At 62.5% G+C, this 211,241-nt stretch overlaps 20 protein-coding genes across 25 annotated transcripts in view; 10 read left to right on the top strand and 10 right to left on the bottom strand.

Moving 5' to 3' along the window:
• Positions 1-34,629: 34,629 nt before the first annotated feature.
• On the bottom strand, positions 34,630-66,300 carry SLIT1 (slit guidance ligand 1; the record flags this gene model as incomplete). The annotated part of the gene is made up of 35 exons (XM_084290206.1): positions 66,229-66,300; positions 65,607-65,678; positions 46,120-46,191; positions 45,918-45,989; positions 45,682-45,753; positions 45,283-45,446; positions 44,814-44,961; positions 44,227-44,298; positions 44,025-44,096; positions 43,850-43,921; positions 43,584-43,727; positions 43,302-43,465; positions 43,192-43,215; positions 42,714-42,858; positions 42,513-42,587; positions 42,176-42,319; positions 41,796-41,939; positions 41,437-41,603; positions 40,735-40,867; positions 40,055-40,123; positions 39,760-39,831; positions 39,479-39,550; positions 39,297-39,368; positions 38,440-38,603; positions 38,081-38,205; positions 37,828-37,925; positions 37,152-37,291; positions 36,903-36,996; positions 36,636-36,773; positions 36,119-36,356; positions 35,915-36,045; positions 35,669-35,823; positions 35,308-35,596; positions 34,959-35,170; positions 34,630-34,877 (listed from the first exon to the last, which is right to left on the bottom strand). Exons 1-35 carry the CDS (start codon positions 66,291-66,293, stop codon positions 34,630-34,632), a joined length of 4,338 nt encoding a protein of 1,445 aa, XP_084146332.1. The 5' UTR covers positions 66,294-66,300.
• Positions 66,301-85,067: 18,767 nt separating this feature from the next.
• ARHGAP19 (Rho GTPase activating protein 19) lies at positions 85,068-104,582 on the bottom strand (the record flags this gene model as incomplete). Its single annotated transcript, XM_084290611.1, is given in 13 exon segments — positions 85,068-85,124; positions 85,261-85,329; positions 85,794-85,886; positions 86,485-86,583; positions 87,256-87,444; positions 88,163-88,228; positions 89,150-89,236; positions 89,789-90,015; positions 90,718-90,927; positions 91,265-91,345; positions 95,367-95,632; positions 104,507-104,556; positions 104,559-104,582. Coding segments are annotated over 13 exon segments (1,518 nt in total).
• Positions 104,583-107,161: 2,579 nt separating this feature from the next.
• Positions 107,162-116,776, bottom strand: RRP12 (ribosomal RNA processing 12 homolog; the record flags this gene model as incomplete). The annotated part of the gene is given in 35 exon segments (XM_084290019.1): positions 107,162-107,494; positions 107,692-107,774; positions 108,112-108,179; positions 108,437-108,515; positions 108,765-108,814; positions 109,059-109,175; positions 109,298-109,470; positions 109,647-109,808; positions 109,920-110,011; positions 110,280-110,437; positions 110,516-110,623; positions 110,763-110,868; positions 110,943-111,023; positions 111,101-111,259; positions 111,366-111,459; positions 111,623-111,690; positions 111,878-112,032; positions 112,151-112,313; positions 112,424-112,488; positions 112,610-112,731; positions 112,906-113,048; positions 113,126-113,240; positions 113,365-113,462; positions 113,609-113,720; positions 113,803-113,894; positions 113,974-114,072; positions 114,394-114,521; positions 114,826-114,964; positions 115,078-115,194; positions 115,293-115,398; positions 115,510-115,586; positions 115,746-115,829; positions 115,919-116,133; positions 116,571-116,713; positions 116,715-116,776. Coding segments are annotated over 35 exon segments (3,936 nt in total). The 3' UTR covers positions 107,162-107,391.
• Positions 116,777-117,211: 435 nt separating this feature from the next.
• PGAM1 (phosphoglycerate mutase 1) lies at positions 117,212-119,752 on the top strand. The gene is made up of 4 exons (XM_084290151.1): positions 117,212-117,409; positions 117,834-118,108; positions 118,469-118,649; positions 118,728-119,752. Exons 1-4 carry the CDS (start codon positions 117,271-117,273, stop codon positions 118,895-118,897), a joined length of 765 nt encoding a protein of 254 aa, XP_084146277.1. The 5' UTR covers positions 117,212-117,270; the 3' UTR covers positions 118,898-119,752.
• A 523-nt stretch (positions 119,753-120,275) lies between these two features.
• Positions 120,276-121,500, bottom strand: EXOSC1 (exosome component 1). The gene is made up of 6 exons (XM_084289828.1): positions 121,274-121,500; positions 121,087-121,175; positions 120,970-121,003; positions 120,800-120,850; positions 120,631-120,715; positions 120,276-120,481 (listed from the first exon to the last, which is right to left on the bottom strand). The coding sequence occupies exons 1-6, from the start codon at positions 121,493-121,495 to the stop codon at positions 120,375-120,377; spliced, it is 588 nt and encodes a 195-aa protein (XP_084145954.1). The 5' UTR covers positions 121,496-121,500; the 3' UTR covers positions 120,276-120,374.
• A 181-nt stretch (positions 121,501-121,681) lies between these two features.
• ZDHHC16 (zDHHC palmitoyltransferase 16) lies at positions 121,682-126,648 on the top strand. 2 transcript variants are annotated; one of them, XM_084290248.1, is made up of 11 exons: positions 121,682-121,732; positions 123,318-123,570; positions 123,756-123,950; positions 124,114-124,202; positions 124,392-124,420; positions 124,604-124,737; positions 124,983-125,030; positions 125,573-125,658; positions 125,908-126,031; positions 126,105-126,175; positions 126,344-126,648. In XM_084290248.1, the coding sequence occupies exons 2-11, from the start codon at positions 123,334-123,336 to the stop codon at positions 126,456-126,458; spliced, it is 1,128 nt and encodes a 375-aa protein (XP_084146374.1). In that variant the 5' UTR covers positions 121,682-121,732; positions 123,318-123,333; the 3' UTR covers positions 126,459-126,648. The 2 variants fall into 2 exon arrangements, with proteins under 2 accessions (XP_084146374.1, XP_084146375.1); XM_084290249.1 differs by lacking the exon at positions 124,983-125,030.
• A 519-nt stretch (positions 126,649-127,167) lies between these two features.
• MMS19 (MMS19 homolog, cytosolic iron-sulfur assembly component) lies at positions 127,168-139,650 on the bottom strand. 2 transcript variants are annotated; one of them, XM_084290247.1, is made up of 31 exons: positions 139,550-139,650; positions 137,188-137,236; positions 136,693-136,793; positions 135,391-135,476; positions 134,972-135,046; positions 134,357-134,426; positions 134,047-134,175; positions 133,783-133,844; positions 133,455-133,541; positions 133,082-133,156; positions 132,817-132,894; positions 132,412-132,550; positions 131,826-131,980; positions 131,654-131,732; positions 131,272-131,397; positions 130,882-130,963; positions 130,459-130,556; positions 130,008-130,148; positions 129,723-129,878; positions 129,443-129,542; positions 129,206-129,308; positions 129,033-129,107; positions 128,782-128,908; positions 128,599-128,699; positions 128,468-128,524; positions 128,201-128,387; positions 128,011-128,093; positions 127,759-127,923; positions 127,618-127,677; positions 127,422-127,522; positions 127,168-127,345 (listed from the first exon to the last, which is right to left on the bottom strand). In XM_084290247.1, the coding sequence occupies exons 1-31, from the start codon at positions 139,647-139,649 to the stop codon at positions 127,318-127,320; spliced, it is 3,075 nt and encodes a 1,024-aa protein (XP_084146373.1). In that variant the 5' UTR covers position 139,650; the 3' UTR covers positions 127,168-127,317. The 2 variants fall into 2 exon arrangements, with proteins under 2 accessions (XP_084146373.1, XP_084146372.1); XM_084290246.1 differs by having other exon boundaries at positions 131,654-131,980.
• A 269-nt stretch (positions 139,651-139,919) lies between these two features.
• UBTD1 (ubiquitin domain containing 1) lies at positions 139,920-143,350 on the top strand. The gene is made up of 3 exons (XM_084289730.1): positions 139,920-140,120; positions 142,301-142,528; positions 142,629-143,350. The coding sequence occupies exons 1-3, from the start codon at positions 140,054-140,056 to the stop codon at positions 143,012-143,014; spliced, it is 681 nt and encodes a 226-aa protein (XP_084145856.1). The 5' UTR covers positions 139,920-140,053; the 3' UTR covers positions 143,015-143,350.
• A 780-nt stretch (positions 143,351-144,130) lies between these two features.
• Positions 144,131-145,828, top strand: ANKRD2 (ankyrin repeat domain 2; the record flags this gene model as incomplete). Its single annotated transcript, XM_084290036.1, has 9 exons — positions 144,131-144,208; positions 144,319-144,432; positions 144,507-144,668; positions 144,773-144,880; positions 144,961-145,059; positions 145,152-145,250; positions 145,349-145,447; positions 145,550-145,648; positions 145,724-145,828. Exons 1-9 carry the CDS (start codon positions 144,137-144,139, stop codon positions 145,826-145,828), a joined length of 957 nt encoding a protein of 318 aa, XP_084146162.1. The 5' UTR covers positions 144,131-144,136.
• An 833-nt stretch (positions 145,829-146,661) lies between these two features.
• Positions 146,662-148,508, top strand: HOGA1 (4-hydroxy-2-oxoglutarate aldolase 1; the record flags this gene model as incomplete). The annotated part of the gene is made up of 7 exons (XM_084289886.1): positions 146,662-146,890; positions 146,982-147,110; positions 147,187-147,314; positions 147,424-147,558; positions 147,673-147,769; positions 147,861-147,994; positions 148,359-148,508. The coding sequence occupies 7 exons, from the start codon at positions 146,662-146,664 to the stop codon at positions 148,506-148,508; spliced, it is 1,002 nt and encodes a 333-aa protein (XP_084146012.1).
• A 442-nt stretch (positions 148,509-148,950) lies between these two features.
• Positions 148,951-151,241, bottom strand: MORN4 (MORN repeat containing 4). Its single transcript, XM_084290140.1, has 4 exons — positions 151,116-151,241; positions 150,272-150,386; positions 150,077-150,186; positions 148,951-149,878 (listed from the first exon to the last, which is right to left on the bottom strand). Exons 1-4 carry the CDS (start codon positions 151,180-151,182, stop codon positions 149,730-149,732), a joined length of 441 nt encoding a protein of 146 aa, XP_084146266.1. The 5' UTR covers positions 151,183-151,241; the 3' UTR covers positions 148,951-149,729.
• Positions 151,242-151,420: 179 nt separating this feature from the next.
• On the top strand, positions 151,421-157,849 carry PI4K2A (phosphatidylinositol 4-kinase type 2 alpha). The gene is made up of 9 exons (XM_084290653.1): positions 151,421-151,905; positions 153,671-153,871; positions 154,104-154,235; positions 154,320-154,473; positions 155,029-155,090; positions 155,542-155,641; positions 155,902-156,035; positions 156,326-156,385; positions 156,507-157,849. Exons 1-9 carry the CDS (start codon positions 151,489-151,491, stop codon positions 156,666-156,668), a joined length of 1,422 nt encoding a protein of 473 aa, XP_084146779.1. The 5' UTR covers positions 151,421-151,488; the 3' UTR covers positions 156,669-157,849.
• A 68-nt stretch (positions 157,850-157,917) lies between these two features.
• AVPI1 (arginine vasopressin induced 1) lies at positions 157,918-159,058 on the bottom strand. 2 transcript variants are annotated; one of them, XM_084290313.1, is made up of 3 exons: positions 159,031-159,058; positions 158,487-158,784; positions 157,918-158,410 (listed from the first exon to the last, which is right to left on the bottom strand). In XM_084290313.1, exons 2-3 carry the CDS (start codon positions 158,771-158,773, stop codon positions 158,335-158,337), a joined length of 363 nt encoding a protein of 120 aa, XP_084146439.1. In that variant the 5' UTR covers positions 158,774-158,784; positions 159,031-159,058; the 3' UTR covers positions 157,918-158,334. The 2 variants fall into 2 exon arrangements, with proteins under 2 accessions (XP_084146439.1, XP_084146440.1); XM_084290314.1 differs by lacking the exon at positions 159,031-159,058 and having other exon boundaries at positions 158,487-158,817.
• A 715-nt stretch (positions 159,059-159,773) lies between these two features.
• MARVELD1 (MARVEL domain containing 1) lies at positions 159,774-161,692 on the top strand. Its single transcript, XM_084289882.1, has one exon. The coding sequence runs from the start codon at positions 159,965-159,967 to the stop codon at positions 160,490-160,492; it is 528 nt and encodes a 175-aa protein (XP_084146008.1). The 5' UTR covers positions 159,774-159,964; the 3' UTR covers positions 160,493-161,692.
• Positions 160,625-165,977, top strand: ZFYVE27 (zinc finger FYVE-type containing 27; the record flags this gene model as incomplete). Its single annotated transcript, XM_084290205.1, has 12 exons — positions 160,625-160,877; positions 161,928-162,171; positions 162,253-162,323; positions 162,429-162,615; positions 162,738-162,833; positions 162,992-163,104; positions 163,387-163,517; positions 163,800-163,871; positions 164,229-164,373; positions 164,605-164,651; positions 165,317-165,398; positions 165,539-165,977. The coding sequence occupies 12 exons, from the start codon at positions 160,625-160,627 to the stop codon at positions 165,601-165,603; spliced, it is 1,506 nt and encodes a 501-aa protein (XP_084146331.1). The 3' UTR covers positions 165,604-165,977.
• Positions 165,978-168,000: 2,023 nt separating this feature from the next.
• SFRP5 (secreted frizzled related protein 5) lies at positions 168,001-169,858 on the bottom strand (the record flags this gene model as incomplete). Its single annotated transcript, XM_084289950.1, has 3 exons — positions 168,001-168,341; positions 168,704-168,781; positions 169,324-169,858. 3 exons carry the CDS (start codon positions 169,856-169,858, stop codon positions 168,001-168,003), a joined length of 954 nt encoding a protein of 317 aa, XP_084146076.1.
• A 2,735-nt stretch (positions 169,859-172,593) lies between these two features.
• Positions 172,594-178,356, top strand: GOLGA7B (golgin A7 family member B). Its single transcript, XM_084289869.1, has 5 exons — positions 172,594-172,710; positions 176,324-176,449; positions 176,834-176,986; positions 177,116-177,217; positions 177,354-178,356. Exons 1-5 carry the CDS (start codon positions 172,654-172,656, stop codon positions 177,456-177,458), a joined length of 543 nt encoding a protein of 180 aa, XP_084145995.1. The 5' UTR covers positions 172,594-172,653; the 3' UTR covers positions 177,459-178,356.
• Positions 178,357-179,386: 1,030 nt separating this feature from the next.
• Positions 179,387-189,497, bottom strand: CRTAC1 (cartilage acidic protein 1; the record flags this gene model as incomplete). Of its 2 annotated transcripts, none has more annotated exons than XM_084289867.1 (15): positions 179,387-179,517; positions 179,738-179,881; positions 180,037-180,079; positions 180,186-180,331; positions 180,495-180,663; positions 180,747-180,847; positions 180,939-181,021; positions 181,583-181,719; positions 181,853-181,998; positions 182,179-182,313; positions 182,775-182,931; positions 183,555-183,685; positions 184,547-184,743; positions 186,077-186,298; positions 189,412-189,497. In XM_084289867.1, the coding sequence occupies 15 exons, from the start codon at positions 189,495-189,497 to the stop codon at positions 179,405-179,407; spliced, it is 2,010 nt and encodes a 669-aa protein (XP_084145993.1). In that variant the 3' UTR covers positions 179,387-179,404. The 2 variants fall into 2 exon arrangements, with proteins under 2 accessions (XP_084145993.1, XP_084145994.1); XM_084289868.1 differs by having other exon boundaries at positions 186,077-186,273; positions 189,447-189,497.
• Positions 189,498-198,031: 8,534 nt separating this feature from the next.
• Positions 198,032-208,569, top strand: R3HCC1L (R3H domain and coiled-coil containing 1 like). 2 transcript variants are annotated; one of them, XM_084290373.1, is made up of 9 exons: positions 198,037-198,082; positions 198,665-198,695; positions 198,789-198,855; positions 202,659-204,058; positions 207,227-207,402; positions 207,494-207,564; positions 207,705-207,800; positions 207,928-208,068; positions 208,190-208,569. In XM_084290373.1, exons 4-9 carry the CDS (start codon positions 202,673-202,675, stop codon positions 208,243-208,245), a joined length of 1,926 nt encoding a protein of 641 aa, XP_084146499.1. In that variant the 5' UTR covers positions 198,037-198,082; positions 198,665-198,695; positions 198,789-198,855; positions 202,659-202,672; the 3' UTR covers positions 208,246-208,569. The 2 variants fall into 2 exon arrangements, with proteins under 2 accessions (XP_084146500.1, XP_084146499.1); XM_084290374.1 differs by lacking the exons at positions 198,665-198,695; positions 198,789-198,855 and having other exon boundaries at positions 198,032-198,082.
• A 1,972-nt stretch (positions 208,570-210,541) lies between these two features.
• The window catches only part of LOXL4 (lysyl oxidase like 4), a gene marked incomplete at both ends in the record, with an annotated part of 4,666 nt that continues 3,966 nt past the window's right edge, over positions 210,542-211,241 (bottom strand). The window contains 4 exons of the mRNA XM_084290370.1: positions 210,542-210,612; positions 210,710-210,821; positions 211,024-211,160; positions 211,238-211,241. The exon at positions 211,238-211,241 is cut by the window's right edge and continues 112 nt beyond it. Coding sequence (XP_084146496.1) covers positions 210,542-210,612; positions 210,710-210,821; positions 211,024-211,160; positions 211,238-211,241 — 324 coding nt within the window. The remainder of the gene's footprint in view (positions 210,613-210,709; positions 210,822-211,023; positions 211,161-211,237) is intronic.

Raw genomic sequence — 211,241 nt, 5'->3', positions numbered from 1 at the left:
CTCCAAACCAGGCTTTTTTGACTGAGAAAATCAGACTGTCGTTCTACAAAAGGTTTCAGTAATCTTTTTTTTTCCCCCCTCCTTTTCTTTGATCCAGTTGATGGAAAGATTTAAGCTAAATCAAGCTACTTAGGAATGGTACCTCTCTCGAACTCGGAGATTTGTTTATTTGGTGGATAATCAATTGGGTCTAATTAGGCTCTCCGCTATTTTATTTCTAAATTAAACATACCATTCGCTGTCTGCTTAGTGCTCACCCGGAGGGGAGGGGAGGGAAAACTTACATACACTACCTTCAGAATATGTCAGTTGATTATTTGTAACACTACCTTTGCTGTAATTTTGTTTGATATTTTTGAAGGGTGATATTTGACTCACCTGCTTGAGGATGTAGCCTTATCTCACGGAAGACAAGCTTCTCATGGCCAGGAGCAGTCAGGGTACACTAAATGATGTATTAGGGTATGCCTCATTATAACAGAACTATGGTTCTTTGTGACCTTTATGCTTTTTACAGACTTGATTCTGAGTTTACTAAACTATGTGGTTCCAACAACTAGTTTAAATGACTCTAATCTGGGGACGGGGGGGGATACGTGTAACAAACTACTGTGATCTTGCGCAAAAAAAAAAAAAAAAGCCCACAAAACAGTGATCTCAAACGTTACAACCTCAGTAGTCTGCCCAAATATCCACGTTAGTGAAGGAGCTTGTTAATGTTCAGGGAAGAAGTAAAACACTGGTAGCCTGATCTAACTCAGGCTCTGCATCATATCTATCTGTAATACAGTCAGGGTCGAACACTCGATGAATGGGTGTTTCCTTTTTAAATATTACAGTTGCCAGTAGCAGGAAATAATCTAAGTCCTGCTTTTTTTTTTTTTTTGGGTGTTGTTTTTATTTAACCTATTTTGATAGTGGTTTAGCACATGCTAGAATAAGCATTTAAACACCGTAAAAGCACTCCGTAAACCACAAATATTTTTTTTTTTTCCAAATGTTAATGATACCTGTATCATTATATGGAGATCCAGGATAAGTTTTTGTACAGAACTTTTATCTTTGATACTTTCAGCGGGAGTGGTCAGTAACTAGGTGGAGCTTACTGGACTTACCACAGTACGACCAAATCGCAATTGCTGGTTCTTCAGGTAGAAACAATTTGGTCTTAATTTGTGCAAAAGGTAGCTAGAATTACCGCTTTTTTTCCCAGTTGCACAACCAAAAGAAGCATTGGAATTTTTGTGTGAGAGCATTCAGTGATGTCAGTGATTGAAAGTGGTTTCTACAAGTTCACGGGAGGATGGCCTTAGCTAGTCCTAGGGATGCTGAATGAATTCTGGAACAATTGATGCTATTAGCCTCTCCCCCTCCCCAGTAACTTCATATTTTCAAAGGTTAGGCACACCATTGCTGTCGTTTTAAATATGCACTGCTCATTCTTGAAACGGACCGGGCATTTGGCCCCAGGTATACTTTTTTGTTTGTTTACTTAATATGCTTTAGTACTCAAAATCCTGGTTCCTCGTAGCTCTCTAGTTGTCGTTGCGGCATTTGAAGCAGTTGAAGCTCAGTAGCAGTATATAAACTCTGCAATATGTTCCAGTTTAGCTGGTAATTGCAATAAAGGTGCAGTTAAATGTGTGGTTTCATCTGCTGTTGGAGGTTACGGTAGAAAGTTTGCTGCAAGTTTAACACAGGAAAAAAAAAAGAGTTAACACAGTTTTACTGTTCAGAGAGGTTTAACCTTTTGCAGTTGTCTTTATTTAAGCAACATGAGTTGAGTTTTATGAAAACTTGTCACTGTAGTGTATGTGGAGTGCTCATTTTACTAACCTAAATATTTTGTATGTGTATGTTTAAGTGGGTGACAATCGTGCAGCAGAAGAATGGTGTGCCTACCCTTTAATGCTGCAGTTTTAAAAGAGAATTTGTCTTGTCATTTCAGACTGTAGGCTAAGAATTGTAAATAGATAGTGAGAAGTTGAGTACTCTTTATTTGCTTTGGTTAGAAAGTGGATTTAAAAAAAATAACCAACAAACCAAACGCGTAACTTTCTCAGTTTAAATGTCCTGAGACCTGAAGATTGTAATACTCACGTCTGCAAAGCTTTTAAACACAACACTTGATCTGTGATAACTTATTATTCAGGTAACCTTTCTTTTTCGAGAAGCTTTTGAACAACCATATTTCCTCCAAAGGTCTCTGTTTAAAAAGAAAAAAAAAGAAAAAAGTGTAGATTATTTTTTAAGCACTAATTGCATTACGTTGGTAACTGCAATATAAAATAGCCATTATTGTTTTGTGAAGCATGGTTGAGATTAGTTAGTGGTCCCTTTGAAAAATTTCATGAGCCTCTCAAAAAAATAAAAACAAATTTAAAAAAAAAAAAGCTGCTGAATATTCAAAAGATATATATTTTACCTTATTGTAGGTTTTGTAAATTTAGTCTGTAATATTCAGGTGCACCTTTTAATGTTAACTTTTTGTTTCAAAGTCCCATCTAATGTATTTTCTCTGAGGTGATTCATCACGTAAGGCTAGTATCACTCGAAGTGCTGCAGTGATCACTAAGATTTTGTTTCAGTTCTCACTACATATTTTTTACAGGCGCTTTCAGTGTAGCTAACTAGTAGTATTTGGGATCATTTTAAATATATGATTGGAATTAATGTTTGTCCATTAGCATGCTTAATTTTCTGCTGACCAGCAGTTTGCATGGCCAAAATCCCTGGTTGACCATATTTTGGTGTGGGAAGGTGTGGTTCACTGCTGTCTTTGTGACAAAAGCCTTGTTTCTCATGTTATTTCTGGTAAGTGGATGCTTATGTTACTTGGATCACTTGGACAGGAGATAAGGTTTAAAATCTTTCTTCTGCTGCTCTTCTGAGATGGCATTAACGCGTAACGTAGACAAACCGCAACCCTGTAAAAATGGAGACGTCGATAGGAGGAGGCCTTTCGGGTATTTTTCGTCACTAGTTTGCTCTTATTCCCGAGAACGTCCATCCGATGTAGTTATTGGACTTAACAGTATTGTTGTGTACTACGTTGATGTAGCTGAAAAAGCCTGACAGCAAGAAACTGTGAATAATATTTGTGGCAGTCTCTGAAAACTAGTTTTTCAGTCCAAGTATCATGAAGGAGAATCCCTCTCCCCTACCCCCATCCTAGAAAAGTAATTTTATATTTTGTGTGTATAAAGTTTTAAGGATCAAGTTTCATATTGTACTGAAGTTTAGGTGTCGCTTGGTAAATCTTTGCTGCAGCATATAATTGAAGATGAGTAAGGCTTAGTGTGGTAGGGGTCCTGGTGTGGAGTTAATTATCGTACAGTTCTGGTGAGAAAGCCCAACATGTATGAAATGTGTCCTTTTTTTATTATTATTTGGACTTGTAAGATGTAAAAGTGCTTTTTTAGAACTCTGACCTATTACAAACTATTACCTCACTTTCAGCCAGCTGGATCCTCATTCCACAGTGTTGTAGGCATTATCGTGGCCGTAATGCTTGAGTACAGCTATCGAGTTGAACGTTTCCAGTCAGGTATTGTAGGGACATGTATCTGGACTCGCTTCGATTTCTGTCAGAAGACTTTTTTCTCAGTCATTCGCTAACCTTTCTTGAAGGCTCAAGGCAGTTCCCTTTAGGATTTCTCATTTCTTCCTGTTAAGTAGAAGTTGCTGCCCAAGCGATGCAGGTATGCCTTTTGCTTTCTACATGTTGCAGAACTCCTAATTCCATGCTCGCGTTACCAGCCCTATTGCTAGACCTGAATTTTCATTGAAATTGTAAGACAAATTCTGTTAAAAAAAAAAATGCAGGTGTAGAGATAAGATAGTGCCTCTAGTAAGGGAACACCTTCAGCTTCTGTGTTCTCTAGCAATTCCTGTGCCACCTTCCTTCTGGAGCTTTCCAGTGCTCACGGATATTCCTAAACACGAAAGGTAACTGCAGGTGTGCTTAGATCGGTTAGGAGCAGGCAAGGAACAGTCTGTGCTTTTACTAGTGGCAGGCCGACATTAGTCTAAATATTTCTTTCACAAGGACTTGAGGGTACATTGCCTTCCCCCAGAAATTTGCAGGAACTGGCAATATGATTCAGGGGCTTTAGGGTTGAGTAAGCTTTGTATAGGTTGGAACAACTTCTTAGTTCTGACTGAATTGCTTTTTATATCATCTGCAGCGATTGTTATACAGGCAAAACTGGAGTTATCGTGCTGCTTTTCAGTTTACTTTGGATCAATGCTCTTAAGATGTCCTTGAGTCTTAGGAGAAGAACACGGTGTCCAAGGAGTGAAGGGAACACTGTGCCGTTCCCTTGTTTCTCAAAAACAGTGTGGCAACATCTTGTCGTGTAAAGAGCTCTTTCTTTCAGTGAAGACGAAATTTTAACTCTTCAGTGTGAGAATGCATGCACCTATTGCAGTCCAAACGCTTATGAAGGCATATTTGTTAACCTGTACTGAAAGCTTTGTCACAATAGTTTAAATATCTCAAATTCTCTGCCAGATGTTAGAGGTAGGATTGAAGGGTTGCTTCTCCCTTTTAGGGGCATGAGAAACTTCTAGGTTTTCCCCACAAATGTTTCAAAAACTAAATGTGACTTCAGTCTAGGTCAATACTGCTTTTTTTTTGGCACCAGTAGATAATGCTGACTGATACCAGTTTTAGAAGCTATACCTAAATTGTTTTGAGACTAGTCTTGGTACTGTTGAGGTTAATACTTGATCTTGAATTATTTTTGAAAACTCAGTGATTAGAAACTTCAGAAACCTGAAAATCTGCACTGCTGGTTCTGTTAGATGTAGCAGATACAATCGCTATGGTTATGAATTTCTGATTATCCAGTGTGTCACCACTGTAAGAACTGTGGTGATTGCTAAACAGAGAGATTGTAGACTCAGAATGATCCGTAGATGCACTCCACATAGACCAGGAAAAAACTGTAAGTAGTTACAGCATTCTAGTGTCCATCTCTCTCCTGTTCTTGGTTTGACTGGGGCCAGGTCTCTATAACAGTATTACAGCAGCAGATTTGGGCTTCACGTCCTATTCAATTACGCCTATATTCAGGTATCATCACGAAAACGTTTTGTATTAGAGAGCTTTTTCTAATCCTCACAAAAATCTCTTATCACAGTTGCAAAATCAGTTTTCCTGGGCTAAGTGCTAGGAGGCTGGATTTTTTCTCAGCCTGTCCCAGGGTATTTCATTCACCTTCTTAAAAACAAACATCTCCCCCTTCCTGCCCTATGCTTGTCTCTACTTAATTGGTAAGTATAGCTTCAGAGTACTCGAGATGCTAATTCTACCTGTTGGAGCAGGGATTAGGACACAGACTTCATTCTGACTGGAGCAGGAAATGTTAATGCCAGAAAGTAATTTCTCTATTTATTACCTAATATACAGTCTTAATGTTTTTTCCTACTCAGAAGTAATGAAGACACCACTACAGCTACTAATACAGTTTATCAACTACTTGGTGCTACATTTCTCAAATATTTTTGCAGATACTATTTTTTATGCCTGCATGAAAGCATGTAAACTTTACTGTCACTATAAAAAGCACTTGTCTGACCTATTCTAAAGTACCAGAAAAGGGATAAATAACTGCAGCACTTTTTCTGTTACAACGCCAGAGTCTTAATTAAATCTGGTCTTCAGGTTATGAGGTATTTTAAACGTACAATCTAGGATCGTTAACAGCTTTTCAGGTCAGATTACAAGTTCTCTTGGGATACTAATCTGTCTTTTAAAGAGTAGTATGACAAAATATTCTGAAGTTCAGGCAGGGGATGTATACATGCCTGATATTTTTAACTGATCATTTCAGGAGGCCATTTCAGGGCTTGACATTTGGAATCTGGGATGATGGGTAGGGAAAGGGAAGTTTCCCAAACTGAAAAATCATTTTGGACCATTGTTTAATGTTCAGTTTGTAAAAATATATCACAAGAAAAATGGGTAGGGATTCTTTCTCCCTTATGCCTTCAGGGAATGAGTAGTATTTAGAATCTCTGGCTGAAATTCAAGCCTTTTTACCATGTAAATTTTTAATATAAACTCATTGACATGCTTTTTACATCTGAGGACTGAAAATGGATCTTAATGTTTAAGTTGTGGAATGGTATATTTCTTAAATGAAGGGGGAACATTAAAAAAAATAGATTAGAATACCAGCATTAGTGAGCTTAAGGGATTTTAGTATGTAATAGCAAAGTATAGCAAAGTATTTGATTAAAAAAAAATTAATCTTGAATTGCTAGTCTGTAACTAGGTGCATTCTAATTTAGCAGGTGAATATTCTTTACTTATCGATATATGATGGGCTTTTTGCAAATAGAAACCTTTATCTGAGTCCCACGTGTTGCTTGTACTGATGGGATGTATGCTTACAGCAGCTTACTGCTGCTTTAAAATGTATAAAATATGTTTTGAGTGTTTGCTCATAACTCTTTCTAACCTCCACTTGTTAAATTGTCAGACATTGGTATTTTATCAGTCCGCAATGTAAGTTTAAACTAATGTTCTTAGGAATCCAACTTGTACACACACTGTTTAAAAACCCTCAGGGACAGTTTACACACTATCCTCACTCAATTCAGGTACTTGTACTCTCTTCTTAAACCTAGCAGTGACTTGTATTTTGTTTTGCTTTTCTTTTGACGTGCTGATAGCACATCCTTGATGAATGTCAACTTAAAACTCAGTTCAGGTATCCAGGTATAACTCAGCCAAACGGATTTTAAAGCTGCATATTTACTCTCCAGCACACAGTGCCTCAGACACTTATAGTGGCATTCTGTATATTCAGTTATTACTACTGAGCAGATCGCGTGGGGGTTCCTGGTATGTATTGTAAGAAATTCCTATGTATATTATATAATATGTATTATATTATATACATATATAGTATATATGTTATCTTAAACTTATATATTTTAAAATGCCACTACTAGCCAGCGCAGCTAAAAAAGAAATACATTCCCAGCTGCTTCTGTAACCGGCAGAGGCAGCTTCTTAACGTGGCTCTTGCTTCTCTCTCACCATAACTACTTCTAACCTCAAGCACGGGTCCTTGGCTGTCTGACCTCTACACTCTAGTTATGCAATGTCCTTAGAGAATTCTGTGCACTGGCCACTGTGATGGAAACCAATGGGCCGGGAGTGCTTTGAGTTTATTAGTAATTGTTCTGCCAAAGTTGGTGTTTGTATGACAAGCGTGTAAACCTGTCAGATAATCAGCAGAGGTCCGAGTTGGTAACGGTGCACGTAATCGCTTCCACCTAATTGGTAGGACCGGGCCCTCAGCAGGTGTCTCCTCTCTGATGCTGAGCGCTAATTCCGAACGTGTTGGCACTGAACATCTGTAGTGATGGGCCTCCGTGCTGCGCTCGCAGGGAGGTGAAACTTCAAAATAAAATCTGCTGCTCTGCTCTCGCAGGAATCTGTTGGCAGTCGCAAGTCAGCAACACCTCTGCTTTATTATTTGACACTTTACATCTAAAAAGTCTTCTCTTTCTATTTATGTAACCCATAGTCTTTGAAGAGTATGGAAAATGGCATTTCTCTCTGACCTCTAGAAGTTCAAGTGTCATGGGAAAAAAACAGGAACCCCCCCCTTTACTCTTATGGACCTCATTTCAATATACTGTTTACAGTTTGACGGAATTGTATAATTTAATATTTCTCTTGTACTGTAGTTTATATTTATTTACAGATTTTTTTGTACTGTGTGATTTGAATTTTTTGTTCCTTGCTATGATCAATGTTTTATGTAGTAGAGCACTTATGATCACAAATTAAGGTTTTTGGTTTGATTGCACTACATTAATTTTTTTAATGCAGTTCTGATTTTTTGACTGGACTAAATAAGCTGTGTCTTAATGTATGTGATAAGTACTTTTAAATTTTTATTTCATGTGGTCCATTTATTTTTTTGCATTGTATGTCAAAGCGCTAATTCTCTTGTTGTGCATGTGTAAGATTTAATGGCTCCATTGTATTATTTGACCATGTCATTTTGGAAACACATTCCCAGCTGTAACGTTGTGTATGGTAGTTTTCACTGGATGCTAGACTTTTCAAAACCACTATTCTTCTAATAAATTTTGTTGTGAAAAACTTGAAGGGGTTCCCATTCTCTTGTTTCTAGCGTGCTTCCTAAACGCTTGCACTAGTAAATCGGAGGTTTTTGAAATGCAAATTACTGCAAATAAAGGACCAGGGGAGGAAGTGAAAATAGCAGGTGAAACAAATTCTGGCTGAAGGCTCAAGCTTTGGGGTCGGTGCGCTCCCTTCGTGCCTTGTCGGTGATTAGGATTGGTGAGGAAGCTGCTTGAGCAGCTGGGCAGGGAACGCGGGCGAGAGCTGAAATGTCGCCTCGCAGCAGCCTGCTCTTGTGAACTCCCCTACTCTAATTCGCTCTTCCCTACTGGCCACCTTAATTTCTCTCATGGTAAATAATTTATTTGATGAAGAATGAACAGTGTCTCGGGAGGGGAGGGGGGGGGAAAGTAGCCTTGTTCATTGAGCACTTAGTAATGAGCCAAGGTAGAAACCCTGCGAATAAAAGCCTAGCTGGGAACCCTTACCGTTGCCTTGCACGGCTCGATTTGGCTCGCTTGCCATCTCCCAAATAACCCTGTTCCCCTGGGAGCAGCGCCTTGCTTACCGGAGGAGCTTGGACCAAGCTCACGCTATCTGCCTGCTTGCACAGCAGTGCTCTGCTTGCCTGCAGCCCCAGCTCCCCCTGCACACAGGGGCACAGCCCCAGCTCCTGGTTATCGGGGAAGTCTCCAGCCCCAAAGGCTCCAGCCCCGCTGTCCTGCACGGGTCCCGGGGCAGGCTGAGCGGTGCCACCACGCTCCAGCTGCTGCCTGCTGCAGCCCCCCTTCCCTTTCTGCCCACCCCACTTGGTGTTGGGCTGAACTACTTTTAACGTCATGCATTATTGATACCTAAATGCTGAATGCTAAAAAGTAGGTTACAGGAAGCGGTGTGTAATGGAGGCCACGTGGGTTTGGGCATTTCTGCTAACCTGCGGGCTCAGTCCTGGGGTGATTTTGAGAGCAGCACGGAGGAATCTCCTGGCTTCAGGAGCATTCACGTAGTGCTGCAGCCTGTCTGCTCCAGGCTTCTCTTTTTCCTGACAAGTGTTTTCCTCAGCTTGTGCTGCTGAAATGTAGGTAGGGTTTGCATTTACTAACATCTCCAATTCCATTTTTTGGTAAAGATACCTGATTATTACACTACAGACTGACTATTGTATTCCTTGTGTACTAATCCTGGTATTAAAAAGTGAAATGCTAAGGTAGCCTCATACTGTCGCTGGCTTAGCTTTACTTGGCAAATATCATCTAAATAAAAACTTGGTATGATTAGAGGCTACATCTTACACTAGTTTGGGAATAGTAAGTCTTTGTGTAAATAACTCGAAAGCTTGGTGCTGTAAACTAGCATTTATCATATCTTTTCTGTATGTCTGAATGCATCTGTCAAATCTTTGAAAATAGCCTCTGAAAGTGATGAACCATATTCCCATCTGCCATTCTTTGGTGTGTATTACACATTGCAAGCTCTTCCCAGAACATTTTTAATCGACACTTTTAGTCCTGTGACTATCAGAAATACCAAGGTTTTTTTTTGTTGTTGTTTGCCTGGAGGACTGGCTGATGGTCTCACACTTAAGACGAAGTTGTTCAGCTTAAAGGAACGAAGCCTCAAATTAATTTTAAAGTTTTCTCTAGCACAGATATGTGTAACAACGAGAAGGCACAGGATGTTGCAGAAAGAAGCATCCATGCTGTATGCTAGAAGTAGAAAATAAGCATAATTAGCTTATTTCCCTCGGCTCGGTTTGGTTCAGGATGGGTTTTGAGCTGCTCCGTTTTGCTCTTGAAGAGGCATCCACCTCTTCCAAACCTGCCAGAGCCTTCTGAAATAACAAACTCTTCAGATTCAGGTCGCTTTCTGCCATCCAGCTATGCCAGCATATGGGAGACGAGAGGCTCTGCTGCTTTCCTCCTTGTGAAGCTGTGCTCCTGGGCTGGGAAGAGCAGAAAGCTTCAGGTCTCTACCCATGGGCACTGGGATTAACCCTAGCTGGTGAGGCCCTTCACCCTACGGACCCCAAACCCTTGCAGAACCACAGGATAGCCCGAGGTGGAAGGGACCCACAAAGCTCATCGAGTCCAGCTCTCCACTTGGGTTGTGTGAGTGAAGCTGCTTTAATGAAGGAAATTGCCGAGTATCACAACTTCACCTCCTTGGGCAAACAGAAGAGAGTCCTCAGTCTGAGCTCAGAGAGCTGCAGTGCGAGGGTTTCTTCGGTTTCTTTAGTGAGACCGATCACGCCGAGCTGTTTCATGTCCCCGAGGCATGACAAAAGTGGGCCTGGGGGGGAGGGAGGATTTAAATCCTCATTCAGCAAGACGTTTCAGCAAGTCACTGATTTCTTAATCGACCGGTTGCAAACTGCTGCACGCCCTTTGGCACGAGCCCAGGAATGGGTATTTGCTAAACTGGGACTTTTAGTGAGGGGTGAGCAGTAGTTTTGGGGACCTGCTTAGGAATGTGATTCACACATGGGAGAAGGTCACCGAAAAAACTTCTTGATGCTGTCATTGCTGGCGTAAAGGGTAAGCGAAGGGATAGCGACAGGCAAAGTAATTCCAACAGGCAGAGCTTGTAATGTTAGAGGCAAATCTGGGAATATACGGTTTGAAACAAAGATAGCAAAGGGATTAAAATAAAAGACGATCTTTTTAATATAGTTATTCTCAAGGCACCTGGAAAGATGTTAACGCTGCTGGAAGGATCTCAGATAATACCATGTGTGGGAGCGCTGCTGTTCCCCTGCTCTGCTTCCCTAGCTGCAGCCTCTGTGATTTAAGATCCAACACATCCTCAGTTGTCTAGTGGGAAACGCAGAAGAAATCTGAATGACTTCACAACCGTGAATTAATTCATAAGTTTCTTCTCACCCAACTCCCTCCCCCCCAAATAAAAAACAACAGACAAGATAACCTTTGAAAGCTGACTTCAGATATCACGAGGAGGGAGCACACAACAATTGCATCTCATCTTCACAAGTTGCTTTTGAAGCAGCAAAATTTACAGATGGCATTCAAAAACTTCTCTAAAATCTCTTGCTTCTTCACCTGCAGCTGTGCTGCAGTTCCGCAGGGGTGCTGCTGGGTGCGCGTTACAAAAAAAGGCAGATTTCTGTGCGAGATGGCTACGGCTCAAATCTCCAGGAATCGTTTAAAAGCTCGGCTAAAATTAGGAACGCTTACGGTATGTTTCAGAGTGCAGAAATATAAGTGTGGCTGCCTAAAAGTGCAAGGTTGCTTGTGCCAAGACACAGCTGCAGGTCCCACGGGACCAGCCGGAGTCCCAGGCCGTATCCTGCTGGAGCAGCACGGCGAAGGACACGGCGGAGGTGCCAGCGGCCACCTGCACGAGCCTGTTGCCAATCTGGCACCGTGCTCCCGGCTCGTGCCAGGGCTCCTGCCTTATCACCGCTGCTGCTGCTGCCTCCAGGCTGGCCAGGTCAGAGCTGGTGCTTGCATCGCTTCTCCTTGCCATGCTGCTGCCCCCAGGTGCAGGTTAGGCAGCCCCGTGCTGAAAAGAGGGGCGGTTTGCCTCTATGGGGTTATCAGCAAACTGCCTGTAAAGAGCTGCAGTGCTAAATGGGCGGTTTTGTGCAACCCGCCGCGGTTTGTTTTTTTGGCTGGCGTGCCCCCAGATCCCATCATCACGTGTCCCAAATCCCTCCTGCCCAGCGCACAAAGCGAGGGGCTCGCCCGACTTGTTTTGGAATGGCATTCTTGACTTTGAAAGGGGCTTTTGTGATTTCCTTTCTTAATACCAAACCTTTGGCTGTGCTTTTCTTGTCACTGAGCTTTAGATGAAGGCTTTGACACCGATTGTTAAAAGTTATTCTGACTGCGCGGGGGAAAAATATCGAGGCTAGGAGAAGCTGAGCAGCTTCCCCGTGATGAGTGCATGCATGGAGTGTCTTCCACGTGTGTGTGCCGGGAGCTGTGACCCAAACCTGGTGCTTGCTGGCAAATGCCATACCCGCGGGTGAGGCTGTGCTGCTGGTGGCCTCATCCCTGGCTGTGCAGTAAAGCTGGCACCGCGCGATGCTGCTCCTGCTGTTGGCAGAGGTGACCCCATGTCCATGGTGTCCCCTCACCAGGAGGTGGGACCCTCACAGAGTGTATGGTTTAATCCCTTTTTTGACTTGCTCGGCATACTGTTGAGTCTTTCTGCATTTATAAGTGTTTTTTTTTCCTCGAGTTAAACACATCTCATAGCTAACAGCATGCGGCGAGCAGGACTCAGTTTGGTGTTTCCATCACGTTCCCCTTTTAGGTGAAGGTGGTGGTGTGTTTTCTCTGGTTTTTCTGTGTTTGTTTTTTTTTTTTCTGGTGTTGTGCTGTGGTCAGGTGTGGTATTTCTGTGAGATGCCTTTCAGGACTTTAAAGCAAGTGGCCGTGTTTGAGGTGTTAGCAGTGGTTTTAAACAAATTACTTGACTTTAAAGGAGACGCTAGAAAAAGACCCTGTAGGATTCTGGTTTTTCATAAGAACCTGTCAAAACAAACGTGCTCTGTTTGTACGTCAGTGCAAGTTTTCTTTTCATTTCTCACCATCAAACATAAGCCTGAGAGCTGAAAGCTAAGCTGGCTTGCTGTGTAATGGGGGTTGTTCGCCAACAGCAAAGGTCTCGTTGGACCGTGGTGACAGCCACGTGCCCTCACTGCTAGCTAGAGCTTTAGGAGGCTGTGATTCAGTACTGACACCCAAAAAGCAGTAGATTTTTCTTCCTGTTTCAGGACCTGTGCTGGCTTCTTTCTAACTGGCACCCACAAGCGTGTAAAGTAGCTGTGCCTGCTTGGCTGCTCGTTAGTTCTAGCCTCCGTTCCTATACCCACTGAAATCCTTCTGTTGGTGCCTTTACTTGTGTTTGAGTGTAGAGTGGGTTACAAATTGCAGGAAAAAAAAAAAAAGGCAAAAATAGCACAACCCTGGATTTAAAATAAATATGCCTTGCAGCGCCTTTACTGATTTCATTCCTAAATTAGGAATAATAATTGGTGCTAAAGCTGCACGTCTCTGTAACCTAGCATGAAGCGACAAAAGAGGTGGCTCCAACTTGGTGCTGGCAAAGAGCAGATGGATGAGGTATGGGATTTGGCTCTTTTGTCCATTTTCTTATAGCTGCCTCGTGAAAAAAAAAAAAAAAATAAAAGGACATTCCCTGTGGGATTGATAGGGACAGTGAGGCCTCAGCAGGACCATCAGAGGGTCAAAACTCCCCAGGGAGTGTGAAGTTGCTGCCGGAGTGCCCAGGTCACCACGAGGAGGGTTTTGCTGCGGTGGTTTTGCCGTGTTTTCTGGTGATGGTCTCATTCTGTATTTTCCTGGTCGCTTACAGTGAAGCTGTAGTAAAAACGCCGACATCCTGTTAGCATTGTGGTCTGCACCATCATTACCGCCGTGTGGTTAAGTGCGAGTTCATTTCTCCGAGCTTTCAGGGCTCGTGTAGTGCACTTACTGTTAATACGATAAAAAAAAAACGCCTACGGTAGAAGGGATCTGCGAGTGCTTGACGGGCAGCGTGTGCTAATGGGTCAGCATCACTTCAGTTCACCGCGTGAAGGTTAGGGAATTATTGGCCTGCCGGTGGGAGCCGTGGCACCGGCGAGGCACAAAAGCCGCAGGGACACAAGTGGTGAAGGCACCTCGGGGGTTTTGGCTTTCCGCGGGTCTCACTCCGTCCTCGTGTGCGTGAGGAGTGATGAGTCACCTCGGGTTTTTCCAGAGGATCTGTTCCTTTGGAGGCATAAGTTGTTGATAGATGGATTTTTCCTTTTTAATTTATTTTATTTTCTCTTTATGGCAAACAAGCAATTTATGGTTTGCCATCCTTTGACGGAGAAACAAGCAGTACCTATCATTATGCTGCAGGGAGGAAAATTGCAGAGATAAAGTACGTTTTAAGTGCGGCATCCAATTACAAAGGGTGAACTGCCAAAATCGAGGGGGCTTTAAATATGATAAATAACCCTGAAGAAAGCTTGGTACGTTTGCAGTGATAGCCCATTGCATGCTAAACAAGGTGTGCTTCCCTGCCTCAGTTTGCCCTGGAGCTGGATAAATCTCAGCTGCACAGGGGAGAGGGGACCCTTTTGTCCAGCCACTAGCTATGGTTGGGCAAGGTTTGGATTTTAGGCTTCCTCTAGCACTGGGATGTGTGAAGAGATAAATGAAGGAGAAAAATAACCGTGAGCCAGGATACCGGATACCGAGATGAACTTTTAGGAGGCAAACAGACTCCGAAGGAGGGGAATAAGGGAGAGGAATTGCACTAGTTGGTAATAGCAAGGGTTAAAAAAAAAAGGAGATAATGTGAGGGATGTGCAGAGTTTGAAGGGAAGGCTGGAAGGCTGGAGCTGCAGGGGAAGGGGGGCACATTAGTGCAGAGGAAGCCTCTCCCCGCTGGAACGCGGCAGAGACATTTCCTGCCGCATGTTTTGGTTTCTTAATAGTTATCTGACTATAAAATTAACCTACATCGTTTAACGGGAGCTGAATGGCAGCTAAATTAACCCACTTTCAAAATAGAACTTGCCGAGCCCATCAGCTCTGCGACAGCCTCGTCCCCCGGGCGTCCCGGGGGTGAAATCCGCTTTCTGTGCCTTAACCTATTTCCCAAGCAGCGATCCAAAGTGTTGCATCAGCCCCAGAGCTGGCTGCTCGGGCCGGAGCTGGCAGATCAGAGGTATCACAGCGCTCCTTCCCCTTTTGCTAGGCATTTTTTGCGTGGCACGGTGGGCGCAGCGCCGGCACGGGGGGAGCACTGCTGTTAGGAGTCATGACACCGGTTCTGGCAACAGCGCGGCCTTGATTATCCAAGGCCCAATTAGCTGCATCTCCAGGTTATCTGAAATGGGGTCATATACCCCAACGTCTGTTAATTGCACCCAAGGCACCCTCTGCTCTCCAGATGCATCCCACCAAGCTCTGGCGGTGCTGAGCGCTTTTAGCCCCAGCGCTCTACCTAGCTGCTGCATTTGCTTTTCCACATCCACGCTGAGGGAGAAAAAGGATGTATCCTGGGTATTTGCAGCCTTAAAGACCCTCGCAGGTTTCTAGAAGCAGACAGTGGCTGTGCATAGCCGTGTGTGCCTGCTAGAGCTGGCCCTGGTGATGTCTGTGGAGGGGGCAGCAGCTGTATTTGGGGTTTCTGCTTGCTTGCTGCCACTCCACAGGTGCAGCCGAACCCCCACTACACGTGCAGAGCAGTAAGGTGAGATGGAATTTATCCCAGGGCAGCATATCCTGCTTACAAGCCTTAATTTACAGTGGGCTTGGAAGCAGGGAGGAGGCAATACACCTTCCTAATACCGGCTTCAGAGCCAGTGTGTATTCAGGAGCCATACCTGTGGTTCATTCTTCCCTGCCTTAACTGGGTGCTGCTGTCCTTAAAGCATGTGCAAAGCTGTGAAAAACCTTGTGGGAACTCTTTCTGCCCGGCACGCTTTTGTTATCTGTCTCCTGGTGCTGTCTTCTTTTGGCGTGCCTAGCTCAGGGAGGATGCTGCGAGTGCTGCCTCGGAGAGAAACACTCATGGTAATTTTTTTTTCCTTAAAGGGAAGATCCCAGATGTCCTTGGTAATTAGAAAAACGAGCAAGGACAATTCTGGAAAGTCTTTTAAAGCTAGTAGGTAGAATAATGTTTCCAACGTGATAAATTTCCCTTGGTTTTAAAGCAATAGTTGAATGGTAAGGTTTTTAATTAGTCATTAAATATTGTATTAGGAGTATCACCAGTGATGATGAACTACTGCAGAATACAGTTGGATTAGTTACTTGGGAAAGCTGGGAGTGGAGGAAGCAATGACAGGAAAATAAAATTAGACTTATTTGAGTTTGTTTTTTTTTTTTTTTAATGTAAAACGAACTTTGCTTTGTTTGATTTTTATTTGGCTGCAGGTGGGGAGAAGGTTATTTTAAATGTTGAAATGCTTTAAAAAAAAAAAAAAAAGACACTACTCTGAAGGGTTAAAAGTCTGAATCTGTAATGGAGGTCTGTTGTTTATCCAGTCAGTTGGCTTATTGTACAACCTGGATACACTGACGAATACGTGCAGCTGACAAAAACCCAACCAAACAAAACCCATCTATAACTTCTTACTTCCTGCTTTTCAGCTGAAGCGCAAGCTTTATAAATCCCCAAGCACGTCACCAAGGACAGCGTAAATTCAGGGGCCTTGAAAACTCCGCAGCGATATTTCCATAGTTATTTTGGCTGTGCTTTGCACAACTTAAGCTTTTAATTTAGAGAAGAAGAATGCTTTTCTCTTCGCTAGCTGTTGTGTGGAGCCTCGGCTCTTCCCGTGCTGCTTTTCTATTTTTTTCCAGTGCAGCAAGAATTCCTGTAGCACCCGCAGAGGTGTGAAGGGACTCATTCATCTGTGTGGGGAGTGTTAGGTGCCAGGCATATTTCTGCTGATCGAAATACCGTCATTTAAACCGGTGCATCCAGTATCAGCCTTTAACTGGGGCTTTGAAGGGCAAGCTCCAGCAAACCCTGCTGCAGCGGCGTGACGCGCTGCGCCCGGCCCCTGCGAGGGACGGCTGCATGGCAGAGCAGTGCCAGCAGAAGACAACACGTCCCCCCCTCCACCTTTCAAGGCACGATGCCTTGGTGCAGCTCAGCGTGGCGATGGTTTGAGCAAGATGCTGAGACAGAGCAGGGGAGATGCAGCATGGGTTGCCATTCACTGCCCTGCCTTGGGATGCTGATTTGGGGCAGCCTCCTGGCTCGGTGTCGCTGCTCGAGGATGCAGTGCCATCCTCAGCGCCTTTCCCTGCTGGTGCTGGTGCTCCTGCCAGCTCTGCAGGGCTCAGCACTGAGCGAGCTGCTCTCAAGGGGCTGCTCCTCCTCAGCCATCCCTCCTAACGGCCTTCCCACCACAAGGGATGGAGCTCCCACCAAGGCAGCTGAACGCACTGTCTTGGGCATGGGGTCACACCAAAGGGGCATTTTGGAGTCCAGCTGATGGTGAGCATTGCTCACAAGTTCGGCTTCCTCCGTAGTCACCCACGTTTCCCAGATCCCACATTTCCCACATTTCTCAGATCCCACATTTCCAGGCCCCCGCTGGTTTGGGGTGGTGCAAGGCTCGGCCGGCTGGCGCTGCGTCAGCTGTGTGACGGCAGGAGAGGGAGGGGAGAGGTCATCCCAGTAAAAACACTAAATTGGATTTTATAAGTTTATAGCTACGTTTTGTTTCTTTTACAGAACTATAATCCTGGTGCTTAGAGTGGTCTGAAAGGAACAGAAACACTTAGCCTTGAACTTTTGTTCTGCTGCTGCTTCTTGTGCCTCTGAGGTACAAAACATACCTGTAAACTTATAATCCATCAAACTGACGTTCAAGGGCTAAAAAAAGAAACCCAAAAAGGGCACAGGCTTCATGTTCAATAGTGAGAAACTTGGGGTGGGCAAACCAGAAGATTGCAGTTGGCAATTGACAGGTTTTCGGAGACCGGCGTTCCAGGTAGGTTGGTGTGAAACAGCTGCTTTCTTTCTCCCTCTCTTTCTCCCTCTTCCTCTCCTTCCTCCCCCCGAAAATACACTCTGGAATCACAGGCAGGGCACCCGCAGGGCTTTAAAAGGGAGAGGGGAGGAGAGGTAACCCCATGAGTGGGTCGGGAGCGCAGCAGGAGCTGGCCCCATAATGGGGGCAGACCCGTTGGGCAGTGCAGGCTGAAATCCAGATGTCTTGGTGTCCCCCCGTCCTCCAGGGCTGCAAATCCCATACCTGAGTGTGCTGCAGGTGTCACGGCAGGCAAACCCGGGGCCCCGTCACCCACAGCCTTTGTGGGGAGCCCTGGGTGCCCCCCAGCAGGGGCTGGGGGAGGGCTGGCTTGCAGCTCCGCTACACAGAGGCGGCACAATGCAAACAGACGTACTGCAGCACGCAGCTATGCAAATAGCTTCAGAGCACAGCACGTTTTCCGAGCGTTAATTGCTGCACCGCGACGGTCGCGTAGCAACAGCCCCGTGTGTCTCTGTGACAGCTCCTGCCCCTTGATTCCTCTGACACCTCCATGACAGGCAGGGAAGGAGCAGGGAGTGGGGCAGCCCTGGAAAAGCTGGGTCTGGGGGGTGGCTCGGGTGCTGGGATGCCCTTGGGACACCGAGGTGTGTCCTGCTGGTGATGGGAGACCAGGCAGCCAGGCCGAACCTGGCTGGTGTGGTGCAGCTCGAGTGGGAGCTCCCCTCACGACAGCCCAGTGTAGGCAGCGTGTGAGGCCGGTGGCTGCAAAGGGCAAGGCCTGCCACCTCGCAGGCTCTGTGGGAAAAGCTGCAGACTGGGGTGCAATTTTTCTCCCACTTTCAAAGCACATCCCCATTTCCCATCCTCTGTGTTTCCCTGTTGGTCTTCGGTTCCCTCTGTGCCTCTGTCAGCAGGACTGAGGGGCCGGTTGGGGCCTGGGGAGGCACCTCAGGGCTGTGCTTGGTTTACCTCTGATACCCCAAAAAATAAGGCACCCACATAGGGACAGGCTGAGGAGGGAGCAGATGAGCTCAGGGTGAGGGATCCTGGTCCGCATTCGGGCCCAGTGAGACAAAAACAGAAAGCCCTGCAGGTAATGAGACTGCAGACCTGGCGAACGGTGTTGCTGAGGGCGAGATGGGTCTTCTAAGGACAAAGGGCATTGAGTCTTAATGGAGGCACCTCCTTTATCAAGAAGGAAAGATGTTTATCTCTGTTTTTCAAATTTACAGCTTAACAAGCTGCGTGTATCTCACATTAACTCCTTGGAGTATGGCAGGGCAATAGGGTGGCGGTGAGAGCAAGGGGGCAATGCAGGCTGAGGCCCTGGGAGCGGGGAGCGCAGGTCCCCGCCGTGATGTGAGCGGGATGCGGGTCTCCCCCAGCCCCACACACCTTGTCGCCTTCTCTCCTGGGAGAAGGGACTCGATGTACAGACAGCAACCACTTCCCCGTCCTCCGGCATCCCTGCGAGGCGGCGGGGGGGCCGGGCAGGGCCGCACCTCGGCGGCCGCGGCTATAAATGCAGGCTGGCGGGGAAGATGGCTGCCACTCCCCGGAGCTGGGATTTGGGGCAGGTAAGGGGAAACCTGCCGCCATGCACCCGCGGGGGGAAGGAGCCGAGCGGCGACCTGCCTCCGAGCCCTTCCTCTTCGCCTTCCTGGTGGCGCGGGGAAAGTTTTATCTCCATTGTTATCCCGCGGGGCGAGGGGAGGAGCTGGGCTGTGCGGGGATCCTCTCTGGCACAACCCTTCCCATGCAGGGCTCTGGAGAGGGGCCGGGGTGTACCTGGGTGTTTTTATTTTAAATTCACCCCGGGCGTTGCGAGCTGGCAGCGCCAGGCAGGAGCAGTTGTGGCGGCTCCAGCGGGCACGCTTGCCAGCTTGCAGCAGTGAAGGGAGCTGGCTTGTTGCTGACCCAGCACCACGTTCAGGAGGTGCTGGAGCACATTCGCCAAGCAAAATTTGCTTGGCTTTTCTGGGCGGTTTGGGGAAAACCCTGCCCAAGAGGCCTGAAGGGTAAAGCTTGAATTTGGGCAGACTGGAAAGTGCAGGGCTGGCTAGCAGATGCTCGGAGCAGGTTGTTGGCAACAGCCTGGCATTTCTGGGTGAAGAGGAGGCCAAGTGGCCATGCCCAGAGCCATCCACAGAAGCCTTCTCCTGGCCTTTGCTGAGTTTGGGAGCAGCCCCCAGGTTGCTGGAGGTGCCTCCAAGGCAGCGCCAGTCCCCAGCCAGCAGCGAGCCAGCACTGAGCAAGCAGCAGGGGAAGACCTCTCAAAGGCCGGTTCCAGCACAGAGGCTGCCACCTAGCACGGCCATCCCACGTCCCTGGCCTTCTCTCATCCCTCTCTGTTGTCAGCCTCAGCCGGTCTCCAGCAGGGATGGCAGCCGACACGGCTGCCCACCTCCCGCTGGATTTTTGGCCGCCAGTGCTGGGCGAGATGTGCAGCCTGCCAGTCGTCCACAGGAGCTGCAGCACCTCGCCAAAATCCTCCTTGAAATGCCACACAGTAGCTGGCAGGGGTGATTCACCAGCAGGGGTCAATGAGCCTCGTCAGCCTCCCTTCCAGTGCGTGGGAGCCGTGAGTCATCCCGGTGAGGGGAGCAGGGGGAACTGCTTCACTCCTCGGAGGGCAGCGAGGTGCAAAGTGCAGCTGTTAATCCCAAACCGGGCTGGCAGAGGTCCCGCAGGGATGGGGAGGGAACTGCCTGTGCTGCTGCTGGGAATGGGCACGGTTTGGGGAGCAGAGCCTGGCGCTGCGCTCCTAATAAGTTTGTGCAAACACTGGGTAATTATCCCTTAACCTCTCCACCAAGAAGTCCTAATTGCCTGTGCCAAGCAGGTAAATGATAATCATCTTTTTAAAGAGGTAGCAAGAGGCAGCGATACTGTATCCAGCAGTGCTGTAGAGCTGCACTTTCTGGGTGACCACTGCAAGCTGCCAGTCAGACCCTCAGCTGCAGAGCGAGTTCATTAAATGGCAGCAAAGCAAAGGTCGGTGCAAATGGCAAGGCACTGCAGCACGGGAAGGTGCATTGCTGCATGCATGTCCTGCAGGCTGGGAACTCTCCAAATTTTGTTCTCTGATTACAGAGGAGGCTCAGGTCTGCTCAGTTTGCCACAGACTCTTCCTTCTGCTGCCTAGAAGGAAGCAGAATTTGCAGATGTAACAGCAGCTCAAGGTGTCTGGCTGCCCAGCTGGGCTGCTGCGCTGCTCCCACAGATCCTCGGTGTGCAGATGGAGCATGCAGATGCCTGCAGTTGTTCCAGTGCGTCCCAGAAGTGTTGGGCCTGTGCATGTTGCAAATCTGATCCTCACCAGGAAGTTCAGGTCTGCTCGGAGCGTGTCACATGGCGCCTACACACTAGTGCTGCCTAGGGAGCCCTCGGCAGAAGTGCAGTTATGGGTCTCGTAGCAGTGGGAGATGAATGGAAGTGCAGTTTGTGTCCGGCCAGCAGTGTGCATTCGTCTGTGTGTGTGTGCTGGGAACCAAAGGGGTAGCTGCCAACCTCCTGACAACGGGGTGCTTGATCTCACCTGGAGATCAGGCGCGTGGTACACCTGGGTGGGAGGAGAAGGCTTGCTCTGGTTTTGCAGCATAAACTTCTGTTCCTGGGGACGTGTTACTGATTGCTTCTCTCTTTGTCTCTCTAGTGAGGATGCAGCAGAGACAATAGCAATAGACTCTAACAATCAGCCGAAGTCTCCACTGGAAAAGTTTATGGTCAGACTGTGTACACACCACCAGAAGCAATTCATTCGCGTGCTAAACGACATATACACTGAAGTACAACCGGACTCTGAAGGCCAGCAGTCGTCCGAATCCGAAAGCATGGAGGCCTCCACTTGTGGCTCTGGTTGTAGCCAGCGAAGCACTGAAAATCAGGATAAGGGTGCTACTTGTACTGAATCAAGGCCCCCTTCTTCCTCAGAGCCGGGACACTCGGGGTCTGATGGCTCCCTGCATGTCGCAGGACAAGCCCCGAAGCAGCCCACAGAGCTGAAATCCACGGACAGAGCGGAGAGCCCCAGCCCTGCTTTGAGAAGAGACTTCTCTGACCCTCCTGTTGCTCGGCTTCGTTCTGCCAGCCCAAAGGACAGCTCCACCCAAGGATACCTCAGCACGTTGAACTCTTCCTCCTTGAATTTCCATCACGCTGCAAAGAGCCTGGAAGGGCAGGTTGCTGGACACGAGCAAGAAGCCGGTGTCAGAAAGTGCGAGGACAATAAAGAGCAGATGGCAGGTAAGGCCCTAGTGGAAGGCTATATCTCTGTCAAAGTGGCGAATGTGAATGGCAGCGAGGACAGCTTAGACGGCTGTCTGGGCTCCCAGAAGAGCTCCTTCAGAGCTTTGCCAGAAGAGCCCTGGGATCCCGGCTTCGCAGTGAGCCCCCCTCGCCGAGCTGACAAGGAGAACACTTTGCAGTGCAGCTCGAAAGCATCTTTGCACCAGGACCTAGACGCGAAAGAACAAGACGTGAGACCAAAGCCAGAAAACCACCTGCACGCCGTGGCCAAGGGCAAGGCAGGCTGCCACCTGCACCCGGCCGACAAGGGCCCGCTCGACAAATCCAAAGAGGGCTGGCTGCCCGCCGGCACCGCGTCAGCCGCCCACCGGGCCCCCGGCGGGCACCCCCGCGCCAAGGCGGCCTCCCTCAGGTCCTCCCGCAAGAGCAAAAAGGCCTCGGGGCTGAGGATCAACGACTACGACAACCAGTGCGACGTGGTCTACATCAGCCAGCCCATCACCGAGTGCCACTTCGAGAGCCAGCGCTCGGTGTCGTCGCGCAGGACGGCGAGGAAGAGCACGCGGGGGTATTTCTTCAACGGGGAGTGCTGCGAGCTCCCTACCGTCCGCACCCTGGTGAAAAGCTCGCGGGCGGAGGAGCGGGGCGGCAGCCCGGCACTGCGAACAGAGGCGCTCGTAAGCACGAAGCCGGCTCTGGTGCTCTCAGGGGGTGGGTCGTCGGGGACGGGACGGGACGGGGAGAAAAGGGTTTCGCTCAGGCTCCTGGCCAAAGGAGCGCCGGCCAGCAGAGAGACGAAAGCGAGAGGCGACCTGGGCTGCGTCCAGCGGGAGCCGCGGGACATGCGAGTGCTGCGCTCGCGGGAAGCTGCCGTGGCCGTGCCCTTGTTCTCCCTCTCCGCTCCTCCCAGCCCGCAGAAGGAGGACAGCGTGGCTGGCTCGCCACCCCCAGGCTCCCCCCGCAGTGAAGGGGCCGGGGACACGGCCGCCCCGGAGGCTGGCGTGGATTCCTCCGGGGACAGCGGCTCCAAAGACGGCGGTGCCGTGCAGGCTGCGAGCTTTGCTGCCCTTCCTGCTGCTGAAGCAGCCATCAGGGAGGAAGATTCCCCAAGCTCGGGCGTGCAAACTATTCCAGACCTCCCTGCCAGCCCAGAGCCGGGGTCTCCCCTGCAGCCCTCTGCTGCTCCGGATACAGCACCCCTGGCCGATGCTGGCCCGAGGGACCCTGCTGAGCTTCCAGATGCTGGCGGTGCAGAGCCCTGCGGGGTACGTCCCACAGAGCCCCCCCCGCCCTCTCCAGACCTGCAGGCTCCCGAGCAGCCCCCTGCCACCGAGGGCGGGGATTGTCCCCCAGAGCTCCCTGCCGCCTTCCAGTGCGTGGATGTGAACAAAAGTGTCGATGCTGAACCAGAAGCTGAATTGCTGGGCGTGTTGGGTGACAGCTCCCTCGAGGAAGAGGAGGCTGTGCCAGCCAGCACAGCCCTCCCTGCGGTCTCAGAAGGGGAGGCAGTGCAGAACAACAGCCCGGCGGGTGAAAAAGAGCCTGCTGAAGGGGAAATGCTGCCTGAACCCGATGGCTTGGAAACAGCAGACAAAGACTCTGTCTCTTCCAAAGACAGCCTAGACAAGAAGCGAAAGAAAGGAAGGAGAACGCTCGTGGTGTCCGACCGGCGTCTCCGAAGCCAGCAGTCCCAGTCACCTGCCGAGGGCAGCGCTGAGGACGCTGGTTCTTCCAGCTCCGTGCAGCTTCCTTGCCTTCAGATCAAACTCTCCAAGAGTCCCAGCGCCAAGCGGTTCAAGAGAGAAGTGCAGCTGGACGGGGCAGCATCCGTGCACTTCCCAAACGACTGCTTCCATACCACTCTGCTCAAAACCAGCGAGGGGCCGAGCACCGGCCAGGCTCCAGAGAGCATCACTGAGCAGCAGCCAGGTGAGGAGAACGGTGTCACTACCAGACAGACCTATAAGAGCATCTTAGCGAAAGAGACTGTGGCAGAGGGAGAAAATTCCTCTGAAGACGACCCCCCTGCTAAAGGTGGCCAGAGTCAACCAGGCGAGACGCTGGAGATGTGTGTCCAGGCTGATGCTGAGAAGACAAGCATCCTCCTCCCCGCAGAAAGCAGCGTGCCTGCAGACGATGCAGAGCAAGCAGAGGTGAAGCCAGGTGGTACCAGAGCAAAGGAGGAGGAGAGCTCTGACAGAGCCATGGACACGGGAAAGCTGGAGAGCTACGAGCCAGCGGCCAGCTCGCCTCCGTGTCCCAGCAGCAGGGCCAGTGGAAGCAAGCATCTTCCAGCGAAGGCTGCGAAGCCCAAAAAGTCAGCCCTGCAGTTTTATAACTTAAGACACACGCCCGCACCCACCGACACTGCAAAAAAGAGCACACCAGGGAAGGAGTCTATGCAAGCAATCCCCAAACCGCGGGACGAGTGCAGTTCAGGGAATGACGACTCCCTGGCGCTGGAGGACGCAGACCTGGCTGACAGCAAACCAAAGTTCATGGAGTGGTGTGCCGAAGAGGAGAACCAGGAGCTGATTGCCGAGTTCAATGCCCAGTACATGAAAGTTCAGAAGGGCTGGATTCAGCTGGAGAAGGAAGTGCAGCCAACCCCCAAGGTGAAGAACAAAGCCGACAAGCTGAAGGAGATTTGGAAAAGCAAGAAGAGGACACGGAAAAGTCGAGGGTCGCTGGAAGTTCAGAAGCTGTCTCCCGTCCAGATGCTGTTTATGAAGGCCTTCAAGCTGTCCGACATCTGCCAGTGGTTCCTGGAGACGACGGAGACCAGGTCTCTGGTGATCGTGAAGAAACTCAACACCCGTCTCCCGGGGGAGATCCCCCCCATCAAGGTCCCCATGCAGAAGTACTCCTCCTCCGGCCTCTACCCCAGCTCGCTGCAGGCCGAACGCTTGAAAAAACACCTCAAGAAATTCGCCGCCGCTACCCCGGCCCGCAACAACCTGAAGAACCAAAAGCTGTGGGCCAAAATCCGCGAGAACGCGGACAGAGCCGAGGCCGAAGAAGCCGTCGGGGCCGGCCAGCCGCCTCCCTCGGAAGCCGGCCCCGAGGAGGCGAGCCAGGACCGGAGCGTGGCGCCCACCCCCAGCCTGCCCACGCAGGCCAGCACCCGCATCCTGCGGAAATACTCCAACCTGCGGGGCAAGCTGCGGGCCCAGCACCGCGCCGCGAGGGCTGAGCGGAGGAGCGACGTCCCCGGGGAGCAGCCGGCCCTGGAGAGCAAGCCCAGCCGCAAGAGCGTGTGCATCAACCCGCTGATGTCTCCCAAGCTGGCCCTGCAGATCAAAGCTGACGCCTTCCCGGCTCGATCCCCGGCGATGGACGGAGCGGGGAAGGGGAGGAAAGGGAAGGGAAGGTGCCTGGAGGAGCCCTCGCCCCGGGCCGACCCGCAGCTCAGCAGGAAGAAGAGGACGCTGAAGGAGAGCGGGGGCACCCAGGAGCGCTCCGGCTCTGCCAGTAAGGACAAGCTGCCGGCCAAGAAGGCCGGTAAAATAAAACATTCGGAGGTCAGCGCCAAAGCCCCCGCCACCCGAAAGCAAGCCGCCGTGGAGAGGAGCAGCAAGCTTGCCAAGAAAATGTCTCTGAAAGAGAAGAGAGCCCCGAAAAGGCAGCTGGAGAAGGTGCGGCTCCCCGTGCGGAAGGGCAAGGAGAACACGAGCCGGCGGGCCGTGCTGCCCCCCGGCCACGAGGAGCTGGCCAAGTCCCCGCGGCAGAAGCCCCTCGGGGAGTCCTCGACGCGGTCACAGAAGATGGCCAACAAGAAGCCCGGCGCTGGGAAAACCCTGACGAGGTCCATGAAGAAGATGCAGGAGAGCAGCGGGGCGCAGGGCAAGAGGAAGCTGCGGGCGAAAGTTGACTGTTCGCACAGCAAGCGCTCGCGCCTGGACACGAAATAGCGAAGAACCGGTAGCCATGTACAAAACTGTTGTATAGTAGTAACCCTTTACCATGCATTAACTAAAGCTGCTTTTATAAGCTGTAGCAAGCCTTTAAAAATCCGCAGTTACAGGATAACGCCCGTGATTTTAGGCATCAGGAGATGTGTCTCGGACAGAGAAGAGGTCAGCCTGTCTGTCTCTGCTGTTCAGAAGGAAGTTTCTGCAGTTTGAACGTTCCCTGGGTTTTTGACCTCGGAACCAGGCAGTTTTAGTTAAAAGTACAGTGCCTTATTTATCACTTTAAAAATAAAAATAAGAAGCTCGTCTGTGTGATTTGGAGGCTTGCGTTTTATACTTGAGGCACAAGCACTTGTACTGTAGCAGAAAGAAAACCACCTTTGTGCACATGAAGTAGCTTTCGGCAGCCTTTCGGTGCACGCAAACATTTCCCTTTCCTTCAGCGTCCTACTTCTGTCTGTCTTCTTAGTGGCATTTCAAGCAAAACCAAAACTCATTTTCCATCAGTGAGGGAGAGAAAGGTGAACCTGTCAGCCGTCGGTTCGTTCGTGGCAGCTGCTGGTGTCCCGTCCTGGTACCTGCAGACAAGCATTACCCACTGACTCTGCTGCTGGCCCCCGGCCCTGCTCCCCCCGCACAGCCGTGGGGCAGGGAGGTCCCGGTCACAGCGCGGTGGCAGAGGTGCTGCCCGGTCCCCGGGGCACACGGGGCGTGCTGGGCTGTATCCGTCTCTGTTTCTGCTGGCTTTGGCACAGGTTGGCCCCGCAGTGCCCTGCTGCTGGGCAGAAATCCTTCCCCATCAGCACCGTGCTGTGCTCGGGTTGGTTTCGTGGTCTCTAGCAGTGTGCTCGGTGCTCAGCTGAAGGCTGGACCTTGTTGCAGACCCACATCCTTGTGGTGCTGGTGCCCTGCAGAAGGGGAGCCCTGCCCCTGGCAGCACATCCACGTGCACCGGTTGCGCAGCGCCCTCCTAAGCCGGGATTCGCAGCCTTTGGAGCGGGGCTGAGGGAAGGGGCTGGCGTGAGTGTAGTCCTTCCTGTAGTTTGCCTTTCATCCTTGTAGGAACAAGGTGTGGTCGCTTCGCCCTTGCTCGTGTCTCGGGGCTGTGCAGCGTGGAGGTGCTCAGCCCGGCTGAGCCGGTCCCTGTCCTGCACACTCCTCGCTGGGCTCCTCTGCAAACCTGTGCAGCGGGTGTAGGAGCCAGCGGGGTGTCTGGCGTGGAGGAACAGGGTCACCGGTGCCCGGCACCTCGGGGGAAAGCTGGTTCACAATGCACAGTGCTCAGCAGCTGGGGCTGCTTCAGTTTTGATGGCTTTGCCTGCACCTTGCTGCTGCTCAAGGTCTCTGCGTGAATCCCATCGTCAGCCTCCTGTGCAGAGAGCAGCAAGGCCCAAGGTGGCACCGCTGCAAGGGGCATTGCTTTTCACGTTTCACACTGCTCCCAAATCCTGTGGAAAGCAGCTAATTGTCTTCAAATCTTTCGTGGTACCCACATAGTACAGAGGACGGAGTGAGGTGTTGGAGATGCGCACGCCCTTTGCTGAGCACCCCGGGTCCCTTACAGGCGTTCCCTTCCCCCAGCGCTGGCACGCACGAGTCTGCTGCACGTTCTTCTCTTTCTATGAAATGGCTGATATAAAAAAAAAAAATCCTTTACCTTTCCTTTGAATCATGAAAGAGTGAGTTAACTCTCCGAACAGTGATGAAGTGATTAAATCTAGCCTGTCAGTCCCTGTACAGATTAATGCAAAGCTATCTATTACTTTAATTTTTACTGCATGGATTATGTATGTCAAACATTCCATCAGAAAAGGTTTAAAAGCGTTTCAGGAGAGGTGTGAGGCAGGAGGGCACTGCTGGCAGTCAGATGACTGCTCCGTACCTTTCCCACAGGTTCTCTCTCCCTCTCGCTTCTCTGCCTGCATCCGCATCTTCCTCTTCCTCCGCTGGGGCAGCTGCTGCACAGACCCGCGGCTCTGGCGTGCCTGAGCCCCCATTCTCCCTCGGAATTTCCTCCCTCGCGTGCTGGATTTAATTTCTCACTGCCTTCCACTGGCACGTGCGGGCGTCCTGCTCTCCATCGTCTGCGCTGCTGGGAGCAGGAGCCGCGCTAGGATGAGAGCTCCACGAAGCTGTCAGAGTGAGGTGGTGCTGGCCTGGCTTTGGTCACACTGGGCACCACGTAGGCATCGTGGTCGGAGCCCCAGCAGCTCGGCCCAGCTCTGGTGGCCTTGACCCAGCAGCTCTGCCCATCCCTGGGGATGTTGGAGGGCTCGGCAAGATGAGGCTTTCCCATTTGAAGGGTAACACTCCCAAAATCTGTGCGAAGATGCTACTGAGTTGTAACAGGAGCTGGGCTGTGCCTAGGAGGTGTAAATCTGATTTCTGTACCTCTTGCTGAGGAAACAGAGGTGTGTGATTTGTGTGTGCGTGCTGCACATCTTGGTTATGCTGGGGGCTGGGAGCAGCCTGGGCCATGGCGAGGTGGCAGGAGGCTGGCTCTTCCTTTTAATTTCAAAATTACGGCTTGTGACTTGAGGAAGGGGTGGGTGACGTGCAGCCATCGCCTGTGGCTGGGTTATTGCAGCCAGCACTGTGGCCATGCCCCAGCCCAGGTTGAGGTGGGCACACGGGTGCTGTATCGCAAGCTCTCTGAATTGCAGGTTGGTGCAGTCGCTTGGGTTAGCAAGCCACAGATGCTCCCCATCTCTAGAAAAGCATCTTATGGCTTCCTGCTCGGAGGAAACTCCAGCTCCGTGCCAGCCTGCCTTCCTTGCTGCCTCTGCCCTCGGGAGATGCCGTCCCCGGCCCTTCTTTGCCTCCTGTGCACGTTCTCGTGCTGACACCAGTTGTAGCTTCCAGGTCTTGCAGGCAGTGAGACTTGCTTTTTACACGCTTCACACCTGCTTCTGTGAGTGCTGTATTTTGGGGCAGGAAGGAGCGATGCTTTAATTTCCTAACAGATCAAAGGGTCTGCGTGCGAGGCGGCCACCTGGCAGGCTGGCATTGCCTGGGTAGCTCCATTCTCTTCATCAGTGCTCAGATGTGAACTGTTGCTCCTTTTCTTCCCAACAGCCTTCGTCTTGCAGCTGGTTGCCCCTGGCCGTGGCTGAGGCCGTGCACTGCTGGTTTCTCTCCGTCCCGTGGTGAGGCACGCAGTGAGCAGCGCTGCTGAGGCGTGGCCCCTGCCTTACAGCAGCGCCTTGCCAGTAAGTGCAGCTTTTACGCAACGAAATGGATGCACGGGGAGTTGCAGACGATCTTAATGAATGGAAGGAAGTGAGCAGCGTGATTTATTGCCTTATTTCACGCGGGCAGCCGCTGCGTCCTGGCTTGCTCAGGTGCAGAGCTGCCCGCGGGCACCGCCGCAGTGCCCTCCTCAGCCCCACGGCCTCACTGCGCTCCCTCTCCGTGCCACCCCGCTCGCTCCCTCATTCAGGAGGAGCCAAGTGCTGTTACCTCTGCTGCCCCTTTGGCTTCTGATCATGTTCTTGAAACTCTTTTCCATCCCAGCTCCTCAGTCTGTAAATCAGGAGCAGCATCTTTGTAGCCCTGCATCTCCACAGGCATCCTTGGTGTCCCTCTCCTGCCGGGTCCCCTCTTTCCTTTGCTCGGTCATCTTCTCCCTCACCGTGTCCTTGGCAGCTCTGGGTCTTCACGCTTCACGTGGCTGGGAGCTCTTCTCACGCGGCCTCCAGAAAGGGCTGGCCTGGCTAGGTTTGCTGTGCTGAGTCAAAATTTATTTACCAGGCATGTGTCCGTGATGCTCGAGGGCTGCATCCAGAGCAGCTCGAGCCCAGGACGGCTCCTTCCACCTGTTAGACGTCCAGCAGGGACATCCCTGCGGTCGGTTTCTCTGCTGTGGGGTGCGTGCTGTATATCCCAGATGTGCGGTGTTTGTATTCCTCACTAATGAGCTCGTTTTCACACGGGTGCAGCGTGTGGCCGTGTTGCTCTGCAAGCGCTGCCGTGCTACGTGCTCGCAGCACACGTTCTCCCAGGAGCTACCTAGCAGAAGCTGACTCTTTCAAGCAAACTCTGCTGCATCACTGGTCGTCCCCTTGGGCCAGGACAGCAAGGTGACCCCGTCCCCGTGGCGGGGAGCAGCTCAGCCTCCTGCCTGCGTGCAGCAAGCAGAGCACAGCCTGGCCCGCGTCCCAGCCGCTCGCCGGCACCTCCGCAAACCTCCGCCGGTGTTTCCAAAAGCTCTGCCAGCTCCCGGGAACCCCCCCGGGAACCGGAGAGGCAGTCTCAGAAGGACACGGATTTACTGCTGCCCTGCTCTTAAGACTTGCTAATGGACAGTTTCTCTCTCCAGCTCGTGTTCTTGCAGCCTGGCAGCTGCAGTCCCGCTTCAAGGAGACTGAAAGCCGTGTGGTGGGAGGCAGCGGGGGGGGGCTCTGCCCTTCCCATCGCCCGAGGCCACCAGCTCGGTCCCGGGGGTCCTGCAGCTCAGGTCCTGCCTTCGGAGGGTGCACGAGCGAGGCAGGGGCAGGCCGGTTTCCCCCCCAGGGAATGCCCTTGACGCTTTTCTTGTAGCTGTAGGTTTTTGAGCAAACCATGAGGGTATGGTTCCCCGGCATCGCGCGCGTCCCCCGTGTGTTGTAGCGTCCGTTCAGCCCATCCTTTAGCTCGGTGGTTGTGAAATGAATCCATCTGTTCTAAGATGTTCTCAGGAGTTCTTGTTTGTATTAAGATCACCCCTAGGCTTAGCGGAAATCACGGTCCCCGGCTCTCCTCGTCCCCTCCCTCCCCCTGGACCCCTCTCCGGTTCGAGAGCACTTCCACCCCTCCCCGGGGGCCGCGGGGGCAGCTGGCGGTTTTGATTCAGGGCACGTTGGCAGCTTCGGGGCGGCCGGAGACGTCGAGAGGCACCCGGGCGGCTTTCGCGGCGTTGGCTCGCCCGCCGGTCCCTCGGACCGCATTGCTAGCCAATGTTTTCTAAGTCTGTTTGTAAGAGTACCTAATTTTAAAATGAAATGTGAATATATATTATGTGTAGGTGCCATGTAAGATAGTGTTGTGCTAGGCGGCAGGATGCTAACCTACTTTTTAAGCTTTTGGGGCAGGAAAAAAAAAAAAAAAAAAAAAAGCGTTTTTCTCTCACTTCTCACAGATCTAATATTGTAAATAGTTGTTTTTTTATATATATTTATTTCATGGGCTTTCCACAGGTTCTTGTTCTGACTGGTGTTGGTTGGCGGGGGGGTCTCCCAGCTCGTGCCGGGGGGCGCAGCTTGCCGCGACCAGAGGGCTGGCTTATGGCGGGGGGTGGGATGGGGGGGACGGGGTTTTGGGGGGGGAGAACGGGACGGTGGCGGTGTTGGGTTGTTTTTTGTGTCGCATCAGCGTTGAAGCATTAACTCTTCATCTCAGTTTTGATGATGTCAGAGCCGGCCGGAGGCCACGGGGAGGCGGCGAGCTGCCGTGGCCGGCCGGGAGGGCCGGGGGTCCCCGGGGCGGGGGGCGCTGCAAGCAATAAGATTTGTAGTAATAATGTCTGCTTGGATGACCGGGGGGCTCGGGGGGGTTGTGGGGGTCTCTGATGTGCGAGACGGGGGTCTCGAGGAGCGAGAGGCAGCTGCCTGACCCCCGGAGTCCCCCGGACGGCCGGGGCAGAGCGGGCAGTTGCCGACAGCCGAGCCAGCTCCGTCAGGCCGTTTGCCTGCCTGCTTGCCGTTCTGCAGTTTTTATTCTCCTTCTAGGGGGGTTGAGGTCGTTTGCGTGTTCGTTTTTTTCCCCCAAGTGTGCGTGGATTTTTTTCTTGCTGTTTTCTGTGTGTGTGTGTGTTTTTTAGCCCCGTTTGTCTGGGCGTGCGCCCTGGCTGCGCCCCGGCCTGTGAGCGGGGTCAGCCCCGTGTTTGTGGTGGCAGGTCCCTAATTTCGGGGGGCAGGGTGGGCTGTGCACTGGGCTCCTGGCCCTGCAGGGCTCCCACGAACCCCAAGCATCCTTCGCCCTTGGAACAGTTATGTGGAAAAAGAAAAAAAAAAAAAAGAAAAAAAGAAAAAAAAAAGAGTAATAAAGTAAAATAAACCCCCCAACCCAGTGCGTTTTTTTCTCTTTAAGATACTCAGCGTTTAAATATTAGTTCCACCCCGATAGCAAACGTTTTTCCTTCACCTGTGTCTGCTTCCCTGGGAGAGTCTTGTCCCTCTGTTTGTCCCTGTATGAATTTTAGACACTGATCTGAAAAGTCCTCCTGTCCGGTACTGTATGTTTGAGCCTAACCAATGTGAACTTGACAGAACAGCGATGGGAGATGGCAGCTGGTGACTGCGCGGGGACCGCGTCCCCGTGCGCTGCGGGTATGGGAAGTTCTGCGTCTTGCTCGGAGAAAATGAACTGTCTGCTGTGAATTATTGGTTGGAAATGTTGAGAGGGGTTTCCATTAGATAATGTTTACATACCTCACCTGACGAACCTTTGAAAGTGTATATATAAAAAAAAAAAATAAAATAAAATTATATTAAGTTGCTTTAAATCAATATGTATAGCTATAAGAGCTGGGTCATTTGAACTTTGACTATGTATCAACTCTCTAAATGTTGACATTTTGTGAACTCTGTGCTCCTGTCTTTTATTTCAGACTAGACTATCGAGGAAGCTGTGTTCTTGTTACAGGTAAAAGGTCCCTGACTCAGATTTGAACTCCTCAAGGACTCCCACCACCTTGTTTTCTTTTATTCCTCCATTGTTGATATTCACCCTATGAGCTTTCTAAAGGTCCGTATTTTATTGCAGCTTATTAAACGTTTCTTTGATATCAAAGTCGCTTTGCTGTGATAACTGGGCGAAGGAGCGGGGCGGCGTGCTCCGGCTCGCCACGAGCAGTGCGAGCCCCTGGCGCCTGCCTGGTGGCACAGCCGTGTGCTGCGGGGCTGGGTGTTTGTACAAATAACCCCGGCTGTCCCCAGAGAAGGGGGACAGCCCCAAAACCAGGACCAGGGCTGCTCCAGGAGCTGCAGGGCCCCATTGCGCCCGTGCTGTCCCCACGCCGTGCCACCGCCTCGCGTGCCCGGCCCGTGGTGCCCCCCCGAAAGATGAGGCCGGGGCTCTGAATGAATCAATGTCATGTTCACGTGGAAGACAACATAGACAATACCGAACATCTCCTAAAAACAATACAGCCTCTGCCAGCGAAAGGATGCTCAGCGCCGCCCTCCCCAGCCTAGTACAAACCAGCGTCTTCAACAGTGACACACACAAACCCCACGGGCCAAACAAAGCCACCGTCATTTTCCTGCCCAGTAGCATCTGTAAACAAAAAGAAAACAGCATTTGTTGACCCCGAACATATAAAAATACTATAACAAAATGAAATACAAATATATATTAGAATCTGTAAGTATTCTGTATAAAGAGATACTTTAGCGGTTAGCTTACAGCAAGAACAAAAACACAACACAACCAAGCCCCGGCAGGGCCACGGGCAAAATGAGAGGCGCCCCGGCTCCGCCGTGCAGCAGAGGGGTGCTGGTGGCAGCGCTGTCCCCGCAGGGCTCGTCCTGGAGGCCAGCAGTGAGCGGGGACGGCGATGGCACCCATCGGCCGGCTGCACCCCGTGCGGATCCGAGGCCAAGGCGCTGGTGTGATGCGGTGGAGAGAATCGGGGCTGCAGCCCTGGGAGGGGTTGGTCCTCCTGGGTGACACGGTGATGTCCTGCCCTGGAGGTGTGTGGGGTCCCAGGTCGGGCTCGCATCATCCTTGGTCCCCGCGGCCGTAGAAGCAAGGCTGCTGCAGAGGTTGGGGTGTGCACGGTGCCCCTGGTGCCGTGCCAACCCAGCACGTCCTCCGGCACCACTGGCTGCTGCCGGCAGCTCCCACCTGAGTCCTGGTGGGACCTGTGCCAGCAGCTGGGGCACCTCCAGGCTTACCACGGCCTCAGGCACCTTCAGCATCCATAAGGCTCGGGCCCTGGCAATCGGCATCACAAACCTGTGTGCCAGCAGCCTCCGAAGGGACGTCCACCAAAGGTCCCCCCGGCACTAAGGGCACAGTGCTGGCCTGGCTCACAGCCTGCCCCAGCAGGTAGGGCTGGGGACGTGGGGTAGGGGCAGCACCTCCTCCCCCTACACACAGAGCAGCAGGGAGAGGGTCCCGGTGCCCTGTGCCCCCCCAGTGTGCATGGGGCAGGGTGTCACTGTGCACCAGGCACTGCACAGCGGGGCCAGGACCCCCATGGGTGTCTGCACCCTGCTGCCCGTGCCCCTGCTCAGTGCTCCAGGGTCCATCCTGCTCGTGTCCCCAGTGCTACTGAGCCACCCACCCCCAGGCACCGCAGGGTGTCTGCCTGTCCCTGGGGGCTGCTACTGTGGAGTTGGGGTCATTTGGAGCACCCTGGGCTCCAGCACCCCAGCCCTAGTGCCATGGAGGGCTGCTGGGACCCAGGGGTGCTGGCTATGATGCACGGGCCCCCTGCCAGCCCTGGCTTGCCGTGGCTCACGAGGCTCTGCAGCACCAGGTCCAGCACAAAGTGTTGGAAAGCCCCCAGCTGGACACAAGGGACTGGGCTGCTCGGGGGGACACGCAGAGGGGACACGTGCTCCTCTCTGCAGGGGAAAAGGCAGCGGCAAGGGGAGATCAGGCACAGGGGCAGAGCAGCCGGGCACAGCTCCCACTTGTGTAGCTGCAGTTCTTAAAAAATTCTCTATCTACACATTTGTTTTGTTTGTGTTTTTTTTTTTTTTTTTCTTTTTTCTTTTTTTTTCCAACCCTCTAGATGCAACACATCTACCCTCCTCCGGGCCCGCCAGGCCGGCCGGGCTCCTCCAAGAAACACAGACGGGGCTGCGGAAACGTCCTGGCCCGTGGCCGCGGGGCAAAGCAAGGTCCTGGCGCCGGGGGCTCCCCGCCGGCCCCCCCGGTGTCTGCAGCAGCCCCGGCGCTCACAGGCACTGGCTGCAGCCGCACTTGCTGGGCTTCTCCACCTCCTCCACGAAGGTCGCGCCGTTGCTGCACTCGAAGGCGTATTTTCGGCGCCGCGGCCGCAGCCCGGTGCAGCAGCCGGCACCGGCGTCACCGCCGCAGGCACCCCGGCACTGCACCCAGGCCACCGGCCGCGTGGTCTGGCAGATGGCGTAGCCCCGCTGCACCTGGTGGTAGTCCCGCACCGGCTCCCCCCGGCACTCCAGCTCTGCAGGACAGTGGGACTCAACGGGGTCTCAGGGGGTCCCCCCGGCACCCCCACCCTGGCGCCTGCTGCCCCACCACCTACCTTGGTCACACAGGGTCCCGGTGTAGCCGCTGTGGCACTCGCAGGTGGGTTGTCCCCCCGGGGCGAGGCGGCAGCGGCCGTGGCGGCAGGGCAGGAGGCGGCAGGGGTCGGGCGGCGCGGCGGGCTGGTTGCACAGGGCGCCCTGGTAGCCCTGGTGGCACTGGCAGCTGTAGGAGAGGGCGTCGAGGGGCAGGCACAGCCCGTGCACACACCTGCGGGCAACCACTGCCATCAGGTGCCTGCTGCGTGGCACCGAGACGCACGGCACGGTGGCACCGGCACGGGTATGGCACGGCACGGGTGTGACACGGCACGGCCAAAGGGCAGCCGGCAGGGTGGGGGCACTCACTTGTGCCCCTGGCAGGGGCCGCCGTGGGGCTGGTCGCAGTGGGGCCCGTCCCAGCCGGGCTCGCAGTGGCAGACGGGGCCGTGCGCGCCGGCGGGCTGGCAGATGCCGTGCAGGCAGTAGAGCTTGCGGCAGGGCTCGCAGCCCGGCACCACGCCGGGCGTCATCCGCGTCTTGGTGAAGTCCTGCAGCTCGTTGTTGATGTAGAGGTTGCGGATGCAGCCGTGGAAGCTGGTGCCGTTGAGGAGCTGCCAGAGGCGGAAGGCGGCCGAGTTGACGTCCACGGGCATCCCTGGGGAGAGCGGGGCTGTCACCGTGTGCCCGGCCACCCCCTGCCACCCGCACCGCCCCGCCGACCCCGTACCTCCCACGTAGAGCGGGGCCTCGCTGTTCAGCGTGTAGTGCTTGCCCGAGTTGTCCATGGTCATGGGGCTGCCGCCGTCGATGGAGAGGTTCACCATCTGGTCGAAGGTCACCAGCTCCACGGTGTGGAACTGCCCGTCGTTGATAGTCTCGGCGCTGGCAGGAGGGCTGTGTCACCCCTGTCCCCCCCGGTGTGGCACCGTGCCCGTGCAACGGGGTCAGGGCTGTGGGGATCAGGGGCCGGTACCTGTATATGGCCGAGCTGGGGTGGGTGCCAGGGTCGTAGCTGACCCTGACGTGGCCCTGGTACAGCTCCACGGCCATGTGGTCGCTGTCGCCGTTGTACAGCAGGATGCCGTTGCCCTCAGCCGTGGAGACCTGGGGGTGGGAGAGGTGGGACCCCGCGCCCCGGAGCTTCCCCCTGCCGCCCTGCATCACCCTGTGCCCTCACCTGCAGGGTGATGTTGGCCCGGGGCCAGTCCTGCAGGTCGGTGAACTGCAGGTACGTGTCGCGGTCCACGAAGTTGACGCTCAGCAGCTTCTCGCACTTGGGGCCGCCGAAGCCGGGCAGGCACTGGCAGAGGGCGCGGGTGCCCCGCTCCACGCAGGCGGCCCCGTTCTGGCACTCGGCTCTCTCGCAGGGGCCGGGCTGGCCGGCGGCACGGGGCGGCATCTCGCACAGCTGCCCGCTGCGGGGCCGAGGGCGCGCTGGGCACAGGGCTGGGAAGGCTCCCTCCCCGGCACACCCCACCCCACGGGGTGCTGGCACCACCTCGGGGTCCCCACCCGCCCTGCCAGCAGCACCAGGGGGACGTGAAGGTGCCAAGCCCTGCCCTGGGGTCCCTGCTGGGGACCACACCACGGGGACGGGGATGGCCTCTCCCCCTACGCTGCAGGGCTGGCTGGCTGTGGTGGCCAGGGCTGGTCCCTCCTGCGCGGTGACACCCCCGTTACCCCCCCGGCGGTACCTGTAGCCCTCGGTGCAGAGGCAGGAGTAGCCGTTCACCTCGTCCACGCAGCGGGCGTTGTTCTGGCACCGGTGGTCCTGGCAGTCGTCGAAGTCCTCGCTGCAGTTGCTCCCCACGTAGCCGGGCACACACTCGCACCTGGGGCAGGACGGGGATCACAGCAGCCCCAACCCTACTGAGACTCCCTAGCATCCCTCCCCGGTGCCCCCCACCACCCTGCAAGCTGCAGCCCCCCCAAAATAAACCCTGATGCAGGCCAGGGCTCACCTGGGCCCCTGGCTGGTGGAGATGCACGTGGAGCCGTGCTGGCAGGGGCTGAGCTCGGCCGAGCAGAAATCGGGTGGCTGCTCGCAGAAATCCCCTGTGGGGCAGAAAGGGGGTGCCGGGGGGTACCCAGACGGGTCCCCACACAGCTCCAGGCCTCGGGGGGCAGCCTCAGACCCCAGAAATACACCAGGCACGTCCCGCTGATGGGATGGCGAGGCCGTGGGGCCAGCTGGCTCCCTCACCAGTTACCTGTGTAGCGGGCAGGGCACAGGCAGGTGTAGTTGGTGGCCCCGGGCACACAGGAGCCCCCGTTCTCACAGCTGTGCTCCTTGCAGGGGTCACTGATGGCGTGGCAGCTCGGGCCCTCAAAACCCGCTGCACACAGGCACCTACAAGGCAGAAACCAGCATTTTTGGGGGTGATCCCCCCAAAACCACCAGCACATGACCTTGGCACAGAGCACACGTACGCACGGGGGCTCCGGGGAGCAGGGCCCTGCGCGCCCCTGCCCTGCAGCTGCCCAGGGAGCAGCACGGTGCAGCCCGGCCGGGTGCTCGGTGAGGATGCTGAGTTGCCAAGACAACGGGCTGAGAGAGGCCATTTAGCACGGGAGGCCGGGAGGCTGCACGGCCCTCCTCCACCTGCAGCCCAGCGGCTATTTTCGGCTGCTAATTGTGCCCCAGTTCCCAGAAAAGCCTCAAGCATTCGGGGTAGCAAGGGTTAGGCAGGGGCATGGCTGCAGGACCAGGGCCGCATCCTGCCCTGTGCCGTGGCTGCAATCAGTGCCCGGCAGAGGGACAGAGGTGCTGGGTCTCCAGGAGCGATGTCCCAGAGGAAGGAAGCACCTTGCATGTCCCTGGGCTGCTGGAGCTCCATGCTGCTGCCCCAGCACCCAAATTTTACGGTCACCCCATCCAGCACTCACCTGAACCCGGCTCCTTCCCCCTCCTGGGGCTGGCAGGTGCCGCCGTTGGCGCAGGGTTTGGAGGAGCAGCCGTCGAGAGCCACCTCGCAGTCCCTGCCCTGGGGACGGAGGGAGCGGTGGGAGCGAGGAGGGGGCCGTGGCACCGTGCCCTGTCCCCCCCCGGCTGCTGCAGGCGTGCAGAGCCCCCGTGCTGTGACCCCACACGGCGCAGGGACGTGTCCCCCCCCAGCTGGGGACCCCAGGGCCATGCTACCTTGTAGCCGGCGGGGCAGGCGCAGCGGTAGGAGCCGAGCGGGTCGTTGTGGCAGGTGCCCTGGTTCTGGCAGGGGCTGGAGAGGCAGGGGTTGCACTTGGCCTGGATGCTCAGGGCTGGGGGCCCTGCGGGGAGGGAAGCGGGGATGTGGCCGTGCTTGTCGGTCACCAGGGATTTGCCCCCAGCAAGGGGACAGAAGCAGCCCCATCGGATGAAATCCTCCACGCGCCGGTGTCTCTCGTGCCCACGGCGCATCGCTGCCGTGCACGGAGCAGGAGGCAGCCCGGCTCGCCCACGGAGGGCACGGATGGACAGACAGACAGACAGACAGACAGACAGGCAGCCCAGGCGCTGCTCACCCTGGCACTCAAACTTCTTGGCGGGGGTGGTGAGCAGCAGCTTCCCTTCCATGTCGGGGGGCCCTGCGCAGCGGGCGATGCCCGGCTCCTTGTACCCGGTCTTGACCCAGCTGGAGAGCCAGCGCAGGTTGCAGCTGCAGTACAGGGGGTTGGCCCCGATGGCTCTGCAGGGGAAGCAAGGGCAAAGCTGGGGGCCCCGAGGGCTGCGGTGCCTCCCCCCCAGCTCACGTCCCCGCTCCTGGTGCTAAAACACCCTGAGCCCCCATCCCGCTGCAGGGAAGGGCACTTTGTCTGCCACGCCTGGAAAATGCAGGGGGAAATCTCCCAGCGCTGCAGCACGGGCATGCAGTGGGGGCAGAGAAGCAGGGTGGGCTTGAGGCGGTGGGGACGGCGCACACTGTGCTCAGGAGAGGTGCCAGGCCTTGAGGAGGCAGCAGCGGCACGAGCCGGCGGCAGCGGGGCTGTGCAGGGCTGTGGCTGCCGGCGGACGGCGAGGAGGAGGGAAAGGCGGAGGGGAAGGGGTGGCGAGGGCAGGGGGTCTTCCTGAGGGCATCCCAGGCACTGAGATGCTCTCAGCACCTGCAGGAGCAGCTCGGATGCCCCAGATTGCAGGAGCAGGACCAGCTGCTGGCACAGAGAGTGGCAAACACGTTGCCATGGCACAGCAGATGTGGCACGAGCATGCCTGGACCAGGGCTCTCAGTGCGGGGAGGGCTGGCACAGCGCTGGTACGCCCTGTGAATGCTGCCCCCAGCACCAGCCCAAGGGGAAAGGGAAGCAGCATGACCCCGAGACAGCCCTTTTGCAGGTTTCCCAAGCCTGCGTTCAGCCCTCTGCCCGGAGCAGGAGACACTCACAGGTGGGACAGGGAGGTGACATCCGCGAAGATGCCCTCGGGCAGGCTGGAGATGTCGTTGCCATGCAGAGACCTGCGGAGAGCAGGGGGCCCCGTGATCCCAGCGCCTCCGGGTCCCCTGCGAGGGACAGGGGGACGTGGGGACAGTGTGGGGTGGCGAGCAGGGCTGGGGCAGGCACTTACAGCAGGCGCAGGGAGCGCAGCCCCTCGAAGGCCAGCGGCGGGATGCACTGCAGGGAGTTGTAGCTCAGGATCCTGCGCAAGGGAAGGAGGAGGCCACACAGCACGGCGGGCACCACGAGAAGCCGCTGCGAGCTGCAGGCCAGCCACCCCACATCCTGCCCCCCGGCACCCCCGGCAGCTCGGCCACCCCTTTATCCAGGTGGAGGGGGAGATCCTGGTGTCCCCCAGCACTTTTGGGGTCCCCTGGGGACATCCCCCCGCAGCGCGGGGAGCGCACTTACAGGGTGGTGAGCTGGCTCATGTTGGTGAAGGAGGAGTTGCTGAGGGAGCTGATCCTGTTGTTGCTCAGGTCGCTGCAAAACACAGAGCCCAGGGGCTGGGGCCAGCCCTGCCTCGTCCCCGCCAGCTGCCCACCCACCCGCACGGCTCCGATGTCTGTAGGGTGCTGGGGTGCCCCCAGCCAGCCGTGTCCCCATGTAGTGGGCAGAGCACAGGGTCCCCGCGCACATCCCTGCCCTCCTGGGGGTGGCACGGCACGGGGACAGCCTGCTGGGGCTCCTGCCCCTGGCTACTTACACAAGCTGCAGGTACTTGAAGGTGGAGAGCTGCCCCGGCACCTGGGTGAACTGGTTTCCATCCAGGTAGCTGTAGGGAGGAGGGAAGCACCTTGGGGTGGCCGAGGAGCACCCTCTGCCCTCCCACTTCTGCGCCGAGCCCCCCACAGGCTTTGGGCTGCAGGAGTAACCCCAGCATCACCTCCCTCCCTGCACCCACGGGGATCTCAGGACCCTCCCAGCTGCCGGGGAGCCGGGACACACACGCATTTGCACACCCACAGGCCCCACACGGGGGTCCCCGGGGGCAGCTCCCCGGCAGTGTGTGTGAGGCAGACATGTGCTGCCTTTACGCACCCGCCGCCAGCGTGGGCGGCCGCAACCACTCACAAGGCAAGTGCGAGAGAGGAGGATGTGGGGAGAGGAGGGGGGTGCGAGACGGAGCAGGGGTGTGAGGGGGTGCCATGCATATGCATGTGCACAGCCCGTGCACGGGGCAGGCTGCTGGGGACCCTGCGCTGTGACAGCAGCCCTTGCACACCAGCCCTGGGGGCTCTGAGGCTGCAGAGGGCTCAGCCCCGTGCTGGGGTAGCATTTGGCACGGTCCCCTTGCCCCCAGGCAGGACAGGGGTGCACCCCGACCCCAGAAACCCTGCAGCAGAGTGGTGGAGGATGAAGGGAGCCCCTCGATGCGGCACTCACAGCTCTGTGACGTTCTTGGGGATGCCCCTGGGCAGGGCCTTGAGGTGCTTGTTGCTGCAGCGGACCACGGTGTCGAGGCAGGTGCACTCCTGAGGGCACTGGGGCCGCGGGATGCAGCTCGTCTCCTCCTGACCTGCACAGGACACAAGGGCCACAGTGTCACCAGGGCACGGCGCGGCACCCTGCAGGCACCCCGCGAGGCTGGGCTGGGTGCCTGGCACCTGCAGCACCCGCACCCATCATCTCCCCTCGCCCCAGAGCAAGGGTGCAGCACCGGGGTGCATGCAGTCCTGCTCCTGCACCCGAACTGGGATGGGTGTGTACAGACAGCTCAAGGCTGCCCTGATTTTTGCCATTTTCAGGCAAAATTGCAGCCACAGAGACTGCAGAGAGAAGGGCAAGCAGCAGCCCCAGGACAGCCCTGTGTTATCTAACCCCTCCAGGCAAGGCGCAGGACGCAACCCTGTGGGCTGTGACGAGTTGGAGGAGGATGATTTGTTGTAAATATTCTCCAGAGGGCTGAAAAGCTGGTCTAATTTTTCTTTAAAAAGGGGCTTTTCTCTCAACACGCATGTTCCCTGCCCAGCTCTGGGGCATCGTTAGGGGAGGGCACTGAGGGGCGGGGGGCCCCCAGCTCGCCATGGGGTGCTGGTGGCTGGCACGGGAGCGGGGACGGCGCTGGGGCGGGGGGCTGTGAGTTACCTTCCTCACACCTGAAGTCGGGGAAGGCCACGTCCTGCAGCGGGATCTGCCGGAGGAAGTCGGGGTTTTGGCACCGCGGGTTCCCCGTCACGATCTTCCTCTTGCGCAGCCAGTCCCCCAGCCAGGCCAGCTGGCAGTTGCAGTTGAAGGGGTTGGCGAGCAGGTTCCTGCACATGGGACGGAGCCGGGGGGGGCACAGCCTGAGACCCGGGGCAGCCCCCCAGGTCTGCTGCACCCCCTGCGCCCCCGCTGTGACAGGGAGAGCCGAGGGGCCGGGACTCCCATCCGCCTCCACCTCCCACCAAGCGGTCTGTGAGCACCCCCGGGGAGGGGGCAGCGCCCTGGGGCCCCCGACGTACAGCGTGGAGAGGGACTGCAGCGTGTCGAAGGCGCCGGGCGCGATGGTGCTGATCTGGTTGTCGTACAGCGAGAGTAGACGCACGTTGCGCAGCCCCGTGAAGCTGTCGTTGTGGATGCAGCTGATGCGGTTGTTCCTCAGCATCCTGCGGGGGATCAGGGCACCTAATAACCGTGCCCGGGCTGTGCACACCGCAGGAAGGACCTGGGTGGCTGGAGAAGCCTTTGCCCACCCCCAAGGGCTGCAGCTGAGCCCAGCCCCAGCTCTGGATACAGCCAGGGGCTCCCGAGCTGGCCCCACAGCGATGCCGACAGCACCAGCCCGGTGGCACGGGCAAAAGGAGCTGGGACATCCCTGTCCCCGTGGTGGAGGGAGACTCACAGGGTCCTCAGCCCGTCCAGGCCCCTGAACATGCCGCTGCGCACCGACTCCAGCTGGTTGACGGTGAGGTGCAGCTCGCTGACGGACGCGGCCCCCTCGAAGGCCCCGTCCTCGATCTCCGACACCTTGTTGTTGCTGAGGTTGCTGCAGGGAGGAGCAAGCAGCAGGCTGGGACTGGGGGGCTCTGCCCTGCCACCGTGAGTCCCACTGAGCACCCCATGAGAGCAGGGGTCCCCCAGGGGGGATGTGCCCCCAATTTCGCACCCCGACATCAGGACCCCATGCGCCTTCCCACCCCCAGGTGGTCCCAGCAGGGCGGTGCCTGCCCGATCCTCACATTTTCTTCAGATGAGGGAGCTTCTTGAAGATGCCGGTGGCCTCCAGGACGGAGATTTCGTTGTTGTTCAAGCGCCTGGGGTGGGCAGCAGGGAAAAGAGCTCAGGAGGTGGCTGCGAAGAGCCTGGCACAAACCGAACCCTCAGCGACACCCGGCGCCGGTGAGGCTGCGGCCGCGGGAGGGGAGGGCAGCGGCTCTTACAGCTCGGCCGTGGACTGCGGGATGCGCTCGGGGATCTTGGTGAGCTTCAGGTTGGAGCACTCGACTACGCCGGACTCGCAGCGGCACTTCGGGGGACAGCCCACGTCGCTGTTGCACTCGCTGTTCAGCTGGTAGTCCTCCGTCCCTGCGTGAGGGCAGGGGCTCGGGGGCTGCACCCAGCCGGGTGCTGCTCCGCTCCCCCCGCACCCCAGCCAGCCCGAAATGTGCACCTACGGCCCCCTGTGTGCCCAACGGGGGGGGCACAAGGGGCATTATCCGCAGGGATATTTGTCCTGGGAGTGTGGGGTGCTGCACACGGAGCCTGTCTGCACCATTTGTGCCCACGGGGTAATGGCACGATTGAGGCTCCCAGCACCCAGTGCTTTTGGTACCGCGGCACCCAGACCCCAGCTACCAGAAAATACGGAAAAAGCAGGGCCAGGCCTCCGGCTCCTGCACCAGCACCCCTGCCTCTTACCTGGGATGAAATACTGCTCCTTGGCTGCAGAGAGAAAAAGCACATCAGCACCACCGAGTGCACGGCAGGGGGCGGGGGGCTGCGGGAGGGGGGACGAGGACGCCTCTCACCCGAGCAGCGAAACTTCTTGCTCTTGATCTGCCCGATGCGCTTGTTGGCCAGGCGCCGGGGGCTGGCGCAGCGGGCGCCGCTGGTCTCGATGGGGTTGGCGCGGAGGAAATCCGCCAGCCACTTCAGGTTGCAGTCGCAGACGAAGGGGTTCTGGGCCAGGTGCCTGCGCCGAGGGCAGCGGGTGACCGGCAGCCACCTCCTGGTGGCTCCTGCTGCCACCACAAAGGGACCCCGCCGCAGCATCCCCCGGGATGCCGCCCCGCAGCCCCGTGGGCACTCACAGGGTCTGGATGGCCCGCAGGGAGGTGAAGGTGCCCTTGGCCAGGCTCTGGATCTTGTTGTCGTAGAGCGAGAGCAGCGAGAGGTTCTGCAGGTCCTGGAAGGCGTCCGCCCGCACGCAGTTGATCTTGTTGGCGTTGAGGAGCCTGGCAAGTAAGGCAGGAGGTGAGGCTGGGGGACGTGGCAAACCCCAAAACCCCGTGCCATGCCCCAGCCGATGGCACTGACGGCCCCAGTGTCCCCGCAGAGCATCCCACCGGAGCCTTACAGCAGCTGCAGGGCAAAAAGTCCCCCGAAGACGCCCTTGGGGAGGTCCGTGATCTTGTTGCCGTACAGCACCCTGAAGAAAAGGGGGGCGTGAGGGGTCAGGTGGGGGCGGCACGGGGCAGCACCCAGGGGTGCCACCTCCACCCTGCGCCCGTGCCCCCAGTGCGGGCACTCACAGCGAGTTCAGCGAGCGCAGCCCCTGGAAGGCGTCGGGGGCGATCTCGGAGATCTGGTTGTTGCTCAGGTCTCTGAAACCCAAAGGGACAAGGTGGCCTCACCCCGTTTTTCTTTCACCCCACATCCCCGTCCTCCTTCTGGGGTCCTCCCAGCAGTGGCCTGTGGGGTTCGGGGTGCTGGGTGTTTTGGGGGCACGCTTACATCCTCCGCAGCTTCTTGTAGGGGGAGAAGGCGCCGGGGGGGATGGACTTGATGCCGTTGAGCTCCAGGCGTCTGCAATAGGAAAGAGGAGAGGTGAGGGCTGCGGGGCTGGCTGAGCCCCAGCACCCCGTGGACGGGCTGGGGGGGCTGCAAGACCCCAGGCTCACAATAAACCACCCCACCGGAGCAGCCCTGGGGACAACTTGCTGCTCGTGGGCAGGGCTTTCTCCAGCAGGGAGGGTGACGTGGGGGGGACCACAATGTGGGGGGGGCACAGAGGGCAGGGGGCAGCACGGGGGGCAGGGGCAGCACCTCCTCCCCCCAGCAGCCTGGGTCTGGGGGCGCCGGCTGCCTCGCACGCCTCGCATCCCAGCAGGGGCTTTGCACCGTAATTGGATTCCCCTAAGGAGATTATTTCTCTATTTACATGTTTAATGCAGCTAAATCCAGGGCTGAACCTGGGCAGTGTGAGAGAAGGGCAAGGCCCTCTGCCCCATAGGGGCACTCTGTCCCCGTGTCCCCCCGCCTGGAGCCACCCCGTGCTCGCAGTGACTGCAGGGTCCCCATACCCACGGCCCCACACTCACATCTCCGTCATGGTCTCGGGCAGGTTGGCGGGGATGGCCGTCAGCCCCTTGCCCCGACAGTCCACGATGCCGTTGCTGCAGGTGCACATGGCCGGGCAGGAGCCGGAGGACAAGCTGCAGAGCTGGGCACGTGCCCCCTCCGTTTGTCCTGGGGGGGGAAGCAAAGGGGATTGCAAAGGGCTGGGACAGGAGGGTGGCACCTCCCCAAGGAAGGGAGCCGGGTGGCACGGAGCTACGGGTGCACAAGGTCCCGACCCCATACAAAGGGCATGCAGCCCCGAGGGCATGGATTTACACCCCCTTGTCACAGCAACAGGGTGTGGGTGTCCTCGTGGTGTCCCCACACCAGGGATGGAGCCCGTGGCGCGCAGCTGAACAGGCTGCAGAGATGGGCTGAATCCACAGGGCAGACTTTGTGACCCCATCCGTGTCCCCGCCCCGGTGCCCGCCGCCTCCCCGGCCCCCTCACCGGAGCAGCTGAACTCATTCTTCTGGATCTCGGCCACGTTGAGGCCACGGAGCTGGGCTGGAGCCGCGCACTGGGTGAAGAGCCCGATGGTGGGGCGCTGGCGGAGCCACTGCGACAGCCAGGCCAGGTGGCAGTCGCAGAAGAGGTGGTTGGAGTGCAGGCGGCTGCGGGCGGACGGGGGGTCAGCGGCCGTGGGATGCCCCCTGCCCACCACCCCGAGCTCTGGCGGCCCCAATTTCCACGACCCAAAGGCCACAGGCACACGGAGAGGGTGCGGAGGCAGTCATGGGGAACCTGAGGGCACCTCCCCGCGTTGCCAAGGCCACCTCGCTTGGGGGATGGCAGGGGTGTCCTCTCCAACCCCTCCGTCCCCTCCTGCTCTCCCAGACCCCCACTCACAAGGTCCGCAGCTTGGGCATGTGGTTGAAGCTGGACACGGGGATGGAAGTGATGTTGTTGTTGTTCAGGGTCCTGCAGAAGGCAGAGGGGGGCAGCTCAGGGGGGGTGAGATGGTCCAGGTGGCACCAACCCCTGGGGGCAGCGGCACCCACCCACTCTCCACTTTTGGGTGGATGGATGGAGAGGAGAGGGAGGGCATGTGGGTTGGGGACTGCAGCTGCCCCCTGGCCACTTACAGGACCTCCAGGCCCCGCAGGGCACGGAAAGCACCGTCCTCGATGCAGCTGATCTGGTTCTTGTCCAGTTGCCTACGGGAGAAAGCAGCAGGAGCGTTGCTGGGACAGCGCAGGGCTGCCGGCTGGCTCCCCGTACTGCCCGCTGCCCAGCCGACCCCAAACTCCTCCGTGCCAGCCCGTGCTCAGCCCTGCTGCCACTCACAGGTTCTTGAGGTCGGTGGCCCCGCGGAAAGCTTTCCTGGGGATGGCCTGGATGAAGTTCTCGCTCAGGTCCCTGCGGGAGAAGGAAAATGAGCAGTGCCTGCACGACACGATGCTGCGTGGGATCAATGTGTCCCCAGGCAGGGTCACGGCACCAGGGATGCCCCAGGGGCTCTGCACAACCATAATTTGCCCCCCAGGGACCTGCAGCCCCACTGGCCACACCGAGGTGACCCTGGGTCCATCCAGAGGGGCTGCACGTGGCTGGGGCTCCCCGGCACTGGTGTCCCCCGGCTCCGATGAGCAGAGCAGCAGGGCACAGCTCTGGGAAAACCCTCAGCACTTAAATACCCTGTGACTGCTATAATTACAGGTCCCTGCTGATTAACCGGTAATTACACTCGGTGGCTCCAGCGGGCATTCCCATGGAGCCTGCCCCGCGCTTCAGAGGGCACCCATAATCAGGTCAGTAATTTATCACCGTCCGTGCAATCACCCGCGCTGCGCACCAGGGGGTTGGATGCCCTGCGTGCACCCAGCCTGGCTTTTAACAACTGTGATGGCCAAAACTCTCATGGCAAAGTGGGCTCGGGGGGCACCAGCTCAGCCCACCCCAACCTCAGGGTCCATGGCCACAGCGGTCAGTGGGGACCTGGCCACTGGGGAGTAGATCTGAGCCCTGTGCTGCCATTCCCTCTGCCACCCCGGGGTCCAGGAGCCCCTCTGAGCTCAGCAGACACCGGCACTGCCTGCTCCCAGCCCCACACCCCCAGAGCCCTGCTCCAGCATCCTTTAGGGCAGGAGGCTGAAACCTCGCTCGTGTTTCTCCGCTCGCAGCCCTGGTGTGCCCGGGGAGCAAATCCCGGTGCCTGCCTGCAGGCTGCTCGCTTCCAGCTCCTGAGGCACACGCGGCGAGGAGGTTGCAAAACTTACTCCGCGAGGCTTCTCCCCTTCACAGCTTTTCATGGCAGGCACCGATGAGGTGCTGCTGTTCGGGGTACCGAAGCCAAGAGGGACAGACGCTGGATGCGAGGGTTTCAGCAAGGCCCCGGTGCCGCGCGCACGCTGCCGGCACGGTTACCCAGCTGACGACAACAGGACAAACACATGCTTTGCCTGCGGGATCCTCAGTCCCCGGCGTTAGAACAAGGCCCGGCCCCTTCCCTCCTGGTGTTTCGTCGCTCCCAGCTATGTTTGCTTTACACTTTGGCGCCGAGGAAACAGCAGATGGCACGGCTTCTCCTCGCTGCGCCGCACGGCTCCCCGCACCCTCGGCGGCTGTGCCAGCGCCACCTCGCACCCCTCCAAACACCCTGGCTGTCCTTTCTGATTTCGCTTCTAGGTTTTTTCCTAAGACCTCAAGTTCAGGAGCTCCTGGTTGCTGAACCCAGAAGATGCCCAAGCAGCTGGCTCATCCACGGCTCCTCCATCCACAGGGACCACGAGGCTCCCTGCACGGTGAGGGCGCAGAGGGCTCCGATCATCCTGGGGGTGCGAAGGGGGAGGATGAGGAGGGGTGAGCAGGCTGTGGGGCTGTGCAACCTCCCTCCTGTGAGTGCCAGAGGGCAGAGCTGGATGCCTGCACTGCCCACAGCCCGGGTGAACCCTCTGGGGGGGCTGCAGCCACCCGCTCGCCCGAATTGAGAAGCTCGCACCTCCTACGCTCAGCGGGCACAGTCTGGCTCAGGCTCTCCGCAGCCCGTCTGCAAAGCAGGGCCCCCGCTTGCTCCCCAGGAACATTTCCACCCCTTCCTGGCCCGGCCCCATCGCAGACACCTTCTGTCCCCGCTCTCACCTCCTGGAAGGCTTTCTGGCCCAGCAGATGCCTGCTAATTAGCAGCCACCGTCCCCAGCCCACGGCTGCGAGATGGGGAGGGCGCATGCTTCAATTCCCCATCTCCCAGAGCCTTACGGACAGGCTCTTGAGCCATGTGCTGGCAAGACATCGGTGTTTGAGCACCTGATGCAGCAGGTCGGGGTTTTGGAGACTCACCTACTTGGATCTCATCCCCCAAAATGTGACACAGACCCCGTTGTGTGCATGGTGCTGGCTGGTGCGACACGAAGACGTGCCGCGGAGCAGGCGGTGCCCTCGCAGCAGGGCACGGTGGGGGACGAGCCGGGAGACCCGGCGCGGTGCCAGGCAGGGGGCACGGCCCCCTTGGGGCTGGCAGGGGCTCGGGAGCGGGAGCCAACCCCCGGCGTGCCGCCCTGCCCGGTGCTTAGCGGGGCGCCCGAGCAAAAAGTGTTCGACATCACTTCCCAGTGGGGAGCCCACTCAGGCAAACAAACCCCGGCAGCCTTAATCTCCGCCGCCAGAGCCCGGCGGGCGGGAGGGGGCCGCAGCGGCCAGGCGGGGAGGCCGGGGCTGTCACCACGCTCCCATTCTCCCGGCTAATCCCGACTTCACACTTTAACCTGATTGAGCCTTGTTCGGAGAGCTGGCTCCCCGTGCGCCGCGAGGGGATTAGGGCCGGGCGCAGCGGGGAGGTAATCGCTTCCTAGTGGGGCCGGCCCCGCGTCCTCCGAGCCCCCCGCTGCCTGCCAAGCGTGCTGGCAGGGCCTGGCAGCCCCCGACACGGTGCTCCCCGTGCTGCAGCTCCCTGCAGCGGGCAGCCCGGCTTGGCAGCATCCTCCAGGGTGAGTTGGGGTAAATGCCGTGGGGTGCTGTGCTGGGTGAGACCTTGTCGGAGGAATCAAGTGAGGGCCACGGCACTATTGAGCAAGGCGGTGTCCTGGTCCCCCCAGGGAGCTGCTGCTGCTGGGGGCAGATGTCCTGCAGCTGCACCAGCGTGGAGCTGGGGGACCGAGGCAGGGTTTTGCCCACCGTGCCACCCAGCCCTGGCCCCACCTCGGGTTCGTGCTCCCGCAGTGCGAGCATTACGTCAGGCTCTTCGATTTTTAATGGGATCCGCCAGCCCAGCTGCCACGCTGGCCGAGGGGGACGGGGCAGACCGCCCTCCTGCATCGTCCCTGCCTCAAAGTGCCACCCCTGAGGTCACCAGGAGCCTGTGCACCGCCTGCTGCCACCAAGCAGGGCGAGGGAGGACCGGCACAGTCCCCCAGGAATGACAGCGGAGGGACAGCAAACCCGGGGTCACCCCGATGCTGGCTCTCCCCGCCCAGCCGCAGCAGGGTCCCCGCTCCAATCTCTGCCTGTCCCTGCCCCTGCTGGGGTCCCAGGGGCTGCTCCTGCCGCGGTTCAAGGGCGAGCAGCTGCGAGGAGCATCCAGCCTGCGCGCCGCGGCACAGCCCTCCCGCGAGCCGGCCCCGCTGGCAGCCGGAGCGAGCGCTTCATCAGGCGGCCCCAGCCGCCAACAATTACGTGCTGAGTAAATCGATGGGATATAATTGGACTATTAAGATCTCATTATCCTCCTGGCTCCCGGTGCCGCAGCTCGCGGCGCGCTGGGGAGACCGTGACCTGCAGCCAGAGAGGCTGCAGCCGGAGGGGCAGCGGGGACGGGGCGCACGGTGACACTTCCATCACCTGCTCCTGTGCCGCCTCTGGGGGTGATCCCTGCACCCCAACACAGGGTCCTGCTGCCCCAGGAGCCAGGCAGATCTGGGTTAAAGGAAAGTCCTTGCAGAGGGACAAGAGGATGGCACGTGTTGGCGGCGCAGCACAGGGAAGAGCGGGTCCCGCGTGGGCTGCACATCCAGAGCCACGGGGCTCTGCTCGGTGGGGAGGGAAATTGTGGAAACAGGAGGAGCTGGCCGAGGAAAAGAGGGGAGGGTGGGCGGGAGGGGGAATAAAGCATCTGCCACCCACCCTGGAGCCACTTCAGAGAGGGAAACAAGTTAAAAGCAGCAGCTCTAATGGCAGCACAAGTGCAATAACGAGCTGCAAACCCCGCGTGCCCGTCGCCGCCCCCTCCCCACGCCGTCCCTTTGTTCCTGCAACTCGTTAGCTGCGGGAAGGGGAGCGGACGCCAGGCCCAGGCATCGCCACCCACTCCCTGGCACACCAAAACAACTCGAGGGAGTGACAGCGCCTGCCCCAGCCCCGCTGCCTGCAGAGGGACCTGCTGCATGGCCGAGACTGCCCAGGCTCCAGCAGACGGATGGATCCATCAGGGCTTTTCACCACCTGCACGTCCCTTGCACCCTGCAAGCTTGCTCTCCTCCCTCCTTCCATGCTTTTCCTTCCGTCTTGTCCTCTAGAAGCAGGAACCCCCTGCAAAAACCTCCACACAGGTGTGGTTTTTCTTCCACTTTCCCTGCAGCCTGCCCCCCCGGAGCAGCGCATTTCACGTCTGCATCGCCTGCTGCTGGGTCACACGAGGCTCTTCCATGAGTGAGGGCAGCTGCAGCATGCACAGCGTGACCCCCGTCACTGCCAGGGGGCAGAGAGGGGCGCGGGCAGCAGCTGAAGCACCCGCACAGCCCTGCAGTGGTCAGCACGGGGTCAGTCCCTCCTCACCCCATCATGACCCCGTGCACCGAGGCCAGCTGGACCTGCTGGGTGCCGGTGCCGTGCCATGCCAGGAGCAGTGCCGGGCTCCAGCGGGATGGGAAAGTTGCATCCAGCAGCTCACAGCAGCAGAAACACCCCGACTCCACGCGGCAACGCTCCTCCAAAGTGCAAATGGAAAAGCAAATAGCTCTCCTGCCCAGCCAGCCCCGGCACTGCAGGGAGCTGGCTGCACCTCTCATTAGCGGGCTTGTCCCGAGGTTTGCTGAGCTCAGAGCTAATTGACTCCCAGCCTCTGAGGGTTTTAATTGCTAATAAGTGTGAAGCCAGCCCTGCCGGCCCTCCTGGATTCCTCCCAGGTGCGAATGAGGCTGAACCAAGCTGAGATCCATGTCCTGGCTGTCCCAGCCTGGCCAGGAGAGGTGCGAGGCTGCCCAGGGGCTCGCATCCTGCAGCTCCTGGGATGGGATGGCAGCTCCAAACCCTGCTCCCAGCTCCGGCATGGGCTGAAGCAAACCCTCTGACCTGGAGGGTGCTCTGGAACCGATGTTGATCTCCACAAGATCCAGCTGGAGTTACGTGCTGAGATGCCCTGCGAGTCGGCAGTCAGGGGCTGGCTCCCCGCGGAGGAGCGCTCCGTGAAGCCCCTGGCACAGAAACACCACGAGAAAGCCTCTGCCTGCTGCAGGCAGCACAGCTGCAGCCCTCCGGCCACCAAACATTCCCACCCACGAACCTCCTCCTGCGTCCAACCCCTCCTCCTCGTTTTGGGGAAACAAACGAGGTGCCAGGAGCACGCCTGGGTGCTCGCCTCATCCCCGCACGTGGAGTGGGCACAGCAGCACCCTGCAGGGCACAGAGCCCCCTGCATGGAGCCCACGGGTGCCTGGGGGGCTCGCACAGCCCGTCAGCCTCAGAGCAATGGAGCAGCCCCTGTCCCTCCCTAAGCTGCCATGGGGTTAGTTAGCTTTGAGGCTAGCAATGCGTGGCCTGTCTCTGCTCCAAACGCATCTCATGTCAAGTCCAGGCACCCCAAGAGCCCGTGGCTGGCTGCGAGGTGGGGCACAGCCTCAGACGTGCCTGGATGGCCAGCTTCCAGGTTATCCGTGCGTCCAGTTTGCTCTGACAGCCCCCCAGGAAGCTGACAAGCGGAGGCTGTGGGTTCCCCAGGAGGTCTCTACAATTGCAGGCGCTTCACAGCGGCTGAGCAGCTCGCTGCCGTCACCTGCGCTGTGCCAGAGCACGCAGCTCACAGGGGGGCCCGGAGAAAGAAGCACGCACACTGCTACCGCTGCTCCTCCGTGCCCATCTCTGCCACGACACGCATCCCTGGCCGCATTTCAAGCAGCTCAAGCAGGGATCGCAGTGCAGGTTCCAGCTGAGAGAAGGGGAATGGGGTGCACAGGGTGGGAGCTAGCACCAGAGAGATGCGCTGGCCCGGGCTGTGCGTGCAGGTATCGCCACCAGCACCCAGCGTGGTGGCCCCGGTCTCCTCGGCACACTGGTGGCTCGCTGCCCGTGGCTCTAGGACCCAGGGAGAGGAGGCGCCAAGGCTGATTACCCCTGACAGAGGGGGCCTGGCGGGTTTATTTTTAACAGTTCTGATTGAAGCTGGTTTCCTGCTGGCATTAACACTCCCGCATCATTATCGGCTCCCCAGCTCCCAGCCGCCAGGATGAAAGCGGGGATGAAGTCCCCGAGCAGTGGGGTTCTGGCCGCGTACCCTGCAGAGGGAGGATGCCCACGCGGACACTTCTGGCAGCTGTCGAGAGAGAGATGAGGGGCATCGGTGGCAGGCTGTGGGGCTGGCACCAGGGGATGCACGCCAGGCAGTGCTCATGCACATGGGAACACTCCCTGTGCAGCCTTGGGACAGTGACACCCTCTCTGCGTGTTGCCAGCAGCCAGGTCCTGGTTCCATGCACAATCTCATTCCAGCACCCCCCAGCTCCTGGAGGGGGGCACAGGGCAGGGGTCGCAGCCCCTTTATTTTCAGGCTGGGCAATGCAATGCGGAGCGGGTACTGGGGATCCCTGGGGGGCAGAGCTGGGTGCTCAGGGCTGAAATCCTTTTTTTTTTTTCTTTTTTCCTAAGAAACAGTCAAATTCCAATGCATGCAGGCTAAAAATACACCCCAGTCTGCCAAGGGCTCTGCCCGCTCCTACATCTCTTGGATGATTCACATTTTGTCAGATTCCAAGATTAAAAATACCAGGGTTTGGAGACAAGCGCGTCTCAAGGAGGTGTCAGGGCCTGGCGGGAAGCAGCAGCAGCCCCAAGCTGCGAGGGGGCACGGCCAGATCCTGGCACGGCCTGATCCTGGCACGGCTGGATCCTGCCAAAGGGGCCGGGTGCCTACGTGGGAGCTTGCCTCCAGCTTGTACCTCGCGTAATTACGTTCCTGGGTATGAAATCACCAGTAACTAATTAGACGGACCCGTTCCCGCCTAATACGCCGAAAGCCGCCTCCTAATTAAATATTATAGGGCTTTAAAAGCATTTCTGACAACATATTAGGTATGTAAAACACTGCAAATTAGCCGGCGCTCCCACTGAAAGCCTGCCAGGGAACAATGCGTCTTGCTGGCCGGGAAGGGATCCGGGACGTGGCTCCATGTGAATCGGGAGAAGGGCCCTTTCTGCTGCCTGAGCTCTTCATTAGGGTGTGGGATTCACAGAGCACAAAGGCTGCAGCCCAGAAACCCCGGACCCCTGAGCAAAAAGCCCCCGGTATGATCACGGCAGCAGAGGCAGAGGGGATGCCAGGGAGCCCCGAGCTGGTTAGGTGAGCATCAATGCACATTGTCCACGAGCACAGAGATGAGGTCCCAGACACTGCAGCTCGGAGGGGAAGGGGTGTTTTATCCATTATCAGCTCATCCAGCACCATGGGCAGGCACGGGGAGATAGCGGGGAGCTGCTCAGATGCTCGGAGAGGCAATTTCCACCCAGCTGCAGTGCATTTGATGTTGTGTGAAGCCCATTTCACACACACTGCCTGCCTCTGCTTTGCACAGGACACGAGGATAGGGCCAGCCCCTGCACAGCCCCAGCCATACACGAGCACCCCACAGTGCCCCAGCCATCCCGCGGGGCACCCGGAGGTCCCCATTGCACCCATCGCACCCCTCTGGCCAGCAAACAGCCGGGTTTGGTCTCGTCCTCCTGAGAGCCCAGTGGGGATGGAGCTGGGGGCCGTGGAGCTGGGATGCTGAGGGGCTGCAGCATCTCCCCTCCTGCACGCAGCAGCAGCACCGTGGCTGCTCCGGGGCCGGGCCCTTCCCCTAAAAGCAGAGCAGAGAGCAGGAGGCTTGCAAGGGAGAGGGCTGGGAGCGAAGGTAGGGAAAAACACACCGGGTAATTGCCCACAGACTCGCAGGGTGTTTGAAATTCACACTTCAAAGTTGGTGTCTGAGGGGCCCGGCCTGCCTTTGCGGCACACCGGGGGCGAGTCGGGGAGCAGGAAGGGCAGTGGGGAGAGGAGACCGCTCACGCTCCCATGGCTCCGGTGCCAGCACCAGGCACGCGCTGGGCTGCGCTCACCCTCCCCTGGTGCAGCTACCAGCAGCGCCCCTGCCTGTCCCTGGCACCCTCAGCCGAGGGATGCAGACCTGAGACCCCAAACCGGGCCAGGCTGTGCATGCTAATGCTAAACAGGGCGGGATTGAGGGGCTAAGTGCATCAAAGCCAGGCTTTGGACTGGCTTAAAAAGGCACCCGGATTTTAATCTGCCCACACCAGCGACGAGGAGACCCCCCCCCAAGCCATCTGCAGCCCCCCGAGCAGCATCCCAGCACCTTGCACAAGGCAGCCAGACGCGGCAGGGCTGGCCGAGCAGCTCTCCGGGACAAATTGTCCCCTGTGCACCTCAGGGACAGCCACCCCAAGCCCCTCTGCTCAGCCCCAGAGCACAGGACCCATCCCTCCCGGGGCTGCAGCCCACACCGCTGCTTTCCAGGGGATCAGCAGCCTCATCCCCTTTATCCAGGGACAGACTGGGGACAGCGTGTGTCCGTGGCCACAGATCCAGGCACCACTCTCCCTCCTCCAGCCCCGAGACCTCCTGAGCCCCCCTGAGCCTCGCCAGCTGGAAGGCTCCCCCTGCAAAACCCCATCTGCGGGGCTGGGAGATGCCTTCTCCCGAGGCAGCAGGGGGCATGGGGAGGGTGCAGGTCACCGAGAGGGGACAGGACCCGCGCAGGGACAGGGGCTGCCATGCACAAAGGCAAGCACAGCAGCAGGGAAGGGGTCCCGCTGCCCGTTTTGCAGCAGGAGGAGGATTTGCGCCGCAAACAGCCCCTGCCCCTCATTGTTTTGTGTGACTATCTTATCCCTTATCAATAATTCACAGGTACAAACGATAACGTTAGCTGCCACAGGCTGGGAGCCACATGTCCCCGGTGAGGGGGAAGGGGCCGGGGCGGTCGCTATTGTTAATGCGTGTTGCGGGGGGGTGGAGGTGGCTTGGATAAATATTTAACAACGTGTCTCCGAGCAAATGTCCATGACCGAGGGCTGAACATGGGTTTTACACAGAGCTGCTCCTGCCCTGCAGAGGGTCATTAGCATGTTAAAAGCCGTCAGAGCAGGGTGATGGAAGCCCCTCATGGGAGGACCCCCCCCAGCACTCAGCCTCGGGGGGCTGCTGGCACACGGCAGGGCTTTCCCTGCCAAATTCCCCTCTCCCCAGCACAAAGGATGGGGCTGTGCCCTGGGTGGTGCAGGGGAGCATCCCAAAATCCCGTACCGAGGGCAGGATGCGGGTGTCTGCCCCGCCGAGGGGGCGCCTTGGGTGCCTGGGGTCTGGTGGGTGGCCGTGGCCGCGCATTGTGCAGCGGCGTGACAAAGGGCAGACAAAGAGCCACACACTGCACTGGGGCGAGCTTCGTCTGCCGGCCTTTCTTTCGCCGTGCGGAGGGTGAGCTTTCTGTGTAAATCCCCAGGGCGCGAGGGGAGAATAAGTGTCTTTGTTGGAGAGGCTGGAGGGGTGGAAAAAAAAAAAAAAAGAGAAAAGGCACAAAACCCAACCGGCAGCACAAAGATTCGCAGGGCGTGCAAAGAAATTCCGACAGGCACAGGACCAGGGCTGCACCCATGTGCTGGGAGCTTTCCCTCTGCACCCTTCCTTCTGCACACGCTGTCCCCAGAGGACCCCAGGGTGACAATAATCCAGGGGCAGGCTCCCAGCGACAGCCCCAGAGCACGCAGCCACCAAGTCACCCAGACCGTGCACCCCTGTGTCACCCAGGGCAGGGGACATCCAGCCGCTGGGACGCCCCTGCCCACGCAGCCCAGGCACAGAGCTGGCCCTGGGGACCTGCTCCAGGTCTGTCCCTTCCCGTTTTGACCACGGGGGAAAGCAGCACGCTCTCCTTTGGTGCTTCAAAGGGCATCACGTCCATCTCTCCCCCGCTGAGTCTTCAGTGGTTAACAGCGCTGAAAAAGCCAAGTTTATTTCTAGTCTGAATTTGTCTGGTTTCAGCCTCCAGCTACCGAACGATTTTATGCTTTTTCTCTTTATCTTCCGTTAAAAAAAATTAATGAGGTGTGTACGATCAGGCTTCTCCCCATGCAGGTACGCAGAGGCGGTGAGCAAATCCCCTCTCACCTCCTCTCGCACGCACTAAATAGGCCGAGCACTTCATTCTTTGCACGGGGAGGCAGGTTTTCCACACCTCCCATTGCACTGCACTTCCTCTCCGAGCACTTTCTAATTTCCCAGTCCCTGTCCCGTGGGCCCTGAGGCAGCAGCACGGTTCGGGGGAGCCCTCCCGCATGGTGACCCCCAGCCCTGCTCTGCTCATCCTCACCCCCAAAGCTGCAGCGCTGGGACCCCGTGTGGCAATGAGCGGGCTGCGAGCTGGCTGCTAAGTCCTTTTCGGTGTAACCAGGTCCCCAGACGCCGCTCGCGGTCTCGTAGCCGTGACCTACATTTTTTTCCCAGATGCGAGCCCTCGTGTGCGGCTGTTTGCCAGCGCAGGTGTTTCGGCAGAGCCGCGTGCCCCCAGCTGCTCCGCGCGCCCCGTGTCCCACCGGCAGCCCCAGCCCCGCTCCCTTCGCCCATCAGCACGCCTTCCCTTCCAAACCCAGCCGCAATATCCCACTCTGTGTCGCTGCAGGTGGCTTCTTCCCCAGCTGCATCGCTCACACAGTGCTCACCTCGTGCCCGCACACAGGCACAGTGTGAGAAACGGAGGCGAGGAGCAGCCAAAGCATTGGCAAAAATCAGTTTTACCACCCAGGAATTATGGTGGGGCAGGAGCAGAGCCCCCCAGCACACTGCCACCGCCACGATTTCCCCGTGAAGTCTGCCAGTGAATCACGTTGTCAGAGATGCTACACTGATTTTGCAGAATATTAATGTTTTCATGGCAATATCCTTCAGGCAAGAGTAAAATGACTTGCCGAAGTCTCAGTATATCATGTCAGCGCAGTCGCTACTTATCAACCCAATTTGTCAGCTCATCAAAAAAAATGATATCGGGTTTGTTTGACGAGAGCAATTTTCCGTGTGGATTGGCATTAATTATCCCTTAATTCCTCCCTGATTGCCGCCCGTGCCGGTGCTGTAGCTGGGATCGGTGTCGTGCCGGAGGCAGCTCCGTGTCGCAGGGACGCGCTGCCGCTCACCACGGCGCTGTCACCACCAGGGTGACAAAGTGCCTGACGTACAAAGCTTGGTGCCCCCGGGCACTGCTCCTGGTCAGGGTCACACCGGGTCCGGGGACCTCGTGCCACCCCAGCACAGAGCCTGGTTTGTGGATCCCAGCCAGGGCTGGGGACCTTTCCACCCCTCCAGCCCCTTTTCTCGGGCAGCGTGTGCTGGGGAGGCCCCCGGCGCAGCCAGGATTTGCTTTCTCTCCGGTCAGCCCTCGGGCTGAGGAATGCGGGGTCAGCACCCGCGGGGCTCTGCGGAGAGGCGCTTGTGTGGCTGGGACGCGGGAACGTCCCCTCGCGGCCACGCTATTTATTCTCTCAATATTTGGAGAAGGAAACGAGAGGCGGGGGACCAGGCCTGGGCCAGGATGGGGGGCAGACAGCGTGTCGGCACAAAGCACCCCGCGGGGCTCCTTCCCCTTAGCCCCGAGGGGCTCTTCTGCAGCCCGCTCCCCTAAGAAGCTCAAAGCCTGCTGTTAGCCATCCTACGGCACGGGAGGTGTCCCCAGCAGCCAGGAGATCGCGTCACTGCTCCCAGCCATAAATAAAACCCAGAAGCAGTGACCCTGCCCACGGCCCTGGGGGTCCCCATGGGTGACAGCACCCACTTAGTGCTGCCCTTTGCTGGCACACACCTCATCTCTTTCGGTCTGTGACCAACGTGCTTCCCATCCCTGCTTTGCAACTGGGGTGACTGAGCCCCAAGGTACCCCCAGAGCCCAGGCGGGGGTGCAAAAGGCTAAATATCATCGATCTTTGTGTTATAACCAAGCCTCCCCAGCACAAATTGCTGCCTCGGTGGTGCTGCCACGGTTGTATTTGCACTGCCAGCTCACCACGGAGCTGTGGCACCTCCAAAAGCTGGACCCACACGCTGTGTTTATCCCCTGCCCAGCGTGCCTGGAGCCTTGAGACCCCTAAAAGGCTCCTGGTGCATCTGCGGGCTGGCCCCGGGCACCGAGAGGCAGCCAGCAGCCCAGGGGACCCTGTCCCCACAGGCACAAGCTCAGAGCAGCCACTTGCCACAGCATCACGGCTCCCAGCCCCGGCCGCCTCGCCCCCAGCTGGGGTTGGGGTTGTGAGGCTGTTTCCCAGCCCGGGATGCCCATCTGGAAGCCATTAGGCACCTTTAATCCCCCTCATCCATTCTGGTGCTGTCTGAGCTCCCCCCCACCAACACACACAAACGCTGCCATTCAAGCAGTTAATTTAAACAAATTCTGCCCAGCCGCCACCTCGAGGAGCGATGAAAAAGCCAAACGAAGCAGCTCAAAGCCAAGGGGGGAGGAAAAAAAAAAAAAAAAAAAAAAAAAAAAACTGAAAGAAAAGAAAGAAAAGAAAGAAAACCACTCGGCACGGCGGGGCTGATACCCAGAAAGACCAGCTGCATCCTCCTGTCCCAGCCAGCCACAGTTCCTCCCCTCTCGCAGGCAATCAGATACCATGCGGGCTGTGTAATTGGATGGCGAAGGATGGAGAGAGACATCTTAAAGCTGGGCTCTAATCTCATTAACACCCGGCTGCGGGGATGCTGTGAAATCGCGGGGATGCAGGAATGAGCCGCACGCTGCTGCGCCCACGGGGAAGAGAGCGAGTGAGCCGGAGCGCCCGGAGAAGGAAAATGCCTCTGTACGCACGGTGCCCCGGTTCCGTCCCCACCACGCTGATTAGTAATTAATAGTGCTGGTGGTAATTGCGCTCTTGCTTTAATAGCCACTGCCGCAGACCGGCACGGACCCAGCAAAACGCGCGGCCGCGCGTTTTGCTGGGTCCGTGCCGGTCTGCGGCTAGTGGGGACCACGAGCCCCCTTGGCAAATCCCCCAGTAGGGTCTCGCGATGGATCCAGCCCCAAAAAATGCATCCCCAGGCCCCCGTTGCCTGGGCGACCCCGCAAGCCCGCATCGCATCATGGTGGCCCCTGGGAAAAAGCATCCCAAGCCCGGGATTTGGATGGCGGGGGGGGGAAGCGCCCACCCACCTGTGGGGCTTGGAGCAGGACAAAAGCCCCTTTGAGCGCCGTGCCGAAGCCCCCACAGGGATGGGAGGGCTCTGGGGATGTGGGGCCAGGATTTCTGGGTCCCAGATTGGTGTGGGAGGGGTCTGGGGATGGAGATTCCCCTCCCAGCTCGGAGGTGAGGGGGTATTTTGGGGCTGGAAGGAACGTTTCCTGTGCTTTCCATCAAAGTTTAATTTAATTCTCTGCTCATCCTCCATAGGATCCTGGAGCCATCATTTCCCAAGCACTCGGAGGATGGCCACGCTCGTCTCACCAGCACCTCCTGGAGCAACTCCTTTGCTCCCCGAGCAGCTCTGCCCCAAACTCCTTCTCCCACCAGAGGAAAAAGGGGGGCAAGGAACCCACTGCAACCCCCCAGCTGCGTCCTGCTGCCCCGTTTGCAGACCAGAAGACAGCGAGACGTCTTCGGTTACAAACAGCTCCCCCGGGAGCAGTAAAAATTAATCCAGCTTTTCCTGTCCTGAAGGGAAGTACAAACGGGGACCAGAGCCTCAGGGGGCAAAGGGGGGGGGTGCAAAAACCACGGAGAGGGGGGGGAGGCCATGGGGAAGACCCTGTAATCCCCAGGCTGCTGCGGGGCGGTGGGGGTCCCGACCCCAGATGTCTGTGTCTCGCTGGTTAAGTGGGGATAAGCCCGGGATGATAATTAGTTTAACACAGAGGAGGAGCTGGGAGATGAGCCCCCACCTCCCTAAACCCACAGAGAGGGGCTCCCCAACCCCGTGCCGGGACCCCCCAGCGGTGGGGGCAGCTTCCCCTCGGCAGTGCCCCCAGCCCCCTCCGTGCTGGGAAACGCCACCCGAGGGAACCACGGGTTAATTAGGCAGCTCTGCACATTGCCACGTCTGGGGGATACGTGTGCGGGGGTACCGAGCTACAATTTGCTTTAAAACCACCACCTCAGACTTCTTTCCCTCATGTCCTGGAAATCAAATTACCGGAGGATGAGTCTGCTCACGATTCTTTGAAATTACTTTGAACCTCTCTCCTAACCGAGCCGTAAAAACAGGAGGAAGGAAATGTTTTTATTCCGCCACCAAAATATACAGACAAAGGGAGCTCTTCTTCCAGTGCTTTTTTAACTCTTTCAGAGGAACAAAAGTGGTTGGGGGGCCGGATAGGGCATATTGGTGATAAACTGGGACGGAGGGGTTGGAATATGTCATTGTGCCGTGCAATTAGCACTGCTGCCCAGCATTAGGAAGATCAGCCCTTGATTTTTGGGTTGTGTTTCAATGCAGGTTGCAAATTCCCGTTTGCTGGAGCAGGGAGGTGGGCAGCGATGCTCTGCAGGGGACAGTGATACAAAGAGGGGGCAGCAGCTGGAAACAGCCCCTCGCTTTGGCCCTAAACCCTATGCCTTAATAACTTTAGGAAAGTCAAATCCAAGCCGTGCACCCAAAGCAGGGATGAGGGCGCATGGGGCAGGTGTCCCATGCAGCAGCGGCTGGAGGGGGGTCCCAGAGGCAGGCAGGAGAGGGGCGAGCGTGGCAGGGGTGGGAATCTCTGGGGAAATGCCCTGGTGCAGCCGCAGCCCCCCGGCCGCCCGCCTGGCAGCGTCTCCTGCGCGGTCACCTCCCCACCTATTAGTGGTGCATTTGTTTCCCCGCGTTTCCTTAGAGCTGTCACGAGCCACACTGACTCTTTGTTCCCGGGGGCTGCGGCGGGGCCTCTCTTCCCCCTCCCCAATCCCCCATATCCAGCTGGGGGGGGTCTCGCCTCGCACAGACCCCGCAGCCCCCCCCTCCTGATTGGTATTCGGGGGGACGCGTCCCAGCCCGGCCCCCCCAGCCCCGCGCTGCCTTGCTCCGTCCCCGACAGAAGGGTCTTTGTCGGGGAGCGCGAGGGGGTCCGGCACCCGGAGTCGCGGGGACAACAGCCGCGGGGACAACTTGGGCACGGTGACAGCGGGGACGCGGTGCCCGAGGGGAGGGGGATGCTCCCGAAAGGGGCTCCGCATCCAGGCGTTGGGGACGGAGGGGGTGACTGCTGCGGGACCCCAGAAGGGGTGCAGGGCGTCCACATCTGTGCGCAAAGCTCCATGCGCGTGGGGTGCCGACGCCAGCACCGCGCCGTGCCCGCGGGCCCCTTCCCACGCAGCGGTTCCCAGGCACACGCCGAGCTCCCGGCTGCAGAGCGAGGCGTGGAGCACAAAACCTCACCGGAGGCACCGAGCCTCAGCCAAAGCCCCAGCAGGAGCGGTGTGGGAGGACGGGGCGGGTGTCTGGCACGGGAGAGCCGGCACGCAGCCAGAGCCAGCCCACCGCCTCGGCAGGATTGCCAGCGAGCAGCAAGCACGAAGGAAACATCCCCGGGGTGCTGTGCCGGGGGAAAAGTACCCCCCGTGCACCCCAACCTGCCCGTGCACACGCTTGGCACCAGCACCAGGGCACAGGACCGCTCATCCACCCACCCAGCGATCCCCTAGCCCATGTTCCCATCCCACCCGGTGCTTCTCCATCCTGCCCGGTGCTTCTCCATCTCTCCTGCTCCCACCCGGGGCTTTCCCCGAGCAGCGCCGCGAGGAGCGGTCACTGGCACAGTCTCGCAGGCAACACCTCCCACGCGCAGCCAGCCCCATCTGAGCGGGGCCTGCTTTGTTATTCCTTCCCCCGACAGCTCCTTTTTCACTTGTCACCCTGTTTTGCTACTATGCAGCTCACAGCTTCCTCCCGCGTGCTTGTGGTCCTCTCCTTCTGAAGGATGTCATTTGCATTTTCTCGAGTTATTTAACACCACTCGATTTTTTTTTTTCTGCCTGCCTTTAGAGAGGCAATGGGGCTGCTTTTGGGCCAGATGCAGGGGTGGCAGCGAGGAACCTTGCCCCAGAGCTCGCTGTAATGCAGCCCCCCGTACCTGAGCACCCCGTGGCGGTGCTGGGGACTCAAAGCTCCCCCAAAGCTCAGAGCTTCAAACACCCCCGGTGCAGGGAGGGCTGCCTCACCCCTGCTGTCACTCCCAGCCCCCAGATGGGAGCAAAAGGACAGCATCGCTGCTTTCTGCAGGCTCCGGCCACCAGAGGAACACCTTGCTAGGAGCAGGCGCCCCCAGCTCCCACAGCATCCCTCATGTCCCCGGCTCTGCCTCGGGAAGCCACCGGTGCTGATTGAGATGTTAACGCCGCTTCCAAGGAGCCCCAGGAGGCTGGCTGCTGCCCTGACAGACGGACAGGGAGCAGGACTGCCAGCCCTTTCTTCCCCCCCGGCCTTGGCGGCGAGCACGGACGCAGCACCAGCTCCTCCACCGTTTTTGCTGGCAGGGGTCTGACGAGCCGTGGCCGGCATCCGAAATGCTCAGAGCTGCCCGTGCTGAGCGCTGCTCCTCTCCTCCCTTGTGCCAGCTCGGCTTCCCTGGGAGGAAACTCGTTATTTATAGCCGTCCTGGCTGCTGGCAGCACGTTGCCACAGCCCACGGCTTTGCCTCCCTGACGATGCACCCGCAGCGGCTCCGTTCTCACCCTGCTGCCTCGGCCACCCCGGGCTCCTCTCTCCTCATCTCCCCGCCCAGCACCCCCAAAGGGGCTTAAATAGAGATTCAAGGGAAATATTTGAAGGGAGCAGGGAGAAACCTGAGGGCTTGGCTTTTCTCAGGAGAAAAACAGCTCCCACCAGCTCGGGAGAAGGGCAGAAGTGAGCAGGGCTGAGCGGAGATGCGCACGGCCGCCGGGAGCAGCGCGATAGCAGAGGTCACCTTCGTGCCTGGCCGATTCCCCCGCTGCAAGGCGAGATGCATTTTTTATCAGCTCACCACTTCACAGGAGACGTGCCCTTCCCCAGCCCGCCGCGGGGGCAGCCGAGCCCCCCCCCCGGGCCCGCCACGCTTTGTTCTTCCGTCCGGCGCTGACAGTTTAATTAAACCCAGTTTGAGATGGGGTCGCCTGGGTCAGGCGCGCCCCGGCAAAGCCTCAGATCAGCGCCATTTCCAGCCACCGGCACTGCTTAATGAGTTACCCGCTCGTTACGGCGGGTGTCAACAAGGGAGGCCGTGCAGCCCCCCCTTGCCGTCCCGCTGTGGGTCCGGCTCAGCCCCTTCGCTGCCTCCTGCCCCCAGGCTCAGCCCCGGGGCACCCAGGGCAGGATCGAGCTCCCCAAACCAGCCCTTATGCATCCAAATGGGGATGGAGCGGCATGTCCATCCCAATGGCAAACTGGATGGCAGGAAGGGAACTCAGTGTGCACTGAAATCTCAAATTTTCAGGCAATTTCTGAGCCCACAGGCTGTGGCAGCAGCAGCCCCAGGTGCTACCCTTCCCTTGAGGAGGGGGCACCAGCTCTGGCTGCATTTACTGCAGCCGCCCCTGGCTGAGACAGGCTCTGGGCAGGCGTCAGCCCAATATGCCCAAGTAGCAAGAGAAAACATTCCTCTCCAGGCATCTCACCTCCCCCACGGCCTCATTTGAGGCTCGTTTTCCACTGGCCCTCTCCTGCCATTCCCCAGCTTATTTGTGCCCCGGCGGATCAGGTTTACCCCCAGCCCATTCCATTATCCTGATGCACAAATGCTCTTTGCAGCCTGGATCTGAGTAACTAATTGCAGCTTGCACAGGGCCAGGAGACCACAGAGCACCACTGGAGTGGATTAGGTTTTGACACTTGGACCCAGGAGGCGGAAAAGGCCTCTCTCGATCCTGACCCGAGCCAAGGTCCTCCTCTGTGTGCCTGCGAGAGATCTCTGCGAATGCAAGACCATCGCATGGCTGTCACCCACCGCACATTCAACAGATTTGCCCCAACTTCTGCTGCCACGTAACCACGGTGCTGCTGAAGATGCAGCGAGAGGAAGGCTGGAGGATGCTGCAGCACCCAGGCCAGCACCCAGGCACCCATCCGAGTAGCGCCCTCTGGGTCCCGCACCCATCTCTGTCTGCTTGAGCTGGGAGCCCCAGCAGCCCCGCAGCTGGAGATGCATGCCGGGGCTGGATGTGGTGGGCAGGGCACGGGGAAGCTGGCACGGACACCGGGTGCTGGGAATGGTCTGGGGACAGCGCCCTGTCAGAGCTCTCAATTCCTGTCCCATCCCGCACGGTGTCCCGGCCAGCCGCTGGGGCAGGAAGGGGGCACCGGCCACCCCAGATCCCTTTCAGCAGTTAAATAAGCATGAAGCCTGGTGGAGAGGCTCCGATTTCAGCTCGAGCAGAGCTGATTTCAGTTTAGCTTAAACCTGTTCCCCACTGACTCATATCCCTGTAGCCCGAGCCGGCTTTGCCGCAATTTAAGAGTGTCCTTGTGACCTCCCGCACCGCCGCACCAGCAAGGTTTCAGATCTCACCTCCTGCTAAGCCAGCGTGACGGGGCGTCTAGACAAGGTCTGCACTGGCACCTCTTTCCCTGCCATCCCCCCAAATTGTCCTGGGGAACCTCAGGAGAAGGGAGCCACGAGGAGAGTCGGAGGCAGGTCCCTGATGTCCCCAAGCACAGCAGCTGGTGCTCTCAGGGACTGGCACCACCTTTTGCTGGGGGGCTGCAGGACCCAAGCCCACTCACCCCATTTCAGATTGCAAAAAAAAAAAACAAACAAATCAAAACCCATCTACAGGTGCTGTGCAAGCAGAGATGGCCAGAAGACAACCCTAACGTGGGACAGAAGAGGTTTGACACCACCAAACCATGGGGTGGGAAGCGACAGTGGAGCAAAAGGGGGGGCCTGATGTGTGCCCACCCGCACGGAGGGGTGCGAGGGGCACGTCCCCAGCTCCATGATGAGCCACTTTTTGAAAGAGCCCAGTGCTAAAATCCAGGGAAGATGAAAAGGGAAACATGTCTGTTTGTAAAATAACTCTCTCCACTGTGTTCTTGTTGCGCAACGGGCGGCTGGAGGAGGATGGGCCTTTGCTGGCGCCACGCTACGGCACAGCTGAGCTCAACAAATGCCATTTGATAATTAATTGAACGCCTGTGCTATCAGCTGCCATTACCTAGGCCCATCGCTGGCGCCCGTCCACCATTTCACACATCCCACGCTGGCAACCCACCCGGCGCTTTAACCCTTCATTAAACACCGCGACCGACTCCTGGCACCCGCAGCACCCCCCCGGGGCAGAGCAGCTCCAGAGCCTGCCCCAGGCACTGCCGTGCCTCTCCTGGCAGCATGCTGGCCCATTCGCTTATTTTACCCCCCTCCTGCCTCAGTGGGGACCTGACGTCCTCAGTTCCCAGCTGGGAAGCGGAGATGGAGGATGCCACACGCACAGACCTCGCGTCCTGGCCCCAAATGCCCTGCTCCTGTGTGGTGCAAGCGCCCTCTCCGCGTGGTGCAGAGCACCCAGCCCGAACCACCAGCACTTACAGGACATTGTTAAACACCAACACAACCCCCCGAACCCCCCAAGGGACACCCCTGCCCCTCCAGCCCCCCAGCAGCCCCACGCACAGCCGGGCAGGGGACCCGGGAGGTACTCACAGCCGCGACAGAGCCTGGTTGTGCTGGAAGAGGAGCTCGGGCAGGGCGTGCAGCTGGTTGCGGTTCAGCCGTCTGCGGGGAAGGAGGAAAGGGTCACGGGCCGGGGAGGAGAGCTGCCAGCCCCACCCCGGGCACAGTTTTGGCTCGCTCCGGCGCGCACGCTTCCAGGTGATGGGAGCCAACTGGGCATTAATAGATTTACTCACAATATTGCAATTATATGCAGACAGGGCTCCAAGCTGTTAGCTGCTGATTGCTGCTTAACTGCGCTGTTAACCTGCTGCTCGCTCGGCTCCTAATGTTTGCTCGAGCAGCTCGGGGGTTTTAAGCTGCTGAGCTGTTTTATTGAGTACTGAACTGTAGCTCAGGGCTCCCTGGCTCACACACAGGACACAGCTGATAAGAGTGGTAGTGATTTGTGTTTAACCTGCCCCTCACCTCAAAGCATCACAAAGGGCTTTGAGATCTGTAGGAACAGCAATGGGTTTGCTTCCCAAGCCACTGTGAAGCAGCGATGCTGTTTGAAGCCACGCAGCACCGATGTGCTGTGGGTTAAGGCAGAAAGTGCCCGCGGGGAGCAGAACTGCCACCCCGTGCCACCCCCTGCGCGCCCACCACTCACAGCCGCTCCAGCTCCTTCAGGTCATCGAACGCCCCGCGCTCCACCATGCTGATCTGGTTTTCCATCAGCTGCCTGCGGAGAGGGACACAGGGAGAAGGGGTTGGCTTTTGGAGGAGTGGTCTCCAACCCAACCCAACCCAACCCAACCTGACCTGACCCAACCCAACCCAACCCAAGCTCTTTCTCCCTGCTGGAAGCCCACCATACGCTCCAGCCCAATGTGGGTGCCCACCAGCCCCACCAGCAGGTGCCCACCAAAGGGCTCAGCACCATCCTTAGCCCCCCAGAGGGGCTGCACGCTGAGCGTGCCACTTGCTGGGGACTCACAGGACACGGAGCTGCTTCAGCCCGGAGAAATCGTTCTTGTGGATGCGTGTGATGTTGTTGCCGTTGAGCTCCCTGGGGAGAGAAGAGGCAGAGGTCAGGGGGAAAGCTCTCAGGAGCCAGCGGGGCACTGTGGCCCCAGAGTCCCCAGAAAGACATAGCCAAAGGACTGCATTTCTGTGCCCTCAGTGCGCCAGCTGGCATCACTCCGGGACCACGAAGCAGCACGGGACTGCCCTGCTCCCCATCCTGCCCATCCCCACGCATCCCTGCCTGCCCAGCTGCACATCATCCTGCAGGGAAATGCAGCAAACGTCTGGCAGGCTCATCCCAAATTCACTGAGCCACTTAGAGAGGGCAGGGGCAATAAGAAAGCCGACAACTGGCCCCTGGAGAAGCAGGATGCCTCCGAGCACTCCGCTGCAGGTCACCCACATGCATGAGGACCGGTTTGGTGCTCAGCCACCTCACACCTCTACAGCACATGCCTGTAGGACGAGCACACTTCAAGGGCTTCTGTAACCCTTCTGAGAGCCAGGTCAGTCCCTATAACCCACCTCTTAGGAGAAATAAGGAAAATCCTACTCCCTCCATGGCTGCTGCCCTGTCCAGGGCCTGCTCGGCACCAGGACACGGTGCGCCCTGCCGGCCCAAAGCCCCCTGCACCCATCCCTAGCCGAAGCCTGCCTCCGTGGCCATAGCAGGGTACGGGGTCAGTGTCGGGATGGCCCCAGAGGCGTCAAGCAGTGTGTAGGGCCGCCCGGTACAGCCCGCGCAGCCGCGCACCCCGGGGTGCTGCCATTGTCCCGGTGAAGCGGCTGATAATGGCTAATGAGTTCCAGCTCGCCGTTATAGCCCCATAATTACACAGCTATTCAGCGGCTGAGATTGCCGGGCTCCTGCCATTATCCAGCCGTGTGTGTGCCTGCGTCGGGAGGGAGCTGGGGGGGCACGTTACTAGGACACAGATGAATGCAAGTGGGGAATGAATAGAGGCTCCCCAGCCCCGGCGATTAAACCGAGACCCACGCTTGGGCTCCGCAGCCCCCCCGGCTCGCCCTGCCTGCGCCGCATGGCACCGGGCTCCAGCAGGGCTGGGGATGCACATCGGGGGGCTGCCACCTCCGGGGACTGCTCTGTGCCTCTGTGTGGGTGCCCATTTCCCCATGGATCCCATCCTTGGGGCCAGCCGAGAAAAGGGAGGAACCCCTGCTTCGAGTGTGATTTTCCTCAAATGTCCAAAAGGGTCCGTGCCGAAGCAGATGGCCTCGGGGAGGTCCCCAGGGCTGCATCAGAGGCCAAGAAGAGGTGACAGCATGAGTGTGAGCTCCTGGAGAGGGCAATTTCCCAGCAGGACCTCACATCACCTTCTTTTAGATGTATGTTAAACCATAGGCTGCGGTGTGTACGTGGAATTTGGGACATCCCTGGTACCGCAGACGGAGCAGAGCAGAGCCTCGATACGAACACTGCCCAGCCTGCACAGCCCAGGGATGAGTCCCAGCACCAGCACTCCAGGGCAGGAGCAGCAGCCGGAGAGGCAGGGCACACAAAGCAGAGCACAGACAGGCAGAAACATCCAACAGCATGGACGGGCCCCTCCACGTGCCAAAACCAGCACCTGCCCTCTGCCAGGATGAAGCCTCCTGAACCCAAAGACTCCCAGCACAGGCAGGGACGCAGCATGCTGCTGCCCACCCAGCCCGCAGCATCCTCCCTGTGTGCCCCCGAGCACCCTGGGGTGCGCTGGGGGTGTGGTTGGTGGCCATCCCCAAGGCCACAGTGTCCCAGGGCCCCTGCACAGCCCCGCTCCCTCGGGGGCTCGCCCTGCGCGCTCCCTGACAACTGCTCTCGGCATCTCCCCGTGCCTTTGTTCGGGTAAATGATGGCCTCTGCAGCCGAGATGGGAACGAACAGCAGGTACAGCTTATTTGTAAGGATGCCGAGGCAACCCTGCTATTTAACTTCAGGCCATTTTTTTCCCCCTCCAAATCCCCCTCGGCTCCTCGCGGAGATAAATCACGCTCTGCTGTGCCCAGACCCCGGCTCCCTGCGGCTCAGCTGCCGCCGCCGAGCCCTTCCCAGCGAAGCAAACCCCTGCCCTGCCCCATGCAGCAGAGCCTCTGAGGGCTGGTGTGGCTGGGGACCCGCCTGGTACCGCTTCTGGGCTGTGATTTGAAAGCCCAGATGCAGGGCACGCTCATCCCCCTGCAGCGGGGGGGATGTCTGGATGCTGCAGCGGGCTTCCTTGCACCACATCCGCATAGTCTGGGCTGAAATTCGGTTCCCGTCTCTGGACGGCTCGTTCCACTCCCAGGAATGTGTCCTTTCCCTCTCCGGGGTGGGAGCTACACCAACTCTGTAACAAACTTGCCGAGTGCAAAGGCTGCGGGGTAATTTATGAACCGCAGCCGACACGAGCGGTATTTCCCTGGGCGCTGATTTATCAGGAGCAGGGGAGGGGAACGCTGTGGGGGCAGCGCAGCCCGTTTGTGCTCCGTTACAAAGCAGCAGCTTTTTGGCACGCACACGGCTCCCGCCCTTGCACTCGTCTGCTGAGCCTTGCTCCCCCACCGAGGCAGAGAAGAAAACTGTGGTGCTCCCAGGACAGCCCGAGGCATCTCCAGCATCTCACCCCTCCTGCCACGAAGACCATTGCCAAATTCTGACCCCCTCTCGCTGCAGGTGGGCCCCATCCGTGGCCACCACGCTGCTCCCATGCCCATGCAGCTCCCGTCTTCCAGCCCCAGCAACCCCCTGGCACATGCAGCCCCCATCCTCTCCATTTTTCCAGGGTAAGACCCGCTGTGTCGTGCTCCAGCCGCATCCCTGCTGCTGGCTGCTGCGTCCTTTTGGCCAGACCGCTCCTCCTGTTCCCCAAGCCCACTCTGAAACCTCAGCCCGTCCCCCAGCATGCTCGCATCTCTCCCAGCCTGGTGTCATCTGCAAATGTGGCAGGCAGCTCCCCTTCCATCACGGTCCTGCTAATGGAAACGCCGAAGAGGAGCAGACCCCGGACTGACCCCTGTGCTCGGCACTGGGGCACAGAGCAGCTGCAACCTTTCATCCTGTACTTTTACTGCATTTCTCAAGTCTCCTGCAGATTTCACTCAGCTGCTTGAATGCTGCGGAGTCCCAGAACAGGCCTGGAGCTTCACAGCCCTGGGGATTTGGTGCCTGTGGTGCACGGAGAGGAGCTCACCACATCTAGAGGCCGAGGAGCGTGTTTGGGGTAACCCCATCCCTGCAAGGTGCAGGAGGGGATCCGGGATGCTGCTGCCTCTGTTTGGGGAGAGGCGCTGGGCACCCACACCAACACAGCGGCACAAGGGGCTCAGCACCTTCTCCTCCTTTTCCTCCCCACCCTGGCCTTCAACTACCCTACAAGGAGGAGCCCACGGGGTTCACCCCCCTAAGCCCCTCAGGGGACGCAGCACACCCCAGCACAAACACCCTCCTAGGAGCCTGCAGGGCGATGTGGCCAAAAAGGGGAGCCCCAGGAGCAGCTGTGTGCTCTCTGTGCTCCTCGCAGGGTGACCGCCCCTTGCTGGAGGGGAAACCAAGCCCGAGCGCAGCGCTGGCCCCCAGAGCACGGGGCACTCTGTAAGCCTTTACGAGGTACTAAAGCAGGTTAGCATCACGATAAATTTTTAAGTGCTACAAACAGCATTGATCGTGCCAGGGGCGCTGCGGAACGGGAAGGCTTTTTCTGTTCCTCCTAAGTTCTCTCCGGGGCTTTCATGCCACAGCCATTAGCCGCCAGCAGTCAGGCAGCGCCTGCCCCTCGCACAGCACCGTGGTGTCCCCTTCGGAGGAGCCATCCTTCCCCATTCAGCAGAGCAAGGTCCAACCCAGCCCGACCCTCAGCAAAGCCTCTGCTCACCCCTCCCGGAGCAGCTCGCAGCGGGGGCACCAGGATGAGCACACCCCAACTGCTGGGTTTTGGGATGGCGACCCCAGTGCCTGCTCAGCCCAGCTCCAGGTCCCCTGGAGCACCCCATGCTGGAGCTGGGGCTTCCTCCCTCCATGAACTATCTGGGGCCCGGGGGTGCTGCCCGGTGCCCCCCCAGCTCCCCGCTCGGTGGGCTCCCCCCGCCGGGGCCGGCAGCTCGCATCTCTCCCACTCGCAGTGCCGAGGGCTGCTCCTCGGCTGCATCGCTTGAAAAATTAATCTTCCCTTTTCTCTGTTCTTCCTCCTCCTAGCAGCTTCTCTCCCCCATAGGACACTCGCCTCTGCTATTTTGAGCGGCAAGTGCATCTAAAATGCACACCAGGAAAGCAGAAATTCAGCAAAGCTTCGGAGGCTGGAGCCCTGAGACAGACCCGGAGGGCCCTGCGCCCTGCACTGACGCCACCGAGGTCACCTCACCCGTGCCGCAGACCTAATAACCACCTTGTCACCTAACCAGCTCCTGCCCACGCTGCTAATTGTGGCCTCGTGCTCTGGGCAGGAAAACCTCAGCTCCTGTCACCGCCACCTCCTGCGCAGGGCCGGTCACCAGCCGCAGGAGCTGGCACCGGGGCCAGCAGCAGAGTGGGAACGTGGGGCTGGTGTCCCATGAGACAGGGCCACTGTTAATGCACAGCTGCTTTTACAGCCCTTCAGACAACACACAGAGAAATGGTTTTCCCTTTTGGGTTCTACAGAAGGTTATTTTGGTAGCGGGGAACATAAAGGGGCTCGCAGACGCAGTGCTAAGCACCACCGGAGCGGGCAGGGAACCATGAAGGACGTGGATGTAAGACAAAGGCAGGGCTTCCTTCACCCACCTCACCTCTCCTGGAGAGCAAACCGGAGGAAGCCCCGCCACAGACAAAGCCCCTCTCAGCACGGGGTGGCAGGCTTGTCCGCCTTTCCCCCACAGGACACCCTGCCCCTGCCTGTGCCACCTCGGTGGCACCACGGATCCCCTCTGCTCCGCCGTGTCGCTGGCCGTGCTCCCCGCGGGGTCCCTCGAGCATCCTCAGCCCTTCCATTTTACACAGCGCTGGCTGCCCCACGCTGCTGCTGGCTGAGGATTCATTAAGAAAAGGAAGGGAACAATGAAGTGGGGAGCATGAAACTCGGGGCAAATGCAGGTGCCACGATGAGCCAGCTGGAGGGGGCGCGTGGTGTACACAGGGTGCTGTGCCACGGCCACCCCGCCGCGGTGTCCAGCGCACCGGGGCGCAGCCGAGGCATTTGCAAGTGCATGCCAGGGAGCGAGGCTTAGGGCCAGGAGCTGCTTCCCTGCTCGCTCCCACCCCGGCGCAGAGGAGTCGCCGGCAGCACAATGCATCGCCCCGCAGGAGCAAAGTGGCAGCGCATTGAAGGCAAAAATATCTGTTTTAAAGGATGCAATAAAACAGAGCCGTGGAAGGGTTTATAGGGAAGCAATTGCTGTGCGGGGTGAGAAGTGGTCACCAGAGGCCAATCCGACGGGCTTTATTGCCTGTTACCGGTGACTTTCCCCAACCGGGGGACAATAGATCCTGCGCTATCAGCCTCAGCCCCAGTCAATACAAACACGACATAGTTTTTTAAACTAATATTTTTCCAGCATGCAATTCCACGGAGAGCGAGAACGCAGCGTTACCATGGCGATATATAGACAGCATCTGCCTTGGACGTAGCTGAAGGGAGAAATTGGAATAGAATTGCAAATTTCCTCTGTCCGGGAAGGCTCCCAAGGAAGCCACCGCGCTGGGCTGGGCGGGCTGGGCTCCCTCCCCCGGTGAGCCCGCACCCGCCTTGTGCCATCCCGGCCATCCAGGCACGGTGAGGGCTGTGGGGTCATCCCAGCACTGCCCCGGCTGGAAATCAGTCCCACATCTTGTGCTGGGGCTCTGCAGCCTGCCCGCTCCCCCACACCTGCAGCCAGCCCCCTGTGCGCTCAGAGGAACAGCAAAACCTCAGCCGGCACCCTGGGGAAGGAGGGGTTGGCCCCCCCAAGGTGTTTCCTAAAGGAGCCTTCCCGAAGCACCCCAAGGAGACGTGGAGCGAGGGCTGGTGCCCAACACACGAGCGCTGCGGCCATGCACCAGCCCGGCTGCCGCAAGACATTTTGCTCAGGCAGCTCGGGGAGAGGCGCGTGCATGAATTAAGCGCTCTCCAAACAAGAGCTCGCTGCTGTAATTTCGGCAGCAGATGGGCACGCAGCGCACCAGCCTCGCAGCCGCAGCCACCCTGGCAGCACGCGCGCCCGTTCCCGAAGGCTGGAGCTCAGCTCCCTTTCTCTTTGCCAGCGATCTGGATGCAAAAGCCCCCAGCTGCAGCAGGGGGGTGCATTTCCTGATGGGGCCCGTTTCGGCACGGGCAGGTCCTGAGCTGGGGGAGCAATTCAGCCAGGAGCCCCACGCCAGGCTCCGAGGGGCAGCCACGGGGGCGCAGCAATGGGGCGCTGGTGCTGCCAGAGCCCCCCAGCACACAGGGAGGTGGTGGCAGGGGTGAGCGGGGCAATTCTCAGCTGTCAGCTGAAAACTTCAGGAGCCTTGCAAGTGCAAGGCAATCAGGCAGCATTCAGGCCCCATTAGCAAATAGCCGCGCTGGAAGCAGCCATTTGCCGGCGGTGAATTTGCACTGATCCTGCTGGCACGGGGAGAATTACCCAGCTCCCCGACAGGGGAGTCTGCTCCTCAGAGGCGCTTTCAAAGAAAGAAAGAAAAGCAAGCGAGCAGGCAGGGAAGGGAAGCGTGCCCTTCTCCCACGGCTCTCCCCCCGCAGCTGAGACTCGGGGGGCTGCCGGGGACAGATAGCCCCCAGGGGAGCGTGGGGGGCTGGGACCCAATCTCCGGTGCCACACGCAGCATTTCCAGGTGGGTTTCCCAGGGACAAAGTAGCCTGGAGGATTGTCACCCGTCCTGCCCACCATGCCTCCAGGAGCTGCTCTATCTATCCTGCTTGCCAGAGGCACAGGCACTGTGCCGAGCTCCCAGAGGTTTTGCTGCTTCCCCCCTTGCTGCAGCACAAACCTCTCTGCTCCGTGCCTGCTGCAGGTGCACCTCGGGGTGCGGGCACCACTTGGCTGCCCCGGTGCAGGGAAGCCTCACCTCCACCCTCTGCAGCACTGCCAGGAGGGCACGTCACCTTGGGGAGCTGTCCCACCTCCGCATCTCACTAGAAAAGACCTTTGACAGTTTCTCTCTGGTGTGTGATTCTCCCAAATTGCAGAGCTGCAAAACCTGGGAGAGCTTTGCCTGGGACAGGAGCTTACCCCTTACCCCGGGGTACGGCTACACCGGAGCCCACGGTCACCCCCCCCTAGCAGGGAGTGCTGGCATGTGCCAAGTGCTCAGTGCTTCCAGGAAACAGACAGACCAGTGACTCTGCCAGGCAAATAATCCCTGTTCTTCGAAGGAAACGGGAGTGTTTCAAAGGCTCAGACCTCATCACCGGGCTCTGCTGCCCCAGCCCATAGAGCAGTGCCTGCAGGTTGTGCACCATCCCCTCCGGGTCTCAGCCAGCTGGGGGGCACCGCAGGATGGCCGGGAGGAAGCCTGGTGCCTCCAAACACTGCGTAAGGCTGCGGCCGTGCAACAGGCAGGCAGCACGAGAGCAGAGACACCGCTGCCCCTTGCCAGGTTGGCACCGCTCCCGCCGCACATCCCAGGGCTGGGAAAGAGCCAGTCAGGGAGGGCACGGGGGAAGGCACGCTGGTTTCCCAAAGCAAGCCAGCCCTCGGGGACAGCGAGAGCCGTGCCCAGTCCGTGCCGTGGGCTCCCCTGCAGCTGCTAGCTGCCCCTGCTCTGTTAAGCAGGGAAAACTTGGAGGCAAGGTTGCAGCTTTATGGAGAACCTGAACTCGCTTACGAGCTGTTCCAGCATGAACGCGCTGCTTGGGGATGGGACGTGCTGCGCACAGACACCCTCCAGCACCTGCGAGGGCGTGCAACAAAGCTGGAAGTAGTTATCCAGCAGACAACACCCACGAGGGAGCAGCACGTCTGCCTCAGCCCCGCCGGCAGATCCTGCAGCAGCAGCTGCGTGAACGTGCAGGGAACCCGGCGTCACCCGGGGGGACGGGCACGCAGCACTGGGCAGGCGAGGCAGGGCGGTGGACAGCGACTGGGACCAGCTGCCGGAGGGCAGAGATGCCCCGTGGGGCACCAGTGAAGACCCCCCCAGGGGTCTGTCCCCTCCAGCAGCAGGATCACCGGCTCGTCTGAGCGATGCTGAGGTGGGGGCTCGCTGCCCACCTCCCCAAAACCTCCTGGAGCAGCTGCTGCGGGGCACACGGTGCTCCCCAAAGGGCAGAAAGGGCTGCTGTGCAGACCTTCCCCTAGCTCTGGGAATGCAGGGGAGGGTGCCACGGCCCTAGAGCTCGCAAACCAGCAGCCCGCAGCCGCCTGGTTGTTGTTGTGCGCAGTAATTGCTTGGAGGAGGATAATTATGGCGGGAGAAGAGAAAACTCCATGAAAGCGGTGCCCTGCAGAGCTCCCCGCGCGGCGCGCTGGGTGCAGCCCAGGCAGCTGCCACCCTGCCAGGCTGCCTGCTGTCCCTGCCTGCTGTCCCCAGCCGCAAGCAAAGGGCACGTTCACACCCCAATAACCAGGTGAGGCACGGCACTGGGGCAGGAGGAGCGCCGTGTGCCCAGGACACATCCCATGGCAGGCACAGTGCCAGCAGGCTGCAGGGCAGCCCCTGGGACCATGCACCCCCTGCCCCCGAGCAGAGGGGAGAGGCTGGGGACAGCTCTGCTGCCCTGCTGGCACCAGGGACACCTGCACACCGCGTCTGTGCCCCACGGGAGGAGAGTTCTCCCCATGGGGGTCCAGCCTAGGGACCCAGAGCCCACCCCGGAGGGGCTGATGAGCAGGGAGATGGTGGCACAGGGCTGGGGGCTGGTCTCACTGCGGGGTCCCCAGGGGAGAGCGGGGGGACAGGAGCTGATTCCTGGAACCCAAGCAGCATTTCCAGGCGGGTTTCCCAGGGACAAAGGGGTGCCCAGCACGGCTACGGGCTGGGGAGGGGAGGCACCCCCAGGCAGCCCCTCCAGCTGCGTGGGTGCCCCGTGGGGACAGCCCCACGCCTCGCGGGCTGCCCGGGGTCCCTCACACCTCCCACCCATGGCCACCAGCACAAACACCCCCTGCAGCACCCCCCCCACAGCTCTGCTCCCCCAGCTCACACACGGGGGCTCTCCCACGAGCCGGACCCCCCGCACATCCCTCCCACGGCCGGGGGGGCGGCACACACACCCCGCTCCCCACCTCGACGGGGCGCACCCCACGGCGGAGGGGACAGCAGGGGGGCACCCCACGGCGGGATGCTGCCCACGCCCCCCGGCCGGACCCCAGCAGCAGGACGCACCCCCCGACGGGCTCCCGCACCCGAGCCCCCCGGCAATTTGCACAAGCGCTGCCCTCCCCAGACGCCCCCAAACCCTCCCCAACCTCCCCGGGGCCGCTCTCCGGGCTCCCGCACCTCCATCCCCGACGTGCTCCGGGCCCCCCCCGGGTAATGCCCCCCCGGACAAAGGCTGCCGGAGCCCCCGCGGCTACTCACAGGCGCTCGGTGCCTCGGGGGATGCTTTTGGGCACGGCTCGCAGGGCCGTGCCGTGGCAATCCACCGTGGTGCCGCTGCAGGCGCAGAGCGGCGGGCAGGCGGCGGCGGGGGGGCCCCGGCAGAGCGCGGCGCAAGCCAGGAGCCAGGCGGCGACCCGCAGCCCCGCCGGGACCCCCGCCGCCCCCCCGGGGGTCGGGGCCGCCGCCATGGCAGCGGGAATAGGGGCGCTAAGCGGCGGGGCCGCTCAGCATCACCGGGGGGAGCTCGGCACGGCTGGGCACGGCTCGGCACGGCGCGGCTGCGGGGCGAGAGCCCCGTCGGCGGCACTCCTCACTGCCGCCCCATCCCGCAGCCAGGCTCAGCCTCCGTGCTGGCTCCTCCTTCCCCGCCGCCCTGCCCGCCCCGCAGCAGCCCCCGCCTCTCCTGGAGCCCCCCTCCCCGGTACCCAGCCCGGCCCCCGAGCGCGGAGCCGTCGGGGGTCTGAGCCCCGAGGGGAGGAATGGGCGCTGGGCTGGGCTGGGTGGGAGAGCACGGGGCTGGTATGGGGTGGGGGCATCCTTCTTGTGCCCCCCCCGTGAGCTCCGAGCACTGTTATCTGGCTCCTTTCCCACCCCAAGGGAGCAGCTCAGGAAATAAAGTAGCGTGAATGTGGCTGTGGCTGATCCTCCAGCATCGAAGAGGCAAAATGTACCTGTTTCGAGGCAAAACATAAGCAAACCCAAGAAATCTTGTGAGCTTGGCCCCAGGCTGCTGACATCCCAGAAATGAGAGTGTTGCATTCGCTCTGGTGCCACCCATTTTCTCCTCGGAGGTCTCCAAATGGAAAGCAGGAGTGCAACCAGGAGGGCCAGGCACCTGCTTTATTAGTGGCACCCGAAACGCTGCCATAACCCCACAACACCGAGAGCTGAGTTGTGGAGGGACACAGCAAAGCTTTCCGAGCTGCCCACAGAGACCTGGATGCTGGAGCAACCCTGCAGATTTTGTCCTTGGAGAGGAACCCATGGAAGGAAGGGATGTGGGAATGGTTGGGTTGCTCCAGCAGCAGGAGACGAGGTGTGTGAGCACGGACACCCCACCGCACACCCCTTCCCCCGGCCAGCAGGGTGTTTGCAGGGCTGGCAGCAGGTCCTGGGGCCAGGAGCAGCTCTTAAATCAGTGGGGTGCTCCACAACTCCTCACCCAGAGCCAGAGAGGTGCCTGCTGGGGGTCCCCCTGCAGCAAGGACCCCCTCGCACACACGGGGCCGGGCGCCTTGGCGCGGATCAGCAGCCCTTCCCCGTCCCAAATGCCGGCTCCCATCATCTGTCTGCATTGTCCTGACATCTCCTTCCTCTGGCCCCAGTCCCGGGAGGAAGCAGCGGCGGGGACGCATGAAAGGGGCTTGTTCCCTGTTGCTACACAGCAGCCCTGACAGCGAGGAAGATGAGCAGCTTCCCGGGGGCTGGGAGCTGACCCCGCGCTGGCACGGCTCTGGCAGGGGCTCCCATGGGGACCCTGGTGGCAATGGCACCGCAGAGCACCCACAGGGCCCTTGGTCAACCTCGGCTGAATTCCTGGGGGTGCAGGCTGTTTCCTCGCAGCTCTGTGCTCCCCAAAGCTCCCGCTCCTTCCCTCCCTAAATCCCCGTTGCCCCAGGGGCTGTGCAGCCAGGCAGAGTCCCCCCAAGGGGACATGGTGTCCCTGCAGGCGCTGTGCCGGCTCTCCCTAAGCTGCCCTTTGCCTCTAACGCTGCAGGAAGGCAGGGCAGGACGAGGGATCTTGTTTCCCATCTCTTGCAGCCCCTTGCCCGGGGCAATTCCCAGGGATTTTGCTGGGCTCGCTTACAGCAGGGTCGTGGTCCTGGCAGGGTCGTTATCCTGAGGGTACCCTGGCTCCTCTCCTCCTGCCGGAGCTTCTCGCTCCCTCCTGCCACGCAGCGAGCACCCGGCTCCACGGAGCATCCTGCTGAGCTGTGCTGACAGCCGCAGACAACCCCTCTGCAGCTGCTCTGGTTACAAAAACAATCCCCTTCCCAGGCTGCAAGCACAGCGAGGGCTGAGCAAGCCTTGAGAGGCAGGGGGTGGGCTTTGCACCGAGCCCCCCTCCAAAAACCTCAGCCTGTGGTGCTTTGGCTGCAGCCTGTGTGGCGAGGAGCAGCCCCAGCACAGGCTGAGGCTGGTGAGGAGGAGAGGGAGGCGGCACCGCTGCGAAACGGGCCCAGATGAAGATTTGGGAGGCGATGCTGCAGGCTCCCGAGCACGCTGCACGGGCTGGTGTTAGCCTCGGAGAGCAACAGCTGCCTGGGAAAGGCCCAGGGTGCCGCTGAATATGGATGAGGAGCAGGGAGAAAAATAAAAACCAAACTTTTCTTTATCAGGGGAGGCCTGGTCCTGCCGTCTGCCACCGGGATCCGGGCCAAACTGCTTGATAGAGAGAGAGACCATCTGGATCGTCTGATGGGCTCTGGGTTTGGTTAAAATGAAGCAGAAGCTTTTTTTTGCAGGAGAGGAGTTTCCATGGGAAGATCTGGGGAAGGATTCCAGGGTACGCGCCAGACCTGTCGTGCAAAGAGATGCGAAGCAGCTACAAAGCTTCAAACAAAAACTGCTGCCAGCTTTACGCCAACCCCCCCAGGGCAGCACCCGGGCACCACTTCCATCCACCCGGGATGGGCCACGGCACGCTGCTGACCCGCCTGGCCCCTCTGCGTGCTGGGCACGGACAGAGCTGCAGACAGCCAGGATCCGCCGCTCCCGGCCTTCCCAGGCACGCAGCAGCCCCCGGGCAGCTCTTCCAGCAAGCGGGATTTGCTCAGGGTAGGACCAAGCACCGGTGCATGCAAAACAGCCTCTGTGCCTGCCCAGAGCCTGCTCCCACTCCCTGCATCACCACCAGAAGGTCTGCACTGGGGCTGTGCTTTGAGCTCTTCCACCAGCCCAAATGCACCCAGTCTGGGAGCGGCTGCAGGACCCGGCTGGAGACGTGCCGGGACCCCCGGCTGCCCCACATCCCCCGGGGACCTCTCTGCCATCCGTGGCCACAGCTGTCACAGCCGGCCGGCTCGTGCTGGGAGGGCAGGCTGCCTTTGTCGCTTGGCTTCAGAGGATGAGGCATTGTTTGGAGCGGGCGGCGTGTCGGCCCCGCCACGGCACCTGTTGGGCGTGCGCAGCCGACAATGCCCTTGATGGGTCTATTATGGAGTGGGGCGGGCAGCCGGGGGCCGCTGGGATCACAGTAAATCTCGCCTGGTTAGCAGCAGCAGCAGGCAGGGCTGGGCGTGCTGAGGAGGCACTTTCTGGTGAGTCTCCAGGGATAAGACCCGGCTCCCTGGCAGACACCATCGGTGTCACCCTGCAAACGTGGCCAGCATTGTCCCCGAGACACTGCCAACACCTTCCTGCGAGCGCTGCCAGCATCACCCTGCAAACCCTGCCAGCATCTCTCCGTGAGTGTGGCCCCGCTGACTGCAGGAGGGGGCTGAGCCCCACAGCCCGGCTTCCCGAAACCACTTCTAGCCCACAAGGAAAACATTCGCACTGAACAGCCCAGACACAGCTGGAGAACGCTGTTCCCAGCGCGGCTGGACACACCAGCAGTCTGGGAGCAAGCTGGTTCGAATAAACCACAGGCGAGGAGGTGCTTGCGAGGCGCCTCGCACATGGGAGCACTATTGTTTGTGCAGCGTGGGACCGGGGGCTCGGGGTCCCCAGATGCAGGGGTTGTTCCACATCCGTGCAGCGCATGCACACGCGCTCTGCCCTGCCTGGAGCCATCCCTCAGCCCTCCTCAACGCAGATGCGTTGGAGGGATAATTTACTGCTTAATAGAGTAACTTGCTATTTGCTTTTGCCAAGCGCATCCAGCGTGTTTCTCCGCGGTGCCATAAACTGCAACGCCTCTGCCATAAAACCCTGTCTCCCTGTAGGAGCAGGTGGGCTTTCAGCTGATGACCCCGGCCACAGGGTAAGCAGAGACGCTGGGCTTTGTTTTTGGAGGAAGAAGGCTTGTTCCCACCGATCCCTTCTGCTTTGTTGCGATCCCTCTCCACACTGACACCCCTGAGCTGGGAAACCATCTAACCTGAAAATAACGAGTGTCTCAGCCTGATGGATGAGGGAGGCAGCAGCTCTGTCCTGATCTTATTAATGAAGACACTCTGGGTGCAGACGAGCTTCCCTCTGCTCCATATTTATGGCTAGCTGGCGGCTGGGCCCACGCTGGGATGCAATCAATAAGCTGCGTGCCCGCGCGGGCTCGTTGTGCTGCCGCAGTGGCAGGCAGCCTCTGCTTTGCTGATCCCAGTGTTCCTCTGCGTCCTCCCCAGCCCTTGTGGAGGCAGAAGCCGCAGCTCCCAGAGCCCTGCACACGGTCAGATCGTGCAGGACAGCGTCGCTCAAATCCGCACCCGGTGGAGGAGGCCCTTCAGGGAGCTGCTGCTGCAAAAAGGAGCTGCAGACCCAGAGGTATGAGCCCAAGGGACTGCGCGCCTGGGTCTGGCCCTGAAGGATGACAAGAGGATGCCAGGTGCCAGAAATAACTTGAAAAGCAGAAGGAAAGGGTTTAGCCTGTCTCGTGGCAGCTCTGCTCAGCTGCAGATGAGTGCAGGGCTGTCACGGGGGCTGGGGGACCCCCCTTGGGGCTACCTGCAGAGCTTTGTCCTTAGGGTGCATCCCTCCCCAGCACCCTGAGCGCTGCTCCCTCCCTTCTCCCTGCCCTCCCTGTTTTTGTTTGCCTTATTCTTAGCCCCAGCTCCCTCCCTGCTGGTCCCCCAGATGTAGGCAGGGAGGAGAGCAGGTCCCCAAGACCACAGGGCCCATGCCAGCCCCAAGGCATGCAGGGGTCTGTCCTGCTCCACATGCTGCCAGCCCCCTCTCGCTCTGCTGCAAACAGCCCTGGTGGGGCACAGCAGAGCAGGGCTGGAGGAGAAGCACCCCAGGACACCCCCACATCCCAAACGTGTGCAGGATGGGGCCCGAGAGCTGGTCCAGAGATCCCACATCTACTCGCCTACACAATTTATGAGCTCCAGCACAGAGCTCTCACAGGGGAGATGAGCAAACAGAACTAAACATGGTAATTTATTCACTCCGTGAAAAAATATTAGTTAATCCAAGCCGATGAGATTGTGAAGCCTGATAACTGGCCTGGCTGGTGCCAACATCTATCGCTAGCAGTGCTTGTGTTTTGTGTCTACATCGTTGCCCTAGGCAGTGAGATACAGCAGCAGCATGACAGCTCCCAGCCACACATGATAATTTAAGAGAAAAAAACATCTTATTCCATCTCTGAACCAGGGCAGAACAGTTTAAAAAAGAAAACCAAGACAACTTGCAAAAATTGATGTAGATAGCAGTGACAGTCTGCAGAACTTATTTGCAAGTCTGGGCAGTGCACTTGAAGATAAAAACTGTTTAATGAAAGGAAGGATGAGTGCTGCTTGTTTGCTTTGTAATGTCACTGCTGTGCAGGAGCGGTGACAGGCCAAGCCAAACACCCTGAAAGCTGAAAGATCCCCTTCCAAGGATGCACCTTCACCCAGCGTTTGGTCCCGATGACTGCAGCCAAGTGCTGGGGCTGTGGTTGCAGGGCCTGAAAACTGTTCACTTTCAGAACTGTGTAAGCAGGCTGACGCTGTCGCTTTGAATCACAGCTGCCTCGGTGCTGTCAGGGAGGCGATATTTGGATTCGCAGCTTTCAAACCAGCTCCTGTGAGTTTTTGCATCCCTTTGTTCGGCACTTTCCAAACCAGAACTGTCTCCCCAGACTCCCAGCCCCGCTTCCCAGCGCGGAGAAGTCCACCTGCTGCTGCTCCCCGCGCCGCAGGGAGATGGGACACGCCAGTCCCTCGCCACCCGAGCGCAGCCCCAGAGGAGAGCACGCTGTGCTGGAAGCTCACCCCGCAGGAAGGCAGCGCTGCTTTCAAACGGACCGCGCCGCTCGCTTCTCCTGCTTCATTTTCAATTGCATGGCGAGGATGCTAATGAGCGTCTGAGCCACGGCAGGCAAGCCCAGGGCATTTCGAATGTGGAAGAACTTCACAGAGAAATAATCTGCATAAAAATCTGAGCCACCATTATTAAGGAGGAAGCAAAAATGCAAGCAGAAACCATCCTCCCTCAGCAGCCAAGAAAGGAAGGGTTCTACAGAGAAAAATGTATTCATTTGATCCATTATTTATATAAAGTGCTCTTTGTAAACCTGATTTCCCATCACCCTGGATGACAGCAGGGGGGAAGACAGGAAAGGAAGAGGCCCAACTTTCAACCTCCAGGGGAGGACGGTCTGCCCGGGCACCCTGCATCGCGCTCACATCCCGCCTGGGGAACAAACACCAGTGCCACGGGGGCACAGAGCTGCAGGCAGGCGGCATCTCCGCACTCCAGGGACAGCAGCGAGGGGGTTTCTGAGCAGACACTGCCTGCCTTTTGAAGGCGGAGGCACCGGCAGGTCCTCACGGTCCCAGTGAAACCGCTTAAGCCACTCAACAAAACCATTAAAAATAAAAGCATTTAATATGGGGTTTTCACATGAACACACCGAAAGGCAGCAGTCTGAAAGGGAACGCACACGGCATGTATAAATAAGAAGAAAGATTACAAGTACTTTGGAAATGACAGACTCTGGGAACGGTTAGTGGCTGCTCTGGGAGGAAGCATCCTTGTGAGGCACCACGGCGCGGGGCAGACAGATGGGGCACATCCAGACACGACAAAACCCCCCTGGCTGTTGGGCAGTGCGAGCAGTGGGGCTGCTACAACCAAGGGGCCTCGAGGCCAGGGCCCTGCCAGCCACCTCTGTGCTCAGCACGGGCTAAAGGCAGGGCTCCGACCCCAGCACCTTCAGTTCTGAGCCTCCTGGGGACTGCCCATGTCTGCAGGCTGCGCCCAGCCCTTTGCAAGGGAAGGCATCCAAGGCGGGCAGAAGGCTTGGCTGATGCACCAGCGATAGTTTATCTCAGGGCTAAGCAAGTCTCAGCTGTGCCAGAAGCCAGCAGGCTCTGAGCTGGAGCTATCAGTGAGGGGTGGCACCGGAGAGGAGAGCTACTTCCCTCCCCTCTGTACAGGAGCGGTGTATTTAGCTTTAGGAGCAAGATTGCTTTGCCAAGCCAACGTCCTCAGAAACAAACACAGCCAAATGTGCCCGGGACAAGGGGGAGAGGAGGGATGGGGTGAATAAAAGCTTCACCCCACGACCGCCTTTACGGTCTCTGCTAACAGAGCTCTGCTGGGGGCTGCAGGAGCAGGGCTTTGGCTCAGCCAAACACACCGTGCCCTTCGGAGAGGAGCACAAAGACAGCCTGAGCCTCTGGAGGGAATGATTACAGACACATCCTAACAGCACGTACGGCTACCACAGCAAACAGCCTCTGCCTTTCCTGACAGCATCCTCGCCTGCCCAGTCCCTGAAGAACCAGAGCTCTTTCCTTGCTGTGACAGAGGCTCCTAACACCAGCAACTCACAATCCCACACCTACGGCCCCACTAACCCCTACGTTCTCAAGGCAGCTGCTCCACTCTGGGGTCAGGCTGGGGACAGGCACCCCAAAAACACCAGGAACATCCCTCTGGACATTGCAGCATGAGGCACGTGGCTTTGTAGCTCTTTAAAAAAAATAAAAATCCGAGTACAAACCCATGACTAACTCCAGCTAAGCTGCTCAGGGCTCCAACAGCCCCCTCTGACAGCTCTAGCCATTCAGACTGAAGTCCCTGCTCGCATCCCGATGTTCACACCTCCTGCCACCAGTTGTCTGGGAGAGCTGTCAAGGACAGAGCTCTAACTCCTGCCGGCTGCTGGTTCTTAAAGATTAGAAGACAATTATAATTGGATTCCAAAGATTATTTGCTTCACCAAGAAGGGCTGAGAAGCATTTAGACGGTTCCCTGACTGATTAAATCTGTATTTCACAGCAGTGACCCTGTGTGTCTCCTCCCAGAGAGCTTGCAGACAGGTACTTGGCAGGACTGGCTTACTGGAGCACTCCAGCTTATAACCCCACAGCTGACACCGGCCAGCTGTGGTGGGGGGGTTATCCTGGATCTAGATGGTGTCAGCTCATTTCTGCAGCTCAAGGCAAAAAGCCCAACCTGGCTCCAGCCCTTTCTCCCCACTTAATGACTAATCAGCCAGGCACCTGACCAGCCATCCAAACGTCTGAGCCAAAGCCTTTGGCACCATTTGCAGCACATCACAAACGGTTGGAGCCCTCCCACACCTCTCACACTGCTGTGCTCTGCAGACAACCACCAGGCTGCCCGCCCCAGCCACCCCAGCATCCAGAGGCTGCCCTGCCCCAACAGCTTCTGCCAGCCTCCTGTCCCCAAAAATAAGCCCTGCTCCTCTCAGCCTCCCTGGGGAACACGAAGCAGAGCCATTCCTTGCTCACCAGGCTGAGCCAGCAGCGTGGCACTGCAGAAACACAAAGGCAGTGAGCAAGGGCTGCCTCCAGCTCAATGTGAAACGGTGATGAGAAAATGAGCCCCTCCTCTTCAATCTGGCCCCTCCTGTGCTTGGTACCATTTGTGCGCTCCGGCCCTGCAGGGACAAGGCCAGAGGGACCCCGCAGGAAGCAGAGATCCCAGCAAGCACAGAGGGCACGGCTCCAGAGAGGCACGGTGAAATGTCAGGATGCGGGTAAAGGCTGGAGTCTGCCGCTCACACTGCTAACAGAGGGAGGGAAGCGAAACCAAGACAAAGCATTAAACACCCAGAGCAGAAAGAGCAAAGAACACGGTCTCACAACATTGCAGAGAAAGCTGGGAGTAAAACAGGGCCCCACAACACACAGGGCTCCCCTTGTAAGCAGCTCTTCCCAGAGCCGGTAGGTCAGACATGCTGCACAGGTTTTGGTTAGATAGTGGTTTGCCCCAGAGTAGAACAAAATACGATTTATGTACAGAACGAAACAAGTCCCTGCAGCCTCTGCCAAGGTCCGGTTTCACGGGCGCTGGAGTGTTGGTAAGGGCTGCAGGCTCCCCGCTCAGTGCAGCACAGTATTCACAGCTTGCGAGGCCGGGCACTCCCCACCCGTGCGTCGGCGCGAAGCCCTTCAGAGGGACGAGGAGTCCTTGGAAAGCAGGTGGGCTCGCATGCGCCTACAGGAGTCCTGGAGCAAAGAACGACAGCCTGAGACACAGAACGCCATGCAGGAAGAGGGGGACACGCTATTATCCCCCTCAGGCACACAGCCCAGCAGGCCAGGTTCTTCCCTCACGGGAAAAACGTGCATTTGTCTCTCTCACCTCTTTCCGGCCCTCCAAAGATTTCAGTTTTGCTTGGGACGTGTGAGCTGGAGATCCACATTTCTGTAACTGGATGAGATAGGGGAATGGCAGCAGAGAGAGGAAATGAAGCATCATCCACAGCCTTCTCTGGGAGCTACCTGTACCACCAGAGAGCAGCTGCCACCCAAATCTACTCTTGGCTTGTCTGGCCCAGGGAACAGCCCTACCCACAGGCAGCTGGCTGTGTGCAACGTGTGAGGGAGGATGTGAGGAGTAAGTGGGCACAAGGCGATGCCCCAGAGCAGCAGTGCAGATAAACCCAGAGGGACAACTCTAGAGGCGAGGCCCAGAGCTGCCACCCACGCCCTGGTGGTGCCCTCGTTAGCCCTGCACTGCTCTCCCCACAGCAGCTTCCCAAGGCCTTATCTGATCACACTGAAGAAACTTGGAAACCTTGTCTTGAACAGAGAACAGCGAGCAGCCCCCCAGATCACTCAGATGGCTGCCCGAGTTGCATCCAAACTCCCTTCCACAACTTGAGCAGTTCTTACCAGGTGGATGTTCTCTTTGCTGGCTCGTTTGGGCTCCGGGGTGGTGTCCCTGCTCTTCCTCTCCACAATAACTGGGGTTCCCAAAACCTTCCTCTGCCGTAAGAAGAGAGGGCCGTTGGCTAGGGCTTAGAGTGCAGAGAGGAAAAGAAAGGGAAGGAGCAGGATGCATTGCAGATAAGCAGCTGGATGCTGGGAAAGAAAACAGGAAGCCAGGCTGGAACAAAGACTGCAAAGCAGAACCACCTGAAACACCATGCCACCAGGCTGAGCCTGCCTGGTCCTAGAGAGCCGACAGAAGGGCTGGCCAGGAGCCCAGGTTGTCAGAAGCAGGTACATGCTGCTGCAGGGCAGCCCGCAGTGTGCTCACACCTATGCTAACAAGCTAGACTACATGACCAGCTCCCTGTCGGTCCTCATCTCATCTCAGGAAGCAACCGAGCTCTCAGAAAGATGCACAGTTCCTACAGCCAAGTGTTTCAGCAGAGCATCTCATGGATGATTACGCTTTATACTAGCAAGGCTTATTCTCACCGTGCTGCCTTTTCTCTCTTCAGTGGACCTGTGTTCTCTAGCAGCCAATACTTTGAACAGTCCCTACCTTCGAGGGCATCATTCAAGCCAGGGCAAGGCAAAAGCAGAGAGCAACATCAGAAACTCACAGCAGAAAGCAGGGCTCAGAGGCTGCCTTTACCTTAATGAGGCCGCTGAAGGAGCGCGAGCGGGTACGTCGTGGTGCCGGGGGTGTGGCCGCTTCGGAGCCAGGAGTGAGAGCTGAAGGATGCTTATTAAACTAGGAGGAAACACGAGGGCAGCATCTTAGCACGGTTACTGTCACAGCTAACCCAGCCCCTTGCTGCTGCATGCTGCCCTCTGGCTAAACCTCTGCCCGGCTTTTCCACAGCCCAAAATGGAGGAGCAGCTCGTAGGTGCTGGGAGAAGAAAAAGGAAGGTTATGCCTCCCACACAGGACTACAGGGAGCCTGGGTGCAAGGCTGCTTTATGCTCACTACCAGGTTAGCCGTTGAAGCAAAAAGGAGCTGGAGGCTAGCAGCCAGGACAGGTGCTGGCCATGTCACCCAGTCTCTGGAGCAGCAGGTTGGCTGGGAATGCTCACCTGAAACCAGTTCATCCCATTCTCTGCAGGCAAAAGAGGAAGGGACTTCTCCCTTCCCAACGCAGGAAGCTCAACAAGGCCATGATCAGGACTGGGGAGCTGCTGGCTGGCACATCCCTGGCTCAAAAAGCAGCTCACAGCACAACCTGGTGCAGCAAGCTCCACTGTCAGCCACATCCATGATAGTCTTCCTCCTCCCCTGCCTTCACAGAGGTCATACTGCCCCTTACACAGCCCAGAACCCATCTCCCCAGCCTGCCCAGGACTAGGAGCAGCTCTCAAGCAGGCCCTACACGCAGAACTGTGCTGACAGGCACACCCCAAAGAGATCTTTCCTCCCCATGCTACCTGCCGAATGAGCTTTTTCTTCTTTGCAGAGTCAGGCATATTGTGGACATGGCGAAAGAGCTCCCTCAGAGCCGCCTCCGTGCGCTGCTGGGTCTCCTCCTGATGGCAGGAGTCCAGGCGGCCTCGCTTCTGAGACTTGAGGGGCTGCAGCTCCTTGGAGCCAGGAGATGTGAGCAAATCCAGGTCATCCTGGGAAAGAGGAGACAGCAGTCGCTTGCCATGCTTTAATCCAAGTGAGCCACCCATCTGAGTCAGGCTGGGCAGAGTCTCGTGAGCTGCCTCACCCCAGTGAATGCACAGGGCTGTGCTTTCCCTACCCCTCTGCAGCAGCACTGCACCAGCAGGCCCCGTGCCAGGAAGAGGTGACAGCAATACAAAGGTGACCCCATTGCTTCTTCCCTCCCTTCCCGGATGCCAGCTGCAGGAGCCCTTCCAGGCCTGAGCAGAGTCAGTGCAGCTCCTGGCGACACCTTGTCCCTCTCCTGCAGCTATCAGGGGCAGAAGCATTTGCTGGAGAGGCGCAGCCACCCCGTGTCCCAGTGGCAGCAGGTAGCCTTTATCCCAGCCCCTCTACCGAGCAGCCTGGCCGTGGCAGCAGATGCATCTGTCTGGAACGCAGAGCCCTGTGAAGGAGCAGGTGCTGCACGTACTGGGCACAGGGAGCAGGTTTGCTGCTAAAGAGGTGCTGGTAGCGTTCCCCGTGCTTTTGATTAACAGATGCTCCAACTCTGCCCAATTTCCCTAATGCAGTTGCCTGCACTACCACACCATATGGCTCCCTCCATCCTGTTCTCTAGCAGATCCTCATGCACAACTTGGTTTGCTTTCAGTCTCTTTCACTCACAAAGACCCCTTCGTAGCACCACAGCCTTTGCCCTTTCACAGAGCGCACAACTGCTGGCCTTACCTTGGATGTGTGGGCTCTGGATCCCAGGTAGTGCAGCCTGGCACACTCCCGGATGTATGCTGGGGCCTGCAGCCATGAGCAGAGAAAATACCATATGTATGTTTAGTGTGCTGGGCTGTGGGGCAAAGGCAGCCCCACAAAGAGCTGCTCTGCAACCACACCACACATGTACACTGCTGCTTAGGGCAAACAAGACAATAGGATTTCATATCCTCAGTGGAGTCCCTGCTCACAGTTTCCCCTTGATGCATGCAGCCAACACAAGAGGAAAACAGAACAAGAGCTGGGTTCTACAGAAGCTTTGTCCAAGCAATGCCCCCAGCTCTGAGCTGGACAACGAGGTCAGAAAGGAAGCTTTCTCTGGGAAGTCTCTCTGCAGAGGGTAGATGCCTACAGTGACCAGGAAGTCAGGAAACTGTTGCAGAAACACCTCCTTGGAGGACCTACAGACAGCCCCACGGTCCTGTCCTACCACAGCATCCCACTCTGGGCTATGCTGAGATGCCCAAGACTGCAATCTGTGCCTGTAACACCAACAGGTTGACTGCCACTCGCAGAGAAGTCCACAACAAAGTGACCCGTTGTATTAGGGATGCAGCTCTAGGCAGCACGCATCCAGGACAAGCCCCTTCAGTTTCCCTTCCCTCTCAGAACTCAGAGGGAGCCTGGTCACCAACTGCCCCAAGGAGCCAGGTTTCCCAGGCGGGAAGCAGGTGCTGGGTGTCCAGCAGAGGGTGGTATTACACTGCACCGTGCTGCTGACCTGCCAAGGCACAAAGGCCACCTCCCAGCTGGCCGCCTTCTCCTGGGCTGCACACCCAGCAAAGGCTTCCTCTCACTAAAGGAACAGCTTCTTGCAGGAACCCTGCTCTCACTTCAGAAGAGAGCACCCAGAATATACCCAGACAGATCCCAGGGGGCAGGGGTAAGGGGCATTCAGTCTCACGCAGAAGGTGCACGGAGAGCAAGACCCCAAAGCACGCTTACCTTGAAGAGTTTCTGCGAGTGTTTGATCATGAAGGTCACTCCATTGTTTAGCTTCGTGATATTCTCTTGCAGGTCATTTGCTGTCACCTGGCAAGGGGACACAAAGGCACAGCTGTCAGAAGGAAAGCAGGAACTGTCTCTGCTGCTGCCCTTGTTGATTCTGGGGTACAGACACAGACAGTGTCTCAGCAGGAGGTGGGCAGGCAGGGCTCACAGCACACCAGTGAGCAGAGCTCAGAGAGCCAACACTGCTCCGAGAGGAAAGCTCACCATACACCTCAGCCACCCAGACAACTTGGGGGCCACACAGTGCACCCACACCACAAGCAACCATGCAGAGAGACATCTGCAAGGTTTGTGCAGAGCTGTTACTCGTAACAGCAGGTTTGTGCTGTGCTTTAAGTTTTACTGAAAAAAAGACAAAACAACACCTGTAAAATGAAACCTGCGGTGGGTCTGGACTGAACACGAGGACCGCGTCCTGGCAGACAGCACCACCTCACCATCCCAGCCTCCAGCCCTCACACCACTGATGGTATCAGCACAACCTGCCCGTCCTGGTTCCTCCCCTGTAGGCCTGACAAGCCTCTGCTTTCTACCTTGCAAGATCCCACCAACAGATACCGAGGTTCTGCTCACATTTCTGGGCCACAGGATGTGGGGCGCGAACATGAGGGCAAGATTGTGGGCAGACATCTTGTTCTTGTCCTGCTTCTTGGCGGTCTGGTAGAGCAAATCCAGCAGCAGTTTGAGTAGGCTGCGGTTGGGTGCAGGAAGGATCAAGAAGAGCAGCTGGAGGGCTTCAATTTGGCGCTCTTTGTCCGGAGTGCTGGTCTTATTTCCCTTCTCATCAAACAGCGTCAAGTCTGCCAAATCACAGGGCTGAACATGAAGGACATGCATTCCCCCTCCGACGGCAGGCTTGTTGCAACCAGTTACCCTTCCCTCTTCACATGCAGGTCTCCTTTGAACTCCTGCACAGCTCTTCGCCCTTTGTATCCCTCCCCAGCTCCCAAACTCCCCACCTGACATCTCAATCTCCCAAAAAAACCCACAGTTGCTAAGAATTTTGATGAGTTGAAGGCACGATGGAGGTTGTTCACATAAGGCAGAATCACAGAATACCCTGGTTTGGCAAGGACCACAAGGAACACTGAGTCCAGCTCCTGGCTCCACATAGGACCACCCAAAAATCAAGGTAGTTCAATAATGTACATGCTCAGTTATTAAGTTATATTAGCCATTAAGTAATAATGGTTTTTAAGTACTCCCTAATTCAGGAAACCCCAGGTTTTAAACAGATGGAGACCCAGGTAACCCATGCAGGCTCTGCTCTTGAAGGCATCTTATGCTGGAGAGGGAAGGCTGGGCTAGGCAGGCCTGGTCTGATTCCAGCTCCAGTCCTTCCAGCATCAGGTGGAGATGGCAGGAAGATTCCTTCTTACCCTGCACGTAGGATTTGCATTTCAGGATGTCCCACAGCCTAGCATGCAGCTCTTGATCACTACCAGTTTCCTAGCAGGCTGGCTCTATCCCCTCTGCTCATCACTCTTCTGTTGCTCACTCACCTGCAATTTTGAGGTGGGCATGGAAGTGCTTGTGTGTCAGCAGGGGCTCCGGTAATTCACCCAGGAACATCTTAAGCAGGGTGGCCACATCGTTGGAATGAAACTCGCCAGAGTCCAGGTCAATATCTGTACCGCTGTTCAGAGCATCCTTCAGCATCTGCTGCCTGATGCTGTTGCCTGGCACCCGAAACAAACCTTCTGCTCGTAGATCTGTTCAACAGAGGGGAGGAAAAAAGGCTACCAGTTATTCAGAGGCTGATTCCTATCCTCTTACTACACCAGTTCTCTTTCCAGAGCTTGACAGCAAACCTCAGTGAGCTGTATTAAGAGCCACGACTTCAAGCTGACTCCCATAAGCAAAAAGAATACGTGCAGAGGGTGAAATAAATCAGCTTATTTGCTAGGCAATTCTGGGGAACAGGCACCTAGTCCTGCCCACAGCTCCTGCTGCTGGAGAACTCGGAGCTTTCCACCCTGCCTGCACCAGAGACTTGAGGTGGGCCAGATATCCCTTGGGACAGGAAGAGAGCAAGACAGAAGCACTCACTTTTGTGCAGATACTCGATTAACTGGGAGACCTGCGCGATGCCTTCTTCCGTCAGCGGTGAGCCGAACACCACCCCTTTCTCTGCGGAACAAAAGATGAGATGTTCAAGCAGCACAGAGCACAGCAGTCACAGATTGGTCCCCACAGAACAGGATCTCAGCATGCAAAGACCACTGCCCCAAAATACTAGGGGTGAAGGTCACAAGGACCCCCCCCAGGCGTTATTTCACAAGCACTCCCAGTTAAGTCACTTTATCTCACCATGCTGTACTTACAAGAGCTTCATCATCCTGCTTCTTACCTCAGCTTAATTACAGTTTTTATCAGCTAAGGCAAACATTCTCTAGCTCCTGAAAAGAAAACAACACCAGAACAGATGCTTCAGTTTTAAAGGGCATATCATCCGCAAGCCTGGACCCTATGGAAGCAGCAGCGTGGGAAGTGTAGGTGTGACAGCCTGGGCTGCCCAGGTGCCTGACACATTGGCAAACTCCACACCTGGGAAGCAAAGCCCAGCTGAATCCTCACCGCGACTTCTCATGGAGCAGAGCAGAGAACCATGAGACTATGGGAGAGGGGAACAGGCACGAGATGGGAGAGCAGGCATGATCCAGCTGGCTCATGCTGGCCTCCTTTACAGGGATGGGCAATCCCCACAATTCCTAAATCTGGTGAATCTTTTCAATATCTGCTGCCCCAAGTGAAGTGCAAAGTATCAGTAGGGTGAGCAAGGAAGAACTAGAAAAAAGGGAGAGTAGCAAAGCAATGAGCTGGGCCCTGCTCCGTAAGGAGCACCAGCAGCTCCTCTCACTCCCCAGGATTGCTGGAGCTGGCACAGATCAACCCCACAGCTCCAGCAGGGGCAGGCTCCAGCCCCAAAGGAAGAGAACAGCAACTGAGCTGAAAGGAAGGAGACTTGCATGGGAGGAAGCACTAGATGAGAAGCACGTTTAACTGACAGGTACTTGCTGAACTAGTGCAGAAAACTGCTCTGTCCAGGGGAGGACTTCTCAGTAAGTGTTTATCAAGCAGGATATTTTTTTTCTAACAAATGGAGTCTTGCTGGTGAAAGGCTTTTTCCACCAGATGCACACAGCCAGCTCTGTCCCTCTGAAAGCTCAGCTAACTCCTACAGGCTTCACCAGGAGCAGCCACAGCCCCGTGCACCACTCCTTCCCTCCCATGCACAAAGTTTTTGGCTGCAGGCAGCCAAGGAGCTGCACAGAACACACCACACGTGCTGCCTGGCACTGAGAACTTGACCCAGGTACACAGCTGGTTTGTCCTGCCCTCACGCTTAGGCCTCAAAGAGCCTGCAGATTAAAGAAAAGAATGTTCCTCCCATCTCCACCACCAGCCTGGCAGCACTGGCCACTTCCAAGGGCTGGCTGGGTGCTTCCACCCCAGCTTTCTGTGGCTGAGAACTTTCCTGCTTGTAGTTGCAACTGACAGGCAAGCTATCCAGGCAGCGCGTTGGCTGGGCTGACAGAAGTTCTCCCCCCACCAGCTTTGCCTTGTTTTTTTTCCCCCTCATAGCACATTGGGATGTGACTTGCCTTTGGTCTGCTGTACTTCAGATCTTACTGTTCGGTGGTGTTGATGTTCACAGCATGTGGGAATGACCTGGTTAACACCGTGCGCTTCTCCAGCAGCCTTCCTGCACAACTAAATTTATTCCGCCTAAAGAATGTTCCACTTTCTTCCAGGACTTCTGAAATACCTGGTAAGTCACCAGGAACTCCAGCCTCCCGTTAAATCAAGAACTTTCTGACCTCCCTCTGATAAAGCACATGCTCCAGTCTTGCAGGAGAAAGGACAATGTGACCTCCTGATCCACACGTAGGATTTGAAAGGCTTGAGTGCAAAGGGAGAGAACAGCTGGCAAAAAGGTTCTTGTCCTTGAAGAAAACTAAACTCATTAGACATTCAACAGATAGAATCAATAGTGGCCAGGAAGAGGAGAGGAAAATACATCTTCTTGAGACAAGCCTGACAGATTCGATTTACTTTTGAAGTCAGAAGCTGATATCTGAATGAGAATTTGATTCTCAAAGAAACTTGAAAGAAACGCCTGGAGAATGGATGCTGAGTTACAAAGGCTTAGATGTTATGGCACGACTGCTTCTGAAGCTAAGCAGCAGCATGAGATTGAGTTGCCTGATGCCCAAAGAAGTCGTATTTGCAGTTTGATCAGCTCTGAGCAGTATGGTCCTTGGCCTCTGGCTTTGAAGAAATAAAACCTGTTTGTTCTAGCTGGTCTATAACACGAAGGAAAACAAATGATAGCTCAAAGATGAAACACACAGTACACGAAATTGATTTTCTCCGTAGGCACAAACTCCCTTTTTTCTCAGAGTTTGGCCAGGGAGTTCGCAGACAGAGCAGTCAATGGAGGGAGACACTGCCACTGCAGCCTGGGAGCGCAGCCAGCAGGCTTGGAAACATCTGCTAGCTGTGGCTGCAGGACACATGGCCAGGGCATGCTCTGAGTGGGGAAAGGCACAGCTCCTGGAGGGAGAGGGCGAGCAGGAGGCGTCAGGTCTGAAAAGTAGGCACCAGCAGTGCTCCAGCAGAGTACAGGTAATTAAAAAAAGCTAGAGAGGGCTCACAAACCACTGCTAGGAGGTTTTAACAAGATCAGGGAAGTTTTCTTATGCCCTAAGAAAACCATTCGGCTCAGGTACTTATTTGCTCCAAGTAATGAGTGTCTGACCATCAGGTGTCCTGCTCTCTCCTGGAACAGGGGCAGGAGCAGCACAGGTACGAGCACAGTCTAACTGCAGTCTTGGGGGCAGCGTACAGACCTGTTATTCTGGAGCAGCAAGGCAGATCGTGGCCATACTCACTAATTCTCACCTAAGTATGCTGAAGTACTTGATTTACAATGCTTGATTTTCCCCTGCAGTGCTGCCCAGCCCAGGGTGAGTGCTCCCGCTGGGTGCAGGGCAGAAGTCAGCACCAGAAAATTCGGCCTGAGCAATGGAGCTGCAGGGCTTGTCCTGATAAAACAAGATGGAAACTATACAAAGGACAAAAAAAAAAAAGACAAAAGAGGCCATACGCAGACACACTGGTACCCTTCTCAGAGATCCTCACAGTAGCAGAACTGCTCAAAGGAATTAGAAATGTCCAACCCCAGGCTGCCAGCATTTGAAGGCAGCTACCCACAGCTTCTCTGCCAGCAGCCAGCTGGTCTAGCTAGGAAACCACGGCAGACAGAAGGATGTGAGAGGTGCCCAGATGGAGGCAGTTTGTCTAGATGAGAGAGGTTTCACTGAACCTACAAGGAGAACCAGCATCCCCTCGGAGCGTGGGCGGAGGTGGGAGAAGGCACATACACACCTCGAACACCCTGTAAGATGTAACAAAACCAAGCAGGAACGCGAGCCAGTGAACGGGAGAGGATCCAAACACAACTGTGCTGCTCAAAAGCGAAGCTCAGACTTCTGACAAGGAGGCATGCCTCTCCCAAGGAAGCATTATCTCCCAAGGCTGAACCTGGGCTTGAGCAGAGCCAGGCAGCAGAGCTTTGCCACTGACAGCTGGGACTGAGATGTGGATTGGAGCTACATTTGGAGAGGCTCTTACCTGTTTTATAGATTTGAGCTGTACAGAAAAGACCTTCAAGACAGCTTTTACAGCAACTGAAGGAGACAGCAGGCACTGAGTGAAGTCAGTGGCCTGGAAAACCCGGGCATTACCGTTCTTCACAGAACCTGGTGTTCTCAACCTTTATTAATACTCATGAAGAGTTATTAATACTCACTCATGAAGAAAGCTAACGAGCTAAGGAAAACAGAGCAGGGACTGCCACAGACAAAGTCAAGCACGCTGCATGCAGAGACAAAGCCACCTTGGCATGCCATGGAAGAACCTGCAGTTTGTTCAGACACACCTCTCCAGCTCTGCGCTATGCACACCAGGAGCACGCAGGGACACAAACACATCTCTGTGGTTTGTGCTGGAATCCCCAGGGATCACCACCAGCAGTATCAGGCTCAGAAGAACGGGTCTCTGCTGGGAGTTATGTAAACTATGGGTAACAGAGGATAACTGTCAGCATCACCCTGAAGGTGGGTGCCAGATGTCACACCATGCTCACCTTTGCGTTTCAAAGACATCAAGGAACGAAAGAATCCTGAAGCTGTGCTGTTTGCCCCAGGCAGCTTTGGGTCTTCCTCTCCCATCAGCTGGGCCAGCTCTGCCCCAGGCAGGTCGATGAGCCTGGTGATGTTGCTGACAACCAGCTCTGTGAACACCTCCGGCTTCTCATGGCGCAGCTTTTCCACGAAGAAGTCAGGATTGAAGATGATGGGCTGGCTGCGGAGGGAGGAGTCATTGCAAATGACAAGGTTGCAGATGGCATCACTAGGAAACAAAAAAAGAGAAGGAGAAAAAAATAAAGCAACTCCTCACTTGTACAGCCAGCTGGTGTGCCCCAGAGGAGACATCTGCTGACACAGGAGCTACCAGTCTATACCACCAGCACTGTCTGTCTTTGGTGAGCGTTCAGCACCATGAGATTACGTTTCCCTTTGGAGCTAAAACATTTCTGGGCTGTTTGCACAACGCAGCCGTGCCTGGCACTCCACAGTGTGATGGCCAAATACAACGCCCAACCAAAGAAACTCACTGCATCCACATCCTCCTAGCTCAGGCAGCAATGACATCCAACATTTTACATCAAATTACCACTCTTGGTCATAAATAAGTTTGGTGCTGTCTCCTTTCCTCCCAGAAATTCACTCCCGGTGGCCTGAAATTCTAAATCCCAATCTAAATATGTTCCTGGCCAGCTCACACCCAGCAGTTCCCGTTGCTGTCCCAACCTCACTACCCTTCTAGCGACAAATAGGAAGTCGCCTTGCCCTGGGACTCTTTTTAGGACCATGATTTTGTCACAGCACTGGCTCACAGTACTGCTAGGGATCCAGGTGACAAGCTGCCAACATTTTTGCTGTCCACCAGCCACCGTAACTGCCCAGCTGTGCACTCCCAGCCTGGAGCAAGCGTGAACCCATCAGTGCTAGGACAAGCCACTTGAGATCAGTTCTGTAGGATCTTCTCTCTGGGAAGAGCCTGCCCCCATCCCCTTGACACCCTCCGTTCAGATACACACTGAGCAGTCCCCCTGAGCCTCCTCTTCTTTGTGCCAGCTCCCTATCCCCTTCCCCACATGGGACGCCCCCATCCCTTAGCCATTTTAGCAGCCCTTCACTGAACTCGCTCCATGTCTCTCTTGCCTTTTCTTCAGGCTGTTTTTAATCTGACCTCCCAGTTCTCTGCTGCCACCCACCTTCTCCAGCTTGACAGCTTTTCACGTGGCATGGGAAAAGGGATGCACCCGAGACGCTGCTCTGCCGAGGGTTATCTGCAACAGGTACTTAGCCCTGGCAGAGGTTAGGCAAAGCACATTGCCCATGTCTAAAAATAAAGCTATCAAAGAGATCCCGGTTTAATCAGCACTTCACCGTGCTCACGCTGAACTCAGCCCGATTTCCACCTACCTCTAGGTCTTTCATCACCACCTTCCCACCACTTTCTCAAAGGCTCGCACACTTCTGAAGCCGTGCCCAGAGGCTGGCACCTCCCTTGCCTCTCCTCTCCCTCTTTTAAGTAAAAGTGAGGATTGGTGTCACGAATCCCCAGTCACAAGCTCCTGCCACGATGCCCTGCTTAGCTGCAAAGCCTCCCTGTCCCAGGAGGCTGCCCACCGCCCGGCTCGCGCACACTGCCTGCTTTCACTCGCTGACATTTCCAGTCCCACCAGCTTTTTCCTTCGAGTTAGAAATGCACTGAAATCACGGGACACCAGGCACTCAGCAGCACTTGCGCCGTGAGAACCCCCCCAAACCCTTCTCCCCCTGCCAGCGCTCCCCGCGGATGCCTGAGGCTCCTTCGGGAGGCTGGAGGGGAGGAAGGTCTGCGAGGCAGACGGCGCGGCAGGCTGCCAGGCCAGCCAGCGTTTCGGAGAGCTCCGCAAGGTTCCCAGCTGCACCGCTCGCAGCAGCCTGGGGAGCACGCTGCCGACTCCAACTGGGGGCCACATTTTCCCCAGCACCTCCCAGCGCGTTTTTCAGCACTTTGTTCGACGCCATAAATCAGGACCGAAAACGCATCGGCTCGATCCCCGCTGCCAAAAAGCGGCCATCCATCAACCCGACCATCCCCGCGTGTCATCGCGAGGGGCTGCGACACAGCAGCAGTGCCAGCCCCCAGCCCCACCACCCCTCCTCCCGTGGCACCGCAGCCCCCGAGCGGGGTCAGTAGCGGGTGGACAGGCCCAGAGACCCCGCCAGCAGCGATCCCACTCGCTGTTTCCCCCCAGGGAGGATTTGCAAATACCCCGCAGCGGTTACATGGAGCAGCACGGACGGTCTGCGCCCCCCGGCCATCAGACAGCTCGGTTTGGAGGAAGGAAATCAAACAATGTCGTCAGCTAGAGCTGACCGGCGGGACTCCTCTGCGCAGCCGGCGTTCGGGCTGCTCAAGGTTTAGCGACGTTTACTGCGAGAAAAGAAATAGAAAAAAAGTAAATTTCTTACATGAGTGCTGAGAGCTTTTGGAGAGGCATTAGGAAGCAGAGACAGGGGAAAGAACTTGCTCCTTGTTTGCAGCAACAAAAGAAACCTGCCTGTCCCAGCACAGCCTATGCAAATCCCACGCATGCTACGAGACACAAGGGCGCATTATTGGGGCTGAAAGGCCCCCTTGGCACACACTGGGCATCAGCCTTCACGCAGAGACAAAACAGAAAAGAAAAGCTGGACAAATTGATTCATGTCTCTTGCCAAAGGCTGCGTAGCTGGAGTTTAACGGCAAATAACTCCTACATGGAAACCGGGGCTCTGAATCAGGAGCGGAGGGCATTAAGTGCTCTCCACCTGTATCTAAGAGGGGTCCACAAAGCAGCCCCAAACCTTTGGGTTTGCCATGAGGAAAGCTGTGCAAACGCATTCCCAGCAGCGGCACCAGCGGGACAATACCGACGTCCCCTACCCGCACAGCCCCGTGCCCAGGAGCCTTGCTCGAGACGCTCCCAGCCCCTGCCTCTCCCACTTTTAGGTCATTTCAAAGGTTAAACACAGCCTGCGAGCTGGGAACAGCCCCGTCCCTTGCCGCTTGCCACAATGGCTGTGCCACCATGTGCCGCTCTCCCGCTCCCGTTCCGCCCGCCGCAGCTGGGACCAGCCCCGTGCGCCCCCATTGTGGCGCTGCGAGGAGCCACTTCGTTCTGAGAGGTCACTTTATTAGCACGGAAAATTTGCCTTTGTGCCGTTATTGCTAATCAAAATGGAAATGTGGAGCACCCCCCCCGTTTCTGAAGCCCCCACCGGCCCCCCGCACAATAACCCTGCCAATCCTCGGTGCCGCGCACACCACAACCTTCGGAGAGCCGTGTGCCCCATCTGCTGCTTTCCCCTTAAAAAAGGAAGATGGATGCACTCTGCCTACACTCAGTTTATGTAACAGCAGCAAAGGGGAGACAAACAGTTATTCAGGGAGGTTTTTCGCTATTTTTTGTCCTTTAGCTCGCAAGTGGAGATGTATTTTTAGCCGCCGTGAGCTCGGATCGCTTTCCGACACGTCGAAAGGCAAAATAAAGGGCTAAATACATGTAGCTTCCTCTCTGATCCCATGAATAAAGTCAAATCCCAATGAATAATAAAACCTTGTACTAATAGGGTTGTGATTAAGACAGCAGATTAAAAAAAAATGGGCCCTACATTGTGCCGAGCTTCTTGCCATTCTCGCATCTTTCCGGAGCGAAGCCTGTGATCCCGGGCAAGCCACAAAGCAAGCTGTCTGTCACAGCCGGCCTTCTGCCTTCAGGCATGACAGCCCCATCATTTCATGGGGAGCGGATGGCGCAGGAGGTCAAAATCGTGATGGATCAATTAATCCCTAAGGTAACTAGAGCCCATCCGGGGAAATGTCTTGGAAACGAGGACAAAAATGAGGTTTTAAGTGGCAAAACCTGGTGGTTGAACCTGCGGGTAGGAGCTCTGCAAGCAGGCAAATTAGCTCGCGTGGAAGCAAGTTGCGTTCGGCTAGGTGAGACCTGCTGTTTTAGCAGCTTTTGCAGGTTTTTTTTTTTTAATTGTTCCGACTCCACGCATGTGAAGGCAGAACCAGATGCAAGCAGCATGAAATAGAGCATAAAGAGAACGTGAGCCAGGAAAGGGAAGGAAGGGGTACCTCTGGGGCAAGCATTAGCCGTGTCTGCCTAGCTGGGGAAGAGCTGCACGCTGCTGATGTGCCGAATCGGGTGGGCACAATCATCCCCAGTGCCATTTTGTGCGCCTCGCACGGTGCCGCCAAAAAGCGCACACCTCCCTCACACCACAGCACAGCCTCACCACGGAGGAGTAACGGGATTAAGGAGCTGCTGAGAATAAGGCAGATAATGGAGGAAAATCTCCCCGTATAATAACCAAACCTTTGGGCTGAGAAACAGGCAGGCTACCGCCGAGCAGCGAGCACGGCGCGATAAGCAGCCGGGGAGCGCAGGGAGCGAGAGCCTCTTCGGCTGGCTGAGCACAAAGGGAGCCGGGATGGATGCAGGCTCGTGGTTCCCCGGGGAGGGAGCAGGAGCATCGCTCCCGCGCCCTGCCGGGGTAAGGAATCAATTACTGAGGCTGGCTGAAGGCCGTGCTCCGGAGCCCGAGAGGAGCCAGCCCAGATTCCGCCACGAGATGAAAGAAGCGGAGTGGAGCTATGCGGAGTCGCTTTCAGAACAAAAGGAAGAGCAGACAAATTATTTCCTACATTAAAAAAAAATAAAAAAATAAAAATTAAAAGATCCCTAAAGGGAACAGACTGCGGGGCCATGAGAAGTGACTCCGCAGTTCGGGGTGTTTTGAGGACTGCACTTCAGGCTGACATTCTCGCAGGGCAGCCTAACAAAGATCGCATTCAGCCCTCCCATTCAGCGCGGCAACTCTTCCCGGGGTGACCGATTCTCCTCCGAGAAATGTCAAGAAAAACACGCCACGGTTTCTGCCTCGGGTTGTGCTCGTAAGGCCCGTGAGGGCAAAGAGCCCTTTGTGATGGGCGCAGAGCGCGCAGCACAGCGGGTGCCAAGCCTTGACCGCTGTTCCTAGACTTAATCCGAGCGAGCCATAATAGCAAACACCGCCTGCTTTAATTGCTGCTTTGCTTTCTTCACCCCCAAACAGCTAACACGGAGCGAATCAGCCTTTTGGCTACGGGAATCAGATAATAATATACAATTTAAACAGCAGGGAGGCGGGGAACAAAGCTGCTATTATGCGCCAGCAGCCTGTGCTGGACAACCTGCAACTAAGGCGACGCCCGGCCATCTTTCGGACATCGGGTAAATTGGCCGTCCACATCCCTGCTGCAACCCACAAATTCCAATCCTGCCTCAGCAAAGGCCTCGGCAACATCAGCTGCACATCTGTGGTGCGCAGCCGAGGCAGGCAGACCTACCTGGGGGGATAAAAGGGCTTTGGGGAGTGTGCCTTGGAAGAAGCCGGGAGCGCAACGCGGTACGAGCCAGGCTGCAGTAGCCAGACAGCTTTGTACATGGAAGCGTCGGGAAATTTACATTTCAGTGTGATTTTCTCCGAGTTTGACCTCAGTGAATTCTTTTATGGCATTTTTCAGAAGGTCCACAGGAAGATTGTGATGTGGCCGAAGCAGTACTTCAATCGGCCGCCAGCACAACATCAGAGCGCCTGGATGCCTTCTGGTCCTAAAAGGAGACAAACTGAAAGGGAAGACAAACTCAAAGGCACCCCGGAGGAGCTGCAGGCTCATCACAGCGCTCCTCACCCAGCAGGTGATCCCGCAGCGCGCCCAGGGCTCCGCAGACACACCGAAACCCTGCCAGAAACCCCACGATTTTGCATGAGGGATTTGCAAGTTGGTGCGTCTGCCCTAGCGCAGTCTAACAGCTTTAAATAAATAACAACCCTGTCCTCCTGCCTCTCGATGCGGCACCAAGTTTGTAAATGTCTTTATTTTAATGTAAGCCCCTCCAGGAAGCAGCTCGAAAGGAGCAGCCTCAGATCCAATCACGGTTTCACTGAAGCCGGCACCAAAACGGAGCCTTTTCAGGCGGCAGCTGCCTCGCCTCATTACTGCTCCTTTCACTTTTATCGCTGGGGCACCGGGAACCTCAGTCACAGCTGGGGACTCCGCTGTGCTCCGTGCTGTACAGACACAGAACAAAGGCACTACCCCGTCTTCAGAGGGCTAGAGCTGAAATGAATGCTGGAGGGACGGAAGAGAGGAGGAATCCCAAGAGGAGAGGCAGTGCTATCAGTCAGCGTGACTGATAACTCAACTCCGCCAGCTTTTCTGGAGGCACTGTTAAAAAGGAGGGCGAGGAAGGACGGGGGAAATAATCAGGTCACGCTGCAGACGTTTAGAGAAAAGCCAGCTTGTGCACGAGGGCGGCGTGGGGCTGCGCACAAAGCAGCGGGTCCGAGACACGTCGTGCAGGGTGATGGGACGTGGGCAGCGAGCCGGGGCAGCCTGAGAGCCCCCTGCAGCCCCTTCCCATCACCCAGAGGCATCCTGCCCGCCTTGGAGAAGGTCACCGGGTCCTGGGGCTGGGGGCTGTCACCAGAGGGTGAACGCCAGCCAGGTCCACCTAGCATGGTACGTACCCACACGTGCTGCAGGTGCTGCTCCTTGGAAGAGCTGACATTACCTTGATTGTTCCTTTAAAGCTTCCAGCGCTTAAATTGCACAAATTTGTTAAAAAAAAAAAAAAAAAAGGTTAAGTCCCTTTGATACACTTTAAAACACCCATGACCACTGCCAGCTCCCACCTCAGGTGGGAAGGGTTTGTGCAAGCAGAAGCTGGTGCAGCTTTCTCTGTGTAGCTATAACCGTGACACAACGCTGCATCTCTTTTGTTGTTTCCCTTTCCTGACGTGCCATTTGCTTTGGGAACACCATACCACAGACCTGAGTTTTTCAGCAGACCACTTGGCACCACAGCAGGGATCTGCCAGGGCTGCTGCCTCCCACATCCAGCGCAGGATGTCAAAGCCCTTCTCACCAGAAAGCCCCCGCAGACACCACGGAGCGGGGCAGGGGCCGCGTCCCAGGTTCCAGATGTGTAAAATCCCACAAGCTGGAGCGGCGACGAGGCTCACCTGGATACGTGCCAGCCCTCCAGTAAGCCGCTGACATCTGGCCGGGGCTACGAGGCGCACAGAGAGGCAGGAGCTGCGCCAATAAACCAACTCCCCCAGCCCAGCAGAGCAGGAGCCTGCCAGGGGGGATTTGGGGCAGGCTAGGATGTCAGAAGCTGGATGCAGCCAGCTCCTCCACAGCTCGCAGGGCTGCAGAATGCCCGTGTGGAAGCCCCAAGGAGTCATTCCAGCATCCTGTCTGAACTCCAGCTAAAACAAAACGGGAAACCAATGCTGGCTCCCCCGAGAACACGCGGCCTCTGCAAAATCAGCGCTGCCACGCTACCGCTCGAGAAGAAAGGATGTTTCTGGACGGACTCCAAATTATTAGAGGTTTACAGGCCAAAAGCAAACATATTAGAAGTTTTTGTTAGCCAGCTGGCAGGCAATTATTTAAGCAGCTTATCGCATTCCCCGCTATCTGCAGTTTCTGAACAGCAAAAAATATTGGCGAGGAAACTCTAGATAGCTTTATGTGATTACCTAGCGCAGGGGTGAGAAAGGCCAAGAGCCAGGGAGTGAGGCTGGGACCCTACAGCCGTGTTTGTACCCATGGCCTCAGCGCTGCCCAGGCTCTACACCACGTGTTCCCAAGAGGAACATGACTTTGGTGCGATCACTAAGCACGAGCCATCGCTCCCACCCTGCCGTCTCCTTCCTGTCTGCCTGTGCCTCTTGTGAAAGCCCCACACGCTGCAGCCCGCTGCCCTTTGGGACAAGGGATTCAGCTTCCAGCATCCCGGCTGCACCGAGGCACCTTTCAGCAGCGCTGGTGAAGCCCAGGGGCATTTCCATATGCATGCGAATGCGCACACAGCGCCCGGGCGATGAGTGGGCTGGCAAGGAGACCCAGACGCTGCTCTGGGAGATGTGGGCAAGCCGCTCTCCCCCTTCAGACAAACACACAATCGACTGAAGTGCAGCAGAACAAGGATCCCGTTGTCCGAGCCCATCCCAGGCCCCGGATGGGAACAGGAGGGGGTGTCACATGCAAACATACAAAAATACTGCAAGGGCAAGGCGGCCTTGTGTCGGGGTCGGGGTGCGTGGCTATGAGGGTTGGATTAAACGCAAGGCTGAGCCTCGCCAATTTTAGCAAGGGCTGCGGGGAAGGGAACGTCTGAATAAGCTGCTCCCTGCCTGTGGATGAAAGCAGCCGTGTGTTCGGGCTCGGCTTTCACAGCCAGCCCAGCCCTTCCTCCCTGACCCTCAGCAAGTCGCTTCGACTTTTTGCCATGAAGTCAGGCTTCCAGCGAACATATTCCGCTCTGCAGCAGGACACAGAGGGCAATTGTCCCCTCTCTCAGGGCCTGTTTACGACGTGAGCTGTGCTCCAGCTGCTGTGGGACGCTGCCCAGAGGCTTTTTTCCAGAACAGCCTGCATCCAGGCGGGGGGCTGGAAACCTCCCTGCTCAGCCACCCTGCCACATGGGATGGGCGACACGAGCACTGCGTTGGGCTTTAAATGTACTCCTTGAACCCTAGACGTACTCGCTGAGCCTCAGGTGTATTTCACAGGAGGGCTGATGTGGGAAGAGCCCTCTGAAGTCCTGCCCAGCAGGATCACCTACAGCACGTTGCACAGGATGGCACCCAGGCGGGTTTTGGGTATCTGCAGGGAAGAAGACCCCCAAAATCTCTCCGGCAGCCTGCCCAGCGCTCGGTAAGGCGGCGTTAGCACTGCTTGTGTGGAGCTGGAGCCTCCTGGGCTCCCGTCTGTGCCCGCCGCCTCCCATCCTGATGCTGGGCAATGCTGAGCAGAGACCGGGCGCATCCCCTGGGCGTTTTAGGCACTCATACACGCCCCTAGACGCTTATATACGTGCCCAGGCACTTATATGCGCCCGGACACCCTGTAAGCCCTCAGGACACTGACCCCGCAGCAGCCGGGGCTGCAGACGGACGGACAGACCGACAGACGGACGGACACCGCCTCCCCTCTCCCGTCCGTGCCAGCTGCCGCCCGCCCTTCCCGCAGGACGAAGCAAAACGGGGAACAAAACGTAAAAAATTTGAGGAAAAACACCCCGAAAGCAGCGGCCGCGCTGCCTCCCCCCCCCCCCGCTCCTACCTGCGGCCGCCCCGCCCGCCGGCTGCCGGCGCTCCCGCCGCCATTTCAGCTCATACCTGCCGCCCCGCCTCCCCATTGGCCCGCCGCGACACCCGCGGGCCCGCCCCCCTCCTGGCTCCCGCCTCGCCATTGGCTGCGGGCGGAGGCGCCCCACCGCCGTTGGTCGGTTCGAACGAGCACCGGGCCAACGAACGCGCGCAACGGGGCTAACGGATACCGCCCCCACGCGCGCGGGGCACGCTGGGAGTTGTAGGCGGGAGGGAGGTGGAGGGGCGAGGAGGATGAGGGCCATTTTGCCTGGGGCCGAGCATCCCCTGGGGCTGGGATGCGGGGGGAGCCCGCACGGCGCCAGGAAGCGGGCAGGAGGCTGCTCGCTGCCTGCAGGGCCGCCACCTGCCAGCCTGGGGCTGTGCGTGGAGCTGTGGCGGTAGCACTCAGTACCCGCACACCCGACAGCCCAAGTTTTAGCATTCAGTATAAAAATGTACACGGCTGCCCTCCTAAGGGAACTTTAAAACGTGGTTTATAAGCAAACTGTGCAGCAGGACCTGCCCCGGCCTGCAGAGACAACACGGTGCTGCAGAAGCACCCATAAACCCCAATGCCTACCCCCATAAACCCCAGCTCCTGTCTCTGCAGGAATGTTTTATAACCTTTGTTCGCCAGCGAGGAGAAATACAAGGACAAGAAACAACAGACAAGCACTTTTCTTCCTTTTTTTCCATTCTGCATGAAGCACCTGCCTTGCCCCTAGCCACAGTCCCCAGTCCCCTGCACACTCGGTACACACAGGTTTGCACACAGCATTCAGGTAGCTTTTGGTTAAGAAAAAAACACTTTTTAGAAACAGTAAGTGAAAGGGTAGAGCAGAACGCTGAGGGGACTGGAAATTAATCTGACAGGTTTTTTTTTAATTGACTAGATTTCAGCTGGAGTGGTCCCTTGGCATCTTAAACCTCCGCACTTAATTATCTCGCTGCCACTCATTTCGGCATAAACACCAAGTTCCTCTTATGCTACCGCCCCCAGGAGGGTTTCTCCCGTCCCTGCACCTCGGTGTGTGCCAAATCTTTGCACTGCGGAGGCCCAGGTGTGCGAGCAAGGAGCCCCAAGGGCACTGCAGTGTGCTCAGAGGTGGCGAGGGCCCAGCCCTGCAGGATGCAGTAGGGGACAGCCCACAGGGCACATTTGTCCCTCGCAGGGGGACGTGTCACCCCTTGCCCTGCCCCACAGCAGAGCTGCCCTAAGGATCCCCTGGGACGCAGCTCTGCTCCCTGCCAGGGGCAGCTGCTGCTGGGGAGGGGGCTTGAGTCAGAGCCAGCCCCCCCGGGCAGGATGACGTCTCCTCTCCCAGGGTTTCTATTGCATTACATGATTAATTAGCTGATTAACAAGATGTTGTTGTGGAAGAATCTGTTCTCTGGACACCGGCTCAGGCAACACCATCCTCTGTGCTAATGAAACTCTTCTGTTCCACGCAGGCGTGCACTAATTTAAGCAACAACATGCAAATGAAGAACAATACAGTGAGTAATCTGGAGCTTTTAAATGAATTAGCTACAGCCTTCTCCAGGCTCTGTCTCCAAGGAGAGAAGAGAGAGCAGGAAGATAGATGGCTCCGACGGGCCCAGAGCCACATGGTACAGGTGCTGGCTGGCTTGGAAGGTGACCCCCGTCTGTCCCACCATGTCCTGCCCTCAGGGGATGGAGGAGCCAGGCCTCCCCCTCAAGCTTTTAAAGGGATCATGAAACAACAAAAAGCAGAGAAGAGCCACAAAACTGGATTTGCAGCCTCCAGCAAACAGCCTGCAGTAAGAGGCTGAACAAGCACAATCCGTTTAGCTTGTTAGAGTCTGAAAAGCATTGCAATTCCAGAACATAAGCTACCACAACATGAAATGACAAAAGACTAAAGGCTTCTTAACACAGAAGAGGAAAGGGAAGCCAGATCTGTTCACAAATGCGTGTTCTTTGCGCCATGAGCCATGGGACCTGTACTCCTCCAGCCACTGTCCTCACTTCCATTCTTTTCTTCAGCATGCTTTGGCCAAACCCCATCTTTTGGGCTCAGTGCAGAAGTAACTGAGTGAAAACTGATACTTAAGCCAACCTGAGATGTCTGGGGCAGCTGAAGGTTCGGGGTTATTGGTGCTGCTTGGGTGCAGCTGGTGGGGAGGTGGTGAGAGCAGGGGAAAGGCCCACTCAGCTCTCACAGGTAAGACAAAGGGCCAGCCAGCGAGGTTAGCAGCAGCTTTTCAGCCAATTAGAAGAAAAATGCAACAAACTCTTCCTGCCTTGCACCCAGGCCTGGCTGAACTGATCAAAGCAGAGGCAGAAACCTGTGACAGCCAAAGAGCAGGCACAGTGCCTGTGGCACAGAGCCCACAGCTGAGGGATCACCCAGGAAAGTCACCCCGTGCTGAGCGAAGGGGGTTATACAAGGAAACGGGCTGCAGCAGAGGACTTTCCACCAGCTCTGGCTTCTCTTCCCAGCCAGCCCCCTCGCTGCTTTCCATGCCACAGTGCTGCTGCTGGCAGCCCCCAGCCCCACCGTGCTGGTGCCCTGTGTGGTCCCATCACCAGGACCAGCTGCACCGCAGGGGACGTGCTGAGGGCACTGTTCACAGGAAGGAGAAGATAAATCAAGGCCGGGTGTGAACAAGGGGTGTTTATCAATACAGGGAACTCATTACATTACTTGCTCTCACACACACACAGCTGCACCAGGCAACCCAGCACCTTCCTCCAGGGCAGGGCTCAGGCCATGAGTCCATAGGGTGGCTTCCCAAGGGGTCACCACTCACGAAGTCCTTGTCCCACGGCTCCTTGATGTCGCAGGGTGTTACCAGGCCTTGGCAGGTGCAGGCAGAGCCTCCAAAACCTCCTCAGGGGCGCCGGTTCTTCAGGTGGCTCTTGCGGCCGGCCTTGGCCCCGCGCTGGGCACCCTTCATCAGGCCCTTGAACTGGCCCTGCATTTTCGCCTGCTTCCTGGGGGGAGAAAGAGGACAGTGGTAGTGTTAATGTGGGCACTGGGCACAGCCCCACAAGGTTGCTCCAAGCTCTGCAAAGAATGGTACAGAGGCTGGCAGGGAGCCCTCAGACCCACAAAAAATGACAACAACGAGCAGCATCAGGCCCAGGTTTGACCCCATTCCCCACCCCGTGCCCTTCCCGGCCAGTCCCACCTTTTGTTGAGCTTAGCCCTGTTCAGGGGGATGTAGGCATAGGGGTCGAGCTGGCCCTTCTTCTTCACATCACCTTTGCCTTTCTGTAGGAGATATCGACGTGGAGGAAGATGAAGCACAAAGGGAGATGCCTACGTCCCCTTCTGGACAACCCCAGCACATGGTTACCCCAAAAACAATATTGTGTAGCCCCTGGGACTGAACTCCCACCCAGGTGATGCTGCAGCACCAGGCACCTGCCTTGAGTGCTGAGCAGGAACCGGCCACCAAGGGCCAAGATTTCTAGAGGTACCGTGTGTTGGCAGCTCCTCTTGGAGCAGAGATGCCCCCAGTGCTTCCTGCCCCCAGACCTGCAGCAATCCTGCCCCAGCAGAGCCCAAGGCTCCCCTCCCCAGGCCCTGCCACCCCTGGGGCCCTCACCTTGGCTCTGTACTCTGCACCGAAGGCTGGCTCCTTGCCCAGCTGCCGGTGGATCCCAGAGCCTCCAGCTGGAAAAGAAGGAGCGTGTGTGTTGGCAGGGTCTGCCCGGGCATGGCTCCCCCCTCCCCAGCTCCCATGCTGGGATAAACCAGGGCTGGGGGAGCTGCTGCTGACTCCTGCTCCTGGCTGCGAGGGCAGGAGAGCAGCACAGAACCGTGACAACTTCATCTGAGCAAAGATCTCCACTCCAGCTGGCTTGGAGCCGCCCAGCACAGAGGGTACATGGTTAGGGCCCCTGCAGAGCAGGGATGTGATGTGCAATTACCTCTGTACTGAGGGTAGCTCCCGGCCTCTGGTTCCTCATCGTCTGCCTCCTCTCTGAACCGACGCTTCTGGCTCTTCTTCTGCAGGAGGAGGACACGGGGTCCCTGCAGCTGCCTTGTCCTTGCAGCGCTGCCCCCCATGGACCCACGATCTCCTGCTTCCTCCCACAGGCCCTCCACAACCCCCACGCACACCCCTTGGCCCAAGCCAGCCTCCTGTCCCCTCCAAGCAGCTGGTGTGTGCCCTGTGTTCCCTCTGGCCTCTTAGGCAGTTCAGAGCTGCAGCACGGGCACCCCCCATCTCCCCAGGACCACACGCCCCACACTCACAGTGCGAAGGCCCATGTCTTGCAGCACATCTGCCACCTCCTCATCCACACCTACGGCATGAGACAAGGGGGTCAGGGCAAGGCACAGGGCAGCTCCTGCACCGTGTCAGCCTCCAGGGCAGGGAGCCCCTGCCGAACCATCACAGGTGGCCGTGTTCCTTCCAGTCACCCTCTTGATGACGGAGGATGCTTCCGCTCACATTTCCCCAAACTCCCGTGGATGCACAGACAGGATAAAAAACCACAGGGAGTGCCAGAGCAGGTCGAGCATAGTCTCTGCCAGCCCAGACGGTACCTTTAGCTCCATCATTCTCCATCTCCTCCTCCTCGTCGTGGATGATCAGACGCCCGTCCTCAGCCACCTGGAAGTCGTGCTTCACTTTTCTGGACCTCTTGGGGGCTGGCTCGGTGGCTGCACATGGAGAGATGGGTCAGGGGCTGCGGAAGGGCTCACTTCCAGAGCAGCCAGACCCCAGGGTCCCCGTGCAATGCACCACCCCCTGCCCCAGCCATCCCAAAGGCTCTGCTCCTCACCCAGCACCCGCTGGGACACATTGGGGTCCAGGAAGTTGAGGGGCTCATCCTCTTCCCCTTCCTTCAGCCACGCCTGCCCCTTCTGCCGTGCTTGCTTCTTCCGCGCCTTGCCTCGCTGCCGTTCCTCCTCTTCCTCCTCCGAGTCCTCTGAGTCTGCCAGGATCTCCTCCATGCTGGGCACACGGCAGAGAGGACGATGGAAATGGAACAAGCTGGGGGTGCAGACCCCTGCCCGCCCCACAGCACAGCAACCCTAACGCCTGAGCACCTCCAGAGGCATCGGCCGAGCAGATCCAGCAGCAGGCCCTGCATTGGGGCTGCTTCTAATTCACCCCCAGCCCGTCTTTACCTGTCTCCTCGGGGCTGGGCTGCTCCTTCCTCCTCCTCCTCCTCTGTCTCCGCAGCCGCCTGCCTCAGGGCTCGCTGCTTGCGGCTGCGGGCTTCAGCCTTGCGGATGTTGACCAGCACCTTGTGGTACTCAGCCGGCAGCAGCCCCTGCACCAGCTCGAAGCTGCGGGGAGCGCACAGAGCCCTCAGCGCCCGCGGCGCAGCACCCAGGCCTCCCGTGATGCTATCCGGGAGCCCTCCCACCGCCCCGGGAGCCGCCGTGCGCCCGACTCACCCGAACTTGCGGATGAACTTGGTGAAGAGGTTTCGCAGCTTCATGCGGAAGTGGCGCCTCATGTCATCCGAGAGGGCCCCCACGGCTTCCAGCTGCCGACAGACACCCCTGAGATCACAGCCCCCCAGCCTCACACCCTCCTCCTGCACCTCATTGCATCCCCGCGTGCCGCAGGCAGGGCTGCGGGGAGGTCTCCCTGCTTGGTTTGTGGGCAAATCCATGCCAATATTTTGGAGAGGAGCCTCCTCGCTGCCCTCTCTGCCACCAGGACCGAGGCTGTGCACCCTCGGCTCCCAGGTGGGAGCAGGGCACGGCCCCCAAGGCAGCTCTGCCCTGCCACCCCTCGCGCTGGGCTCTCACCATGGTCTGGACGTGCTTGGCCAGCAGCTTGGTGTCCACCAGCAGCAGCACGACCTTGAGGAAGCCCAGGGCAGCCTTCACCACGTCGCGCGTGCGGGAGCCCAGCAGCAGGCAGACGTTCTGCAGGAGCTGCTCCACCACGCTCAGCCCCATGTGATCTGCGACCGCAGCAGGGCTCAGCCCGTGCCCGGCCCCGCTGCGCCCCGCACCCCGTGCCCCACACGTCCCCCCCTCACCTTTAAACTCGAAGAAGAGGCGGGTGAGCGCCAGCACGGTGCAGCTGATCATGGTGACCGAGCCCGTGAGCCCCGCGTACACCAGGAGCAGGAACCGCTCCATGGCCTCTGCGAGAGAGGAGCGACTCAGGAGCTGCTCCCCTCGTGCCCCGCAGCCCTCCTGGCCCGTTTCGGCCAGGAAGGGGCCAGCATCGGGGCCAGGCACGGGTCTGACTGCCAAGATCAGAGGGCTGAGGCAGCTGCTCACCTTGGGGAGTGGGCCCGAAGCGGATGAAGGCGTTCCCCATCTCCACCAGCAGCACGAAGGCGTTCTTGCGGGCCCCCGCCGACACCTCCTTGGTGCAGAGGATGACCTGGAGGCACAGCGGGGGGTCACAGCCCCGCTCACACACACCACAGCCGCAAGCCCCCGGGGTCCCACGCTCACCTCTGGGACCAGGGCGGTGACGAAGGGCTCGTGCTCAGCCGAGAGCTGCTTCACGATGTGGAACAGGCACTTCAGCCGCGGCTGGGGAGAGAAACAGCCCGGTGCTGAGACCCAGGCAGGCAGCCCCGTCCCCCACCCGCAGCAGCTCTCGTTCTCACCCTCTTGGCCGGGGATGCCGCGCTCTTGAGCGAGTCCAGCAGCGCTGCCTGCAGCTCCTCCAGGTGCGAGCGGACGAAGGCCTGGCAGGGGGCATGGGGAGCGGCACACACCTCCTCCAGCACCCGGTACGCCTTCTTCTGCATGCTGCGCTCCTTGCTCTGCGGGGACAGCCAGCGGCACCGTCAGGGTGGCCCCTTGGCACGGCGTCACCTTGCGCCCCTGTCCTGCAGGATGGACACAAGCAGAAGGCGCCCCCCTGCTGACCTGCAGGGAAGGCTGGATGGTGCTGTACAGGGAGCCCAGGGACTGCTCGTCGGCGTAGGGAGCCATTGCCACCACCAGGTCCAGGAGGGAGAGCCTGGAGCAGAGAGGGGTGAGCAGGTAGCTGCAGGGTCCCCAGCCACGCTGGGACTCTGCTTTCGAGTCCCATTTGATGCACGGGAGCAGCAGGTCCTACACGGGACAGCTTGGGTGCCCCCAGTGCTGCAGCATCCCCTGGTAGCACCATTCCCGAGCGTTACCTGGCAAACTCTGAGCTCTCAGGGCTGGTCAGCTTCTCGCTGGCTTTCTGCAGGAACCCGCACACCATCTGCAGGGCAGGCACACGGTCAGGACTCCCCCTCCCGCTCCCCACAGGCACCGGGGCTCAGGATTGCAGCCCCCAGCCACGCTACATCAGGGCCCTGGCCCCATCCCTCCCCTGCTGCAGGCTCCCTCGCAGAGCCTCCCCGTTTCCCCATGAAACGAGGCAAACCACGAGGTGCCCCTGCCCTCACCTGCGGGTCGGTGATGGTCAGGTAGGCGCGCACGGTGTCCAGCACGGAGCGGCGCTGCGTGCTGCTGCTGCCCTCCTCCTGGGGCTGGCTGTACACGTTGAAGAGGATGGGCAGGAAGTTTTTGGCAAAGCGACCCACTTCTGCTCGCTCCGCGTCTGGGGTGAGAAAGACGGGGGGGGCGTGGATCAGCGGGGCCGTCAGCCCCCACGCCCCTGCCCTCAGCGGGTCGCTGCAGGGCACAGGACCCCCCGTTACCCCAGCAGAGCCCCCGACCTGTCTCGCAGCCCCGGTGGATGAGGGTGCGCAGGGCCTGGCACACGGTGGGGCGGAGGTCTGGGCGCTCGCTGATGGCCATGCCCAGGGTGCGCGCCAGCCCCTTGAAGGCCCCCAGCACGTCTGTGGGGTGGGTGCAGAAACCGGGCAGCAGGCTCCAGACCTGGAAGGTGCAGGAAGGAGGGGGAGGCGGGCAGCCTTCGGCCAGGACACCGCCGCCCAGCCTGGCACCGTGGATGCACCACGGCAGGGGGGGGAGGCACCTCTCGTTACCTGCCACTGCAGCGTGTCGTAGATCTTGGACTCCAGGCTCTTCCCAGCCTGGGAAAATTCCAGGGCTGTGAAAGAAGAGGGAGGGATGAGCAGAGAGGCAGAGCCTTGCACTGCCCCAAGGAACGGAGGGCCTGCAGAGCTCCCAGCACCGCACCCCTGCAGCCCCCCCACGCCGCCCCTCCTCACCTCTGCTCTTCAGGGTGGCCGCTAAAGGCAAGAAGTAGCTGGTGAAGAAGCCGAGCCGCGCACCCTGCACGTAGTCCCGCAGCACGGGCAGCAGCCAGCTGCGGGGGAAATCCAGGTTCTCCCTGGGGAGGGAGCGCACAGGTCAGGGGGAGCACGGGGTGCTGCCAGCACCAGCCCCAGAGCTTGTGCCCAGCACCGTGGGGAGGCAGCGGGGCTGGAAACCAGCAGCCGTGGTGCCCCCAATCCCTGGCTAAGGGGAAGCAGGCTTGTTTCCCACTGCTGGGGGCTGCACTCACTCCTTGCCATCGATCTGCAGGGGCACAGCTTCCAGCAGCACCTCGGGGCCCATGGCAGCCACGGCAGCCCCCACCGCCTGGTCCACTTCGGCCGTGTAGGGGAAGTGCGGGGAGAGACGCAGGTCACACAGCGACTGCAGGCACTGCGGGGACAGGGCAGGAGGTGACCGAGGGGCCGCAGAGGCTGGCTGACCCCGCACAGCCTCCCCGCCAGGCTCACCTTCCTCATGATGGGGTGGCACTGCTTCCCGCACGACTCGAAGAAGATCTCCAGCACCTGCAGCACCTCGTCCCACGCCGCGTGGAAGCGATACGTCAGCCCGTCCTCCACCGACCTGCAGGGAAGGGACAGCGATGGGGACGTGCCCAGCACTGTGCCACACGGCCTGCCAGCCCCGCTGGGGACCAGGAAGCGGCTGGAGCCCCAGGACGGCCTCTCCCAAAACCCACAGCCCCCACCTGAACATCTTGCAGAGGTAGGAGGCAGGGGCTGGGGCCGACGCGGTGACGGTGCCCAGCTCATCCATGTGGGGAGCCACGCACTCGGTCAGGAGGTTCTGCAGGAGCAAACGCGGTAAAAAACAGGTTGGTGGTGGGCTGCGATGGGCCAGCCCCGGGCAGAGACCCCAGCCTGGCCACCAGCAAGGACCAGGGCAGCTCGGCACCAGCAAAACAGGCTGGGAGAGGGGTCCCCGGTCGGTACCTCGAGGGTCTGCGCCGCAGCTGACACCACCTGCGAGTGCGGGGACAGGAAGCAGTTCATGGCAGCCGAGAAGAGACGGGGCAGGTGAGCCCAGCACAGGTCCTTCTGCAGCCTGGGGAAGGACGGGAGGCCGGTGAGACGGAGCTCGGCCTCTCCCCTGCCCGGCCCCAGCCCCAGCCCCGGCCTCTCCCCACCTGCCCAGGTTGACGTGCGCCCTCTCCATGGTGGACAGCCAGGTGAGCAGCGGCTGCAGGTCGCTGGCGCTGGGCACGTAGTCGTACAGGGCCTGGGGGAGCAGAGGGGCGCTGGGAAGGGTGGCGGTGGCAGCAGCCCCGTCCCTCCCCGCCGCAGCACCCCGCACTCACGGTGATGATCTGGGCGTTGAGCTGGGCCGGCAGGCAGGAGGGGCCGGGCTGGGCGCTGAAGAGGCTGTAGAAGGCCTGCATGGCGCAGGCAGTCACCAGCTGCAAGGACACGGGGTCAGGAAGGGCAGCTCCAGGGCAGATCCTTTGTGCTCCGTGCCCCAAAGCGGGCCCTGCCCTACCCAGCCCCACGGGAAAGCCCCATCTCCAGCGGGGCAGCCTCCCTCTTCCACAGCAGCCAGGCCAGCGAGCCCCGGCTCTCCCTGGGGTGCTCCACGCTCAGATCTTGCCATTTCCAGGTCCAGCCAGGGGAGTCTGAGCTCCTCCAGGGCCGAGCTGGTGGAGCTGGGACTGGGAGAGGGGCTGTCCTGGCAGCCTGGCACAGCTCCAGGCACGGGGACACGGGGACACTGGGACACTCACCACGTGGCTGAGGGTCATGACTCTGAGCAGGGTCTCGCAGCACGTCTTCACCATAGCTGCAGGGCAGCAGGGCAGCACGTCCCGCAGCAGGGACAGGACGTGCAGGGTGGTGGTGGCCTCCTTGGCACCTGGGGGAGCGGAGCAGCACCCGTGCTTGTGACCACAGCTCTGCCCGATGCAGGGACCCCACGGCAGAGCTGGGGCTGACCCACAGACGTGGGGTGAACTGACACCCTCCCCCAAATGCTTCTGAGCAGAACAGAACAGACAGAGGGCTCTGCAAGCACCTTGAACATCCCAACATCATCTCACGCCCCCTGCAGCTCCTCTCACAGCAACACAGAGCACTGTGCATTGTGCTGTTTCCTTTCATTCCCTGTTCTCTCGTGCTGCAGGGCCCTTGCTCTCAGCCACACACCCCTCATCCCGTACCTCCAGCTTTTTCAATCTCCTGCACGCAGAACTTGGCCGTGGAGGGTGCCGCCGGATGATGCTCGGGGGCTGCATCTCCAAACATGAACTCGCTGCCCCTCAGGACAGAGCACACGCCGTACTGAGCTGCTTTCCGCACCTGGGGAAGTTTGAATAGAGGTGTGTAGGAACCCCGGGCACTGGGAAAAGTGCCAGCCCCTGAAACGAGCCCAGGAGGCAGCTCAGGCACAGCCCAGGGCGCTGGGGACTCACCTTGGGCTTGGTGTGGACGCAGAAGCTCAGCAGGCCATGGTAGACCTGGAGGGTGACAGGGTAGCTCCAGGCTGCCAGGTCCTGCTTGCGCAGCAGCGTGGCCAGGCAGGACAGGACCTACAGGAGGGGCAGGAACATCAGCACCACCCCGCAGAGACCCCCTCACCACCCACCTAACCCCACAGAGCTGCTGCTGCTGCCTCTCCGATACTCACCCACCGCAGGGCAGAGGTGGAGCCGCTGCAGGCCTGCGAGGACACGATGCCCATGAAGGCTTTGGAGGTGTCCGAAAACTTCTTGATGAGCACCAGGCTCGGGACCCTGCAGGGAGAAGGGGCACAGGTTGGCAGGCACACAGGGAACCACGCACCCGACCTGCTGAGGGGGCAGTGCCAGCCCTCTGCTGGGACAGAGGCAGCTCTCCCCGCTCACCGCTTCAGCACCAGGTTGAGCAGGTAGGAAACAGCAGCCAGCGACTCCGGGGTGTCCACCGCCTCCAGCGTGGTCATCTGGGAACAGAGACAGGGTTTGCATCGGCCCAGCCCTTCCCAAAGCCTGGGGGAAGGGGACAGGGAAACCAGGAGCAGCCCGACAGCACCTCGGCAGGAGAAGGATGCCCGGTGCATGTGTGGGGAGCACGTCAGCACGTCACCCCTGCAGGCACTCACCAGCGCAGCAAAGTACTCCGTCTCCGTCTCCTTGCCCCCCTGTGCTCGGATCACCTCCGTCACGGCCGCCAGCACCGCACAGATCTGTCAGGGCGTTACTGTCAGTGCCCGGGGTGTAACGGGCACCCCCGGGCCCCCCAGTATCTCCCAGTACCCCCAGTATCCCCCAGTACCTCCTTGTGCGCGGCGGAGCTGGACTCCCAGAAGCGCTGCACCTTGCTGAAGGTGGCGTTGGAGCAGTCGCTCAGCCCGCTCAGGAAGGTGCCCGAGGACCTCTCCGTGGCGGCTTCACCCCCACCTCCCTCCTCCTCCTCCTCCTCCATGGGCAGGGCCCCCGCCTGCAGCTCATTGTGCAGCTTCACCGCGTCCACCGTCAGGCGGCTCTTCTCTGCCGGGGCACGGCACGGGACGGGGTCAGCCCGGTACAACCGAGCCCCGCGCCTCCTTCATCCTCATCCTCCTCATCTTCATCACCTTCCTCTTCATCATTGTGCCCCTCCTCATCCTCATCCTCACCTTCCTCCTCCTCCTCCCACCAGGGGCCCTACGCAGCCCCCTCTCTGTGCCCCCCCCCACCCTCCCGGTACCCTCCCGTTGCCCCCCCGGTCCCCGCAGACCCCCCAGCCCCTTCAGCACCCCCCGGTGCCCTCCCCGGTGCCCGCCGGTGCCGGTACCCCCCGGGTCCCAGCATCACCCCCAGATCCCCGCAGCACCCCCAGGTCCCGGCAGTGCCCCCCCGGTCCCCGTAGCACCCCCCCCCCCCCTCCCGGTGCCTCCCGGTGCCCCCAGTCCCGGTCCCCCCCCGGTGCCGGTGCCCGCTCTCACCATCGGGCCGGCTGCAGAAGCGGCTCCTGGCGGCCAGGCGGTGTCGGCGGGTGTCGGGGTTGCAGTCGCTGCTGTGCCCCTTCCGCCAGCGCCGCAGCTTGGCGGCCGCCCCGGGCCGCAGCCGGCCGCAGCGCGCCATGCTGCCCCGCGCCATGCCGCCCCGCCGCCGGCCCGCTCCCGCTTCCGCTTCCGGCGCCCGCCGCCATTTTGAGGCAGCGCCGGGTTGCCCGCGGGCGGGCCGCGTGTGGGAAGCTAAGCAGGGCGGAGCCCGGCTGCGGCGCGGATGGGTGACCTATGTGGGTAGTGCAGGCAAAGGGCGCCGCCCGCTATCGCCGCACCGGGGGGTGAAATATGGACGGCTCCGCACCCCGAGGAGCTCGCTACGCGTTTTTCAGGGCTCGCCTTCCCCTCTCAGCCCCTTCCAACCACGCTCCTCCACTGCGGGGGGGATTTCAGCGTGCGCCTCTACTCGCGGCACTACGGCCGGCCGCGCGCCGCGCCTCGCGGCATTACGGCGCGTGACGTCACTGCGCGAAGGTCGCGCCGCCCTTCGCGGGCTCGCCATGCGCTACGTGCGGCCGGGCCCGGCCGCCCCGCCGGGCTGCGCATGCGCGCGGGGCACTGCCCGGGGCGGGGCGGGGCGGCGCGGGGCAGTCGCGGGCGGGCGGCGGCGGCGGCAGGAGGGGGAGGCGGCGGCGCCATGGCGGCATACCGGCTGGTGCTCGTGCGGCACGGCGAGAGCGCATGGAACCTGGAGAACCGCTTCAGCGGCTGGTACGACGCCGACCTCAGCCCCGCCGGGCAGCAGGAGGCCAGGCGCGGCGGGGAGGCGCTCAGAGGTAACGGCAACGGCGGCCGGTAACGGCGGTGGGGCCCTCCCGACAGCACGGGGCCGGTAACGGGGCCCGCGGGGGCCGCGCCGTGCAGGCCTCAGCCGGCCGCGCACCCCCTCCGGGCGGCGGGCAGGGCCCCGGTGTCCTCCCCATGTCCCCGGTACCCCCCCCCGCCCCCTCCCGGTACCCTTCCGGTGCACCCCCCGCTCCCCGTTATCCCCCCCGGTCCCGCTACCCCCCTCCCAGTCCCCGTTATCCCCTCACAGTCCCCAATATCCCCCCCCAGGCCCCGTTCCCCCCGTACAGCCCATCCCGGTGCCGCCCCCCCCATCCCTTCCCGTTACGCAACCGTCCCGGTGCCCGGTCCCTGCCCCCCCGGTGCCCGGTTCCCGGCCCCCCCCCGCCCCGTTAACCCCCCGGTGCCTTGCAGATGCCGGCTATGAGTTCGACATCTGCTTCACGTCGGTGCAGAAGCGGGCCATCCGCACCCTCTGGACCGTGCTGGACGCCATCGACCAGATGTGGCTGCCGGTGGTGCGGACGTGGCGCCTGAACGAGCGGCACTACGGGGCCCTCACCGGCCTCAACAAGGCCGAGACGGCCGCCAAGCACGGCGAGGCGCAGGTGAAGATCTGGCGCCGCTCCTACGACATCCCCCCGCCGCCCATGCAGTCCGACCACCCCTTCTACAGCACCATCAGCAAGGTGAGCCGCCCTCCCCTTCCCTGCCCAGGGAGGATGAACCCAGGGCACAGTCCCGAGGCGAGGGGAGCTGTTAATTATTAGCCCCGTGATCAGCGCTCTGCTGTTTGCTCTGGGTAGAGAGGCTGCGGTGAGTGTCCCCCAGCTGGGCTTGTAGCCACGCAGTCTGGAGGCAGATCCCAAAGGTGCTTTCTCCTGGGCATGTAGCTGCAAGCCAGCTCTGTGCGTGCACAGCAGGTCCTCGAGCCAAGAGCTGCTGCACGAGGCCCTGCTGCCACCTTCTTGTGCTGCCCTGCCCCCGGTGTTGCCCCTCGTTGCTGCCTGGGGGTGCGGGGCCGTGGTGTGAGCGCGGTGTTTCTGCAGGACCGGCGCTACGCTGACCTGACGGAGGACCAGCTGCCCACGTGCGAGAGCCTGAAGGACACCATCGCCCGCGCCCTGCCCTTCTGGAACGAGGAAATCGTCCCGCAGATCAAAGAGGGCAAGCGAGTGCTCATCGCAGCCCACGGCAACAGCCTGCGGGGGATCGTCAAACACCTGGAAGGTAGGGCAGCCCCCGCTCTGTGCACGCAGGGCTCTCTCCCTTGCACTCCCCGTGGGTGACCTGGCCCTGTGTCCGCAGGCATGTCGGAGGAGGCCATCATGGAGCTGAACCTGCCCACCGGCATCCCCATCGTCTACGAACTGGACAAGAACCTGAAGCCCATCAAGCCCATGCAGTTCCTGGGGGACGAGGAGACGGTGCGCAAGGCCATGGAGGCCGTGGCCGCTCAGGGCAAGGTCAAGAAGTGAGGCCAGGCGCGCAGGCTAGCGAGTTAGTAGAGTTGTCCCCCCCTCTGTCCCCACCCCTCTGTGCACACCCCACAGCCATAGGAACTTGGAGCTGCAGAGCTGGAGCGGGGAGCAGCTCCCCAGGACTTGGCCCCTTCCCTTTGGACCAGGCTCCCCTCTGCGGGCAGCCTGGGGGTGAGGGGCTGCGTGCACGGGGGTCTGGTGTGAAAGGGAGCCCTCACTCTGCCAGGCAGCACCCGCACCTCTCTATGTTGTTCCCAGCCCTTGGGGGATGCTCTGCGCGATTCCTTGCCGTGCCTGGCTTCTCTGCTTTGTTTCCCTGCAGTTCTTGTCACTGTTACTGTAGTTCTGTTGCTTGATTTAGTTATTCCAGGGGCCCGACAGGAGCAGTGGGGGGGGAGTGCAGCACGGGCAGTGAGCGGGATGGGTGCCCTCTCCCCCTGCGGGAGCGTGGTGTCAAAACCAGTTTGTTTAATACTGCACGGGTGGTTTTGTGGCACGTGCCCCACTGTGCTCCTGTGTGGGACGGCACCCAGCACTGGTACTTGCGAACCTGGGCCTAGCTCTGCCAGCCCATGCTTTAATTTATTGCCTTTGGACAAAGGAGGGAGCGCGTTGTCTGGGAGTTTGTATCTGCCACGTGCTTCCCGCTGCCAAAGCCAACCCTTGCCCTGCTGCCTCGTGGTGGTGGCGTAGATGCCATTGTGCCCCCTCCCACAGCCGTGTACTTGGCACCGTCACTGTGGCCTCCCCTGCTGCTGGTGTAGTGAGCCTGGCCGTGCCCTGGGTCAATGTAACTGTCCAACAGTAGCAGCTGTCTTGTTCCGGTTCAATAAAAGATTAATATGCAATAAATGGTGGTGATTTCTGCTCACGCCGCGCGCTGCTGGGCCACGCGGGGCTCCTGCCTTGCCCCCCCGCCTCCTTTCCGGCTCCACCACGTGGCTGCGGTGCGGCAGTTGCTGGGGCCTTGCAGCTGCAGAGGGTGCTCGGGGAGCAAAGCAGGGCTCTGCAATCACAGGAGAGTGATTCACCGCTGCTCAGCTGGGCTTCACTGGCTCTGGGGTGTGGTGCTCCCCGAGCCCCACAGGCACGCGAGGCAGGCATGGCCTGAGGTGATAACAGCCCTGGGATGAGCGCAGCCGCAGCCTGTGCTGTTAGCACTGGCCTCAAATCCTCTTGGTGCCCCCTTCCCCTGCCACAGGCCGGTTAGCAGCCATTTCCTGACCCCTGCGCCCCACAGGACATGGCAGCAGCCAAATCAGCGGGGCTGCTGGCAGCCAGAGCAACCCCTCTGGACAAAAACCAAGCAGAGCTCTCAGAAAAAGATTTATTACCTACAGCAGAAATATAAAACCCACCCTGCCCGCCCAGCCTCTCACGCATGGAGCTGCCTGGAGGAGCCCTCTGGCCGCAGCCCAGCCCCTGCAGGGCCCCCACAGCCCCCGGGGGTGCAGGCTGGGGGCCGAGGGGCCCGCTAGGTCTGCAGGAACTGGGGCTGCACGCGGGCCACCTTGCGGAAGTCCTTGGTGTGCGTCTGGGGGCACTGCATCTCGCACCAGCTGATGGGCACCATCTGCACCCCTACGGACATCACCCATCAGGGGGCTGCTCGCCTTCCCCTGGCGTTTCCTATCACCAGCAGCCCTGGGCCTCCTCCCACAGCATGGCAGGATGAGGCAGGGAGGAGGCTGCTGGCTCTGGGAGCCGCCTCAGCAGCTGCTGGTCCCTACCTGCCTCGCTGCGAGCCACCACCACGCCCAGCTCGTTCTCGGCCGTGCTCAGCAGGTAGTTGGACTGCGCGTCCCCCAGGGAGATCTGGGCGGGGGCAGGTTAAGGGAAAGGCCTCCCTGCACGGCCCCCGCGTCCCCCAGCACCGATCCCAGGGCAAATAAAGGATACCACCTTGGCCAGGACGATGTCACCGGGGCGGAAACTCTTGTACACCTCCACCTGTGTGCGACAGAGGGGACACGAGCGGATGGAGCGCGAGGGCGCCGCTCGCCCCAGGGCAGGCTGAGCGCCAGCAGGGCTGGAAGGGAGGCGGCTGGGTTCCCGGCAGCCCCGCTGACCTTATCCTTCTCGGTGGCTCGGATATCTTCCCTCCTGGAAAAGGCGAGAGGGCGAATCCAACACCCGGCCGGCCTCCGCCCGGACCCCTCCCGCCACGGCTCCCGCCCCGCTCTCACCGGATGGTGCCGCGGAAGGCGGAGCGCAGCGGCGTGGAGCCCACGTAGAGGATGTGCACCTTGGCGAAGCGCGAGTTGATGCTGCACACCTGAGGGGGCGACAAGAGGCCGCGGGGGGGTGGCGGCGGGGCCCGGCCCCGTTCCCCCCCGTTATCCCCGTTCCCCCCCGGTTCCCCCTCACCCGTACCCTGCAGGTGACCACGGCGCCCACATCGGGCAGCAGCTGCGCCTCGGCGTCCCTCAGCACCGCCACCTGCGGCACCCCGCCGGCCCCGCCGCCCCTCCGCAGGCAGCCGGCCAGCGCCGCGCACACGGCCCCGCGCCGCGTGTAGGTGCCGCTGCCCGCCGCCGCCTCGGCCGCGCTGCACAGCCGCTCCCCCGGCACGCAGTACCGCCGCGCCGCCGCCATCTTGCCGCTGCCCGCACAGAGGCCCCGCGCTATTGGCCGCGGGGGGGAGGGGGGGGGTGAAACGAGCGCGGCCATTGGGTGGAGGGGGAACGGGGGAGCGCGGTGCTCGCTGGGAGTTGTAGTTCGGAGAGGGTGTTGGGGGTGGGGGGGGGAGGGAAATGGCGGGGCCCGGCGCGCAGGCGCCGCGGTGGGGCCGTGAGGGCGGCATGGCGGCGGCAGGCGGGGACGGGGCGGCAGGTGGGCGGCTGGGGGAACACGGGGCTGGGAGGCCTATGGGTACTGGGGGGGTCATGGGGAGGCCCCATGGGTGCTGGGGGGGGCATGGGGATGGGGGCCTGGGGCGGCCCCATGGGGCTGGGGGGGGGCTGAGGGGGCCTGGGGAGGGCCCAAGGGTGCTGAGCGCCCATGGGGCTGGGGGTACTGGGGAGGCCCATGGGGCTGGGGGGAGGCCCATGGGGCTACGGGGGGGGGCATGGGGCTAGGGGGGGCTGAGGTGGCCTGGGGGGGCCCATGGGTGCTGGGGGTGCCCCATGGTGCTGGGGGTGCTGGGGGTGCTGGGGGGTTATGGGGCTAGGGGAGCAGGGGGACCCATGGGTGCCCCATAGGGCTGGGGGTGCCCCATGGTGCTGGGCGGCCCCCATGGGTGCTGGGCTGCAGGAGGCGGGGGGCAGGCAGGGGCCCGGCCGCTCTCAGGTGCCCCCTTGGGGGCTGTGTGGGGTCCCAGCAGTGCTGGGTGCCCCGCAGGGTGCTGGGCTGGAGCAGGGGGGCGCTGCCCTGTCCCCGGTGTGCTCCCCCCCATGGGTGCCCTGCCCGGCTGCTGCCATCGGTCAGGGAGGGAACCCCCTGGGACTCAGCCCCCTTCCCCCAAGCGGGGCGCAGGAGCTGTGGAAGCCTGGGCAGCAGCGGTGCATGCAGGCTGCCGTCCTCGTGTCCGGCCCCACATGGCTCACGGGGCACAGACACAGCTGACAGGGGTGGTTTTGGGGCTGGGGGCTGCCTCCAGGCGTGCTCCGTGGTGCAGCGCTGCTGCTGGCACCGCGCCGAGATGAGCGCTCGGCCCCAGCCCGGAGCGTGCCTTGGCAGCGCCCCGGGGCAGTTGTGCTGGTTAATATTGATGGCCCTGCCTGCGCGGAGCCTGGGGTCCCGACCCAGCAGATCGTTTGCCTCATTTCTGGGCCGGCTCGGGTTCCTCCTGGCTGCAGCAGGGCTCCTGAGCGGGACGAGGGGCTGAGCGAGAAGGCGAGCACTGGGTGTGCAGCCTCGCATTCACCAGGGGCTGTCCATGGGGCTCTCCTTCGCTGGCCTTATCCCGGTTGGGATTCTTGGAGTGGGGCTGTGAGGTTGGGATGAGCGTGGGGCGGCCTCTATGGCTTGGCCCAGAGGTCGAGGCAAAGGGAAGCAGCGTGCAGGTGCCACCTTTTGGGGTGAGGAGAGGGCTCCCCCGTTCCCGAGCCAGTGGGGACGTGCTGGGGCTGGGATCACCCCGCTTTGCCAGCATCCCTGCTGCTCCCCTGCCCTGGAACGGGCCCAGCACCCCGGGTGCCCGCGCCGTCTCCGGTTTCCCCTGAGTCAGCCTCTCTGTGTCGCTCCCCGGCCCCCTCTCCTCCGGGAAAGATGAGATGGGACCGGGGAGCAGCTGAGGTCAGGCACGTCGGGCTGGGAGACCCACGGCCCCCACTCCGCGCCTGGAACCATCCCAGGGACGCAGCCTCGCAGCCTGGCCAGGCAGAGCTGGGGCTCAGCTCCCCCTGCTGCTGCTCTGCGCCCTCCCCGAGGCCGGCAGGTGAGGGGCAGCCTGCCCACGCCCAGCCTCTCCTCACAGGCACGGCGTGGCGGGGATGAGGAGCCGGCAGCGGCTGCTGGCAGCGGTGATGCGCCTGCTCCTCAAGTGCCTGCGGCTGGGCCGGCGGCGGCGCCTGGGGCTGCTGCGGCAGGCGGGGCAGCTCTGGCACTACGGGCGCCTCTGCCTCCGCTCCCTGCTCTACAACTCCTTCACCAACAGCGACGTGGTGCTCGACTCCCTCTTCGAGCCGGTCTACTGGCTGGTGGACCACGTCACCCGCTGGTTCGGCGTGGTGAGTGCTGGGGGGGTGCTGGGTGTGACGGGTCTCAGGGCTGGGCGTGAGCTGTGCTGCTCCAGGCAGGAGGAGCAGGGGCCTTGGTGTGGGTCCTGCTTTGTTCCTGTGCCTGCATTCTGTCTCTCCTGAGCAGTGTGGGGCAGATGCTGCCTGCTCTGCTGACCCAGGCCCCTTTCCCTCAGGTGTTCGTGGCGCTGGTGATCGGGCTGACGAGTTCCATCGTGGCCATCGTGTACATCTGCCTGCTGCCCCTCATCCTGCAGACCTACACGCCCGCCTGGATCTGCTGGCACCTCACCTACGGGCACTGGAACCTCATCATGATCGTCTTCCACTACTACAAGGCCATCACCACCTCACCCGGCCACCCCCCGCAGGTGGGCACCGACAGGCACCAGCTACAGCTGGGCCCTGGGAGCACCTCGAGCACCGTGAGGGCTCCTCCAGGCCGGGCAGTGCCAGGAGGGGAGGCAGGGGAGGCGTGGAACATGAGGAGCAGGGGACAGCGTGGTGATATCCCCTCTTCTGACCTGTATGCAGGCCAAGAACGATGTCACTGGCGTCTCCATCTGCAGGAAATGCATCGCCCCCAAGCCGGCTCGCACCCACCACTGCAGCATCTGCAACAGGTAGGGCTGCCCGGGCCAGCACCCCTCTCCTTCCCTGCCGCGTGCTGGGCGGGCTGAGCCCCTTCCCCTCTGCTCTGCTGGCTTCTCGCCTGGCCCTAGCACAGCGTGAGGGGCCGGGGGGTGGCTGCCCCTTCCCCAGCACGGTGCTGGTGTTGGTGCTGACGCTTGTGCTGCTCTCCTCCCTCCCAGGTGCGTGCTGAAGATGGATCACCACTGCCGTATCCTTCTGCACTGCCACCCAGCTCCTGGGCAGCCAGCCCCGCTTCCTCCCCCTCTCCCTGCCCCACTCCCCTCCCCAAACCCCAGCCTGGGGAGGGAAGGGTGCTGGGAGCCTGATCCCCGTGGGGAGGGTTTGGACTGGCCGTCCTGCAGCAGTTACAGACCTTTAACCCCAGGGGCAGCCTGGCTGAATAACTGCGTGGGACACTACAACCACCGCTACTTCTTCTCCTTCTGCCTCTTCATGACCATGGGCTGCATCTACTGCAGCATCAGCGCCTGGGACATGTTCCGGGACGCCTACGCAGCCATCGAGGTGAGCGGGCAGCCCCAGCCCCTGCCCTGCCCCAGCAGACGAAGCGCTAGCGTGCACAGAGGCTGCCTGGGTCCCCCGGGCTGAGCTTGCAGAACAGGGCTGGAGCAGCCCCGGGGGCGTAGTGACTTTGCTCCCCTTCTCCCTCCTCCTGCGAGGCCCGCGCCGCCCTGCTCTGGTGAGGTTTGAGGGGAAAGAGCCCTCTCCTCGGAGCCACGTAACTGGTGCCCTGTTTTCCATCCCCCTAGAGAATGAAACTGCTTGAGAAGGACAGACTGCAGGTGGCTGCCAACCAGGTGGGACATCCCTGCTGCAGGCAGCGCGGAGCAGAGCTGCCCTGCAGCCTGGGTCCTGCTCTCGAGGTGCAGCTCATGGGCAGCGCCAGCCCCCGTGCTCGTCCCGTGGGTCCCAGAGCCGGGCTGGCCGGGCAGCTCCGCTGCAGCGCTGCCTCCAGCAGTCAGGGGGCTGCTTCCCCACGCACTGAGCTTCCAGGGGCTTCGGCTGGTGGCAGCAGCTGCTTGGCATGTGCTGCTCAGGCCCTGCTCTCCTGGGGAAGCAGCAGCGCGTACACCTCTCCCCCGAGCATCCCCGCTGTGTGGTGCAGGGACCTGCCCCCTGCCTCCACCCCCTGCTTGTCACTCCCGTGCCAGCTCTCGGGCGGTGTCTGTGTCTCGTGGCTGTTCTGGGCTGCCTCCCCATGGCCCTGGCTGTTGTGTTGGTTCTGGCTCCAGCCCTCTCCAGCTGCCTGATCCCTGCGTCAGCAAAGGGTACAGCCACCCCTGCCCGGCTTCAGGCTGCCGAGCAGTTTGGGTGACCCTCCCGCTCTGTCCTGTTGCAGACGTACTACCAGACCCCGCCGCCCACCTTCTCCTTCCGCCAGCGAGCCTTCCACAAGAGCGTGGTGTACCTCTGGGTGCTGTGCAGGTAACGGGGCACGGGCTGGGCGCGAGGGGGCTGCAGGAAGCAGACGGCAGCCTGCTCGGTGCTGCCCTGCACCCCACCTCCCCTGGGCCACGCTGGGCTCTAGCACAGCCATCCCTGCCCTGCTGCCTCGCGGGCCTCAGGAGGAGCAAGTTCAGGGCCCAGGCCCAGGAGGAGACTGAGGAAGGCAGCCCCAGCCCCTGACAGCAGTGAAGGCGTTGGGTGCAACCCGCTGTGCCTTGCTGTTCCCAGCTCTGTAGCACTGGCCCTGGGTGCCCTCACGCTGTGGCACGCTGCCCTCATCACCCGCGGGGAAACCAGCATCGAGAGGCACATCAACAAGAAGGAGAGGCAGCGGCTGCAAAAGAAAGGCAAGGTGAGCGCAGCCCCCGGGGCGGGAGGGCCAGCCGGGCAGAGCCAGGCTTGATGTGCATCTCCCCAACATGCAGGTGTTCAGAAACCCCTACAGTTATGGCAGCTGGGACAACTGGAAGGTGTTTCTGGGAGTGGACGTGCCCAGGTAAAGCCCCAGGGAAGCCCCCGTCAGGGAAGGTGGTGGCTCAGCAGCAGGTGGGGGTGCTGAGGGCGAGCAGGACAGAGCTGTCACAGCACCTGAGGGACACGGGCTCACGCTCCTTGCTGCTGCTGTGCTCCCCAGCGCTGAGCCCTCAGCTTTCTCTCCCCACAGGCACTGGCTCACCCGTGTCCTGCTGCCCTCTCCTCACCCGCCCCACGGAACGGGGCTGAGCTGGGAGCTGCCCCCCTGCGTGCGCGAGCAGCGCGTGCCGCTCCTGGCCATCTGAGGGCTGGGTGCTGCAGACACGGCCCTCCCCGCCGGCAGGGGAGCACGAGGGGACCCAAACCCAGCACCCTGGCTCTGTTCCGGCCCGGGGGGCTGCTGGCAGGCGGGTGCTGGCACGCACTGCTGAGCTCTGAGCAGAGACAGAGCCCTGGGACACTTTGCACTTGGTCAGCGCCTGAACGCCTGCTCTGCGGCACCTCAGGGGCTGCGGGCGGCCCCGGGGAAGGGGCAGAGCTGCTGCTCCCCGCTGGAGCTGGAGGCGCTGCCCTCGCTCTGCACGAGGGGCCCAGCTCGGCTTCCAGCAGGCTTGGGGGCAGACGATGGCCGACCTGCTCCCCAGGCGGACTTTTTAAGACCATCCAATAAATGTGGTTTTGTTTGTTTTGTTTTTAAGGAGCCCGGCTCTTCTCTGTGGTGGGGGGCGCAGCAGTCTGGGAGCAGGAGGATGATGATTCCCCACCAGGAGTTAGGGTGTGCAGGGAAGGGGAAGGGCACTGGAGGCCCAGCCCGGGCTGCACCGAGATCCCTCACAGCGTTACCAAACCAGCTCTTTATTCCTCTTGCAGAGGGGCCGCTGCGCACCGTACCTGTGTGCACAGGCCTGCCCTCTCCCTTCACGCAGGGCGAGTCTGTCCAGCACTGTCCCTGGCTGCAGGCAAGCCATGAGCAGCACAAATCCTTCCCTCCCGTGGGCGCAGGGAAGTTGGGGGGTGCTAGGGTGCTGCTGTCTGCTGGCCCCCACGCTCCAGGCAGTACCAGCTCCCGGGGAGGCTGTGCCCGTGGTGTCAATTGCGTGGCTTGGCAGGGCGGCAGCAGGCCCGTCAGGTTGTCAGCCAGCACGGGGAGGGCATGCGGGGCGCTCACCTGCCCGGGCTCCCCACCAGGAACCTGTGGGGACAGAGACGGTGCTGAGCCACCTCCCCGCCACCCCAGCTCCTTCCCAGCTCCAGCAGCAGCCGCTCACCATTCCCCCCGTGCTGCCACCGCCTCCTTCCGCACCAGCCTCTTCTTGTCATCCAGGGGCTTGGCCAGCGCCCGGATCACTCTGGCTTTGTAGGGGAGCAGCTGTAGGACAGAAACTGCAATTAGTGAGAGTGCCGGGGTGCTGGGTGCCCCCCGGGAGCCCCCTGCACGCAGGGACAGGCAGCAGGAGCACTTACCACGATGGTGGGCAGGCTGGTGAGCGCGTGGGCGCAGCGCAGGGCGGCGATGCGGACAGCCTGCAACACACAGGGGTGAGGGGACGGAGGGGAGAGGGGCGCAGGAACGGGGAGCACGGTGCAGGGGAGGGGAGCACGCACCATGGCGGGGCTGGAGGTGAGGCTGAGGAACTTGGTGACCAGCGTGTCGACGTGAAGGCTCATGATCTGCGGAGCTTCGAGCAGCAGCGGCTGGAGGCAGCTGAGGGTGGAGAGCTGCACCACGCGGTCCGAGCAGGACAAGGCCTCGAGCAGGAGGGAAAGCAGCTGCAGGGGGGAGGACACAGATGTGAGCAGCTCCCAGCCCTGCGGTCTGGGCACCGCCACGGTCCCCCTGCTGGGAACGGCTCTCACCGTGGGTAGCTCCGTCACCAGCACGGGCTTGGGGAGGTGGTTGAGCACGTGGGACAGGCCCTTCAGGTAGTTGGCCTTCACGTCTGCGGAGGGCAGAGACGGTTACGGGCAGGAAGGAGAGGACGCCGGCTCCGAGCCCCTGGGGGAGGGGGCAGGGGGTGGCGGGGCCGGGGCTGGGGCCAGCTCTCACCGGGGCCAGCCCCGTGGAAGCCCTGCACCAGCTTGGGCACGTTGTCGGTGAAGAAGCGCTGGCGGAACATGATGCGCACGTCGGCGTGGCAGCCCTTGTGCAGCACGTCCGGGGACTCGGCCATGAGCAGGGAGAAGCCGTCGGCCGCGGCGGGGCCCAGCTCCACGTCGCCCAGCAGGCCCAGCAGCTGCGGGGGACAGAGCGCTGGGACGGGGTGCCCGCGGCCGGGAGGCTCCTCGGGGAGCACCCGGCCTCCCCGCTGCCTACCTTGTCTGTCAGCTGGGAGCTCAGCGGGTGGTAGCGCAGCACCAGGGCTTTGGTCACCTGTGTGGGCAGAGCGGAGTCAGTGCCACGCTGCCCCGTGGAGGGGGGAGCCCTGAGGGGGGAACCCCGCTTACCCAGAGCAGCAGGGTGAGCGCCTGCTCTCGGCGCGGCCCCTCTGCGAGGCCGGGCTCCATCCTGTTCACCGCAAGCTGCAGGATCTCATCCAGCTGCTGCCCTGGGGACACAGAAGGGACAGGCTGAGCCCTTTCCCCGCCACCCCCATGCGGGGACCCCCAGGCCCTGCCCGGCTCCCTTACCCGCCGGGTGCTTGTTCAGCAGCCCCGCGAAGCACTTGGCGGCCGTGGTGGCTGTGAAGGGGCAGTTGCAGGAGCAGCTCAGCGCCAGCAGCTCCCGGAGCAAGCGTTCCTGCTGGGGGATCGCCACCTGAGAGGGACGCAGAGCGTGTCACAGCCTGGGGACACAGCTTGTCCCTGCCTCTGCCCACGGAGCTTGCTGTGGAGCTGGGCGGGACGGTGCTCAGGCAGGACCCTTCTCCCCCCCAACTTACGTCACGAGGCAAGGAGCAGACAAAGGCCATGAGGAGGGCGACCAGGCGCCTCTGTGCCTCCAAGCACTCCCCCTCCTGCGGGGGAAAAACAGCGCCCACATCAACCACGGCCCCTGCTGGCAGCCTGCGCCCACATCCTCACTTCCTGCCCCTGTTCAGTGCCCCCTACGCACCGCAAAGGGCTGGAAGGAGCAAGGGAAACTGTTCTGGGGCAGGAAGGAAACCTCTCCATCCAGGAAGAGGGGCACCACGTGGGCCACGCTCTGGGCAGCCAGCCTAGGAGAAAGGAGACGCTGCAAAGTGCTGCTCTGGGAGCATCGCCACAGAACTCCCCGGAGGCACGGGGCCACCCCCGGGGAGCAGCAGAGGGGAACGCAGCCTGCCCCGTGCCCCACGCCAGCAGTACTCACTCAGGGCTAAGGTGGGTGGTGGCAGCGCTGATCACGGGGACCATGGCAGCCAGCACGTCCTCCTCCAGCAGCGCCTTGCCCAGGAGCGGCTGGGTGCTCTCTGCAGGCAGCAGGAGGGCAGGGATTTGGTGCTGCAAATTTGCAGCTCTGCCCCTGGCAGGGGGCAGCAGGGCCCGCAGTGCCCGCGCCTGCCGGCGGGTGGCAGCAGCAGCGCTCTGCAGAGCCCCAGGAGCTCAGGGAGCCGCTGCCGGCCCCTCCTGGGCTCCAGCCCCGCACCTACCCTGCATGGCAGCCTGCACGGCCATGGCCAGCAGACAGGGCACCACGGCCTGGTGGAAGTACCAGCAGCCCTCCGCGTCCTGCTGGCACTGCAGGGCCACGCGGTGCAGGCTCTGGCACACGGAGATCACCTCTTGGGCACTGCCAGCCTCGCTCCCTGCAGGGCACAGGCACTGTCACACCACCCCGTCGGTGCCAGCAGCGTCCTGGGGCTGCCACCATGAGCAAGAAACCCAGCTCCTGCCCAGACACACGGTGCCCTGCTGCCCGTTCCAGGCTGCGTTACCTTTCTGCACCTTCCGGAGATGCTGCAGCAGGACGGGGACGGTCTCCCTCACGATGCTGGCGTGCGTGGACACGGCTGCCAGGGCCTGCAGGCAGCGCTGCCGCAGGGAGCGGAGGTCCAGGGATCTCTCCTCCTCCCGCTCTGAGGGGAAAACACACCCCAGGGGGGTGTTAGGGTGGCACCCAGGCCATTCAGGACCCAGCCCGTACCAGGGTAGATGGGGTGCAGAAGCACAGGACCACCCCAAGCCAAGCCCAAGGCTCCCCGCCATAGCTGGGCAGCTCCTCGAGGGCAATCCCAGCAGCAGTCCCTAGCCGCAGCCCTCCCGGTGCCAGCACCACATTGTGCTGGGAATTCCCCACCAAGGACAGCCACAGACCCGTGCCGTGTGGCACAGCCTCCCTGCTGCACCCCAGCACCAGAATCATTCCCTTCCCCCCACCACCCCTACCTGACTGCAGCTCCTCCCCGAGCCTGGGCACCATGCGCCCGGAGAAGACCTTTGGGTAGATGGGGGCCAGACACGCAGCTGCCTCCATCGCTGCTTCGCTGCCAGGAGGGAAGAGCACAGAGGGGGGAACGTAAGCAATGCAAACCCTGAGCTGCTGGTGCAGCAGCTGCAAAGATCTGGGCCAGAAGGTGCCTCCAGAAACCCATTCCTCAGCAATCTGCCTTTTTCACACTACTGGCTAGCAGTGCAGAGCCCCCTGCGTTGCAGGCCCAGGCTTTCTGATTTACAGACCACAAACTACTGCTTTACCCCTTTGCTTTTACACCCGTGCCTCCACCCAGAGGCCTCTACAGCCCCTCTCTGCAGCAAAGATGAGTTCTGTTCCTCCTCCCAGAGCGTGGGTGACTGGAGCGCAGCCCTCACCTGCTCTGGGAATCCTCCTCGTGCAGGGTGAGCCGGATGAGGTGATCCACAACCAGCTCCAGGTCAGAGGGAGACAGGAAACCTGGAACAAGAGCCCCAGAGGAATCATGCCCTCGGCCAAAGACAAAGATCCCGGTGTGCTGGCCAGCATCCTCCCCCCTTGTCTGGGATATCAGCAACACTGCAGTACAGACTCCAGAGACAGAAGGAGCCCAATATGAACAGGCGAGAGTGAAATTGAGTGTCCCTAGAGATTATGGCTTGGGTAGGAAGTGCTGCCACTGCTCCTGTGTGCCTACGTGCAGCACGGGTGGCCAGCCAGGGTATCCCATGGCTCCCAGAACGGGGTGACACCTCCCCCTGCTTCCCCAGGAGAAGCGAGGCACCAACCTTGCAGGGAGCCCAGGACGGTCAGCGCCCTGATCCCAACCAGCTGCAGCTGCACGCTGGGGTCTGTCAACGCTGAGAACACCACAGAGCAGACTGGGGCTCGCAGGGACAGCACAGCGCTCTCATCTGCAGGCAGAGGCACAGACAGAGTCATTGCTGGCAGCTGGCTGTCACAGCAAAGCCACCCCCATGGCACTGGACAGACTTTTCACACCCACCCACGCAGGATCCCTGGCCCAGGCAGGCGGGCTGCACAACAGCTGCCCCCAAGTCAGTGAGCTTTTGTTCTCCATCAGGATAGGGGAAGGTGAGGGCAGTGCCAGAAGCCCCCAGGGACACAGCAGGGGTACGTGGGTACCTCCGGAGGGACCAGCAGCCTCACCTTCTTCCACATGTCCCCATTTCTGCTGCAGCTCCAGGAAGCCCAGCAGCATTTCCAGGATTGTCCTCCTCTGGCTGCTCTGCAGGGACACAAAGGCACATCCCAGCTCACCGTGACTGCTGGGACCCAGCTGCATCTCAGCCCAGTGCCACGAGGCCGGGGTGCCCCTCACCTGCGAGTGCTTGTTGTACTGCTCCAGCAGCAGGGGCAGCACGCTGTGGGTGAGGCGGTGGTAGGAGCGCAGGGAGGCACCCGCTGCTGCCTGCAGGAGTTTGGCACTTGGCCACACCAGCTTCATATCGGGCTCGCACAGATGGTGCCTGCAATCTGAGATGTGCTGCGTGTCAGCCACCCCGGCAGGACTGCCCCTGCCTCGCGTGCAGGGCACAGCTGGTAGAGCTGGGCTGGGACTCGCTGCTGGGGCACAGCTCTGAGCTGCAGCGCGGCCTCCTTGGCAGAGCTGCTGCCTCCAGCTCCAGGCACGCAGCACAGCTCTGGACTCCCCAGTCCCAGCTGGGAGGGAAGCAACTCAATCCAATTTGTATTTCCTACTGTACCCTCTTCTCCTCCCTCCTACCGCCAATTCCCTTGAGAGAATTCCCTCAGAAGCCAATGCTAGCTGGGAGACCCAGAAAGAGAAGAAACAGGCTTCAAAGAGAACACGGGGGCAGACATCTCTGGCTAGGAGGATGCTTGCAGGCCTGGCAGCACCCGCAGGCCTGGCTGCTCAGGGCAAGGTAGGTCTCCAAGCCAGCTACCTTGCAGGATGCTGCTAAGGAAGGAGTCCAGGAGGTCCTCGGCGTCTGAGCTGAGCACGGAGCGGGAGAGGCAGGCGGAGAGGGCGTGCAGTGCAGCCAGGCACTCTGCCTCCACCTTCTCGCTTGCTGTCTGGAACACCTGCAGGAGACACGTGGGGTGAGCTGTGTGCGGTGCTGACCCCGGCCGCAGGCTTCACGTTCCCAACACGGGGCTGAAGGGCTCAGGCTGCAGCACGCAGGAAGCGGTGCTTCAAACACAGCCAACAAGCCCCGTGACACACCGGGAGGGGCGGCCTGTCCCCCCGGCCCTGTTTTTCAGCTGGGCTGTCCAAAGCCACTGGCAGGGGTTGGTAGGAGATATGGGGCCCCGTGGATTGCCTTTGTTAGGGGCCCTGCAGCACTCACCTCCCTGCGCAGGGATGACCAGAGGCTGGGGAGGAATTCCTGCAGCTCCTTCTGCCCGTAGATGGCACAACAGGCAGTCTGCAAGAGAGAGAGATAGGAGAGAGGATCATAGAGAAGTCAGGACCAGTAGGACACAGAGCAGGGACACTGTGAGACAGGAAAATGTGGACCAGGCTCTGCAAGGGAGAGTCTTTGGCTGCCAGACACAGGAGAGGAGCTGCTGCTGGCACAGGCCAGCTGTGGGCAGTGGGGGATCCCTCCTTACCAGAGTCTGCAGGGCGTCGAGCTTGGCACTTTGCAGGTCCGAGTCCATCTTCTCAATGAGCAGAGGGAGCAGGAACTACAGAAAGAGGTGGTTAAGGCAGCCCGCTCTGTGCCACGCTGTCCCTGGCCCTGCAGGGCTGCAAGCTCAGCCTCTGCCAGGAGAGCAGAGCTAGAGAGAGACGTGCAACAGGCAGCCCCTTCCCAGGGTGTCACCCTCCAAGTGCCCAGCCCCAGGGACAGGCAGGACACAAGGGCTGCCAGCAGGCTCCTGGTCCCAGTTGTTCCCTTCCCACAGAGCTGCTCTGGGAGCTGCAGAACCAGGAACTGCAGCCTGTGCTCAGGCATGGTGCTCAGGAGCCCGAGGAGCCACCTACCTCAGCAAACTGGGGCGTGGAGGCCAGCACGGCCCGGAGGCTGAGGATCAGGTCCTCTCTCTGGATGCCATGAGGGTCGTTGGGGGGCTGGAAGCACAGAGAGAAGGTCATGAAACATCAGCCACGGCTGCATCACCTCATCTCCAGCAAGGCAGCAGCAAGGCCAGCCTCCAGGCAGCCTGGCACTGGCCTGGGTGCCAGAGCTGGCAGCACAGCACTGCCCAGCTCAGACTCTTGCCCATCCTCTCCTCCCAGTCCCTGGAGGGGACACGAGACCCTGGGAAAACACCAGGAGGAAGGGGTTATGGCACGGGGCAGACTCACTCACTGGAGTAAAATCAATGGGGAAGTAGCAGGATGTCACTTCAAACAGCTCCTCCACAAAGGGACCTGCAGGGAGAGGTCAGCGTTAGCAGAGCTGCTGAGCAAGGGAGGCACAGCTCTGCCCAGCAGCCGTGACGGGTTGGCTCTGCAGCTCCTAAATCACGTCAGGGACACCGAGCCCTGCTCAGACCCAAGAGCCATCCCTCCAACATTCAAGGAGAAGCGATTCCACCCCCCAACTGGCTCTGCAGAGCAGGCCCAGGCTCACCCAGGGCATAGTTCTTGGCAATGAGATCGCGCACGATCTGGAAGGCCACCAGCAGGTTGCGGGGATCCTTCTCCCCATCCATCACCTGGATGAAGCCAAAGGTGAAGTCAGCCCCCAGGCCCTTCAGCTCTGCAGAAAGAAGGTGCAGGACACGAGACCTCACCAACACAGCACGGAATCAGCCCAGCTTCCCCAGTCCCACGGCCCGTCCAGCTCTCCTCAAGCAGTGCCGCAGAGCCCTCTGAGCAGAAAGCAAGCCACGTTCCCGGCCCAAACAACCCCAGAGTGCTTCTGGCATCTGCCCCCTCACCTTCCTCCCTGGTGCCCATGAAGTTGGTGATGATGCTGTAGACTGTGTGGCGGTCCAGCTGCAGCAGGGACTGGAGGGAGGAGCAGAGGAATCAAAACAAGCCCCCGTACAGGCAGCACTGCTACCCAGCACCCAGGGGCATGCACAGGCAGCACCCTCACAGCTCCGCTGCTGCTTTGGGGCCTGCAGGCCCCACGTACCACGTGCAGAGCGTGCACATCCTTGTGCAACTGCACCTGAACGCGACCATCACTAAATGGGCACACTACCACAGTCACACCTGGGCTCATACGCTGCCCAAGGCCTGCCAGCATAAACAGCCTTAAGATGGAGAATTTGGGAGCTGGAGCCACTTAAACACTGCCTGGAGAACGGAAAAAAAGGAAATGATCCCCCTAGGGCTGGTACAGGAGAGGACAAGGGCCAAACAGGAATCTCAGCTGCCTTCTGCCTCTCGCTCTGCAGCAAGCCATGCTGCCTGAGCTCTGCAGGAGCACTGCTGCTGCTGGATGTGCTACGCTGCACTGCTGCTGCAGGTGCTCGGTCCTAAAGCAGGCGGGCTGTCCCCAGGCACACAGAGAACAGGGACAGGAGGAAGGAAATGACATTGCTCACCTGCACGTGCACCTCCTGGAAGATGGCTTTGAGCACGGATACTGCTAGCCCTGGGGCTAGTACCTCACACATGCTCTGGGAACAGGAAGAGAAAAGCAATAGGAAGGATGACTCTGTACTTGCAGGACCCTCACAGAGGATGAAAGGGCTTGTCACCCTCACAGAGGAGGAAGGACAGGATATCTGTCATCTGTGCTGTCCCCAGGGCACGCAGGGTGCCGTTGCCCAGCACTGGGCAGAAATTCACAGCATTCCCCACACCCTGCGAGGGGACAGCAGGAACAGGACACAGGGCGATGCTGCGGGGCAGGAGCTGATGGCCCAGCTGGTCTCTGCCCGACACTGCTTCAGCTCGTACCCGTGAGCTGCACCCCCAGCACCCCCCGGAGCCATCCTCGTGCTGTGGGACAGGAGCTCACCAGCGCACGGAGTCCCTGCAGCACCGAGGGGATCACGAGGTGATGATCTTGCAGCCGGTTCTCGTAGAACAGGACCAGGTGCAGCGCTGCCAGAAACAGACCCCGCGGTGCGTTAACCCTGGCGGGAGCTGCTGGGTGAGCAGCGAGAACGTCTCTGCGTTCCCTTGGTGCTGACACTTTCTCCCTCCCCCCTGAGGGACCACAGCTGGCCGCGGCGGGGCAGCACCCGCCTCCGGAGGTGCTGCAGCCACCCGGGCCATGTGCAGCCTGCCCAGACACGTGGCTGCAGCCCCGGGCAGGGAAGCGGCAGCCGCCCGCTTGGCCCAGGCTGCAGGATGTCACGGGGTGGGGCAGGAGCCCCGGCTCCCCCGCGCTCAGCTCCACAACACGTTCCTGGGGCCTGAGTCACGGCCACGGGCGCCTGCACGGCCCGGCCCTGGGAGCGGCGGCAGGAAGCGGACTGGAAGAGCCGGCTGGCAGCATCCTGCGCCCACGGCCGCCGCACGAAGTCCCCCCCCCGGCACGCAGCCTGACGCAGCGCCCAAGAAATGAGCTGCGTGACGAGGGCCACGAAGGGAGACGGGCTGGCGGCCGTGCCGCGGCAGCTCCTCTCCTGGGATGCTCCTCTCCCAGCATGTTCTAATTCCATCCTTCCTTTCCTCTGCCTCTCCTACTACTCCCCTGCCCTCCTGCCAGCCTGCTGGTGTGGGATCAGCGACCCACCAGCAAGGCCCCCAGTCCAGCTCAAGGCCTGGCAGCACTTATTTGGGTTTCCCTGCTGCCAGCCATCCGCTCTGAGGCCTTTACCACAGCCAAACCTTCTCCTCGCCTCCACGAGTGGGGCACCTTCCCCTCCCACCCCCATCCTCTTCTCTGCTCTCGCCCTCACGCTGATCTCCCCTCTTCCTCAGGCCACAGAGGTCCCCCAGAGCCAACCCGTGCAGCCCGAGGGCTGCGGCGTGACCGGCTGTGTGAGCGATGGCTTTCCTGCAGTGAATCACCACGCGGGGATCCTGACGTGCAGATGTGTCCCCGAGGCCTCCCACGTGGCGCTGAGCACGCCCGGGTACACGACACCCACACGCTGCCAGGGGCACCAGCTGCAAAGCCAGGCCCAAATTGTGTCGGGAGGGTGGCACACAGGCTGCAGCGTGAGGCCCCATGTCCTCCTTGGACTTTGACCCTCAAGAGATGCACGCAGAGCTGCCACGGTGCTAAAGCAACCCGTCTGCTGAGTGCAGGACAGGCTCTCAGGGCCCCCAGCCCACCAGCAGCCGGTGTGGGGCGCAGAGCAGCCCTTACCTTCCTTCTCCTGCAGCAGGGAGTGACACTCGAGCAGGACCTGTGACAGCAGCTGGATGCCTCGCCCTCGCGTCCGAGGATCTGTGTTCTCCAAGCAGAACCTGCCCCACGCACGGCAAAAACCCCAGAGAGCTGGTGTGAGCGGGGACACGAGCAGGAGGCATGGCCCAGACGAGCACGTTACAAGCTGAAGGGCGCTGCTCGCCGGGCACGGCCCTGCCGATGGCACTCGGGGGGAGCTGATTCCTCCTCCTCCTCCCCAGCCAGGCTGTCCCCAGCAGGAGCTGTCCCAGCTGGGACGTGTTCTGGGGCTCGCTGCCCGCCACAACACCTTCCCTCCGCCCCGGGAGAGCCTCGTGGGCTGCTCCGGCCCTGTCTGTTCCCAAATGGCTCCCCTGTCCTGCGAGGGCACCGACTGCAGCCAGCCTGCCCCGCACGAGCTGGCAGCTCGCACACTGCTCCTGCTCGTGGGAATGTCCCCTGCGGTCTCCTTACCCCAGTGCCTCCACGAGCTGCAGCACAGTCCAGCTTCCATCTTTCACCCCTGCAGAAAAGAGGCAAAGGGAGTGAGCCTGCGACTCCCTGACCCTCCCTTAGGCACGGCGCTGGGGCCAGGGGCTGGGAAGTGCACCACGGGCAAACCAGGAGGTGGCACAGAGCTACCCCCCCAGCGCTCCCCAAGAAATCAGACTCTTCACAAGGCAGCGGCCAAACCAAATGGCCCAGACACTCCCAAACACCCAGCTGCCACGGCTCTGCGCTGAGCAACACCTGCACGAACTCCCTGCAGGCTGGGGGCACGGAGAAACACGGCTTTGTGGTCGCAGCAAGGCAGCGCCGGGACTCCTGGAGCCTGTTTCCAGCTCTGACTCAGACAGCCCGGCCAGGTTGCTTCACTCCCCTCCTGCCCCAACGCTCCTGCAGCTGAACTGGGGGAAGAGTCACTCCCCGGGAGGCTTTGCTAAGGCCTGGCTGCATCCTAAGGGAGCCCTGGAGAAGGGCAGGGTCTCTCCTGCCACCCACAGCCTCGTGCTCGGGCACGGTGCAGCTCTGCCCAGCCCCCTAACCCACACCCCAGGTGGCAGGGGACACTGCTCGTGCCTCCTCCCTCGAGCACCCCGCAGGAGGTCCGAGCACGGAGCTGCCTTTTCGAAGCAGCGCCTCCTCCGAGCTGCCCGTGACCTCAACAGGAAGGAGCGAAGCGTGAGCTCTGCCCGCAGCTGGCTCTTCGTGCTCCTGCGGGCTGGAGCCCCTCGCTCTGCTGCAGCGGGCGGGCTCGCCCTGCTCTCGGGGAGCGGGAGGCCGCGGGGCTTTGCCTCTCACGAGGTGACCACAGCAGCCCCAGCACCACCGCTGCCGGCTCGCAGGGACCCGTGTCCTCCCTGACACCTCCCCCGCCCTTCCACACGCCACACACCATTTCTGCACCTTTTCTGTTCCTCCCGTCTCCCCCAGCCCCTTACAACGTGATGGATCCCTGCTACAGCACCTCCCCTCTCCCTGCTGTTTAATACCAACAACCTCAGCCTCCTCTGACGCTTGTGCATCCCGAGCTGCCCGTGACAGCACTGCAGCCCTTCTCCCAAACTCACACCTAATGCAGTGCTCAGCAGCACACGCGAGCAGCTCGCCGTGCCTCTGCCAACAACTGCACAGAGCCCACGAGGTCAGAAAAACCTCCCCTTTCGCTGAAGGACAGGGGATGCAATGCAATACTCTCTGGCGTGCGTTCTGTGTGAGGTCAGCAGGGCCCGAGGTGCGGGCTCGTCAAGGTTGGTGTGCCCCAGGTGCCATACGGCGGGCGGGAGCTGGGGACGGCTCCTCTCTGCGTGGCTCTGAGCAGACAAAGCCTTCCCCAGGCACTTCTGTAACATGACCAGGGGCGACAACAGCAGCTGTAAGGTTATCTGCCCTTGCCTCTGTTTCCCCCCTCTGTCTCAAATATGTCAGGGGCTTTGTGCAACTCTTGTGCATGTCACCCAGCTTAGTGAATTTCCTTTCATTTCCTCCAATTTCTTTCCATTTCCCACCACCGGTCAGTTCACAATCCAGCATCTCGGGGTGGGTCAACAAGCTGCTCCTCTCTGTAAGGCAGCCTCCGCAGCCCTTCCCTCTCAAACCCTTTCCACAAAGTGCCAAAGCCACTGGAAGGCAGACAAGGAAGACAAACGTGCTGCCTTATCCTTAAAAAGCCATCCTCCCGCAGCTACACATTCCTCAACGTAACGAAGTCACCACACCGCTGCTCCAAGCGGAAGGAAAATTATCCCAGGAAACCAAACGCCCCAAGCCCTGCCTGGAGAGGAGAAACCACAGAAGCGCAGCACGAGCCTCGCGCTCCCCTCAGCTCACCCACCCTGCGCCCCAACCTCCCATTCCCTGACCCAGAGCAGCCCTGGCACCGCTGCCAAACCCCACAGCTCCAGCCCCACCCCGTGCTCTGGACCAATCCTATAGAATCCTGCCCCACAGCCCTGCAGCTCTGCTTCCACCCCATCCCCAGCATCCCCGCACCCCTCCCCGCGCTGCTGCCCCACAGGTGCCCCGCAGACCCCAACCCCTCACCCTCAGGCTCTGGCTCCCACCCCACCCTCTGCTGCACACCCCCTGTGCTGCTGCTCCGCCACCCCCAGCCCCTGTTGCTCAGCACCCCACGCCCCATGGCCACCACCCCAGGGCCTCAGCTCGCCCCCAGCCCCAGGGCCCCCCCCAACCCCACAGGGCCCAGCCCCAGGCCCAGCCCCGCTCCCTGAGGCCCAGCCCCAGGCCCAGCCCCAGGCGGTGCCCGCAGCCCCCCCCCCACCCCCCTCCCCGCCCCCCCCAGCCCCTTCACCGCCCCCCGCGCCCCGCCCGGTACCCGCCGCCAGCTGCGCGGCCCCGTCCTGCTGCCCTCCCGCGGCGCCCCTCACGATTCCCTGCAGCCGCTCCGCTCCCGGCCCCCCGCCGGCGGCCGCCATGACACCCGCACCCAGCCCGCCACCCGCCGCCGCGCGCATGCGCAGCCTCCCTCCCTCCCCCACCCCTCAGCCAGCCGCGGCGCGTGCGCACTGAGACCCCGCGCCGCTCTTTCCCTCCCCGCCCGCCCTCCTTCCGCCAGGAGCACGGCGGCCCGCGAGGGACACAAAGCGGCGGGAGGGGGCGGCTTCGCGCACGAGGGCGGCGCCGGTGGCGGCGGCGGCGGCGGCGGCGGGGCGGGCACATGCGCACCTGTGGGGGCGGGGCGGCGGTGGCCCCGGCGCTCAGAGCCGGGCGGAGGCGGCTGCAGGGCGCCGGGGCCCCGCGGGTCGGGAGCAGCGCGGAGCCGGCCCGGCCCCATGCCGAGCCGCCCGCCCCGTCGCCGCCGCCGCCGTCGAGCCCCGCCATGGGCGGCTGCGTGGGGCGGCAGCGCCGGGAGCGGGCCCCCGCCGGGAGCACCCGCAAGAGAGCAGGTGAGCGGGGCTCCGGGCACCGGGGGGGACCCCGTGCCGTGCCCCCGGGGCGGCTCCGCTGCCGGTGTCCCCGCGGTGGGCCACCCCGCCGGTACCGGGAGGGGTTTCGCAGCGCCCCGGTGCCGCCCGGTTGCGGGAGCCGGGCCCCGGGCAGGGCGGGCGGGCGGCAGCGGGTCCCGCAGGGCTCCTGCCCCGTGCGCCCCGTCGGGGCCGGCCGGGAACGGGAGCCCCGGGGTGCATCGGGGGGGGGCTGCCGGTGTCCGCGGCGGGGCACCGGGGGGCTGTGCTGGCCCTGCTGCCCTGTGCCGGTGTCTGGGGGGACGTGGGATGCTCGGGGGGCACCGGGAGATGCAACCGGAGGGTCCCCGGGGTCGTGCCGGGACGGAGCCCGGTGCGCGGCTGCCCCCGCACGGGAGCGGAGAGCCCCGCGGTGCTCCTCGGGGGGGGACCGGGCACCTCGGGGGGGCTCCGAGCGGTGCTGGGGACCCCAAAGGGACCCCAAAGAGACCCCAAAGGGCCCCCACGTCGGGGCACGAGGCGCTGGGAGCAGCCCCGCCGTGGGGGTGCCGGTGCCGTCGGGGTGCGGCTGCCGGCCCGGCCCCACCTGCCCCGCGTGGGCGGCCGGACACGTCCCGACCCCCTCGGGCCCCCCGCGGGCACCGGGTTGCACAACGGGCCGGGAGTAGCGCGGCACGGGGCGATGACGGGCAGGGCCCCGGCTGGGCGGCAGCAATAAGGAGCAGAGCCTCAGCCGGGGACCCCCAGCCCCCCAGTCCTGCTGCCCCCCCTGGGCTGGGCTCTGCCCGGTCCTGGGTGCCGGGAGCCCTGCTGCAGCCCCGCTGCTCGTCCCAAAGGAGCCCGGCCCCATGGGAGCCTCCTTCCCCAGCCGCAGCAGGGTTGGTGTCTGCCGTGCCAGCCGCCGGGGCGGTGAAGGTGGCAGCACCAGGGTTGAGCCGTGGGGCACAGGAGGACCTTCAGACCTCCGTCACCCTTAATCCCCGCGTGTCCTTGTCTGCCGCACCCGGCTGGGGACGGTCCTCCCCGGCCACCTGCAGCAGCCGTGGTGCCGGCGGCTCCTGCGCCCTTCAGGCGGGTGCTGCCCGGTGCCCGGGGCAGGTGCCGTCCCTGACCTTGCTGTGCCACGCTGCAAATCCCAACGGCCCCGTGCTGGGACTGCTGAATCGGCACCGCAGGCTGCAGCCGCCTGCCCTCGCTCCTCGGGGATGTGAGCACAGGCAGGGTGCTGCCCGACCCTGCGCGGGGATGCTCAGCGCCCTAAACCAGCCCTCGGGGGCACTGCGCTGTCCCGTGCCCCATGGGGACCCTGTGCCACGTGTCCTGGATGGAGAAAACAGTCGTGTAGTGCTTCGTGTCGCCCCCACAAGCCTCCCGGGGGTGGTGGCTGTCCCCAGCAGCCACGGGTGGCATCGCCCTGCCCCATGGTGGGTGCTCAGCATCCTTCCTGCGCAGCCGGGATCCCAACTTCCCCCCTTCCCCCCGCAGGAGCGGTGCCGGCTGGCGGCCCCGCAGGAAGGAGCTGTTGTCACTCATTGTCCCCAGCTCGGCTGGGAGTGACACCAGCTCCTTCCTGCCCCACGCGTCCGGCCGTGCCGTGGGGCTGGCAGCACGGGGCCGTTCCCACGGGGACACAGCCTGCTGTGGGGCTGCCCCACAGCTCCAGCCCGCCCGGTGTCCCATCCTGGGGGTCCCGTGGGTGGTGGCACCCATGTCCCATGCCGCAACAGGGTGCTGCTGGCCTGGGAAGGGGCTTTTGCCACCGCCTGGGGTGACATCCTGGTGTGCTCGCCCCAGAAGTCATGGCCCCCCCCCTGCGGGGCTGTGGCTCAGCCCCCGTAATCCTGTTCCCACTCCGGCACACCGGCTTACTTGCTGGCTAATTCCCCAAGCTATAAATACTGCCCTGCCTCGAAGGGCCCTGCAGCCGCCCTGCTGGCCCCCGGCCCATCCTCCCCTGTCCCCAAAATGTGAGTGGGGAGAGCCCTGCTCCCTGCTGGGGACGAGGGATGCTGCTGGGGGGCAGCTGCTGTGCCGGGGGCTGGGACAGACACTGCTGTGTGTGGGGTCCCCACCAGCCCGTGGGGCAGGGTGCCCTTCCCGGGCATTAGGGGCTGGATTTTGGGGTTTCAGAGCCCCTCCCTGAGCTGCCGCCGTCCCCCCAGGCCGCAATGAGCCCCTGAAGAAGGAGCGCCCCAAGTGGAAGAGCGACTACCCGATGACGGACGGGCAGCTGCGCAGCAAGCGGGACGAGTTTTGGGACACGGCGCCCGCCTTCGAGGGCCGCAAGGAGATCTGGGACGCCCTGAAGGCGGCCGCCTACGCCGTGGAGGCCAACGACCACAGCCTGGCACAGGCCATCCTGGACGGAGCCAGCATCACCCTGCCCCACGGTGAGGCTGCATCGGGCTGCGGAGCCGGGGAGGTTTTGGGAGCTCGGGGAGGTGATGGGGAGGCTCTGTGGGGCACGCTCACTCACCCCGCCGTCCCTAGGGTCGCTGACGGAGTGCTACGACGAGCTGGGCAACCGGTACCAGCTGCCCGTGTACTGCCTGGCGCCCCCCGTCAACCTGATCCTGGAGCGGGGCGAGGAGGAGGCGGCGGAGGCGGCCGAGCCCCTGCCCAGCGCCCGGCGCGAGTTCGCCCTCAAGGTGCGGCTGTCCACCGGCAAGGACCTGCGGCTCAGCGCCAGCATGGGCGACACCATCGGGCAGCTGAAGAAGCAGCTGCAGGCGCAGGAGGGCATCGAGCTGGGCTGGCAGCGCTGGTTCTTCTCGGGCAAGCTGCTGACCGACCGCACGCGGCTGCAGGAGACCAAGATCCAGAAGGATTTCGTGGTGCAGGTGATCGTCAACCAGCCCCTGCCGCCCAGGAACTGAGCTCTCCGGCAGGGAGGCCCCGTCCCGCAGTGGAGCACGGGGACACCTCAGGGATGTCCCAGCCCTGCCGGAGCCACCGGGTCCCCTCCCCGGGGCCGTGGCGCCGCGGTGGCCGCGCCGGGCTGGAGGCACGGGCACAAGTTTGCTGTGGATGGTGTGGGACCGACGTGTGCCGGGGGGCCCCGCTGTGGGGCTGCCCCTCGGGGAGAGGCTGTGACCCGCCAGCCCCGGCCACGAGGCCGGGATCCCGCTGCCGGGGGGCCGCGGGGCTGCGCGGAGATGTCTCCCCTCTGTACATAGCCTGTGTATTTATCAATAAAGCCTTTTCATCCTTCAGCCAGGCGGGGGCTGTCCCCAGGCATCCTCGTGTGACGGGCGCCTTCCTTTGTGCAGCCTGAGGCTGTGGCACCCAGGGGTGGCCCTGTGTCCTGCCTGTGAGGGTGCCCTGTCCCCGGCTGTCCCTCCCCTGTCCTCAGCCCGGTCCCATGGCCAGGTCCCGGCGCATTAACTGTCCCAGCACGGGGCACGCTGGCCTCATCTTACAAAAAGGGAAAGCAAAATCCTGGGGGGCTGAGCAATGTCCCCGGCAGCAGGAACAGCTGCGGGCTCTGCCTGCCGGCCCCACAACCCCGCGTGCGGGGGGCAGACCAGGTGGTGCTCGGGATGCTCCGGCCCTGAGGTCATCCTCCAAAGCAGCACGGAGCCGCCGCGAGCATCCCGGCTGCCCGGGATGGGTGGCACGGGCTCAGGACCCGTGGGTTAACACACACCATGACCCAGCTCCATCCAGCCTCCAGAGCACCTCCGAGGGCTCCACGCACCCCAGGTCCCCCCCAGCCCGGAGCGGGGGTCCCGGGCAGCTGTCTGGGTGGGCCGTGGGTTGCTTTAAGAGCTGGCAGGAGGTGAGCCAGGGGCACCAGAAAGCAGCAGGGTGAGCTCATGGCTAAGCTGCCCCAGTCATGTGGAGCAGGCACAGCTGTCGGTGCCCTTGGGCAGCGGGACGGAGGGGCCGGCGGCATAAAGCCCCGCCGCCAGCAGCACCGGGAGCCAGCACCCACGGTGCCGAAGAGGAGGAGGAGGAGGAGAGGCCGTATCCTGCCAGGGGCTGCGCACGGAGCTGCCATGGAGCTGGACGTGGAAAAGGCCAAGGAGCTCATCGACCAGAAGCTGGCGGAGGAGGAGGAGGAGGAGAAGGTGGGTGCCGCGGGCTGCCGGCCACCCCGGGGACCTCAGCGGTGCCTGGGGGTGGACGCCGGGGCTGCCCCAGGCTCCCAGGGCTCTGCAGCCCCCCCGTGTCCCTGCAGAGGATGAAGGGCGATGGCCCGCGGGAGCCGCCGGCCGTGGAGAGGATGAGCACCCCGGAGCTGGAGGAGGAGAAGCGGCAGGGCCCCCGCAACAGGGGCATCGAGGCCATCAAGGTGAGGGCTGGGAGCGGGGAGCGGGGTGCGGGAGGGCACGGCGGGGGCGAGCAGGGTGCTGCGTGTCCCCACAGGGCCAGGAGCGGGTGCGGAGGAGCTCGGTGGACCTGCGTCGGGAGATCATCGACGTGGGGAGCATCCAGCGCCTCATCGAGCTGCGCAAGCAGCGCCGCAAGCGCCGGGAGGAGCGGGCGGCCACCCCCGAGCCCCCGCCGCCGCCGGAGCCCCTGGAGATCGTACGTGAAGGGGGGCCCCGAAAAGCCAGGGTGCCCTGGAGGAGCAGCACGCGGGGCCCCCTCGTTGTCCCCGCTGCCCCAGCCCTGCCCTGCCCTGCCCTCAGGAGGGTCCCGTGGAGCCGGAGACCTTCCTGCGAGCCGCCGTGCAGGGCAAGATCCGCGTCATCGAGAAGTTCCTGGCGGATGGTGGCTCCCCGGACACGTGTGACGAGGTAGCGCGGGGCGTCCCGGTGCGCTTCGGGTCATGGGGGGGGGGCACGGCCAGCCACCAAGGCGGCACCTCGCCCCCCAGTTCCACCGCACCGCCCTGCACCGCTCCTCGCTGGAGGGCCACACGGACATCCTGCAGAAGCTGCTGGACAGCGGGGCCACCGTCGACTTCAGGGACCGGGTGAGCCTCTGGGCACGGGGCGGAGGTGGGGGTCCCAGGGGGGACACGGGGTGGCGGTGTCCCCCCCGGTGACACCGGCTCTGGGTGCCCAGCTGGACTGCACCGCCGTGCACTGGGCCTGCCGGGGGGGGCACCTGGACGCCGTGAAGCTGCTGCAGGACCGCGGGGCAGACCTCAACCTGAAGGACAAGGTGAGGGGGCGCAGCCCGGGGAGGGGGCTGTGCTGGGGGCACGGCAGGGAGGGGGGTGCTGATCCCTTCTGCTGTGTGTCCCCCCCCCCCAACCCCAGCTGCTCAGCACCCCTCTCCACGTGGCCACCCGCACGGGGCACCCCGACATCGTGGAGCACCTCATCCACTGCGGGGTGGACATCAACTCCCCGGACAGGGTGAGTAGGAGGAGCCCTCCACCTCCGGGGGTTCCCAGCACCGTCCCCATGTCCCCCCCCCGGGGGATGTGGGTGCGCGGAGCCAGGCTGCGTGTCCCGCAGGAGGGGGACACGGCGCTGCACGACGCCACGCGCCTCAGCCGCTACAAGATCATCAAGATGCTGATCCTGCACGGGGCCGACATGATGGCCAGGAACCAGGTGGGGGCCGCGGGGCACGGGGGTGCCTGCGCCCTTCGCTGCCACCCCGGTGCCAACCTGTGCCCGCGCTCGCAGGCCGGCAAGACCCCGACGGAGCTGGTGCAGCAGTGGCAGACGGACACGCGCCAGGCGCTGGAGACCAAGGAGCAGCCACAGGGGGAGGCCGAGGTCCCCGCGTGATGGCAGCGGGCAGGGATCGGGGCTGGGCTCGGCGCCAAGGAGCGGGACCCAGCTGAGTCAGCCGTGTTAATAAAGCCAGCAGCGAGCAGAGTTTGGCTCCGGCGGGCTGCCCCGGGGAGGTGGTGGGGCCAGGAGGGGCTGCGTGGTGCCCTGACACTGAGCGTGGGGGTGGTGACACCCATGGGACGGTCACACGAGCGGCTCGGTGGCAGGACTCGTGGCTGCGGGATGCCCAGGTGCTGTTTGTGGTGCTTCACAGCCCCGCCTGGGCACACTGCTGGGGGAAAACTCCAGCGAGGGCTGCTCAGACATTAGGGGCATCGCCAGCCCCTCGGTGCGTCCCCAAAACACGTGGTGCTGGGGAGCAGCAGCACTGCTCTGCCTCACCGGAGCCGTGCCAGGAGGGACACAGCAGCCCCCTTACGAGTTGTGCCGCTTGTGCTGGGCACCGTGCCCCTTGCTCGCTCCCCACAGACGTTCCCACTCGCCCGTGTTTACAGGAGACCCTACAACAACACCCAGAGCAGGCAAACGCTGCTCACACCCCGGGCCTCCCTGCAGTGCTTGCTCCCTTCCCTGCGGGTGCTGCAGCCCAGCTCCAGCCTCCTTAGCTGGGAAAAATGAGGGAAAGCGCAGTGGGTGCAGCCGGAGCCCACCCGGAGGGGTGCTGAGCTCCTTCCGCAGGCTCCTCCTGCAGGAGGGGAGAGCTCGCCCGCTCCCAGCCCCATCTGTCTGCCTGCCCAGCGGGGCCGCAGCTCCCTCACGTGCCCCGTCAAACATTAACAGCCCCTCGGAGGGGTGGCTGGCACGGGCTGGCCGCAGCACCCGGCACCATGGCGCTCAGCACCCGCCTCACCTCACCCCTCCGACCGGCCCTGGCGGCTCTGTGCCGGGCAGCCCCCGGGCAGCAGCGGGGGCTCAGCACCCCTCCCGGCCCGGAGCCCACCCTCGACCTCGGGGGCATCTTCCCACCCCTCGCCACCCCCTTCTCGGCCCTGCAGGAGGTGGACTATGCCCAGCTGGAGGCCAACCTGCGGCGCTACGCCAGCATCCCCTTCCGAGGTGAGCGCTGCCCCCGGTGCTCTGTGCACAGCCCCCAGCCGGGGTTTGCGGGGCGGCGGGCAGCCCCTCGGGTACCTGCCTCGTATTTTAGGGCTGGTGGTGCTGGGCTCCACCGGGGAGTACCCGTACCTGGCCCCCCATGAGCGGCTGGAGGTGCTGAGCTGCGTGCGCCGCGTGCTGCCCCGCGACCGCCTGCTGCTGGCGGGCTCCGGCTGCGAATGTGAGTGTGGGGAGCACCGGGAGCACGGGGGGGACATCCCCACGGGGCGTCCCTCACCCCTCCGCCGCCTCCCCAGCCACCCAGGCCACCGTCGAGCTGACGGTCAGCATGGCAGAGGCTGGGGCTGATGCGGCGCTGGTGGTGACGCCCTGCTACTACCGGGGGGCCATGAGCAGCGCCGCCCTGGTGCGGCACTACACCGAGGTGAGCCGTGCCCGCTGCCCACCCGCGGCTCTGCCCGGGGCAGTGGGGTTGGGGACAGGTCCCCCCCCGTGTCCCCGTCCCGCTCGCAGCTCCGCCTGGCTGCCCGCAGGTGGCCGAGGCGTCCCCCATCCCCGTGGTGCTCTACAGCGTCCCTGCCAACACCGGCCTGGAGCTGCCTCTGGAGGCTGTCCTCACCCTGGCGCAGCACCCCAATGTCATCGGCATCAAGGACAGCGGCGGGGACGTGAGTGAGGCAGGGGGAGCCGAGGCTGGCCCCAAACCCGTCCCCGAGCCACCCCCAGGACCCCACGGTGGGGACGGGGTGATGCGCGCCCCCAGGGACACCTCTCCTCCCCAGATCACCCGCCTGGGTCTGATCGTCCACAAGACGCGGCAGGAGGATTTCCAGGTGCTGGCGGGATCAGCCGGCTTCCTGCTGGCGAGCTACGCCGTGGGTAGGTGCTGCTGCTCACCTGGGGGCACCGCAGCGAGGCGAGGGGCAGCGACGCCCAGGAGCTCGCTGCCAACCTGCCCCCACGTCCCCAGGTGCCTCGGGGGGGGTCTGCGCCCTCGCCAACGTCCTGGGGGCCCCGCTGTGCCAGCTGGAGAGCCTGTGCCGCCAGGGCTGCTGGCAGGAGGCCCGCGAGCTGCAGCACCGGCTCATCGAGCCCAACGCGGCGGTGAGCGGGCAGCACCCCCCGGCACGGCTGTGGGGTGGGGGTGAGGGGTCCTACAGGGCTTGGGGGGTGAGGATGAGGGTCCCTGGGGGTGTGGGGCAGCCTGGGTGGGCAGCGCAGCGCCCGGTTGGGTTGCCAAGCCCAGGGTGGGAAATGCCAGCCCTCGTGTGCCAGGAACAGCGCGTGCCCTGGCACCGGGCACCCGCCCAGCCCCGGCGTGAGACCTGCAGGGTATTTATAGGCGGTGACGGAGGGAATTGCCGCGCCTTCCTGGGGGCCTCGTCCCACCGTGGGATGGCTCCTGCTGTCCTGCAGGGATGCTAGGCGAGCGGGGACCTGTCCCATTGCTGAGCCCCCCTCCCCGCAGGTCACCCGCCGGTTCGGGATCCCGGGGCTGAAGCAGGCCATGGAGTGGTTCGGGTACTATGGGGGGCCCTGCCGAGCGCCCCTGGCCCCGCTGAGCCCAGCCCAGGTGGAGGAGCTGAGGGTTGCCTTCAGCAGCACCGGCTGGTTGTGAGCGCCCAGCACCCGGCCCCGCAGCGCCGCCTCCCCCTGCCCCTTCCTGAACCGGGCAGCCAGGGACCACCGGGAGCTGGGGACGTGGCGGGGACACCGGGATCGTGGCCAGCAGAGAGCCATCTCACTCCTTCCTGCTGGACAGGGCTGGTGGAGAGAAAGCTCAGCACCCTGTGGCCACCCTCGTGTCCCCTGGGCATGCCCCCAGCCCCACCAGCCCCCAGGAGAACCCCCCCTGGGCTCCAGCTGCAGGGAGCAGGGCCTGCAGCCCCCAGCTCCTTGCTGTCCCCATGTGGGCTGGGTGGCCCCGAGGTGTGGAAGCCCACGCTGGCCCTGCCACCCTCCAAAGCGCCGCGAATAAACCCGCTGCCTCCCCTCCGTGTCTGCGTTTGTGCCCGTGCAAGCAGCCTCCCTCCTGCCCCCAGCAACCAGCACACAGCCCGGGCGTTTGGCAACGTGGTTTACTCCGCTGAGGCCCGTGCAGGCGGCAGCACAAGGCAGGGGCGCAGCAAGGCACGGGGCTGGTGGGGGCACAGAGCGGCGGGGGGGGCTCGGCCGGGTGGGGAGGGCTGCCGGGACCCCGTGCCCCTGCGAGCCCGAGCGTGCCAGGGGTGAAGGCAGGCACCCGTGGGGACAGATGAGGAGCTGCGCGCACCCTGCCTGCACCCCTGCCGTGCCCCTATCCCTGCCCACCCAGCCCACAGCCCCCCTGCAGCCCTGCCCTAGCCCCTTGCCCAGCTTCTCGCTTGCCATCGCCGCCGTCCTCACCCAGCTCCCCTTTGGTGGGGATGTCCCCCAGGCACTGGGCAGGCTGAGCCCCTCGGGGGCACCGTGTCACCCAGCGCCGAGGGCACAGGCCCCATAGGCACCCTAGGCAATGGGGCCAGGAGCCAGCCCCAGCCCCTAGCCACCCGCCCTGCTCCCCGTGGCACGGTGGCAGCCCCGACCATGCCACCCCCCAGCCCCGCTGGCGGCTGCTCTGGTGGAGCCGGGGGCAGAGCGGGGGCTGTGGGGAGAACCCGGGCAGCGGGCAGAGGGAGAAGGCACCACGGCGGCCTCAGAGCCGCCCTGGGGCACTTGGGTGGGGGGCAGCGGGGTCCGTCCTCCCACCAGCAGGGTTTTGGCACGGGGGCCTGCCCGGCGTGGCAGGGGGACCCCTGGCCCTGCCGAGGGGGTGGCCGGCAGTGCCGTGGTCCTGCCGCCCCGCGGGGCCAGGGCACCGTCACGCCGTGAGGTTGTGGGCAGACTTGGAGGCGCTCTGCGCCCTCTGGATCACCGCCTGGCACTTCTCCCGCCGCAGCAGCTTGTTGTTCTCGAAGAAGCCCTCGTTGCGGGGCACCCCGTGAGAGCCGTCGGGGAACGTCAGGAGCCCTGGGGAGGGAAGGGACGGGAGTCACGGGGTCGGGAACAGCGCACACGGGGGCCAGGCCTGGGCAGACAGGGTGGGACACACCGGGAGGGCAGCACAGCAGGGCAGGGGCGAGCGGGATGTGCTGAGCCAGGGTGGGCACGAGGCCCCGGCTGCACATCCCGCAGCAGCAGGACCCCCCCGGGGCGCCGGGCACTCACCGAAGCCGTCCACGCGCCCGCCTTTGAACTCGCCCTCGAAGGTCATGTTGTCGTAGCGGGTGAAGACGCCGACGCCGCAGAACTTGCCCTGCACGAACTCCCCCTCGTACCTGCACAGGGGGCACGGGGATGGGTGTCGGGGGGCGCACACAGCCAGGGCAGGGCAGGGCGGGCCCTGCGGGGTGCTGAGCTCACCTGGAGCCGTCGGCGAAGCTGAGCACGCCGCAGCCGTGGAACAGCCCGTTCTCAAAGTGCCCCACGTAGGCGCTGCCGTCAGCGAACGTCAGCTGGCCGGTGCCGTGCCGGCGTCCTGGGCAGTGGCAGAAACAGGGACAGGCGGTGAGAGGCGGAGCAGAGCCGGGACCGGCCTGGCACGGTGGGGAGCAGCCACCCCCGCACCTGCGGGCTCAGCACCGGCCGCCCCGTCTCATCCTGTCCCATCCTGTCCTGACCTGTCCATCCCGTCCCGTCCTGTCCCATCCCATCCGTCCCGTCCAGCCCCATCCCATCCATCCTGTCCTGTCCATCCCATCCTGTCTAACCCCACCCCATCTTGTCCTGTCCCACCCATCCCATCCCATCCCATCTGATCCCATCCCGTCCAGCCCTGTCCAGCTCTGTTCCACCTGTCCTGTCCCATCCCATCCCATCCCATCCCATCCCATCCCATCCCATCCTGTCCATCCCATCCCATCCTGTATTCTCCGTTCAACCCTGTCCTGTCCCGTCCCGTCCGCCCCATCCCGTCCCCTCCAGTCCCGTCACGTCCAGCCCCACCCCACCCCACCCCATCCCACCCCATCCAGCCCTGTCCCACCTGTCCCATCCCATCCCGTCCATCCCATCCCATCCCATCCCATCCATCCTGTCCCCTCCTGTCCCGTCCCGTCCCGTACCCCCCGCCCAACCCTGTCCTGTCCCACCCGTCCTGTCCAGCCCCGTACTATCCCATCCCATCCCACCCCACCCAGCCCCGTCCATCCCGTCCCGTCCATCCCGTCCCGTCCCACCCCACCCCACCCGCCCCGCCCCGCCCCACCTTCCTTCCACTCTCCGCGGTACTCCTCCCCGCTGCAGTACGTGAAGGATCCCTTGGTGAGCGTCATGGCCGCCTCCTCCTCCTCCTCCCGCTCCGCTCCGCGCCCCCCCGGGGTCCCGCCGAGGGGCGGCGGCGCGCCCACCCCCCCCCCACCTCCCCACCTCCCCACCGCCCCGTCGGGCGGCGCCCCGCCGCCCCGCGTCCATCCGCGCTCCCCATTGGCCGTCCCCATGGCAACGCCTAGCAACGCGGCCTCTCATTGGCCTCCCCTTGCGCGGCTGGGGGCCGGCCGCCGCCATCTTGGAGCGGGGCGGGGCGGTGACGCCATGGCGCCGTGACGGGCCGGAAGCGCTGCGGCGGGTGCCGGGCCGGGATGGACGAGACCAGCCCGCTCGTGTCCCCGCAGCGGGCGCAGGGCCCCGACTACGGCCTCCCGGGAGGGGCCGTGCGCGCCCCGCCGCCCGCTGCCGTCGCCCCGCCGCCGCCGCCGCCCTCCCCGCCCGCTTCCCCCGGAGGCCGCGACCGCGAGCGGCAGCCGCTGCTGGAGCGCGGCGCCCGGGGCCCGGCGGCGGCGGCGGCGGCGCAGGCCCAGGCCCAGGCGCAGGCCCAGGCGGCGCAGGCCCAGGCCCAGGCGGCGCTGGCGGCGCAGCGGGAGCGGAACGAGTTCCCCGAGGACCCCGAGTTCGCCGAGGTGGTGCGGCGGGCGGAGCTGGCCAGCGAGCGCGGCATCTACCCGCAGCGCATCTCGCAGGGCTCCAGCGGCAGCTACTTCGTCAAGGACCCGCAGGGGGTGAGCGGGGAGCGGGGGGGAGCAGAGGGAGCGGGGGGAGCCGGCCGGGCCCGCGGGCACGGGATAGGCACGGGGCCCGTCGTCTTGTGACCCGCCCGGCTCCTCCCCGCTGCTCCCTGGGATCTGCCCCTCACGGCCCCGTTTATCGGCCCCCGGGGAGGCTGGGCTGCGAGGCCGGAGCTCGGGGGGCTGCTGGGGGACGTGTGTGAGGAGCCACGGTCCGTGCTGCCCTGGCTGTGCCGCCCAGCAGGTCCCCCGGGTGCCCTGCCAGAGCGGGCAGGGTGTGGGGCTGGTCGCTGGGGCTCGCTGCACAGGGTCACCCAAATCTCCCTGCTGCCTGGCAGGGAGCACGGTGAAGGCACCCAGGGAAACCCCTTCCCTTGTGCTCCCCTCCCTGGGGGCAGCCAGGGACCCAAGCTGTGCCTTTATCTGCCATGCCTCCCCCAGCCGCAGGGGCCGTGCCTTCGTGCTGGCCCTGCTCCCTGTGCCCTGTCTGTGCTGTGTGGTTCTCAGAGCGAGCTGCTGCCAGCGCTGCTCCCCAGGCGCCGTGCTCTCAGGCTCCACTCCCTGCTCCAGGACTGGCATCGCTCCACTGTACCCCTCTGCACGACGCCGTGCTCCACGCTGCCAGAGCTCCCGGCAGGCTCAAACCCAAGGACACGTTGGCAGACTCTGGGGCTGATAAGGGGACTGCCTGTCTGTCCCCTCGGGCTCTGCCAGCTCAGAAGGGGTTCTCTGTGTGACCGTGGGACAGCTGACCTGCTCCCTTCCCTCAGGCCTCCCTCCCAGGACACACAGTCTAGCTCCCACCTCCCCTGGGCTGGCCTCTGGCCCTGACACAGTGGGATTGCCCCACCGGGGTGTTGGGACACATGTGTCACGCTTCCATGCCGTGGCAGGAGCTGGGCTAGGGGAAGTGCCACCCACTGTGTCCGGGGCTGGCCGCCCTTGGGGCAGAGAGCTGCTCCTGTGCTGCTGAGTCATCCCGAGGGGGCTGTGAGCCCGGGCTGCTGTGCAGACCCCTGGGGTGCCCGACCCAGGGGCAGGCGGCCTCGCTTCTGCCCTGAGCCCTTGTCTCAGCTGTGTGGCTTGGCAAAGCTGGCTTGGTGACAGCACGGTGCCTAGCACGGGGCCTCTGAGCCCCTCGCAGCAGTGGGGGTACCTGTTTGGGACCTCCTGTGACCTCTTACATACAGAGCAAGCCCCTCTGGTGGGCCCTGTGTTACAAAACTTTGTTTTTTGCTAAAGTCCTCCAGCTGGCTTTCCATTTTAGCCCCATTTTCTCCAGTCAGTTTGGGATCGACCCCATTCAATGGGTTGTGGAGCCAGGGAGCCCTGTCCCCCTCTGTTCCCCTGTGTGGAGGCAGGGAGCAGCAGTTCCCCCCTGGCCCCATCCCAGTGACCTTTGGATGGTGGAATGTTTACCAGGGGACAGCATCATCAGCACTCCCCTGTGGGACAAGGAGCGGGGTGAGAGCCTTTGGGCAGTGCTCACAGCACCCTGGGGTGTTTTGTCCCCAGTTGCTCTCAGGGGAGGTGTCTTTTAGTGGGGGCTGCAGCAGGCCCCAGGCTCTCTCCCACCCCGGGAGGAATCTCCTGGCCGTGGGGGTGGTGACGGGAAGGGCACGGCAGGGCCGGGCGCTGCGGGAGCGTGGGCTTGGCTGAGCTGTGCTGTTAGGGCACAGCCTGGCCCTGCCGCACGCTGGCTCGGGGCGAGTGCCCTGGCCCTGCCAAGCTCTGAGCGTCAGCTCTTTTCTGCTCGCAGAAAATCATTGGCGTCTTCAAGCCCAAGAACGAGGAGCCGTATGGGCAGCTGAACCCCAAGTGGACCAAGTGGCTGCAGAAGCTGTGCTGCCCGTGCTGCTTCGGGAGAGACTGCCTCGTCCTGAACCAGGGCTACCTGTCGGAGGCGGGTGCCAGCCTGGTGGACCAGAAGCTGGAGCTCAACATCGTTCCTCGCACGAAGGTGAGGGGATGGCTGCTGGCACCTCGTCCTGGGGAGGCTTTCACCTGGCTGCCCAGCTCTGCTTGTGCCCTGTCGCGTGGCCCTGCTGAGCTCTGGACCAGGGCTGCTCCTGCTCAAGCCACAGGGAGCCTCGTGCAGGGCAGAGCCTGCAAAATGCTGCGTCCTGTTTCGTCAACGAGCCTGTGACAACTGCCAGCTGTCCCTGCTGACCCCTGTGCTTCTGTCCCCCCAGGTGGTGTATCTGGCCAGCGAGACCTTTAACTACAGTGCCATCGACAGGGTGAAGTCCCGAGGAAAGAGGCTGGCCCTTGAGAAGGTGCCCAAAGTGGGGCAGCGCTTCAACCGCATCGGGCTGCCGCCCAAGGTAGGGCTCCCGGGTCCTGCACGCGCCTGTGGCCGCCCCCCCAGCCTCCGCACCCCTCCGTAACGCGGCCTCTCCTCGCCTCAGGTGGGCTCCTTCCAGCTCTTTGTGGAAGGCTACAAGGACGCCGACTACTGGCTGCGACGCTTTGAGGCCGAGCCGCTCCCCGAGAACACCAACCGGCAGCTGCTGCTGCAGTTCGAGCGGCTGGTGGTGCTGGACTACATCATCAGGAACACGGGTAGGGCCAGCCGCCTGCTCCTGCCTGCACAAGCCCAGGCAGGGGCTCGGCATCTCCTCCTGGTGCCCAGAGCTCCTGGCAGCACTGCCTGCCTGCTGCCGGATGGCTTTGCCTCTGGATGGAGTGCGGCTTCTGTGGCTACGCACCACCACGCACCACCGTGGCCGTCCTGTTCCAGGAGGTCTGGAGCCAGCTGGGACCTGCCCAGGTGCTGGGGTGAATGTTTGCCAGCTGCAAGGATCTGGGGACACCCAGTGCTGCTGTATCCTACCTGTATCCAAGCCCGTTCCAGGCTGGAATGGGTTTGAGGCGCACTCCAGGGCTCACAAGCTGAGCTCTCCCTCTCTTTCCCTTGAGAGCTGGGGCTCTGTGCCTCTCTAGTATCCAGGGCAGGTTGTGTGGGGGTTGATTTGGCTTCCCAGGACTGCTGCAAGCTCAAGGACTCTGGGGCAGAGGCTGGGCCTTGAAGTCTGCATAAACCTGCCTCGCCTCGGGGTGAGAGGAGGAGTTATCTGGCAGGGGCAGGCCCCCACAGCTGTTTTTCTCTCCCTGCAGACCGGGGCAACGACAACTGGCTCATCAAGTACGACTGTCCCCTGGACAGCGCGGGCGTGCGGGTGAGCAGCTCCTCATGGGCAGGGGTCTGTGGGGCTGCCTGCTCCCCCAGCTGGCAGATGGGGAGGGGATTTCCCTGCTGGTTTGGGATTCCAGGCGTGCCGGGGCCTGATCTTGGCTGCTTGTTGCTCTCTGCAGCGGCGGGCTGTGGCCTGGCGGGACTTGGAGGAGGCACCTGGGCTCCGTGGGGGAAACTGGTCGTGCTGTGTGTTGTTGGACTTGTGTGTCTTCAGGGGGGGTCTGAGGGGGTAGCTTTGTTTTCACCCAGCCCAGAGGTGCCCCAGCATTTGTCCACGCCGCTCCCTGGTGGGCGAGGGGCTGTGTTACTGCTGAAAGGCTGCTGAGCCCCTGGTAGGCAGGGCAAAGCCCCTGGCAGCGGTGCCACAGGGGGTGGGAGATGGGCCACTCCTGCTGGGCGGCCTGCCCTGTAACTGGTGCTCTGCTGCTTTCCAGGACAGCGACTGGGTGGTGGTGAAGGAGCCCATCATCAAGCTGGCTGCTATAGACAATGGCTTGGCCTTCCCTCTGAAGCACCCGGACTCCTGGAGAGCGTGTGAGTCCCTCAGGCTGTGCTGGGGCACCCTGCCCAGCCATACAGCAATCACTGTCTGTCCTGGGGGCATCTTCCTCGGGGGCTGGAAGAGGCAGTGGCTGGGCTGCCCCTCTGCAAACCTTCCAGGGGCACAGACCCCCCTGGCTCGGGGGGGCTGTAGGAAGAGGGTGCTGGACCTCGTGTCCCAGATGCAGGTGGTTCTGTACCCGAGGTCACCTCACACCTTCCCTGACCCTGATGTCTTGTGCTTCCTCCCACAGATCCCTTCTACTGGGCATGGTTGCCCCAGGCCAAAATCCCTTTTTCGCAGGAGATCAAGGACCTGATTCTCCCCAAGATCTCAGATCCCAACTTTGTCAAAGACCTGGAGGAAGATCTGTATGAGCTCTTCAAGGTGAGCTGGGGAGGGGCTGAGGGTGGCTTGGGAGGAAGAGAAGCAGGGGTGGTGCTGGGGGTTCCCTCTCAAGGCGGTGGTGGACAGAAAGGTGTTTGAGCTCCTCACACCATTTCTGGGCCAAAGCATAGCAGGGTTATCCCAGTGCCAGGAGCTGAAGATAAAGTTTTGGGGAGAAGCAGGAAACCTATGGGACAAGAGGGGAGAAGCTTGCTTGGGAAATAGTCATCTCTTGGGTAGTGTGGGACAGCGGGTGGATACTACCGTGTTCTTGGCTCTCTCTCTTGCAGAAGGACCCTGGCTTTGACAGGGGGCAGTTTCACAAGCAGATTGCTGTCATGAGAGGCCAGGTAAGGCAAATCGGTGAGGCTCCAGAGCCTCACCCCGTCTGTCTGTCTGTCTGGGGGTGCTGGAGCGCCAGCTCTGTTCCCTGGTGGGGCAGCTCAGGCTTCGCTCCGTTGTGCTGTGCAGATCCTGAACCTGACTCAGGCGCTGAAGGACGGGAAGAGCCCCCTGCACCTGGTGCAGATGCCACCCGTGATCGTGGAAACGGCGCGTTCCCACCAGCGCGCCTCCAGCGAGTCCTACACGCAGAGCTTCCAGAGCAGGAAGCCTTTCTTCTCGTGGTGGTAGCCGTGGGAGCCGCGGGCAGGGCTCAGCTGCCTCGGACTGGCACTGCGAGAGGAGCTGGGCCGCTCCTGTGGCTGGGATTTGATGTTCTGGGTCGAGCGAGCAGCTGTGGCTGGAGGAACCCGCAGCTGGAGCGGAGGAGCCGGGCGGGTTGGGCACGGTCCCTCTCCGGCTCCCTTGGAGCTGCGTGGTGTGCGTACAGCCCTGCCTGGGGAGGTGCGGGAGGTGGCTGCGAGCTGCAGCGTGCCTGGGATCCTGCCCGTGCCTCCTTTCCCTGGCCTGCATGCGGTTCTCAGCACGCCTGCTCAGGCCGGGATCCGTCCAGCCCTTTGCACCAGCTGCCGGCCTTCCTCTTCCCCGCTGTGCCTGCCGCTGGCTCCGGGGCTGGGAAGGCCTGGAGTGGGTTGTACTGCCCTCCCCTTCCTCAAAGGCGTGCTCTTTTCTCCTCCTCACTTTCTCTCTTCTGCCCCAACCCCGTGCAAGCTGCTTTCCTCAGGGGGAGTTCCCGCTGCCTGTCGGTGCAGCGGGGACCATCATGAACGGCTGTTCTCTGGCTGGGGGCTCGAGGAGGGGATGTAAGGAGGATCCTGCTCTTGCCTGCTCCCCGGGGCAGGCTTGGGTACGGTCTGACACTAAGTGGAAAGAGGTGCTGGCTCGTCCTGCTGAAGAGCAGGCGGCTCTGGGGGGTGCTGGAGCCTAGCCCAACCCAAGTAGGGGTGCAGCAGCCTCGCCCTCACCCCAATCCATCCATCCCACCAGGTCCCCACAGCTGTTGTTGCTTGGCTTTTGCCCCTGCTCCCAGCACAACTCCCTGGCTGCTGTGCAGCCAGTTTCGGGCCAGCCAGCACGGCTCCAGCCTTGCTGTACCTAGTGACCCCCTAGAGGGATGGGGGGGCTGCTGGGGACAGCTGGAGGGGCTCTTCCTGCTATAGGGTGGGAGCCACACAGGAATTAGGGTACTGGGAGCACACGGGGACCAGTGCGGGCTCCTGGCTGTCCCTGTGCTGACAATCTGGTGGGCCTGATGTGGGTGGGCGAGGCGGCGAGCATCCCCTCTCCCCAGAAGCTGCTGAGCTGTGTTGTATAAAACGGTACCGGGGCTGCTGCCTGCGTCTGCTTGCCTTGAGCTGTGGCTTTCCCTGTCGCTGAGGAGAGCTGGGGGTGGGTCTCGCTGCCCTGTTTGCCCATCCTCGGGGGGGTGGGAGGGAAATGAAGGCTGGCTGGGGCTCTGCTGGGGGGGCTGGGAGGGGAAGGCAGCTCACCTGTCTCCTGTGAGCGGGGGGGGCTCGGCCCCGGCTGTGCTGAGGATGCTGCGAGCACAGGGGAGCGGAAGCCAGACCCCAGCTCCCCAGCCAGGCCTGGCTGCGTCTCCGACCGCCCCAACCTGTATTGTTCTAATGCACTGTAGAAATGTATGTAATGTATTTAAACCATGCAACCGGCTGAATAACAGAGCTGCCGTTCGCCTGGCCTCCTCCTTGTCTCAGCGGCTGGGGGGCGTCCCGTGGAGCTGGGTCCAGCGCAGCAGCCGGGATCCAGGATCCAGGTCGCAGCCGCCTCCGCCCCCTTTTATTGCCCTCGTGTCCCCTGCACTCAGCGTCCGGGGCGAGCCTGGCCAGCGCCGCCGTCCCGCAGCCCCCCGGGGCCGGTTCCCGTGCCGCCCGGCCGCTCAGCGCTGCTGCTGCGGGGATCCCGGGGCCGCCTCAGCCCCGCCGCCGCCGGGCTCCGGCTCCTTCTCGGTGATCCTGCGGGGAAGCGGCGGGTGAGGGCTGCTCGGCCCGGCCCCGGTCCCCCCGCCGGCCCGGCCCATCCCGCACCTACCGCAGGCGGCCGAAGCGCCGCAGTGCCGCCGTCCCGAGCCCGTGCTCGGCCGCTCGCCGCCGCCGCCGGAGCCGCCGCAGGGCCCGCGCCATCCGCCGCTGGCCGCCGTACCGCCACACCAGGCGGGCGCGCTCCTCGGGCCGCTCGGCGCCGCCGCTCCGGAACAGGCTCCGCAGCTGGGGCAGCCCCACGCCCTGGAAGATGTTGCCCGAGGCCCGCTTGCGGCCGCGGGCTGCGGGCGCCGCCGGGCCCGGGGGGTCGCTCACCACCGAGGCCGGCGTGCCCATGGCCCCGGCCGCTGCGGGCACCGGAGAGAGGCGGCGTGAGGCGAGGGCAGGCCCCGGCCCGCCACCGGCAGGCGGCGCGGATCGCGGCCCGCCCAGCACTACCGGGCACCGGGCACCGGCCCCCCCCCCGGTACCGTGCGGGGCCGCGGAGGGCCCGGCTCGGAGCGGTGCCCGGTGCCCGCCGCCCCGCCCCGTCCCGCCCCGCCGTGCCCCACTTTCCCCCCGCCGCCCCGTGCCCGCTGGCCCCGCGCCCAGACCTGGCGGCGGCCGCCCCTGCCCCGTGCCCCCGCCCCGCCGCCGCCGCCGCGCCCGGTCCCGCTGCGCTCCGCTCCCCGCCGCGGGGTCCGCGCCGCGCGCCCCTTCCATTCACCCGCCGGGCCCCGCCCCGCCCCGCCCCGCGCCGCTCCGCCAATCCGCGGCCGCCGCTCGCCGCCCCGACCAATCGGCGCCCGGAGGGGGCGTGGCCGCACCGCCTCCCGGAGGGGTGGGCTACGTGGCGCCCGTGACGTCAGCGAGGCGAGGGAGGCGGGGAGCCCCCGGGGGGCGCGGCCACGCCCCTGGGCGGTGCCCGCCCGCGTCACTCCGAGGGGGAATCCCGCGTGACGTCACCGGGGGGACCCCGGCGCCCGGGGTCCCGCCAGCGCCCCGCGGCCCACACGCCGGGACCGGGGGGACGGGACGGGACGGGACGGGACGGGGCTGGAGGGGATGGGACGGGACGGGTGGAGGGGACGGGACGGGACGGGACGGGATGGGACGGGGCCGGAGGGGACAGGAGGGAGGGGGCGTGATGAGACGGGATGGGACGGGAGGGAGGGGACCGGAGGGGACGGGACGGGACGGGGCTGGAGGGGCGGGGAGGGGATAGGACGGGCCCGGAGGGAGGAAGCGTGACGGGCACGGAGGGGACGGGCCCGGGGGGGGGCCAGAGGGAGGGAACGGGCCGTGCCCGGAGGGGAGGGGACGGGAGGGGCCGGGAGGGGCTCGGCCGAACCCCGCCCGGCGGCGGCGGGCAGCGGCAGGCCCCCGGGCGTCCGGTGGGCCGTCGGAAGGCGGGGCGGGGGAGGAGGAGAGAGGCCCCGCGCGGGGGGACCGCTACGCGCCAGATGTTTGGCAGCGGCCGGCGGCCCGAATCGCTGCCGGGGCGCTGAGTCCCGCCCGAGCCGCTCCGCAGCGAGGCAGGGCCCCGCCATGGCCCGCACCGCTCCCCCCGCCGCCCCGCCGCCCCCGGGGCCGCCGGCCCGCGGCTCGCTCAGCCTGCACCGCGCCTACCTGCGGAGCCCCCTGGGGCTGCTGCGCCTGGGGCAGCTGGTGATGGGCGCCGCCTTCTGGGTCACCGTGGCGGCCCACAAGTACGAGGGGGCGGCCCACTTCGCCCTCTTCGCCGCCGTCCTCGTCTGGCTCCTCACCCTGGCCCTCTTCGGCCTCAGCCTGCTGGGGCGCTGGGCGCTGGTGCCCTGGCTGGGCTCCCGCTGGCTGCTCACCAACCTGCTGCACGACCTGGCGCTGGCCGTGGGGCTCTACGCGGCCGCCACCGGCATCATGGGCTACAAGGCCGGGCGCAAGAGCTACTGCAACCTGCCGGGCTACAGCCAGCAGTGCCTGTACGGCGCCTACCTGAGCGCCTCCGTCTGCGGGGCCGTCACCGCCTGCCTGTACCTCTTCTCCGGGCTCTACTGCCTGTCACGGCGCTGCCGGGACCAACGCGACATCATCTGAGACCCCGCGGCGCTCGGCTCCCCTCCTCCCCGCGCGTGGACGGACCGCAGCCCCCCTTCAGGACACCGTGACCCCGCCGCCTGGCCCCTCCTGGCTGACTGCACCGCGCTTCCTCCGGAGACTCCCGCACGGATGGGTGGACAGACAGACAGACAGACAGAGGCCTCCCCCGAGCACGGCTTGCCCCGCGTCCCGCCGGGACAGCGTGGACACCCGCCTGCTGCTCGGGCCCCTTTTGCACCCCTGGACAGAAAGATGATGGACGGACGTAGGCGAGTCGAAGGACCCGAACGGGATGCCCTCAAGCGGGACCCTGATTTCTGGGAGCCCCGCTGGGCCCTGCCCAACTCCCCCGCCCCAGGCCCCGCAGACGCCCCGTGCTCAGGTGGGTGCCAACGCTGCCCCCAGCGGGAGAGGGAGCCCGGCCTGGAGGAGCCGAGCGAGGGGCAGGGGTGGGCACAGTCCCCCCCCAGCCCGCCGGCAGCCCCTCGTGCCGTGCCCAGCGCTTGTGTTGTTGTTCTCTAATGGAGGCTGAGATTTTGGCTTCCCCAGCCCGGGCCCCTCCTCCTGCCCAGCCTGAACACGTCTGCTTTCTTCCTGCAACTGCGCGGGGCGCAGCCCCTCCCCGCCCCGCAGACACCCGCGGCCCGCTCCGGATGCTTGGCACAGCTCCCCCCGGCCGTGCCTCCGCCCTGCCCCGCTCAGCGGCCGGGCACCGAAGCCTCCGGCGCCGCCAAAGCCTCCAGCGGCTGCCGCCCCCCGGGCAGGGCAGGGCAGGGCAGGGGGCTGAATGCCTCTGCCCTCGGGGCTGGAGCCAGCTGCCCCCGGGGCCAACGGGGCTTTTGTGCGCAGCTCCCCGGCTCCGGCTCTGCCCCGCGGGGAGGGGGCGACCCCGACCCACCGGGACCCACCGGGACCCACCGGGACCCACCGGGCGGACACCGGCGGCGGGGCCAGGAGCGGCCCCGACGGAGCCGGGGGGCGTCGGGGGAGCACGGCCGCGCCCCCGCCTGCTGGGGACGCGCCCCCTGCGCCGCGGGGCCGTGCCCGACGCCTCCTCCGCTGCCGGGGGGGGGCCCCGCAGCCCCGTGCCCGGGCCGGTCCCCGCACGGTGCCCCCCGCGCCCGGTCCCCGCGTACCCCCCGTGTGCCCCCCGCAGCCCCCGGGCTCGGCTCCCCAATAAAGGCTTTGTCGGCGCTGCCTGCGTGTCTGGGCCTTCACTGGGGGCGGGGGGGCACCGGGAGGGGGGGCAGCGGGGAGCGGGGAGCGGGGCACCGGGAGCGGGGCGGGTACCGGGAGCGGGGCGGTGGCCGCGCGCCGCCACTTCCGCCCTTCCCCTTGCCCTCACGGGGGCGGGGCGAAGCGCGGAGTCCCCGCCCCCTCCTCCCCGTCCTCGCTCTCCGATTGGCGCCGCGCGCGTGACGTCACTCCGCAGCGGGGCGCGCTCCGGGAAGGCTCCCGCCATGCAGGAGGCGGCGGCGGCGGCAGCGGGGGGGGGGCGGCGGCGGCGGCGGCGGTGCCGAGGCGGTGCCGGGCGGGGCCGAGCCCCCTGCCCCGGAGCCGCCCCCCGGCAAAGCGGCCGCCTTCGACCTGCTGGGGCTGGTGCGCAGCTACCGGCGGCTGGAGCTGTACCTGGAGCCGCTGCGGGACGCCGCCCAGGCCGTGCGCTGCCTGCTCCGGTAGGTGCGGGGCGGGCCGGGGGCTGCCGGTGCCTGCCGGTGCTGCCCGCCCCTGGCCGCGCCTTGTCCCCCCCCCTGCAGGTGGCAGCGGCCGCTGTGCTCCCTGCTGGCCTGCCTCGGCATCAACCTCCTGCTGCTCACCTTGGACCGAGGTGGGTGCGGGGGGGGGTCCCCGGTGCTCCCCGGTGCTCCCCGTGCTGGTCCCGGTGTAACGGGGTGTAACGGGGTGTAACGGAGTGTAACGGGGTGCCCTACAGCCGCCTGGTACTCGGTGCTGGCCGTGCTGGTGCTGCTGCCCGCCCTGCTGGGCTACCTGCAGGAGACGTGCCGTGCCCGGCCGGCGCAGCGGGAGCTGGCTCGCAGCAGGAGGCACAGCGTGCGCAGGGAGGAGCTGCGCAGCGTGCGCCTGTCCCGCCAGGAGGCCCTCGCCCAGGTCAAGGGCTTGTGAGTGTCCCCACGATGTCCCCTGCCACCGGGCGTCACCCCCCCGGGGGGTTATAGGGGTGCCCGGCGGCCCGGCTGGGTGTGTGTCGGGGGGGGTCCGTGAGCCGGGGGTCTCGTTGCAGCCTGATCCAGCTGGAGGGCTTCCTGAGCGCGCTGTGCTGCAGCTGCGAGGCGGCGTACCGGGTGCTGCACTGGGAGAACCCCGCTGTGTCTTCCCAGTGAGTGGGGCCGCGGTGGGCACCCCCGGGTGGAGATGGGGGGGGGTCCGGGGGGCTGTGATTGATGTGCTTGGGGAGGGTGGGCAGAGGAAAGGGGGGGTTTGTGCTATGGGGACACTGATCTGCCTCGTCCGATGCGTCCTGCTGCGCCTCCCCAGGTTCTACGGGGCGCTGCTGGGCTCTGTCTGCATCCTCTACTTGCTGCCGCTCTGCTGGGTCATGGCCATCCTCAACAGCACCCTCTTCCTGGGCAACCCCCAGTTCTACCAAGGTGAGAGCCCTCCCTGGAGGCGGTCTGCGTGGGGGGGGCTGGGGAGAGGCCCCCTGAGGCTGGGCTCCCTGCCCTCCTCCTCTCCCAGTGCCCCTGTGTGGGGCTCTGCATGGGGCCTGTCCCCAGCCCAGCGGCTCCCGACGGGTGTGTGGGCAGAGGGGGGCTCAGGGCACGGCAGGGAAGGCTCCTGTGTGCTCACAGCCCTCCTGCGAGGCTCTGACAGCTGCTGGGCGGAGGGGCTGGGGAATGCCCCTGGCTCCAGCCCTGGTCCCCTCTCACCAGTGATGAAGGAGCTCAAGGCCTCCATCGAGCAGTGTCTGGGCACCAAACCCCTCGAGAGCGCCCCGGAGCCTGCCGAGCCCCTGCCTGCTGCCGCCCCCCCGGACCGGACCCCCACGCCCACCAGCACGGAGGTGAGGGGCGGCAGGGCTGGGGCGAGTGGGGTGGGAGCTGCAGGGCCACCAGGGCTGGCTGTGCCTCCGACCCTCTGCCCATGGGCAGTTTTGGTGTGCCTGGCCTCAGAGCCCGTCCCGAGGGGCTACTCTGCCCTGCTGGGGTCTTGGCTCAATCCCACTGCGTGTTTAGAGCCTCACCCCACCTGGGGACTCGCCCTATGGGGCTGCTGGGGGGCTCTTGGAGGCGGGGGTCCTGCTGTGGGCAGGGATGGGGTGGGCAGGACTCTGAATCTCTTGCAGGACCTTACCCCTGGCAGCGTGGAGGAAGCGGAGGAGGCAGAGCCCGATGAAGAGTTCAAGGACGCTATCGAGGTTTGGGCCTGGCGGGGAGCGGGTTGGCCCTATAGGGTGGCTGAGAGGGGCTGGGGCTGCTGGGGGGGAGCAGGGTCGGTGCTGGGGAGGGCAGGAGCGGGGCCGGGCGCCTCTCAGCCTGGCTCCACCTGTACTGCCTGTCCTTTTGTCCCATGCTGCGGGGAAGGAGAACCAGCTGCTGGTCCTGGTGAGTAGCACATTGCTGGGCTGTGCAGGGGGTGTCAGCTCCTGGCAGCCTGCGCTGGGTTTGGTTTGGTTTGGCGGTGCCTCGTGGCCATGCCGGGGAGCTCCCCGCTTTCCTGCCCGTCCCTGGGGGCAGGCTGTCCCGCAGCCCCCACCGCCCCCTGCTCTGCGCAGGAGGACGACGAGGGCTCTCAGTGCTCAGCAGACTTCGACCTCAGCCTCCCGGACAACGGCTTCATGAGCAAAAACGACGTGATCCGCAGCAAGGTGTCGCGCCTGACCGAGCGCCTGCGCAAGCGCTACCCCAGCAACAATTTTGGTGAGGCTGGGGGCCCGCACCGCGGGGGTCTGTGCTGCTCCCAGTGCACAGCCATGCGAAACGGTGTGCTGTGGTGCCTGCTGGGGCTGTGCTGGCACCTCCAGCAGCCTCCCCCTCACCAGGGGGTGTTTGCGCCCCTCCTGGGACGAGCAGGGGTGGCGGGGTCTTTACAGCAGGCGTGGGGGGTCCCAGGGAGCAGAGCCCTGCCTGACCCTGCCCTGTCTGTCCCAGGGAGCTGCACGGGCTGCGGAGCCACCTTCTCCGTGCTGAAGAAGAGGGTGAGTCTTCGGCTTCTCCTCACTGCCCCAGCGAGCTGTTGACAGTGGCTGGAACAACTTGCTGTGCCCTTCTGCTGCAGCTCCGGCTGCCCTCGGTCCCGGCGTGGCAGCGGGTGACCTCAGCTAAGTGCTGGGTGTTGTCACATACCGGCTGCTGCCAGGGAGCCTTTGTGCCTTGGGAAGCTGCCCCAGGCTCACCCGCACGTGCGGCCGTGCGAGGCGCCTGCTCCGTGCCCTGGTTTAGCTGTTGCTATCTGAACACTTCCCAGCACTTCCTCATCCCTGCTCCAGATGGGTATTGATGGCTCTCTCCCTGCTGCCTCCCGAGCTCCAGACTCAGGGCTCCCTCCCCTTTCTCCTGGGTTAGCCTGATGCAGATTTGGCAGTCTCCGGAGCTTGCATCCCTCCAGGGTTACAGCATAGGAAATTGCAGTCTGTAAACCTCCCGGAGCCTGTGGCTGCAGTGCTCTCCTGTGGTGTTAGAGCATACTTGCATGCATGGGCACCTTGTCCTGCTGTTGTTGTTGTCGGGCTGCCTCTCTGTTAGCAGGGCTCTCGCCCCCTCTCCCCTCCAGCCGGGGATGCTGCTGGCAGTGCCCTGGCCCTGGAGCTTGCTGGGCAGCTCCCGGTGCTGCTGTTAATGCCCCACCTCTGTCTCTCCCCAGCGGAGCTGCAGTAACTGTGGGAACAGCTTCTGCTCCAGGTGTTGCTCCTTCAAAGTCCCCAAGGCCGTGATGGGAGCCACGGGTGAGTGGAAGGGGGAGGCGGGCGGCGTGTGCCCCCTCCCTGACTGAGGGGTCTGCAGCAGGTCGTGGCTGCAATCCCAAGCCCTCAGCGGGTGCTGTGGTGGAAGGGGGGCGCCTGACACCCGCTTTCTTCCTTCCCAGCCCCCGAGGCTCAGAGGGAGACGGTGTTCGTGTGCGCGCTGTGCAACCAGGTGCTCACCAAGTGACCGCTCACCAAGCTCCTGGGCCCCTGCCCTTGCTGCCAGGAGCCCGCTTCCCTGCGTGGTGTCAGCGCCCTGCCGCAGGACGTCTGTGCTCGCTGCTCCCCCTGCCAGCACGGGGCTGGGGGCAGACCCAGGCGGTGCCTGCTGCTCCACGGGTCCCTGCGGCTGCCCCCACCAGCCCCGTTTGCTCAGGGGGGCTCCCCAGCACTGACTGCGCCCTGCTGAGAGCTCGCCCGGGGCCTGGCTCAGTGATGGAGCAGCCGTCCTCCCTCCTCCTGGCCCTACCTCCACCTCCTGGCAGGGGCACAGCAGCCTCGGGCTCTGTCCTGCCCTTCCTGAGCACCATGTGGGGTGGGGTGACTGCTTTTGGGATCAAGTCGGAGCTCTGCCTGCGTTCCCAGGAGCCGTGACCTCGGTCCTGGCTCGGCTGAGGCCCTGCTCATCCCTCCCCTGCTCCTTGGCCTCGCTGCCTTCAGGTTTAGCCCCCGTCCCCCTCCCCGTTTGGCTGTAGCCGAGGGTCAGTGAGGGCTGGGCTGCGGCGAGAGCCCTCCGAGTTGGTGCTGCTCTGTGCGTAGTGACTGCTGCTTCTGCTGCAGGTAACGGCTGTGTACATAGGGGATGCCCAATAAAGCTCTTGCCACCAGCCAGACCTCGCCTTGCCCCTACAAAAACCGTCCCATTCCCTGGTATCTCCACAGCCTTGGCTCCCCTCTCCTGCGTGTCTCCCGTTCCCCGGGGCTGGGCGCTGCGTGGAGCTGCTCCTTGGCTGTGCCAGGGCCTGATCCTGGTGCCGGGGGGCGAGCTGCGTGCCCTGCCCAGGCGGTGGTCCCGGCAGCCGCCCGCCCGCACAAGGGTGACCTTTCCCTGCGCCAACAGCGCAGCTCGCAGCTATCCCAGGAATGTGACCCTGGCTGCTGTGCAGCTGGGAACGGCCGCGGCCGGGCCCCCCGCCAGCCAGCTGCAGCTCCCCGGGGGGGCCGGGCCCCGGGGCTGGCAGTGCCCCCACCCCCGGGCTGACACCCACCGGCGGGGGGATGCTCTGGGGGTGCGGGTCTGGGGGTACCCCATGGTGCAGGGCAGCCCCTGGGCTCCTGGACCCCTCTCTCGAGCCCTGCCCTGGGGAAATTTGTGGAGAAGCTGAACTCTGCGTGCCCAAAATGCGCTGGGGGGGTGTTGGGGGGATGCTGGTGTGCGGAGGGCCAGCTCGGGCCGGGGCACAGGGAGAAGTTACTCATCTTCCTGCAGCCAGCCCCTGGCAGGACGCGGGCTGTGTCCATGTGTGCCCAAAGGCCCCGCAGGAGGAGCTCGGTGACGCAAAGCACAGAGGGCTACAGATAACCGCAGGCTGCGGGAGGGGGGATTTATTTGCACCCTCCCCGTTCTGCTCTCACATAGCTGCTGCTGTTCATGCCCACGGCAGCGCGCTCGGCAGCCTCGGGCGGAAAATACCTCCCAGCAATAGTGGAGTTTTTCTCCCCCTGTTTTTTTCCACCTTGGCCAGAGCAGAACCCACCTGCCCCTGCGCCCTGCGCCTTGCTGGCTGCGGGGCTGGAGCACACCCCGGGTTCGGTGCCCCAGCATGGGGCAGGTGGGTAAGCAGGGCTGGGGCAGGACGGGGGCACCCTGCTGCCCCCCGAGCAGCCAGCCTGGGGTTCTGCTGGCACCCACGCCCTGGGGTGCCCGGGGATGGGGCTGCCCCATCCCGCATCTGCAACCTCCCTGTGTGCACCCCAAAGCTCCCGGCCCCCTGCAGCTCCTGGAGCTGCGGATCGAGCCAGGACCCTTGGCTGCCCCGTCCCCTGCTTCCCAGGGTCCCGAGAACCACAGGGAGCAGGACCCAGGCTTCTCCGAGGCAGAATAATTTACTGGGGGGGGTCAGGTTGGGATGGGGGGATGTGGGGTGCAGCGGGGCTGGGTTGGAGGTGGGCTCCCCCCTGTTGAGCCATGTGGGATGGGAGGGCTGGGGAAGCCCAGGCAGTGGCCGTGCACCTCCAGGCACTTGGCTGTGGGAGCTGGGGGCAGTCTGTGGGCAGCAAGGAGCTGCCTTGGCATGGGGGGGTCCATGGAAAATGGGGGGGGGTGATCCAGGGCTGGGGCACGAGCTCTGCGGGAGGGGACACGGGATGGGGATGCTCTGGGGGTTGGAGGAGGGCTTGGGGGAGGCTGAGGGTCATAGTCACATCATCAGGAGCTGGGCAGGGGGTTGGGGTCTCAAGGCAGCCAAGGAACAAGCAGGGAGGCAGGGCAGGGGTCCTGGGGGTGCAGAGCTGGGCGTTCAGGAGGGGCAGGGGTCCTGGGTGCAGGTCGAGGCTCCCTTGAATGCAGCTGGGGATCTCTGGGGTCCTGGGGTGCCACCAGGGGTGCGGAGCAGGGCGAGTGCAGGAGTCCCGGGGCAGAGCCCTAGTGCTGCCCGGCCCCGTAGAGCAGGGGGTGGTAGAGGGGGCAGGGGTAGGAGAACATGAACTTGACGGCGAACTTCATCTCCTTGTTGTGCTTCTGCCAGGGGTAGATGGCGAGGAGGAGCAGGCGGCCGCCCGCCTTGCGGCCCATCACCAGGAAGCTGCCGCCGAGGCTGTCGAGCTGGGGACAGGGGCAGGAGCCCGCGTTCCTCATGTGCAGCACCAGCTTCTTGGTGTCCTTGCGCTTGAGGGGGCCCAGCTTCAGCACCTTCTTCTTCTGGGCGGCCACCAGGCGCCGCTCCCCGTTCTCCTCCGTCACCTCCTTGATGCGCATCTTCACCACTGCGTGGGGACAGCCGGGGGGCACTGCTGGGGGCTCTGCGGGGGGTGCTGGGGGCACTGCTGGGGTTGGGGGCAGGTGTCTGTGCAGGACGGGGTGCAGCAAGTCCCTGGGGCTGGGTCCTGATGAAGGGTCTTGGGGGAAATCACTGCCTGATGCCCTGTTCTGCCTGTCCCCCACACTTGCCCTATCTCTGAGGCACCCCAAATCATACCCGGGGTCCAAGGGAAGGGCTCCAGTGGGTCCCCATGGGCCTATCCATGGACAGCGGTGCCTTTTGGCCAAGCCCCTACCTGGGCTGCTCCGGGGGTGGCTGGGGCTGTGGGGGGCAGGGGGTGTCGGGGAAGGGGACCCCAGCACTCACCGAAGTCGCTGGAGCACATCTGCTGCATCATGCCATCCGCCTTGTGCTCCATCTCGCACTGCGTGCAGATCCTGGACACTGCGGGGTGACACCAGCTGCGGTCACCAGGGGCAGCTCGCTGGGGACACGCTGGGGGAGCCCCAGGAGCTGTGCCAAGGTGATCGGGGGCACCCAGTCCCAGCACCTGCTTCCCACGAGGGACAGGGAGTGGGGCGACCCTGCCGATGCTCTGGGGCGCAGCAGTGAGGGGCAGAGGGTGCCACAACCCTCAGTGCCTGCTCCCAACCCTGTCTGCCTTTGGGTGACGTCCGTTCCCTGCCCGAGGGGACAGCCACCAGCAACCTGCGTGTGCGAGGGGGCAGCACAGGTGCAGCGCTCGGGGCTGGGTGCTTTGTGCTGCTGCCATGGGACGTGGTGAGGGGAGAGGGACACAGCTCCCGTGGTCACCCCCTGCACCGCTCCCTGCTGCCCTGGGGCAGCTCTGTGCAGGCAGCGAGGGGTGCTGAGCCAGGGCTGCTGCCCCCCTGGGGGCTGTGCTCCTAGAGGAGCAGGGATGGGGGCTCCGCGGTGGCACCCCACGTGGTGTCCCCATCCCCTGTCGCCGTGCCCTGCCCCCTTACCTGGCGGCGGGGTGGCCTGGCTGTTCCCGAACTGGACGGCGATGCAGAGGTCGTGGTCGGAGGGGAACTTGGCGCAGTGCAGCATCTCGGGCCAGGGGAAGCCGTAGGACTCCATGACGGGGGCGCAGGAGTCGCGCACCACCTCGCAGAGCGAGCGGCAGGGGTAGACGGGCCGGTCGAGGCAGACGGGGGCGAAGAGGGAGCAGAGGAAGAGCTGGGTGTCGGTGTGGCACTGCTTGGCGAGCAGGGGCACCCAGCTGCTGGCCTGCTGCTTGGCCTCGGCCATGGACTCGTGCTCCAGCAGGTTGGGCAGCCGCATGCGCTTGTAGCCCACGTCGTAGCAGAGCTGCATGTCGGCCGGGATGTCCACGCACTGCGGCTCCCGGCCGTAGAAGCGCCCGCGGGGCACGCTCTCGGGCTGCCAGCCGTAGTAGTCGTAGTGCTGCCCGCCGCCCGGTGCCAGCAGCGCCAGCAGCGCCAGCAGCGCCTGCAGCGCCGTGCCCGTGATCCTCGTGGGGACGCTCGCCCGTGGCATCGCCGCAGCCGTGCCGTGCCGAGCGGGACCCAGCCGGCTGCCTGCTGCCTGCTCCCCAGGCGCCTCCCACGCCGCCCTTTCAAAGGAGCCCGCAGGCCTCGCCGGCAGCCAATCTGCTCCTGCTGCTGGCCCCCCCCGGCCATGGCCCCCCGGCCCCACGCCAGGCCGCTCTCCCTCCCTCCCCGCCGCCAGCCCTGCCTCGCACCACGGGGTGGGCGCACGGCGCTGTTCGGGGTGCCCCCGCAGGGTGGCTCCGCACCAGGGTGCTTCGTGCCTCCCTGTCCAGCATGTCCCCAGCCTGTCTGCTCCTGGCACGGGGTGGGGGACCCTGGTTCCTGCCCTGTCCTCCTCCCCTGGGGAGACCCCCCTGGAGTAGGGGTGCGGGGTGCAGGGGCTGGGGGTGCAGGACAGCCCGGGGACCCCATGATGCTGGAGCACCCACATGCAGGGTGCCACCTGCAGCCTCTGCTCCTCCTCTGTCCCCTTCCTCAGATCTGGGCTCTGTCACCCTATGTCACCCGGGGGCACCCCATTGAGGCAGGACGGGGGGGCTGGGGGGACATGCAGACCCTTTCCCAGGCACTTTTGGTGCCTGGGGCATGGGAAGAGCCGGAGCCCAGCGGGACGGGACCGGGCCACATTCCCCCATCCCCTTGGAGATGGGCTGAGCAGGGGGAGCCGGGCTAAGGACCCCATTAGAAACCCATTTTTCTGCAGGGGTTATCTGGGGTGCCCCTTCCCCTTCCCGCGATCGATGCCCCAGCCTGGCCAGCACCCCCGTGCCGCCCCCAGCCCCTGCCCTAATGGGCGGCAGAGCAAACAGCCCGCTGCAGGCAGGAGATAGCAGCTGCCCTTTGCCCCGGGCAGGGGGCAGGGACTGTCCCGAAACCCCTCCAGGAGCCATCCGCTATGGGGCCACGCTGGCAGCCTCACCACACGCCGTGCCCATGCCTGCAGCCCGCTCTCCCTGCTTATTTCCACCGTGCTGGGCGCAGCGCCTTGATCCACAGCCCCCAGGGATGCTCGCTGTCTGCCTCGGGGCTGAGCTCGGCTCTCCTGGGCCAAGCCCCGGGGATGGCACCGTTAATGTGTAACCACCAGGAGCACGATAAGATAGAGCAGCCCCGTTATCAGGGCTGCCCGGTAGCAGGAGGGGAGGGTGCTGGAAGCCTCGGGTTGTCCCAGGAGGAGTGAGATTGTCTGGGGATAAACGGTGATGGGAAATAGCTAACCGGTGATGGATGGCCTGGGGCAGGGCAGCGGGGAGCTGATTGCTGCGGGCGCTCCACTGGGAAGGGGCCAGGGAGCAGGAGCTGCAGGATGGAGCTGTGGGGGCGTGCGGTGCCCGTGCGTGGTGCTGAGCCTTGCCCCGAGCCCTAACCAAGGAGCAGCCTTGGCTGGTGGGGCTGGGGGTGGCGGGGGGGGGGACGGCAAGGGGCTCCCTGCCAGCCCCTGGGCCCCCCGTCTGTCACGATGCCTTCATTAGAGCCACTGAGTCACCTCCTGGCCGCGAGGCTGGGCTTCAAAGGGTGTTCATAGGGACCGAAAGTAAAAAAAAAGAAAAAAAAAGAAAACATGCTTAAAGGACAATAGCTGGGGTGGGAAGAGGGACCTTTGCTCCTGGGGATGTGTCGCAGCTCTGCGGGGCCGTGCTGCACCCCTCAGCCCTTCCCAGCGGGGCTGCCACCCACAGGAGGTGGAGCTGGGCTGTGGCCAGGGGGATGGGATGGGATGGGATGGGATGGGATGGGATGGGATGGGGTGGGATGGGGTGGGATGGGGTGGGATGGGATTGATGGGATGGGATGGGATGGGATGGGATGGGGTGGGATGGGGTGGGGTGGGGTGGGATGGGATGGGATTGATGGGATGGGATGGGATGGGATTGATGGGATGGGATTGATGGGATGGGATTGATGGGATGGGATGGGATGGGATGGGATGGGGTGGGATGGGATGGGATTGATGGGATGGGATGGGATGGGATGGGGTGGGATGGGATGGGATGGGATGGGATGGGATGGGATGGGGTGGGGTGGGATGGGATTGATGGGATGGGATGGGATGGGATGGGATGGGATGGGATGGGATGGGATGGGATGGGATGGATGGGATGGGACGGGACGGGACGGGATGGGATGGGATGGGATGGGATGGGATGGGATTGATGGGATGGGATGGGATGGGATGGGATGGGATGGGATGGGATTGATGGGATGGGATGGGATGGGATGGGATGGGATGGGATGGGATGGGATGGGATTGATGGGATGGGATGGGATGGGATGGGATGGGATTGATGGGATGGGATGGGATGGGATGGGATGGGATGGGATGGGATGGGACGGGACGGGACGGGACGGGATGGGATGGGATGGGATGGGATGGGATGGGATTGATGGGATGGGATGGGATGGGATGGGATGGGATGGGATGGGATGGGACGGGATGGGATGGGATGGGATGGGATGGGATGGGATGGGACGGGATGGGATGGGATGGGACGGGATGGGATGGGATGGGATGGGATGGGATGGGATGGGATGGGACGGGATGGGATGGGATGGGACGGGATGGGATCGTTGCCCTCCCGCTGTGGCAGCTCCCAGGGGTGGGGATGAACAGCACTGCCCTTCCCCACACCCTGTCTGTGCAGGCTGTGCCCGTGCCCACGTCCCCAGGCCCCGCAGAGGGCCGGAGGTCTGACACTTGCTCCTGTCACTCGGCGCAGCCAGGCCACCAGCCCCTCCACCGCCTGGGTCACCCTGCCCGGCACTGCCACCGGGACGGGGGCTATGGGGGCTGCCCCCTCTGCGGTGGGGACCCCAGGGACAGCCGGCCACGGGGACACGGTAAGGGGACGTGCCCTGCAGGGGGGCTGCCCCCAGCCCTGCCCTGCTCCCCCATAAAGGCACCGGTGCCGGGTTGCACCCAGCATGGAGCCCTGCCCAGCTTGCCCCGCAGTGGGGTGCCGGAGGGAGGTGAGGGCAGGGGGGGCACGGTGGGACCGAGCCGATGGGGGGGCTGCGGGACCCCCAGGGCGGCCAGGATCGGCGGTGGCCACGCACTTGCCCTGCGCCCACACACACTGGCGCTTGTCTCGCGGCCCCAGGAATGCGGCTGGCAGCGCTCCGGGCACAGCTGCGGGGCCGCGGCCGCCCTGGCGCCCTCCCAACCCCTCGGCGGCTCCTGCCCCGGCTCGTAAATCCTGCGAGCACACAGAGCCATGTGTGTGCCGCTCTGCGCCGCCCGCCTGACCCCCAGCCCTGTGCGGGGCAGGGATGGGGCAGGGACCGCGTGGGGACCCCTGGGCACGAGGCCGGGGGGCGAGCCCCTTCCCTCGCCTTGTTTCTGGGGATGTGGGGACCTCCGGGCAGCGCTGCGCCCCCCGTCCTCTTGTGCAGAGGGCAGGGGAGGTGTGGGAGCCAGCCCTCGCCCAGCCTGGCTTCCCAGCAGGAAGCTTTGCAGAAGCTGGGCCGTGATTTTGGGCACCTCCTGCCCAAACCGCATCCCTCCCTGCCCGCTTGCTTACAGAGCCAGCAGCGCGTGGGACCTGGTGCTGCACCCCCCTGGCCACACACCCCTCGGGTGGGCACGGCCAGCCCTGGGGACAGCGGTGTCCCCTCCCTCGGGGTGCTCAGACTGCGGGCAGTTTGGGGCAGCGTCCCTCTGGAGCAGCACCTCCCGCACCGAGGGCCACGCTGGGGTGCCTGGAGCTGTTTGCTGGCGGCTCAGGGTGTGGGGGACGTCCCCCCCGTGCTGACACACACCCACACACCTGGTGCCTCTGGGAAAGGTTATCAGCTATCCTCCTCGCCTCCCAAATGTCACCGTTGTCCTCGGCGGGGCGGTGAGCTCACGGCCCCCCCTTGCTGTTCATCCAAGCCCCCCCAGCGCTGTGCGAAGCAGCTGCCAGGGCTGGCACTGCCCGGGGTCCTTTTGAAGTGGAGCCGGGAGCTGCAGACAGCCCCGCTGGGTGGCTGCGGGCTGAGGAGGGGGCTCTGCACCCCCAGATGGGCAGGGGCTCGGCGCAGGATGGGGCTGCGGGGGGGTCCCCTCTAAAGGTCCACATCCACCGTGCCAGGAGTGACGGGAAGGTCGGGGTTGCGGGCAGGGGGTGCAGCTCCGTGCACCAGGGGACATAGTGGTGGCACCCCCTGCTCCTGCACCCCTGTCCTGTGGGGCCGAGGGCTCTGGAGCAGGGAATATCAGGAATAAAGGCAGCTCCTGCAGCAGCCGTGCCCGCCTCTGCTGCCAGGCAGCCTAAAAATAGCCCCCTGGCAATGTGGGGGGAGAAGGGCCGTCTGCTTACAGCTGCAAAGCCCACGGTGGGGCATCAGGCGGGGGGGTCTGGCTGGCCTGGGGGGCTCTAGGGGGCTGCGTGGGGCTGGGCAGTGCCATGGGGCGGGTCCCTGATGCTGGGCAAGGCTCGGTCCTGGGTGATGAGGCCGCACGGCAGCTCCCTTGGGACGGCAGCACCGCGGGGTGCATCAGGTGGGCAGAGCCTGGGGGATGCATCCGGGGGCGGCAGGGACAGCTGGGCCCCCCCCGGCTGCTGTCGGCCCCTCGCCACCGCGTGGGAGAGCGAACCTCATCTCCTGGCAGGGGAGACATTGCCATGGAAACCGGCACGGCCGCTGCCAGGCGGTGACGTGGTGTGGCACGGGAAGGGGCTGGCGAGCGGGGCCTGGCTCTGGGGGCATCCGGGGACACCCCGGGGTGTGCCAGCCTGGGCCCGTGGGTGCACGGGTGGGTGCGTGCATGAGTGTGGGTGCACGCCTGTGCCTGTGCGCATCCCCAGCTGTGTCCATGCACGTCCCCAGCTGTGTCCGTGAGCATCCCCAGCTGTGTGCATCCCAGCTGTGTCTGTGCACTTCTCTATTTATGTGCCAACCCCAGCTGTGTGCCCGTCCCCAGCTGTGTGCACATTGCCAGGGCTGTGTCACCCTGCACCCTGCCCGGTGTCCCCAGGCGCTGTGGGGCAGGCTGGCCGCCCTTCTGCCCCACAGAGGCCCTGAGCCCACGGCCACCAGCCCTCACCCCCTTCCCTGCTGCGCCACCCCCTCCTCCTCCTCTGGGGACAGCGCCTGTTTTCTGCCCGTTTGCCTTCCCCTGGCTCTAATTGAGCTGTCACCGGGCAGAGATAACAGGGAATTCGTTAGCGCTCCCCTTTGATGTCTGCCTGCGCCGTGACCGCAGCCCTCTCTCCGCAGCCGCAAATTCTGCCCGAGCAGCACCCAGCAACGCGCCCCGGTGGGGCGGGCTGCCAGCCCCACTGCCTGCCCCCCCAGCACCCTCCCCACAGCAGCCAGCCCCATAAGCACCCCCAGCACCCTCCCCGGGGCACCCACCCCACAAACTCCCCCGGCACCCTCCCCAAGGCAGCCACCCAAGCGCCCCGTGCGCCCTCCCCAGGGCGGCCACCCCCAAGCCCCCCGGGCGGCACCCCCCCGGCAGCCGTTTCCCCGTCCCCCTGCGCCCCCCCCGGGGCGGTGCGGCCCCTCCGGGGGTTCCCCGCCAACGGCTGCGGGCGCCCATCCCCGCGGCCTCGGGGCCGGCCCGGGCGGCTGCGCACACGGGGCCGTGCCGGGCCCGCCTCCGCCTCCGCCGCTCGGCTCGGCAGCACCGCGGACAGCGCCGGTGCCGCCCGCCCGGCTCGGCTCGGCTCGGCTCGGCTCGGCCCGGCCCCGCGGACAGCTCCGCTTCTCCATCTCCCGGCCCGTTGCGGCGCGGCACGGCTCGGCACGGCCCGGGGCGCACGGCGCGCCATGGCCACCGAGGTGGGTGCGGGAACCGCCCGGTGCGGGGCTGCGGCGGGGACCGGCCCCGGGGAGGGGACAGAACCGAACCCCGCTCTGTCCCACTGCCCGGGGCTGGGGTCGCCGGGGTGCGGGGGGTGACAGGATGGGACCCGCCTGGGGCTGGGAGCTGGGGTCTGCGCACACGGCTGGGTGCGGGGCTGGGGTCGGCGCGGGGTGCCCTTGCCGGAGGGGTCTGTGCGGGGCTGGGGTGCGGTGTGGGGCAGGTGGCAGGAGGCGATGGCACGCTGCACGAGGGGCACGACATGCCCTTGGCACCGCCGTCCTCCTCTCCATCCCCGCTGCGACCCACGGCTGGGGGGGCTGCTGTGGGTTCTCATCCCGCGTGGGGTGCCAGGGCTGGCCGGGCCCTGCTGATCCCTTTTGTGCCACCGTTCCCCCGCTGCACGGCCACTGCAGACCTGCTTTTGCAGCCCCCTGCTCAGCTTGTTGCCCTCCTCCTGCTGGGAAGCTGCTGGGGACCGAGGGCTGTCCCCACGCCGCCTGTGACACCCCAGGGGACACACACCACGCACGCAGCAGCCGGTGCACACGGGGACAAGCGCATGGCCCACGCGGGGGGCTCCCTGGGCATATGGCACTGCTGCCTGGGGACCCTTTCCCTGGCTGCAGCCCCCCCCGGCTCACCCCCTGCCCCCCCCCCAAGGTGCACAGCCTGCAGGAGCTGCGGCGCAGCGCGTCCCTGGCCACCAAGGTCTTTGTGCAGCGGGACTACAGCGACGGGACCACGTGCCAGTTCCAGACAAAGTTCCCCCCCGAGCTGGAGAGCCGGGTAGGGAACCCAGCGGCGTGTGTGTGTGTGTGTGGGGGGGGGGGGGGGTGCCCTATTTTCGGTGTCCTCTGGGGCTTGGGGAGTGGGAGGGGGGTCTGAAGGCATGGGGTGTTGCAAGGCCCTGAGCCAGCCGATGCAGCTGGATTGCTGGGCAGTGCCTGGGGCAGGGTGTGAGCTGTCACTGCCCCCCTGCCTGGGGTTTGCAGGACTGGGAGGCGCTGGTGGAGGCTCGGCAGGTCTTGGCATGCAGGGGCCAGGGAGCTGAGACAGCACTGAGCAGGGCGGAGAGGTTTAAGTGGTCCCCGAGGCACCCCAGGGAGCGGGAGGGACAGCGCAGAGGGCAGCTGCTGGCCAGGTTTGTCTTCACCGCAGCTTCTGCCCTAGATCGAGCGCCAGCTCTTCGAGGAGACCGTGAAAACTCTTAACAGCTTCTACGCCGAAGCGGAGAAGATCGGGGGCAGCTCGTACCTGGAGGGGTGCCTGGCCTGCGCCACCGCCTATTTCATCTTCCTCTGCATGGAGACGCACTACGAGAAGGTGCCAATGCCCAGGGGAGGGCGCAGGGAGCTGGAGGGGGGGGGCTGGAGGCCAAGTGCAGGTACCCAGGGGCTGCCGGGGTGGGGTGTCCTTGCTGGCAGCCCCCAGCATCCCCCTGTGCACCAGCAGGTCCTGAAGAAGATCTCCAAGTACATCCAGGAGCAGAACGAGAAGATCTACGCGCCGCGGGGGCTGCTGCTCACCGACCCCCTGGAGCGTGGCATGAGGGTCGTATCCTCTGCGGCGGGGCGGTGGGGTGGGGAGGGCATCGCTGGGGGGGCATGACGGTGAGGGAGGGGGGGCAGTGGGCAGTCGGGTGGCGGGTCTGTGGCTGCCGTGCCCCTGGCTGGTCCTTAGCGGTGCCCAGATCGAGATCTCCATCTACGAGGACCGGTGCAGCAGCGGCAGCTCCAGCAGCGGCAGCTCCAGCAGCAGCAGCGGCGGCGGGGGGGGCGGCGCGGGGGGCCGGTGACTGGCAGAGAGTCCCTGCAGGGACTCGTACTGCCGGGACAGCGGCCTCTCCGAAATCCGCAGGCTGCACTACCAGAGCACCCGCTTCTGAGCCCAGAGCGGGCGGGTGGGCGGGGGGGGCCCCGGGGGCTGCCTGCTCCCCCCGTCTGTGAAGTGCCCCCCACAGCGGCTCTGCCCCTGCTCAGACCCGCTGCGGGCAGGGGCTGCTGCTGGGGCGTCCCAGGTGCTTCCCACTGAGCCAAACCAGTGCCAAAGGGCTCCCGCAGCCCCCACCCCGGGGTGCTCTGCGCCACCGCCCCTACCCCGAGCAGCCCCGGCAGGCAGCGCCCCAGTGCCTGCAGTGCCCTGGATGGGGGGCTTAGCCCCGTGCCCCCGGGGTGCCCTGCTCTTGGTGCCACGGGCCCGTCGCCCCAGTGCCACTTCGTCTGCGTGTCGGTGCTGTGCGCACCCCACACGCTGCCCATTGCTGCTCCCGGGGGCCCCGACTGCTCCGGCAGCACCCCGCTGCCTGCCCGACCCCGTGCCGTCCCCAGCGAGCCCCCTGCTCCTGCTGCTGAGCCCTCCTCTGCCCCACACGTCCTGCATGCGCCCCTCACCCCCCTGCATCGGGGGTGCCCTGCTCCCTGCACCTTGCAGAGCCCCCCCTCTGCCCCCCAATTCTCAGCCTGTGGGGACCCCCGGCTGCAAGGAAGGGCCAGGTGGGGGTTTTTGGGAATGGGGGGGGGGCTGTTACACCCAGCACCCCTAGGAGACGAGCCCCTGCGTGGGTGCAGGGTGGAAGTGAGCCCACGTGGCTCTCCCGGGGCTGCAGGGGGAGGGCTCTGCCCCCCAGGACCCCCCCTCAGCTCGGTCATTGTGCGCGTGGGGCCCCCAGCCCTGCTGTTCCTGCTGGGGCACCCTGCATGGAGCCCTTCAATAAACCTCACGCTTCATCCCCGCCACCTGCCCTGCCTCCTCCTGTGCTGGAGCGATGCCGGGGGCTGTGCTGGGGCTGGGCACCCCCTGGCAGGATGGGGAGCACCGAGCAGGCTGTGGGGGCAGCCCCAGAAGGAGGGTGAGCATGGGGGAAAAGGAAAGGGAGCGATGGAGCAGCACAGCCCCAGCAGGACGCATCCCCACAGGAAAGGGGTTGCTCGGGTGGCAGCAGGCACAGCCTGCACAGGACCATGCCCAGGGAGGCTGGGGGGGCAGAAGCAGGTTAGTGGGGCTGGCAGCATCCACCCACAGCCTGGGAGAAGCCACAGCAGCAGCATGCAGGTGCCCCAGGGGTGGTGGCGCAGAGCTGGCTGCAGTCCTGCAAGCCCTGGGGAGCAGCACCCATGGGCAAGGCTTGGGAGAAGCGAGGGGAAGCAGCACAGCCCTGAGGAGCAGGGAACCTCCATGGGGACCCTCCAGGCATCTCCTGCCAGCCTGCCCCCGAGGCCAGAGGGTTCTCCCAGCCTGCAGAGCCCAGTTAATAGACAGGGTATAGTTTATTGGGGGAATTCTCCGGGACTGGGGCTGGAAGACTGAGCAGGGTCCGACTCCAAACAGTGGGGTCAATACGTTAAAAAACAAACCAGGGGGGGTCCCTCCCCTGCCGGGCTGGGGGGACCCTCCTCTGGCGGTGCCGGGGAGGGGGAGCCCCCCGCTGCAGCGGGGACAGGAGAAGCAAACACGTCGCAGGCCAAACCAGCAGGCACATGGTACGGTATCAAGTCGACGGAGCAAGCGAGCGCCGGGGAGGCGGCGGCGAGGCGAGGGGAGCGCTGGGGCTGCTTTCCCTGGCTGCTGTCCCGGGGAAGGTGCCGCCTTCCCCTGCCCTTCCCGAGGCGGCCGCCCCGGCACGGCGCAGCCGGCGCTTGCAGGGCAGCTCGACATGGAGAGAGAGAAAGAGAGAGAGGAAGAGACAGGCAGAGGGCGGCCGGTCCTTCCGCCAAGGCTGCTCTGGCGAGTTACGGGCAGGGGCTAAAGTGCATAGAGGCAAAGGCAGAGTCCGAAGCCTAGAGGGAGGAGGGCGCCTTGGGGGGGCCAGGGCCAGCTCCCGGCAGAGGGGTATCCCCCAAAAAAGGCCACTTGAGCTGCACAGAGAATGAAAGAAGGAGCAAGAGAGAAAGAGAGAGAGAAGGGGAGTCAGTGGTGGCTGGGGGGGAGGCGTGGAACCAGCGGGCACGGAGGCGAGCAGCTACAGAGCTGGGGTGTGGGTGATGGGGCAGGTGCCCAGCAGGGTGCAGGAGGTGGCCGGGCCCTGGGCAGGGGCACAGCACCATCGGGGGGAGACTGGTGCCCGCCGTCACTCACCCACGCAAGCCGTGCCATCCTCATTGGGCTCGAAGCCCCGGCTGCAGCGCTTGTTGCTGCGGCAGCGGTACCCGCCGTAGGTGTTGATGCACACGGGCTTGTCCCGGGGGCACACGAAGGGGAACTCCGTGCACTCGTTGGTGTCTGCAGGCAGAAAGATGTGGGCTGGGAGCTGCTGCCGGTAGCCCCCTGGCTCCCTCTGTGCCTGGCTGGAGCCACGCACAAGCCCTGTGGCTCCCTGATCCCCGCTGCTGCTCCATCCTTTGTGCCACTTGCCCACGTCCCCAGCAGTCACTCACCTACACAGCGTCCGTTCTCGTGCTGGGAGAATCCCTGCCCACACTGCGTTTGGGGGAGAAGCAGACAGAGCCGGGATGGGGCAGGATCCAGGAGAGCCCCTCGTTCCTGCCCCTCAAAACTCCCCCTGCACCCCACAGCCAGCCCTCACCTCCAGCGGGGTGGGCACCAGCGGCTCCTCTGTGTCCGGGGGGTAGGGGACCTCCAGCACGGAGTTGGTCTCACTGCTGGCCACGGCTCGCACCAGGACGCGGCCATCGGGCCAGGTCACCTCCAGGCTGCTGGCCTCGTCACGCCCTGCAGGCGGGCAGCCTGTTAGCGGGGTGCCTCCAGGATGGGGATGGAGGGGAAAATCCTCCCCTCGCTCCCACAGCTGGTCCCTGGGTGCTGGGACCGCAGAGCTGGCCGCTGCCTGGGGGTGCTGGCGGGGTTTTATCCCCCTCACACCTCTCCAGCTCACCCAGCCCGAAGTGTGCCACGGGCTCCATCTCGCACAGGTACCCTGAGCCGCCGTCGATGATGCGCAGGTGGGCGCCGCTGCGCCGCGTGAACAGCACCACCTTGGCCCCCCGCGCGAAGGCCCCGAAGCGGGTGCGGGGGATGACACGCAGCCAGTTGTTGGCAGTGCCCTGCGAGGGTTGGATGGGCAGGGGGTGAGCCGGGAGAGGGCGCAGGGACAGGGGACGGTGCGAGGAGCCCCTGCTCGACTCACCTGGGTGCCCTTGAAGATGGAGATGGGCTGCGCCATGGACTCGCCGTGGGACAGGATCAGGTCCAGCATCCCATCGCCGTCAAAATCTGTCACTGCACCCCCTGTGAGGACAGGATCAGGACGTGCTTCGTTATGCGAGCACGTTATGGCAGGCACACCCCAGCACGAGCCACCCCTGCTCTGGGGACCCACCCGTGCCCCGTCCCTCGGGCTCCAGCGCATCCCCTGGGTTCAGCTCCTCCACGATGGGGTCTGAGTGCTCTCTGCGGGTGAGCCTGCCGGGCACAGAGGGGGAGTTAGTGCCAGCCCCAGCGTCCCCATGCCTGGAAGCTGCTGGGGGACAAGTGCCTGCTCCCCCCTGGAGCAGCTCGGTAGAGAGGTGACAGCCCCGGTGGCACCTGGAGGGCATGGGGTTGGCAGGGGTGTTGCTGGTGGCTGTGCAGGGTGGTCGGGGGACTGGCCACACACCTCACATCCCCCACCACTGCCACAACCCTTGGGGATCGGAGAACCCCCCCAGGGGCTCCCAGCTCCCCACAACCCCCCCCCCGCCCAGAGTGGGCAGACAGACAGCGGTGAGGCGAGGGGGAGCCGCCAGGCAGCGGCGAGGAATCGATCCCCACAATTAGCGGGAGCCACGAGCAAGCTTCCAGGCGGCTGCTGATCAGCGGCACGGGGACCCCAGGGGCTGCTGCAGGCACGGCCGCCGCAGCTGGTAATGACACGGGGAAGGGCTCAGGCATGGCTCCTGCTACGAGCAGAGCCGGAGCGGGGGTCCCCTGTGTGCCAGCGGCGGGGAGCGGCACGGCGCGGGCTGCTCGTTCCCCCGGCCCTACCGGAAGAGGCGGTTGGCGGAGGAGCCGCGGTAGGCGATGTTGTTGAAGAAAACCTCCAGCTCCTGGTCGTTGTCGAAGTCGGCGGCGATGACGGTGCGGACGGGGGACGGCATGGAGAACTTGGGGGTGGCGATGTCCTGCGCAAGGGACGGGCAGGGGCTGCCAACGCGCACGGCGAGCAGGAGGCCGCTGGCAAGCGGGGCTCGGAGCCACAGCGGGGTGAAGCTGGGGTGTCCCCAGCAGCGAGGGCTCGGCAGCCCCAGCCCTCACCCGAAATCGGACGCGGCCGGGGGCCCCCGCCTGCAGGTAGAGGCGGTGCGGCCCGTTCCAGTTGCCGTAGACGATGTCCACGCGGCCGTCGCGGTTGAAGTCGGCCAGCGCCACGCCGCGTCCGTGCTGGTAGGGGTCATCCAGCCCTGCGAGCAGCAAGGGGACGGGGAGACGGGGCCCTCCCTGCTGCTGTCTCCCCGGGACACCCCTGGGGACGTGGCCCTGTGGTCCCCAATCTCAGCCATCAGCCATCCCCTGCAGTCAGCGGGGCTGTCGGTCCCCGTGTCCCCTCCACCCGGGGTTGTCCCTGCTGTCCCCCTACTCACCCACGGCAGCTGCCACGTCCCGGTACGTCCCGTCCCCCCGGTTGTGGAAGAGGAAATTGGGGCTGTTCTCGTTACCGCAGAATATGTCGGAGGCACTGTCGCTCAGGATGGGGCCCACGGCCACCCCACGGCCCCCTGGGGACAGCAGCCAGGGGTGAGGGGGCCGCCCTGCCCCAGGGGGGTGCGTGCCCCTGTGCCAGTCCTGGTGCTTCTGGGACCCCCTGCGCCCCTCCTTGCCCACCTCCCTCCTTCAGTCCCTCTCATCAGGAGCTAATTGGGGCTGGCAGCCGTTTGTGTCGCTTCCAACCTAATCACTGCCATCGCCATGGTGACAACACTCCTAATTAGTGACAATTTACCGCCACAGAGACGGGGCACGGCGGCGGTCCCAGTGGTGGCACGGGGCGCAGGCTGGCACACACCTCTGCCAGCATCCCCAAGCCTGCAGATGCCACGGGGGGGTCAGCAGGGTGACTGCAGGCACAGGGGGTCCCACGGGTCCTTCCCATGGGCTGTGGGGCTGCTGACAGACGGGGCAGGCAGGCAGATGCGTGGCACAGATCATGGCACGGGGCTGTGCCCCGTCCCCTCCGTACCTGTGTACCTGCTGACGCCCGCCTGGGCGGCCACGTCCACGAGCACCACGACGCCACGGGCAGGGTCGCTGGCGGCCACGTCCATCTCGATGAGGGCGTGGGGGCCCACGTTGCCGCTGGCGTAGTTGGCGATGTAGATGGAGTACCTGCCCGAGCCCTGCGGCCGGCAGCACCGCCTCAGCGCCCGCCCGCACCCTGCGGCTTCGCCCTGCTCCTCCCGGCCAAAACCTGGGCCCACGGGGATGGGGTCGGGCTTAATCCTCCCTGCCGTGGGGCTGGGAGCTCTCAGAGGTCCTGGGTGCATGGCATACGGGCAGCAGTGCCTGGTGAGGGCTGGGCGAGACCGTGGCTAAAGGCACATGGGACTGGGCACGGCCACCTTGTCACTCTCCAGTTTAGGGCACCCCGTCCCACCAGCTTCCCAGTGGGGCAGGTGCCCCCTCCCTCCCGTCCCCACCGCCCTCCTTGTCCCATGCAGCAGCAGCTGGGCCCTGATTTAGCGATAATCGTTTGGAAACAAACTGCTGGGGGAGGAGGAAGAAGAAAGAGCAGGTGACAGGAACATAAATCACCTCGACAGGCGCGTTTATCAGCTAGCGGCAACCGCGCGGACAGGCGCCCACAGCCCTGACAGCCACCGGCTGCTGGGAGGGGGGGACACCCTCAGCCCTGGCAAGGGTGCGATGGGGACAGTGCCCACGCAAGGGGAGAGGTCCCGGGGGCTGGTTGGGCAGCGGGGGCATGGGGACACCCCCTGGCCACCCTGCCCTGCCCGCTCACCGTCCGGTCCACGCAGGCGACGGAGCGGCCGGCGAAGCGGCTGGCCACGTCCCGGTTCACCTTGTCGCTCAGCAAGTCCTCCCAGCGCCCGTTGCGGAGCTTGAAGAGCTTGTCCGTGTAGGTGGCCATGCCTGGGGGAGCACGGGTCAGGGGGCTGCGCAGCCATCCTCCCCCCGAGCCCTGCGTGCAGCCCCCTGGGACGTGAGCTGGTGGTGCCAGATCCCAGTTTGCTCCCCGAGAGCAGGATCGGTGCGGGGTGCCCCATGGCGAGGCGAGCATCCCAGCCCCCTGCTCACGGCACTGTGAGAGCTCCCGTGGCTCTGAAGTGCCACCAGGAGACGGAAAGAAGAAACAACTCATTAAGGTAAAATGTGTCCCAGCAGGGCACAGCCCCGTAGATCATCCCTGGGAAGGCAGAAACGGCTGTGGTGCCAGGCGCAGGCAGCGAGCTGTGCTGCCCGGCACAGTGCCGTGGCAGTGCCAGGTTTAGGGACAGGTGTGCCAGCAGCCTGGGTAACTGGGGGAATCAGGGACATACGTCTGCTGCTATGGGATGGGGACAGGGCAGAGCTGGGTTGGAGCAGAGACACGGGGAGCTCTTGGGGTGCCTGGTGCCTGCTTGGGGCACAAGAGTCCCCTCCCAAAGAGGGGCACCCCCAGGAGCTGGGACAGCACCAGCAGGGCAGGATCAGCCCTGGCTTTGTCCAGAAGGCACGGCTGCTGCCAGGCACACCGGGACTGGCAGCACGGCATCCAGAGCACGCATCCCCAGCGGTGAGTGGACACTGCTGTCCCTCTTGGGGTGCCACGGGGAGGGCGGTGGGCAGCGGGAAGCGCTGACTCAGCAGCTGGCCGGGCTCCGCGTCCCGCCCGCGCTGCCATCAATCAATGGAGCCACTCAACTGAGAAATTAACTCCAGCCCGCACACATCCCTCACGCGCCGAAGGTCGCGGGCAGCTGCGCCAGGAGCCTCCCCCCTGCCGGGGCTCACCGGAGAAGGCGTTGTTGGTGTTGAGGAAGTAAACCTCCTCGCGGCCGTCCCCGTCGATGTCACAGGCGGTCACGCCAATGGCGTTGCCCTGCCGGTCCCGCAGCGCGTAGTAAGGGGAGCTGCGCTCGTCCTCCGCCACGTTCACCAGCCGGCCCCGCGCCTTGTCGTACTTGAGCACCAGGTTCGGGCCGTTGTACCTGCGGGTGCAAGCAGGAGATGGGTCCCCAGGGGTAGGGGACAGGAGGAAAGCCCCTGTCCTGTCCCCGTGTCCCCTGTCCCCGCGCACTCCCCACAATGGGCATGGCAAAGACCTGCGTGGTCTGTGGTGGCCGAGGGACCCAGGCTGCCCTCAGCACCCAGCTGTGGGCCTGCCTGCCCACGGGGAGGGCTCAGCCTGGGCCCCTTCCAGCACATATCGGGCATCCCGTGCCTGCCCAGCCCGGGCACCCAGCAGGATGGGGCACAGGTCCCTGCCTGCAGCCCTTTGGCAGGGCAGGGCAGGGCAGGCAGCACGCAGGGCAAATCCTCTCAGCACGCTGCGCCCCGCAGGCTCCCCCCTGCTCCCGCCCTGCACACCAGTAAACAAGTTACACAACGGGCACCGCTGCTTACAAAACCACCGCTGGCTGCCAGCAGTGGCCTGCACCCACCCAGGGAGCCCCAGATTTCCAGGCTTAGTGCTCCCTTGGGCAGAGACCCCCAGCCCCTGCAGGGATGAGCCCCCTCGCAGGGGCAGCAGGTTCCTGAGCCAACCCAGCAGCTCATGGCCATGTGGGTGCCCAGTGCCAGCGAGGGACAGCCAGGCTCCCACAGCCCTGTATGGGCTCACGGGTGAGGGATTCCCCCCTCCAGGTGAGGGCACGTGTGTGTGCAAGCCTCCCTCGTGGAGGAGTGTGCTGCACACATGCACACCCAGCCCGTGTCGCTGTCCCCACGGCTGGACCCGCTGGCAGCAGCTGCTCCGCGTCCAGCCCTGCTCTGATGCTGGGGCAGCGCAGCACACGGCTCCTGCCTCCCCAGTTCCTGCCAGCCCTTCCGAGCCATCACACCACTAAAGGGCTATAAAAAACCTCCAGCCAATTAAGCGAATCTCCAGAGAGCACTGAGTCCTGTCAGCGGAGCCGAGCCGGCTCGGGGACACGCTGGCTGTGCGCTGCGGGGTGGGACCTGGCCACTGGGAAGCTTCCACCACCCTGCAGAGGGTACCTGGCCCCAGAGCGGGGCTCAAGGCACCTGTGAGACCCCATGAAGACACCCTGCCAGCAGGGACACCGGGGCACCGCACACCTCCTGCCGGCTGGAGGGGCTCGGCAGGGGATGGGGATTAGCAGAGCTGTAAGCCTTCCACAGAGTGCTCAGCTGGGCACCACGTGTGATTTTTTTTTTTGGAGAAAACAGAGTTTGAGCAAGTAAGGGGATCAGCAGGGATGCTGCCAGCACCGGGACATGGTGCTGCGAGGAGCTCCTGTCCCTGCGGGGCCACCACATCCCGCTGTCCCCAAGGCACCGCGTGTGGGTGCCCCTACTCACCCCGCCACCACGATCTCGAAGTCGCCGTCGGCGTCCAGGTCGGTGACGGCCACGCCGTAGTTGAGCTGCGTGGGGTTGCTGTCATAGTCGGGCGGCAGGAGGCGGTGGGTGACGGCGGTGAACATGGGCTCGCTGCGCTGCGAGCCCTCGCTGAGCCAGGCCAGGGACAGCAGGCACAGCGCCAGCATCCTGGGCACCTGGGGGAGACCTGCAGCATGTGGGCTCCCCGCTCCGTGGAGCCTCAGCCCCCCTCTGCCCTCACACAGGAGCTGCTCTCTCTCCCCTCCTCGCCCCCCATCCCACAGCCCCTCACTTTTCCAGCCCCAAGCCCCCCATGTGCACAGCCCTGCCTGGCTGCAGCTCACCCTCCGGGCTCCTCGGGGCAGCAGTGTGGGGCTGGGAGCGGGGCCGTGGGAGCCCATCCCGTGGGAGGGACCGGGTGCTGACAAAGCTGGGCTCAGCTGCAGCCCGCCCTGCCCCAAGGGGCTGCGGGCACCCAGGATCCCGGCAAGAGGAGATGTGGATCTGGTGCTGGGCTTGGCAGGGGGAGCTGGCAGTCACCTGGCTGGGGAGGTTGTGCCCTGCCTGGGGAATCCTCCAGAGCCGGGAAGGCCACGGGAACACAGAGGGGTGACTCAGGTGTGCCTCAGTTTCCCCATCCTGGCCCACAGAAGGCCCCGAGTTGGAAATGACCCCCCCAAAGGATCATTGAGTCCAGCTCCTGGCCCCACACGGGACCACCAAAAGTCAGACCATACATCTGAGTTGTCCAAACACTTCTTGATCTCTGTCAGGCTTGGTGCTGTGCCCTCATCCCTGGGCATCCCGTCCCAGTGCCTGAGCACCTCTGGGTGCAGACCCTTTCCCTAACCCCCAGCCTGACCCTCCCCTGTCCCAGCTCCATGCCGTTCCCTCGGGTCCTGTCGCTGTCCCCAGAGAGCAGAGCTCAGCGCCTGCCCCTCCGCTCCCCTCCTGAGGAGCTGCAGGCCGCCATGAGGCCTCCCCTCAGGCTCCCCTCGCCCAGGCTGGTGCGGTTCCTCCTGGGGACCCCGCGGGGCCAGCTCCCCCCGGCCGGCAGGGAAGGTGTGTGCGCAGGGATGTGGCCGCGGGCAGGAGGTGCCGGGAGGAGAGGCTCGATTAACCCGGACTGCGCAGAGCTGTGGCTGCCAGCACTGCTGGCAGGGCTGCGGAGCTTCTGGAGCTGGCTCTGACCTGGCTGTAGCGCAGGTGACAAGCGAGGTGGCACTGGGGACAGCCACCCGCGGGGCACGCAGTCCCCTCTGGGGGACAAAACCCCAGCAGCAGCGAGCTGCACGTCCCCAGCAGTGGGCACGGTCCCGTGAGCAGGAGAAGCCAGCCCTGCTCCCATGGTCCGGAGGGACGGCTGGGTGGCCCAGCAGGGGACACGGCTCTGTGGTGCCATTTGGCTGCTGTCCCCACTTCCCCAGGAGCAGCAGGGTGTCCAGCAGCAAGGGAAAGGGAGTTTTTCCCCCCAGCCCACATGGGCTCACTAGGACCAGCTACCCACACGCAGACAGGGGTGCAGGGCTGCCCCGTGACCCCAAGCCCCTCTCTCTGTCCCCAGCCTGCAGGGACGGGTGGCTGTCCCCAGGCAGGGCTCTGCCTCCCCTGCAGCTCCCCCTCTCCGCAGCTTGGCCCGCTCCCCATGTGCCCCCCCGCCCCATCCAGCTGCAGACAGCTTCCCTCCAAGTTGGATGGAGCTTTTCCAGGAGGAAACAATGCTCCTGATTGGGGACAAAGGGCCCTTCCCCACGGATCCGGTGCTGGGTGCCACGGTGGGGGCTGCCCGGCCCGGAGCCAGGCCATTTTGGGAAAGAGGGAGGAAGATCCAAGCTCCTCTGGCAGATGGGAGAGGCCCCGTGCCTCCCAGCATGGCAGGAGCCTCCATCAGGGCTTTGCTCATGCAGCAGGCACAGGGCTCAGTCCTGTCGTGTCCTGACCCAGCCACATCCTGGCTCGCAAGGTGACCCCAGGAGCTGCGGTCACCCCAGGGCACCTTGCTCTGCGTGGTGTAGCCTGGTGGCACCGAGCCGAGCTGCGGAGGATGGGGGCATGGCAGGAAGCACCATGGGTGCCCACATGGGGACAGGGTGCTGGCCCCACAGCCGCAGGGACCCCACATTCCATGGCAGGGACGTGGCTCAGGGCTCTTCCATCTCCACACATGGCCCCCTCCAGGAGGATGGGATGGGGCCGGGATAGCAGCAGGGTGTGTGGGACCAGGAAGGGGGCTCTGGGGCAGGCAGGGGGTCGCACCCCACAAACCCCTCACCACAGCTGGGTGATGATATCCGCAGGGCTCCTCATGCACGTCCCCATGACCCTCAGCACAGGGGGACAGGAGCCGGCTGCCCGCACGGCCACCCCATCCCGTGTGCCACTGTGGCATCGCCGCCTGCCGTGCCGCACGTCCCAGCAGCGTCACGCCCCACCACTGCAGCAACATCCCATCCCGGGCCACAGCCACCACCAGCACTGCTCTAACACCGCGTGACACCGCGCAGCAAGGGCCCCGTCACACCCCAAAGGCACCTCAGAGCGGTGACAACACGGTACCATGACAGTGCCCCATGGCACCCTGCTGCCCGTGTCCCAGGGACATGGTTCTGCCCCTCCTGCCACCGCTGTGCCTCCCAGGGCAGAGGAGGGCCGGGAGGTGTCCTGCAGACTCGCTGCCCCTCTCCCACGGGGGCTGTGGTACCCCGGGGATGCCAGCAGCACCCCTCCCATAGCACCTCGACCCCAACCAGCCCAGACCCTGCAGTGCCAACACTCCAGCTGAAGCCGTGTGCCCCGGTCCAGGCTCGGTGCTGCTCCCTTCCACACGCCCCTTGCAGACCCTGGCCCAGACTCGCATCCCACCAGGGGGGCTTCTGAGGGGCCCAAAGCCCTCAGCTCCTGCCTGTCCCCGTCCCCTCCCATGCAGGACTCCTCAGCGCCGGACCCGGCACGCTGGGGCTCAGCCAGCAGCAGCTAATGCAGTGTGGAGACGAGCAGTCACCTCAGCCTCGGAGCTCAGCCCGAGGGGACACCGGGTCCTTGGGGGGCTTGGCTGGGGCAGCACTGCCGGCCCCTTCCCGCACAGCCAGACACACCGAGACCCCTCTCCCCACGCCCCCCACCCGGTGGGAATGCCCCCGAGAGAGGGGCTTCCCCTTTCTCCCCTCTGCCCCTCGCCACCGCCACGTCCCCAGCGCCCCCAAGCCCACCCCGCACCCCCACGCCCCCCAAGCCCACCGGCGCCCCCTCCCCACAGCGGCTCCCAACTTCCCTCGCCACCCCAAGTCCCCGACAAAGTTACCGGGGGAGGGAACCGGGGTCGGGACGCGGGGGCGCGCCCCCTACTCACGGGCGCGGGGGGCTGCCCGGTGCCCCCGCGGCGGCGGCGGGGGGAGCGCATCCCGCAGCGCCCTCCTCGCCGCCCGCCTCCGGCTCCTCGGCGCCCGGCTCCCGACGGCTCGGGCCGCCCGAGCGGGCTTTATGTAGGGCCGGGGCGGCCGCGGGCTCGCCAATGAGCGGGGCGAGGGGCGCCGCTGCCAATGGAGAGCGGGGAGGTGGGGCCGCGCCGCGCTGATTTACTGCCCGAAATTGCAGTGGAAGCACGGCCGGGCAGCGCCGCTCGATACGGAGCCGAAATATTACGGGGGGACCCGCTGGGGGATGCGCCGGGAGTGTGGCTCGTAACCTTCACGGGGCGGTGGCTCGACCCGACCCATCCCATCCCATCCCATCCCATCCCATCCCATCCCATCCCATCCCATCCCACCCTGCTGACCCCGAGACCCCCGGGGACACAGGTCCAGGTGCTCAGGAGCAGAACCTCCCAGCAGACAGCCCCCACGGAGATTTCCACCCTGGCGATTTCCACCCGAGGCACAGTGAGGGACGAGGGATAGATCTGCCCTGTCCCCTCTGCCCTGGGGACAAGGGCAGTGTGACTGTAGGCAGGGAGGTGACAGGGAAGCCCCCGAAGCTGCACCTGAGCACTGAGCATCCTCCCCATGCCTTCACCTGCATGGCCCGTGGGTGCCACTCTGCTGCTGCCACCCGCCCTGGGGGGGCCTGGATTAGCTGTGCCCTGTTGGGCAGCATGTGGCAGGGGCCCCATCTCGACCATACAAGTCATGGATTTGCCAAAACCTCACCAGCAGCCACTGTGGGACTGGGCACAGAGCTCTCCGTGTGTCTCGGGATGCGGAAAGGGGCTGTGGCAGGGATGGGGACAGCACTGGCGGGGCACAGCCTGGGTCACCCCACCACAGCACATCCGCAGGCAGCTGAGGATACAGCCACAGCACTTGAGCCATGAGGCTGCAGGAGCCCACGGTGGTCTGGGCTGCTTCTAGTGGCAGCTCTCGTGCCCTGCTGAACCCCTTGTTTCTCACCGGAACGTGGCTGGCTGCAGCTTCTGCCTGTTTGTCCCAGTTCTCCTCTCCCTGCTGGATTCGAGAGCTCTCAGTCCCGGTGCTTGTCTCCCACGGTGGTGCTTCCACGTGAGCATCAAGTACCCCTCCACTGCATTTCCAGCAGCCTCTCACAGGGTGCCTGCCTGAGCAGCAGGCTTCTGCACGGATGCCTTCAGTGGGTCCCCACGGCTAGCAGGATGGTGGCCAGGTGTGGGAACCTGCTGTGGGGCACTGCCGTGGGGCAGGAACCACTGCTGCCCTCAGTGTTCGCCATGGAGAGGCCAGGATGCCAAGCAAGCCTGGTGTGAGGGTGCACACGTGTGTGCAATGCTGTGCTCGTGTGTCCTTGTGTGCCCCAGAGCTGTGGGCGCGCTGTGCCTGCAGCCTTGCACACGTGTGTGCACTCAGGGCAAGCACCCCCCTGAGCCCAGCGCCCCGCTGAGCCGTTAGCTCGTCCCCGGTTTGGTAACCACCCCGCTAATTATTCACACAAACTCTTCCAACACCCTCCTGGCGAGCAGCAGGTACAGAAAACAAACACAGGCAGCAAGCCAGCTGCAGCACGCCGTGACTGTGAACACACCGTCCACATGGGGCCTGGGGCATGTGTGTGGGGCTGCAGGGTGCCCCCGATACCTGCTGCCCCCCAGGGTCCTCCCCATGGGCTGGGACATTTTTCTGGGGGGACGAGAGCAGGACCATAACCGTGGTGGCCGTGCTCCGGTCCCTGCGCCCCGTGCTGGCTGGGGACACGGGCGAGCATCCAGGAGCTGCAGAGGGGAGTGGAGGGTGGGCAGGAGATGAGCCGGGCTGTGCCGGGGAGGCGAGGCAGGGCGCACGGCACGGCAGGGAGCCTGCCTGCACTGGGGACAATGGACAGGAAATTAGAGCGAGGCGGCAGCGAGACATGCTGCGGGGGGAAGGGAGCTCCACGGAGGGCTGCCGGCAGGCTCAGGGAGGCTCTCTTCTTCTGGTGCTGGGACCAGTGGCCCTCGGGTGCTTGCTCCATCCCTACCGACCCATCCCCTGGCTCCCTGCAGCCCTGTGCCTGGTGGCTCATCCCCCAGCAGGACGGGAATCAGCTCGGGGCCAGCTGGGTTCATGGCCCCCCAGTGTGTCCCCTCCAGCAAGCCCCAGGTGGTGCAGCACGGACTGGGTGCAGGTGAGCAGAGCAATGCTGACTCCGAGCACTGTCCTCCAGGACGCTTTCCTGGGGCTGGCGTTGCTCTTTTTGGAGCATCGTGAAGGCCGAGGCACCTGCACACAGCCTGGCGAGCACACAGCACCCACACGCAGCGTGCACCCTCGTGCAATGCAGCCTGCCTGCAGCACCCTGTCTGCACACACCCCCTGCACACACACCCTGTGTGAGCACCCAGCACAGTGCCCCAGCACCCGTGCAGCCTGTGTGCACACCCAGCATGCACACACCATGCACACACCGTGCACGCTGCATGCACACTGCTCCTTGCTGCATCCCCTGCCCCGGCCGGTGGCTGCCGGCACAGCTCGGGCAGAGCCTGCCAGGCCTCTCCACGCACCCTCGCTGCTTTTTGACCGTAGAAGAGGGCGCATGATGTCGCCAGCAGCACGCTGCAGGATCCCTCGGCTGCTGAGCTGCCCCTGGCTCCTGGCCCCGCTTCCTTCTCCGGAGGGGGCTGTGCTGGGACCTCCCCGCTCCGAGGGTCTAATTTCCACCCTAAATGTATTCATGGATAATTTATCCCCAGTTGTTCCTGTGCTAATGTTGTCTTTTAGCTGAAATAGCTCTTCTCCTCCCTGGCGTTTACCCCGCTGATGTATTTATAGTGAGCGCTCTGTTCCCCCGCAGCCTGCGCCGTGCCGTGCACGAGCCGCCGGCCTCCCGCTGCGGGTCCCCCGGGCTCTGCCTCCCCCGGCAGCCCTGCGACGTCTCTGCTCCTCTCCTCCCAGCACGGGCAGGTCCCCGACACCCACAGAGGGCCACAAGCGAGTCCCCAGCCCTGCCAGAAACGCCTCTCCTGGTGCCTCCTAGGATGGCTGTTGCCTCTCCCATGACCGCGCACCCCTCGCACGGTGGCTCACAGCCTGTGGGTGATGGATGCCCGCGCTTGGCAGGCTCCTCGCTCCGTGCCTCTCCTCCCTGCTGTCCCCTCCCTGTCACTGTCCCACGGCACTCGCCTGTCCCAGGAGCACAGGGGCTGCTGCCTCCCACCCGTGACATCCTCTCGGCCCTCCCTGTGTCCCTTCCTCCTGCCAGCCAGCCTGGCAGCCCCTGGCGAGGTGCTAGCACTGGGGCCAGGTCAACCCTGAGGTGCATTTTGCCTTGTCTTCCAGTTCCTTTTGTCACAGGTTTGTTGTGCTCCCTCGGCAGCAGCAGGGCGCGGAGGCAGTGCCCCAGCACCCTGCCCCTGGCTCTCCCCGTGCCCAGACCCGCACGGCCCCCAGCCGCTCCTGTCCCCGTGCGCAGTGCCCCCGGGTCCCCACGCGGACTCTTCCTGTCGCCGGGACATCATTAGAAATGTTAATTATTAATTATCACTAAAAGCCCTTTTTGCTGCATTGCTGTTCTCTGCCGATCTCTCTGCCCCGTGCTGCCTGTAACCGGATCTGCCCGCGATCGGCTCCTGCCTCGCGCTGCCTGTCCCTGCTTTCCCTCCCTACCTGCAGGGGCTCGGGCAGGGCACTGGTGGCAGACGCAGCCCCTGTCCCCTGCAGGACGCAGCCCCCTGGATGAGCTGGGCTTGTCCCACCTGGGGACATGGAGGAGGTGTGGGACCGCCCTGCCCCATGCCAGCAGAGGGGACACAAGGCTGGGGAGGGACCCAGCAGGTGCTGCCATGGGGCCTGGGCCCATCAGCTCTCCTTGGGCAGGGCCATGGGGTCCTCATAAAGGGGCACAGGGATGGGGCTGCCTGGCTGGGGGGGTCTCAGTAGGGTGGAGGACTTGGGCTGTCCCCAGATGGGGAAAAGGATACGAAGGCTGTGGGGAAAGCTGGGTGCTGCCAGCAGCCAGCTGGGGCTGGCAGGACCCGTGGGGCACCGGAGGAGCCGTGCAGCTGTGGAGAGGCAGGGAGATGTGCGGCCTGCCCCGCTCAGCCTCCTCTGCCAGGGCTCCTGCAGGATTTATCAGCTCCAGGTGGGGCCCGCAGATGGATCAGTTCAAATCAGGGTCCACCAAAAGCAGCCAGGTTCCTGCCCGTGGGGCAGCGGCTGTCACCCACAGGCGGCCAGCACCGGGTGAGACGTGGATGGAGACCCAGGCACTGCTGACGGGCAGGAACCACCTCCTGGTAGCATCCTGGGTGCCTCCGAGGGACCACAGCCACATCAGATCGGGCTGTGACAGTGACAACAGGGGCTAATTTGGGCCAAGGCACAGCCCGTGTCCCCCTGAGGCATCTCTCCTGCTTGTTCTGCCCGTATCGCAAGAGCCGGGTTGCCCAGGTAGCACGCTCCCCAGCCCAGGGGTCATCACCTACACCCCCACACTGCTGCATGGCCATCAGGCACGGTCCTGCTGAGCAGGCTGGCAAACAGGAGAGTGCAGGGAAGGAGACAACAGCGATTGCTCAGGGAGATTGCGCTCGGGGGCAGGCTCCCGGGGGAGCGCAGGGAGGAGCACCCAGGCTGCTCCGGGAGCGGTATTGATTCCTGCAGCACAGGCGCTGCTTTCCCTGCCCATTCATTTTCGATGTGCCGGAGAACAGAGGGAGCAGGAGGGCTCCGCTCCCCTCCCCAGGCCAGACCTGTGCTCCCAGGGGCACGGTGAGGGCTGCCGGCCCGCAGCCCCATCGCCTCCCTGCCCGCCAGCCACCAGCGCCTGCCCGCAGCGCGGGATGCTTCCTCGCATTATACAGCGCTGTCACGAGCCGCCGGGTCCCCAGGTGTTTGGTGCAATAATGCAAAGCAGATCTAATCTGCCCCAGCCCCGAGCTCTCCGCAGTCCCCTCCCCTGGCTGCTGCAGGCTCCCTGGCCAGGCGTCGGGGAGAGCTGGGGTGCGGGCGCACAGTGCTGTGATGGGCGATGCCCTGTGTGACCCCGTGTGCCCGCTGCAGCTCCCAGGGCTCTTCTCCATCAAAAGCACTCCGCGAGCACTTGCTCTGCAGCAATAAATCAGCCGGGTGCTCACAGGAGCGTGGGCCCACGTTGGGCTCCCCAGCACGGTGGGAGCTCAGTGCCAGCTCCCGGCTGCGCAGCGTGACCCATTTATTGCCCGGTGTTTCCACAAGAAGCCCGACACGCACAGCTCAGGGGTCACGGGTCGTCCTGGCAGCTCTCTGGGCTGTACCTGGCTCCTGGTGCCCCTCCTGCTCGCAGCCTGGCAGGGAGCTGAGGGGAGCCCCCCCTGCTGTAATGCACCGTGTGTGTGTCCAGCTGGCAAGTTCTCAGCACACAGGAGCCCTGGGGCCGTGGGTGGGTGACCAGCAGCAGGGCTCAGAGGCAGGGCTGGGGGAGAAGAGGCTGCTCGGGGAGCAAGGGCAGAGCTGAGATCGCCTTGTTTCCACCTCTCCTCCCCGTTCCCATCCCTGGGGCTCGGCACAGCACAGGATGCTGTGTGCAGGAGCTGGATCAGACTCGCCTCTGATCGGAGCCGGATCTGGGGCTGCCGACAGCCCCTTTCTCTCCCGCGCTGCTCCTTTCAGCCTGTGCCTCCCCGTGGCCCCGGCTGACGCAGCTGCAGATGAAGAGACAAGGAGAGGCAGGCAGCGCTCCTGGCCCGCTCTGCCGTCCCCTGGGAGGCACAGGCACGGCAGCTTCAGATCCAGGCTCTGGCAGCAAGAGCAGCCCCGCTATCAGCAGAGAGCGGCCGGCGGGCTGCCTGAGCTATGCGGGGGGGTTAAGATGCCCAGGCAGCCGGGGCTGGGGTGCAGGTGGGGTTTGGGACCCCTGGTGCAGAGCCGTGGGGTGCTGCAGCTCCCAGCAGTGCTCTCCCCACCTGGAAAGACTCCCAGGACCCCTAAGAACTCCCTAGCCCAGGAGATGTGGGGGCACGGCCATACAAAGCCCTGCACCCCATGCTGGGGCGGCCGGCCTCGGGGCCTGGCACAGGCAGGGTGGCAGCACACGGGGTCCCTGTCCCCTTGTGGCACTCTGGAGGGGGCCACAGTGTCCCCTGCGGGAGGCAGGAGCACACCAGGAGGGGACACCTGAGGATGTCTCCAGCAGGGGGAAGCAAGGGGGGGGGTCCTCCTGCAGCCCACACCTCGCAGTGCTTGGACCACGCTGCTGCTGCCATGGAAACTGCCTGCGGAGCATCCTCCTGCCGCTCCGGCCAGGGAGACAAGGCCACCGCTGTCCCCAGCATCCCCAACATCCAGCCAGGGTGCCACGACACCCTGAGCGCAGCCAGGGGCACCCAGGAACAGGCACTGCCCCAGCCAGGCAAGCCCAGTCTAGGTTTTTGGGGTGGGCTGCATGGGTTCAACTGGGTGCTGCGGGGTGCTGTGGTGGGGTGGGGGCACCCCGGGAGGGACGCCCCGGGTGAAGCAGTGCTGGAGAGGCCTGGGAAGTGCTGGCAGGGGCTGCCTGGTGCCGTTCCCAGACAAACCCAGCTCCCACGCGGCCAGGGGCTCCACGCTGCTCGGCCTCCCACAAACATAAATCATTTTCTAATTTATAACATGAATAATTGATTTTGCCTCCGTAGCTGGCGATAAATCTCCTGTGCGCACATGCATAAGAAAATAATAATAATGAAAGCGATCAGGAGCTGCTGCCATCGATTACCTGCAAGAGGGGCCACGGTCCCCTCTGGGACATGGTGGGCTGGGGCTGGGGCTGCTCCCGAGGGGCGCCGCGTGGCCCTGCTCGGTGTGAGCCTTCCTCATCCTGCCCTGGGGCCACGTGGCTGGCAGGGACGGCCCTACACGTGAGAGTTTTGCCCAAGGGTTGCCCTGCTCAGCTCCCAGCAGAGATCCCGCAGGGCTGCGGTGATGGAGCACAGCCTCCTTGTTCCCCGCTGTGCCCAAACCAAGGGAAATAAAAGGAAAAAGGCATCATCGCCTGGGCCCGCCACCCAGCATGGAATAACCAGGTCCTGGTGCTCAGGTGCCCCCGGCGCTGAGCCCTGCGGGCTGTGCTGGCACGTAGGGGCCGGCACGCAGCTCCGTGTCCCCTGGGCTGTCCCCTGCCTCCAGCAGAGCCCAGCCGGTCCCCGTGCGCCCCGTCCCTCCAGCTCGGGAGTGCTCGGCAGCAGCGGTGCCTCATTAGGAGCCGAGGCTGCGCCGCTCCCCGGCGCGCTCCCCTGCCGCCCACGCCGGCGGCGAACGCGTGCGAGTGCCGGGGCCGCGTTCATTATCGGCCTCGCTCCACGCCAAACCCCAGGCAGGATGCGGGGAGGCGCAGCCCAGCGCAGACACCTTCCCTCCCTCCTTCCCTCCGCCCCTTCGTCTGGGCCTCCGAGGCGCTGAGCACCCCGCAGCGGCAGGCAGGATGCGGCTCGAGGGGCGCCTGGTTGCAGCCAGCAGCGCTCCCGCTGCCTGCGTGACGCTCACAGCTAATGGGGAATCAATGGCAGCCTCCCGCGGGGGCACGGCGGGCAGCGCTGCGGGAAGCGGGAGCCCTGCGCCCACCGCTCCTGCTGGCTACGGAGCCCCGTGCCCTTGTGTCCCCGTGTCCGTGTCACCCCGTGTCCGTGTCATCCTGTGTCTGTGTCACCCCGTGTCCTTGCTACCCCGTGTCCTTGTCACCCTGTTTCTTTGTTATCCCATGTTCCTGTTGCCCCCATGTCCGTGTCACCCCATGTCCTTGTTGCCCCATGTCCTTGTGTCCCCACATCCTTGGCACCCAGTGTCCTTGTCACCCCATATCCTTGTTGCCCTGTGCCTCTGTCACCCCATGGCCTTGTCTCCTTATGTCCTTGTCACCCCATATCCTTGTTTCCCCATGTCCTTGTGTCCCCATGTCCTTGTCACCCCATGTCCTTGTCACCCCATATCCCTGTGTCCCCATGTCCTTATTGCTCCCTGTCCTTGTCACCCCATATCCTTGTGTCCCCATATTCTTGTCACCTCATATCCTTGTGTCCCCATATCCTTGTCACCCCATGTCCTTGTCGCCCCATGTCCTTGTCGCCCCATGTCCTTGTCACCCCATATCCTTGTGTCCCCATATCCTTGTGTCCCCATGTCCTTGTCACCCCATACCCTTGTGTCCCCATACCCTTGTGTCCCCATGTCCTTGTCACCCCATATCCTTGTGTCCCCATGTCCTTGTCCCGCTGTCCCCCAGCACAGCTCTGGCAGCACACCCCACTCGCCCCTCGGTGTTCCCATGCCCACGGACGCCCTAAATTCCAGCACCGACGACCGTCGGGGGGCTCCCGGGAGGACACAGAGCCCCCATAACGGGGAAGGTGCAGCCGGGCCAGCAGTGCCACCCGCTACCGTCTCCCCCCCGGTGTCCCCGACGTCCCCGCGGTGCGCCCCCGGCGCGCTGCACCCCGGCGGCGCGGTGCCGGTGCGGGTGCCGGTGTCCGGGGCGGTGCCGGTGCCGCACTACAGGTCCCGGCGCACCCCGCGGCGGGACGGGGCGGGCCCGGCGTGGCGGAAGCGGCGGCGGCGGCGGGGAGCGGCGGGGGACCCGGCGAGGCCACCGGTAACGCCCGCGCCGAGCCCCCCGACGGGCGGCCCCCGACGGGCGGCACCCGCTGCGCGCACGGGCACCGGGGGGGAGCCGGCCGGGGGCGAGAGCGGCCCGGGGGGGCGCCCCCTGCCCCGTCCCCGCCGTCCCCGCTCCCGCTGTCCCCTTCCTGTCCCCTGCCCCGGCGCGCCCGGGTGGCTGCGGAGCTCATCCCTGCCCTATAGCTCCTGCTGCTCGGCTCCGTTCCTCACCCTGCGGGGCTGGAGCCCCCCGTGGGGGCGTCCCCGGGCTCCGTCCCCCCTGCAGCGGGGGCTGGTGCTGTGCCTGTGCCACCCGGCTCCGGTGTTTTGGGGCTCGGTTTTGGGGCTCTGCCACCACCGTGCCCCCGGTGCGTCCCGTGTGGGGGTCCGGGCGCGTCCCGCTGTGTCCAGGTGCCCGGTGCTGCCCGGCCACGCTGGTTTTGCTTCCCTGCAGCTGGCTTTGGGAGGCCCCTGCCTCATTTGCATTTTTCTGGTTAAAAACGGCAGTTTTGCCCTTTTGAGTCATCTTTATTTTTGAGCCGTCATTAATTTTCCCTCCCCTCTTATTTATTTATAGCCCTGCTCACTTTTGTGCTGATCCTGCCCAGGTATATTTGGAAAGCCCTTTGTATCCCCCCACCCCCTCGCCTACTAACTCCTTCTGCTTTTGTGTTATCCTTTTTTTTTTTTTTCCCCTGCAGCTGTTGAGGGATGGTATCGACCTATAAATCACCTCCTGCCTGAAACGTCCCCCTTCTCTTGTTCCAGGTATCTCCTAGGAGCATCGGGAGCGAGAGGCGCGATTGAAATCTCTCCCTTTTCCCCGTGTGTTTCCCTTTGACAGCCCGCTGCTGTCGGCGCTTCGCCGTCTCCTCGCGTGGCTCGTGGCTGGTGCCGTGCCTGGAGCACGGCCCTCTCCCGGGAGCAGGGCACGGAGTGGGGTGGGCAGCAGCCCCTTGCTCTCGGGGTGCTTTGCTTGGTGTCCCGTTGTGCCAGCAGCTCTGTGCCATCGTATGTCACCCCGTAGGCAGCCCAGCCTCACCCTGCCAGGTACCCAGGTCCTTCTGTGGCCCTGGCACCTGCTGCACGAGCCCGTCCTGCTGGCCTGGAGCTCTGCTTAGAGGGGGAGAGGTGTGGAACAACTGAAATCTGTGATGGGAGATACCTGGGAAGCCCTGCAGCTTCCTAAAAGGGCGCAGGGAGGTTGCCGGTGGGGATGGGCAGCCCCTGTTCCCTCTCTGGGTGCCAGCGCCGTGCACCAAGCAAGCACTTGGAGGTGTGCTTCCTAATCGGGGCTGTTTAAAATCTCCTCGTAGCTTCGTTTTTATTAGTAGTTGTAGGATTTTTTTCACCCGAGCTGCGGCAGGCAGTAAAGAGTGACATTGCCAGCGTGCGAGCTGCGCGCCGAGGCTGCGCGTGGTCCCCCAGGGATGCTCCCCGAGCAGCGCTGCGAGCTGCGGCCCCCGAGGTGTTGCCGTTCCCTGCCCGCCGTCAAGGCTCTAAGGTTATGTGCTCTATCGATGGCAGTATGGATTGAGTGGAATTAGAAACCTCGAAGGCTAAAAATACAGCGCCCTGCCAGGAAATGAGGCAGCCTGCTGGGAGGGCGCTGGGTGGCACTTCAACTTTTCCAGGAACTGGCACGCTGCGTGCGAGCCCGACAGCCCGGCATCCGTGCATGGCCCTAAGAGAGGGAGGAGAGGAGCGCTGCCCGTGCACGGTGCCGGTGGCTGCAGAGGAGCAGCACGGGCCGGCACGGTGCCCGAGCAGCTGCTCAGACCTCACAAACTCGTGCCGGAGCCTCGTGCGCCCCAGCCGAGCCCGCAGGGTGCAGGGGAGAGGAGATGCAGGGCGAGCGGTGACTTGGTCCCCAAGTTTGGGATCTGTGGGGTTGCCCTGCCCAGCGTAGTGTGAATGAGACCTGCAGCCAGGGCTGTGCTCTGCCTCCCGGAGCGTGAAATCAGTCGGAGGTGACGCGTGGCCGTGGCATCTGATGAAGTGTGTAATAGACTGGGGGCAGGAGCTGCGCTGCCCTTAGGAGGGAAAAAAAAACCCCAAACCCTCTGTGCTGCGGTGTCCCTGGGGGGCTGCTGGGGGCTGCTGCAGCCTCGCTGTGCTCGTGTTGCTTTACCTGGAGCTCCCTGCGTGATGTGCCCGGGGACAGGAGCTGTCTGCTGCATGGCTGCGGGACACCGCTTGTCCCTGGCAGCGTACGGCCGCGCGGGGAGAGGATGCTCCCAGCACTGCCCGTCTGGCTAATGCTCACCATCTGCTCTGGAGGGTGAGGCAAGGTGAATGGCAAGCTTTCGAGGAGCCCATAAATCCTGCATGCGAGGGCTTTTCTTGGAGGTGACTTGGGATGTGCGTGGAGCGATGCTGCTCCTGGCTGCGCTCCCCGAGCGGCGCTGGCACGTGTGGTGGCTGAAGGGAAAGGAGAGCACCCTTGCTGGGCAGCGTCCCGGGGCTGGAAATCCTCGCTCCCGCTGGGGAGCAGCGCTGGTGGGGCTCAGCAGTCCCCCCCGCAGGCTCATCCCCCTTTGGTGGAGGGCAGCAGGAGCAGCACCAAATGCCCGGGGTCCTGCATAGGGTGCAGGTCGCACGGTTGGTGTGGTGGCACAGCCACGTTGTCTGCCAGGCCTGGCTGCTGGGGGCATTCCCCTGGGGAAATTCCCTCTTGGAGAGAGTGGAAGCAGCTCTGCAGCCCTGCGAGCGAGGCGAGTGGTGGAGAAAGCTCTTTTCCCTATTTTTTAGCTATAAAATGCCCTTTAGCTATAAAATGCCCCTGCCCCATGACTGTGCCTCCGAAACGGCATCAGCCGTGTGGCCTCGCAGCTGGGTGCTGCTCCCCGTGGGCAGGCAGACGTGGCTGGAAGGTGTTTGCTGAGGAAGTGTGTGTCAGACAGCCTTGCGTGTGCCAAAATGCTGATGGCCGGGGGCTCCCGGTGCCCCCTCCCCACCGGCACACGGCTAGGCTGGGCTGCCGCTCGGTGAGAAAATGTATAACGCCTCGGGGCTGAAAAATGACTGACCCAGAGCTTGGACGGTTTACAGGATGCGTTGCTTCTTTCTCAGTCGATAAAGATAAAGGGGACCATTCTGCCAGCAAAATTAGTGTATCAAAGAAGGGAAAAAAAATGACAGGCACCGCATATGTTTCTGCAGCGAGAAAAATGGTGGGGGCAGCAGCGCCCCGGTGCCCCCGCCTGCCCCGCACTGAGTTCCCATGGGGCAGGCAGGGGCATGGAGCACGGCTCCTGGGGCTGAGCCTTGGGGTGTGGGGTGAGACCCTGCTCAGCGGGGGCCGTGCTGTGCTGGGAGGTGTGAACAGGGGGCAGCCGGGTCTTTGCCGGTGGTTTCCCCGCTGAAGCCACCGAGCCGCCTGCTGTCTCCGTCTCCCCGTGCCGGGCTTGCTGGCGGTTTCGTGAGAGCCGGGAGAGACCCATCCATCACGCCAGGGCTCTGCGGGGAGCGCTGCCTCCATCCGTCTGTCTGTCTGTCTGTCCGTCTGTCCATCCGGCAGGCACGGGCTTCCCGGCCGGCCGCAGGGCACGGTGCGCTCTGGCTGCCCGGCACCGCCGGCTCTCCGAGCGGGGCCACGGGCACCGAGCGTGCCACCGCCGGCCGGGGCCGCCCGTCCCGGAGGCTCGGCGTGGTTCACGGGGAGGGGAGAGGAGCCTAATGTACCGGAGGTGCCGCGGAAATGAGAGCCTTGGACGGATTCCTGGCCCTATTGATCCGCCGGCAGTTTATGCATCCTGACATTCATAATCTCGGTAGGCTCTGATGTTCCAGATTAATGGGCCCAGGGGCTGTCCATCCGTCACTTCACATTAATTACTGAAGAGGTGTTTTTCCAGTGATTTACCTGACAGCGGCCCGTGATGAATACCCCTAAACAGAGTGGGCAGTGATTAATCACGGGGCCCCGGCCCGGCCCCGCTCTGCCTTCCCCTCAGCCCCAGCGCAGCCCCCCACCCCATCCGTCTCCATAAACGCTGCCTGATGCATATTTATAGGGGCACGGGGCCTGGCAGATAGCGGCGCGCCCGCTTGTGCCAAAGATGATGAAAAATAAATCTCTGCCGGGATGGGGCAGCCCGGGAGCCTGGCACAGCCAGGGCTCCTCGCCAGGATGTCCCCGTCCCGACCTGCTCAGCATGCTGGCACCGGGGATGCTGTCGGGCTGTGGGTTTGTGTTCAGCCCCGTGGGCAGCCCCTGTCCCCTGCCCAGCTCCTCTGGCTGTGCCAGTCCTTGCAGCAGCGAGTCCTGCCGGTTGCGAGGCGCTGCAGGCAGCACGGCTGCCTCTCTGCTGGCTGCCTTTCAGCTCGGCCAGACCTTCAGTATTTGCATCTCAGCTCCTCTTCTCACACCCTTGTGCCAGGTTCCCGCTGCAGCTCCGTCTCCGTGCGCGACGCGGTCGCTGGCTGCCCCTCGTCCCCGTGCTGCAATTCCTGGTGCTCCAGGGATGGGAGCGCTGGGTCTGCCTCCTACCTGCCCACCCCACTCCGGTGCTGCTTGGCCCGGGGGCTGGCCGGGGTGCGGGTGGCACTGACGCTTCTCTCCTCCGCAGGCGGCGGTGGCACCATGCAGCCGGAGGCGGAGGGCGGCCGGGCGCGCCGCAGGAAGCCCGACATGGCGCTGTACGTGCCCAAAGCACGGCGGGAGAGGGCGGCGCAGGAGGCGGCTGCGAAACACCGGGAACCCGAGAAGCAGCGCCCGGCGCTGGACGTCGGCCGGGGTGGCTCCGAGGGGCAGAGGCGAAGCCCCGGGGCCAGGACGCACATGGGCAGAGCAGCCGGCAGAGAGAGCAAGGCGGGCGCTCGCCCCAAGGAGCCCCGGGCAGCCTCTGCTGGGGATGGAAGGGTACCAGGCACGCACAGCCGGGGCTCCAAGGCTGGCACGGAGCCGGGAGGCAGCCCGGAGGGCCCGGAGGTATTGCCCAGTGCGCAGGAGCCAAGCCTGGATCTGAGCGCTGCCCAGCCCTCGGGCAGGCAGGACAATTCATCTCAGGACGCAAGGCTCAGGGACCGAAGCTGTGGGGTGATGAGGACGGTGCCGGACCCGCTGACCCCACAAGGTGCCCAGCCTGGGGCTGCGGGGGTGACCTCAGAGCCTGGGGGTGACCCCGATAGCCCAACAGCAGCTCCACCGAGTGAGGTGTGTCGGACAGAGCCAGGCGGGTCGGAGCATTGGGGGGACAGCTCCCCGGAGCTGGGCAGGGACCTCTCGGAGTGCCCGGCACAGGGTGCCCTGCAGCAGGCAGGGGAGGGCAGCTCGGGCAGTGCGCCCCAGCTCAGCTGTGAGGGTGAAGGTCTGGAAGCCCAGAAGGAGGAGAAAAAGCACAGGGTGTCTCTCCTCGCAGGGCAGAGCGAGGGCTGTGACCCGGGGGAGGAGGAGGAGAGGCAGGGAGGCAGCGCCGTGCCTGCCCCAGGAGGAGCTGCCTGCGAGGCCGGGTGCTCGAGGGGTGGCATGGGTGACAAGTTGGTACCACCGGGGCAGGGCGCAGGCAGCACAGCCCAGCTCCTGCCGGAGCACACGGGGCAGCTGCCACCCGGCAAGGAGCAGAGCGCTGCCGGTGCTGGGGATGCTGCTGGGGAGGGCGTCCCTGTGCCCCATGGCAGCACCGGGGCTGGGAGCAGTGTGCTGGGGGCAGAGAGTGGCACCGGGGAAGGGGCTCCCCTGGGAAGCCACGAAGCCCCACCGTCCCTGGAGCTGCTGTGCCGCGGTGTGGAGCAGCTCTCGGCCGGGACCTGGGCTGAGGAGCAGGCACAGGGGGATGAGGATGAAGACTCGCTGCAGCAGCACCGCGAGGAAGAGGAGGAAGAGGAGGGAGGTCCTCGTAGCGGCTCCCCAAAGCCAGGGCAGGCCAGCACCGGGACCCAGAGCCACGGCAGCCCGGGCGGTGAGGAGAGCTGGGACGCGCTCTTCAACGATGACGGGGACTGCCTGGACCCACGCCTGCTGGAAGAGGTGAGCTCGGCGAGTCGGTGAGCGTGGGGACAGCCGGGGGGTGGCCCCATCCTTTTTCTTCCCCTACACCTTCATTTAAGACAGAGCACACCCCACCAAGATGAACATGTTAAAAAAGTGTAAAAGCAACTTGTGCAATCCTTTCCGCAGTCGTATTGCCTACGATATTGCCAAGGGCTCTGTCCTTGGGGTGCTGCCTGGCCGTGCAGCCTGCTGGCGCTTCCAGCCACCCCCAGGGCACGAGTGGTGCCAAAAAGTCCAGGAGGGTGCTGCCGGGAGCTCCTCGCCCCTGCCTGGACCCGTTCCCCTCCTGTCCGTCGGTGCCAGAGAGGCCCTGTGAAGGCTGGGGGGGATCTTCCCTTTGCAGTACATAAAGTGCACCCAGTAAAACGTGCTCGAGAGCCGTAAACTGCAACTGCACCCTCATGAAAGCAGGGCTGGTAATAAAGAAATGGGCTGAGACGTATGGGCTCCCATTGAAATAGCAACATGAAGTTTCCTGAAAACTACATCTTCTTAATCAGCTGTGGCTCATTACCATAGCCTCCTGTAAGCGTGTGCCTAAATTTACTACAATTAGCTGCCTTGCACTGGGAGCCGTGCCGTTCTCCTGCCGCTCGCAGGGAAAGCTCGGCTTCTGCAATGAGCCTGGAAATCCATTATTGCATTTTAAATCAGCGGCGTAAAGCTGGTAATGTTCGGAATGACATTAATGGACCCAAAGTAACAAACAGCACTAATATTACAAACGAATGTCCAGCCCTCGCCGAGAGCAGGGCTCCGAGAGGCGGACGGTGCCGATGATAGGGGTGTGCAGAAATGGGATTAGCTCCGGGGGGTGTTCCCTGGGCTTGCACGGGGACGTGGCCGTGCCGTTCTGTGGTGTGGCCATGGGATGCTGTGGGCAGTTTGTGCCACGCAGCGCCAGTGCTGGCTCTGAGGAGCTCTGGAGCACCCCTGTTACACCCCCTGTGCACTCGCTCTGAGTCCGGGTTGGCCTTTCCAGGGAGCTTTCCCATATGGGTGAAAAGGGACCTGAAAAGGGGATTTATCCGTGAAAAGTTGCCGTTTTTCCCCCCTCCACCCTCACAGCCTGGTCGCTTCCCGATGCCTCTGAGCTGCTGGGAGGCAGATGCGCCTGCTCGGGGAGGGTTCGGGCTCTTGGGGAGATGTAGCTGTTGTTAATTAACTAAAAGGACAAGAAAATTAGTAGCGTTCTTCGTCATAACTGAATCCTTATGCGCTGTGGATAGCCGGCAGAGAGCAAGATTTATGACGTTCTGTGTCGGGAAGAGATTTCTGATAGCAGACGGCTCTTTAATCTAGCAGGAAAAAACATAACGAGATCCACTGGCTGGAAGCTGGAGCCAGCTGAAGCCAGACTCGAAGCCAGGCGCACGTTTTTAACACGGAGGGTAATTAACCGCTGGAACAATTTCCTTGCAGCCTTGCTGGATTCTCCGCCAGCTTCCCGAGGCTAAACCCGAGCCGGGTGTCGGTGTGTGAGGGCCCTGCTGTGCCTCCCTGGGGCTCTGCCCTGCACGAGGAGCTGTGGGGTGAGGACAGCGCCTGGGGCACTGCGTGCTGCTGGTAGCACCTCTCCAAACCTGTCCCTGCAAGGCAGGGGGGTGGCTGAGGCACCTGAGTGTGCTCGTGCACCTCTCAGCACCTGCATGGTGCTGCTCCGTGCTGCTCCAGCTCATCTCTTGGAGCAGGAGTGTAAGCAAGGTGGGACGGGGCTTTGGAGAGCAGTGAGCCGTGGCAGACACAATTCATGTCCTGGGGCATCCTGCCTTGGCCATCCACATCCCCCAGCTCTCCCTAGAGCTTGTCCATTGCAGGGGAGGGCAGGGGACCTGTTGGGCCGTGCCTGGTGTGCAGCTGAGCCCGGCTGCCAGCCGGCTCCAGTCCTTGCTGCCCCGCCACACTCGCTGATTTGTGAAGGTCAGGGACTGTGCCGGCACTCTGCGCTCCGGCTCTCCAATCATCGGCTCGGTGCCTGGCGCTACCCCAGTGCCCTGCTCCCTCGAGCATCACGGCAGGGCTTCATCCTGCTGCCTCGTGTCCCCTGCAGCGGGCAGGGGTGCTGGAGCCCAGCCAGCTGAGCCACTTGGCTGAGGGGGGACGGTCCTGCCCGGCAGCGCTGGGCTGTCCTGCAAGCTCCATAACTCAGCTCTCCCCTCCGCCGGCATCCAGCCGGCCCGGCGGCACCCCCTCACCTGCCGTGAATCCATCTTCCCCATAAAATTGTCGGAACGAGCACTTTTTATTGACTGAGCTGCCCGGGATTTATGGACTCTAACCTTCCAGCCGTGGTGCGCTCCGCTACGACCGCTCGGGGGATCGGGCTGGGGACCCGGCTGAGTTATGTGCCTGCTCCCCCGCAGCGCGCCGCAGCCCCTTTCCCCCTGGCACCACATATTTTGGGAAGCTGAGGGGCAGCGAGTGGTGCTGGGGGGGGCCCATTGGCACTGGTGCTGCCGGGGCACAGGGGAGCGGGGTGGCTGCGTGCCCCCGCCGCGTTGTGCAGCCGGCAGTGGGAGGCTGATGCCTGTATTTTAAAGTGAAGGTTGAAAAATTGGAGAGGTAGAAAAGAGCTACAGCCGTCATCTTTTAGGGCTGGAGAAATGCCCCGCTGTGAGATACTAAACGAGCACAGCCCGTTCAGCTTATCCAGGCGAAGGCTGAGAAGTGACTTGATTACCACGAGCGAGTGCCGTCACGGGGAGGGGACGCCTGGGACCCAGGGCTCCTGAATCCAGCAGAGAGGCAGAACGAGAACCAGCGGCTGGAAACTGAAGCCAGACAAATTCAAATTAGAAATAAGCCATAAATTGGTAGCGGCGCAGGTAGTTAACTGGTGGAACTGGCTCCCTGGGGGAGCGGTGGCTTTCCCGGCGTGGTGCTGCTGGTGTCTGGCAGGCGGCGGTGCGGGGAGGTGGCACGGGGCGCGCCGATCCCCGTGCTCATGGTGGGGTGCTCCTAATGGGAAAAGCAACCATGTGGTGTGAGCGTCCCGGTGGCTGGCTCCCAAAGTCCCACTGCTGTTAATCCAGCAGCAGGGCTGGTGTGTGGCACCGGGGCGAGAGCCTGGGCAGTACTGGCCATCCACCAGGCGCTGGTGCTGGTGCTGGGGTCGCTCAGCACCGTCCCTCTCCCACCCCGCAGCTCTCGGGGGGCCAGAAGCGCCGGCAGAGCCTGCAGGAGCCCCGCTTCGACTACTACGGGGCCGAGCCGGCCGCGCCGGACCTCAGCGATGATGAGCTGCCCCACGTCATCGAGATCTACGACTTCCCCCCGGATTTCCGCACCGAGGACCTGCTGCGTGTCTTCTGCAGCTACCAGTGAGTCCGTGGCTCTGCCCGGTGCTGCGGGCTCGGCGCCGGGCCCCGCTGGCAGCACCGGTGCCTTGCTGACCCCTAATCTCTCCGGCAGGAAGAAGGGCTTTGACATCAAGTGGGTGGACGATACGCACGCCCTGGGCATCTTCTCCAGCCCCATAACAGGTACTGCTCCGAGCAGTGGGGTGTTCGGTGGGAGGGCAGAGGGGGGACACCCCTCCTGGCACTGTCTGGGCGCACCCCTCGGCTCAGCCGTGCCCCATGGCCGTGTGGGGCTGCCTGGCAAAGCACCACCTTCCCTGCAGCACGCGATGCCCTCAGCACCAAGCACCTGATGGTGAAGACTCGCCCGCTGTCCCAGGGCACCCGGGCGGCCAAAGCCAAGGCCAGGGCGTACGCCGGTGAGTGGGGATGTGGGGGCACCCCCAGCGCGCCGAGCACCCTCATCCCGGTGCCCTGGCTGGGCTGGGGGCCGTGCCAGCCCCCTGGCTGGGTGCCCACGCTGACGCCAACTCTGCTCTCCCCCAGACTACCTGCAGCCGGCCAAGGAGCGCCCCGAAACGTCGGCCGCCCTGGCACGGCGCCTGGTGATCGGCGCCCTGGGGGTGCGCAGCCCCCAGACCCCTGCCCAGCGGGACGCCGAGCGCAGGAAGCTGCAGGAGGCTCGGGGTGAGCTCTGCCCCCGGGAGCCTCTCCCTGCGCTGCCGTGGTTCTCTCCCGACCCCGGGGAAGAGCCGTGGGCAGCTGGGGGGTGACGGGGGCTCAGGATTTACCCAGTTTGTCCCCGCAGAGAGGAAGCGGCTGGAGAACAAGCAGCGGGAGGATGCCTGGGAAGGCCGGGACTGAGCTGCCTTCGCTTTCAGCCCTGCTGGAGGTGCTGCCGGGGGCCCGAGCCCCTCTCTGCAGGCAGGCACCTGGGGATGGAGCTGGGCCTGCCGCTGCCCCATGGGATCTGTGCAGGATGGTGCTGGGGCACGGCCACGGGGTGCTTGAGGGCTCTTTGAGGCTGTGCAAGCGCTGTCCCCGTTGGGTGCCACCAGCTGGTGCTGCCCGTCCTGCCAGGACAGGGTCCCCTGGTGCTGTGGTGGCAGCCGGGGGGACGCGGGGAGCTCGGCGGGGACAGCACTGGCCACGCATTGCGGGTCAGCCACGGCCACGCCGGGCCTTGTGAACGAGAGTGTCTTTTATTTTGCTAATAAATACCATTTATTTTGCCTTGCCTGGCCTCTGAGGAGGGCACACAGCAGTGCTGGGTGCCGAGCTTCTCCTCCCTGCATCTCCCTTGGCGTGTGCCACGTGTGTGCCGCGTCCCCCAGCCGCTGCAGGGGCTTTCCCCCCTGCGGGGCGGTGGGTGAGCGGCAGGAGGGGCAGGGAAGGGCTGGAATGTGCTGGCAGGGCCCCTGTTTACATGCACGGCCCCGAACAGCGGGGCCCTTGTTGGGCTGCGGGAAGGGCGGCCCCGTTCCCACCCCGGTCCTGTTCCCGGCCCCGTGCGGGGCTGTGATGTGGGCTGCGCACCTGGGCCCGGCGGCGGGGGGCTTCCTGCCCTGCCCCGCAGACCTGCCTTTCTCCCAGGGCCGTGGTGCATCAAAACCCTAAAACCACCCCTGCTGCCGAAGGAGCCTGCCCCACAGCCCCTAAAACTCTCAGGGTCCTTGTCTGGGGGGCTCTCGTGCCCGCAGCAGCAGGTTGGGAGTGCTCCTGCTGCCTTTCCGCCGCCCGTGCCAGCGGGTTGTGTGTTTTGGGTCACCTCGTGGCAGCCGCCCCGTGTCCCCTGGCTGTCCCCCAGCTGGGTGGCGGAGCAGCTGGTCGTGACCCCGCGGCGGTGGCTGCTGCCTGCCCCTGCTGCCAGCTGGGAACCGTCTCGGCCGCGGCTCTTGGCAGCGAGCGGCCGGGTGGCTGGGCCAGCGGAAAGTTTCCGGGCGAGAGGATGCGCTCACACGGAAAGCATCTTCCCCCGGCACGGCGGGGAGCAGGGGGAGCCTTGGCCGGGAGAGCCTCCGGCAGCACGCGCCTCGCCACGGGCCTCGCTCGCCCACATCCCGCAGGGCTACCAGCACTTGTGGTCCTCCACGTGCGGGGACAACACGTGTGGAGCCTGTCCTGGCACTGAGGGGGGAGAACAGGGGCTCACAGCCCCCCTGTCCCAGGCTGGTGCAAGCTGGGGGCATGGGGATGGGGTTTGGGATGGGGATGGGGCAGAGCGGAGGTTTGAGCTGCCAGGAGGGGTTGGCAGTGCCCAGAGGCTTGGTAGGTGGGATGCCCATTTATATCCTTAAAAAAATAACATGTGCTGGAAACCACCCAGGGGAAAGAAACGGAGCAGGGGCACGTTGTCCCCTCTGTCCCCACCTTGCCCTGAGGAGTGAGAGCTCCCAGGGGCAGAGCAACCCCATCCCTGCTCCCGGGGCTGCTCTGGGGCCGGGGAGCTGCCAGGAACAGCCTGGGAAAGCCCAGCACAGGCTGCAGCCGTGGCGGCCGGTGGGCTGGCTGCCGGCCCGCGCTGCCGCAGAGCTGGCCGTGCTGTGCTGTGCTGCTCCGTGCTGCTCCCGGGGTCAGGCAGTTCAGGGACAGGGTGCCCTGGTCTGCGGGCACTGCTGGCCGGGAGCCGGAGCCGCCTGGCACCGGCCCCACGCAGCCTGCAGGAGGGCTGGTGGCCCTGGGTGGCAGGGAGGGGACCTCCTGGGGGCAGGATCTGTCCCTGCAGGGCCCAGCTTTGTGGTCCTGGAGGGGAAGGAGCGGGGAGAGGGGACGTGCATGGAGCTGGGCTGGGCTGCTAACCGGCTACGTGGCCCTCTGCCACCACACAGCACCCTGTCCCATTGCACAGCACCTTTATTGAGGACGCGACTGCTGCACAGGTGGCAGTGCCCGGGGCCCGTCCTGAGCCCGGGGGGGTGGTGGGGCTGGGCGGGCAGGCTGAGGTAGTCGTCCTGGGGGGCACCGGGGTCCCCCCCGTGCGTCCTGCTGGCAGCACAGGGCTCGGTCCCCCTCTGGTTGCGATGCTCATCCCCATCCTCTGCGGCAGCATCAATAAATACAGAAGGCTTCGAGTCCCTGAGCTCAGTCGGGTGCTGCCGTGGCCGGGACACAGGCTGGGAGGCCCCCGGGTGCCGGGGGGGCAGCGTGGCGAGGCGGGGGCTCACACGAGGTTGTTGGCCAGGCGCTCCCGCCGCTCCAGCTCGCTCACCACATCGGCGCCGTAGGCATCGCCTGGGGAGGGAGATGGTGGTGGTAAGGGGAGTGGGACCTGCGGCACCCCTATCCTGGGCATTTCCCACTGCCCCCCTCTGCCCCCGGCCCTCCTTACTCGTGTGGCAGCCGTGCACCCAGACACGCTGCCCGTCGTACTTGCACTGGCACCGCATCACGTTGTTGGAGAAGTCCGACTCGGCCACCTCGTGCTTGGGGTTCACCACCACCTGGGGAGGGCAACGGGCACGGCTGGGGGCGCCTAGGTTGTGCCACCGTGCCTGCCACACACACACCACCATGGGGACACATGGGTGGCCACGAGAAACCCCAAAGCAGGCAGTGGCGTGCACCCAGAGTGCTGGTGGTGCCCACAGACCCCAGCCCTCCTCTCCTGTTCCCGTGTCCCCCCCAGCCCCTCCGTTCCCGTACCTGGAAGGTGTAGCTGCCCGGCGGCACGTCGGTGATGTCGATCCACTGGCAGTCGATGTCGTGCCGGTAGGTGTCCCAGCACCCCACGCTCACCCCCTGCTCCCCAAAGTTGGCGCAGGCGAAGCGGCGCTGGAGCCCTGGGGACAATGGGGGAGGACGTGAGGAACGGAGGGGCTGGGGGGGTCCCCGTGCCCTGTCTGCAGCTGCCACCTACCCTC

Source organism: Netta rufina (assembly GCF_964035555.1).
Source record: "Netta rufina genome assembly, chromosome: 7".
In the NCBI taxonomy this organism is placed as follows: Eukaryota; Metazoa; Chordata; class Aves; order Anseriformes; family Anatidae; genus Netta; species Netta rufina.
Note: the sequence above shows the minus strand (reverse complement) of the source record. Positions and strands in the feature narration are given on the sequence as shown.

What these genes read in the sequence shown, in the direction of transcription:
- R3HCC1L (XM_084290374.1), top strand. Translation starts at nt 202,673, where the DNA reads ATGCAGCCGGAGGCGGAGGGCGGCCGGGCGCGCCGCAGGAAGCCCGAC. An exon ending in CGTGTCTTCTGCAGCTACCA is followed by an intron (nt 207,403 to 207,493) that starts GTGAGTCCGTGG and finishes TCTCTCCGGCAG; the next exon opens with GAAGAAGGGCTTTGACATCA. An exon ending in CTTCTCCAGCCCCATAACAG is followed by an intron (nt 207,565 to 207,704) that starts GTACTGCTCCGA and finishes CCTTCCCTGCAG; the next exon opens with CACGCGATGCCCTCAGCACC.
- PGAM1 (XM_084290151.1), top strand. Translation starts at nt 117,271, where the DNA reads ATGGCGGCATACCGGCTGGTGCTCGTGCGGCACGGCGAGAGCGCATGG. An exon ending in CGGCGGGGAGGCGCTCAGAG is followed by an intron (nt 117,410 to 117,833) that starts GTAACGGCAACG and finishes GGTGCCTTGCAG; the next exon opens with ATGCCGGCTATGAGTTCGAC. An exon ending in GATCGTCAAACACCTGGAAG is followed by an intron (nt 118,650 to 118,727) that starts GTAGGGCAGCCC and finishes CTGTGTCCGCAG; the next exon opens with GCATGTCGGAGGAGGCCATC.
- ZDHHC16 (XM_084290248.1), top strand. Translation starts at nt 123,334, where the DNA reads ATGAGGAGCCGGCAGCGGCTGCTGGCAGCGGTGATGCGCCTGCTCCTC. An exon ending in CACTGCAGCATCTGCAACAG is followed by an intron (nt 124,203 to 124,391) that starts GTAGGGCTGCCC and finishes CCTCCCTCCCAG; the next exon opens with GTGCGTGCTGAAGATGGATC. An exon ending in TGCAGGTGGCTGCCAACCAG is followed by an intron (nt 125,031 to 125,572) that starts GTGGGACATCCC and finishes GTCCTGTTGCAG; the next exon opens with ACGTACTACCAGACCCCGCC.
- MARVELD1 (XM_084289882.1), top strand. Translation starts at nt 159,965, where the DNA reads ATGGCCCGCACCGCTCCCCCCGCCGCCCCGCCGCCCCCGGGGCCGCCG.
- PI4K2A (XM_084290653.1), top strand. Translation starts at nt 151,489, where the DNA reads ATGGACGAGACCAGCCCGCTCGTGTCCCCGCAGCGGGCGCAGGGCCCC. An exon ending in CTACATCATCAGGAACACGG is followed by an intron (nt 154,474 to 155,028) that starts GTAGGGCCAGCC and finishes CTCTCCCTGCAG; the next exon opens with ACCGGGGCAACGACAACTGG. An exon ending in CCCGGACTCCTGGAGAGCGT is followed by an intron (nt 155,642 to 155,901) that starts GTGAGTCCCTCA and finishes TTCCTCCCACAG; the next exon opens with ATCCCTTCTACTGGGCATGG.
- EXOSC1 (XM_084289828.1), bottom strand. Translation starts at nt 121,495, where the DNA reads ATGGCGGCGGCGCGGCGGTACTGCGTGCCGGGGGAGCGGCTGTGCAGC. An exon ending in ACATCGTCCTGGCCAAGGTG is followed by an intron (nt 120,716 to 120,799) that starts GTATCCTTTATT and finishes GCCCCCGCCCAG; the next exon opens with ATCTCCCTGGGGGACGCGCA. An exon ending in GGTGGCTCGCAGCGAGGCAG is followed by an intron (nt 120,482 to 120,630) that starts GTAGGGACCAGC and finishes TGATGTCCGTAG; the next exon opens with GGGTGCAGATGGTGCCCATC.
- UBTD1 (XM_084289730.1), top strand. Translation starts at nt 140,054, where the DNA reads ATGGGCGGCTGCGTGGGGCGGCAGCGCCGGGAGCGGGCCCCCGCCGGG. An exon ending in GAGCACCCGCAAGAGAGCAG is followed by an intron (nt 140,121 to 142,300) that starts GTGAGCGGGGCT and finishes CCGTCCCCCCAG; the next exon opens with GCCGCAATGAGCCCCTGAAG. An exon ending in CAGCATCACCCTGCCCCACG is followed by an intron (nt 142,529 to 142,628) that starts GTGAGGCTGCAT and finishes CGCCGTCCCTAG; the next exon opens with GGTCGCTGACGGAGTGCTAC.
- AVPI1 (XM_084290313.1), bottom strand. Translation starts at nt 158,773, where the DNA reads ATGGGCACGCCGGCCTCGGTGGTGAGCGACCCCCCGGGCCCGGCGGCG. An exon ending in CGGCGCTTCGGCCGCCTGCG is followed by an intron (nt 158,411 to 158,486) that starts GTAGGTGCGGGA and finishes GCTTCCCCGCAG; the next exon opens with GATCACCGAGAAGGAGCCGG.
- GOLGA7B (XM_084289869.1), top strand. Translation starts at nt 172,654, where the DNA reads ATGGGGGCTGCCCCCTCTGCGGTGGGGACCCCAGGGACAGCCGGCCAC. An exon ending in TGGAGACGCACTACGAGAAG is followed by an intron (nt 176,987 to 177,115) that starts GTGCCAATGCCC and finishes GTGCACCAGCAG; the next exon opens with GTCCTGAAGAAGATCTCCAA. An exon ending in TGGAGCGTGGCATGAGGGTC is followed by an intron (nt 177,218 to 177,353) that starts GTATCCTCTGCG and finishes AGCGGTGCCCAG; the next exon opens with ATCGAGATCTCCATCTACGA.
- MMS19 (XM_084290246.1), bottom strand. Translation starts at nt 139,649, where the DNA reads ATGGCGGCCGCCGGCGGGGGGCCGGGAGCGGAGCGGCTGCAGGGAATC. An exon ending in GGTCATCCCTGCGCAGGGAG is followed by an intron (nt 132,551 to 132,816) that starts GTGAGTGCTGCA and finishes TGTCTCCTGCAG; the next exon opens with GTGTTCCAGACAGCAAGCGA. An exon ending in CTTCCACGGGGCTGGCCCCG is followed by an intron (nt 128,094 to 128,200) that starts GTGAGAGCTGGC and finishes TGCCCTCCGCAG; the next exon opens with ACGTGAAGGCCAACTACCTG.
- MORN4 (XM_084290140.1), bottom strand. Translation starts at nt 151,182, where the DNA reads ATGACGCTCACCAAGGGATCCTTCACGTACTGCAGCGGGGAGGAGTAC. An exon ending in AGCTTCGCCGACGGCTCCAG is followed by an intron (nt 150,187 to 150,271) that starts GTGAGCTCAGCA and finishes CCCCCTGTGCAG; the next exon opens with GTACGAGGGGGAGTTCGTGC. An exon ending in CGGGCGCGTGGACGGCTTCG is followed by an intron (nt 149,879 to 150,076) that starts GTGAGTGCCCGG and finishes TTCCCTCCCCAG; the next exon opens with GGCTCCTGACGTTCCCCGAC.